This window comes from Balearica regulorum, chromosome 1 (genome assembly GCF_011004875.1).
Source record: "Balearica regulorum gibbericeps isolate bBalReg1 chromosome 1, bBalReg1.pri, whole genome shotgun sequence".
Lineage (NCBI taxonomy): Eukaryota > Metazoa > Chordata > Aves > Gruiformes > Gruidae > Balearica > Balearica regulorum.
In genome coordinates, this window is record NC_046184.1 from 81,708,025 (window position 1) to 81,947,663 (window position 239,639).

At 41.4% G+C, this 239,639-nt stretch overlaps 3 protein-coding genes across 3 annotated transcripts; 2 read left to right on the forward strand and 1 right to left on the reverse strand.

Moving 5' to 3' along the window:
- The first annotated feature begins 1,768 nt into the window (after positions 1 to 1,768).
- On the forward strand, positions 1,769 to 19,115 carry NOBOX (NOBOX oogenesis homeobox). The gene is made up of 9 exons (XM_075744938.1): positions 1,769 to 1,814; positions 4,556 to 5,251; positions 5,536 to 5,753; positions 6,309 to 6,427; positions 7,348 to 7,481; positions 14,633 to 14,903; positions 15,479 to 15,825; positions 17,727 to 18,286; positions 18,608 to 19,115. Exons 1-8 carry the CDS (start codon positions 1,769 to 1,771, stop codon positions 18,074 to 18,076), a joined length of 2,181 nt encoding a protein of 726 aa, XP_075601053.1. The 3' UTR covers positions 18,077 to 18,286; positions 18,608 to 19,115.
- Positions 19,116 to 38,095: 18,980 nt separating this feature from the next.
- CD9 (CD9 molecule) lies at positions 38,096 to 60,187 on the reverse strand. The gene is made up of 8 exons (XM_075761390.1): positions 60,028 to 60,187; positions 48,074 to 48,176; positions 43,965 to 44,062; positions 42,684 to 42,758; positions 41,630 to 41,722; positions 40,973 to 41,062; positions 39,138 to 39,221; positions 38,096 to 38,443 (listed from the first exon to the last, which is right to left on the reverse strand). The coding sequence occupies exons 1-8, from the start codon at positions 60,091 to 60,093 to the stop codon at positions 38,378 to 38,380; spliced, it is 675 nt and encodes a 224-aa protein (XP_075617505.1). The 5' UTR covers positions 60,094 to 60,187; the 3' UTR covers positions 38,096 to 38,377.
- A 29,322-nt stretch (positions 60,188 to 89,509) lies between these two features.
- On the forward strand, positions 89,510 to 235,486 carry VWF (von Willebrand factor). The gene is given in 54 exon segments (XM_075761402.1): positions 89,510 to 89,661; positions 91,172 to 91,226; positions 91,830 to 91,988; positions 93,752 to 93,854; positions 93,941 to 94,149; positions 103,536 to 103,660; positions 110,775 to 110,991; positions 113,543 to 113,665; positions 116,693 to 116,804; positions 118,930 to 118,976; positions 123,261 to 123,397; positions 124,986 to 125,124; positions 125,699 to 125,799; positions 128,700 to 128,895; positions 129,913 to 130,128; positions 136,982 to 137,222; positions 138,042 to 138,136; positions 139,453 to 139,613; positions 146,544 to 146,647; positions 151,557 to 151,695; positions 153,373 to 153,507; positions 156,616 to 156,762; positions 157,421 to 157,561; positions 159,161 to 159,280; positions 159,630 to 159,786; positions 160,366 to 160,524; positions 161,681 to 161,816; positions 164,685 to 166,024; positions 166,792 to 166,911; positions 169,141 to 169,284; positions 178,228 to 178,371; positions 179,343 to 179,507; positions 181,878 to 181,921; positions 186,317 to 186,494; positions 190,280 to 190,500; positions 191,502 to 191,694; positions 192,370 to 192,711; positions 199,313 to 199,518; positions 203,278 to 203,361; positions 203,363 to 203,381; positions 203,491 to 203,526; positions 203,529 to 203,564; positions 204,083 to 204,187; positions 204,670 to 204,875; positions 206,118 to 206,267; positions 213,909 to 214,019; positions 215,940 to 216,123; positions 217,017 to 217,057; positions 221,632 to 221,748; positions 225,270 to 225,368; positions 226,714 to 226,842; positions 228,054 to 228,093; positions 233,187 to 233,284; positions 235,146 to 235,486. Coding segments are annotated over 53 exon segments (8,415 nt in total). The 5' UTR covers positions 89,510 to 89,661; the 3' UTR covers positions 235,335 to 235,486.
- The last annotated feature ends 4,153 nt before the right edge of the window (positions 235,487 to 239,639 follow it).

Sequence of the window (239,639 nt, forward strand, 5' to 3'; positions counted from 1 at the left end):
TTAAAAAAAAAAAAAAGCTCACAGCCCTGGAGACCTGTGTTGGTCTCTCCTAAAGGAAAATAGATGAAAGCATCCTCCACAGTTCTTATTCCCTTTCACAATACTAGAAAAAGCTGACAGTAGGACCAGTCCAGTAAATAAACCACCTTGCTCAGAAAGGGGAACCTCTGAAGCAGCTAGTGATTTTTATCTTTGCACTTTTATCTAATATTGAAGAGGTCCCATCCCTTCTAAGATCAGACTTGTGTTTTGTCAGCTGAATGCTGCTAACAAATTAAATGCCATTTCAGCAGCAATAACATACCAGCCAGCATGTCTTGCACTTGGTCACTGAACCAGCTGCACTGTCATGCTAATCATACTGTCTCCAAAATGCTGGCACACATGTTTCAGATTATACTCATTTAACACAATGAAACTACTCTCAGGTGAAAGCACCTGCAGAAGCAGGACCTTCTATGCTAAAGTGAACCTCGAAACAAAAACAGGGCATATGGGGAAATGTACAGTAGGAGAATAGTGCCATGCCAGCAATGAGATAGCCAAATACCAAAAGGAGGATGAAGGATGTTGTGTCTCGGTGCAGCAGAACACAATTAAGAAAATCTCATTCTTCAACCAAGCACTGGCTTTGCTTTTTGCAGACGGGAAAGTCATGTTTAGAGCTGGCCGTGCTTCGCTCAGTGGCAAGGAAAGCTGTACACAGAGGGTGCAGAGCAGAGGGCTTGATTTCTGGAACCATTGCGACCTAAGTTGCAGCACACGTCTCTCCATCAACTGTGTGTGAGAAGAAGGAAGTCAGAAAGGCCAGGCTTGGTTTACTGCTGCCCTTCATCTCATGTAGACACCTGCAAATGCACAAAGCTGTTTTAAATGTAACCTGAGCAGATGACAGTAGTTGTCGTAGTGTGAGGGGTCTAATTGCCCAGTACCACTGTGTTAGGAGCATTGTTTCTTCTAAGAATGCAAGCTTTGAAAGAATGCAAATTTACAGCATGTAAAAGCCAAGAAGTGCCATTTATTTCTCAAAGCCATGTTTATGCAGAATCAGAAGCACTGCTAAACAACTGTAGCCACAGCACGTAAAAAAATGAGTCTGTCTTCCCACCAGCCCACAAGGAAAGATAATGAGGTCCATCTCATTCATATTACACGATCCAATTTGGTAACATCTGGGTTTCCAAGGCATGCTATTAGCGATATTTAAGCCTGCTCCTCATGGCAGCTCACAAAGCACGGTCTTTCAGGTATCTTCAGATGTGCCAGAAACATTTCTGTACCCTACGTGCAGGGACCTCGTTTCTCCTCCCTTGGAGACCAGTTCTCCGGCCTCCCGCACCGGCGCTGTGAGGGAGGACAGGCGCCTTCCCCTACGGCGGCCCGCGGAAGATGGCTGCCCCCGGCCGGGACACCTGAGGAGGCAGAAGGCAGGCGGGCGACGCGAGCCACCCAAACCCCGCAAAGGGCAGAGCAGGGTGCCCACCCCAGCCGCCGGCCCACCTCCGCCGTCAGCGGCCGGGGCTCCCGGGGCTGCGGCCCCGTTACCTGCGGGTGTGGTTGGGGGAGCCCGCCTCTGCCGCTCCCCGCCTGCCCGGGTAGCTGAGGTAGGTTGGTCAGGTAGCCTCCACCCCGCTCTCCCCCCGAGGGTCGCTGGCTGCCCAGGTGGCCTTGACGAGCCGGACGGGGCTGGCGGCTGCAGTTCGCGCGGGGCTCGCCGCCGGGCGGGGCATTAACCAGGCAGGGCTGGACGCGCTGCCGCCGAGCCGGCATGGACGGGGCGGGCGTGGAGGAGGAGCGGGCGCCCGAAGGGCTGGGTAAGGGTCGGGGACGGGGCGCCGGCTCATCATTAATGACCGAGGGGGAGGCACCCGGCAATGAGCCTAATGAGCAGCCCCGGTAGAGGATAACGACCCTGTTGCCTCCTCTGGGCTGTTGCCTGTGTGGCGGGCCCACCGTGTGGGCTGCGACGGTGAGGGCCGGCAGTCATTAGCCCCTGTCTCCCCTCGTCTCCTTGGGCAGGCGGCTCTGCAGGGCCCTGGCCCTTGTGGGAAGCTGCCATTTTGCCCGGGGTGCCTTGGGGGTTTGGGGCACGGGGCTGCTCCTCGGCCCGGTGCCTGCGCGGCTCTCCTGTCACCTGGCTTGTAAAAGCGCCTGGCAAGTGGGGGTGAGGGCTGGGGCAGGTAGTTTGCCCTTTGTGTATCACACTGAGGGGCTCCCGCTGCGTCTGGGTTTGTAGGCTGCTGGCACTTCCCACTTTCACCCGCTGTCCAGTTTTCCTCCTCCTTGTCTGAGCTTGCCTGGGTGTACCTGTGAAGCCGATGTTTCTCCCTGTGCGTGTGTTCAGGTTGCTTTGTACCAAGTGCTCAGAACAACCTTAAAAATCCTGCTGTCACTGTGGAAGCTGTTACCTTGTGCCAAGAAATGTCTAAGGAGGCAGCTGTGAGAAGAAAAAGAGGACTTTGCTTCTTACTTGTGCACCTTCAGCTGCTCAGGTGTCCCAGATGCTATATGTATGATGTTCCCAGTCAGTTAAAATCCCATCTATTTAGGGTTATGTTTATCTAAAAGTAGGACAAAGTGATGTTCAGTCTGGTCTCTTGTCATAGGAAACATGGGAGAAAGGACTGAGTTGCCAACTCCCTAGTTGTTATTATGAGGGCCTATCTTTCTCTCTAAACTTTATTTTTGTTTCAGGTCTTTTCTTTGGCAGTCCCAAGTAGTTGTCAGGCCTTTGCTATATGTTTTACAAATAGAGACAGCAATTCACTTTTTCTTGGAGGAATATTCCTGTAGATGATATAAAACTCATAGGTGTCAATCTCTTTGCTGCAGATACATGATACATACACAAGACTTTTAAATGTATCTTGTGATGCAAGTGCATAGTGATGTTTGCATAAAAGTAAACATAAGTAAAAAGCTTTCTCAAAGAACTAAGCTGAAAATGCTAATCGTGATTTGAGGAAGAGGGTGACAGAATGGACAACATGTGAAAATATTAGCTTTTTCACATGAGTAAGATGAGCTCAGAGGCAGCAAGGAGGACGGTGGAAAAAGGAATTATATAGAACATAGCCAGCTTCTGTCTCCCTCAGTTCTTGACCCACCCCATCAGGATATTTCATCTCATTTAACAGCAGTGGGAACTGTTGCTGCTTAACAAGATGAAATTATTATAGTTGCATAGTTTCCTGCTGCTGTCTCTTTCCCCTGCAACTAATTTGGTTCTCTTAATCCTGTAAAAAGCAAATTAGAAGGTCTTGGAAGCAGGCTGGCGTCCCCTCATACTTCCATGAAGATTCTGCCATCTAACTGGCATTGTGGGGTTCCTTCTTGATTAACAATTAAGAAAGAAACATTGAGGCAGAAAGCAAGTTCTTTATTTTGGCATTGTACTAATCAAAAGTAGAACAAAGTGAAATTAAATTATTTTAGCTCTTTTTCCCCAAAAATTAAACAAGCAGAGTTCTCTGTAGGAACATACAACTGAAATGCTGCCAACAGTCTGCTCAAACTTTCCTCTTTGCAGACGGGTGTTTTGGTTTTATTACTTTACTTTCTAGTCTTAAGAAATAGTAACTTTTTTTTTTAAGTAGCAGAAATCACACAGACTCACACATTCTGAGACAATCAGCGGCTTTTTTTTTTTTTTCTTTTGGAAATGTATATGCCAGCTGGGAAAGTATAATACTGCTTTATTATTCTGTTACCTATTTTAATTACTTCTCTTGCAGTGTTCTTTCTGACCTGTCTTCTACTATTCAGTCTCTCTTAGTATAATGCAGTTTGTGGTTTTTGTTAAACTTGGTAAGACTTCTTCACCTATTTTTGTCCTCAGCCACCTATTTCATTACCTATCTTGTAAGTCTCTTATTTAAAAAGTGTGGTGGCTGAAGCTGCAGAAAACTAATTTAAGGCAGTTATTAGAAGTTTGTACAATGAATTGTTTTACCGCTTGGTCAGCTTGAGTATGATAGAAACAGAAACCTCTATAAATAAAAGAGTGATGTCATTTGTCAGATAATCACTGCTGATACAGTAGACCAGAATTTTATTTGTATTTTTCTTTTGCTCATTTTAATAAGGTGACACTTAGTGTCTTGGTAAGTCATTGATTTTTGTTCTGTTGCTTATTCCAAAGACGTTTGTTAGGCCTAGTGCTGTTTTCCCACTACTGTTTTTGTAATACACAACCTTTCGTTTATTCTCTGTGTCTGGAATTAATTATTCCTGTAGTTTACAGTTGGTTGTTTTTGCAGGCATCGTCACTCTCACAATGAAGCTTTTCTCATCTCAGATGTTTGAATATCTCCATATTGACCATATTACATTCTTTGCTGTTGCTTTCCTAGCAGCACTCTGTCCTGGTGACAGCCTTTATTTTGAACTCTCTAGTTCTTTTCACTGTTGGGTTTCGTTGTGTAGTGTTTTCCTTCTCCTGTAACTGAAACTTCCTATCCATGCACACCCTTTTCCTCATGCCATCCAAGCACATCTGGCTTAGGCAGTGTGCATGTGGGGTGAGGGGGTGGTGTTTTTCATTTTTTCCTTGTAGAGCGCAAGGACGAGGAGGACGACACATCGCTGAATACTGAGCACTTTGTGGTAGATGCTGATGCTGTTGGTGGGAAGGGTACACAGAGCAGTGTGCTATCTGCGTTCCAAAGCACAGCTGTAAAGGAAGAAGTTGAGGATACCTTGGTAACAGAAGATAATATCAGCCCTGTAAAGAAGGTGGAGGAAGATGGACGATATTGCACCCTGCAGGCAACTGGGTCAACTTCCCAAGACTCAGCGGCCCTTGACAGCCAGCTCGACCTTGCCTCAGTGTGTGGGCAGCTGTCAAATTTCCTCAGTGAGGGAAAGGCTGTGCCCCCACTTTCTGTGGTTGAATTTGCACAGGAGTTCACAGGTCAGTCAGGGTCACGTGAACTGTGTGACAGCTATTTTTCTGATGGCATCGAAAAAGAGGCAAAGAAGAAAAAAAACAACAATAGAAGTGGAATCTGCACTGAGAACGCATCTAGTGGAATCCCTGGAGACCTCTACAGGCAGGACATGTGTGGCCCAGCTACTCACCGATTATCCAAATGCACTTCAGTCGATGCTGCAGCTCAGCAATCCTACAAGGTGCCTTCAATCCTGGAATCTGGAAGTAGCCATCATGGGACCAAGGGAAAAAAAGAGTTACTTGGGAATCCAGAAATTTTACCACCGGTCAGAAAGAAGTCACGCACCTTCTATAGTGCAGGTAGATAATGGGGAACCCACTGGCAGACAGTGACACCTGTAGTGCCAGTGGTGCTGGTGTTTCCTTCACCATACGGAAGGCACAGCGTGGAGGTGCTGAACTGCTCTAACTGGTATTACAGTGCATTTTAGACTATTAGACATGTGAAAACTTCTGCAAATAAAGGTTGCTGAGTGCCTTATGTTTGAAGTATCACTAGCGATGCTCTTTGTTTTACTGTGGAAGAAAATTTTTGTTTATTTAAAAAAAAATCTTTTATGTTGTTCATGTATTTCTAAATATAGCAGAAAATGTTCTGGTTTGTGTTTTCCCTGTCTTGTTACCTTTGGGTTTATTTTTTTGTTTTCTTATTGCGTACTCCCCATCTCTCTCTTTGAACAATGCATCATTTTTAGAGCAGCTAGAAGAGTTGGAGAAGATGTTCCAAGAAGACCACTACCCCGACAATGAGAAGAGGAGGGAGATTGCTGCTGTGGTTGGTGTAACACCACAGCGTATCATGGTAACGCCGGTGTGGGTAATGGTGCTGACTGTGGGTTCTGTGCAAAAAATTGACAGGGCAAGGGACTGGGGCAGGGTGAGGAGCTTGAGTAGGAAGGAAAGAGAAGCTCATGAGTAATGGGATAGACACTGCACCTGCCACTGGTGACAAGAGGAGGAGGAGAGCTCACAGGGATGGACACTGCACAACCAACTACCCCACCCAAAGTGGCCGTGGAGTCTGCGGTTGCGTACTCCATCTCTTCCTGTTTCCTAAGATGAGACACATAATGGGTAGGTAAAAGAGGCTAAGGAGACTGGCGTTAATCTCTTTATCTTGAAGATCATGGGCAACAAAGGAAACTGGGGTTTGCGGATATCTGTCTGCAGTTCTCTCTGGTTGCAATGAATCTTGCAGATTCTTTGGAAGAAACATTTCTTGAGGTAAACCTTTTGGGAAGAAAGGTTTCTGGCCTCACCTGTTGATGTGTGGAGGCACTCATTGCCGATTCATTACTTGTGTCCCCATGTATAGATGGTTTCCTCTCTGAACGTATCCTTTCTTTCCATTTATCAGGTCTGGTTTCAGAATCGCAGGGCAAAGTGGCGAAAATCGGAGAAGTTGAGTATGAAAGGCAACAAAAAATATCCGACGTCATCAGCTCTGTCAGTCCCCTTTGGGTCAGATGGTTATGGGTGAGGGACTTTGTTTTCTCATTTCTCCACAATAGATACCTAATGCATTAAATATTTTTCCTTTGCTATTTCCCCTTAACATTTAAGCTATGGCGAGCTGACTGTTGAGCTGGACCTCAGTAGCCTGTCCCCTGTATTCTCCAGCCTGACAGATTTCTGGGCAAATTGTAGTGGGCCCTCTTAAGAGCACTTTCGAATAACCTGTAGCACTGTGTTGAAGTAAGTGTTGAAATCCCTCTTGCTGAAGTCATGTAGAGAGCAGGGGATGAGATGGAAAAGGTTTGTGGAATCACCCCTTCATTTTTAGTTTCTGTGAACATGTTGGCTGGGTGCTTTGTGTGCACTTGGGAATTCTTTTATCCCAGTCCTTCTCCCACCCTCGCTTTCCATTTCCATGGATTTTTCACTTGGCAATGGAAATGCTTGCTTAGATCAGTCTTACAAAGTCATGGGCTTCCTTGAAGAAATACAAGATAGCAACTTTCATAGGTGAGTAGGGGAGATTTATTGGGGGGTGGGGGAAGGGAGTATGGTAGATGGTCTTTCAAGGGGGACTGAGGGAAGGAGGGAAGAAAGGTATTTATGGCAATCTGGAGTGAGAATCTTTCTGTGAAGAAAACAGAATAAAAAAGAGAAAAATCAAGTGAAAGATTGGAGACCACCTGACTGATTTCATTGCACTGTCCCTGCTGCCTGTCCTTTCCACACTAGTGACCTGGGGCTGCTTCCCCAAATACTGTTGATACAGCATCCCTTGCGCTGTTTCTCCTTGCACTCACAAATCAGCCAGCGCTTTCCCTTTCCACCTGCTAGTGATCTAGGATTTGCCTATTGTAGGATACTTAGAAGTGTGTATACTTTGTCATAATGTCTTGTCTTGTCCTTGGGTCCATGCTCACACCCTTTATGTATACCTGCAGGGCATCTCTTCTTCCCATGCCTCCACTGCCTGACATTGCTCGTGACCAGCCTTCCATGCTGAGTGTAGACACTACAGCTGGGAACTACTCCAGCCTGCTCAGTGGACATCCTGCATCGCTTGCCTCCTCCTCAGGTGAGACCCTATCAGCATAAGTATTTTTCAGAGCTGCAGAATTAGCTGGCAGTGCTGATAGGTTCCCAAACAATTTAGGGAAGGTCATGTGAGAACCCTATGCCATCAGTCCAAAAAGTGACACCAGGTTTGGCAGCTCTCTGCTAATTGAGTATCTACCAGCCACAGTAGTGCCTGCGTGCTAACACTTGCGCCAAATTTGCAGTTCTTATTCATGTCTTAGCACAAGCCAGCAAGGAATTTTGAATATGACTTCGTAAGGATACATGGTTGGGACATTCTCTGTAATAGCTGTTTGACACTGGTACTGGTTCTCTGAATGGTGATGAAAGTGTTATTCTGTTTATTATGGTCTTCATGGCAGATACAGACATCCCATGTTCTGGTTTAGACTCTGATGTTCTGGCTACCACCTGTAGTCAAGTGAGTTGTGTGAAGAAAGTGCATTGTATAAACTGTTGGGGTTGTCAAGCCTCCCTCAGGTACTCCATGCCTTTGAATCTCAAAGGTGAGATGTTCCTTGATGTTCCTTGACTTCTCCAACCAGTGCAATTTTCTGTTTTGTGCAAGACCTAGAGGGAGTTAGACTACTCAAACTCTTAAGCGTACAGCCTAATTGCTGTTGCCGTGTTGTTGAAAGTCAGTGGGGTGTGCTGTTGGACCAGTTTTCTACCTGAGCTGCATTTAGACTTTAAAGATTGATGGCAACCAAAAAGAGAAGATTCGTTCAATCGTGTATTCATGTGTGGAGTATCAGAGCATTTCCTAGAGTCAGGAATGTTCCCTAAAGCATTTCCCATATATGTTTACCTTTCCAAGTTGGCACAACTTGAAAATATTTCCAAAGTGATGAGGGCTTCATCATTTCCTTAGGGACAGATATCCTAAGCAATAGATGTGCTGATATGTGAAACAGGTGTGTGTATTTTCCTGCTTCTCAGTGTAATTCATTCTTTTGAATTTCATGCCATCATTTCTGCCCCCTCATTGTATTCTAAATATACAGGATTATCAGTATTAAGGGTAGTTCTGTGCAAGTTATTTTCTAATAACGACTCAAAGACTTTAACGTATTTTTGATAGTGCTGGTACCTTAAAAGTATTTTGGCACTGTAGAAAGTAACTATGACTGTATAAATAAGCTTAGAATACTAATAAATAGATATGTATGCTAAAAATACTTAATTGAGATACTTTCTTGATACCATAATTTAGCACTTCTGTCATTTAAATTTGCCTGTCATAGTCTCAAGGCAAGGACTGCTTTAGGCAATTCTATGACCAGTTTAACCAATGACTGTAATTCAGTTAGTTCCAGTTTTTTCCACTTCGTCTTGCAGCAGAGTAAATATGGTCAAAGTGTCTGAATAATTCACTGCTTTCTAGAATGATGAAGTGGTGCAGTGTGAGTCCTGTATTTAATTAGATAAAGACTGAGATTTTGCAAAATAATTCATTTAAAGGAAACAAACCAAACATCCTCATATTTCTACACTTGTATTCACAACTTTCCTGGTTCCTACAGTACATCTGCAGACATGCTGTTTAGTCAAGAGAGAATATATCTGTTAGAGAAATAAAGTTTCATTCAAGGATGTGATCTTGCCATCTGTCTGTACTGAGCAATTTCTTTCTGGTGAATCTGCACACTGAGATGTAGTTCTCCATGTGGAAAACACAAGCAATCTTTCTGATAGGAAAGAAATGTCCCATCTGAATTCTTTGTGCAATGTGTAAGTGAATGTCCCTGAAAGTGGACTGGGTATGTGAGAAAATGAGCGATAAAGATAGCTGGGGTTTTACTCCTTGAATGCTTTGAACTTGCTGCTGCCCTATTGCATTTACTATGCATGCGTCTAACTTTTATGAAACACATACTTCCTTTGCTTGTCTGAAACACCTATATCTTCAGTGTTAAGGACGTGTGAAGATGAGAATGTACTTCATTGTGCTAGATCTGTGTGGCGGTACAAGCTTCCCCTTGTTCTCTTTAAATCATGCTGGGAAAGAAGTAATGAAATCTATTTGTGTCATCTAAGGCTGGTAAATACTTTCCAGATACAGATCTGTTTGGGAATAAAGGACCTTTTCTAAATCCCTTTGCAGAAGAGAGGCATACTTTGCTAATGCACACAAACTGAGATTTGGTGATTGGTTTTTAACCTGGTTTCCTGAGGGGAAGGAGGTATATGGTGTGTGTGTAATAAGCCACATGCTCTCTTTGTTTATGAAACCCACCCTGCCCTCCCAGTTTTTTGAATCAAATTTCACAGAAGGTAGAGATCTTAAAAAATTACATTCCTACAAGTCATAGGAAAATTGGTGCCTGGGCAGAGTAGAGACCAAAGTTAGTGGTCCCTCTGAGGGAAAACTGTTACTAGGTGCAGAGAGTCCTCATAAAAGAGAGATCTGCATAGCACGATCACAAGAAAAGCTTCAGTCTCAGTTTTGCCTTACTAGATGCAGGATAACACAGCCATGGGGAATGAAACTTGCTTTTTTTTGTTATCTAGCATTGCATAGGCAGACTTTTCTCTTTCAGAATGAAAGCAGAAAATGAAATGGAAGAAAAATGAAAGACAGTGTAACGTCCAAATTAATTCAGACTCCTCAGAAAAAAAGTCTGCCGATAAATAGGACCATCCAGGGTCCACCGGTTTTATTAGAATATCTCAGAAAATGAAGGAGATAAAACTTGGATAGGATAAAATCCAAAGTAACAGAAGAAAAATAAAAGAGGGAATGAATGAATAAAAAGATTATCAATTTACAAGGCAAACACTTAGAAAAAGTGGTCCTTGTGGAAACAGTTCATGGCAGGTTTCAGCAAAATGACTTGTGCGTAATGGTGCAGCTCTGCCAAGACTGTGGCCTAATGGAGTGGCTATTGAGGCGCTTTCCTTGGTAGCAGTGTGTTTAACCACTTTCAGCAGGACAAGCAAATGAGTTGAGTGCATGAGAACAGTACGATCTGTTACCTGACACCTTTGGAGAGTGTTCAGTGCCACTTTTTCCATTGTTTTTTCTTGATCTAGCCAGTAGTTCTGACTGTCTGTTGGGTTTTTTTAATGTCCTGCTGTTTTGTACAGTTCTCCAAACAAGCCGATTAAAAATACCTTGCTGGCAGTTATGGCTTCTGATTTTGGTGTTAGCCACACTACTTGCCATAAGAGCCTTTTGTGCTTCAAAAATTCAATCTTGAGCTTGCTTTGCTCTTAGAATTGTTTTTTGACTAGTTTTGCTAGACAGAGAGCTTGCTTTAAATTAATGGAGGTATTTTTTAACATTTGCAGTTATTTGAAGTTTTTCTTGTTTGTCTGAGATTTCTTACAGATACATATCTGTGATTCATTGACTTCAAACATTGGCTTATGTTTTCTTTAGAGTTGACCCTTTAGAAAGAAAAGTTACTTTTTATGCCTCTGGTATATGGGAGGACAGTTTTCTGCCCCTCTGGTGCTTTTGCAGGAAATATTTTGTTTCATGTGGCTGTCTTGCTGAGGACACGTCAGGAACCCAGCCTATGTTGGTAGCTCTTACACAAATAGCAAGATGATTATTCAATGGCAGAGATGGGATTGTAGCAGAAGTCTTGGGGGCAATTGAATGAAGTTGGATATGAAATGTCAAAGAATGGTAAATAAATGACAAGCTGTAATGATGTCACTTATAGGATTCTGGCTTTTGAACAAATTACTTTAAAGCTGCTGATGTGTAGCTAACACAGCAAGCAAGAGTCGTACCTTTTAAACAAGCAGTAGGTTCTGGCCTACTGAAAATACAGAAGAGGATCAGACTGACATGCTTCTCAAAGTTAGAGACTGAAGTTGATTTACTCATCTTCTGTCCATTAAATGAAGAATGCCATTGCTCCTACGTTTGAATATTTTGTCTACTTTCAAAATGTAATTTACAAGAGCGATGTGTTTTCTCATAATTTAAAGAAGAGGATGTATCTGTGGAAAGCTTTGTGATGGCCCTTAATGTTCCAGGGAATGCTGCAATTACCCAGGCATGTTTCATTAAAAGAAACTGGATTGGATAGTGTGTGACACAGAAACTCATAGTAATAGAGCCTTTTGCTGAACTGTTGATTTGATGCTTGAGAAAGCAGCCCTAGCAAGTAGACCATATGAGGTTAGACTGGTCGCTCAGGCTGTAATCAACATCAGCTGCATTGTGCCCAGCACTGGCCTTGTTAAACAGTTACAATCACGGTCTCCAGCCTCCCAAACAGTCTGCAAGCAGCTGCATGGTTAACTGCCAGAATCATTGCAGGCATCTCAAGCCAAGGCCTTTTGGAGTCAACATAGTAAGTGAGTAAGTGCTTGACCAAGAAAGACATGTATGGCTGATGTCAAGAGGAAGGGCTCCAGTGCATATAAGTGTCATTCAGGTAACAAATCTTGCGTGCATGATCTGGTCTGTTAAAAACAGCAAAAGCAGCTTCCTAGAACATTTGAAAACCATGTTTTCACAGTTGAAACCACGCCCTGTTGTAAGTTCAGGGACATCTCTGTAGAATAAGCCTGAGTCTCTTTCAAGACTGGTCAAAGACTGAAGTCACAGTCACCCTGACAGAAATACACACATCCATTTTTGTTAATTTAAGACTCTGTCCCATTCATTGGAAGCTATTTGCATTAAAGAATGGATGTCTCAACTCTGCTAGGATGTTGAGGAAGCAGCAATACCAGGGGGAAGACAGCTGTGTAACTGAAGACTTAGAATAGCTGTTCTTGAGTTAAGGCAAGTATAGCGCCAGGAGTGGTGCTATCAGAGATCTGAAGCTGCAAATTGTTAAATTGCTCTCCAAAAATTCCCAAGGTTGTCTGATGGACTGAAAACCCAGAAATAGTGGAAGTGATAAACAAAAAAATCCTACTGTTACATTCCTGTGCTCTCTGGAAAGCCTTCTGAGGACATCTATCTCTACATCAATGTCAGGAAGAGCACCAGAACTGTAAAATGTAAGTATTATCTCAAGCCAGTGATCAGAATTCATCATTGAACAAGATGCTGGAATCTTCTGTAAATACAGTGTCAGATTTAGTAGCTGCTACTTCTTTGGGAATTGTTTATTCTTGCTGCATTTGTGGCTTTATTCAGAAGATACAAATTCAGTGTCTTTAAAAGGACTGAGAAGTAGAGGAAACTTTAGAAAAGGCTGAACCAGCTCTTTGGAGGCAGAGTGTGCTGTCTTCACGATCTCATTGCCTGTGGGTCCTATTGCCATGATCCACAAAGATTATCTGCACTGTGTTGCAAATATTTCAAAAAACCTAATTCTTAGTAAGTGTGAAAATGGGTTTAGAAGTGATTTCGTGGGCTATGTTGCTAATACTGCTTGTATTCATCCTGAGCAAGACTAAGGCCATTTGCAGAATAGCTAATCCTATTGTCATTATTGAACTGATGCTTTATCTGGCTATAGACTGTTTTTCAGGTAAGTTGTGCCCCACGTGGCTGCTGTTTCATAATGTTTGCGTGAACTGCTGTGTTCTGGGACAGAATGGTTAGGAGAACCAGTGCAAATGAAGGCTTTAAAAAATCGGAAGAGATCTTCAGCTTCATTTTTGGCTAAGCCATCTTGACTTGCGAGGATACTAAATGTTGTCTTGACTAGTGCTTTGTTGTGTGGGACTAGATCCATGTCAAGAATCGGGAATGTGACAGGTATGTCATAGATGCTGCCTGACACGGAGAAGTAGTATGTTCAAATAGGAAAACATAAACCACTGAGAATTGCCTGGGCATGTGCGTGCTTAAGGGATGCCAGTCTAAATCTTGCTCTAGTTTTATAAATGAGCCCAAAATCAGGGCTATTCAAGTTTTCATTGAAACATCTGGATTCCTTCTTTCCGTAGTTGCATAGAGTTGAAAAAAATTGCAAGTGGGAAGATGCATTAAGATAGGCACAATTCCTCAGCACACTGAGGAATCTGAGAAATGGTGCTACAAGGTGTTGAAATGGAATCTCCTTATCAGCTCTCTGGGCATGCATTCCAAAATTCTCTAACAGTTGCTCATGCTTGCTGTGGCAGCTTTAGGGTTTATGTTTAAGGCCTTTGATTCACACCTGGTGGAGCGCATCTGATGTCACTCTATATGCCTGCAAGGGTGGAGTACAGCTGTAAACTATCCATGCTACTAGCTTTCCCTGAATGCTTTACAATGTGTGGGAGTAGACAAATTTTACCTGAACAGTCAGTGATATTTTCTCATATCTGCCTCATCCTTGTGCTGGTTCAGCCTAGCTAGATTTGAAAAATTATTTGAAATTGTCTCACACACACCTGATGGTTACATTTCTCAAAAGAAATCACTTGCTATTTGGCATAATAAGAGAATCTTGTTCTTTTCCACCATGTGCAAGCTTCTTGAACTTCTGTGTATACTTGTTACTCTGGATCACCAGCATACATGATTCTGACCTTTTCATTTCCTATATTGTCCTCTTTCCACAGAGGCTGTTCTATAGGAAACTGTTCCTCTCTCCTTTTCCAGCACTGACTGAGGAGACAGGTCATGAAACTAGATTCTATCAACCAAAAGGTGTTGGTTTCCTTTTCCATCTCCAAGCTTCTTTTTTCCAAGGCCCTTCAGCTGACATCTCTGCCTTTTTTTTTTTTTTTTTTTTTTTTGGGCATGACTCATCAGAGACCAAACCAGGAGTGAAAATTTGGTTGAAAAATGGCCTAGACAGGGGATCTCTAAAGTCATGGTTTTGTTTCTTTCAAACCACAGTTAAATTTTTCAAAAAGGTAATCTGTGCAGCACACTTTTCCCAGAGGACAATAGAGATGGAAGATGGCTGGGGGATTGTTCCTGGCTTTTTTCCAGGAAGTACTTTGCTTCATTTGGCTGCCTTCTTGAGAGCTGAATAAATCCAGTATGCAGAGACCGAAATCACGAAGGTAATTTTATTTAACCAATAAACATCATCCTGTGTTCCAGAGAGCTTGCTGCTACTCCCTTTTGTTTCCCAGCAGAAATGCTGGTATTTGTTTACTTTTATTCCCATCAGTTAATGTCCACTCTTTCACCAGCATCTTGCTTTTCTGTTCTGCCACTCTTATCATTCCCTCTGCTTGCTCCTTTTTAATAGTATGTATAGTAATAACATAGTATGTCTCTCTTTTTATTCACAGTCTCTTCAGCAGCAGGAATGGTGGCATCATGTGAAGCAGTTCAGTCAAAGGTGTTGCCACAGCTCAACTTCAGTTCCAGCAGAATGGAGTGCTTCCCTAGTCTTCCCAGCCCTCCACCCATCCGCAGGGCCAGCCTACCTCTCACTCTCTCCTTCAACCCGCACAGTCATATTGTTCCCTTGATACTGGACACTCCCAACAGCGAATGCAGCTTGTCCACTCAGGAAAATGGCTCCAGGGAGGCCTTCACTTACAGCATCCAGAATCAAGGGTAGGAACAGATGAGATTGTCTTTGAGGGAGATGAAAAAAGTGGACCCTGGGAGAAGCCATGGGAGAATGAAGGTGGGACATGGGACAAGTAAATAGGTGGGACCATAAGTACGGAGTTTGACATGGGAGTGAGAATGTCCTTTAAATGGAGTATGAAAAAATGTATAATGTGTGTAGTAGGACAGGTCACCTGCTATCAGAAAAGTGATACCTTTAATCAGAGTGCTTTCAGAATTTCATGCCTGTCAAGTGAAAGTGGGGTTCAGAAGCACAGTGAAAAGGAATCCTTGAGAGAGGATGTTTTAAGCATTGGGGTGTGCTTTGGAGAGTGGGAAGAGCTGAAGGAAAGGTAATCCCAGTAACGCACATTGTTAAAGAATCTTGTGAAAGCACTTGGCTCAAGTGGTTTCTGTTGCCCTTGTCCTGTGCCTGGCATTTAGGAGGAAGGGTTGGAGTCAGATCAGGGTTGGAGCAGTTGTCAAGGGGAAGATAAAACAATTGTTTATTGTACAGGTTGCTGTAGCTCTTGATCCTGCTTTAATCTCTGAATTGCCTCTCTCCTTGCTCTCTGCAGCTTGAGTTCACCAGTTTCCTGCAATTACCCTGAACAGCTGGAGTCAGCAGGCAACCTAGAGACCACGTACTGTCAGTACAGCAGCCAGGGTGGAATTTACCAGCTGCCCCAATATCCCCAGCAGCACCAGCTCTCCCAGTTCCACCATCTGCCAGGTCACCTGGCCGGCAATGTGCTTTCCAGTGTTCGTCTCACTCCTGCAACACCCACTGAGTCCCATACAGCTTTCCTTGCCTTACCTGGGAACGGCGGAATGGTAACCTATGGGGCGGCAGGAGCCACGCAGGGCTACGTACAAAACCACACAGGGGGACAGCTCTTGTTACAGCAGCCAAGTGGAAACTCAGGTAGATTTCTGAAATCTTTTGGCATCCTGCTCCTCTGGAGTAACTAAGTGATACCCTGAAACATTCAGCATGATCAGTAGTTTTACTGATGACTGTGACAGAAAGAAGGAATATGCCTATACATGCAAAAATATATATATGCTGCCATCTTTTTTTTTTAATTTCCTTGTGTGCTTTCTTTTAAAGTGCTGAGTCACCCATAATTTGAATCAAAAGTTACTATGTAGGCTGCATATCAGAGAGAGCATTACCATGTGAGTATGTCAGGTAGTGCAACGGTTTTGTCTGGAATGGATTGCTAATTTTTCTTTTTTGAGGAGTGTACAGTTGTGCAAACTAATGTGCCTTTGGTGTATGTGGGTGGGGGTCAAGGATGCAAAGTGGAAAAGGTGCCACAGCGAACGAAATAATTGGAGACAGGAAGAAAAACAGGCTTCTAACTCTGCTGAACTTCTGCAGAAACCATTGTGAAAGAATGTTATGTATCTTCGGGTAGTGCAAAAGAAGAGAGTTCGAGACAGGGGCCAACAGAGTATGGATGTAGCTTCTTTCTTTTTCTTCCTTTGACGTGAATTCGCAACACCGTTTAGATTAAAGCACTTCAGCGTAATATTCTAAAAAGTAACTAGGTAAAAATGGCATTGTTGGTCTCCTTGTTTTGTGTCAGGGATTTGTATTTTGAAGTTGTTCAAGCCTGAGTACAACCAAAAGATAAACTATTGCAGTTTATCTGTTTGGACTGTCAGGTTTGTTAAATTAAGCTCACAGTCCAAAAAACACATTGTCACACAAGAGAATAAAAAGCTTTCAGACAGCAGATGCTGCTCCTGGTTTTGTACTGGTTTTGTGGACCTTGTCTGGAAGAGAAGTCTGACTCACAGGCTGATGGGGGCAAGATGGCTCATGTTCACACCGTTCATGGCTAACATTCTCCAGAACAGGTTGGCAGCACCCATGCTATCCAGCACACTTGGCCTGGTTCTCCTCTCCGGTTGCAAGGCATAATTATTATTTTCTGTGGTTTTTCAGGTTGAAGTGCCAGAAGTAATGAGAGGTCTGTGTCCCAGTGCACCAAATTAATGTTTTTATAGCGTGATGCCAGAAGTGTGTGTTGCATGCCTTGGGGCATGTCGTGTGAGCACAAAGGGATGTGTAAAGGTGCAAGCTTGTTAGGACTGATAAAGTTGGAGGATTGTTGAAGGAACAGAGGCAGAGTTGATGTTCTCTTATTCTGTACTTCTGTCCGGAGCATAGTGTGGTGAATCAGCAGTGCATGGCTCTTCTGTTCAAGGAAGAGATCCTCTGACTGTTACGCAGTGTGGACGACCAGGGCCTGGGGTTCCAGAGGTGCAATCGGGAGGGAACCAATCTGTCAGTGTACACACTCCCATAATTCTTACTTCAGCATGTAAGCAAGTGAGCAGTTTAGTTGAATTATAGATATAAATTAAAAAACATTCCTGCTTCCTGGATTGCAACTTTAATAAATGAAAGTGAAGATTAAGCATCCAGCTTACGCTTTACAGAGCTAACTTGGAAAATAGGAGTGGAGGAAAAAAATTGGGGATATGTGTCTCTAATATTACATACACTCGGGATCTGTGCTGAAGTGACATAAAGTTTTTTAGATTATAACAATGCTATGAACTACTTAAGTTTTTCCTCCTAATAACTATGTTCTGGATAAATACACTGCAATGTAAACAACAAAGTTAACCTTCATATGTGTGTGATGTCTGCTCTATTGCAGTAACCATTAAGGCATAACTGTAATATTGTATTTGCACTGGGTGTGCTCTCTTAAGCACAACATACGCATTTTTTTACATGTACATGGTTTTAATCCTCCTTTCCTTATTTTCATTATACTGTCCTTTCTTTGTTGTTTTTTTCCTCAGCAGGCATCACTGCCTATCAAGCTGTCCCCTGGAATGATTTCTACGCACAGAGTGCTCCATTCTCGAATCAGTTGCGTTCACGAATGCCATTTTCTAGCACAGCAGGAGGACAGTACTTCACAGAGCAGATTTCCTACACTCGGCCGCCTTGCCTGCCCTCCTCTCCATATTTCCAAGCGCCCAGTGGAACACCAATGGGATCCATGCCACACACTGGAAAACAAAAGGGAGTGACACCACCAGACCAGAGTTCATACCAGAACCACCAAACAGAGCCAGAGTTTGCATCGCTTGCTGAAAGAGAGGAAGTAGAGAGTAGCAGCAAGAAAGGAGAGACTATTGCTGGTAACTGAAAGGCCAGCTGATTTTTTTTTTTTTTTTTTTGAGAAGTGGGGGATAAGGAAAGAGTTCCAAGACAGCAGTAGCTCCTCTGAATGCAGGATCAAAACTGTGGCATGGAACATGAATGAAACTTTTTTTTTCTGGGTTGCTGTCCAAGACAGGTCCAATTACTCTATATCTAGTTCTTACATTCATCTGTCTTTAGAAATGGGGACTTACAGGTCAGTAAAATAGCTGAATGGCTACACAGGCCTGATTATTTCTAAGATTTACAGAGGCATATACACCTCTCTTCAAGACAGAAGTTCTTGAGCAAGAAGAGACGAAGGGGAAAGGAGAGCTTTCGGTTTGGATTTCCATTTTCAGACCTATATTTTGGAAACAAAATTACCTTACTCTAGATTTGTTGAGAGCTGTCATATGCCTTAAATATTGTTTGGGGGGGTGTGTGTATGTCTAATTTTGAAATATTAAGCATTTGAAAAAAATTCTCTGTCATATGAGATCACATTTTCTTATGAATATGTTTGCTTTTTCTTCAGATATTAAAGAAGAAACTAATGACTGATGCTGCATTCTGAGAAAAAAAACAAAGGGGAAATGTTACCATTTTAAACTCTGCAAAATAAGAAGAGACAAAAAGAGAGACAAGAATAATAATACTTGCAACAGAAGCACTCTTTTGTTTCTTTTTTGGGGTTGTTTTTTTTTTTTTTTTTCCTGTTGCCGTGATTATTTTCCCGCTGAGGAAAGAAGCAGGGAAACTTCAATCAATAAAAGCTTCTGGTCTGGTTTTTTTTTGCAAGTCTCCTGACTTTATTCTTCTTAATGAATTCTAATCTTGAGGAGCTCACAGACAGGAAAGAGCTGATACAGGCACAAGAGCCCCATGGGTAGGTGGATCATGCAAGAGACAGAAGGTATGGTTGATATCCTGGAATACATGGGAAGAGATCCCAGCAAGAATAAGATGTATGCAAAATGGGGAGGAACTCTAGAAACTACATCTAATTTTAGGAACTCCAGGTAGTGCAAAAAGTGCCATGGGAAGTCTGCCATTGGTTTGATGTTTGCTAGCCTTGAATTACTTTTTTAAAAATAAAAATCAATGTAAAACTGCAACAGTAAATGGCAGCAAAACTGTAACTATAAATGCCAACAGTGTACCCAGATCTCTGTCAGTTATTGGTTTAGCATCCTGTTCTAATTGTAGATGGGTTTGAATGGCTGAGAATTGTATTGTTCAAACTTTAGTACAAATTAGGTGGTAACTTGAGTATTTGGTGGGTACTGCTTTCTTGAGATACTTGGTCATCATCTCTGGGACTGACCCAACAGGTTATTGCTGAGGTGGCTTAGTTATTGCAAAAGGGGTTAAGCTCTCTACTGTCTTTTTCGGTTAACAGGAACTGCAGACTGTTTACAAAGGTACGCCTTACATTTACATCGGATGTGTTGCAGTTTAGTCTGGTAGGATGTTTCGTAACTTTGGCTTTTCTAGTGCCTCCCTCAAATCGTACTGTGGGAATATCACGCTGCAGCGTTAGCAGGAGTAGTTTAGTAGAGCAAGCGATCTTGGCTTGATAGTCTTGGTCAGCTTCTGCTTTACATGGGATTGTCAGCCTAGGAAATAGATTAAGTACAACTCTGAAATCAGTCATCAGCAACATGGCTCTGAAATCAGTCATCAGCAGAGGGCTCAAGTGAAGAGATGGTTTACTCTGGTACGTAAACAAATGGCTGCAGTCCCTGGGAACCATGGTTTCCAAATCAGCTTTAACCACCTGAATGTGTGGGATATAGAATACGAACGGCTAAAACGTATGTCAGGCTCTGGCTGTGTCCTTGTGAGGAAAGACAATTGTGTTGTAGGAAGATGGAGGTGCATTTCCTTGGATACTTTCTGTGTTTAACCCTGAGCCTTTCCACTGTCTTTTGGAAACAGGCAAGGCCTGAATAATTTTTATATTTACAATGATCTGGGTGCCCCTCTTGTATCTTGTGAAATTAAGTATTTTCAGGTCTGTTGTTTCAACTTCTGCCAGATGCTCTTTATGAGCAGACTATGGAGGAGTTGCTGCTGCTCCTCTCCTTTTTCTCTCTCCTGTGTCTTTTAAAAGACTGGTTTATGTCTGGCAGTGGCTGAAGACTGCTGAAGGCTGAGCAGTATAGTCAGGCACAGATTTATATCCCAAATCTGCAGATTGATATAGAGATTCTGGAATTTTTATCTCCTAGAGCAAAAGTTTATTGTTGTCCGTAATAGGCTGAGAACTGCTGGGGGATGTGCGTTAGCTCACACTTGTTTCACTCATCCACAGCTGAACAGCCTAAACCAATATTTCCAAGAGGTGAGAATAGAAGTTTTCGTTGCAATTACAAGTGTGCACTGAAAACTGTTAGTGGTGACAATGGCAGAATTCTTTTTAGCTAGGGCTGGCTGTGAGTCTTGCCTGGATCCAAAACCAACCAGCCCTTCCAGGAGAACAAAAGGACAAAACCAACAACAGCATGCCAGCTTGTCTGCCCCTACCTGCCCCTTCTCTTACAGTAAAGAAAAAAGTAGAATTTAGGGTGTTTTATGAGAAACTTTTTTATTTTCAGGAATAATTGTGTTTAATGTTGTTTGGTGCCACAGTTGTGCAGCCAGCTTGCATATTCTGCCTGTGACATTTCCTGTAAAATTGTCGTTCAGACACTCAGGATCACTGACTACAATCTCAAAAAGTTTGGGGATTGAATGGCCACGGTCAAATTTTTGAAATGGAAAATCTTTTGCATTCAAGCTTTTGGATAAAACGTAGGCTTCTCCAGGAACGGTTTGAGTGGAATAGTTTGATTCATTTCTGTGCTTGTACCTTAAATTTGCCAGGTTCAATTGGGCTTGAAGTTTTGAATTGAGATTTCTTTCATATCACTGGTAACAGCTGGAGGGAAGGTGGGTACTTGAGAGTACGCAGATGGCCAGATTCATTCCTTCTGCGATTCCAGTGACTTTGCTGGAGCTAAACTAAGGTTAATCTAATCCACAGGTATGCAGACAGGGGTTTTTTTGCCCAGTGCTGCCACTGGCAGAAGCAGCGACAGCCCTTAACCATGCACCAGGTCACCCACCAAAGTGAAGAATCTTAGATATTTCCGTGAGCCTGTCTGTTGTATCTGCAATGCACACTGCACCGCTATCTTGGAATCTCATCCCTCCTTAGTCTCCTTGTGCTATTTTCCCTTCTGCAACTTACTTTTGGTAAAATTGGGTACATGTTGTATGGACACTTCGGGTTTAGGCCCCTGTGTGCTTTTATTAGGTATTTCCTTTGCATGTTAAGTCTCAAGAAGGCTGACTTTGTTAGGGTGGCAGGATTAAAATTCAAAGTGCCATGGTGATGATGCCGTGGCATCTTCTCTTTCGAAGGGAAAAAATGGTTTGCCTCTGTATCCTAATTTTAACTGGAAGCACCAAGCCAGGTAGTTAGAATTTTGAAGCAAGTCAGATGTGGTGCAAATGTGTATAGCTGTGTGTGTAATCAAGTATTACTGTGGTTTTTTCCTACTTAATGAAGAGGTTTTATGAGGTGAACATACTTGCATTGGACTAATTCAGTACCATTGTTGTAAGACTGGAAATGAGAGCGAGGATAATGTCGGAAGCACGTTTCCACAGAAAGAAAGCAACTGTAAGGTTTTGTCTGGTTACCCAAAGCGTGGCTGTTCAGCAGAACAGTACACACATGCGCACACTCACATACGCATATCTATCCTCTACGCTGCATATTTTAACATAATTGAATTGTTAACCTTCTGCTACTTTTAAATCGCTGATGTATAAACAGGTAAATTTGGTATAGTAACCTTTTCCTGTGTGCCTTAGTCAGCAAGCAGACATTATTGTTTCCAAACAAGTCCTGTTTTCTGTGGTGAGAACGCATAGAACCTCATGAACTAACTCTTCTGTTTTAGTCAGAAAGAGAAGCCTTTTCTTATGGGCTTCTTAGTTTCTGTAAAGCGGGATACATTAGGAAGTATCAACATTTATTCAGTTTAGCAGTTGAAATTCCCAAGGTATTTTTTTGCATTGCTTATTATAAAGATTGCTACAAATAGCATGAGAAAATAATCTATTGCTGAATGATAAATATTGATTTTTCTTCACATAGTTGTGCTAAGCACAAGAACAATACATTAAAAAAAACCCCAAACAACCCAAAACCCCAACCAAATCCATTATCTGTCAGCGCCATGCATCTTCAGAGCTAAATGCTGACAAGCATGGAAACACCTGTGATACCTTATTTAGCTTAATGATAATCATACCTTCAGAACTGATAATAAATCAGTAATAAAATAATAAAAACCAGATGAGACTGCACGGCATAAGATGCACAGCCTTAAGTCATCAAAACCAGCACTGAGGGACTTGGGGACGCGTTGTTTAGTCTGCTTGTGTGTCCCGCACCTGCATCATCCCGTCCAGTGAGGGTTGGTAAATCTTGCATGTTAAGCCAACAGCTTCGCAGAGACCGGGGTTGTGATAGCAGCCTGCTAAGGATTGTTGCTGGAGAAATGAACTGTGCAAAAGTGTTTGATTTTATGGCAAGGCAGCTGTAAATAGCCAAGAGCTTAAAGCTTCTGGTTACATACAGGCATATATGTCACCCTCTTGGGACGCTTCTTGTGCCCTCTGTGTTTACTATGGTTTTTTTACAGCATCTAGAACAAGGGGGCAAAGTCCCTCCTTTGGTTTCTTTCAGGAATTTCAAGTGAACAAGAGAGAAAACTGCAGCCAGCTTTACCTGCAAAGCGTACCTCTTGGGTCCACCTCGCCTTCTGGTCCTGGGGCGGAGAGGGAGCCCAGCTCCTCCTGCGCTCCCTGCCGCAACGGAGGGGCTGAGGCAGAAGCTTCCGTGTAGTTTATGGGGAGAGGAACCGGTATCCCTTTCTTCTATAGGAAGGTGTTTGCTCCTTTAACAGGGAAATCACGCAGCCACTTCTCCTCAACCCAGCCTCTTGGGGAAGGTGGGGGTTTATTTTTAATTTTTTTTTTTTTAATTTAACTTTTTTTTTCTTTTTTCTTTTCTTCCACCTTCCTCTGGGCATGCAACAGTGAGAGATGCATCAGAGAAGCCAGGGCAGGTTGTGCCCTGACACACCTCAGCGGGCTGGGCAGCCCTGCGTGTTCACACGTGGGGTCACACCTGCCTGCCTGGGGGTTTGGCAACAGCTCGGCACCCTCCATTTCTGCCCAGGCTCTTCCTTGCACCTCGTGTGGCTCCAGAAGATGATGTAAAATCAAAACATCACGATGCGTGGTCATCGGGGCTGGTGAGAGCCTCTTGTTTTAAGCTCCTGTAATCTCCGAGGAGGGCTGAAACATTGGTGGGAGAAGGTCGGAGAAAAAAAGAGAGCGGCAAGGGGAGGGAATAATAAGAAAGAGGGGGAGGAGAAACAGATGGGAAAAGGCATGTTGTGTGACCGTGTTCAGGCACTGATGGGAATCCTGAGCCCATGAACAACTCTGGTTCCTTATAAATGTGTTTGTGTCCATGCAACGTCCCTGCCGCTGGTGCCGCTGCTGCCTGGCATCTCCTCCCGCCGTGCCCCGGCAGCTTTCTTCCACCAGCAGACGTGGGCTTCGGGCTACCCGGCGGCGCCATGCAGCCTGCACCGGCAGAAGGGCGAGTGGGGGGCAGAAGGCTGCCAGCCATGGCTTTTAATCTCTCTTTTGTGGGGTTTTTTTTTTTGTTTTTATGCTGGGATCAGCATGCTGAGGTATTACACAGCCATCCTCTGAGCTCCCTTTTGCGTTTCACTGAGGAGCGCTTCGGTCTGCCTTAGAGCATACTGACGTTACAGGAGCCCGTCTTGTAAGCCAACTTGCAAGGAAGCTGCTCCCCGCTGTCCCACACACGGTGGCAGCCTGTTTCGCTGGCTGGGTTGTTTACATTTGCAACGTTTGCAACAACAAAGGCTGTCCCATAATATATTTCCCATAATTTATGTTTGCTGTTCTCTGCAGAAGAGTCATGCTTTATTTTTACAGCAACCTTCCATTTTGAAAAGGCCCTTTCTGTTTGTGTAATGTTCCTGCAGCGGCAGAGGAATACATGCCCGCCCAGCCCGCCGGAGTACAGGCGAGATGTGACTCCGAAGACGCATCTGCAGGCATGCTCTCTGCTGACTCATTTAGTTAATGGCTCAGGAAGAAAAGCCCTTTGTATACAGATGACTGAATAGCAACCCAATGCATCATAAACCAAAAGCCATTGCCTTTTTTTTCCATCTTTCCCCCCCCCCCCCCCAATCTAGGCTCCTCACCCTGCCAGAGGTGCTTTACTGAGCCATTCCACTGATTCAAAACACTGTTTTTATCTTTGCCTACACAAAGGGAGGAAATGGAAAAGGGAATCCCGGTCTCCCTGCCTCCCTGTAGGGGAGGCTTGCCCTGTGGTCCAGGGCTGGTCCCACGGGAGAGCCTCTGCGTGGGGGAAAGAGTGAGTAACACTTGCAGGAATATGCATCTCCCTCCCCTGTGGCTACAATTCGACTGAGTAAAAGTGGAAAAGAGAGGGTGAAGTGGGAAGAGGCAGGGAGGAAGCACGGGTGGGCAGAGGGAGGGGAAGGAGGGCTGGGTGGTCCAACCCGTAGTAGGATGCTGCGGGGGGGGAAGCCTGGTGGGAACCCCCGGGGTTGTCAGCAGACTCCGCAGGAGATGCTACAGCAACATTGTTCCTCTGCTAGAGCATGCTCGGCTATTTTACAGTAGAGGGTCTCCAGCAGTATCGTGGCATTTCGAGAGGAGGATGGCCGCATCTGCAAAAACCAGGAGGAGAGAGGTGCTTCCCTCCAGCCCGGAGGAAGGTCGCCCAGTCCTACAGGGATTTAAAGCATCCTTTTGCGGATTTTGTTGATGGCCTTTTCAGTAGGCTTGGCTTTAGTGAACGCTGGTTTTAGGAGCATTTTCTCTGGAGCCTGAGCAGGTTCCAGTCTGGTAGGCAAGGCTCCTGAGGCAGGCAAAGCTCTTGGTAAATAAGTGTGCTGGACGCTGTCTAGACCAGCGCCCTCCCTTCATCCTGCCTAGGCTGAGGGACTGTAAGCACAAATAAAAACTAAAAAAAAAAAAGCAGAGGGAACTCCCTGTTCTGCTCTGAAAAGTGACTGTATAAATGTAATGCTGCCAAATAAAATACCAAAGTAGGAATTGTTTCTCTTTAACTTACTGGATCTGCAAAACCCAACCTAGCCAGGGGAAAATGAGTGAGGCGCTCTGAGCCCACACATCATCAGGTAAATTAAGTTCCTGATTCAGGACCACCTTTTGCCCTCAAGGTATTTGCACAAAATTAGCCACAACATAGTTTCACTAACATAAAAAGGAGCTGCTATCTGGACAGGGTGCAGAGGCACGCATGGAATTCTCTGGGACTTTTTTACTGGCAATTGTGTACAAAATGGAAAATATCCTGCTTGAAACAGAGCTGGCAGACAGAAAACAAAACCCAACAAAACTTACACAGAGCATAGCTGATGTGCAGCAAGTGACAGGCAGCACAGGCAGCAGTAACAGGGCCTTGCACAGTCACTTTTTAGAACAGCACTTTAAAGAACGTCAACGTTTCACCTCAAAAAAATGCAGAAAATTATTTGACTTAATACAGCAGAGCATTCAAAAATTAGGAAATGCTGCTATGAAGGTGCAGCTTTTATTCAGCCTCTTTTGTACCTATGCATGCATGATCTTGTAATTACAGACTATTTTTAGCTTAGAACCTCTGTCTCGGCCAGTGAGTAGGTAAGTAGTAATTTGGATTTTTTTTTTGTTTTTGTTTTTTTAGTCTTTTCAGCCAGTGTGTGACTGAGGCCATATTTACTTCATGGAATCTCAATTCCTCACTGAGAAGTTAATAATTTCCATGTGGCATTTTGATGATGCTCATCAATATTTTTTGTCAGTGTCCCACAGACATGAAAGTATTCACCTAACACCCTGCAGGAATAGGAGGCATTATTACAGTTCTCTTCTACATCCTCGCTTTACAGCTTGGGAGCTCAGGCACAAAAATGTTTAAGTTCAGAAATAGGCACTGACAACAGAGTGAGACAATAGAGGCATAATTGTCCAGGAGGTGCAATGTTTTGTAGTCCGTGGCTCTTACAGAGTTCAGCTGCTGTCGTGTGGGCCCAGCACCCCAGCAAAACTAAAAGTGCTTTACCTAATATCCTTAGAAAATGAGGAATGCAGAAAGAACCCAACTGCATTACTTGCCCCACATCACTTTGTGCCTGAAGCAGGACAACATCAGTCTCTATCATCTTCATCACAAGACCATTCCTTCTCTTCTTTGAGTTCCTTGATTTATTCATTAGTACCTTCAATCTCCTGCCAAAAGGGAAGCACAGAACTTGCAGATCTATATCGCAACACATGCGTACATGAATTTTAGAGGTTTCCTCCATGCTCTTCATGCTAGCATCACCCGAGATTGCAGTCTTAATGTCATTTATTCTTTGCTCTTGGTTGTTCTTTTTTCTTTTTTTTAAATAAATGGCAAAAGCCACAGTTCATGCTGTGGGGGTCATACTGCCACATAATGATCACAAGATTGGAGTCTGATTTCATCATTTGAGCTAAAGAGCCAGCTGATAGACCCTTTTGTAGTGCCAGAGTTTCAAACTAGCAGAGTCCTTTTATATCTTTTAGTCTGATCTCCTGTATACCCGGCCATTACATTTTCTCTCAGATATTACCTGTTCTGTCATTACCCACAGCTTGTTCTCGCTCATCTTTGTTCTTATACCTCTGCTCTGCATTTGCCTTCCCCACTCTGTTTCTAGCGCTGACCCTTTCCTCCATCCCTAGTTTTTCTCCCTTCCTTTACTTTCCTAGCCCCTCTCCTCAGCATTGTTTCCCCTGATGCCTCGTTCTGCTGCTTCTAGCAAACATGGGGAATGGCTTATTGCTTTTTATTTTAAAATGATGCCAGAAAGGGGGGGTGGGGTGGAAGGAGAATGTGGTGCCTTCAAGCCCCTACTTAGGGTTACAGTGGGTAGGGTCCTCCCCTGGGATTTTGGAGAAGTGCCTCCAGCTCCATTGCTGCCTGGTAGCTTTGAGGACTGGCACAATGAAATTCACTGGCTCCTCTGGGATTTTTCATTTTTCTGTTGAAACAAAACAAGGAAAAATCAAAAAGGTCCCAAAGGGAGGAGCATAATCCTCCCTGTACCATCCTGGGGATCCAGAGGCCCGGCTGTACTAAGTATTTCCTTATAAAAGAGGTCATTGTGTAAAATGCACGAATGCCCTTGCAACGGCTTGCTCTCTCTTTTCCCATCTCCAAGAAGTGCCACAGCCACTGAGCTGCAGTGTCGTGCGTCCCACCAAGCATCAAGCTGCCCTGCATATTGCAACAGCAGGACAGCGATGAAGGAGTGGGCATGAGAAAACCTGCTCTCATAGCTGCAGCACAGCAAGGTGTTTCTGCATCATTTGGCACATTGCGCTCTTGTGCTGTGCAGTTTCTACAGGGACTTGGCAACACACCCAAGACAGCGAGTTTTACAACGTGGTCCTGTGAAGTCTGCCGTGGAGTATTTAGTATCAAGCTGGGAGAATTAACATGAACCAGCTAACCAGGAGGGCTGACTAGAGATAAAACTTAAAGGCTACCTACCTACCCACCAGGGCACCCAAAAACAGATCAGCAGGTTTTATGCAGCAGATGATACACCTCCTGAGATGAATAGCTGGGCATTTGGGATACCAGTAAGGACCCAAAATGCCTGTCTCCCTTGATGGCCCTAGCTCCGAAGGACACTGGAGTGAGGCACCCCGGGTTAGGGGTGACTCTGGGCCAGGAGAGGCTGGGAGCACTGGGGGAGGTTAAGGCAGGTTAACCACCAGCTCGGATTGCCCTTTATGTTTTCTTCACTAGCAACCTTGTGTTCCCACGCTCCTCCTAAGGGCAAGCCTTGCTTTAAGTCGCACTAGATATAGACTGTGTTTGTGTTTTCCTTGTGAAGCCTGGGGGCAGCAGGGGCAAAGACTAGGTGAATCTGAATGAAACCCACAAATTTGCAGTGTTGTCCCGCCAGAGGCAGCAAATCGGATGAGAAGGGTATCTGCAGGTGTGCCTGAAAGACTGGTACCTCAGGACACGTTTCAGTAGCCTGGGTGCTTCGTGGCAGACTACAGTTGGGCTGTGCCAGGTCTGATGCTTTCAGGTTTGAGCTCATCATGGTTTCCCTCCAGAAGAGTGTGTGTTCCCCCCTGCATGAAGCTGATGGCAGAGGTGGGCCTGGGTGAACCTGAACTTCAAGAGGGCCAAGAAAAACCTGTTCTCCTCCACCCAGTGCACAATGGGTTAGTAGTTTGGGCACTCATCTAGAGATAGGGGCATGGAGGATGGTGGGTTGCATTCCCTGGGCTCCTGGGGGAGTCTGTTGTATAAAAGGGCCTTTTCTCCAGCTGTGTCCTTGAGAAAATTTGCCTCTGGAGTATTATTTACATCGTGTCCCATCCTCCAGGTGCACCATAGGTATCTGTAAGCATCTAGGAGAGGCCTTCCCACACAGGAGAGACCTTCCCAGGGAGGCAGGTAAGGCCATCTCTTCCTGGGGGCAGCCCAAGGCAAGAGCTACCCAACTCAGCTTTGACCAGGCTGAGAAAATTCAGGTTGCAGCTCTTGTTCCCAGGAAAAGCCTGATGATTATCTACACATTTTAGGTGCACGTGGGGCTAAGTGTAGACAAAGCTTTTGAGCTTTGCACTGTTAGTCCTAGGGACATGCTTAGGTGCCCAAGTCCTTTGGTAGCTTCAGCTCCAGGTCTAGCAGGACTATACAGATGAAGGTCTCTCCCAGAAGCACTTTGGTGCTCTTTTCCTTTCTAAAAAGCCAGATGCACATCCCTAACAAAAAGCAAAAGCTGTCCACAACTCTCGGGCACTGCCTCCAAAACAGAGGCTCTACATCAGTTAAATGGTTGCTAGATAGATAGTTATTTTCTTTTAAAACATTGGCAAAACAACGTTTTTCCCTCTAAGCTCATTGTCGGAAACAACTGAGCTCTGTTTGCTGTTACTTAAGTACATACAGAAAAAAACATTCGACTTGAGTCAGGTGGCTCAGAAAGTTTTATCCCAGACACTTGAACTCTGGCAACGATAAGGTGCTGATAACAGGGTCCGATCACAAAACGAGCGGAGGCATAGCTAGTACCAGCTGCAGGGCTAATTATACAGATAAACGTGACACACGTTACAAACCAAAACATTTATAGAAGGGAAAAACCTAAAGTTTTTAATGGAAATCTTCCCCAGGAGTAAGACTGGACTTTCCCGGCGAGCCAGAAGGAGGGGAAAAAAGATGCCATCAGCAATGAGCCAGCAGCTCACTGGTCCGGAAAGGGATGCGGTCGCTTGCGCCCACATGGCTGGAAAAGCAGAGGAAGCAGCTCACCAGCTATGCTGACAGGCTCGGGGAAAGGAACTTGATGGCAGCAAAAGTCAGCTTTTACTAATTGTAGTGCCAAGTCAAGGGTGGAGCCAAGCTGGCCCTCACAAAGAGGAGAAGCTTACTCTTTCTTGTGGACCTTGGCACGTGGAATTAGCAGTCCTTGATGGGAATGACTTGCCAAGTGTCACATTTACTGGTTGCTCAGCTTTATGCTCCATTTACACCTTCACTTGTGTTTATTTTTCCACATAAAGTCCTTGAGCATGGACACACTATCCTTCACAAACCCATAAAGCAGCAAAGAAACTGCTTATTGTTTTTCACCCTTTTCTTCTAACCTTGGCTACTAACTGCTCTGAGCATCCCAAGGGAGAGCCGAAGGGCACAGAGCTTCCCAGAAAGCAGCAGAACACAAGCCATGGCTGTGAGGAATTTTTTTTTTCAGGCAACAGCCCTACTTGAAAGATAAGTCTCGAAGATTTTCCCAGAACGGTGGTGAGGTATTTTCCCTACATTTTGTGTACTTGCTTCTGTCAGAAATGGACTTTCAGGTAGCTCACAAGCAGGATGAGTTTCCAGCTGTGTGAAAAGAGAATTTTTTTTTTTTTCATATGAGGTCAATTACAAGTGGAATACTGCAGGTCTCTGCAGGGAACTGTCTTGTTTAACATCTCTATCAATAAACTCAAGGAGGTGACAGAGTGCACTCTCCTCATGTTTGCAGGGGAACCAGTCATCCAGAGAGCAAGACAGGCTGGAGGAATCAGCTAAGAGAGACCCTAGGAAATTCAACATGGATAGTTGCAAAGCCCTGCATCTGGGAAGAAATAACCCCATGACAACAGTACAGGCTGGGGAGAAGCTCTGTTGTGAAGGCTCTTGGGAGGGACTTGGGGTGGGGACTGTGTAGACAGCAAGCTGAATATGAGCTGGGTGCATGCCCCAGCAATGATGGAGGCCAACAGCATCCTGGGCTGCAGTAACAGGGCTATAACCAGTGGATCAAGGAAAGTGATCACCTCCAGCTTCTCAGCACCCATTAGACTGCATCCAAAACATTGTGTCCAGTTCCTGCCCCTCCCCCCACTATCAGAAAGGCACTGACAGCAAGCTTGATGGAGGAAAACCAAGACAGCTGGCATGCTGGATGGAGCGTGCTCTCTGTGAGAAGATGCTGAGGTTTGTGGGGCTTGTTTACCCTGGAGAAGACTCAGGGGGTGGTGGGGAAGACACAACAACTAATGGCAGCCTTCCAATACACATGAGGAGGTTACCAAGAAGACAGAGCCAGGCTCCTCACTGTAGTGCATGGTGAGACAGCAAGCCTAAGTTGAAACAAGTTCAAACTCGTAGGGAAAAAACTTCCTTGCCAGAAGACCAGCCAAGCAGTGGACCGGGTTCTCCAAAGAGGCTGTGCAGTTTCCATCCTTGGAGATTTTCAAGATCAGGTTAGGTGAAGCCCTGAGTAACCCAGTCTGATGTCAGGGCTGATCCTGTTTTGAACTGGAGGTTGGACCTCCTGAGGTCTCTTCCATACTGAACTATTCTGTGAGCCTATGATGCTAATTCTCTTTAAGCTTTACTGTCCTCATATCCTGGAGATTTTTTGCAGCCTACTGGTATAAAAATTAAGGCATGCAGTATGGCATCCTTTCTGCTTCTACAGGAAAAGGTGTCACTCATTCCCTCGCCATTAAAGTATGCTTTTGCATGCTCCCAGGAGGCTGGGATTTGACTCAGCCTTCTCTCTTCTATCCATTTACACCGTATTTCCCACCTTGGTTTCTTTTCAAGAGCATTTTTGGTGTGCACACCATGCAAAATCCTTCAGCAGTGCTATGTGGAAGACAAAGGCTAAAGCCACAGACTGTTGAAGAGGGGTGAAATCCCCTTCTGTGCCATGCATAAAATCCAAACACTTACATAGCTTCTAGGAAAATAGAAGGAAAAATACAATAAAAATAATTTTCTTTAGCTCATGGTTGTGGTGATGTTAATGGTTGAAGGTCTACAAATCACAACATTCTTGTGCCACAAAGCAACAACCCTGTAAAAGCAGAGGTTCCTGGAGGGCTGTAGTCTCATGGTACTGTGAAGCAGGATGAGAAGCTGCCCCTAGGACTCACACCGCAAATAAAGTAGTTTCTCACCTAAAACATATACAATGATACCTGTGGTAAGAATTTGACTGGACACAGAAGGGCAGCTAGGTTTCTCATCTTGGTTGGCAAAACGTGAGATAGGTCCCTGTTCACCCTTGTGATAGGAGAATTTTTGCAAATCCACTATACTAATAAAGCCAGTCAAGGAACAGCATACAGTAGTCACTAACATGGACTTTGCCCCCTTCCCTCTTCTCCTTCCTCATATACCTGGCAAAGGCAGCCACGGTGCTGTGGAGCAACCAACCCACCCCATAGTGCAACAACGGCCATGTGGCTTTATGGGACTGGACTCCATCTGAAAATGAAAACAGAGACAGAGCCCACTGGCATCCCCAAACAATAAAGATTTTTCTGTCTTCACTCTGACACAGAATAAAGTCACAGAGAACTGCAAAGAAGTGGCTAGTCCCATACAAGAAGAGGCAAAACAGTAACTTTATTGAATACTCACTGCCACTTTTAACATCTGTCTGCATTTACACTGCGCCCTGAATAGCCTGCAAGTAGACCAAGTCATGAATCATGACTTGCTGACAACTGGCCCTGTCTCTCCTCTGCCCCTCTTGCGTTGCTGATGGTGGTATGTAACCTGGAACAGTGAGATGTCCACCTCCCTCCTGTGAACTCGCTCTGCCCTGCATCTCCGCTACAAGGATAACCACACACTGGGGTGCCCAGGCAAGGAGAGGGACCAAGAAATCCCAGTGAGAGAGGAGCATCAAGGATATTTAAAGCTATTCTTTTAATTACAAACCTCAAGCTGAGGTGAGACTGCAGGTTCGGAAAGGGCTGCTGACTACTCCCCCATCTTTCCATGAGCAGAGGCGGTGCCAGTGTAAGCTGAAGGTGCAGCTTGCATCAGGCTGCACCAGTGCAAAGCTGAAAAACCTGTCCTGTGGTGCAACTTCCCCAGCTCTCCTCCACCTTATTCTTTCCTTGTACAGAGGCACAGAGCAGCATCTTGAGATGCAAACTCCTTTTATGTGGCAGGACCTGCCATGTTGATGTTTCAAAGGGAGAGATTTCACTGGTGGGACAGAGAAGAAGCGCAGTAGTCCAGTGTGTGGCAAGTTAGGGACTAGACGCCAGCATTAAGAACAAGGCATAAAAGGTCACTTCTCAGCGACAGCCTGAATATCTATTGAACGTGAAACAGGCAGCTAGAGAAGAGAAGCATTCAACATGCCATGAATGGGTGCCTTGTGGATTCATTTTGTAGGAGCCATGCATGTGGAAGCCTGTGTCCAGCAATGGAAAAATCTCACTAACCTATTTTTATCATTGCCAGCAAAGCCTGGCAACTGTCTAGATGTTCTAGGTTCATTTCAAAGTGATTTTTTTTGATAGGGTTCAAGATCTTCAGGGCTAGCAGTTCAAATTAGGTCATTTCCTCAGAGCTGCCAACAGGCAGAAACTGAAGAGGTGGCTATTTTATAATCATCCTAATTATACAGTGGCCGTAGGCATAAATCACCCTCTAAACATAGAAACCCAACAAAACCCAGCTTGGGCTCTGCTAAGTTAGTGCTTGTGCTCCTTAGTTGGTGGCACCAACTCTCACCCAGGGACAGCATCCCTCCGTCCCCACCGGGGTGTCCCTCTGTGACCCCCCCCCCCACCTTTCAGGCAGCAGCAGAGGGCTGCTGTGGGGACATGTTTAGTCCTTACTACAAAGCGCCTGGCTCTCCACGCTGCTTCGCTGCCACGCAGCACACCCGCATCCTCCCACAGGGCTCAGACCCTCGCCTGCCTCCACTGTGGGCTGGCAGTGAAAAATAAAGAAACTAGGATGAAAAAAAAAAAAAAAAAAGGTGGTGTAGTATTTAGAAAGAGCCCCGGCATTGCTTGTATCATTGCCTACAGCCAGAGGCTTGCTAGGCAGCTGTCTCTGCAAAGGCTTGCAAGCGCCTGCATTCACAGCTTGTAAGAAAACAGGGCAGGGCTCACCTTGAACGTTACAGCACATCCCCCATGGAAACAGCATCAGACTCTTATTTATCACTAGGATTTAAGTCCTCACTACTATTTCCCCCCCCCCCCCCAGAGCAATTTCTCTGAGCCCATCTCTTGCAAAGTTTTCATCTGAAAAACAAGAATGGTGGAGGCATACAAGTGGTTCCTAAAAAGTCTCTGCAAACACTCCATATTCTTTTCTCCTGAAGTGGGGGGGGGGGGGGGGGGGGGGGGGAGGGGGGCAGGTACAGTCCTGACTAGGTATAGCCTGTCAAAATAAATCCAGACTTTCCAGTCTGGAGCAATTCCTTTAGGAGCTCTTTTCAAAGTCACTGTGCAGGTAACTGCATCCTCCCCTTCTGCAAATACATCTTCTCTACACCCTTTACAAGTAAGGCTATTAATTGCTGAAACAGTCAGAATGTGGTATGATATAATTAGTTTTTTGAAGTGTCTGATAGGATTTATTCCCACCACAAATGTGTTAGGCTTACAGCTTCCTTTCCACTTACTGCCAGCTTCTTCCCACATCCCACACTGTTCCCACATTTCACGGTCATTTTTTCCTTGTACTCAATTATGGTGCTGACATGCTAGGATTCCTGTAAAATGACAGTGTGCTGTATCACAGAAGACTTTCCCAGCTCCACTGTAAAGGAGGAAGCTATTTTCCAGCAATAAAGCCTGTCCCTGTGGAAGACCAGGCTCTGCCTGCCTTGATACACTTCTGACACTGCTGACCACGCGGCTAGCATGAGACTTCATTCCTGAGGCCGGCTAGCTCTGATTTTCTAAAGCAACTCTGAAAATCTTTTTTCTGGCATAATTACCTTGTAGATTGCCAAATCCAGCCTTCCTCAGGAGTCAGTCAAGTCCTCGCCCCCTTAGTCAAATATTTATTTTCTTAAGCTTGCAACAGCAGATATACTGTTTCCTGGTGCAAGTTCCTATATTCTGCATGTGCTCTATTATTTTTCCCCACTGTCTTTGGCTAGCTTACAACATATAAATATCCATATCCTTTAGCGGTTTGACTTTATCCTCCCTTGTTTTCCTCACAGCAGCAGACGGGGGGCACAGATGACAGCACTCTCAGACCAACAGAGCGCAGAGCCCACGGATGCTTCCCCAGCTACCGGAGCCAGAACCCAGCAGAAAATTCTGCTCTGCCACTTTGCCACGCACGTTTCAACAGCTCGCACAAACTTTAACAGCATTACAGGCAGTGGTTTATGCTAGTGCCTGACATAGGACTTATTCCCATTACCAGGCATCATCTCTTCTACTACCCCAATCCAAGCAAGCACCCAGACCAGGACTGCTGATGCCACAGCTCTGCTACCCACAGATGCACAATATGCAGCAGCACATTTGGCCACAAACCACACCTACATTAAGCAATGTCAGTGCAAACTATTACCAGCACCTGTGTTTAATGAAGAAATCTGCTTGTATCTGGAAACAAAGCTGCCAAAGCCCTTTCCCTTTCTGAAGTGGTTTCTCACATTCCAGGCAGGTTTTAAGGTTTTAACATAGTTACAGCTTTCTGTTTACTGATGGGGAAGCTAGGATGGCATAGAAGAAACAAATAAGTATTTTACCATTCAATGTTTGCCTTTACCCTATCTATTCCTCCCATTGACGTTAACTCCCACCTCTGGGATCATTTTTTCCCCTACAGGTCTCATGCATCAGTACTTGCTGACACACCAAGCCAGAACATACCTCTTCCTTGCCATATCCTGACTCACTTTGCTTTCCCTCCGTTCACAAGCATTACACCAACATTAGTCAGTTCTGCCACAGCACGTGCATAAAAAAAATAAATCTCACTGACATTGTCCCAGACACAGTGTTTCCCCTTCAGTATTGTAATTCTCCCAATTCCTGCTTCTCAAAAAATGTATTATTCTTTTTGTTCACCTGAGCCTCTATGTATTACTTCAAGTCATTTTGCTCCAGCTTCAAGACAGTCCTGACCTAACTTGAAGATGGGAACTCACACCCCCTGCTTGGGCAGCCAGTGTTACACAGATTTTTTTTTTTTTTGCTGTCATCACTTAGAATGAAATTCTTCAGGAAATTCAGTCACTACTGCTATTTGTAAAAGTTAAAACTTCTCATCATTCAGCTGATCAGTATTCATTACTGAGAAGTATTCATCCTAGGCTAGCTTGCAGATCTCAATGACTGCAACCATGTTTTGCACCTGCAGTTCATGTTTCTGCTAAAAGGAAAGTAATATTCAAGTAATAAAACAGTACTTCTCTGCTAAAAGACAACTTACCTATCCATTGATTACTCAGAAAACACCAACTTACACACATAGAATGTTCAAAAGGGGCTAAAGATTAGCCTGTAGAACTTAAAAATATGGGTGGGAAGGGGCAGGCACCACAGAGCCACAAAGTGTTGCAGTTCACACTGTGGTTAAGGCAGCAGCATTGCAAGGTTCCTGCAGAAGGATCATGGAGGGTCGATTTAGATGAGATGTTAGAAAGAAATTCTTTACTGTTAGAGTGGTGAGGCACTGGAACAGGTTGCCCAGAGAGGTTGTGGATGCCCCCTCCCTGGAAGTGTTCAAGGCCAGGTTGGATGGGGCTTTGGGCAATGTGGTCTAGTGGAGAGTGTCCCTGCCCATGGCAGGGGGGTTGGGACTAGGTGATCTTTGAGGTCCCTTCCACCCCTAACCATTCTATGATTCTATAAGGTATAGACTAGCTCCCAGGAAGCCTCCATCCAGCTTCTGTAGAAGATGGCAGCAGGGGAAGTTATAAACTTAGTCTTCTGGATATTCAGTTGACCTGGATGCCAGTTTCAGAGCTTTCTCTACAGCCATCACCCAAACCCATAAGATCAGGTGCTGAGCCTACACCTTAGTTATCACCCTGGTTACAACCCATTGCATTTTCTTGAACATTGCCAAGTGCTGCTAGTGGTGCACTACAGCCAAACATTGGTGACCTGAACATGTGCACCAACACAGAGCAAAAAAAACCCAGGGCAGCTGAAGTCAGCAGTAAACTCACTACAGTTGACAGCAATTCAGCCCAGCTCTCTCAGGTGCCAGGTTCAGTCTCACATCCAGGACTGCACAGCTGACAAAAATTCTGCCTCAGTTCTGCAAGAGCTCACAGACTTGGTAGGTCTCAAATTCCCATATGAGATTAGATTTTCTCTCCAGACTCTCTCATACATCCAAGGAAGAAAATTAGATCAACTCTGTTCTGGAGTCATTCCAGTCTAAGACACATAACAGCATGATTATTGTTTGATTTTTTTTTTAAATCCAGACTTTTTTTTAAGGCCCCATTAACATAGAATAGTGCAATGCATTACAGAGGAGAGCTGTATGGTTTATATAACCCCTCAAACAAGTGACAATGTGTAATACAAAGGTGGGTAATGTATTCATGCATTAGTCCAGTGCTACAGCCCAAGCCCAACCCTCAACAATTCTGTTATTCCTCATAAATACCAATCTCCTTACAAGAAAAAGGTGGGAACAAGCAAGGACTACTAAGAGACCATTGTAGTACCTAGAGGACATAAGAACAGAAGCTCCTAGGAACACAGCTGAGATACTACAGTAGGGGAACACCAGATACAGGTATAGCACATCAACTTACTGGTAAGGATCAAATCCATAGGCAGCCCCCATCAGAAGACATTTTAGAGAAAAATAAACACTTAGGCCATTTAGAGTAGAAGTACAGGACAATTTGGTAATTCTTCTGGCTAGGGGTTCCACACCAATCTCTGCTCCCTCCCATATTCATTTTTAAACTGAAACAGGATAGGCACAGCTCTAGCTGCTGCAAGCAGCAACTGCAGAGCTGTACAGTAACTTCTCACGCAACTTATTTTTTCCGCTTTGAAACCCAAGATTTGGCATGCATGCCATAAGCCCTTGAGATTGTACTTCGCTAGCTTTGGAGAAACAAAGCACAAAGCCAGCCACTGAGAAAAAATCCTGAGCATAAACTACAGCAATCTGCCTTGACAAGGGACCAAGGTCATGTCAGATGCCAGGGGACAGAGTTATGTCAGCAGAAAGGCTGATACAAGAAAGCCCAGCTGGCTCCAGGGTAGAGCCCAGCCTGTTTGCATCAAAGTACCACCACCTGCGTATCACCAGTGTAACAGTCATCCCTTGCTGCCCTGCATGAAGAGGACAATAAAAATGTTACAGCAGTAACATTTTAGGAATATAATTAAGAACTGCTTTTGTTCACACACACCAAGGAAAGGAGGAATGATGATACCTTCCCAAACATGTTCTGACAGTCATCTTTTCCATTCCTTGAATTCCCTTCAAATACAGCATTGGCATAGGAGTTATTTCCTGCTTTATACTAAAGCCCTAGTGATTTAACACTTAACATGTTATGCAAGTTCAACTCCATGCTATGCATCAAACAGTATGATCAATAAACATAGTAAAATTTCTTCTCCCCCACAAACCTACAATACATCTTATTCTTTATTAAGTATCAAATTGTCTCCAACATAAATTACATCCAAATTACATAAGTTTCAAGAAAGTCAGATATTTTATGTACAGTATTTGTCTTGAGTCAGATATACCTTTATCATTTTAACCTATAACATAAAAAGCAAACCTACATCAGTACCAAATAAAGCATTAAAAAGGTAACAAATATATAACTTTTTAGAAATGCTTTCAGAACGCTAAAGTTAATGACAAAGATTTTTTTATAGTGCAGCAGTCTTGGGGTTTTAGCTCTTAGACCATTTCTCTGTTTTTGCGGATAGCACAGCAGAGAACCATACTGAATATCATGCCGAAAATCTGCAAAGAAAGCAAACACATTAGAATCAGGGGACCAAAGCACATTCTTCTATCAACATAGGAACAAGCATAGTTGCTGTTCCTGGCCCAGATGCCACGTTAGCAGTATGTGCAGTTTGTACACCTGCCCTCCACCCTCAAGTTTCAGTCCATTCTCACAAATCCCTTCACCCTCAATACTTCAAAAACAGATCAGCTATAAACCACTGCTGTATCTCCTAAGAAATCTTTGATCATCCCAGCATATTTGCATCCATGTCTGCTTTCTTCCAGAGAAGTCAAACAAGCATGAATTTTACTAGCACTGCTATTTCAGTTCTCTAGCAGAATCTTTAATTGTTATAAAGGAAACAAAACCAAGGATCCCCAAGAGATAACTAGGATTAAGAAGCATTAACATGACCAATACATCTTCACCCTATATATACATATACACACACACACTACCCATACAACCTTGCCACTGCTAGAACTACAAGGAGGCAGATCCTAACGCAGAGCGGCAGCAGGGAGGTCCAAGACACAGCACCCTCTGCACTGCCTCGGGGCCCCACAGCACACACCCTGATCCTGCTGGTGCCTGTCCTTAGTGGAGTGGGCTTGTAGAACTGTCATGCCAGGCACTGTTCAACAGACTTCTGCCCTAAGTACCCTTTGGCCATACAGCTACCCTCTAAATAATCTGGAAACTCACCATTATTACAGCAATGCCAAGGCCAACTGCTCCAATCACATTCAGTTTTGAATTGAAGACATCATCGATGGCGGCAGGGCATGACTGAAAAGTAACAGACTCTTCATTAGTGTTTCACACATAAGAAAGGTTTGTTTCTGCTCACTTGAGCTCATTCTGCTGACTGATGCTACACCTGTGACCAAATCTGCTTGCATTAGAGATGAAGACTCGTCTTTCAAAAGCTGCTTTGAACTGGCCTTTATTTTCACATCTTAATAAGAGAGGCAGGGATGTTCCAACATAAAAGTTGGAGAAGTTTAAATCTGTTCTCAAGTACCTAAACCTCTTAACTGCATCTTGTCTACAGCACAATTCCCTTCTCAGCCACCTGCAGTTGATCAGGTAGGTCAGGACCAACAGCAGTTGTACCAGACTTGGCTTGTTATTAATGCCTGTCAGCATTTAAGCTGCTGTATTGCTCAGTCCTTCTCAAAATAGATTTGAAGCCACTCTTGGTATTTCCAATTGCTACTGTAATTTTGCAGACACCTCATGAACACATGGGAATGGCAGGATTTCTTGAGTGCATGCATACATGCTAGGCTATGTATAGATTCATAGCAGTGCCAGTTTGAAGCTCCCAGGACAATCAATTACCATTGCAACTAAAGAAAAAAATTAAGTACAGTCCTTTCCCCAGCAAAAGCACATCGTAGCCAAGAAAAACAATGAGGAACTTTTACAGACTTATAAATCTTTAAGAGCCTGGTAGCTGAAAGACTGAATGGAAGATTAAAGGGATATACTGGCAAGAATTAATCAGCTAAATCAGAATATCAATACAGTACTACTTCTTACAGATGCACACAGATCAGCCACACCATTACAACCCTTTAATTTTGCAGTCTACTGTGTTTTTTTTCTATGATTGGGACTAGACCATAAACATATCACAAGATTAACTCAGATAAAGCTAAAACACACTTAAAAGCAAACAATAAAACCTGTACGCTGCCTCAGCTACTCCCATACAGCCTAACTCATAGCAGATTGTATGGACAGGACTAAAGATACAGATTGAAGTGTCTCATGTGGTCAGATATTTGAAAGTACAGAGTCATCTGTAGTGAAAGGAAGAGCACAAGAAATGCAAAAAAAAAATCAAGTGTTTAATTGAATTCCTGCATCATGAGAATCTTGTTTTCTACAGGGAAGCCCATAAAGGCTATTGGAGCATGAAGCAAGAGCACAAGACAGTTTTAACAAGAAAATGGGTAATTAAGAACTATAACAAGATTCCTCTCCTATCTGTGGCACACAGGCACCTTTGCAGCAATATTTCAACAGGAAAATCTGATTCAGAGAACTGGCTTCAGTGACATGCTCACCTAAACAGGCCACAAATGCATTACCCCCTCTCCTTTCCCTTGCTAAAGCTTCAGATCTGCTCCCACCCTCCCATGTTCTACTTCTCCCCAACCAAAAGGGGAGGCAACAGCCCCCATGTAGCACCAGGAAGGTGCTTTGGTGGTAGGAGCAGCCAGGAGAACAGAGGTCTCCAGCTAATTTTTTTTTTTAGGTGAAGTTTTGGCCTTATGCTGTCCATGACGCCCATGAGTTTAGCAACATGCAGCCTGTACGTTTCCCTGTGCAAGTTCACATTTCCTGCTGACCCTACTTGTTCTTTCCATAGTAACACTATGTTGATTTTCCACAACCAGACTGATCATAGAGATAGGTTGCTATGTAAGCGCAACATGGGAATTTCCCATAGACTGGAAGGGTTTATTCAGAAACTTGTTTCTCATTCTACTCATAGGGCAGAGCTTTTAGTGAATTAAGTCATGCATTACCACTGTAGAAATCGACTCAAGTATGCTCTTCTTCGGACAGGTGTCCATGAACTGCTGCTCAAGAGCTCCTGTAAGACCACAGCAGTCTAGCTACAAGAGAAAACAGGAAAAGAGAACCAGGTTAAATAATCCTTATTTTTTCTCTGTATTTAGTAAAAAGGAAAAAAATAGGTTACATTAGGTTTTATTACAGACTTCATGCAAATTTGATTGGAAGTTCTGCCAATGTGACTGCTGTAGACCTAATTCTAAAAAGCCTTATCACATTAAAGGACAAGATTCTGAAAGAAAAAAGCTAGGTCTCATTAAGCATACACATATTAGGTTTGGTGACATCTTGTACTGCTTACAGACATGCAGGTATGCATACTGTGGTGCCTCCAGATCAGTGCCACGTATCTAGAGTTTCCCAGCTTGCTTCTGAGTTTTAGGAAAACAAGAAGAAGGTCTATGCATTTCAGAGGTTCAAAGGGACAAAAAAATCATACCGCATTCACTAATACTACACAAAACTATCTTCTCTGCAACTTGTTACTAATACTCCCTTGCTGTCTTCTAGTTAGAAAGGTACTAGATTTGTACACGGGACTGGATGAGATTGAGAACAGCATGAACAAGCTACATTACTGTCTAGTTTAAGGATAACCATGTACTTACAGCTAACTGAAATGCTTTCAGGGTCTCTCTGGCAGGTGCTTGAGATCTCTTTCCATAGGTTTCCATGTAGAAGTCCTTTAACTCTTCAATAACCTACAAGATATCAAAGAGTTGTGGTGTATTACTGTCTAACCTTAATATTAATTAAGGAAAACTCATTTCAAGTAAGACAGTCATTAAAAATTCTGCAATCTACAATACCCATCCTTTTGACATGTACAAACAGAGGGTGGACAGCATTTCTCACCCAGAACAGGTGAGCCTAACTGGTACACTCACCTTAAAAGCCACACCTAAACAGATAAGATTCAGGATTTCCCTTCCAAAGCTCTGATCTTCTAGGTGGAATGAGAGAACCAAGTCTTTGCCCATTGGTTACACAAAAGTATTCCCTATTCTCTTCTATACCCCAGAAGTTGCTGTATTCCCCTGTTATGTAATACAGGCAGAAAAGCAACCCTGATCACCAGGCAACTTTATTTTGAAACAAGACAGAATCCAGACTGCTTGTAAGGGGACAGCCCAGATCAGTCATGTTTTAGATGCAGCAGGAACATTCAGCCTGTAGCTGACCTAGCTCCTATCTAGAAGTGGTAAAGCTTCACTGATGGCCAGTTTTGCTTCACAGCTCAGCCAGGTACTACTACATCTCTAGCATGAAGCAGCATCTTGGATTCTGGCTTTTCTGCTACAGTCTTTCTAAATTTTAGAGTTTTACTTCTTGTATTGTTTTGCTAGAAAGCATGTTCTTCCTCTCCCTCAAATTCCCTAGGTAATCAGGATTTGACTAGTACTGGTATAGTTTTCAGCAGACTGCTAACTTTCCATAGGCACAGTCATAGAATTGCAGAATGGTTTGGGTTGAAAGGGACCTTCAAAGCTCATGTAGTCCAACCCTCCCACCACCATAGGCAGGGACAACTTTCCCTATATCAGGTTGCTCTAAGCCCCATCCAGCCTGACCTTGAACACTTCCAATAAGGGGGCATCCACAACTTTTCTGGGCAACCTGTTCAGCATCCCACCACCCTACTAACTTTTAAGAGCAACCTACCTTTTCTTTATTGGCAAATCCCCAGATTGCAGCAGCAATTTCAAGGGCAAAAATCACAAAAAGGAAGACAAAGAACTAGAAAAGAAAGACCACATCATTAAGACCACAGCACCACAAAACAGCATCATGTATATATACTGCAAGCTTGTCCAGTCGCCAGCATTCAGCCTTGTGGGAACCATCCCTCAAACAGTTTCCAGGTGGAGGTCTGAAATGCTGCTAAGACTAAGAAAGAGGATACACTGCACTGGGTCAGCACTTCCTTCCCAGGAGCATCAGAAAGCCTGGCAGTGTTTTCCAAGCAGAAATCCTCCTTTTTGATCAGTGTTAATTAAAACCAATCATCTCTTCACTCAGACTTTGAAGTTGGCCAGGTCACTCAGACACATCACAACAGTTGACGCTAATTCTTTTCTCTGGTTTGTCACCCTTATTGCTTTAGGAATCATTACCTAATACCTAGCTTGTCATCAACTCCCAGAGAACCAATGGTCACTTTGTTGCATATCCCATAAAATACAAACAGTGTCATCTCTGTTTAATTGACTACCAGGTCCAAAACATCACTAGCATTTGAAAGGCACTTCAAAGAGATGTTCAGAATTACAACAAAGCCCTAGAGGCATCATTTTGCAAGAAATACACAAAATTAACTTCTTCTGTGACACAGAAGGGGAATTGTTCTTTCACCAGCTATAGTAGTAATGTTTTATTAACTAAGTCTTCTGGTTATTTGGATGAGTAGTTCCACAAAAGTACAGATGCGCATGAACCCAGTAAGCTCCACTGGCCCCTCCAGTCTGAAAACAATGAAGTTGCTCTCCAATAATTGGCTTGCAGAGCAGTTGTCAACTAGAGGAGCTCATCCTGTGATTATGAACAGTAGAGGCTTGTTGTTTCAAGGATCAAATACCACAGTTCTGGTCTCAAAGATTAAAGATTGCACAGCCTTCAGAGTTCAGGACAAACCGTTCAATAAACAATATAACTCTTATCAATATTTTAGTTCTGCGTTCACACATACTCTCACCCTTGATACTTCAATGTCTGAATCTCTCACTAACTCCTGAAGCCATTCTGTATTCAAATACAAAATGGACATTTGGATTTAGGCCCAGATATGGAAACTTATTTAACATTTTAGAATTATGTAGGTGACCATGAGTTTAAACGTTGTGGAGCTAGAACAATCAGCATCTGCTGCCCTTTAACTGCACAGTAATATTTTCCTTCTTTTCTCATCGAGCTGCTAAAAGTTTAAACACTACTCTGAACACTTACCAGGCCAAGCATACATTGAGATTCCTGCAACGCACCACAGCATCCCAAGAAACCAACCAGCATCATAAGTGCACCAGCTCCAATAAGGATGTAAACCCCTAGGGAGGAGAAAAACAGAGACATGTATACAGGTCAGTTGAGACCTCAGCAGCAAGGCATAAAATTAGTTGCTCCACAAATAGCATTCATAGCTTTTGCCAAGGTTTAAGTTTTACTGAGGTATTCCAACCAAAAAAAGTAAGGGCTGTGCTTGATTTTCAAAGCAAACATCTCAACCTGTGGGGAAACATATTGATAAATAAAAACTTCAACTTGTAACAATCAATGTGTACCACTACTGCAGTTTCACAAGCTTTAGAAAATGGGCAAGATAAGCCATTTACGACAAACTGTAAGACACATTTTAAAACTGGCTCAGAGAGAGTTATCAACTTATCTTTGGATGAAGAGTGTGTTGCAGTTAGACACAGCTGGAACTAGTGGTTTATCAACATCTGAGAATTCTTGAAGCATGCTACCTCTAGGAAAATGGGTATTTGTGTTGGTTTTGCATGGCAAGGTTTTGGTAGCAGGGGGGCTACAGGGGTGGCTTCTGTGAGAAGCTGCTAGAAGCTTCCCCTGTGTCTGATAGAGCCAATGCCAGCCGGCTCCAAGACGGACCCGCTGCTGGCCAAGGCCAAGCCAATCAGCGCCTCTGTGATCACATATTTAAGAAAGAGAAAAACAGTTAGAGAGAGCTTTTGCAGCCGGAGAGAGGAGTGAGAAGACGTAAGAAACTCTGCAGACACCCAGGTCAGCGCAGAAGCAGGGGGAGGAGGTGCTCCAGGCGCTGGAGCAGAGATCCCCCTGCAGCCCGTGGTGAAGACCATGGTGAAGCAGGCTGTCCCCCTGCAGCCCGTGGAGGGAGGATGAGGGGGTGTAGCGATTCCACCTGCAGCCCGTGGAGGACCCCACGCCAGAGCAGGTGGAGGCACCTGAAGGAGGCTGTGACCCCATGGGAAGCCCGTGCTGGAGCAAGCTCCTGGCAGGACCTGTGGATCCGTGGAGAGAGGAGCCCATGCCAGAGCAGGTTTGCTGACAGGACTTGTGACCCCGTGGGGGACCCACGCTGGAGCAGTTTGCTCCTGAAGGTCTGCACCCCGTGGAGGAGACTCACGTTGGAGAAGGCCATGAAGGACTGTCTCCCGTGAGAGGGACCCCACGCTGGAGCAGGGGAACAATGAGTCCTCCCCCTGAGGATGAAGAAGCAGCAGAAACACCGTGTGATGAACTGACCGTAACCCCCATTCCCCGTCCCCCTGTGCCACTGGGGGGGACGGAGGTTGAAGCCGGGAGTGAAGTTGAGCCCGGGAAGATGGGAGGGGTGGGGGGAGGTGTTTTTAAGATTTGATTTTATTTCTCATTCCTCTACTCTGTTTTGCTTAGTAATAAATAAGATGAATTCCCTCTCTAAGTTCAGTCTGGTTTGCTCGTGATGATAATTAGAGAATGATCTCTCCCTGTCCTTATCTCGACTCGTAAGTTTTTTTTTCATTGTACCTTTTCTCCCCTGTCTAATGAAAGAGGGGAGTAATAGAGCGGCTCTGGTGGGCACCTGGCCCTCAGCCAGGGTCAACCCACCACAGTATTAAAAGGCATCATAATCATCTGTCACAAGGCTTTAAATGCTTTCCTACCCTGCTTTACCATCAGGAAACACTGAATTATTCCACCAGTCATGGTGGTACAAGTCTACACTTCAGCTGCCTAACTTGAGATTCTAACTACAAGAAACTCAGCATTTTCTGCTTTTGCCAAAGCAGATACTTCTTCAAACTGTATCAAGTGGCTAAGCCTGTAGACCATTCTGCCCAGAATTTAAGTAGCATGTTGGAGCATAGAGGGCAAACATTTCTGGGCTATAAGACTCCATTTACGCCCAATCCTCTCCTCCTAAGCCTGGGAACTGCCAGCTTAAGCATTACAGCTGCTAGCTGGTGAGAGCAGTAAGACATAGCAAGCAAAATTCCCAAAGGATGGCAAGGAAGTATTACCAGGGTGGTGAAACATGAGAAAATCAGCACAAAGCATATAGAATTAGTATGGCATTTCTATCAATATAGACAAAAATACAGTCTTGGCCTTCAGAGACACAAGCAACACTATTTAAAAGAAAGCCATGCATAAGCATTTGCAAATGATACTGTCTAGATGCAAACTGATAACATTAGCTGCTAAAATAAACATCTACTTGATTAAGCATATATAAGCGATTAAGTCTGACATTTCTTATCAACAGGAAATTCCAGGACCAATTTTTTTTCACCCCAGCTTAAGTTTTTTCCATTTTGAAACAGTGTCCATCAGAACCTCTTATTTCAGTTTATTTGTAATATAGAAAGCTTTTGAGGTAGCTTGCTTTGTTACTAGGTACAAATTGACAGATTCTTTCAACTTCCTATTGGAAACTGCAGTTAGTAACTACTCCCAGAAAAATACGTCAAAACAGTAGTTCCTATTACATTTCTTTTTAAGACTCAGTTTAACCTACAGAAATTTCAAGTAGGTTTGTTTCACTGTTTTGCTGCATTCAGCCAGTAGCTTAAGTATCAAAACATAAAACTTCTATGCTTTAGGAGGTGAAAGACTTGTTTTAGGCAACCCCAAGTAAGACTTGTTAAATATTCAGCTCAATGGCTAAGTTTAGATTTCTGTTCCCCTTCCAAGGTTTAGTTAAAAGCATCTGGAAATCTCTGTGACAGCAGCAAGAACCACCCAATTTGCTACACCACCAGCATACTAAAGGGTGAAATACAAGCTCTCACACAGATAAGCCATCTCCATGCCTGTGGCCTCTTCATGGAGTCACACAAGTATTTCAGTGTTCTCAACTATGGTCTCTAATAAGCCTAACTCATCATTCCTAACAGTACTCCCTGTAGGCACAGGCTACCCTGGTACTATAAGGCTGCAACTGCAGTTGCACCTACCAGCACACCTGACACAGTCTGTACGGTGACCCTTTAGACACCACTTTGGATGTTGCGACCGATCGAGTAGCTCAGCAGAAGAGCCACTTTCCTCAGCAAGAGAAAGACCAGCCTAACCACGCTGTGAATGGCTAACGAGCAATGCCATACAGGATATGGCAAGTCTAGGTACTACAGGGATGTGAAATATGTATAGGGATTTTCCAAATCAAATATGACAGACACATAGGTAAGAAAGGTATATATTTGAATTAGCTTTGTTCCCAATTGTTAGAGGTCTCCAAACTCAGCTACTTGGTTTCAAAAAGTGTTTGAGCACCTACAGATGACAACCAAAGAAGCATGTGTTCCTATTCCCAAGTCTAAAAGTGACTGTAGAAATCAAAGTCTTACAGTTAGGAGTTCCTACTGGAATTAGATTTTATCCTAAGACATTACAATAGCAAGCCAAAAACATGTGTATTTAAATCTTAATTGGTAATCAAGCTGTACCAGGCTTTGCCTGTGAAAAGCCTAGACTAGGATCCTCTAAGACGAGAAAACATTTATTAATAATTTCCAGCCAGCCAAACTACAGCTACATTGATCTAGGTTGCCTGTAATAGTTGCTCATATAGACCAAGATATTTGTGGATCCTTTCCATTACCTTCAGTGCAGATCAGCATACATAGGGCTGTAAGAGTTAGATGATAGTACGTATGCTGAGAGATGAGACTATAGAGTTGTGGTTTCGGGTAACTTAGGTTTGTCACTTTGGGGGAAGACATTAGTTATTGATGTCATCTGCAACTACTCAGAGTGAAACTTTGCTGACTCCTTGTGAGAAGCATCTAGAAGAGACATCCTCCACGTCTACCAGGAGTCCCTGGGATTACAAAACGCTTACCCAACAGCGCCTAAAGAGGAACTTTAGTTGTTTCTTGGCTTCTTACACAGTGTGACGCTGCTGCTGTCTGCGCAAGAGCTCACAGTGGAGGCTGGCCCTCTGCACCAGCCAGGGGAAGTTGCTCTCTGCCTCACCAGGGCTGTTTAGGGCCGTTTTGTCTTTAGCCTTCAAGGAAGATGAAGGTTTCTAAGCAGTCAAGAAATCAGGGTGCAAAAAAGTGTGATCTGTCACCCCAAGCCATTTCTTAACTTACCTGTGTAAAACGTCGTGTTGTTGGATTCCAGTTCAAAGATGCTTTTCGTCTGTGAATCGAACCGAAGCCATAATCCAATTGCAAGAACTGCTGTCCCTGCAAGCTGTAAGAACAAACCTTGTTAAATAATACCAATTAATACATTCACCCCTGCAATAGTAACTGCATCAAAAGTAAACACAGGATACAGCTCTTATTTAAAGAGGTGGTGACACTCAAAGAACCAGCATAAAAGGATGAAGATACTAAATAAGAACAAACTTAGTTCCTGATGCAAGGCATCTCACTGACAGATGCGTCTACAGATTAAACTACAACGCTGTATGAGAACAATGCCTTTCTTGTCCTTTACTGAAAATACTCGAAGTTTACCAAAGTGCCAAATGTCAGTATTTCCACGGACTCTTCCACCCATTGTTTTATTCTGGGTAACATTGTATGGCTTAGTGATCTTAAATCTTCACGCTGAAGGACAAGTGTATCGCAAGAAAAAGCACCTTGTAAGGCCAGCTAAAAGTTTGAGCACATTAAACAGACTGGTAAGACTTCAGTGTATCACAGTATAAAGTTTAGAAAGACTGCTCTTTCTTGCAAAACAGGGTAAAACCAATCCAGTAAGTTACCACACAGGAAGAAAATACAGGCTGCTGAAATAGCAACATCGCTGTGTGCTGATCTGGAACAGTGCAATCAAATTTTAGATAATATTTAGTTTTATTTTATTATCATCTCTGCCTGTGTGCCTCCAGGTTCCTCTTAACATTGGTGCCTGTGTTTACAGCAAGTCATTGTGCATATAAATTAGCTTCTGGATGAAACATCTGGCAGAGGCACCAGAGAAGTGTTGCAAGAAAGAGGGAATTGCACTCTGGTAAAGCAAATGCTAACAGTTTGCTTTTAACAGACTGAATCCTCCCCGCTTCAAAAAGAAAAAACCTGGGGTGGTCTTGTAGGCAAAAAAGAAAGAAAGAAACCAGGGAAAACTAGAGGCAGAAAGAAACCAGGGAAAACTAGAGAGGCACACTCTCCAACTTTCAGTTATTCCTTCTCTCCTTTGAAGGCCATTTAACTATCAAGAAAGCTCTACAAAAGTGAGATGAGGACAGAAATACCACACGTTGCAGCAGACATTAAAAATTTAAACTTAAGAGTGAGCAATAAGCTTAGAGGGTCTAAGCTAAGCATGGTGAGGCTAAGCATGCATGAAGAAAAAACAAAGCCTTATCTCTGATAAGAAGTTCCTTCCAGAAGAGAACAACATTCTTGATTCACCTCCAAGAAACCAGAAAGCATTTACTTTAAAATGTTAATTTTCAGTAGGAATACGGAAGGCATTCCCACAGACAGCACCTGCGGGTACACTCTTTCCACACCAAGCCCAACTCTCCTGGCCTCACATCCTCCCCATGGGGAGCCCGAGAGCCCTTTCTCCACCAGACGGGAGTGCTTGTGCTTACTGAAGGCAGGCACAGCTTTGCTGGCCACAGTTCTTTTTGCTAACCTCCTGCACTTGCTCTTCCAAAAAAAAAAGCTTTGAAGATTCACACAGGACAAAGAGGATGGAGCTAAGCAAGAGTTTAAGGGAAGGTATGTGCCTTTTAGCTTCTCAGCAGAAAGCATCCCAACTGGGATGCTCAGGTATCAGTGATGAAAAGCAAGAGGGTCAATTCCTGCAGGAAGCCAGCAGTGCCAGAAAAACCAGCATTTCTTGTATAGCAGGCACCTGACTCCCAAGCCTGCCTCAAAGAGGAGCTGCAGGGTTTTAGGTGGGAAAAAGATGAAGTGATACACAATGCATAAAGAGCCAATCCCATATGGAGGTTTCCAGACCTATGCAAAAGGCACTCTGTTGTTGCATAGGCACAGCCTTACTCACAAAGCGCACAGCAAGAACAAAGCCTGCTCATACCTACCACTTTCTTGTTAAGGCTATGCTGACAAAATAATGTTAAGTTATGCCGAAGAACCTTGGTAGTACCTAGTATGTTGCAACAGTATTATTATTTCAATTGTGCCACAGCAGTGCCCCAAGGGAAGGGAGAGGTGCAACAGGGGGACTGGCAGAGAGAAGGGTTGCAGCTCTACCCATGCTCACTGCTGCAGCATCACTTAAAGCCTTCGCAACCTCATCTCGCTTCAGTGCCTCAGTTCAAAAACCAGAAGGACTTAGTGGTGGAAAAAACTCATACACTGCTTCCAGCCTACAGTCAGGTCAGCCGGTATTTAACAATACCCTGTTTGAGACTCACTTTCCTGGGTCAAACAGTCCTCAGCTTTTACAGACATCCCAATCTGGAACATTAGGAAAAGAAAGCTACAGCCTCTTGTTATTTTGCTAGGAACTTGTGGATTACAAAGTCCCAAGGTAAAGGACACCCAGCTGTCTGCACCTACCTACGTTTGTGGTTCGACAAGCCTCAATGTTGGAGTGGAGAGCTCAGGGCAGTGCTGCAAACAGAGCAGGGCACAGCAAAGGACTGTAATACTAAAACCCAGAGCTGATCCCCCAGCAGACCTTTAAGGCCAGACTACTCAAATTGTGAAGTAACTCTAAGCCATACTAGAGCTGCATAGGATAATCTTACAAGTTCAAGCAAAGCAGAAGGCTCAGTTAATGATCTCTGAGAAAAACAGCTTAGTTAACATTAGGGAGAGCTGACAATATGGCTCCTTTTAAAAAAACCAGACAACTCTGGGTGGGGAAAGAGGAGGGTTAAGTGTCATGTTTTCTCCTTGGAAAAGCAGTCATCCTGTGAGAAAAGTTATTATCACAGGGAGGTAAGAGACTTATTTGGGATCACAGAATAATGATAATACTTGATATCAGTGAACTGCTCCTTATCACTAAAAAAATTGCAGTATTAAATAAAGTAGTAATTCTCTCCATGGTGAACTAGGAAAAAAAGCAGCTCCTTCTTGCAAGAAAAAGTGAATTTTTGCCTTGGTTTCTTAAGGAAAGCAAACTGGTGTTCTCAGTTTGTGCTCTTCCTACCCATAATGACTACTGAACTAAAAAAAAGGCAGTTTTAAAGCAGAAAGCAAGAGAGTAATTTGAAACTTCAAGTTCTTGTGAAAACAAGAAGAGACCAGGGCACCAATGCCCACGTGGGAGGAAGAGTGGAGCGCAGCCCCACAGGCACCCGCTGCGCTTGGCAGCATCTCAGACCAGTCTGGCACACGGGAGGCCGGCACGCAGCCGCCTCTCCGCTCACCGGTGCTGCGCCAGCAGGTTTTGGCAGCTGCATCAGGGTAGTTTTGCATAGATGTTGTTTTTCCTCCCTGGGAAAGGGTGCAGGCCTCCCCACCCCACCCAGGCTGTGTGGAAGTGGATCCCCTGAAGAGCTGGTTGTTGGGTTTTTAATCCAAGTGTTTTCCCAATCTAACAGACCTGTTTTGTCATAGGGGTTGAGTAATACAGGATATTTTTAAGTAGATCTATCCTGTGCTGAAAGAAGTTTAACAGAAAAAGAATAAGGCTGTCTCTTGTCCTGAGGATAGTTACTTTGTGCAAAAACCTACAAAACTAAGAACGCAACAGGTTTGTGTGCTTACAAAACATGTAAGAAGTATGTTTCTGTAGTAGCAAATACAGGAGAGGGAACTCAGAAGACTTTTTTTACCATCTGACCAAAATATGAAGTTAAAGGGTACTATTCACTCACTGTATTGGAAAAGTTTGTGGCAGAGATTCTCCAGTAACAGCATGTCCTGGCACAAGTACGCCACTGACACCCCTAGCCAGGCTTCCTTGTGTTTTCCTTAACCACCACTAGGAATCTTACAGCTCCCAGCACACTTCTGCTTGACTTACCTCTGTCCTACGGCTGCAGTGGACATACACTAAGCAAGGCTAAAAGTCTCTTGTCATTCCTCCCCTAATCCTATGGAGGCCTCTTGTCAGTTTTTTGTATCGCATGCAAACACCCCCCCATTGCCCTCAAAGGCTCTACCCCTGCAAGCATCTTTCTGCCTGTTCTAACAGGATAACACAGCCTTTTTGGTCTGTCTGCCTTCTGCAGTCCTGCACCTTCTCTAATGAGCCTCTTGTGTAGGATTCCCCTCCTCCACCTATCCAGCCCCACACTGATAAGCACCTTCTCCAAAGTCAGCCCTTTCCATTGCTCCGGTCTTCCCCTCACAAGCTACGTGGATTGGCCTAGGAGCATATCTAAGGGTGTGTCACGGTGTTTTTCTCTGACACCCTGCTTTCTTTTATCTCACCACATGGAAGCCTAACCGACAATGGATCTGTACCACTGCAGAAGACAGTTGCTCTGTACTTGAGATGAGAATCCACCCACCCATCCTGGGGGCAGAAGCCATACAGAACACTCTGCCTTCCTCCACACACCATACTTGGCTAAGTTCAGCATGAATTTGGAGCATTCAGTGCTGGGGCATGCTATCAAGCAATTTCCCCTTTCTTCCTTTAACACCTGAAGGCTTTGCAGATATGGTCTCCTAGCAAAGGGAATTGTTAAGACTTAATGATACTGGTGTAAACGCATTAAGAGCTTGAGCTTTTCAAACTAAAAATTCCAAATTTTGTTAACATATCCCATGATACAGCAGCATATGACACTACTCTGGGAAGCTGGAAAGTTTATTTTAGGTTTAACCACTATTTTGCAAAGACCACTGTCGAGTGCCTTCTAACCTTGTCACCTTGATCTATCTTGAGAAACCACCAGCACCCAACTTGCTGCAGACATCTCAGAGCATCTTACCTTCCTGCCGACAGGACTGCCTCTCAAGGGGCTCAAGGTCCAAGCAGTTATCAAATCCTCAGAGCTGGCAGACAAAGCTTTGGGAGGGACAGCCCATGCACCCCCCAGGTTACTACCAGCTACTCCTCTACTTCCACAGCACAGAGGCAGGGACAGAGAAGAAATAACACACTGCAAGAACTCCTGATACACCGATCAAAGCCTGTAAAAAAGCCTTTGTACAGGAAACTATGGGTTCTGCTGTTTTCACAGATCAGGCCAAGCTTACATGCTTCTATCAAGTTTATGACATTACCTCTATCAGAAGGTAAGTCAGTATGTGAAAATACAGTAGAATCAGTCAGAAATAAAGGCTACTTTCACTGTTGTCAGCTCAGCATTGCATCTAACAAGTTACTGTTATGATTCTTTTTTTCTTGAAGTAAAAAGGCATGCCAGGCTCTACATGATTGTTCCTTATGTAGGTTTTACCCAGGGTGTGCCAGAAGTACACTGAAAAAGCCACTTCACCTTGAACAGGTAAAAAAACTTTTAGTTAAAAATCTGACTTGGATCTTCCTCTGCATAAGACAGCTAACTTTTCCTCACTGTGCAAGACAGTGGATGAATGAAACCAGGACCAGATACAAAATTGCAAAGCACATAGGCAAAGAAATTGAGATTATGAGCAGTAATGAACTGTCTGTTTCTGTCCTGTTACCTGCTGGCACTCTATAAATAAAAATCCGTAAACAGTAAGTACACATGAGGCTAAACATCACTCTAAACCCTTAATTACAGGATTAGTGCTATCCACAACAGCACAGGTTTTCAAACTTCTGAAAAAAGCTTTCTTAACAAATGCGCAGTGAGTGCTAGCAGTTATTAAGAAACTGGAGCTATTTCCAAACTCCTTTAAAAAAAAAGTAGATTGGAAAGGAAGTATTTTCTTTCTGCTTAAGCTAGTTTCAAGAATGTTGTGGGCTAAGTTAATGTCACAGCATTTACTGCAATAAAATGGTGTTCCAGTACAGTAGCATTACAGAATTCCTGAACCACCACCAAGACTAGTGCCCATTTCATACAAGTTCCTATTCAGAAGCCAGTCTACTATATTTGCAATTTAAATTGCAAATAGTAGGTAGGACTGCTAGAACTCTTACGTACAAGTAGCTTCACATCAGGTTTCTCAAGGCAACACCCTCCAACTCCATTCCTGACTTCACAGCACTTACAGAGTTAAGTACATCAAGATGAGCTTAAGCAGCATTTTGATTCATGTGCTGCAGTCAGCAATTAAATCAGTTGATTACAAAAAGCAAAAGCAACTAACTTGTGTTCCTTCTGTATGCCTCTACAAACACACACATGCATATTTCCATGCCTGTCCAGCAAGTCCTCTTCCCCACTTGAGCAGGGAAGACCCTCTGCAGAAACCTGAGCACCAAATTGCTACCGGCTGTTCCTGGTGCAGCATGATCAGAGGAGATTACGGCTCAAGCTAAGTCCCAGATATCTTCAAGTTACAGAAAGAAAAAGTCCCTAATGTTACTTTAGCAGGCACTCCCATAGACAAATGCATTTGTTCATTTAACACAAAACATACTGAAGAGTGAAGAGCCTGGACAAGATGGTTGCCTTATAGCGTAAAGGAGCAAGAAAATAACTGCTCCAAGACTAAACACATGAACTCTGACTCTATGCCACAGCACCTCTTTGCCTACGATATATTAAATTATAAATATTAGCAGCAGATGTCTGTTTCCCACAAAATTCACAAGGGAAAACCCCAACATGTAGGTTTAATGATGCAAACCCTTGGCTTTTGTTCAGCAGCAGAAAGCCAGTGGGAGAACGCACAGGCACAGGCTCCGCATGCATGGCTATGCCAGGCGCTTGTCCAACGTGCGCCAAGCTGATCAGAGCAGCCGACAGTTTTATAGGAAAAGACTTTGTCACCAGGGCCAACAAGCCTGAGTAAACCCTGCGAATTATGGGAGCTCAGCTAGAGCTAGTCACTCATTACACAACTCAAGGTAACTGAGCATGTGCTCACACCAACATTGTTCAAAAACAGCTTTGGTAAGACCACTTAGGTGTAAGGCACATAATGCGATGTTTCCATTGATCTCTTGCCAAGCTCAAGCTGGCTTGATAGAAAAATCTTTTTATTACTTCTGTATCAGCCTCCACACCCCCCTCACCCACCCCAAATCAATCCCCAAACTTGCAAGAACCTAAACTGGTACAGCTTTCATTACAGACCACACTAAAGATGCCAGGGCCAGTAACACCGAGACAGAGGAGCTGTAGGCAAACCAAGGTGGGAGTACACCAGCCCTACCAAAGCAGCATGAAACCTGGTGTTTGCTGTGATCCTTGAAGGCAAGATGCAGCCACCCCTATGGGTGGGGGGGAGACTGGATCACCTAACTTACTCATCTACTTAAGCCCAACAGTAAAAACCATTCCCTCAAGTTAGACAGATGTGTGCCTTGCTTAAACCAGGCTTCAGAGGCACAACAAGCATTTCTAGCAGCCATCCACAAGTCCCCATACCTGCCATTCAGGCTGCAAGCATGTTTTAACTCTGGAGTCCCAAAAGTTTTGGAGGACATCACACTAGTGAACTACATGCCTGGTCTGGCCTTACCAACTGGAGAAAAGCCATCAGACCAGCTACCCTCATAATCTAGCACAGCATCCTGTAAGGAGGCTCCTCAGGAAGGGTATCAGAACAGGGCAGACAGTAGCATTTCGCAGGACTAAGCTCCCACTTTACACGTTGAGCACTTATGGGTTGTGCAAAGACACAAACAGTACCTTTGGAGAAAAGTAAACTGAGGGCTGCCAAACACTGCATTCATTAGGTCCCCTTGAACTGCATACCTCCTAGGGAGAAAGCAACACCCTGTGCACAGCCACAACCTTTTCCAAAACTTCCTCTTCTCAGACTTAATACTCCTCAGTTCTTGCTCACTGACTCTCTCAATAGTCAAGCCCTACCTACTTCCTGACCAACTGTGATCCTACAGACCTCTAGCACATTTCCGCCATCTGTTTCCAGTGAATCCAAATTCACTCATCAGTCCCTGGTGGCAAACCCCCTCATCTTCCTCTCCCAAACATTACCAAGCTCCACTATATTCCTCTGAAGGTAGGCAGGAGAGGAGAGCAGCCACAGCATTGCAAGACACCAGCACACCATGGCTTTATGCAGTGGCGCCATCCTTCCGCTTCTCTAGGTCCTTCACTTCTGAAGATGCTTTTCATCTGCTGCTGAGCATGCACCTGATGTTTTCATGAAACTACCATAGACACTTTTCTCCCAAGCTTTCATCCTTCTGGCAGCAGATACCCCTGAGCCAACTAGTTCATAACTCCAGGCTGCTTCCTGCTCCTGACTCCCACACCTTACTCAGTACCTACCTTTGGCAAGCATCATGCTCTGCTTTGTCACGTAGCCTGCTATGTCAGCATGCACCCATCTTTATCACCCTGAATAGTGGCTGCTACTCAAGCACCAAAGCATTACCTCACATGTGCTTCCAGATTAGGTGGGACTGTATTGACCACCACACAGTTTGCACCTGCGTGCCAGCTCTGCTGGATCTCTCCACCACATCTCAGCCCTGCCTCCACTCAGTCACTGATTTCATCCCTGACAGGATCTTATTCCAGGACTGCTTGTTTTCACTAAGAGCCTTGAGATTTCCAGGAGACACTGAACAAGTGAACTAACACTAACCAGCACTGTCTCTTCAAGATTCAGGCTTCCAAAGGCTTCAAAGTTAACAGCTTCATGAGAAGTCTGACCTCCCTCTACAGTAGCTATTCTCTCTTCCCCCATGTCAAGTCTCCACATGTAGATCAACTTGCTTTCAAAGAAACTTTTCCTCTGCCTATTCCAGAGGCACCAGTGTGCCACACTCTACATAACCTAAAATAACATAAAACAAAAGCCCAGCCTCAAATTCACTGCATTCCAGCCCTCTGGCACAAAGGTAGGTGGTAAGCACGGAGTTTTTACCTAATCACAATGCATTTGTAGTTCTGAATAAACTGTTGTGTGACCCTGGCAAGTTAAACAGCATTTCCTGTTGTTGTTGTTTCACCACCTTTTCACCATAAGTTAATTCAAGCCTGTTAGGGATTCAGACTCAAGGACAGGTTACTGGGTGTGCTTGGGGAAGTTCCCTGCTGTAAGAGCAAGCCCCACAGAACATCACTCCTAACAGACTTCAGCTGGATGGATTACTGCTATAAGGTCCCTGGTCCTAATGTGTCTGAAGAGGGATATGTTAGGTGGGTTTGCTTTTGCAAGTTATACCTAAAGTTTTCTTTTGGCTAGCCTTATTATATTTTTGTATTTGACCCACCAGCATTTATGAACCTTTATTTCCTTCCCTTGGACACAGTTTCAACTTTTTAAGAGTTTCCCAATTTTTGTTTTAATAGCCTCCTATACTCAGCTATTTCACTCTTTCTGCTTCCTCTTGCCCTCAACTCAAGTCTCTGATGGAGGCAAATACATGCCACCTAATCTGCAGGTATTTGTAGACTGCATATTTGCTGCAGACCATTTAAATTTCTCACCTGTCTTTTTGAGGCAACTTACTTAAAAAAAATAAAAGGAGTCCTGCACAAACTTGATCACAGCTTCACAGGAACTTTTAGCTTCTCTGGCTCCAGGAGGTGCACTACATCTAACTGCATCATCACCATTCCTGAGTAGCACTTGGGCAATAGGATCCCACACCCATGGACTACTCAGAAGCAAGAAAAGGCTTGTTCCTCTTCTTGGGGGGTGTGTGTGTGTGTGCATCTGTCCATCCCCCAAGGTCAAGAGCCAGTCACTGATGGTACCTTCAAGTTTAGGAATAGAATTGCACTCAGGCACAACATTTTTTCCTCAATTTACTTCCATTACTTAAAGGACTTTTCACATTTATGATGTCATAAGAAACATTAAACCCTTTTTCTTATTCGGGTTGTTCCTGTCCTCTAGTGCTGCCTGCCCCAAGACACTGTGTCTCTTTACACTGTTCATTGAAGCCTAACCTAAAATAGCTCAAGAGATTGCTACTTTACTCCTCCATAGAGAACACAAGGTTCACTAACACCGTACTCTGTACTCCCCCTTTAACAGTTTTGGTAGGGCACAGATACATGCAGTGGGCCCTGAGAGTCAAGGGCTACTCCAGCTGGTCTACAAACACACTTATCCTTGGCAAACCCCAGCTGTTTTGCATTGACTGCCTCTTGGTGCTTCCAGCCACTTGTCAGGACACCCCAAGAGGAAGAAGCATTCATCATCCTTTAACTCTTCTTTCTCACTCTTTCTCTTCTTTTCCCCACACCCTAGCTAGGTGGCAAGCACAACCATCCCCTGGGAAGGTCACTCCAAGAGCCGAATCCTCATGGCTCCTCTGGGCAGCAGCACCAGCCTATACATGGTACAGCCACCTGCCCGCCCATTGCTCCTCCCCCCGTTACCCAGTCAAACCTGCATCCATGCTTACTGGGCACCAGAAGGTGCAAGGTTTCTCAGCTTTATCACCATGAAATTGCCAAGCAACAGATGCTTACTGAGCTAAAGGAAAAGACATTCTCTGGTCTCAGCCCTGGGCCTAGAGAGCAAAATGGCAACGCTCACGTTAAAAGTGTCTTTGAGGCAGTGTCTTTGCCACAAGTGCTCTTGCACCACAAAATAGTTTCTAGAAAGTTTGTAGATTAAAAAAAAAGTAAACGGTGAATATTTTCTCTGGTTTCAACAATGGATTTAGCACCTCACTGACCCAGAGATTTCAGTTAGTGTGTTGTCAGGTTTTTTTTCTTCTTACCAGCTGTGACACTCCAAATACACCCCCTCTCTTCACCCTTCTGGCAAGTCTCAGATCACAGTAAAGTTCCTCTGCACTGCTTCCCTCAGTTGCAGCCCAGTTCCATTTTCTTACTTTGCTGAAACCCATTTTTAAGTTGGGAGATCACAAGTATTTTATCCATTAGCACTGCATCTTCCAGTCACTGCGTACACAATACTGTAACTGAACTGCAGAAGCAGTTTCTTTCCATAGCTCCAACTTAATTTCTCCACATCAGAGGGTGAAAAGGAGTCACACACACACGTTTCTCCACTGGAGCAGATAGCCAAGAGAAAATTCATTTTTCGAACCTCACGCTTCACACTTTTATATTAGTCACACAGGCAGTTGCACTGCATTCGCTGTGTACTTTTCCGTAAGGCAGACGGTGGTAAATTCAGATGTCCACGCCCTGAGTGCTTGAGAAGCAGCCATAAACCTCTCACTTAAGCCAATGCTTTCTGGCACTGCCTGGCAAACAAGAGACAGTCGTGCCAGCAAATGCACTGGGGATGCAATTCCCACTCACAGTGGTGTGCTCCTACAGGTAAAACTATTTTAGAACTTTTTTTTTTTACAAGACACTACCCAGAAGATCTGTGGCAGAAGCCACACCTTCAGCAGAGGCTCCCACCAAAATGAGTTCACATACACGATGAACAAGCCTGAAGTTGCAAGGAATCAGCTAACCCTACCCTTTTACAGCTTTCGCTCTGAAGAGGTACAACCCGCAAAGAATTTCTAGACGAGCGTTGTACGTCCGGGAAAGGGGGGGTGGGGGTAGCTACCTTCACACCTAGCATCCCCCCCACACGTTAACAGGCAGGACACGCATTCTGCCTTACGCTAACCACGCTCCTACAGAAAATTAAAGTAAAAAGACGCGTATGTATCCTACTCAGCCACACCCGCCGCGGCGAGGCGGCTCCGGGCCCCGCGGGGGAAGAGGGGCCCGCCTGGGGCCGCCCCACCTGGCCGCGGGGAGAGCGGAGCGGTGCGCAGATGTCGCCGCCACCTCCTCCCCGCCCGGCCGCAGGTACCGCCGTCGCCCCGGGAGCGGCGGGGGAAGCCCCCGCGGCGTTAGAGAGGGTGGGGGAGCAGGACCAGGCACCCATCTCTCTCCTCCCGGGCAGCGTAGGGGTGGAAAAAAGTAAGGAAAAAAAAAAAGCAAACCCAAAAATACACAGCAACAAAAAAAATAACCCCGCAAACAAAAACACCGCTCTCGGCACTGTGCCTCCCCCCCCGCCCCACGCCGTGGGCTCCCTCCCAGGCACCCCGTCGGGGAGCGCCGGGCAGGCGGGGTGGGAGCGAGCGGACATAGCCCCGCCGCACCCCTGGCTCGGCAGCGGGGACTCCCCGGGTCCGGACGCGGGTCCCTCACCCAGAAAATGAAGTTGAAGCCGAAGAGCAGGTACTTGATGCACTTGGTGCCTCCTTTAACGGGCATCGTGGCAGCGGCAGGGACCTTCGCAGCAAGAGCACCTCTGGGCCGGCGCCACTCCTTAAATCCGGCTCTCCCCGGGGTCTCTCCCGGACTCCCCCCTCCCCGCGGCTGCCCGCCCCACTCCCCGCCCCCGGCCTTCCCGCCCAATGACCCGCGGCGCCCCGCACCTGCCGCCGCCCCGCCCCGCCCCGGGACCGGCCTCCCCCGTCCCCCGTCCCGTCCCACCGCCGGCCGCGGCCTGCGCTGGGGGCCCAGAGGGCCCGGCGGGAACCCGGAGCGATTTTCCACCCGAGGCGCCGCGCGTCCCGGGAGCGGACCCTGCTCTCGGTGCGGGGATGCTGCCGTTATCCTGGGGAAATAATTCAGTGATAAAACAGTGTAGTGTGCAATGAAAAAAAAAAGGATAGATCGCAGCTGTGTGCGGGCCAATGCTTTGCCTGCACTTGCATAGATTGAGTTTAAATGCATCAGTCTAGCTTAAATGGGTGTTTTCCCATACAAGAGAAACTTAGGGCAAAGTTTAACTGCTTTAGTCTTTCAGATCTGTCTGCGCAAAGTTACAAGCGTGCAATTTAGAAAAATCAGGTGGGAGAAGTTTCAGCCTGCCAACTGATCCGTGGTAACTGGTTGCTCGCATACCTTTAGGTCACCCAGCTGTGAGACAAAACGTTTGATTTCAGTGAAGCATTTCCCTTTGATTTTAATGGGAAGTTCAGCACTCAACTTCTGAGTCTGTTAGCTTGGGAATGAAAACCAAGGGCTTGTACCTTAATTTATCTTTAATACAATGTGAATAGAAATTCAGCAGTTATTGAGAGTCAAAACCAGAAAAGACTTACTGAAATGCAAATAAAAACATGTTGGAGTTATTGTTGCCAAAATAAATGATAAGATAGAGCACATTCCAGAGCTAATACAGTGGAGGAGACACTGAATTGGGCAGCTGTTTCCCAGAGCAGGTTGCAAAACATTAATTCATTTCCATTAGAAAGCAAGGCAGAAAAATAAAGAGATAGGAAAAATTCAGATGGTTTTGATTGCCCAAGCATAGCCAAACCGAGAAGCCTCTGCTGCAGCTGCACCACAGGTAGAAATGGAAAAGGAGAGTTTGGGAAGGGCGGCGTTGCTTTTTGTGAATCGCGCCTGGCTGTGGCCAAGCCCTGAAGTGGCCAGGTGTTCCGAGGGTCCGAAAGCAGAAGAGCGGCGTGTTAGATGGTGCCATGGGAAGTTTTCTGCTGCTCTTGGTTTGGGGTCTAAATGGGCTGGTAGTAGATGAGCTTGACTCCCCAAAGAAGGATGAACGTGCTTAACACAGCAAACTCTACCTGAGCTGTTCTGGTTTATTATGTAAGTCAGCAAAGGGAACCAGAGGGATGGAGGCTGGCCCAAACACTATAGATCCAACAAGGCTGAAATAACAAAACGCATGTGACTAAAACTTCTTGTGGTGACTTTAAACTGAGGAAGTGAAAGTCCTGTACCTCATTCTTGAGCTGGGACTGATTTTCTGTGTGGCTTTTGGGGTTTTTTGTAACTTTGCCATTAAGAATTTATGCCTGTTAGTTAATATCAGTAATATGGCTTTCCCTAACTTTCTGAAGTTCAGGATAAAAGAAAAACTTTGGATAAACCACCCCCCCCCGCCCCCCATCCCATCTGATATTATTACACTTTTCATGCTTATATTGTGTTAAATAACACAAGAAATGGACCTTTTGGATCAAAACCTCCTGTGAGTTTGTACGTACCTTAAACTCTTCGCATTCATCCAGTGAATTAATTTATGAAGTGAAAGCGGTTTGTGCATTTTTAGTATTCTCAGGAATATGGAATGAAAATAGCTAGAATTCGTGCTTATGTGGCTTTATTTCATTCCATATGAAGGGTCCAGAGAGGACATTCATATTTCAGTCTTCGAGAGTCTGATGATCTGGTAGATGCATCTCACTGAACATATCTGACTATTGGAATGAGACAGTAATCAACTGAATTTCTGCGTAATAGAAATCACTAATGGAAATTCATGACTCTTGTAGAAGTACCTCAGCATGATTTATTATTTTAAAACCTTGTATTTATGTGGGATAATAGGCCAAAATATTTTGCATGAAATATTTATTATCAGCACTTAAATGGTACTGGATGGTTAAAGCGTTACTTTGTCCTACAACAAGCAGAAAGTCAGGATATTGCTGATAAGAAATCTGAGTTTACCGGAAGCCTCTTAAAATTACCTTTCTAATCATCTAGACATGACACTGACTTAGTTTTCGTATGCAGATAAGCTGACTTATTTTCTCTCTTATTTTAACGTGAAACTAAATGTCTTGTTTGGGCCAATAGTGAAGAGGAGAAGTGTTTGTTTCTCACCTGGAAGGGTGTTCCCCTCAAACTGCACCATCCAAAGGACCTGGATCCTTTGATTAATATAGCAAGGGAAAGGAGAGAGGGGGTTTCTGTCCTAACCGGATTAAAGGCTGGTGGGAACCACTGGTAAGTACTGCAGAAGTACTGAGGTTCGCAGCCTCCTTGACACGTTTTCTCCATATCTCTACCTTTACCTATATGCGGAAGGACTAATGTCAACTACCTTGATTCCTTTAGCCTTCTTTGCATGAACAATTTCAGGTCTTTTAAAATGTTTCTTTCAGCTCCCTTAAACAGCCAGGCAGAAATGGTTCGAACCGCAGAAAGATAACGTACAAAGCTTTCCCCAGTGAAGGATAGGGATTAGCAGAGTTTCTTGAGACGTGCGGATTAGAGGAGAAAAATAATAACAATTTTCTTCTTTGTGGAGAAATAACATCTCTGACTGCACAAGCCAGTCACAAAAGAAAAAAAAAAAGAAGGTTGTTTTGCTTGCTTTTTAGCTTCAGTGATTTTTTTTTTTTTTTGCTTTTTAAGTGGTGACTGTGATACACTATGTGCTGGGCTAGATGTGGCCATCTGGTGAGGGAAGGGGGTGTATAACCACACTGCTGAGAGTTTAAGATGACCCAGATGATACCGGTGTAGGGCCTGTGGCCTCCTAGTCCCTCTTAAAAATCTGCCCCCAACTTAGTTCATCTGTGAAACTTCAGGTTAAGTGCCTTACTTCTTCTGGCCTAACCTTTTCAAGAAATTTAACAGGTACTTACTTTGGTTATTTTAAATGCAGCAATAATTTTGAATGGCGTGATATATGCGAGACCATTGTGATATATGGGAGAGAGTCATGATATATGTATATGGTTCCTGCTGGCTGTCAGATCTGGGGCTGTGAGGGAGAGGTGGGTCTTGGAGCTGGAGAGTCAAGATTTCTTTCCATTGTAAAAATGACTCATAGGATCAGTCATGCTGATAACACTATGTCAAAGGCACTGGCCTTTTTTCCACTGCTGGAGGAAAAGTGTTTGGTGTTTGGTATCCATAACAGACAAATTCTGGAAGACCTCATGGTGTGAGTAAATCTGTGCATTGTGGAAGTTTGTCTGCTTTCTGCCACAAGAGAAAGGCTTTTGAAGAATCCACAAAGCCCTCGTGGAATTTCAATAGAAATTAGGTCTTCCTCTGTAAGTGGAAGTGTAGCTGGAAGTAAAGACCTGAAGCCAGACCTCTTAATTTCCTATTTTAATTTTTTTTTTTTTTTAAACTGAGATTTGAAGAAAATTAGAAGAGATTTAGGCACATCCTTGCAAATGTTTGGCGTAAGACCTTTGTGTACAATACATTAGTAGCGACAATGTCAGGAGAGTGACTGGAAAATCTCAATGTGATTGTAGGAACTCTTATAAAATTGTTTCATAATCAGTTATAACTTTAAAACTCTGAGATAAAATGTGTGGGATAAAAAGCAAAAATATGTTGTTCTTAGTTGTTCAAATTTAAACTTTTAGTCAAAGTATAAGCATCCGTTCCAAATAATTCAGACTCTTTCTTACTGCTACCAATGATGCAAGTAGGTCATTTCAGGAAGGAAGGATGTGGAAAATGTCATAGTTTTACTTAGGGAAAAGAAAATGCACCTGCTTTTTTAATTGTTACGGAATACAAAAAATAGTCTTGATGCCCCTTAATTTTTCATAGAAGAAGTTTAACAACACCCTTGAAGATGTAGCCTACAGTTTAACTCCTTTTCAAGTGAAATTACTGTTTAAGACTCTCATGCTGCAGATAGTAGTACTTGTATCTGGCTTTCAATATGTGAGGAGTCTTGCATTTGTGGGATGGGAGCCCAGACTTTAATAAACAGTAGGCTGTTGGTGCTGACAAATGCTGTGACTATGAAGGGTTGCAAAACGCCTTTTTGGAAATCATGACTGTAACACGTATGCAGCTGTAAGTGTGATTCATCTGACTGCTGCTATTTTGATGTCTGTATGTGTCAGAGCTCTTGGTGTAGGTGAGGTTAAGACTGGAGGAGAGAAGTGGGGCCGCTGGCTGCAGCTTCTATCGAGGTACATGCACTTAGGATGGTTCTTGAGGGATCTACGATGTGCCCCATCTCCCTTGCTATAATACAGCATTGTAGCATGTGTGGTGACCTAGGGCAAACCCTTCTAGATGTCTAGATTAAAAATCAGGCCACTGAAGGTCATCTACGACTTTTGTGGAATGAACTGGAAGAAAATCCTGGCTTTGCAAGTGTGTGAGAGAGAAAACCAGGTAGCATCAGAAAAGAGTGAAATGGCCCGAGGTCTGTGTCTCATAGCCAAGAAAACAGAGGCCACAGCGTGTTTTCTCATTATTCTGATGGGCAGGTGCCAATGTCCACCAAAGGTGACTGACTGTAAATTGTACCCCGTGACTGGAAGTTGGACAAGGTGCCATTTAGAATAAATTAAATTGTTGCTCTAAACAGAAAAGCTTCCCCTTGTGTGAGTGGCTGGCATAAACTGGTGATATATACTCTCTTGCATTTTTATTCTGTACTTCATGCTAAGCTGTCCCTGTTTTTCATCTGTATGTCCAGTGGAAGAAATAAGTCATATGCATGTGGCTTGTAAAACATCCAGGATTTCTTCCCAGTGCTGCTGCCCCAGGGCAGTCCAGCACTTCTACGCTGCTGGAGTGACGAGGAACAACCTGCATGCATTTAATAGTATTTCAGTTAAAATGTGAACACTACTCTATATAATCAGGCACTAGCGTATGTCTCAAACACAGACTATTAGCAGAAAGGATCAGAAAGTGGTTTGCTCACTGCTGTCCAGCCCCAATGGCATGGACACTCAAACTAGTGCTTTAGTGAGAGCTAACAGCTGCCTGTATTTAATAGTCTTTCTAAAGGCTTCCCCCCCCCCCCCCCCCCCCTTCAAAATAAAGAGAATGGAGTAGAATGGAATGGCATGGCATAGAATGGAATGGAATGGAATGGAATGGAATGGAATGGAATGGAATGGAATAGAATATTTCAGTGGGAAGGGATCTACAATGATCATCTAATCCAACTGACCGAGTGCTTCAGGGCTGACCAAAAATTAAAGTGTGTTATTAAGGGCATTGTTCACATGCCTCTAAAACATGATTACTAGCTATGGTCCCAATTTTGAAAATATTCCTGGTCTTTACTCTGTTCCCATGAGGAGCTCCATAGTCTTTTACGGGTCCCTTCCTGGCAGTCAGCGTTCCCTGTGTCTGCTTGGCTTGGGCTGCACATGTTGGCTATACCTTTTTGACCGAGTCAAGGGGATGTGGATTGGGATGCAGCAGTGGCACCGTGGAGAAGTTGTTTGGTTCACGTTTTGTCACCTAGGGCTCCCAATGCTGTTGTGGGGTCCATCGGTCCCTGTGCTGTCTCCGCTTCCTCCTTTCTCTCTGTTCCTCCTTTCCGCCCCTTTCCTGGGTGCTGGCACCTCGCACCCAGCGGTGCAAGTTCTCCCGGGTTTCCCCCGCTCCTGCTCTGTGGGAGAGCTGCCGGGATGCTCTGCTGGGGCAGATGGAGGTGGATTTCCAGCTGTTTTCCCCAAATTCCTCTAGCAGTCCCAATGTCCCCCTCACACGTGATCCAACTCACGGAGAGCCACACAGCATGGGTCGTGGAGATACTTGGGCTTTTCTTCTTGGTGCTGCTGGGTGGCAGATTGGAAAATTGTCAAGACATTGTTTTTAATCTGAGATTCATGATTACGCTAAGAATCGTACAATTTAAATTTCTGATACAAAGCAGTCTGAACACTCTGGTGGAATCTTTATTAACTATGTTTATAAACCCTTTTGTATGTATAAATACAAATATTTTTCACACCCGACTAGGAACATTAGAGTTATGTGACTGAGCTTTAAAATGCTGGGATTCTAACTTGCATTCAATTTAAGAAAGCAGGAAAAGTAATGTTTTACAATGGAGAAAGTGGGGATATTTTCCCCCAATTTTTCAGTTACGCAGAAGTGTTCCCGCTGTCTTCTCAGAAAGAAAGTAAGCTTTCTTTATGCAAGTTATATCCACAACAACAACAGTACATTAAAATGATAAAAAATATCAGAAGATGCCTTTGATTTTAATGCGGTAGAGGTTTAGTGTTAGGAATGTTATGGTACACAAAAAGGCTCCATGAGCTCTATTGTCACTGAAAATTAGCTTGACTTAATTGCCTAGTGGCTATTCTAAATTAGCTATTGCAGAATAACCCCCTACCTAAGCACTCCAACTGAAAGGGAGAGGGTGTTTTTTTTTATTTTTTGGGTAGCTGCACAGCACTTGCAGGTGAATGTAAATCTTCTTTTTGAATTCTGAAGTAGCACTCGTCTGAGGGACCTGATCTAAATAGATATTCCAGCACAGGTTTAATTAATGATGGACTAGATAAGGCTGACTCTGTTTTCCAGTACTGATCTCAACTTCTTTATTTTGCAAACACATGGATTTGATTTTAAGCTTGCAAACCACTCTTTGATAATTAAAGCAACTACGCATAGCTTTGAGTGTGTGGATCAAAAAAGCTGTGTATAGGCTTGAGAATAATGTTTATTAATTTCTTTTCTCTCTCTTATTCCTTATCCTCCCCACTCCAATTCAGTTCTCAAATTCTTCTCGTATTTTCTTGGTTCTTTTCATTTTCTCCCTTCAGTTTCTTCTAACTCTGTCTTGAGAACCAAGGAGGAAAGAGTGTTGAGCAGGAGAAGTTACAGGAGTGGTGAATATTTCTCCTTTAACCTGTCAGCTCTAAAGAAAGTCATTTGAGGTCTCTGAGAAAAGGTGTTATGGAGCCATATTTCAAAATTAACTGTTTATTTTTGCCATTTTAGTGAAGTCATTAACTTTAATAGTTTCTCTGAGTTGATAAAAAAGGAAGAAGAGGGTTTCTTAAATGTTTCTGGTTACAGACTTCTAGTGTGTCACGAGGTCTGTGGCTATTTCCAGCTGATCACACCGCAGATTACTTCATAGCTTGGAAAGCCTGTGAAAAACAACTTCTCCTTTCCATCAGCATCTCTTATTTTACTTCACAAAGTCTTTCCTGCAGACCTGGAACAACGTTCAAGGTCCTTAGCTGGGAACTGTTGTGTCATACCACAGTGTATAGGTCATCCCCAGCTGGTGTTACAGGAGGCCTTTATCATTCATAGGTAAAACTCTTAACAGGACTTTAATTGCCAATGTAGCATTGGGTTGCAGCTTATCTTTTTATGTAAGGAAGGCATCTAACCATGTCACCTACTTTACATTATGTTGCACCTGAAAATCAGCTGACAAGGACCTGAAACATGCTTCTGGTGGACCCATCTTTTAAAGTGCGGATGAGCATTTGTCTCTGAAATGAGCAGGAAGTACTCAAGTATCTTCTCGGGTTTTGGGAAATAATGCCAAAGTCATGCAGCATTGCCTTTTTTTGTTGTTTTTTTGTTTAATGTTGTGAGAGTGGAGGGCAAGGTATCGTGGGCAGGCATCCAGCTAGCATATGCAACATGATATGTAATTTAGTTTGCTACAGCTGCTACTGAAAAGTATGACATCACAGGTGCCCTCACTGTCCTCAGCAGTTCAGAGCGTTGGACCATTCTCAATTGCTGTTTGTCAAATGTGAATCAGCTGGGAAGCTGTTGCAGGAGGCTTGGTACAGGTGATAGATGTGGTTTGGGGAGTTGAAATTTATCTGCTTGGATTATTTTGGTGCCTGTGCTTACTTGGACATTTATTTATTTATTTATCTATCTATCTGTTTATTTATTTATTTATTTCAGTGATGGAAACAGAGGAGTGTACATCATCAAGACCTGCTTGAGGCAAACCAATACGATCTTCAAGAGAAGGAGTAAGAAAATAAAGCTTCTACAGTCTGCTCATGCATTTCAAGCATTGTGAAATGGAAACAACAACTCCCTTCTTTCTTGAAAAAAAAATTAGAGTTTCAGAAATAGCATGGGAAAGGTATACATCATATGCCAGGGCCTGCTCTTTAGAATAAGTAAAAGAGAGGCAAAAGCCAAGATGGGGAAACTCTGGATGTTGTGATTCAATTTAGAAGAGGGAAGTCACACCAAATTTGAGCTGATCGCTTAGTCTTCCTTTCGTGAGTGCCCAAACAGGGCTGTATTTACATTAAATCCAGAAGGAAAGCATGATTTTCAGTATGAATGGGTTGCTGAACATGCTTTCCCTTTTCCGTACAATACCGTTAGGGGCTAGGGAGCGTCCTCTCATCAAAGACAAGACATAGTGGCTAAAGTAAAAGAGCACTATTTTTTTATATCTTACAACTATTCTCCTGCGTTTCTTCCTATGAATCATACTGCCTTGAAATGATAGACATACATTGCTCCAACTGCTCCTCAAATCATCATTAATTAAATTATGATTAATTAAACCCTCCTGAAGAAATGTGGGCCAGCACATGCCCTGTAGGGTCACTCAGGAAGGCTTGTTTCAATAGGAAGGTTAAGTTTTCAGAGTAAGGTATGCTTTTAAAGCTGTGGCATTGTATTTCATCACATCTCAATTTCAGCCTGTGTTATACTAAACTGACAATCTTTCTTTAAAGGCATAGCTGTCACTGTACTTATGTTGACATAACTTGTGAAACTTTCTCATAGTAGAGCATAAGCCATACCTTATGATTGCTTGATCAGCCCATAGGTGAACTTAACTTTGCTGGTCACTAACAACTGCAGCTTCTCTTAGCCAGTACCGCAGCCTCCATTGATGAAACCTCAGATGAAACTGGTGGATGAAAACAAGGATCATGACAGACCATAACTGAAAATCATCTCTTCCATACCTATCAAGTCATGAAATAAGGATTGAAAGCCACCTTAGAAATGGGGCTTGGTATGTGCATTTTTGGATATTTTACATACTTCTCAAGGGAGCAGAGTTAGAGTTTCTAAATTTTAAGTCTTGTTTATATAATATTTTCTGAAATAAATCTCTACCTGAGAAGTTAAAGAGGTGGTGAATAAGCATAATCATATGTTGATTCTTTTTGTACTGGCATAATTAAAATCCTTTGGTTTTGATGTTATCTTATTCAGCTCCCTACTAAATTTGAAATAGCCATAATGTCAGATATTAGTGCTTAAGAGATGCATTGGATCTATAGCTTTGGCTGTCCCTTTTGCAATAACAAGTAATACCAATTTTTCTCCTGGGCGAGCAACTCATCGCCTTAGGTCAGGATAACAGGTGACTTCAGTTTTGTAGTTGATCAAACAGCATCGTGGCTTTCAGGCTTTAAAGCACTGTTGGGGTTCATTAGAATGAATCTTGTGGTATGGAGGTGTGAAAGAATGAATGGATTCATCTCCAAATCACTGTGAGGGAACTGATTCTTAGAGTAAGCAGTGAGTATTTCCAAAAAAGTTGTAATCTCTTTTAGGAGTTTCAAGTTGAGTGCTCTAAAGCTGAAGTGTATAAGGAAGACCTGACTCCGGAGAAGTCTCTTTAGAAGGCTATTGATTTTGTCTCCAAACTGAAAAGGAAAAATGTTCATAATCATCATAATTAAATTAGGGGGGGATTTATGTGCTTTTCAGAAATCTTTTGAGATACCTGAAGGTATGCTTTTTTAGGATTAGAATAAGTATTCTTATTTTCCCAAAGGATTATAGCTGCTTAATAAAGCCTGTGAAGACTCCTTCTGGAGGAAGGAGGGGTAGTGTCTCCAGACTACGTGGAAGTTAGGTGATTGAAGTAAAGTAGACCCAAACATGGATAATATATGATAATATATAGCTAGAAAAAAAAATAAATAGAAGCAGTAGACCTTTTAGAGTGTCTTGGGGAAAAGAGGAGTAGAGTTTTTAACTTTAACAACTAGTCTTTAAATGCCAGTAGGCAGAGGTAGACTGTGAGGTGTGTCTCAAAGTTGGCATGTCTACTGATGGCCCCAAAACTTCAAGAAATGCCAAGCAATAAATCACCTTCCTAATAGAATCCTATGGTCTTGCTTGTATGTGTGCTGTGTATGGTTCCTTTCTAGCTACATTGATATTAGAGTTTGATTTATAGTAAGTCAACTTGTTCCTAATAATTGCTGATAACCTATCATGTATCTGAACCTGAACACAACTATACACAAAATAAACCTCAGTTCTGCTTGTCAAGGTATGCTCTCTAATGATGTGGCATAAAATCTGCCATGTATAGTTAATATTAAGTGCAGATACAGATCTTACATAAATATTGCAGATTTGCTTTATTATGTTTTTTATTTATTTTTACCTTCCATTAGTTGCATACAAACTTGTTGCCATGAAGCTAACCAAAGCTTGGCATGACTCAGCATGGAAACTTGAGAAAATGTTTGGCTGGAATTGCTAACCAGTCAGCTATATATAAAGCAAGAAAAGGTTGATTCTATTCAGTCTTGGAGTCTAGTAGTGACTTAAGCTGTAATTCTCAGATGTTTTCAGTGTCCTTAACTCCCAGGGCTTTGTTTTCATTAAAAAATAAAGTGCTCTTATAAATGCTCAACAGTGAGTCAGGTATGTGGATATCTGTGTTTAAGTCTCCAAACTTGCAATTTAAGTTAAGCACTTAATTCCTAAGCTTGAAGATTTTGCCAAGTATCTTTATTCCAAAGCAAGTCACAGAAAATAATCAGAAAGGGGTGCTTGATTTTCTTTAAAATTACCTTTGTGCCTTCAATAATCATAAAAGATGCTAGACAGACAGGAATGGAAATCTGGTTTCTGATCTATCAAGTGTGGCATGAGCAGTAACAGTAGAATTACCATGGCTCAACCTTGAACCCAAGAGACCACCTATATGTTTACCCTGCAGAATGGCACCCTTTGATCCTGCACTAACGGCCCGATGCCGTGCAAGCCGCCGCTCCGGTGCGTTGCTTCCTTGGCCAGCTGGCCTGCAAGGACTGGGTGGGGGGGGCTTGTGGAGGGCTGTCCCCCTCTCCCTTCCAGGACAGCTCACTGTAACAGCTGAATAATTTCCTTAGGAAAACCTTTTCTTGCTCATGCTCCTGACTTAGTTTGAAGGATGTGATGGGTGGTTCTCTCCTGAGCAGAGATGCCAGAGAAGAATGGGCCAGCGCAGATAGCAGGTGGCCACCAGGTAGCTTTTGAGATGAAAAATAAATCCCCTGTGTTCATTCTAAGTCATTAATGGCTTGAGATTGCAGTTTAGGGCATAGCAAGCAGCACTCTGCCTGTAAGAGGCAGCACTCTGCCTGTAAGAGGCAGCACTGTGGTAAATGTCCATCTGATTGTCAACCCATTTGACTATTCTCTTTAATTATTTTATTTTTTTTTAACGTAGTTGTTGCATACTTGCTTACATCAAGCTCTTTTGCTTCCTTCAGGCTCATGCTTCATTTGCTCATTTCTGACCTGAGCACTGTGGTTTCCTGATCATTTTGCTCTCAATTCTTTACACGGAAAGGAGGAGAAGCACAGCTTTTTTTTCAATGTGGCCTCAGCACCCTCTCTGCTCTAACTTCTCATCAGGGCTGATGGCTTGTCCTGTCTTTCTCTGTAAACCTCTGTTCTCCCTGCTTTGCACTCATCTTAGCTGAGACACGAACTTGATATTTCCACAAGAAGGGCTTGAATTGCTTCTTTAACTTTCTGGGTGGAGGAGGGAAGCCTTTTGAAAAGAATACGGGAACACTTTGTGCAGAGGGCTGGGCTCATAATTCAGCATTATCCTGGAGCACACTAGGATAGTCAGCAAGTATGCAATATTGAAAATTTGCCAGATACCAGAGCTCTGGAGGACTGGAATATATTCTTCAGAAGGCTGTGAGAGCTGAGTGCACAACTATTCTTTTCTGACTGCTGAGGTAACGAAAGTGTGAAAGCCGGGTTTCCCACTGCTCGGCTGCCACTTGGTAGCAAAGCTTTTAGGAAAGTCCCACATCACATTTGAGTACCTGGATTAGAAATGTGTATTTCAAAAACTCTCTGCTTCTAATTCGAGGTCATTCATTTTGTTGCCTAAATAGGAACTGACACTTGCAAATCTGTGTTGTTCAAGTGCTTGATTCCACCTAGGCTTCACAGAACATGGGCTCAAGCCTGGGATTAGATGATACAAAAAACAAAGCTAAAACCCCCACAATTATGTGATATTTGTGATGGATATTATTACTAGTTTTTTTGCCATTTACTGTCTTCTAGTCCTTTAAAAGTCTGTGACCATGGATCTGAGAGGGGGCAATTCTTTGCCTTGCCTTGGTTGCTGCGTTGCAGGTCAGCCAGGGGGATGGAGGATGAGGGGCGGACTCTGGTCCCCGAGGAGCTGCTGAGACCAGGGTGAGACACTTAACGGGTAATGAGTCTTAATAGTTTTTAGGTGTCCGGCCTGAGACACCAGGTCAGGAAACTCAATAATATTTCAGTCCTCAAACTTTTATATATATTCAAATGTAATTTCAAAAAATACCTTCTAGGTGCTCCTTCACCCAAGTTTCTCCAAGGAACCAGTGGAAATTGAGGGCTGAACTTAGGTTCCTGGTATTGCTGAGATTACATATTTTGTTGTTGAACTTCAGGAAGCTGCTAAGTTTTGTAGATAATGTTATCATGTGTTTAATAGATATGTATAGTCTCCAAAGCATATATGGCTGTTCTCTTTTTTTTTTTTCTTTCCTTTTTGAAGTTGAATTATCACAAGGTGGGAAAGTTTCTGTGTACTCACTTCCATAGATCTGATATCTGGTTTGGGATGAAGGGGAAGAAAGGAATGTCATTCTCTCTGCAGATGATTTACTTTTTGTGTCTGGGAATAAAGCCAGTATTTCTTTTCCCCTATTATATTTCATTTCTATGGTTGAATCCAGAAGTGACAGCCTTCCCATTAGTGTGATTTGCGGTTGGTTTGTTTTCATTTCAAGGGCTCCTCAGCGTAGGCAGCAGCAGCTCAGTAGGTACTTTCCTGCTGGATGCAAATCCAGGTGTGGCCTTGTCAGTCTGACTCTCTGTACTTAAAAGTGCATGGAAAACATTTCCCAGGTACAAATGGGTTGAATCGTATTTGCAAAGTTAGAATAATGTAACTTCCCTTCTTTTATTTTTCATACTGATTCAACACTGATACCAGTATCACTGTAATGAATCTAGGGAAATAAATTTAAAAGTTCGAAGACATGTTTATTTTAGGACACCTGCATCTGATTGGGGATTATAGCAAATATAGTTATGCTTCAGAGCAACCCCACCCTGACACATCCTGAGCTGGAAAAGTTAGTATTGTATATTGGGTAGAGGCTTTGCCCAAAATCAGCATTAATAAACCTCAGATTTAAGCTGGCCCTTGCTATGCTTGATCTCATGATGTTGCAGGGGTGTGTGCCTGCCAGAAAGGACATTCTCCTTGTATCTGAAGATCTGCCAAGATACTCAGCACAGCAAGACTGGTCCCACGGCAGCAGAAGTTGCAGAAGAGTAGTACAGATGCTGAGGAGCAGGAAAGCTGGGGAGGCAGGGCATCTGCGACGGCACCTGGCAGATAAAAGGCCTCAGAACACAACTCCCCACTGGAACCCAGCGCGTTTGCTTTTTGGAAGATCCCATTATTCCTCCTCATGTTAATACCCTTGCCAGCCTCCTCTTGTTATTCCCTCTGCCGGTGAATTCAGCTGGACCCAGCTCGCCGGGCAGCTGGGGAGCTCGGGGCTGGACTTGCTGTGGTGCCGACCACGCTGCCTCCTGCTCCGACCTCATGGCTTACTGTGGTAGAAATGGTCTATTCTGAAGGCCAGAAATAATTGCTGGGCAGCCTGTATGACAGCAGCAATGGAAGTTTAGATTGATTCCTGCCTCGCATTGAGTGGGATGGATTTAAGGTATCTACCTCCTTCACAAAGCAGTCTTAACTTTGCTTTTCTTTGCTTCTCTGCAGTTTGCATTTATACTGCATTACCTCATTAGTACTTGGTTTCTGGAGATTTCTTTAACCACAGCTAGCACTGAGAACAAGCTATTGTTCCACATTCTTATCTTTTTTTTTATTATGATTTTGTACATATGTGTGCATTTTTAAAAGTAATTTTTCAGGGTGCTTGTTTAACCCTGGCTGAAGATTTCAGAGTCTCTGGCTTCTTGGCAGAGACTGTGAGGGGCACGCAGTGCCTTGGCTGCATGCTCGGTCTTTCTCCATCTCTTAAACTCCTACTCTCCCTCTTCTCACATAGTGCAACACCATTTCTGTTATTTTCCACACAAGGCGTCATAGGATGTGCAGCTTAGTTAAAATCGTCAGAGAGAGCAAGAAGCAGGGGACTGGCTGACCTTGTGCATGAGGTTGTGAAGGGCTTCTAGACAACAGGGTTGAGGACCATCATCTTCTTGCTGTTGTGCAGTAGGTAACACAAGCTAGCATCATTTGGGACCCAAATATGCAAAATGACCTTTGTAAATAACTGGTGTGGGTTTGGTAGAACCATACCTGAGGGGCTTTGAACTTAGACTGTGTGCTTAAAAGGCACAGCAAAATGTTAAGACAGTGGAATTTGCCATGAATCTCTGGTGCTTAAAATCTTCTCTAGCCTTAGCTGAAAGGATCTCAACCTTCATTACAGAAGGGTGTGAAGCTGTGTTCCATGCTATTGCACTATATTTTTACCCCTTTCAGTCTACAAAGCTTTGTCTAGACTAGGATTTACGTCAGTTGTGCGATTAGCTCCTTGATGGCTGTAAACTCTAGCCTAGGTATGAATGTGTCTTTCATCACTTGCAAAGGTTTTACCTTCCCTCCATTCCATGGGATTAAACTCAACTTGTTCAGTGCATGTGGTAGAGCTCAGTTTTGATATTTTTTTTTTTTTAAATTTTTTTCTGATGTGGTGCTGATGCTATTTGTAATGCAGAGTGGTGGACCTGGTCCCCACTTTGCTAAGCACTGTACAAATTGAGAATAACAATAAGGTGCCAGCTCCAAATAGTTTAGTTTAAATAGTGTATGCGTAAAAGACAAGAGACAAAAGTTACTTGTAGACAGGAAGAGCACAGAAAATAGTGACCCAATATTGGTCAGCATCCTTGGCCATGCCCTTGGCAGTTCCTGTAGCCAAGCCACCATCAAGGTCCTGTTCTGCTCCTTTTGGGCACCCTGATAAAGTGGTGGTCTGTATTAGATCAGCCTGCCATCACACTTTTTAATCTTTATCAGAATACATTGTATGAGTAGTATATATAGTCTTTGATGCCACTGAACTGCTCCGCTCCTGTACTGTTCGGCAATGACCAGATAAAACCAGACTGCAAACTGTTTTGAGCATTATTCTGCCCAGAACATCCTTGTCAGATCTATCTTCCCATGTGGCTGAGTGACATTTCTGGGTAAGTTGACAAGCCTTCCTTTGTCCCCACGGAGAGTCCTTCAAACAGCCTCCTTGTTCTCCTGGTGCGTTACCCATTAGGCAAATTAATTGATGAGGGAGGGGCACTGTGGTACTGTTTGACAGGAGCTCTGGTTCCTGAGTTTTCAGTGCAGCTGGTCAGAGGCTTTCAAGCATTGACATTGGAAAATCCCAGTCCATCGGAAAATATGTAGTGGCTGTGGCACCTTTGGTTTAGGTATCGACCTGTCCCTGTGCCCACTTCCCTTGTTTTTCAGCATGTTGCTTGATTAGGCTGTTGTGGAACGGGGGGATCTAAGGCATCTAGGAAGTCTCCCAAACTGGGATGAAAACTTTTTGGAAATGAAGAATTTTCTAAATGGCAAAAATGTTGCTTCCCAGTTAGCTCAGTTGTCACCAGATTGTGAAGTTTTACAGGTCTAACAGGAATTTCCAGGCTTCGAGCTTCTGCGCAGCCCTTTGGATGAGGAGACAGGACGGGGACCTTGCAAATCCCATGTCAGATTTTTCCAAATGGAACATTAAAAAACCCCAAACATCTATACTTATATAAATAGTTTTGTGAACAGCAGGAGTAGCAGAGTTAAATTTCCTACAGATCTGTACCCTCTGCCCCTGCGTCTCGTTCCTGCTGTAATAACTGCAGCTTCTCTCCCCTCTTTGACCTTCTCATTTCTCCTCTCCTGCTGTCACCTAAGCCACCCCACGGAGCAGGGACTTCCTGCTCCCTCCTCCGTTTACAAACTCCCAGCAGGGAAAAATCATCGACTGGTTCGCCGATAACTGCTGAGCAAGTGCTTCAGTTTTTCCTTTGCAGGGGACAATATTCACACACTCCCTCCCCCACTATATGAAGTTGCTGATACTCATTAAACACAAAAGAACATCATTTGGTTAAAACGGGCCAAATAATTAAATATATATAAAAATATGCATATAAGTAAAGTTTAAACCAGGCTTAAAGTACATCCCTTTAGGAAATTTTGAATATTAGTTTCTGGTGCTGTTAATCCCCAGCTATCAACTAGGAGCCAAGAGATGTAGAAGAGCCTGGTCCCACGGGCAGGAGCTCAGCACGAACTTCAGTTCGGTGCCCGAGAACCACCGCTTCAGCACAGAGCCCTTCTGTACTGTAACGGTACCACAGAGCTTCGTACGTACAACCATGGCATACAAGTTGCTTTCTGTTGCTTAACAAATCTGGCAGCCAGATGTTTTTAATTTTAAGTCTCTGGAGGGATTTAATCTGAATGTTTGTAACTTTGTAGTTGCTGATGCTAGTCTGATTCTCGCTAGTTCTAGTTATTGGAAATTCAGTGCTTTTCAGCTTTTCTTTGAGGAAAGCTTTCTTTGGTTTGTCTTCTCTGAACAGGCCTTTTTGCTCTAATTTGAGTTACAAATTTTAAGCTATTTGTAGCTTCACAGTCTAAAGTAGTGTTAAAATATTTAAAGCTTAATTTGCTTGTAAAGCTAGTAAATTCCCAAACCACTCATTGCATAACTACCTCGCTCAAGCATTCTTTCTGTTGCCTTCCTATTGATGCTTTGGGTTTGGACAGAGGTTTTTGTGCTGTGTTTGTACAGCGCTTAACATAATGTGAGGCTGGTCTGTGAGTGGTCTCATAGGTACTCATAGGGGGTCTATAATGCAAGTCTTTTTCTTTTCCCTTTATAGATAAAACACTTGCTGTGGGATGTGTTTCCACTTCTAGTTATATGTAATCAGCTCAACATTTTGAGTCTGGAAGAAAATCAGTATGTGCTTATAGGAAGTAAGTTTATGTTGTTTTTTTAATAAATGAGACGTGGCTGTGGTCCTGATTTAAAATACAGTGGTTTAGATAATTTAAAGGTATTTTTTCTTTTTAGTTTCCCCAAAGAAATGCATATACTATAATATGTTTTGTAATAGACAAAAAAGTTTTCCATTTTTTACTTACAGAGAAGTTATTCTGGTTTTGCCACTATCCTATACAGAGTAATTGACGGTTCTACACGTTAAAGCAGCAATTAATTTATTTGACTTACAGTGTTAATTAAAATAGTGGATGTTTATGACTTATAAATGAGGAAAAAAGCTCCCTGGAATCAGTTTTGGCACTTCTGCCATCACTGTAATTGCTATAAAATTATCTTTATGTAATTAGTAGTGGCACCTGTTATAACAATACCTGCTACACATCTCTGCCTTCCTGTCCTCCCAAGAGTCTGAGAGTGAAGACATGACCCGAGATGTATTTTTCAAATCGAAGAAAGAGAGAAAAAAATTAGAATGTAATAAATACATGGAACGATAAATGTATGTAAAAGAATGTATGTCACAGCATGTTAATTAAATAGCCTGTATTAAAGTAAAATGGCTAAAGGTGAGTTAACTTTTGGAAACTTCTGGCGTTAATTTTTCTGAGTGAAATTTGAGGGAAGATGATTTCATGCCCTGTGTTGAAAGCTGAAATGGGAAAGAGCGAGAAAGATACTGCAAGCACGATGGTAATTAACCTGAACACCAAGACGGAAAGGTGGGCGTGCTCTTCTCTTAGCCCACTACGTTCAAATTAAACATGACTTCTGCCGATTTCATATAGCTATAAAATTTGCCCTAACCTTCTTGAGATCTCTATATATCCGTGCTTGAATCTCACTTTCCAGAAAACACGTCAGACTGCTGGGATCAGTAGCTCAGTCTTGAATGTGCCTTTGGACCTGAGTATTTCCTGAACTGTCTCTATGTGTATCTTCGAAACCAGCAAGGAGGGTGCTGAGCCTGTGCTGTGAATAGGGAAAAACAAAACAGGAGGAGGATGTGAACAAAAGTAAAAAGCAAATACAAAAAAAAATACAGATATATCCATGCTTGCATAAGTCCTCGGGCACTGTTCCTTCTAAATACCATGCATTTTTCTCTTAAGCAAGGGAAGAAAAAAAGAATCTATTCTGATTACTTTTGTTTGATACAGAAAGTAAGCATAATTTTTAACTGTTTTCAGAACCATTTATGACCAGTATTATGTCAAGCAATCAAACATAGATAAGCAAGAAACAGTCTTTTTGTTGTTGTTATTTTAAAGACAAAATTTTTTGAAATGGTCTTGCAAAATAGTGAGCCCAAGGTAGCTCTCAACTTTGAGGCTGTTCAAAAACTAAACTTTTATTAGAATGCAATTTTTGCACAGCTTTTGCCCTACTCAAATGGAAAAACATTGGACTGCTTGACCCATGTCTTTTTGTTAAAACAGACTGCTCAAGTTAAGCTTAGAGGGTATTTTTAATTTTTAATGCAATTTATATAAAATTTTTGGAACAGTCCAGTGGGAAACACACACACACCCTCCACGCCCCCACCCCCAATATCTGCATCTGCATTTTCAACTTGCCTGATGATATTTTGGAATGTTACAGTATTTAGAGTGTTTTATCTTTTATTTGAATGCCATATGTGGGGATTGGGAGTTCTTGTGAATATCTCAGCTTTGTTTTTCATCTTGAAATGAACGCTTCATGTTTCTGAAGAAAATCTTGTAAATGCTAATCTTGGATGTTAGAAAAATGTCAAAAGACATATGAGACAGAACCAATTATTATTATAGAATTTAATATTTCTTCTATTAGTCTTGTGATTTTAGGATATGTACTGTATCTCAATATGTGAGGAAAAAACAGGAGCTAGAGGCAAATTTCACAATCTGGAAAAAATCTCCCCCCCCTCCAATCCCCCATGCTTCTATTAGATGACTGTAGGGAAAAAAAAAAAAAAAAAAAGGGTGGTGGTGGGGAATGCGCATAAGACATAGATTTGTTGATCACATAATGGTGCCAATTGTTCCCAGCGAGCAGTGAATGTTTCTGCGACTTAATTGTCCTCCACAATGAGTAACATGCTCTGTCTTGTACTGGGGTAAATCAGCATTTCAGAAAGAGAAACATGTGACTTTAACGATCTGCTTATTATTAGAGTTGTTTCTTGCTCAGCATTAGTAAAGTGAGCTAAATAGAAGTCACATCCATAGACAATCTGTCTTTTTCAAAAGTGATTAAGAAAATGGAATAAATATTTAAGGTAAAATCCTGGCTCCTCTTGGTGCAGTGTAATGAACCTCCATGGGCCAAAACTTTCAGAAATTCGCTCTTTTTCAATGGGAACTGGCATCTTTATGCAATTTGGTTTAATTCACAGCACTCTTCCCAATCTTTTTCAACTTTTTAGTTTGTATGCAGAAGTTTCCTGAAATTAGAAAAGGTATAGGAGCATTTAGTCAGAGAAATTTCTTTTTTTTGTAGCTCATATTCAAAAAGAATTAAGTCAATGAGCCTGAAAGCATGTATAAATATTTTATTAAATGAAGGCCAATATGAATATTGTGATTGAATCTCTGGTAGATATATGAAAGTTGAAGTCCCAGCAAAGTTGAAGTTAATGGAAAAAAAATATTTTAATGGATAAGATTCCCCCTTGCTGATTGGTATTTCTGGTCACCTGTACTTTGATGGCACTAATGTACCCTGGGTTTATGTCAGAATAACCTCTTCTTTATATGAAGAGTTTTCATTAGGAAATTATAATGTGGGTTTTTTTTCATTACTTACAAGGGCAGCCAACATCTAGCATTCTCTTGCTAAATGTCATTGTAAATTCAAGTTAGATATTTTAAACCACCAAGGCCAAATAATTTATACTTAAAAGTGTGGAAGGATCTGGATAGACTGGTAGTTAAGTTATGCTACTTGATCCTTTTATGAATTTTGGTGTTTTTAGGAAAAACAGATAATTTCTAACTTTATAAAACTTCGGTGACATCACAACTTTGACAAATAGTATTAATACAACATATTTAGGTGCCTTTTAAGATTTGCTATAACATCATGTGGGTGACTAGAAAACCTGGAATGATGCAAAAAACCCCCCAAACACCCCAACAACTGAATGCTCATCACAATGATCATATGTGGCCAAATGATAATCATCCTTCTGAGAAGGTTTGTTTCTGGTAGAGTCTTGATAGTACCTATCTCTACCTTATGCTATTTAACATTATCCACCAGTGAGCTGGTAGAGCGTGCTGGTGAGGGGAGGGATATGGACCAGAAAGGCAGTGTTGTATTTGTAAGGATAGCACCAGTGTTAGATATTTAAACCTGGCTCCAGTTCTGGTCTCTACATGGAGGGAGTTAGAGATGAGCCATGAAAACTATTTAAGAATGGGAGAAATGTGCTTTAGGGAGACAATCTAGGGGATCAGTTGATTTAACTTAAGGGGATGGTGGAGAACTGGCTTGAACTCACTGCCTGGGCAGGTATGTGGAAAAAACATAGTAACAGATGTTTCTTAAATTTTCATATAATCCACTGTCTGAAGACTGCATCTGGGCTAGCTGAAACCTGGGTTACAGCTTGTATCTTTTTTTAATGTGGTGTGGCATTAATTGTTGGAACAGTTTACTAACAGTTGCATCAGGTTGAAACGTTAAATGAACCGTGGTGGTATTCTTGTTCAAAAAATATAATTAATTTAGGACAATCCTACAGGGGTCAGCCTTGAACACAGAAGCTCCAGTTGGCATTGGACACTGTCTCAGTTGGGCAGTGGAAAGACATTAGCAGTTGCGTCTCTGGATGGAAACTTGTGCATTTGCAGGAACGTTGTGGGAAGCCTGTCCTTAGTAAACTCCATCATTAGTAAACCTCCTAGGACCTTAGACCAGCCCTGTGCGTGGAGTAGAAGATGATTAATTTATCCTTGCTTACAAATGTGTGATGCAAATACAGAAAGTATTATTTCTGTCTTATTATACAAGGGGAGAGGGATGAAATTGCTTCTCAAAAAGTAAAGCAGCAGCACGGTGTCAGTGTTCACTCCCTTCTGTAAAGGAAAGGCTTCACTCTGCAAAAATAACCACTTCCACTATTTAAGGCTGTAAATATTGAGCTATTGTATTTGCTTCTGAGTGGTTTATTTTACTTAACACAGTTTCACTCAGTGGCTTTCCTAGTGCTGTCCTGTGGCTTGTGCTCACCACCCCCTACCAGTAGCATAGGAAAGGTGCAGATCTTTCCTAAATGGATTTGCTTGTCAGAAGGGATCAGGTCCCCTCCTGCACTGTATTGGCAATAGTGTTTTAAGGGGGGGGGCAAAAAAAAAAAAAGAAATTTCAAGGTTATTTTGCTGCCTGCTTCCCTGGTGCTTCATGAGCTACCTTTGCAACTGTCTACCCAGCCTAAGAGGGTATTTCCCATCTTTTGACCGTTACTATTTCCTCTTTGCTCAGTACATTGCTGTTTTCCTGTCAGAATGGATGTAATTGGTGGATGTGTGCAAATGGGTGCATATATACTGGTGGATGTTTATACATGCATGCATTCATGGTGCTTTGGGGTTAACAGCTTTTGATTCTCTCCCATCCTGCCTAAATGGGGAGCAGAGTGGTCGGGTTATTTTATCTGATGTCCACTCAAAGCTATGATTCTTTTCTGTTGGCCTTCTCCTGCCTTCATGGTACAGCTGCTGCCTTTGTTCCAGGATTATCAATAAAGGGTGATTTTTTTTTAATTTTTTTTTTTTCTTTTACAAGCTTACCAAACCCCAGATATTCCAGTTAAAAGACTGACTGAGGACATTTTCCATATAAATGAAATTTGCATGTCTTGGTGTGTATCTGAGGGTGACTTGTCTAATTTGGTAATGAATTACTTTACCGGATACATGGTGTTACAAGGTGAATTGTTACTGCAACTGTTTTACAGGCTCACAGCGCAGAAGTGTTAGCTAGTCCAATTTTTCATGGTTTCATTTAAAGGCATTTTAGCAGCCAGGCATTTGGACAAATTTAATCCCAGAGGGAGGGATTAACTGCTTTTAAAGCATGGATTTTGAAAACTGGCATGACATCATGCAGAATTCAGCTCTCATTTTCTTTTATTATCTTAATGGAAAAATTCCCTCTCATTGTATATTTATTTATTTTTTTTTCTTCAGCAGCCTAATGATGATGATGTGGTGGTTGACTGGTTTAGTGTCTGATGTCAGTGCTGATGTTAAGGTATGACAAGGATGCTGAAATATTTGCTGTATCTGGACAGGATAGATGAATAGAAAGCATCCCACAGGGTAATTGTGGAGGTGGTAAGGTATGTATGCATTGAGTACCCTGCTTAGAAAATCTTGTCTGTGTAAATACACTGTATAAACCAATACAGCTAGAGTTTTGACTAGTTTGGGGGGGGGGGGGGGGGGGAAGAGGAATAAGAAAACCAGAATTCTAGAGGAGGGGAAGGGGAAAATTGTGAATTGGCCTTGGCTGATTCCCTGTTTGCAGGGATTTTCAGCCCTGGGTGGAAGCTTAAGACATTAACAAGCAAAAGAGAGAGAGCAGTGAGCAACTGCTTCCAAACTCTTACAGGAGGAGACCGAAAACAAGCGATCCCCTCCCAGGCTGTGCTGCCCTGCCATAGGAGCATCCCCTCCCTGGGAATGCTGAGACTTGTGTTAGTGTCCCAGAAGTACAGTCAGGTGTATATCCTCAAGGTGATACCTAACTTGTGCAAGGGACAAATTGTCCACAGACCAGGAAATAAAATAGTCTCTCCTCTGCCCTTTCATTCAGTTTGTGGTAACTCTTTGTAAGGTAATGCAAATTTGAGGCTTTTCGCTCTTCAGCTAGCACAGGCTAGAGTAGTGCCATTGACTTCAGCAGAGCAGTACCAGTTGGCACCAGCTGAAGATATCATCCTTCAGCTATAGTATTCGTACTTCCTACAGACATTATGGGGTCAGTGTACAGGAGGGGGGATATTCTGCTTTGATGCTGGGCTGCAGATTGCTGGGTTTACAGGATGCACCTTGGCTTGTAAGCCCCTGTGCCAGGCTGCTACGTGGCAAGGTTGTAGTCTGGTGGTCTGGCAGCTACGCTGAAGAGATTTATACTGAAGAGCCTTGCTTCACTCGCTACAACCAGATGTCCTTTTCGCTTGGGTGGCTCAAAAGATAACCCCAGGGAAGGCTGTGAAATTGGAAAACCCATGAACTTGCCACCAGGGAAGGATTTCAACTGATAGCAAGAAGGATTATCTTTAAGACTGCCCTTGTCTGATGGGTTGCATAGTTAGGAGGGAGAGCGCCCAAGTGTTTGTTTTGCCTTGTGAACTTCCCAGCCTGTGGAAGGATGTCTGGAGGCTGAGGGGTTACAAATACAAAATGTGGGTGGTTGGTGCCTCCCATCCTCTCCACGGAGTGTCTTTCTTTAAACCGTCTATCATTAACTGTGCCAGGAGAAGGAATGGAGCACCGATGACCCCCAAAATGGGCTGAAGCCCCTGCAATTCATACAGGAAAAGAGCCAATGGCACCGTTCAGTTTTCCAAATAGGCTTTCTGGGCATTTCAAAGAAATGTATTCTGCTACTTCTTGCTGAAATTTATTTTACACTGCTGTGTGCAACAAATATAGTCCTGTTCAGGCAGCTGCCACGGGGACAGATCATGGCTCTGGTTTTCTCATTGCAACGCAGCTTAGCCGCCCATCTTACCTTGACAAGGAGTCCCTGCGTGGCAGAGAAGTGGTGGAGAGGTGATGTGCAGCTCCGAGGGCAAGCGGGCACTGCTGCCGCCCTGCTCAGGGACGCGGGGCAGCCCCGATGAGTATCTCTTACTTCTGGTATTGTACTGCACTGCTAGTGCAGGTCTAGTTTGCTGTTTCGGCTGCTACAGCTGTCTGCATGTCCTCCTTTCTGTTGAATATCTGTAACTGGATTATGTTCCCCACCTTTACTTACATCCTTAAAATGTGTCAGTGAGTAATTATGGAGTATAAATATCATCCAAGTTTTTTTCTGCATGGGGAAGGTCAATACTCCATTTCAATACTAGAGTACTTTGTTCATCTAGCTTGGCTTTTTCCTTGAAGGAGTACAGTAGCCTAAGTATCCCAAAGGGACGGGTTCAAATACAGGGTTATGTAGGCTTTTCCAGCTGATATTCTCATGTGGGGTGAGCTTTTTTGGTGTTTGTGGCTTTTTGTCTTTTTTTTTTTTTCTTCTTTTCTTTTCTTGGACATGGCAAAAATAGGAAGGGGTGCAGAAGTAACTTTGCGAAGCCTGCGCCGTGTGTTATTTCTGGCCTGCTGCTCTGGGCTTTAAGGAACTGTCACGGGATGCTCTTATTTTCAGAACTATTTGCAATGATTCTTATTTTAGCTTATTCATTGTTGCTTGTGCTGAGTTTCGCAGTTGGGTCAGTAATGGAAATTTAATATGAATCTCAGTTGTGAAAAACCACTGAGACGTATCTTCCCTCAGACTGGGATAAGGAAAGCTGTCTTGGTTTGGTTTTGGACGAAAAAAGTAGGATCCTACTGGCTAACAGCTGTTGCTTAGGAAAAGAGTTGTAGGAAATGAAGTATAACATTAAAGGATGGGTTTTCTGCTTCCAACACTCAACAGGGGAAGGCTTCCTAAGCCACAAACCCTGATTCATCATTTGATCCCTGTGATTTGATCCACCCCTGTGATGGACCAGCCCTTCATTAATTTGACTGACTCGTTTTTGACAGTGACCTCAGTGCTGAGGCCTTCCACTTATGTGCTTTAAAGGCAACTGCCTGAGATTTTCATTGACTGCTTCCAGCCTTTACAGCAGGAGACATGATGAATACTTATTTCTTATTTATCTTCTCTGTGTCATTTGTGATATGGTAAATGCTCCTCATACTCTTTCTTTGATTTTCTGAGATTGGAAATTTCCCCCCCTTGCAGAGAAGTTGCTCCCTACCTCTAATCACCATTTTATGTCTTTTGCTATCCTTAAGAATTTCACTGGCTGAGAGCACAGACAATATTCAAGATTAAAATGTGCTTTGTATTTATGATTGCACAATGATGTTTGGTTTGGGGTTTTTGTGGGTGTTTTTTTTTTTTTTTTTTTTTACCCATTTCCTGTGATTCTTTCACTTTTTTGACTACTTCTGAGCAATGAAGCAGCATGGCTTCCTTCCCCATGAGTGTCGGCTTAAGAACTTTCTGTTAAATCATGAGGCATGTCTTCTGTCCCAACTATTGCATTTCAAAGTACACCATCCTTCATTTGATTTTTTTGTGTGGCATCTGAGGATGTGACATTAGGGATTTCAGTTTACTCAAGATGCTAAGAGCACTTTTTAGACCTCAGAAAATCAAGCAATGCTTTTGCCTGCAGAAATTAAGCAATGCTTACGGAAACAAACTTTGTCCAGAATAGAGTACTTCAGCTTAACATACTTACAGCAGGGCCAGAATCAGGCTGGACTCTTCAGATTAGTTGGCTCTAGTAAGATCTATGTGTTGATATCCTAGATTGGCTTGTTTCCCTCTTAAAAAAAACAATTTTAAAGAAAATTTTGTTACTGAACCTCATTGGTATGTTTTCCTTAAGTAAGATGAATTTATCTTCAGCAGATGTTTTCATCTGTCAAATAGTCTTAATGTGACATCCTGTGTCCCTTCTATAGCCTAATCTAATTTGCCAGTTCCTAAGCACAGAACCAAAATTCAGTATTGCTAGGCTTTAGTTTTCCAGTTTACTTACATCACGATACTTTGGTTGTTTTGTTGCTCAGGCCGTATGTGCTTCATCACTGTTCCTGCACTCAGTATTGCAGGTTTGATAATATGGGCACTTTGCATACGTATGTGTCTGTGTAACAAACTCTGACAAATGTGCCTCAGTGCGCATTATCATATAACTGTTAGGAAACATTGGACCTGTTGCACATGACCTAGTACTTGAACAAAGCAATGAAAAGCATTATTATTGGTAATTTTCCTCAGAAGCCCTTTCTATTCTGTTCCAGGAACTGGCTATAAGGGGCTTTCCAGCAACAGTGCATAGTCCTTTATGTTATAATTTCCTCCTGTGCCTTGGGTATATTATTTGTAAAATTACATGTCAGATCTACCCAAGCATCACTAAGCTTTGTATTGGAACAATGTACAGTATCAGCCAATAAATGTGCTCTTTAATTACCATTTCCTTTTTTTAGGGGGGAGGAAATGGAGCCAGGAGGGAAAAGGAAGTTTGTTCTTTGGGTGTCTAACGCAATTAATTTTCTTTATGTCCTCCAAGGTCCCTGAGACACTTAAGAGGTGTTGTGATGTCTGGCTTATCTGAACCATCTATTAAACGTTGGCAGCCCGAGTCACAAAATGTCCTTGGTGTAGACCAAGGCTCTGATGACACAGAGAAGCACGTGTGGACTTCAGAGACTCAGTCCAAGTTTGGTTCCCTGCCTGCCTGCAGCCTGCTCCTCTCCCAAGCGCCCTTCGATGGGCTCAGACTTTCGCGCGGTTTGCTCCCTGGCGCTCCAGATAAAGCTTGTCAGGGTGCGAAGGCAGCAGCACAAAAGCTAATCAAGGAAGACCTCGGCCATCCATCACAGTTACAGGCTAAACAATCCTTTATTGTTGGAGAACTGGCCCCTTTTTATAAAAATGATAAAGAAATCGTTACGGAACAAAACCAGCAATGTTTCTATTTTTAAGGAATATTTTAAGGGACTCTCACTCTGTCTTCTGTATGTGTCAAACAAAAAAGTGTGAATCAAAGCTACCTGTTAGATTTAGATTTGCAAGAGGAAGTTACCAAATGAATTTGCTTATTTGGGGCTCAGTTACCAAAAGGATTCAAACTGAGAAGACGATAAAAGACCATGGTGATAGGAGATCTTATTCCCCGTATCATGAATAATACTCAGACTCCCGTAATGAAAGGTTTTGAGAACATCTCTCTGTGATCACCAATGCCCAGGCTCTCAGAGGTATGCAGGACCTGCTGAGACGTGGCAGCTGGACCCAAGAGGAGAGAATGATTCCCAGCCAACGCTATTCCTGTCTTCATACAAAACCAGCAGCAGAAGTGAGACTAAGAGAAAAACACGAGGCATCTTGCCTGTTGTCTCTGCCCCATTTCTGCTTGTTGTTCAGCTGTAACTTCAACCTTGAAGGCAGTTTCATGTGAAAGGTTTTTAGCCCTTCTCTATAGAGTCATGTCAGGTTTAGACTGGCTAAAACCACGGCCTGCAGATTTCATCAGGGTCACAGCCTCCATACTCACTGGTCCCTCTAACTAGGGGTTCCCAGCTTTTACTGTTGCACCCTCTAATGCAAAAACGCCAAAGAAACAGTTCTTAAAGATTCAACTTGCATATTTTTTCCCCATAGGTGTTACTCCTTTGCAAATGCAGAGGCTAAGGGGGGAAACATCGTTGTCCTGCACTTTATTGCAGCAGCAGGGTTGCTAGGATTGCCCCACGCTGGAGGGGCACATGTCTGTGGGGCACAGCAAAGGCCGTGACTGTAGTGGATGCCAACTTTCTGCACACGTGGGGAATTTTCTTGTATGTTCCCCAGGATCTTCCCAGCTGCTGTCAGGTGTGGCCTTGCATTGCCATGAGTGTGAGCGGGGCAAACCTTACTGCTGCTGGAGAAAAGGCAGGAGCAGCTGGCTGAGAAGATACTGAGGGAAAGTGTTCATTTTAAAATCTTGTTCTCTGGCTTTTCACATGGAAAGAAACAATTTGGTCTGTGTTTCTTTCTTTCTGTCACTCAGCAGCTGTAGCGCAGCTCTATAGCATTTTAACATGCAGATGTCGTGAAGAGTTCATACAAGACAAAGGAAGTATGGCTAACAATTTATTATTTGTATTATTTGTAACTACTCAACCTTAGCACGCTTATCACCTAAATTGTCTCAAAAATAATCCATCACCATTCAGCAAGTATCAGTGTAGTCATCTGTAGACATCATATGTGAAACTGCCTGCATGAAGAAATCGTGCTATTACAAAGAAGTGGGTGGTTTTTAATTTTTTTTCTTTTCTTTTTTGTTTTCTAAGAACTGTCTGCAGGGATTATACTCAGTCATTCTCAGAATTGCTTGTGCATAAGGCAGGCACGCCTGTTGGTGAGTCTCAGGAGGCATATTTTTATTGTTTTGCATTGTTTTTCTTGGTTAAAGTAAGGACCTGATTCCGTGAAGTAGTGGCAAAACATGATTTACAGGGAAACGTGTTGCGTTCAAACTCCTTTGTTATTACTAGCAGCTATTGCAAATATGAGGCATGAGACATTGAAAGTAAAGTAAGATGTCATCTGCTGTATATTTTTTGCCCAGTGCTGTACTTACTTATGCCCATAAAGCTTGTGCCCACCTCTGTAAACAAATATGTGCATGATTAACTTGTTACCATGTGTTGTTCCAGAGGGTATATCTATAAATGTTTGCAAATTCTAGGACCAAATGTGTGGATCTAATAGAATGTGACAAAATTCAAATGTGTTTGTACCTGGAGAACAAAACCAGGTCATTACTAGCTCTGAATTTTTTTTTCATCTTTCTCCTTTAAAGCAGATGTTTGCAGGAAAAACTACTATGTGGCTCCGTGGTCTTTGAGGTATGGAGCATCTTACTATTCCTCTTTAACAATAGTCTTTCAAATAAATACGCTGCCTATTGGCTCAGCCAGTGAGATTTGTCACACATACAAATGCAAAATATATTTCAAAGACTTATCTGTCATGTAAGTTTTTAAAACTATTTCCCCTCATTGTAACTTTCTGGCAATTAAAGCTACTGATTTACACGATAGCAATTTAATCTATTGTCTTGAGAATCAGACGGATGTGACGTTTGGTCTTTATCTTTCCTTTTAAATGAACAAGAGTTCCTGGCTTTTAGAAAAACAAGAAATTTCAGACCAAAGCCATTCCAGTCCCGTCTTCTGAAGGAACACGGGAACAATGGTGGTGTAGGTTTATAGGTGGCAACTGGAGGAGCTACTTATTCGTGTGCAAGAGGAATCTCACACAGAAGAAGGTACGTTCATTTCTAATTAAGCCAGTGAAAAAATCATAGAGGATTATATACTAGCAGACCTTACTTGATTGTATTCTGATTTGTTAGTGGTGCCTGCTCTGTTAGATTTCAGTGAAACTTCAAGTCTGCAGCTTAGGACAAACTGTGAGGTGGAAGGGGGCTGAAGAGAAGGGTTTTGTAACCTTTTTTCTTTGCCTGCTTTGTAAAACTGAAGGATTAACAAAGAAAAGCAATATCTGATTCAGTCACAATAACACAGTGCATGCACTAAAAATATACTAGCAAGTGTGTAATCTGAGAATAATGCCTATTGTTTTCTTTACCATTACTTTGTAGTTGCATTCCCATGCAGTTGCCACTTCTGAGCTGTCTTGCAGCAGTAATGGCCTTATGCCAGACTGGTATTTGCAGCATTATATTAGGCTGAGCTTTATAATAGATCTTTCTTTTCCCTTGTAAATAAGGCAAACTCAGTGTTTATTTATGTGGCTATGAATTGGACCTCCATAATTGACATCAATAAGAAGTGCACGTCTGTAAACTGAAATCAGAATTTGTCTCTGCAAAATGTATTCTAGTCTTTAATTGGAGGGTTCTTTTAGGGAAAGGTGTGTCTGGTCTCCAGGCATTAATATATTAAATATGGTAAATTTAAGCCTCTCTTGTTGCTTATATGATCACTGAAATTAACTCACTTAAATGGAGCTCCCTATAGCTTTCATCCATTAACAGCTAATGTCTTGCCACAGAACGAATCTGTAGTTCACTATCTGCATGACACTCATATCCTATTACTATTTTTAAAGCCCTGACAGTACAGAAGGTAGCTTATCGACATATGGAGAACAAAGGCTGACGTTTTGGTTGTAGAAAGCAGGAGGCAACGCTAAAACTGATTTTGGTGAATGGAAGTTTTCACCCTGGCTCTCTAATCTCTGCACAATTTCCTCCCTTTACTTCTTGCTCCTTATCACAAGCATATTACCACCCTGAAATCAGTGGATTATAAGCATGTGGTTATAATGGTCTGCCAGCTTGTTGGCATTCTCTTCGTGGATCTTTGGGCAAGATGCAAGTCTTGTGCAGTGGAAATGACTTCTGCTGGAGCCAAGTTGGCTGATCCAGTCTAGTGTGCTTCTTCATGTCAGTTTGTCTGATAAATAATGCTGTGTATTGAAGGGCTTTGTGTGTGCAATGTATTAACTTGTGTAAATCGGAATACATGTGTATGTTGGATTGCATTTCCTGTGGAGGTAGCCCACATTTCCCTGCAATGAGAAGTGAAAATGGGAACAAAGAATAGTTATTCTCCTTGATTACCTATTTAAAGAAGCATGGGGGGATAACTGCATTACTGTGAAAGTCTGTGTGGATTATAGCTTTCTGAAATGCTGTAGAACCTCAAAAATAACTTTATAAAGAAAGGATAGAAAATGGTGAAGAGTTGTGAAACAGACTAAACACTCCAAACTAAGGATATTCTAATATCTCTCCTTTTTATTTTTGACAGATGCTCCTCTTGGCAGTGCTGCTAACAAACCTGCTGCTGGCCACTGTAATATCAGGTAGGAAAACATGTTTATCCTCTGATGTCTAGGAATTATAATATGTTTTCACTGTTTCTTCTGTGAGATCCCATCCTCCCCCCCTGCCTTTTTTTCTTTTTTTTTTTTTTTTTTCCCATCTCATTCTGCAAGCCTGGGTCAGGCAATAATCTCATCGTGCTGGAGATGTCGATAAAGTTACTTCTTTTAGGTCTTTACCTTGCAACAAGCACTGTGTTGAGTCACAAAGACTCCCTGAAGTCAGTGATGTTTGGCTGAATAAACTATAGGGCTTTGCTACTGCCCTAGTGATTTTAATGGGATCGCAGGCAGGCACAAATGAATGAACGCGTGGCATTCCTCAAAGGGTCAGGACTGAAATTACCCATGCAAGGTTTGGGCCAGTAGAAATAAAGCAAAAAAGCCTTTTCACTAATGCGTATAATTAAAAAAAATCTGTGCGTAATCCTATGGACTGTCATGCCAGCCATACATTCTGCCTAGAAGCTGGAGCTAAAGGTCCAGGACACACAATGATCAATGGTGATACATTCCAGCAGATAAATTCCTGAACTACAAAATGATTGTTTTACATTGCAAGTTATGTTCTGTTTTGATATCCAGGGTCATCAGGTTCTTTGCTTCAGGAGTCATCAGTTTCCCGTTGCAGCCTTTTTGGGAATCACCACATCAAAACTTTTGATGGTTCTTTCTACAATTTTGCGGGGGACTGCAGTTACCTTCTTGCTGGGGACTGTCACAAGCACTCCTTCACGCTCTTAGGTAAGTCTGAGCAAGATACTGAGAAGTAACAAATGCAAAATGTTGTGGGGATGTGGCTTTGCCCTTGTCCTGGGTTCTGTCACTGAGAAGAAAAGATGAATAGCTGCCCTTTGTCAGATAGGACAGACCACTGCATAAAAGGATAATGTGTTTATTTTTGTTCGGTGGGGTTTTTTTTTTTGGTGGTGGTTGTTTTTGTTGTTGTTGGAGTTTGTGTGTGTGGTTTTTTGAGTTTGGGGTTTTTTTGGTTTTGTTTTTTTTTTAAATTAGGATTACTTCTGAAGAAAGTTTGTCATTTTGGCTTCTGTTATCCCTTGGTAATATAGCTCACACATAACTAAGCTGCCAAGGAATGGAGATTTTCTTACTGGGTCTTCTAAAGCGGGAAAGTGAGACCTTTTTTAATTTTGAATTTGCTAGTGAAATGTGGCTGTTAAAGCTGGGTACAGGAATAGGAACTACATGACGCTGTGCAACTAATTTTATCTGTATGCTAAATTCCTCCTAGTAAGAAAAAATCCCATCCTGCAGGACAAAAGGCCTTTGACTTAGTATGAGCTTCTGCAGTGTTATTCTTGGGGATGGACAAGAGATGATATGAGAACCAAAGCTGTATATTACTTTCATACCAAACTCTTTTGGTAGATATTTTTATATTCACTAATAACTGTTCTATGTTAGTCATAGTTTAAGGTGACTCTTTACTGACTACAAGTAAATTGAAGTAAACTGATTCCATCACTCTGAAAAGGAATCATATACTAATCTAAATAATTTTCCTCCTCAACTTGAACAACTTGGTACAAAGTTTTTGTATGTAGTAGAACCCCTCAGCATATGTGAAGTATGAATTGATTGCAGTATTTTGTGATCAATTAAATTTAAAAAACCCCATACAACCATGAGCCGACACTTTATTGTTGGCACATAAGCATGGCATAATCTATTTTTGGTTTCTATCTTGTTATATGTGTGTGGGTTTGTTTTGGTTTTGGATACCTGGCTGTGAAGCGCAATCTGCGTTGCTGAGTAAAGTGTCTAGGTCTGGGCAGAGCTGGCAACCTTGGAACAGGAGGTCCAGATGGGGGGCATGTTGCACAAGGAGCTGCTGTAAGGTCAAAGCTAGACAATTGGCAAAAGCAGAGGAAGGACTATGTCTGAACACCCCCACCCTCTTCTATCTCAGAGCCTAAAAAAGTTGTCTCCATCTCTATGTGCTGCTCCTTTTGAAAAAATTTAAAAAATTCAGGGTGAGTTGTTCCCCACTCCCGCCAAGTTGGATAGTCAATATTGGCATCCACCCCTTAAAGACCAGTTGAGATGGTTAGAGGGCTTATCAAGAATGAAGATATCCAGGCTCAGTTCCTCCATCAGTTCAATGAATTCATCCCCCTTCTCTTACCACTGAGCCATGGGTTGCTCTTGGGAGGAAACTGGGAAGGGAAAGAGCAAGGCAGATTGTTGGGCATATCTCCTGTGGAAACTCCTCCAGTGTGCATGGTAGGATGGAGAATTCACTGGCTAGAGACAGTAACGGGGAGAGCGTGAGTCCACAGCCAGTTCCAGGTCATGTGCCTGCTGGTGGTTGATGCCAGCCCTCATCCTGGGACTATCTGTCCATTTCATGTTAAACTATGGGATGAAATAGATGCATGGCTCTTGAAGATGTTAGATGATATGCTCCCAACCCTGCAATGTGTACTTGCAAGTTGTCCTCCTGAGTCCCAGAACTAACAATGTTGGCTTATGTCTCATCTCTTCAGGTGACTACCAGGATGGAGAGAAAATTGGTTTCTCTGTGTATCTCGGAGAATATTTCAATCTTCGCTTCTCTTTAGATGGAAGTGTGATGCAGGAAGACAAAAGGTACTTGTGGGAACAAGTATTCCAGCAGAAAAAACCCAATGGTTTTTGTGTGTCATACTCTGAGAAATTCCTGTGTTTCTTCACAGGGTTTCCATGCCTTTTGCCTCCAATGGCATATTTATAGAGAAGGAGGCAGGTTATTATAAAATATCCAGTGATGAGCATGGCTTTGTGGTGAAGATTGATATCAGTGGGAATATTCAGATACTTCTTCAAGAAAAGCTCTATAATAAGACCTGTGGGTTGTGTGGCAACTTTAATAAATTTGCTGAAGATGACTTCAGAACCCAGGAAGGTAAGACTATGACTAACTGATTGTATTTTAATGTACGCTCTGCACATTTCCCTGATGGGTGATTCAACAAAGATTTTGCTGATCCAGCAAAATGTTTCTACAAAACCTGTCAGGTACCTTATCTTGATGTGCCAAAAAGCTGTCTGACTAAGTTCTTTCATCTTCCTTTCTCCTGAAAGGGAATAGCTGTTGCATTTCATTCCTGAGTAAAGCCCAGAAGTTGAATTTAATACTTGTAGAAACCTTGAATCTTGAAACACAAAGATAAAGCTACAGGGTAAACAATGTACAATATAGTGTGTGGGGAGACCAACTAGGAGAAGACCCAGCAAAAAAAGATGTGAGGAATACTTTTCGTGAGTTAGGCAAGCAGGAGTAAAAATAGATAGTGTTGCAATAGCAGAATATTAAATCCTGAGGGTTGCTACTGGCCGGTTTGTCCTTGGATGTGGCATGGAATGCTGTTCTACAAAGTGGTTATCTTTTAATGATATTTACCTGTCTATATGGGCTGTTGGACTGGATGTGTACCTTATAGCAAACTAATCCCTAATGAGAGGGAGAGACAAGACTGCTTTTGCTCTATACATCTTTATGCCAAGTCTGCCAGTGTGGGTGAAGACTAAGAGTTTTGGAAAAGCCCTGAATATGACTTTGAAGGGCTGATCTTCATTTGTGGTATTTCAGAGTGTCTTTTAATTCTTAGCACCTACCTGAAGAGGAAAGGTTTAGAGTAAAGTTAGTTAATACATTAATATGTTAAATTGATAATGATGTAAACTATGTATTAAAAATAAATGATACAGCAAATAGGGAAACAAAGCAACTTGGAGAACAGCATGGCAGTGCTCCAAAGATGTGTCTTACTGACACTTGGGATACATAAGCATAGCTTCAATGTACAGAAAAAAATTATTTCATAATATGTTAAAATGATTGATCAGTCCTTCAGCAATGTAACGAACTCAGCTCGTGGAATTGCTTCGTAGGGCTTGGATACCTTGATGTCTGAATGTGTTGACATCTTAAGTTTACATCTTTTTCTCGAGACAATAAATAGGAGTGAGGCTGTTATAAAAAACAGGAGCAGAAAAGGAAACTCTATTGCCTTGGACTCTTCAAATGCAGAAGATACCCTTCTGCTGCTCATGTTTAAATGTGTTTCATGCTGTATTTGTTTAACATGCCAGACACTGTATCCTCTTTCTTAAAAAAAAAAAAAACAAAAACCAAAAACAAAACCAAAAAAAGCAGTGCTTTCACAACGACAGATTTCTGAATGCAATGAAGTCCATGACAGGGCCACTGCTTGGAAGGGCTGATAAATAATAAAGATGGTGACAGAGCTCATGCATAGCTTTTACTGTATGAGGAAGGCCCTGACTTCTGTAACCTGCATGGACATGCAGATCTGTGATTTTTAGTGTGGAGAATAGACTTGTATCTCTGCTATTATGCCATTTTTTTACTCTGATACAATAGATCTTCCACTTAAACTAATTTAGAAGGAATTAGAATTAATTATGTTTGAATTTGTTGTATCAGTGAGGGACGTCACTACACCCACATGCTATTTGTCTCCTTGGCAGCTCTGCTGGCGGGGTGGTTCATATGAGCTTTTCTTAACTTGCTCCAAGTAAAACCAGATGTTGATTAATTCAGACTTTTTTCCAAAAAAAAACCCCAAAACAAAAAACTGTTTAACTTCCAGGTGAGGGGTGACACAAGCAGCTGGGAGAGGTAATACTCTTTAAACGAAAGATCTAGGCAGCCTATTGGTAGCCTATGAAGCAGTTTACCCTTTTTTTTTCCACTGCAGTTTTTATTTGCTCTCCTTTTAGCCTGATTAGATCACATAAAGGGCAACCCAACCCAGGATGTGAGCTTGATGTAATGACTTTGTGATCTGAGGGCACCAAAGGGTTACATTAAGGTTGCTAGCAGACTGAACTCTCCTGTTGATGTGTCCATTACTTCCTGTTAAAATCTAGGCATATTTTTATTTATCAGATTGGGCCGTCAGTTCTAATCCATTAGATATGTTTCTGGGCTGGGTTTGTATTGATAATAAATACAGTAAGATCTTTGAGCTTCAGAATAATATGCAATGGAAGCACAGTGCGCAAAAGAAAAAGACAACGATCTAATGTTGCCAAGATTATGGGCTCTCATCTGGAAACCCGTGGGGAGCGCTATGCAGAGCTGAATATCAGAAGCAAAGGGAGAGAGATGATGGTAGAGCTTATGCATCAGGTATTTGTGCTATAGCCAAAGAGCTTGTCAGACAGCTGAGATGTGTTAAACCTTCCTCCAGGCTTTTTTAAGGCTGGGCAGGCACCCCAAGATGTACTAACCTTTAAACTGCTTTGATTTACACTGAAATGGTAACCTGTCTGGTTGCTAATAGGCATTGCCTGGTAGGAGGGGAGCCTATAAGAATCACTGAGATGGAAAGAGGTCTGCAGCTGAAATGTTTTCTTCTGTCTCTCACAGACTGTAGCTGACACGGTTTAAAAGCTAATGCAGTACTCTCGTATCATCTTCCTGCGTAGGAGGAAACTCATGTGACTTGATGGACCATTTCTAGGGCTTCTTTGTGATGCCAGAGGACCAGATCCCAAATTTGTGCAGAAGTCAGAGTTTTCATGGATATAATCTAGCCCATAAATGCTGTCTTTCATGTAGCATCACATGTTTTGTCACGGTTTCAACAAGATGGCAATGTTTATGTTGAAAACAAATGAATACATGATTTTTCCATATTTTAGAAAAATATATTGTGGTTTAATAACACAGAGGGTTAGTTTTGTTTGCTCCTAACAAAGTGGATTATGATCTAGAACTCATTAATTATATTTGGATTGTTTTGGTGTGGTGGTGAAATAAGAGGTGAAGCACCTGCTATATTATTGGACATTACCACTTACCAAGTAAATAAAGGAGGCATGAAGGAAAGGGTGTTCAAACTTAGCGAACAGTGTGTAATTGTTTTGCTTTCTCCTAATACATTTATACTCATGTTCTATAGTCTGTTCAATCGTGTGCTATTGTCATGGCACTCTTATGACTCCTCACTGTGTTTTGTTGTGGAAACTGAGAACTGATAGTCTGATGAGAGAATAATGCACACTGCTTCTGTATACACTTTTGATACTCAGTTATTGAGGTCCTGGAGGTTCTAAGTGATGTGACTCAAGCTATGATACCTTAGCAAACTAACATGGGTAGGACCCAGCTTTGAAGGTAGCGGCCTTAGGCAGTAGCTCTTGAACCTCAAACCAAAAACCAAAACAACAACAACAAAAAGTCTCCCCAGTAGATTTCAGAGTTGCAGGCGTGTACTTTCATTCATACAGAGGATGAGGTGCTGAGTCACTGTCGTTGACATAGTTGGTTACTGAAGTATTTCATCCTGCAGAGAAGTGCTCATGTCCTGTCGAGACTTACAAACAGGATTGATTATATTGAACATGGTTGCTTGTTTATGGAATACGGCAGTAAAAATAAGCCAGCTGCCCCTTGAGAGTTTGTTCTCACACTTTAAGCATAACTAAAATATAAAAAGAAAGTTCTTGGAAGCTTTCCAGGGTTTTTTTGTTTGGTTGGTTTTTTGTTTTTTTTTTTTTCTGTTTGGGTTCCCCCCCCCCCCAGATCCTAGTGTAGGGGTTAATTTCTCCTCTGCTTTTTCTTGCCAGCTAGGCTCTAGTCCTTTATGGCCACGCTGTGAATGCTTCCAAGACTTGGTAACTGAACAGGCTCTGCTTTATGACACGGTCATACACTTCTAACTGGTTACCAGTCTTTGCTCATATCAGAAAAATGATGTTGAGTCCTTTCTAGATGCTCAGGTATCTATTTGGCAGCCTCCAACCCATGGCATTTGAGTGTCTCATTATCATTGTCATCAGCATTTTACAACTGAGGATCCAAAGCACAGACCAGAAGAGATGACTGACACAATACTACAGAGGAAATCTGTCAGAACAGGGGCAACTTGACCCTGAAATCCCCTTGGGGCACGCGCACACAAGCAAGTGGCCAAACCCCATAGCCTTGCAGCATGTTTGTGGTTGAAGGGCATACTCTTACCTTGCAGAAAGCGTGAGGTAATTTCTCTGAGAGAGGCTGCAGCACAAACTCATGGACTTATTTGTGTGCCCGTAGCCTCAGTCTTCGCCTACTGCTTATTGTTGAGCTGTCTCATGGTGATATTGCCGCCATAGGCGCTTGGATGTCTAGGTCATCGTTAAAGTTTATTTGTGCAAAAGAGCTCATTCAAGTCCAACACAGGGACTTGTTACTTGTGTATGTTACGTGCTCTTAGCATTAAGGAAAAAAAAAAAAAAAACAACAACCCAAATTAATCCAGCGCCCCATTATGCTTTTCTTGGCAGTGGCAGGAAGTGTGTTTCTGGGAATCTGTCTCCAAATTACAAAGGCATTAATGATAAAACAATACCCATGGTTAATTTTGGATAAAGGCTTGATATTCTGAGCCTGCTTCAGCTGTCAGCAACATATTCTAGCCTTTTAAGCTGCTGAAATACAATGCCGCTGGAGAGTGACTATAGGTTAAATCAGTAGAAGCAGACAGTATCTGCAAGGAAAAATGTGATGTTTCGTGTAATGTTTTTGTTGCAGAAGTAGTATAAATGCATTTGACTGAATATGCAGCTTCCTTGAGAGTGTTATCAGAAGCTTTTAAAGCACGTTCCAAACTCACAACAATGGTACTGCAGATATAATTTTTTTCTTTTCCCTAAAAAAATAAATGAAACTTGTGGTTATTCTGAATTTTTTTTATTCTTTTATTTTAATTTTAAAGGATATCAGTAATTTGATTTTAGGCAAATCTAAGGTTTTTGTTTGACCTAAGTAAACAATCTCATTTTCTTTCTTGCATTTTAATTTGAAAGCAAAGAGGATAGATTCACAAGGGAATTTAGCTGTGACTTCCAAATAGTACAGATGAAGATGATTTGCCTTGTACCTTTCTTCGTACCTTTCTATGTTTCTTCATCTGAGATGACAGAAACCTGCATTCATAACCCACTCTTCTTTATTCAGAGTTTGGAATCAAAGTTAGACACTTTTGTTGTGATGAGCGTGACTTTATCACTAGGTTTGTAGAATTTTGGAGATGGCTCTTTCCCTCTCTTGTTTGTAATATTATTAATTTTATATTCATTGAACCACAGAGGGGAGGAATGAGTTTATAGCCCACAACTTCAATAGTTTGTACCGTTACTTTGGTCCAAACTATCGATCAAGTTTTGGTCAATTTTGCCAATGGTTTTGCTTGTCTGGAACCATGTACTAAACCATGTAAAACTGTGTTAAAAACAAACAAACAAAAAACATCAAAAAACCCCCCAAACCTTAACAAACAAAAAAGCCCTCATTGCTTGGTAAATAACCAATGTGCGAAAGTTTACATGCCTCTACTCATGGTATTGTAGTGTCTTGGACAAATTCTTGCATATATTTTAGAGATGAGTTAACAGACCTTGGGAGAGTTAACCTGATGGGCCTGTGGCCATATGGAAAATGTGCAGGAGGTCCAGGGAGGGAGGTCAGGGTTCCTGCCTCCCACTTGTGTGCCTTGAGCACGACGTGGTTATTGCTAACGCTTCGCCTTGCCTGACCATCAGTCTCAAAGTAAACAAGCAGCATACCACTTTCAGATTTCAAAAGAAACTGGTGATTTTGAGACCCAGATACCATAGTGAATGTTGATTTTTCTGTCAAGAGCGATCATCATCTATCTGAAAATCAGATAAGTGAAAGCAACTGTTCTGATCCAAAAAAAAAAAAAAAAAAGGTTGGAGGTAAGTCTTGCCCAAAACACGTCAATGGGGTGTGTAGTTTTGGTTTGTTTTTCTTTTTTTTTTTCTCTCTCTCCAAGGAGACAGAGACATGAGGGCAGCAATTAGAGCACTAAGTCATAGTCCAAAAGAACGTCCCTGGAGGTCCTACCTGCTGCTTGGTTGGTGCGTGGCCCTCTCCTGGAGGACCTTAGCAGGGTCGTCAGTGGTGAGATTTGGGTTGTGCTTTAACAGCTACCTCCTGAACCCATTTTGCATCTTAAAAGGAGACAGCGTGCTAACCAGCTGCCTGAGGGTCTCGGCTGTTGAGCAGCCAGTTTGCACATTGGTATCAGTCTGTACTACAGTCCACATCAGGCACTGGTTCTTCAAGCGCTTGTCTTGTGTCCAAATGCTTTATTTTCATTACATTTTGTGACAGCATCTATTTTCGATATGCTTCCTGCAAGACTTAGAACAAGTTCTTTAGCAAAAATCCCACCCGGGCCATACAAAGGGTTTCTGGGTGTAGGGCTCTGATGAGCCCTCGCTAGGGGTTGTTTCTCCAGAATCTTGGCTGCTTAGAGAAATAAGAAAAAATGAAGACAGAAGGAAAACAAAATTCTGCTGTGTAGGAGAGGAGGGCAGTCGTGCTGCATGGTGCGTGTGCACTGCCAGAGTAGGCAGCTGAGCTGTCCGGGTGCTTTGTTAATAGTATCACCTGTGCACTTACGAAATCCCCAGGTTTTTTTGGGCTATTTTTGTTGTGTTGTCCCTTCCACTACCTTTCCTGTCCCCTCGAGTCCTTCAGCAGAAGAAAATGGAGGTGTCAAGTGAAAGGCAGCAGTGATGGCTGCTGCTCTTCCCTCCGCCCAGAGCAGTCAGATGTGCCGGGGACAATTCTCCCTCCCTGCTTGTCTTCCTGAAGCCTCATCAAATAGATGAAGTATTTGAGCATCACCACACTGATCAACAGAGCATGTAGCACAGAGTATGGGTTGAAGAGTCCTCTCCAAAGTTACCCTCTGCACAAATATCCCCGTGACCCCAATTTGCTAAGCAGCTCAGTGGCCTCAGGGTCAGTCACTTCATAGTTTCACATTAGAGCTCTTCTGATGATCAGTGAAACCTTCATGTCCAGCTGCTTTTCACCTTTCCAGGAGTATGGCTGCATCTTACTGTGCATTTGGAAAGCTGCTCATTCAATGAAAACACAAGTACTCTGAAAACAGAGGTTCGATTGAATCTGTATTATTTAAAGTAATAACTAAAGATATTCAGTGAAATTCTGTGCATCTGTAGTAACTGTGTGTTTTGCATTGAGGACCAAGTTTCTGGGGAAAAGCAGACTGGCAAATGTGCATGCAAAGTTTTGCAGCACTCTCATTTTAAAGTCATAGTGCCTCTCCAGCCCTTTTTCTGTTGCCATAGGTCACTTAAGGCTACACAGGACAAATCACAGGAAAAGTACACTGTCAACTCATCTCTCTTAATTAATTATTATCCTAGATTTTTACTGTTGTATGTTGAGGAGGCTTACCTGGGGCAGGACCTTGAGCTATTGAGCAAACCCAAATCAATCAAGTATTGCTTGTTCCAAACAGCTTGTAGCTTAGTTTAAGGGCTCCAGGACTTTGCAGAGAGGAAGAACTGCTCTGGCAAGTTGTTGGCAAATCACTCGTGCCTGTGGAATGGTCTGCTAATATACTGGCAACAAGAGGGCTTGAAAAGCAGGTTCCAAAAAAACCCCAAACAACCCCACAGAAGTTTTGAAATTATTTATTTTGAAAAAAAAAATACATGAAAGCATTAATCATAGAATACAGCAGAAGAGTTAAAACAGTATAATACAAATGTTGCATAAAAGAACCATGAAGTGGTATAAATTTACAAGCACCACAGAAGAAAAAAACTCTAATGGAGGGGGAGAAATAAAAAAAAAACAAACAAGTGATCAGCATTTCAGGGCTGACAGTTGTCCCAGCCTCCAAATCTTAACTTGTGCATACACAAGGATCAGGTGGTACCTGCCAGTGGGGGGGATTCAGAGCCAGAGGAACACTCCATCAGAGCAGAGCCCAGCTCCTATTATATAACTGTTAGTGTAAGGCTGCATTAGTGCAAATAAAAGGGAATGTATTTAATTTGGCACCTTGCTTCTTGTCAGACTAGATTTCATCGTTACTCTAATCTTTACAATCTGTGGTAAGCTAAAGAGTTGCATTCTTGCATTCTTCTTGTTGCTATTTTCCTGTGTTGAGTTCTGGCTGCATAAATGAAAATTTCATGCCTTTTACCACCTGTCCTTGTCATCTTTTCCTTGGAGTCTTCCTCCTTTGACACCTGCTGTGGGCTTAACATATGCAACATATCTAAGCCCCTAATTTCTAGTTTACAAAAAAAAAAAAAGTCTACTAAAGGCTACTGGCTTTATTACATCTGTCTTAGTATTCTCAGTGTAGTTTTTACAACTACCCTTTAGTTTAGGAACACTTTTAGTTGTCAGTATATTCTGTGTGTTTGTACTTAATGTACAGCTGGTAGCTCAATGAAATTTTTATTATGTATACATATATATTATAAAAATATAACAATATTATATAAATACATTTGGGAAGCATTTCTTTTGTTTTCCAGATACTGTCAGGGTCATATTTCAACACATTCTTTGCATAAGGTCTTTGAGAATGTGTTAACAGTAGCAACTGATATTCTCACATGCAACACAGTAGGGTTTTATAAAGCAAAGTTACAGAACTGAGAGAGTGTCATGAAATTAACTGTTTCGTAGCAGGTACCCACAGAAGGAAGCAGAGGTAGTCCTTGAATCAGCCAGGCCATGGGAGGCAAAAGGAGGAGGAGGGAACATTCCCTTTCTGGGAGGATCCCCCTTCTCAGAAGAATGGAGCAAGAGAAGCAGACAGGTGGCTTGCATCTCCCAGAAAGCAGCAGCCTTGCAGATTAACTCCTTCAGTTTTGCTTTTATGCAAAGTGGGTGCAAATCTTGCCAAGCCTGGGCCAGGAGCAGCTTGTAATAGGACTGAGGAGCATGTTTCACAACAGCTTATACAGTAAGATCACCGGCCCAAGCAATTATGGTGTGTGTTAAGTTTCTTTGCATGCAAGACTTAGTTTCAGATAGAAGGAGAAAATGAAGGCTGGCTGGGATCAGGAATGCTAATATTTTCTTTGGATAGGGAGAGCAGCTTCATTTTGTTTGCCTCTCTAGTATGGCTCATGTTTCATTGACAACTTTTAAATAGTAGGAAAATGTGTAGGCATACTTAGGCTTCTGCAGACTGTATCTGACCAGCAAATAACTCCTACCATGTTCATGCAAGTGTGAGAAGTGCTGCAGGCTTTAGTCTGTCCTTGAGCTCAGAAGCTCTCTGCAGGAGTCAGTCCAGATCACTGAAAGTGGCTTTTCTACAGTCAATCTATTTGGAATAGAAACTCATTTGATATGACAGTTTTTACTTTTAAAACCAGCTTTCAGCAGACTATCATGTTGATAGTAGCCAATAATGACCACTTGTTGCTCAAACCCCTAAAGAGCCATGTGCTTCTCTTCTTCATTCACAGGGACCCTTGTTGGAAACAGTTATGATTTTGCCAACTCCTGGGCTTTGCACAGTGAAGACAAGCGGTGCAAGAGAGTGCAGACTCCAAGCAACACCTGCAACATTTCATCTGATATTGCAGAGAAGGTTGGTGCCGCAGGATACCATTCTGGTTTCGGTCCTCCCCTACCTGAAGGCAGCTTGCCTGCCCTTTGGCAGAACATCACAAATGCTTCCTTAAATCCACGTCTGTACCTAAAGTGGTCCTCCCTCAGTAAGCGGTTGGGATTCGAGGTGCAGGAGAAACCTGATTTGAATTTCTGAGGTGCAGTGTGGTCTGAAATAGCTATACTGGGTGCTGCTTTTGCTGCTGTGCTGGAACAAGGTGCGTGGCTCCTTGCCCAGCCTGGCAGGAGTTAACAGCAGGGCTGGCAGTAGCTGTATGTAGGTCCCTGCTGTGGTGCAGCAGGGTCAGGTGCAGGCAGAAGGTGGAAGTGCCACATCCACAGCGCACGCCTGTGCTGTCTGTGGGCGCATCCAGCCTCTCTGAGCTGCTGTGGGGCTGGATGCAGGATGCAGCCATGTGCTTGGGGTTCCTGAGCTGATAACTATGTGCCCTCACTGCAGACTCTGGCTGGTGCTAGCAGGAGAATTTCCGCACTGAGCTGCGTGGTGCTGTAGAGAAGTGACCTAGGAGGTTGTATGCTTTGGCTGATGTCTTATTTGCTGCAGTCTTAAGAAAGGAACAGTTTGCTCACTAGTTAGTTAATGCAGTTTTTCTCTCCTACTGTGCCCTGGCCATTGCTCTTCTTTCTAAAACTGTAGTATGTATATAAGCCGCTTTCTCTTCCCCCCAAAACTCCCAAACCGACACACAAACATCAAACAGATAAACAAAGAAACTCACAGCTCATTTGAGTGTGAAGTGTGAGTTGCTGCCAAAGAAACTTTGGTATTATTTGGAAAAGGTGTGTTTAAGTGGTACCTGTAGAATGAGGTAGTTAATTCCCTCTCTGATTCTGCTAGCAGGGAAGTATCAGGTCTGAGCCTCTGTGGGCACCACCACTGCAAATAATATTTTGAATGTGTTGCAGTTCATATACTTGGGAGTCACTAGAGAGGGAAGATGCTTTGTGGCCTGGCTATTTTTGACAGAGGACACATTCTCTGCAGGTGTTGCAAAGGCTCTGTGCTACCAGGCTATTCCCCTAGCCAGGAGGAAGAGGAGGTTCTTTCAGCTTTGCATATAGATAGTAGTTCTGATTTGTTAAAGAAACACAGAACTGCTTGTCTCAGCCAACTCTGTGTCTCCTTTTGCTGCATTTTCTTCTTTTCTTTTATAAGGGTAAACGTGTTCCTTGTTTCCATTAGACACAGGACAGACACACAGATTGCCACCAGTTGAGGGAGGAAAATAGCTTTGAGTATATACTGACTGCATGTGGTATTACAGGTTGTGACTGCCATGGTAAATTGAACCTTCATCCATTGAGGGTTTGCATCTGGGGGCCAGGTTTAGATTTAGAGCAGAGTAACTAAGGCCAAAATTTAGCCCTTAGTTTCTTGCTATACAAGTCCTGTAGACCAATACTTGTTAAACTAGGCTCAAATAATTTCTCAAGAGTAGTAGCACTTCCTGGAACATATCTGCTCTACAGCTACTTTGAATGTTGGTTTCCTAGTTACCTGGAAAAAGCTAACTGAGACTTGGACAAGCTTGCAAACTTCTGACTATTTACAGTTCCACTAAGCTTTTGAATAGGGATGCTTGTATTAGTCATATTCTGAAACTCAGCAAAGCATGCTCATGCCCCTTAGTACTACAGCTTCAGCCTCGCAGCCTGTGAACTTGGCTGAGGAAATACAGCTGTGATTTCAGGTTGGAGATCTTCAGCCTATGCTTCTTGCTCAAGAGATGGTGTGTTTGGGGCATTTCTATTGGGGTCTGGACTGATTGAACTTGAGTAATGGTGCATGGTGCCAAGGACATGACCAAAGCGTGAGGGGTTTCAACCTGGCTGAGATGCCTTCTGAGGAACAGGACTGCATTTTAAACCCGGTTACAGCTCTAGTGCAGGCTGGACCTTGCAACAGGTTGTGGCCGCTGGAATTTAATCTGTTCAGGCAAGTTTAATGTTTAGAAAATGTCAACATTGCCACTGAGGCCAGGGAGTGGCATGCAGGACGAAATCCTGTCTGATGGGTAGACTGCAACTAATACGAGTTTTATACTGATCACATTAAATATTGATGCTTTGTTGGATAAAGTTTGCTGTCCTGCAAACTGGATGAAATTATCTTCTCTCTCATGTGAGTTCATGAGCTCACAGCATTTAACATTGGCTTAATTTATTCACTGTACAAGGATAAACACAGTGCTATTAATAAAAGTCCAGCCAAATGAGTGCCTGCTGAAGAATGTAGGGCTTTTTAATAGCGTGCTTTGTTTGCTTGCTTCAGTTTCAGGAATGTAAATCTCCCTCATCTCCCAGGCTCCCTCCCTGCCAGGCAGTCAGCTGCTAGGTGAGGACAACAACAGCTTTGGTTCAGTGCGCTCCTCCACCCCATCACCCCACTCAGGGTAGACTGGCGGTTTTCTTTGCCCTGTCCGCCCCTCCCTGCAACAGCATCCTTGGAGAGATGGCTTCTGGCTTCTTTGCAAGATGCAGTGTGTTGCTCTTGTATCTTCAAATCACAGAAGACATGGGCAATTTCGTGTTCTTTAATAAGGAAGAGCTCTTGTCTTTTTTTAATGGCACAATGTATCAGCTGAAGGTCTTGTCCCTGCTCACACACCTCCCGTACTGTTGCTCTGGGCCCCTCCCTGCCCTCCACCTCCAAAGCACATACACGCTTCATGTGTTTGCTGCTCTGTCTGCAGATAAGATTTCTTTTTGGGTGTATGTATTCTCTTCCTAAAGCTGGGTGCAGCTTGGCATCTGCATGGTGAAGCTGTTTGTTGGCCACCTTGTCTTGTGATCCAGAGAGCATGCCAAATTGGGTTGTGTTGGAGGGAGGGAGCTTCAGCCTCCTTGCCATGCCCTGCCCTCTCCGGCTGCTGTTTAAATAGTTACGAAAAAGAAGGAGCATCTCTGTGTTGTCTGATTCATTTTTTCACCACTCGGATGTGATGATTTAGGCTACCTGTTCAATGAAGTACTGCAATGTAATAGCCTCTCAGATGACCAACGGTATGGGTAACATGGATCTTGAAGCATAAAATGGAGTGAAATGGATAACTGTGGTAACGAGGCAGCCTTCGAAACCAAACTATATATATTTTAAAGCATTATGATTGATTTATGTGTTCTTAAATGTTACCTTTATTTTCTAGATTTCACCTTTAATAGAAATGGTGCATGGAGGTCACAGTTCACTCTAGTCTTTCTTTTTTTTCCTTTCGTATTAGGAAATTATACCTATAGCATGTTAGATGTGAAAGCGACTGAAATTGTAAGCTGAAATTAGAATTCAGCTGATCTCTGATCTTGCTGAACTTTAGCTCTTGCTGCAGTTGGTAAGAAATAGTCCTGCTCGTACCCCATGGAGTACTTCCATATGCAATAAAGAAATAGCATGTATCCCCAGATCTGAAAGCAAGTGGGAGACATTTTTAACTTTTGGACCGTAATTTGTAATGGTAGAGGTCACAAGCAGGTCCAGTAAAGACATGGACATACAATACTACAACACATTTTAAGGGTGAAAATGAGGCCCACGATACCTAAAATACCATTTTTCTGCTCTTGAAACATACAGGTTGGCTGAATCAGCATTCAAGTGAAGTGACTTCAGTCAGTTGTTATTATATTTGCTCAAACATACAGCCAGCATTTGGTGTACTAAACATACTGGCTTTGTATGCTTTTTACTTAGAAAGATGGGATGCTAAATCATTCTCCCTTTGAGTGAACCAAAAGAAGATGCATTCTAGAAAACTATACCCTATTATGGCATCAAAATACACCCTTCCTGAATGACCTGGAGAAACACTTCTGTGTATCTATGTACTATAAGGTTTAAATTCAAGGGAACGAGAGGGTGTCTCTGCTTGCTTCTGTTACTTTTTAGGTTATATCTCTTTAATGGCAATTGTTAAGCGATAGACAAATGCAGTTCATGCAGCAGCAGCAGGCCATGCCACAGAAATTGGAAGAATGTACAAAATTCCACCTACGGCTCTGTGTGGTGGGACTGGGGCAGAAAAAAGGTCAGCAAGTTTGCAGTCGCTAAGGGTTGTCAGTGCCAGGACACCGCCAACCCATTTAAAGAAACACTTAAAATAGAACTCAAGCAGTAGAAGTCAAGGGAGAAGTTTCAAGACCTTCACGTGTATTTCGGATACTGCAGTCAGTTTGGCTAGTTTTAATCTTACAGTCTCCTGTGCTCTAAGCACTGTTTCAGCCTGAGGCTTCACTACCTGGTCTGTTGGTTTTAGATGTTTGTTTGTTTGTGTGGAGCCGCTTCCAGGACTGTTGCTCCATGAGCAGGAGCACCACAGCAGTGGGCGAGACTGCCGATATCTGGTGCTCACCACGTATGTGTGTTGTCCCCTAAACTAAAGAACAAGGACCTCTCTACTTCAGCCTGACCATTGAGTTTTAAAGAAAGGAAAGAGAAAATAAACCATTTGGCAAATTATTTTTCAGTTGGAAGGGACCATTGGAGGCCATCTAGTCCAGTCCCCTGCTTGCAACAGGGCCATCGTAGGTCAGGTTGCTCAGGTCCTTGTCCACTCACATTTCGAATATCTCCAAGGGAGGTGGTTCGACAGTCTCTCTGAATACTTATTCCAGTCTTTGACAACCCTCATGGTGAATTTTTTTTTTTTTTTTTAATCTATTTGGGCTTGCCCATATTTCAGCTTATGTCCGCTACTTTGTCACGATAGTTGAGATATGTCTAAAAGATGGGGAGACTTTCAGCTATAATTTCTTGTATAAACTCACTGGAAAATCTGAAGCAATTTGAATGGCAACAAAAACTTTACATAGTGGAAAAATGTGTTAGAAATTTCATCTCTTGGTTTCTTGGTAATCAGCTAGAGCTCAGTCATTAAGCATGTTGTTACTGAACAAAACACAGACTAAAGAACACTATATGAAAAAAGAAAAGGGTTTTAATGCGTTGGGATTTTTTGTGGAATTTCTTTTTTTTTTCCTTCTTTTTTCTTTCTTTTTTTAAGTCACTTTCATATATAACACTTGCTGGTATGTAAAAAAGATGGTCATAAAAGATTGTTTCTACTAGTTTTACTGTTACCCTGTGTTCAGTGGAACATACAGAGTATGAGTCCTATTGCAAGGTAACAGTTGAGGCGTATTACCTTTTTAACAAGGCTATTACCTTATTAAGAAAACTTATTAAACAGCCCCTAAACAGGCTTATTGCATATAGTGGTTTTCTGTTGCATTTGATAGTATCTGGATCAAGGCTTTGATCCAGGAGTTGCTGCACTGCTTGTCCTCTGAATGGCTCTGAGCTCACTTTCAGTTTTATCAGCTTCATCCTGAAGCTCTGCTTTAATAGCTTTTTTGGCTGCTTTTGTTGTTGTTACTTCCATGCTTAGGGCACTTGTTCAGACTTCTTGTACTTCTGTGTAGTCTTAGAGCAGCTCCAACCACTATTTACACAGTTCCTGCTCCCTTTCTTCTAGTCTTTTTTTTCCAGCTGGTTCAGCATGTTGGCTGCTATCTGGACATCAGAATTATTCCAGGCTGGAGCTGTTTTCTGGAGAACAATCATGTTCAGCTCTCTAATGGTGCTCAGTTAGCATTGCTTTAAGTTCTCTGAAGCCTTTTTCAGAAAGCTCAAGACCTGTTTCTGTATGTGGTTGTTCACTGAGCGCTTTGTAAAGTCTGAATATGTTCCCAATGGGCCACACATTTCTGGTTGGTTTGTTTTCATAAGCAAGAACTTCTCTCTCAGTTCAGGCATGTACTAGCTTTAGCTGATCACCTGGACAAAACACCCTTTAGCAAAAAAGGTCAGCAGTTTACCTATACAGGTATACCATCTGCTGTTCTGAGCATCTGGATGTCTGCTGAACTCTGTGAGTTTTTTTGCTCCCCATTTTTAATCCCAAAAAATGAAGACAAGACTTTTTTATCTATATCTTTTTTTTTTTTTTTTTTTTTTTTTTTTTTTAAGCAAAGAAACTTGTATGTGTGTGCTGTCATCTCAGGTACCTGTTAAGGTATTCAGGAGTAATGCACTTACTGTGAACTACTATTAAGAACATGATCCCCCCCAACCACTATGTATTACACCTGAAATACACAGCATGGATACATCTGCTTATATAAGACACTGACGAATAAGTAGAAGAAAGTTATGCTTCAACTGTTTATGCTAAGGTTTTTCCACTTGTCTAAGCTCAATGGCATCCTTTCAGAAAGCTGCATTGGGGACCGCAAACTTGTGGAACTGTGACATAATGCATACATAAGAGAAAGTCTATTTGGGAGCCTCCCTTGAAGAACTTAGCCGTAAACTAAGCTTTCCTTAGGTTATGTTTCACATACAGCTAAGTCACATCTTAGCTTGCTGTCATCTGAGAGTAGAGGTCTTGGTATCTTCCCCCCATCTCATTGGCAGCCCTCTCCTTGCACTAGCTGTCACCATGCTGATTTAACTCATAAGAAGAGCAGAACAAATTGTTTTTCTTCCCTGGGTTATTTTTCTGCCATTTATCTAAGTTAAATTGACCTGTTGTGCATTGGACAAGCCAGCAGGAGTGACAGGAACATGTGGCCTGAAGTGGGAAACAAATCTGATTCCTTGGATTCTAGTCAGACTTGATCTTTCATACTGAAACTTCCTCTGTTCCCTCATTATCTGAAAGACAGTCTGGTCATTTTTCTTTGTAAGTACTTCAATTCTAAGTTCTCTCTTGCTGTGTATGTCTTGCTGCTACTCACTGGGTAGGAAGCCGTTATTTGCTTCCCTGCATTTGGTGACTGATTGACGGACATGCTTCTATGTGAAACATCCCTTATATGGCACTCTATATTAATCATTATATTAATGTGCCTCTGTGTGTATACGGATGTAGTGAATAAATGGATGTAGCTCACTACTAGCTCTTGACTATGATGTTATTTAACTACATGATGGTGTTAAATAATAACTATGATGTTATTTAACAACAGTGACGACAGTGTGTTTGGTAAAGTTGTGTTTTCTCCCTTCTTGACTTTGTACTAACGTATTTTGTCTTCCGTCCCCCCCTTTCTACCTTTGCTCCTCACTTGTTGTGCAGGGTGTCATGGAAACCTGCCAGCTATTAAGAACATCTTTGACCTTCTCCCGGTGCCACCATCGAGTTGATCCAGAGCCATACATCAATTTCTGTGAAAGAGACATCTGTGCCTGTACCCAGGGCACGGACTGTCAGTGCTCGGTGTTCCTTGATTATGCAAGAAGTTGTGCTCACGAAGGAGTGATTTTGGACGGGTGGCCTGAAGAGAGCTCATGCAGTAAGCTGACAGGATTATTCCTAGGCTCCTTATCCCAAATGAGATCATGCCTGTCTTGCAAATTTATGTTCTGCAGCTAAAAGCAACTGGTGCTTTTTTTAGGATGTTAATTCAGGTTGATTCAGGCATGGCAGGTTAAAATCTGCAGTGCCTTTTTCACTCCCCTTTTCAGTTCTCCATCACCCACCTTTTTCTAGAAGTTGTTGTCCCTAAGGCAGGATTGTTTGAACCATATATGAGGATGATCCTGAGCTGCTACAGGTCCCACCATGGTATACAAAGTCAGTGAAGATTTATTAGATAGACAAAGACTAGGATGTTTAGGAGCTATTTCACATATGGTTCAGATGTGTGATGATGTCCAGCCTGTGCTTGTAAGTCAGCATCCTTGTGAAAGGCTCTCCTAATGTTTGTAAAGACAATTGTTTCATCCTTTATTTGCTTGAAACAATTACATTGAAATTGACATGTTACCTTTTTTTAGCCAAACTTTGTCCAGATTAGACATCCAGATTGCATGTTGAAATACAGCCTTTATTAGCCCCATTTTTGCTGAGGTCAGAGGTCCTGATTACATCTCTGCTAAGATTTTGCAACAAGGAAGTGCTTAAATTTACTGGGATGGATTGCCTTTATAGAGGAAAGGTCATGTTTGCACCCAGTGTTGATATACACACATACTTCCACTGGAGAACCTTGGCTAAATATATAAGCACACAAATGAATAATAAAAAGAAACAATCAGTTCTCTAATATTATGTTCTCATGCTTTCTACATTACATGGGAAGGACAATTTTCTCAGGATGTTTATGTAAATTGATTTCATGCGGTAATGTGACTGATTTGCACTGATAACATTTTCTTCTCTGGTAAAGATATTCTGCTATTGGCCACCACTGAAGAAAATTGTGCTTTCAGATTATGGTTAGGGCAGGAAGATACTTCCAACCACTTGTTCAAAGGATTGTACTACAGATTGTCTTATTTCTAGCAGTAATTTGTTACCTTTCCATTGGGACATAAAAGGGATCTGATGAAAACTTGTCTCAGAGTGCAAGCCAGAGAACCCAGTTTTGCTAGGGCTGTCAATAAATCTGGCTAAAACCATGAGTGAAATGAACCCCTCTCTGTTCCCAGGAATTTTAGAGGTCATTTCTAACCCTTGACTTCACAAACCACATTTTTCTGAGTCAGGGAAAGAGAGGTGGCCTGCTGCCACAGCAGGAGCTTAATTTTCCATCAGACTTCATCTGTGCTGTGATGCTTTCTCAGGAGATGGTGATGATAGTTGTATTGGGGGTGTGAAATGCTCTGCTGCACTGGAAGGGCTTGTCCTGGTTTTGTCTGGGATAGAGTTAAATTTTCTTACTGGCAGCTGGTATAGTGCTGTGTTTTGGATTTAGGATGAGAATAATGTTGATAACACACCCATGTTTTTAGTTGTTGCAAGCAGTCAGGGACTTTTCAGCTTCTCATACTGGCCTGCCAATGAGAAGGTGGGGGTCACCCAAGAAACTGGGAGGGGGCACAGCCAGGACAGCTGACCCAAACTGACCAAAGGGATATTCCATACGATATGACATCATGCTTTATATATAACTGGGGGGGGGGGGGGGATGGCCAGGAGGCAGTGAGGCTTAGGAACTAGCTGAGCATCATCTCCAGGTGGTGAGCAGTTGTCCTGTTAAACTGTCTTTATCTTAACCCACAAGTTTCACCTTTTTCTTTTTGATTCTCTCCCCCATCCCACTGGGGGTAGTGAGCAAACGGCTGTGTGGTTGTTTTAGCTGCTGGCCGGGTTACACCACGGCAGGCTCTAGTGCTGGGCACGCTGTACTAGTGCAAGCTGATGCCCAAGCCCTGGAGCCACAGAGGGCAAGACCACTCCTTCGTTACCCTCCCACCTCCTTCAATAGAGGATTTGCTGGGAAAGGGCAGGCTCTAATCTTTTCTTCCCATGCCCACACAGTCTTGCGGGGTATAGCTATGCATCAAAATGAAGGGATGGCTATAGTGTGTGCTTGCATAATGGCCTAGCCTAGATAATGACAGCAGTGAAGATACCACAGCATGGGTGTTATCCTGTGCTAGCCCTTCTCTAGAAGAAGAAGAATGGGATTTGAGAGTCTTCACTATCTCCCAGTTCTCTCTGGAAACACAAAACAGTGTAGTTTCACAAATGAGTGGAATAACTGCATAGCTTAAAGGTACAGAACATGCTTGTCTATCCAAATTACTTAGATATTATTGCAAAACTTCCCCTCATGTTTCATTGCTCTTAATGCACTTGATTTTAGTTATTAAGACTTATTAGAAAAGAAATTGGCTTTAACCTCTAAGTATTTAGTACACAACTTGACAGATGATGATATCACAGCAAACTGAAAATCAAGTGTATCTAAAATGTTCTGCTTCTGAGAAAGAAATCATTGATTGGAGAGGATATGACCTTTTTGGTGTCTCTGTGGTTCAGCCTTTGATAATTAAGGGATTTATATGTTTAAGAGTTATTGAGGAATTTGCATTTCTAATTTCTTTTAATTCTTTCAGGGCCAAGATGTCCAGTTGGCATGGAGTATAAGGAATGTGTATCCCCTTGTGTCAAAACCTGCCAGAGCCTGAATATCAATGAAATGTGTCATGGACAATGTGTTGATGGCTGCAGCTGCCCTGGTAATTTATTTACTGGGTTATTTACAGAGAAACATTTGGCAGTGATGCTACCTATTTTATTAGAAAAAGGAAAGCTGTGTCTTCCCTTAAATTTTCCTGAAATCAGAAACACTTCCCTTTTCTGGGACCATGCCCTAGAAAAAAACAGTTTCTATACTGCCTGTATGCTTACTCTGTGAAAGAGCTATTTTTGAGACCCAGCTAAAAAGTAAATGTTTCTGTGAAAATCAGTACCATCTAATACTCTAGGATTGCCTTTCTTTCTTGGTGAGGGACTGCTTACCATTGAAGTGTCTAGATTCCTTCTGAATTGCTTTTGGTTAGAAGCATCAAGTTAATGGAAGAAAGAACAGAGAATATACTGAAGGAGTTTCTTACAGAAAAACAGCTCAGTAGAGCTCATGCTATAATTCCAAAGATCTTCATGATTTGAGAGGAACAATTTCACTTATTGAATCATTTGTACAGGAGATTTAATTGGTTTAAAGGGGGCAGCCCAACCACCACTTTTGGTTTTTTTTTTCCCCACAGTCTTCCTCCTCTGTCTATTGTACTTAACTGCAGGACGAGAGGTTTGGGGTTTTTTTTTTGTTTGTTTGTTTTTAATAGGACTATCACTGCATTTCACCCTTCAAATCTGGACTTTGTGCAAAAGCACAGAGGTATTTACTGTCCCCCTGTACAAGATACCAAGCATGACAGAGGCTTACTGAGAACATAATTTGGTTTCCAAAACAAGGCAGTGATGACAATGTCAACCTTGTTTGAGGGGTTGTTAACTGCATTCCAAACCATTCCCCATCATTCAGAGCTTAGTATTTTCCCGTTTAGTTGCCAGTCTCTTTCTTACTGGAGGTTCAAAGCTGTCATTTTGTGGCAGGACTTGGGAACGTGCACATGGAGGGTGCCAGGTGATGTACAGGATCTTAGTTTGTTGTGAAGGACCTAGCTATTATGTTTGTGAAGTCCTGGGAGTGTTGGGGAAAAGCTGAAGGAGATGAATCCACTGGCTGCACAAGGACTCTGGCTATATTCTTCCTTTGGTAGCTGCACTGGTCAGTTCAGCACAGCAAAGGTCTAAGGCGACAGGAACTGGAGAACAGAAAACCAGGAGCTCAACAGAAAGGGTACTGCATGAGGAACAAGTAGATGGGTAGAAGGAAGTGCATGAAACTCAGTACAGGAAAGACATGGACCTGTTGGAGCGGGTCCAGAGGAGGGCCACAAAAATGATCAGAGGGCTGGAGCACCTCTCCTATGCAGACAGGCTGAGAGAGTTGCAGCTGCTCAGCCTGGAGAACAGAAGGCTCCTGGGAGACCTTACAGCAGCCTTTCAATACTTAAAGAGGGTTTATAAGGAAGATGGGGAGAGACTTTTTAGGTAGGGCGTGTTGGGATAGGACAAGGGATAATGGTTTTAAACTAAAAGAGGGTAGATATAGAGTAGGTATAAGGAAGAAATTTTTTATGATGAGAGTGGTGAAACACTGGAACAGGTTGTCCAGGAAGGTGGTAGATGCCCTATCCCTAGAAACATTCAAGGTTGGGTTGGATGGGGCTCTGAGCAACCTGATCTAGTTGAAGATGTCCCTGTCATTGCGGTGGGGTTGGACTAAATGACCTTTAAAGGTTCCTTCCAACTCAACCTATTCTATGAAAAGAAACAAGAACCAGCAATTACGTTTTTTTACTGTTACTTGGTGCACAGTCGACAGGGAAGAACTTTGATTTGAGTTTCATAGACAGCCAGGAAGATCTCACAGATGAATAGAGGAGTTTGGGATTATACCTTCTCTCACCTTCCCTCCAGTGCTCCAAGAGTAAAAAGGATCTGTTCAACGAATATGTCTTTTTTTTTTTTTTTTCTTTTTTTTTCTTCTTCCCCTCCCTTAAATGCACCACACAGTTACTTTAATTGCTGTAAATGGAATTACTATTGCCAGGAAAAAAAAGGCGGATGTTCTGTTTTCTTTTGCTCTCTGGAAAGCCATACAGATCTTAAATGCTCATGTCTTGTTTCGAGTATCTCTTACTGCAAGGATTTTCTCAACAGCAAAGGTCTTTCCCTGCAGCTCTATGGCAAGAATGGGAGAAAGGGGACTTACCTATGTCTCACTATCAGTGGTGACTGCTGCTGCCAGGGAAAAGGGCCAAAATCTCTTCAATCAATTGGAAGGAGTCCTTCAAAGAGAAGGGAGATGGGTTTTCAGCAATCAGAATGTTTTGCTACAGCAGCTCTTTTAAAAACAGAGAAATATCAACTATGAACCAACATGGGGGTCTAAGAAAAATAAACTTGTCCTTTCTTTGACTACTAGCTTATAGTGCAATCTCAGACAAGTCTTGTAACTCATCTGTGACTCCATTTATCTCTGAAAGATAAAATACTCTATAGAATAGGTAATTATAGCTGTGTAGTAGGGAAACCTCAGCAGTTGGTTCCAAGTGGGGAAGTTAGTCCTTTCACTTTTTGCTTCTGCAAAAGTTGAAAAGAGAAACCACAGCTCCACATGGTAATGTTTCTTTTTCTCAGACTCTGTCTGCTAGACTTTTATGTTTCTTCATTCCCTACTTTGTCTCCTCTTCTGTCCTCTTACAACAAATACAAAACCTGTCTGGACAACCTTTACTGCAGTCAGTAAAGTCCATGTATTTTTCAGACAGTCAGGTTTCTAGGCCAGCTCTGATCAAGCTTGATTGTGCTCCCCATCTTTGACTCACGTATGTTCCAATATGTGTGTTTTGGACTTGGGGACTGGCTAAGCAAAGAGCTCTTCTGGGAGCACCAGAAACGTTCTGTTCAAGCACATCTGAGGGAGAGGCAGCATTTGAAAGTAGAAACCGGCCCCCATGAGGCTTTTTGGCAAGCCTCATTCTTTTTTATTGCTGTCTGTGACTAACTATGGATAATAACATATATGAAGTCTTGCCAAAGTATATGAAGAGCTAGAAAATCTAATCATATTTATGTTTGTGTCCCTGTGTGTGTGTGTGGCATGTGTATCTGCTGCTACCTGATCTATCCAGAGGGGAAGCTCCTTGATGGTGAACATTGCATTGAAAGCTCCGACTGCTCCTGCGTCCACTCTGGAAAACATTATCCTCCTGGCTTCACCATCTCCCAGGATTGCAACTCATGGTAAATTCAGTGTTGCTCTGGTGCGGTTACTGTTGCTCTAGATAAGTACTGCACACCACTTAGTGACTGTTTTAGATGATCTTTCTAGAAATCTCTCTTTACTTTTTCAAAATTTCCTTTTATTGGCAAAAGACCTGCTCTCTTATTGGAAATACCAGCCCCTTCCAAGAAGTGAGCTGTTCACAAAGACAAAATCAGCTCTACTTTTAAAGGGATATTTGATCTGATAGAACAATGTGAGGGTCAACTCCTTCAAACAGTAGAGAACTACCTGTTTCCTGTGGATAAGACAGACCGGCAGGTTCCCATGTCTGGTTAGTGTCAGCGGTGGTGTCTTTGTTTTGACTTCCTACAGTTATTTAACCTCTAAACCCTGTTTCTTTCCAAGAGGACTTAGGTCAGACACGTCCTTGGAACTTCTTGCAAAGCTAATGAATCTTCCCAGCTGCATGGCTTACAATTTTTCTTTGAATCATGTATGTCAGCCTGAAGGGGAAGGCTAGCTGCCTAAAGAAAGGAAGGGGAATGAGTAATGTATTCCTGATCTGGTTATGTATAAGTGTGAACATATTTGTGGAAGGAGTTCAGACAACTCTGTGCCCAGATGTTTAAAATTAGAGCACAGGAGGAGGACTCAGTTAAGGCCACCATATGCAGAAGAAAGATGGTCTATGCATCATCCCTGTTAACCACAAGTTTTTCATTACCTGCAGCACGTGTCACAGAATACAAAGCAACCACAACATTAGCATTTTGTCTTTTTCCCTGGAGCTGTCTTCAGCTTTGAGCTTGGCCACATTGTTTGAACTTATTGCTCTTGGGAGATCAGTGCCACCTGATAGACTGTATTGTTAGAAAATGCTTTCTGTTATTCAGATATGATACTGCTGTGGAGAATGTCATTCCATCGGCTCTGTATTTACCATCCTCAATAAAATGACTCCCCACAAATAGCTTTTGAGGGCTAGGATAATTAAAGGAATAAGAAGAATCTAGCATATGTTGAAACTTGCTTGATTTTGGAGACTCTAGGATTGACTGATATGGTGTCCCACAGAACCAAGGATGAGGGATAGGATCTCAATCACTATCAGTGCATGTTACTGGTTACTACTAGTGCCTATGGGGGATGGCACTAAATCCACCACCCAGAGACATTAAAGCGGACACAATCTGCCTCCTTGAAATTTGCAGAGAAAGGGAAACTAAGCAAGGGGTGTGCTGTCAGACTGATGTGAAGGTCTGCTTTAGCAGAAGTGTAGCTGGCTGGTGAAGGACAGGGATTATTGCCCTCCTGTGACAAACTCATGTGGCCAGTGCTGGGCCCCCACTGCAAGACAGAGGATTATGAACTAGAGAGAGTCTTGTGGAGGACGCTGGAGATGACCACAGCAGGGGAGCTTATGATGTAAGAAGAAGCAAAGGGAAATAGATTTGTTTAAAGGTGGCACTTTCACTGCCTAAAGGGGGTGTAAATAAGACAGGGCCAAACTCTTCTCAGAGGCAAACAGTGAAATAACAAGAAGCAATGGACACAAGTTGCAGCAAGGGAAATTCCATTTAGACACAAGAAAAAAAATTTTCCCCCTCAGATGGTGCAGTGCACTGGGACAGCTGCCCAGAGAGGCCGTGGGACCTCATCCTGGAGATTTCTCAAACTCAATTGGACAAGGTCCTGAGTCACCTGATCTAGCTTTGAAGTTCCCTTCTTTGAGTTGGGGGTTGTAGTATATGATTTTTTCTGGAGGTCCCTTCAAGCTTGCTTTTTTTTTCCCTATGATTCTGTTGTATTAATAGACATACCTTGAGAACTGTATTTAAAACTCATTCCACATCAGTGGAATGTAGTTGAAAACTCTATTAGACACAGAGCTTTGGCAGGGGAAAAAAAGAAGTTCGTGAGTTTTGCAACCATTCCAGGTCTTATTACCAGCAGTTGCTGTTGAATGATGGTAAGAAGGGGTGGATGTATTAAGAAATAAGGTTATGGGAGATGGAAAGGATGTTGGGGACTGGTCTAATTTCCCTGAAACAGGGGCCCATGTTTCAATTATTTGGGAAAAAGTTGCAACAGAAGATTTGAATTCATGTACTCTTGCCTAACTTGTCATGCTATGTTTCCTAGCATTTGTCGACGTGGCACCTGGATCTGCAGCAATGGGGAATGCCCAGGTATGGTTGGCTCTACTCTTTCAGGTTTTGACAAGTAAGCCTTGCCTACATCCCTACCACTTATATCCCACTTACATTGTTTTTCACGCAAAAAAATTAATCTGTCTTTGTTCTTGCTTGCTCCAGTACAAGCCAGATGGGCTCATACTTCTATGTTCTTGTAAGGCAAACCAGACATTGTGCCGTATGATTTATGTGTAGCAATGAAAAATCCTGTTTGGTGAGAAGAATATTCCTCTTTTCATTACTTAGTTTACTAAGTTGTAAGGGTCTGTATGTTCAGAGGATTGGCTTTCAGGAAGAGGAACACTGCTGGGTTTCTTTGACCAGGTACCAGTCCCTATTTGATTGTCTGAATTAGCATGCTTTTTGTTGATGGATAATTGAAGTACTGGAAGTAGAATGGGTCACTCTTGATACTCCATGGCTTTGGGCCCTATCGGTGGAGGAGCTACAGCCCTGGGGAGAAGGTGGCCACCCTTCTGTGGGTGGTGGCAGACTGCAGAGGCAGGTGTTCCTACTCCCCTTCCCTCCTACCCTACCTACCTCCCAAACTCACCTGGTACTGGTGGCTGCTGTCCCAGTTTTTTGCCTACATGGGGAATATGACTTTTCATGCTGTGCGTTGGCCAGTAAGCACCACCTGTTTTATTTCCTCCTGCTAGTTCTGTGACCCATCCCCGTCTCAGTTCCTGCACTATGTTCAGCCACGGAAAGGCCTGCTTGACCTGAAACAGCATTTGACTCTGCTTGCTTTGTGCGTAGGAGTCTGCAGGGAGACAGCACACCTCTTTATCTTGTTTGTTCTCCCTGCTTTTGGGAACTGAGGGTGAAGGGATGAGGAGGAGACTGGAGTTATGGCAGGACAGGAAAGACAGAGCAGATTTTCAGGTTTGGTGTGAGGTTTTTTGGGTTTGTTTGGGTTTTGGGTTTTTTGGGTGGTTTTTTTTTTGAGATGAGACTGTGCAATCCTCACAAATTAGGATAATTACAACTGTCTTAAAATGACTATCAAAGTCTTTCTATTAACAGTAATCTAGCTTGACCCATCAATACTCTACTTCCTCCTGCTTTAGACTGAAAGTGTACTTTGCCCCAAAATGTGAGCAGAAAAAAAAAGGGGGGGAGGGGGTGTTTATGCAAATGTTCAAGATAGAAATGACATTTTTAGTGAGCTCTGCCAAGCGGGACTGTGAGAAGCTCCATGCTTGTGGTGTTCACTAAGATCTCTCTAAGTGCAGGGAATCTCACTGTCTAAAACGCAGAATCAAGGACACAGCCCCAGCTGATTTGTTATGTCTTTTAGCTAATGGTCAACAACATGTTTACAAATGAGAAATATGTTTTTTTTCTAACTTCAGTTTTGACCTAGGTTATAGCTCTTAATGTCCTTGTTTTCTGGGCTACTATGAATATTATGTGGGCCAAATTTTTATCCTCAACTCCAGCCATGTTTTCTTCATAGTGATTACACGATTGAAGATAAGCCTAGTATTGAGGCTTGCAAACAGATTTGTGCAAAAGTGACTATAGCATTACTGTCTTTTTCTGAATTGGGAAGCTCTGTAGAATGAGCAGAAGTCAAAAAGAAAACCAGCTTAATTTTAGACCTTCAGCCAACACATACAAGTCACTTTTCATCTAGGCTTGTACAAGACTGAAGGTCATGTAAGTGCAGCTGTTGTACATGTACTTGCTAACATCTACAAACTGTGCTGAGACAGTGTGGGAGTAGCAGTACTTGATAGGAACAGTAGCCAAGTTTATATTGTTGCCTATCCTGTTTTGTCTCTATCTGAAGCAATATTACAGTGTATTTTTTATTTTTCGTTGGTTATTTTTGCAACAAATAGTTCTAAAATCATGTGTCACAAAAGTTTATGTACTTAGACTCACATAAGCTCAAGGTAGTTCCATTATTTTATTACCAACCTGTTTATCAGAAACGGTTTCTTTTATATTGAGGGAATGAATTGCCTAGCTGTAAGTTTGGTGATAAAGCTGGGTATGCAGCTGGAAGTAGTGCTTCAGAAGGCTGTGCTGTGTCAGCCAACCAGCAATAACTGGCTGGCACTAGCAAGAAGCTCTCAAGCAGATATCATAATTAAATTAATTATGAAGGCAGTAGGTTTCAGGAAATCTCATGGGATGCATTACACCAAATGGAGTAGATAGAAGGACCCATAAGAAGACATTTTGCCGCAGGAAAGAAATTTCCCTTTCAGGAGCAATGCCAAATGGCTGGGACTTGTCTGGGATAACAGTCCTTAGCTCTCCATGCTGCAAACCTGTCCTGTTGGTTCCCAGTTGCAGAGAATGCCCTGGAAATCAAACTGCCGTGTAATGTAGTGGGGTATGCCTGGTTTTCTTTAAATCTGCTCTCCACATCTGATAGCCAGTTAATTGACTCTGAAGTTGAGTAGAATAACACTTGTTTTACCTTTGTCCAAGCTTAATTGAACAGAAAATAGGACTTCCAAAATACCAAGCCACCTCACTCTCCAGGGGATGACAAACATCCAGCAAGTGCTGGACTTCTCTTTGGGCTGTGCAAGGCTGGGAATCCTCAAGATCTGTGGTGGTGTTCTTCAGCACAGGCTGATTTAAGATGGTTAACACTGACAATATGTTGAAGAAGGAAATTTTCATTTGGCGTTCATGAGACAGAGCTTCTGTGGGACTCAAAGGCAGTGCAGAGAATAACTGCTGGGGTTTACCTGTCAGCTTGTAACATTTAACCTTTTTCCATCCTTTGTCAGTGGATTGCCAGTGTGGGCCCAGCACCTGACTTTTGTTCTGGACAAGGAGGTCTCTCCCCACCTTGTTTTCTGTGGAACTATCTCTAAGTGTAATATTCTTCTCATATGAAAGAATTTCTCTGCAAGCTCTGTGGGGTTGAAGCCTTCCTATGTGTTTGCAGAGGCCCTAGCATAACAGAGTTCTAAATACCAGTTGTGGCATCTGAACACTGCCTTCCTGGAAATGAAAAGTCACATCTTACCAAAACATGTTAAAATGTTGATGTTGTTTAAATAGCCTCTTTTCATAGTAGAAGGGTAGACAAGCTAGACTTTTGCATTATTGTGTAAGAACTTTAGATGTAGCTCTTGTAACTATGGATTTATTTTAAACTTCATATAAGTTAATTAAGTTCAGAGTAAAGTCCACCATAAATTCTGCCCTTGCAATAACTCCAGCCAAGATTGTCTTCCAGCTCTTCGTTCTGATAAGGTATTTTTACTTTAATGTTAGAATAACTTATTGGTATTCCAACAAAGGAATAAACACTTTTTTTTGGCTGTGTTCAAGGAGGCCATTGTGAAGAAGGCTTTCAGACACTGTTGCCTTCATAAAACCATACTGCAATGCTTTCAAAACACCAGTAGAGAGACAAAGAGAGGGCTCACAATCTGCCAAGACGCAACTGTGAAACATAGACTGAGAATGAGGCACCTCTGTAAAAGAAGAGCAGAGCAGGAGTGAGAGTCCAACAAGTTTTCTTGCAAATTTTGATTTTTCAACTCTGTAGAAACGCTTGCATTCTGCAGCCAGCTCCATGGGTGCTGATTTGCCCCACTGGGCTGAGCAAAAGTGGATTTAAAGTGTGTTATGTCAAGATGTTGCACCTACATAGGGCTGAAGAGCACATGTTGCCCATTGCGTGGAGCGTGTGACTAATTGACTAATGCTGGGTAATCCTGAGGGCCTTTCCTAGCTCTGCCATTTTTAGGTATTAGTACTTCCACTCTCTGTGCCTCAGTTTCCCCCTTGTATAAAGAGGGAAACTCAGCTCCTACATAAAAGGGAGCATGGGTTGCTGTTTACAATTGGTTAGTGCCACCAGCACCCATCGCTTAGGTACTAGGTAAGACCTCGCCTGCAGAGAGCTTGAGTGACTGTGCTGTTTCCAGGGCCACTGAGGTGTATGCTAGAGAAGAATCAAATCCACTTCAGTGCAAGGAGCTGAGCTGTTTGCTGATATCCTCGTGACCCTCTGTTTGAAACATTATATAGGCCTTTCCGTAGGCATGAATTTCAGCTCCCGAGTGTGATTTATACCATATTCCCCAGCTTTTGTTGGCGCCGCTGTTACTATGGGTAATGACTTACAGGAATAAACAGTGAGATAAGCATCTCACTGGTGCTTTCTGGTCTGCAGGGGACCTGGGCCTTGTGCAACCTGCTCTACTGGGCTGCTCTTCCCCCTCAGTGGCTTGGGAGGGACGGGCAGGATTTGACTCCCAGCTGGCACTGAGGTGATTAATGGTTCTCTGCATTTTTCAGGAGAGTGCTCTGTCACCGGCCAGTCCCATTTCAAAAGCTTTGACAACAAGTATTTCACCTTCAGCGGGATTTGTCAGTACTTACTTGCCAAGGACTGTGTGGAAAATTCCTTTTCTGTGATCATCGAGACCGTGCAGGTAACAGCAGCCTTGGCCGGTGCCTGTGTGCCTCTGCACATGCTCTTGGGAGAATGGGAAGGGCTGTGGGAGTATGATATGAATTGCAGATGCACAGGCCAACAAAAGTAATTTTCCTATGAAATAATTAGTTTAAATAACAGATGGAGTCTTTCTCCTTAGTTAATAAGTGTTTTGCTTCTCCTTGCTGCCATTCCCAGGAGCCTACCTGGAGATTGAGATTCGTAATGAGATTTGGAGAATGAGCCCTCACTGCCTCTTTGCCAGCTGAACAAACACATGCGCACGAGGGTGTGCCCCTTGCAGAGCACCCTGAAGGCCGGTGCCCGGCTAATGCCCGGGGGAAAAGACATTTCCTCAGACATTGAGTAGGGCGTGCTGGCAGAGTAGTGCCTTGGGTTGCTTTCCATTGAGTCATGGTGATTTCTGTTGCTGACTAGCCAGTCAGCAGCTCCTGACTTTTTTTTGCTGTCTCCCCTGATAGACGTGAGAAAGGGAGATGGAGGTCAGTGAGTGGAGACGGCTGGGGAGAGGCCGGAAAGGGAGCCTGGCCAGAGTGGGGAGGGAAGGAGACTCTGGAGGAGGTTTCACATCCAGGTTATCCCAGTCATGAAAAACTTGTTTGCTGTGAGGGCGACAAAACACTGGAGCAGGCTGCCCAGAGAGGCTGTGGAGTCTCCTTCTCTGGAGATATTCAAAACCTGCCTGGATGCGATCCTGTGCAACCTGCTGTAGGTGATCCTTCTTTAGCAGGGAGGGTTGGACTAGATGATCTCCAGAGGTCCCTTCCAATGCCAACCATTCTGTGAAATTAATCAACTCAGTTGTGCATGGGAATAGGTGAACTAACCTGGAGACTGAAAAGGGTACTGAATCAAGCAGAGGGGAAGGAAGGGAAGAGGAACAGAAGTGAAGGCAGGGAGAAGTATGGTGAAGGGGATGTATCAGCCTGCCTTGTGGGACATAGCAAGAGAGAAGTCACAGGCTTTGGAGAAATGGGGTGTGATGCACCATTTACGTCTGTATCCAGCATTAGAAAGCTCTGATACTGCAACTCTGAGGTCATCTGTGCTTGGGAACTTGCAGAACGGGTTTCCACTGAAACTTCCCTTTCGAAACCAGGGAGGAGGCCCTGGGGCCTGCAATCCCTGTTCTTCATCTGCGCGTAACCCACAGCCGGGGAAAATCAATAGCACAAGAGTCTTGGGCAGTGCGAACCACACAGCTGTTTCCTGGCCTGACAGGCTGTGCAGGGCAGCATGCCCTTCCTGCCCCTGCCGCAGTCGGAGGGGATGGATGCCGGTCACCGGTGTGGACTGCTCTCAGGGGTCCGGTGTAACGCCTACGGATTGCTTTCCAGGCTCTGAGACAAGGAGCTGCGGGTAGCTCCCTGGTGCGTGGTTAATGGGATAATGGAAGAAAGGCTGCCAGCCTGATATTTGTGGGATGCAGAAACTAGATCCATAAAACCATCGAGACACTTAACACCTCCCAAATTAGATGCTGAAATGCCTTTTGGAGGTCTGGGGCTAAGTCACCAATAAAGTGAAAGCTTAAGGTTCAAGGCAAATTTTTCCCTTCTCTGTAGTGTGCAGATGATCCTGATGCAGTATGCACTCGCTCAGCTTCTGTCCGAATCCGGGATATGGACAACAGCCTCATTAAAATGAAACATGGAGGAGGAATTTCACTGAATGGACAAGACATACAGATCCCTTTGATACAAGGTGTGTTCACATGGTCTAACTCTGGCCAGCCACTGAAAGGGTCCTACTTACTAGTGCTTTCTGGCATGCCTTAGCCCAGTTCAATCAAAAAGTGTTTCCAATACCAAATTCTCACTTGCAGCCTCTCCTAGAAGCTCTGTCGTTCCGGCTTCTCTCCATGCAGCCAACACATCTTGGCTCAGCTCCTTCAAAATCAGCTGTCTGGATTTGAGATGCGATATTGAAAAGCACTGTTGGTCTATGCTTTTTGAAATTATTTTTATCCAGAAGCTTGAAATCCCTCCAGTGCAAAATGTCACCATTAATGCCCCAGGTTCTGCAGAACACACATATATCCTCTTCTAGGGCTCCTGAGTGCCTTAAAGCAGAGCCTATGGACAAGTTCATGCAGCTATAAACTGCTGAGCAGGCACAAAGCTTGGGAAGTGTGAAGTGGGCATTGCTGGCACCCCTTGCTTTGGCAGACCTGCGTGTCCCTGCTCTGTGGCACCCGCTCTGTTGGCCTGTTTAGTGTGACACAGCAGTCCCAACCGCATCCTAGCTTGACTGACTGACACTTTGTGGTTGTCTTTAGGTGCCCTCCGCATCCAGCGTGTGGTGAGGACTTCAGTTCACCTTACCTATGGGGAAGATTTGCAGATTGACTGGGACGGTCGTGGTGAACTCCTAGTGAAGGTAGGAGTTTCTTTCTGTCTTTTATTTCTGCCTTTTTGCCCCCTCTCTCATCCCACCCAAACATGTACAAAGATTTTCTTGTCTGAAGTGAGAAATTGCTTTGTGTTGCATGTTAGAAATTCCATTCTCTTTTGCTACCCCCGGAGCAATATACAGGTCCTTTTGTATTCCAGAAATAAACATTTTCGTCCCACAGCAGCTTGGCAGCTTTTTTTTTTCTCTGTCTTTTTTGTGCAATTACAGCCATTATTAACTGTGAATAGTTTTGTGTTTTGTTCAGTAGATACCCTCCAAACTGTATTTTTGCTTTCGTTTGCTTTGATTGTCCTGTCTATAGCAATGGATTCATATGACTTAAAATAAGGGAAGAATATGGCTCCAGGGACACAGTTACTCATAATTTCCAGGAAAAATCAATTAACTCATACAAGATATGTTGCATGCGCCTTCTACTATGAGGAATGTTTAAAGTCACCCTTGATTAACAATTAGGATTTGTCTGTGCTGCAGACCACAGTGGCATGTACAAGTACCAAAACCAGGTTTAAAAGAAATGAGCTGTAAGGGAAGCAGTCTAGCTGCAACAACATAAAGCTTTACATAAACAACTTTTTTGTGTGTGCATATGTTGTGAGCTGCAGAAGGAGTTGCAGCACAGAAAAGCCTGTGAGGGGAGAAGATTATTTGCTGTGCAATAGTCTCCTGATAGCTGATAAACCATCCCTCAGGTGTGTGAGTCCACCTGTAGCATTGCTTCCTGGTGTGATGACCTGCAGGTTATGGGTGCTACGGCAGGGGGATGTAATCCCGCTTGATGCTGGGCAGCTGCAGACCTGCGTGCTCCTGCCGTGTTTGCGTGGATGGGTACTTAACCACAGCCCTGCTGCCTTTGAGTCCCGCTTGTAATAGGGGCTCTGCAGCTGGGCTCTGTGTGGGGTGCGTTTGCTCACTGAGAAGAGTTTTTTTCAAGAGAACTGGTTTTCCTGGGGTTCCTGTTTCTACCAAGGAGGGAGCACTGCCAATTCTGAACCATTGCTTTTGTATGCTCCTCGCCTGCCCCAAAATCTGACTTAAATATCACATCTGGCACAGAGTAAAGGTTCATGAAAGCTACATCAGAAGTGCGTACAGCAGTTGAAAAGACAACAGAGAAGAAAGGTCTTGAATAACTTTCAAAAGCATCAGTGGTTTTGTTGTTATGTCTATCTAGCCTGTATCTCAGTGCTCCAAGGGTTCTAGAAGTTGTTTTTAGGCTGAGAATAATTCAGTTCAGTCCCTTAGCATATCTCAGAAGTTTGGGCTTTCCTCAGTATTCAAAGTATTTTTCTCCCTGGTCAGAGACCAGTATAGCTTGGCAAATTCTTTCTTACAGTTAGAACAAATCTAATTTTCTGCTCCAGATCCTCTACCCGTAAAAGCGGTGGAAGTTTTTCTAATCATCTGCGTTTATTCAGTTCTGCTCTGAGCTCCTTCCCTTTCTGGGTATCTAAAGCACCTTTTTAATTGCTTTTGGAGAGTTAAATTATGCTGGATTTGTAGACTGACCTGTTGCCAAGTATTTCTGACAATTGGGGGAAGTGATACACGTCCATTACCTTGGCCAGACTTCTGGTAAAAATTCTTTGTGTTCCTCAAGAAAGCTCCTTTTTCTGTTGCCAGTTGGTATTTTTGATTTGAGCTTCCACTTAAAAATACGTCAGAATTTAGATTTGTATGAGTCATTGTCCATCTGCAGAGTACATGAAAAAGTATCTTCCTTGGCCATTGGAGTAATAAAGATACGTACCCTCTAATGATTCATGTGTGTTCCTTTTGATGCTCCGTATCTCCTCTCTGACCATGTGTTCGAAGGGAGGGTAGTACTAGGTTATATTTTGGAGAATGTTTTTTTATTTTTAATTCTACAGAAAGCCATTTTTCTTCAAAAATGTGTTTTCCTAGCTTTTTTGGTTCTGTTTCACTGGTTACTTCTGCCAACCTGACTAAAGTAGTGCTCTAGTAAATGAGTGCTAGAGAGCAGCTGTAGCATTAAGGCACTGAGTCAGTTCCCAAGGACAGTTGGTAGTACTTGTGGCGTACAGATCTTTACTTCTAATAGAAACTGACAGTTCCTAGTAGAAAGAAAGATACTGGTGCCTTTGTGTTACGGATGTTGCTTAGGAGACTTCCCCCTCTTTACCTCTAAGTTTAGGTTCACATTTCAGATGTGCATTGATTTGCAGTAAGAGTAAGGCAGGGTGAAAAGTACATCTGCTATGTGGGTTGTTTACAATACTGCTTTTAGTGCGTCATTAGTTTCTCTAGGCAGGAGGAAGCTGTAACGTGAGGTAATGTAGCTTTAGGGGTAGTAGTCTCTTCCTTATTTTATTAATGGTCCTTAATGTTGAGGGCAACAACTCTTCCAACATTGTCTCTGTTTTGTGACAAAACAATCTGTTTAAATTTTCTTCACCTTCACATTTTCTTTTAAAATGTGAAATGGTTTCAGGTGTCCTATCTTTTCCCAAATTACCATTGGTAATGTAATAAACTCACTGTATTAAAAAATGCATCTCCCACTGTTGTGCTGTTTGTTTATATGAATGAAGGGGAAAAATAGGTAAAGACTAAACTGGAGTGCTGATCAGGCCACAAAAGTAAGCCATTTTTCTTCTAGTCACCTTCAGTTACCATCTGAAATTATCGCTGTACCGTGCAAAAATTATCCTGCTGCTACTAATAATAGCTATTTTGTTAGAAGTTTGAAAATGTAGTACAATGAAATTGTGTCTATAGTATTTTAATGTGTACTTGAGAATTTCCTTGATTGTTAAATTGTCTATGGTTCATTCTTCAGAAAATCTTGCTATACAGTGGTGACCTATTCTGAAGGATAACCAGGCTAATGCTGTGTTCCTCAGTTGTCTCCAGTCTACTCCGAAAGGATGTGCGGGCTGTGTGGAAATTACAATGGTAACCAAGGGGATGATTTTCTTACGCCTTCTGGCATGGTGGAAGCTCTTCTGGAAGATTTTGGAAACTCCTGGAAGCTCAACGCAGACTGCCAAGACTTGTCAAAACAAGACAGTGACCCCTGCAATCTCAATCCTCGTTTAGGTACTGAACTCCATCCAAAATTAACATGTACAGCAAACTGTGCTCTTCCATTTTACATAACAATAAAAAATAAAAATAAATAAAAGAAAAATAAAGACAAAGAGAAGAAGCTAGTGTTGCTTACATTACCAGCAGGGTGGCTGTAATCTCTCTTTAAGAAAAAAACAACACAAAACCCCGAACAAACAGAGAGACACTGATTGATGCAGGCTTCCTAAGAAAAATGTAATGTTTTGTGAAAATTGAAAACAAAAAAATCAGTAATGTGGGAGCATGCTGCTGTTCAGGTTGGACCACAGTCAGAGTTAGACCATCACAGCCACAGCACAAACTTGTGCCACTGAAACTACTCTTCAAGTGATAGCAATACTATGTTCATGCTCTGGGTGGACAAAGCACCTGTCGTCTTCACCCTCTGTACTTACACATTATAGACTTTTCCTGATCCCTTATGTCTCTTCTTTTACTGCATCACACAGACAGCCTTCCTCTTTCCCTCCATACTGCTTGGCTGTCCTGGTTGGACATGGGGAGAAATTCTTGGAGCAATTTTCTTGTCCCAGGTGTTACAGCAAACTCTGATTTCTGGGAGGAGCAAGCACACAAGAAATTATGTCTGTAGATCAGAGCAGGCACTGTAGTTTTGTGAGTGTCATGCAGCCTAGAAGGGTTAATTTTGTAAATACAAAAACCAGTGGAAAGCAGAGGCCCTGTAAAAGGAAGTATAGCACCAGAAATAGTGGTAAAAATATAAAAGCATTGTTTTTCCTTGATTTGTTTTACTAGTGAAATATTATTCTTTTTTTGGAGCTCATGACCTATGAGTTGTGATGCTATCTATGCCTACTTGATCTTATGTTATTCTTCTGTGTGTTTTGGTTGTAATTTCTTTTTTTTTAAATTTTTTTTTTTTTTTTTTTTTTTTTTTACAAAAGAAAATGCTTACTGTGGCTCTTCTAGCTTTTCTTGAAAGCTACTGATTGATTTGGTGCAAGCATGTAATTTTTCTCTTTTTAGCCAAATATGCTGAGGACTCCTGCTCAGTTCTGATGTCTTCTGCATTTGAAACCTGTCACCATGAAGTCAGCCCCACTCCTTATGTGAAGAACTGCCGCTTTGATGTTTGCTCCTGTTCCAATGGCAAGGATTGTCTGTGCTCTGCTATTGCCAATTACGCAGCAGCCTGTGCTAGGAAGAGCGTCCTGGTCCAGTGGAGAGAACCTGACTTCTGCCGTAAGTAAAATGCTCCCCAAACTCTCTTATTTTAGTTGTCTTGAAGGAATTTCTTGGCAATGTCAGATGAAAAATCTAGAATGAGATGATTTCTGCAAGGTGCTAAATATTTCTTATGGAAAGTGATGAGAGGTTATAGCTTTTCTCCTCTTTAGCAAGAATGCAAAACTGTTCACAGAGACTGCTCAGCACTGAGGGAGAGAAGTAGCCATCTGACATTCTCAGCAGCGGTTTTGACTGGATTTCCATTTTCAGCTGTACTGAAATTTCAGCTACCCACCTGGAAACTTTCTGAATATCTCAGGGAGGGAATCTCCAAGTGCTTTGTAGTAATGTATGAATTGCTTTTTTGGTACCTCCTCCTTTCAAGGCCCAAGATTCCCAGCTCCTGAACTTGTCAGTGACTCCTGAATTTAGCTGAAGTTGAGGATATGAAGGAAGCACAATGGCAGGTACTTGGTCAAGTGGTATAATAGAACAGAATCATACAACTACAGACAAACTTATATCAGAAGCGACCTCTGGCAGTCTTCTGGTACAATCCCTGCTCATAGCAGGGCTAACTTACAGCAGATTGCCTGGGGTCTTGTCTGGACAAGTTTTGAGTATCTCCAAGGATGGAGATTCCACCACCTCTCACATCTATGTGTGTTAGCAGTGTGATTATCACTGTGTCAGTGCAGAGGTCTGAGATCTATGTCAAATCTCATTTCGTGTACACCATTCAGCTAGTGGGTGAACATCATTTTGTTAACCACGTATGAGCTCCTTTCCTCCTTCTTGTAAATTCTAGTATGATGTGGCAGCTGCTTCAAGATGAGAGCCTGAACTTTGATCAACAGACTGAGGGTGGCACCACTGAGCTAGGCAAAGAAGAGCTTTGTCCATGGCATTTTCTGTAGACACTTAACTCTTGCTGACTCTCGTAAGAGTTGAGTTTTGAATTCCCCTGAGGATTGTTTGCAGGATGCCACTTGAAATAAATGGCAACCCTGATTCAAAAGCTTGCAGTCTAAAAGATGAGATGGTGCAAGAGGATAGAATGAAAATTCAGACTGCAGGTTTGGCTTACAGAGGTGGGATAACAGAAAGAATAGGATTTTTTTTTTTTTTTCCAGTCCAGTGCAAGGTTAATAGCCAAACTTCTAAGAAGCTGGAGCAGAAGAAGACATCTTTTATTTCTTTTCTTTTTCTCTTAGGTCAATGTGGTAGGAAAAAATCCATTGCAATGGAATTTTAATGGAATGCGGACACACTTTTCCCTATAAATATTTGTGAAATGGATGTTTTTCCATTTTCCTGAGAAACTTTGCTATTAAGGAAAGAAGACAATTGAAAATGGTGGGGGAAAGCATGTATGCTTGGTAGCCCTGCTGCTTCTTCCCAAAGAAAGGGTGGGAAAAAGATTTATAAACTGAATGTGTAGAAACTGGAAGGGAGAGAGAGGTCACTGGCCTTCCACCTGGTAGGGTCTGTACCTATAAGGTCAGTGACTGCAGCTTCTGCAGGCTAGAGACTATTTACTGCGAATGAGAACAAAACCAGTTTATGTTAAACGGCTGCATGGTTTCATAATATTTTACCTAATTTATGTAAATGTTCAGATAGTGGAACAGTAATGTAATAAAAATCCTTTTAAAAATGTGCAGGTCTGGAGGCTGAAAGAAAGAGCAGCAATAATGCACCATCGTTCTTTCTGTAATTGAACAAGTCAATTTTCACAATTAATCTTTAATAGTGCAGAGCTGCTTCCTCCTCTCTGTGCATTACGGAGCGCTTTATGCTCTCATAAAGTGACGATTTCCCTGATTGCAGATCCATCAGCCCCCATTAAATAATCCTGATGCCCCAGACATCTCCTGTCATATGAAGGAGAACAATCCCTCTTTTAATGGGCTTGAGACGTGAATGTGCAGGTTGCGTAATTTGTGCTGATGGCCCAGTGCACTGAACAAGTGCTCTGCTCCTGCCTTGGTCAACGGAGATTCAGTTTCTTGGGAAATGACTTGACAGAACTGGTTTGCCTGATTTGAAGTGAATAAATGGCAGGGAGGTAAGTCATTAGTGTGGCGCAGCATTTCTGCTGCATATCAAGCTAACAAGCACGTTCATCTCCCACATCTTTGAAATTATTCTAGTTGTAGTCTGATTGTCTAAGACCTGACTCCTACCCCTGCAGCCCACTGTGAATAAGCAGCAGAGCCAATCCCTTCATGCTACATGGAAGGAGCAGATAGACCATACTGTGAAGAGCTGTCTCTTTCATACATGTGCATATAAAAAGCTGGATGGATGGCTGGGCCCGAACAGTTGTGGTGAATGGAGTTAAATCCAGTTGGCGACTGGCCACAAGCAGTGTTCCCCAGGGCTCAGTATTTGGGCCAGTTTTGTTTAACATCCTCATCAGTGATCTTGATAAGGGGATCAAGTGCACCCTTGGTAAGTTTGCAGAGGACACCAAGTTGGGTGGGAGAGTTGATCTGCTGGAGGGTAGGAAGGCTCTACAGAGCGATCTGGACAGGCTGGATCCATGGGCCGAGGCCAACTGTATGAGGTTCAACAAAGTTCAGTGCCAGGTCCTATGCTTGGGTCACAACAACCCCATGCAACGTTACAGGCTTGGGGAAGAGTGGCTGGAAAACTGCCTGGGGGAAAAGGACCTGGGGGTGTTGGTCGATAGCTGGCTGAATATAAGCCAGCAGTGTGGCCAAGAAGGCCAACAGCATCCTGGTTTGTATCACAAATAGTGTGTCCAGCAGGACGAGGGGAGTGGTCACCCCCCTGTACTCAGCTCTGGTGAGGCCACACCTCAAGTACCGTGTTCAGTTTTGGGCCCCTGACTACAAGACAGACATTGAGGTGCTAGAGCATGTCCAGAGAAGGGCAAGGAAGCTGGTGAAGGGTCTAGAGCACAAGTCTTATGAGGAGCGGCTGAGGGAACTGGGGTTGTTTAGCCTGGAGAAAAGGAGGCTGAGGGGAGACCTCATCACTCTCTACACCTACCTGAAAGGAGGTTGTAGCCAGGTGGGTGTTGGTCTCTTCTCCGAAGTAACAAGTGATAGGACAAGAGGAAATGGCCTCAAGTTGCATGGGGGGAGGTTTAGATTGGATATTAGGACAAACTTCTTCACCAAAAGAGTTGTCTATCATTGGAACAGGCTGCCCGGGGACGTGGTGGAGCCACCATCCCTGGAGGTATTTCAAAGACCTGTAGATGTGGTGCTTAGGGACATGGTTTAGGGGTGGACTTGGTAGTGTTAGGTTAATGGCTGGACTCTATGATCTTAAGGGTCTTTTCCAACCTAATGGTTCTATGAGTCTATGTCTCGTGTATACATATATATATATGTATGTATGTATGTATTGTTTTGTGGCAAAGGGGAATCAGTCAACAGGTCCCTAGATCTTTCTTCAGGTTTTAGGGCCTATTGATAAGCCCACTGTTTTCCTTAATGTGATGGTGGTGGGGTAGTTTATTGTCTTTGCATGGCTTTAGTGAGAGGATTTGTATGGGATAGATCCATGAGTGCTGGGGTGCGGAACAGGGAATTAAGAGCAGGCTCTAAGCAGCATTCGAGGATGGCTACATTGCATGGTGAGGCTCAGCATGCTGGCTCGAGCTCATGGAGTAACTGTATAGAACCTAGTCCTGACTTGGTGTGTCTTTGACCAGAGCCTCTGACCTAGGTGTGACTGTGTTTTCACCTTACACTACCTGAGAAACTGCTTAGGATTTATGTCGCTTTCACTCTGGGCTGAAACCCCACCCACAAGAAGCTGGGCGAACTATCTGATGGATACACATTTTTCTAACGCTTTTCCACTATTTCCCATCTTATCACTGGGACACTCTGAGTTTCAGAGCACAGCACTGTGCTGTTTCGATTTTATAACAGGCATTCATACAGACTAGATGCACCTTGCCTTTTCCTCTCATTTTCCCAGCAATAATGGGATGTTTTGAGTTTTTTAGTGACAGTGTATTACAAAGTGTACAGACAACAGTCCCCTCCCAGGTCAGTTGTCTCGCCTTTTTGCTATCAAAGATAGATGTTGCTGAGAGATGATGGACCAGAGGATTGGGACTTGCAGTGTGAATGTGGCATTAGGTAGCATAACTGGAAAGATAGGGATGTTTCTAAAATCTTAGCAAGTGCACAGACAGGTAAGATGAGTTACAAAGCTTTATCTAAAAAAGGGATCCACTGCAAACTTGTCCCTGTGGGCAGGGAGTGTTACCACTGACTAGAAAGTAGGGCAGGATGTTGGGCTGTTACTATAGAATCATACAATGGTTTGGGTTGGAAGGGACCTCAAAGGTCATCTAGTTCCAACCCCCCTGCCATGGGCAGGGATACCCTCCACTAGACCAGGATGCCCAAAGCCCCATCCATCCTGGCCTTGAACACTTCCAGGGAGGGGGCATCCACAACCTCTCTGGGCAACCTGTTCCAGTGCCTCACCACCCTCACAGTGAAATTTTTTTCCTAACATCTAATCTAAGTCTACCGTCCTTCAGCTTAAGACCATTGCCCCTTGTGCTATCACTACTTGCCCTTGAAAATAGTCCCTCTCCCTCTTTCCTGTTAGGCCCCCTTTAAGTACTGGAAGGCTGCTATAAGGTCCTCCTGGAGCCTTCTCTTCTCCAGGCTGAACAACCCCATCTCTCTCAGCCTGTCTTCATAGGAGAGGTGCTCCAGCCCTCTGATGATCTTTGTGGCCCTCCCCTGGCCTTGCTCCAACAGGTATTTCTTGTACTGGGGACCCCAGAGCTGGACTCAGTACTCCAGGTGGGGTCTCACCAGAGCGGAGTAGAGGGGCAGGATCACCTCCCTTGACCTGCTGGTCATGCTGTTTTTGATGCAGCCCAGGATGTGGTTGGCTTTCTGGGCTGCAAGCGTACATTGCCAGGTCATGTTGAGGTTCTCGTCAACCAACATTCCCAAGTCCTTCTCCTCAGGGCTACTTTCAATCCATTCTTCACCCAGCCTGTAGTTGTGCTTGGGATTGCCCTGACCCATGTGCAGGAGCTTGAACATGGCCTTATTGAACTTCATGAGGTTCACACGGGTCCAGCTCTCAAAGTCCCTCTGGATGGCATCTCCTATCCTGTTTGAATCTTGAAACTCTAGTAAACTGGTGTACCCAGCTGAAATCTGCCAAACCAGTTCCTTGTTTCCAGAGGTTCCTGTGTAGTAAATCATAATTTTGGCTGAGGCTTCATGGCTGTCCTGCTTGCACATGCCTTCAGTGATTAAAGTTGCTTTTAAAATAGTCCTCAGCCCTGGGCTGTGCCTGTTCAGTATATGATTTACTGCAAAGATCATGTTTATGTAAATTAGAAGCACTGTTCTGTGAATAGCTGCCAAAGACTCCTATAATTGTGAGTGAATCTATCATCTGTTTATTTCTGAGTTAGGAGGTATTTACTTTGCCTACTGTGTTGATGAGCACCCATAAATTTCTTGGACTGTGTTGGGAAAGGTGTGTTAAATAGTTTGGGCAGAAGTCCCAAATTTGGGAGATCTTTGCTCTAAAGAAGGCTTCAAGTCACCTTAGAGGCCTCTGGGTTGGATCCTCAAGTTAGGGGCTTACGCTCCCACATATGGGACTTCAGGTGCCTCAAGAGAAGTTGGGGAGATGTTGGTGCAACCATGCCTCTCTTCCGTAAGTAGAAGTGATTCTTCATTTCAGAAGAATTTTGTGAAGGTAAGCATTAGACATTGGTTAGCAGGTAGGCCTTGCTTTGTTAGCCTCAGTGTTAGCTCAGCCCTGCTACCAGCTACGTGAGGCTGCGGGGCTGTAGCCTTGCTATAGTTTTACTGCCATTTCTGCTATGGTTGCCGGCAGCATGTGCTCACAGAAGACAGGGTAGGGATTATTGTATCGTTCTGCAGGGATGACAAGAGGAAGGCTTTGCTGTAACCCCTTGATCTTGGTTTTAGCACAGTACAAAAGTGCCAACTTTTATTTGCAGCTGCTTCCCTCACTGCACTGAACATGCTACCTCATCACCCTACAACTCTGGCCGTTTGCTTTGGGAGATTGCTACAGACGACAGGTTTTCTAAATCCTGTTTATCACGACGCCTGTTAAAAGCCCTTGATAATACGAACTTGTTTTTTCGTCCTCTGAAATGTGTTGTCATAGCTGCCACCTAGTGCCGATGCTGATGTATGCCGAGGAAGTTGCCTCAAAATCAGCGCTGTAGAACAAAGTAGAGGTTTTATAAACAAAGAAGCTAAAATGTCTCCAAAGGCCATAATTAGGTCTCCATAAAAATGAATTAATCATCAAAACTTGTTAGTACCCAAGGTTTGGCTCCGCAATCACTAAATGACTTCATTATTTGTCCCTGTTGCCACAGAAGTCACTGGGAGCTTCTAGGATATGACCCTTTAAACTGTTGCAGCACCTGCTTGTCAAGGCAGAAACATACATTTCTACTTATTTTGACCAAATTGTCCCTAACTATGTTGCAAAAGAAAAAAATGTGACACTCGTAATGCTCCTAACTTGTAGATCCAAGTAATAACAGAGGTTGGACACAGCCTGTGTTTTTTGTACTGGATGTTTTTTGCGGATGGATTTCCACTGCAGGGCTTGCATTCCAATCCTGACATTTATTGGGAACTGCACATAGTGAGGTTTTGCTTGTGTATATATAAGCAGTGCCCTAGGCTTTGCTGGTGCTGCAGAGTTAAGGAGAGACAGCATAATACAGGTCTCCATCGATGAGTAAATTGAATAAATACATTTTATCCCCAGCTTCCTAGTCTTTTTTTAGGCAGCTTTTCTTTTAGTTGGCTTTGGATCAAATGCCAGTCTCTCTGATGTGCACATCTTTCAACAGCAATGACCTGTCCTGAAGGCCAAGTGTACCAGCAGTGTGGGACGCCGTGCAACCAGACCTGCAGATCTCTGTCCTACCCAGATGAAGACTGTGATGAACTTTGTGTGGAAGGATGCTACTGTCCCCCCGGGCACTACCTGGATGAGCATGAGGAGTGCGTGCCAAAGTCCCACTGCTCTTGTTACTACGATGGTGAGATCTTCCAGCCAGAGGATGTCTTTTCAGATCATTACACTATGTGGTAAGTGCAGTGTTCATAACTCATCCCTACATGCTGTGACTCAGAAATTTTTTGGATAGCCCAGGTGGTTAACCGGTTCAGTTCCTCCGTTCCTTTACCTCCACTGAAACTAGTTTAAAAGAGGGCAAGATTTTGCCTCCAACAAACCAAATGGTGAGTTTTGCTGTTTCATCTCTATCCATATAATTTCAAATGCTATCTTAGAAAACAGGACTAAGCCCTGTTCTGTGAACAGTTCCTGCCAGTTTGAAATGGAGTTTAATTACCGACAATAGCTACTTCAAAGACGTTTAAAATGTCACTTTAATGTACTGCACTACATTTCTTAAACATTAAAACCTAATTACCTCTATCAAAGATACAAATATTAAAAAGCATTTCTAATTGTTAAATTGAGTAGCAGTACACTGAGAGTAGGAATGTAATTGCTGGGTGGCTCCTAGCAAGCTCAGTTTTGGGAACGGGGTTGTCTACCACAGAAGTCATAAGTTGCAGGCACTAAGTGGTTCCTCACCTCTCTCCACAGCGGACCTGACTAGTATCTTGCCCAGCTGTATGCTGGTACTGATGCATTGGGTTCAGCAGGACAGGGCTAGCATACGGCTGGTTTACCATGCTTAGTATATCACTGCAACTATCGTAAGGAAGGTTTGCCTTTAAGGTTGATAAGCGCAGTGAATACACAGCAACAGATCAGCCCCAATGAGAGGTGTAATTTTGGTGCTCTGACAAGTTCCCTGCGGGCCTGTCTGAAAACAACAGCATGAGTGAAAGCTAAATGTCACTTTGTTATATATAAGCTCTGTTTGTTTTTCTTAGCTATTGTGAAAATGGTTTCATGCGCTGCAGTACAAACAGAGTTCCTGGTGCCTTCCTGCCAGATGTTTTCGCTGATGAGAGGCCATCTGCCAGAAGTTAGTATGCTTTAAAAAAATTAATAATTTTTTTCTTTTCTTTTTTTTTTCCCCCGCTTCAGTCTCTTGATAATCTAGAGTAGGGAAGAAGTACCAAAGGTTGCAGTGGCTAGTGATGTTGTGAGTCTTTTCCTAAATTTTTTTTTTTTTTTTAATAGGATAGGAGCAAGATGTTTGCGTGGGAGGGTGCAGGGCTCATTGTGTCCCACCTCTCAAAGTTATAGTTAGCCACTGCAATCTCTCTTTAGTTGAAGAGGTTAAGGGGTCCCTTTACAGTGATCTGAGGCCCTCGATTGCTATTTGAGGATCACACGACTTCAGTAACTAGCCAGCTTTATACCTTCTGCTTCTGACTAGCAGGTTGCAAGTTCTCTTTTCTGGTGCAGACAAAGCTTTTTGTGGCTTGAACGTTAGAGTGCTGCTAGGCACTTAGTGTACCCTCCAGCCACCAGGCATCTCGCCATAAAAGCTCCTTGACACAGACAACTGCCTTGCAAGGCTAGGCATTGAACTGGAGAACAGGACATTAGTGTTCTGGGATTTTTTTTTTTTTTTGAGGTTCCCCACTGATGGATGGAGCTTATGGGATTGTGATGGGAGAGGGGGTCTTGGTAGACCATCAGTAATAGTGTCACTGGTTGAACCTCACTGTCCTTCAGATGTAGCCTTCTTGGTGTGTGTATCTCACCAAACTCTTCTTGCAATGTTAGTAAGACATATTTTTCCTGATATTAGTGTGTTAACAATTACAAAACCTCAGAGATGCATGTTTCTAGCATCACTTAAAATAATAACCTGAAGTTTCTTGGGAAATTCTGATCTTCTTTCAGAACCTGAGTTCTCAAAGAGTTTGCAAACTTTGTATTTAAGCTAAGGGCATTGTTATTAACAGTCATGCATGTAGTTATACTCAGTGTTGGAAGTGAGTCTAAATACAGTAATATATGGTGCTGTTGCTTCTCAGAACATGGATTTTGTTCTGATATCTGTAGTGTACTCTGCCTACAGGTTGAAATATGTTTCACACTGAAGTGTGCTTATAGCCTTAGTGCCATCTGGAATTGAACCTTTGTGCAACTCCTTTTGCTTCCATATTACAATACATGCTTTTATGATAGCCTAATGGAGGTCACTTCATTGGGAAGTGGGGACTGTTAGTTTTACAATCATCTCATGCATAGTGGAGTGATGACATTGCTGCATTCTATATCCTAAATTAGATTTTTAATAAAAATGTTGATCCATCCTTTAGAAAAATACTATGCTAACAATACTTGAGTTCTAATTGCAATTTTTGTAAATTTATTTTTTTAAAGTAAAAAGGAGCTTGACGTGCAGATCCCCCATGGAAAGATTTGTCTGTCCTGCAAACAACCCAAGAGCTGAAGGGTTGGAGTGTGCCAAGACTTGCCAGAATTATGACTTGGAGTGCATCAGCCATGGCTGCGTATCTGGATGCCTCTGTCCAAAAGGGATGGTAAGCAGGCTCCTCTTGGGTGTTTTGCCTTCATTTTTTTCCTACCAGCAGTCGTCTTGCGGCTTGGAAATATGCAATTGTGAAGTATTGACTCTGCCAAATTGTGGCTGGTTTAAAATATGTATATTAGTATATCTGCATAGGAGATGAAGTTTAGCTTGTAATAGTAATTGATAATCAAAAAGCCACACCCCACTTTTTTAAGATCGATTTATGTCTTCCTTCAACTTTCCTCCCAAACTCCTCCTGAGTCTTGCTGAACAATCCCTAGTCAGAGACACAGAAGTACACAGGCACCCATACTCCAAATACCCACCCCACATCCAGCCAAACCCTCCTGCTGGTACTGTTTGCTTCCTTGTCAAGTCTCCATCTCTGCTGCTGCCTTCCTGTGCATTGTACCAACCGACAGTTCCCCATCAGAAGGAATGCAGAACATGAAATTTGCTAAGGTAATACCAGAGGGTGTCCTGGAGTTGCAGGCGGTGTGCCGAGCATGCTTTTTTTTCACTGGTAAAATGCTTTCTGGAGTCCAGGGTTATGTTCCTTTGCAACCCTCAAATTTAATCATTGCTTTAGTCATTTTTAAATAGAGCAAATAGCAAATAGTTACTTGCTAAGCCAGTGACTGTGAACTCAATATAAATTTAGAGCCCTGATAAAAAGCAGACAGAGTAGAACAGACAGCAGATTGCTGCTCCTGTTCTCTGAGCAACAGAAAAAAGCATCAGTGTTCAGTGCTGTGTAACATTCTCTGGGCAGGTGAAGACTTGTGCACAGGATTTCACTGGGGGCTGGGGGTATAGTCCCAGGCATCACATGAACAGGATAGAGGTGGAGCACATGGTGCACTCTTTATGAAGTTAAGTAAATGGCACTTTTGAGTTCTCTGTCCTGGAGAACTGCTGGGATCAAGATGAAAATGCTTGAAAGATGCTGGAAAAAGAGAGTTGAGGCTGTGTATTTATTTTGTTTGAGGGCTAAAATACTCTACAATTGTGAGACTTTATTTGACACCTGTGGTACTTAAAGATGTGCTGGTGTAGTTTTCTGATTCAGAGGGGCATATGGTAAAGCAAGATGTTTTCAAATGCTGCAACCCAGGAAGTCTAGAAATGCAGAAGATAGATACCTTTTATTTTTTTACTCTTTTATACCTACCCAAGGTTCAGGCTTACATTAATATGCACTGAATATTGACTGTTAGCAAATGAAGGTGTGGATTTTTACTTCTAAGGTTGAGATGCATGTTTATGTTTAGGCTTCAGCTCTAATGAATTGACTTCATCCACTAGTTTAAATTCCATTTAAAAAATAATTAAGTTTCCCTGGAAACATGTATTTTTATAAAGAAGTGTTATTTTTTCTGCTTCTGTATGAGTACAGGTGTTTTCTCCCTCAAAATTCCTTCCATTGTCTTACTGGAAACAAACAAGCAAACAAACAAAGTATTCTTATAACACAGTAATTTCTAGCATTAATATTCATGTATTTTAACTTCGCTACCATATTTTGCTGATAAACACGTTTATCTAAATAGATGATACTGCAGAATAAAACACCAGCTGTAGACAAAATCTCAGACTTGTGAAGTATTTTGTAGGTCCAAAGTGAAAAATACAGAACATAATCTGAAGGCATTCATATCAACATTGAGCAAATTTTCACCACAATTTTAAAACAAGTGTTGCTTCTTTTCACATTTCAGTTTTTAAATGTCTTTCCTTTTAGAGAAGAATATTCCTAAATAATGGTGTGATAAATGAACTTAAGAAAGTTTGTGTACTTGTAAAGTTCCAAGAGCTCCAGTGTGAATAGGTCTTTCTCTGTACGTAACAATCAGACCAGTTTGATTCGTGAAGGGGCTTGAGATTTGGTTTCAGTTTCAGGATATGCTAATAGTACATTTCAGAGATAATAATGAAAAACAAATTATGATAACTACTCAACAGGGGCGGGGAGGCGGGGGGAACGACAGTGACACCCCCAAGCCCCCAGAATCAACTTCCTAGCAATTAATCTTCATGTTTAGTATAGAATTTCATGTTCTTTTTCAGTTGGTTGGAACAATCATTCAAACAATTGTTTTATAAAATTCTTGCCAGGAGAAACAGTCTTTGGCATTCTGGAATCGGAAACTCCAATTGACTCTGCCGTGATGTGAAACACACTACTGAATTCAAGAAGATGGTTTGTCAGAATTTGGATGGAATAATCGGGCCCAGTATTAATTTTTTTTTTTAAAAAAAACTAGTAAAATAAGGTCTTTGTCCACTAGATGACAGTATGGTTCAATCTTCCAGTAACCTCAGTCTATAATTGCTTGTTCTCATTGACTTTCCATGTGGCAGGGAATAAAAATAGCGAGATTTGCATTTCTAAAAGCCGCAATGGGAGAAACCGATACATAGGTGATTTTGGTGTCACCATGGCCATGCAAAGGCAGGATCAAGCTCGGTGCTTTCATTGTGTGGGTGCCCTTGGCTGTGCATTAGACTCCAGGCATGTGGTTCCACAGAACTGGCTTGTTGCCAAAGAGGATTTTCCTCCTCGTCTCCAATAGGTACCTAATCAGGATGGTTTTGGGGAGGCTTTTTCCTTATTTCTGCATTCTGCAATGAGCCTTTGTGCTTATTTGCCAAGGATGGAAGGACTTGGGGTGGGACCAGGTTCTCCTTTCCATCCTGCCTCTCTCTACCTTAAAGACTCTGTGCACACTGAGGGAAAGTGCTGCCGAGTCATGAAGTGTCTGTTTTCCAGACTTGTACCAACAGAGCTGAGCAATAAAGGGACCGGAAAAAGATATTACTATTTCTTTTACTGGTCAGCCTCCCTTGTTGGTGTTCTGTAACCCTGTTTAACTTACAAGCACTCATGGAGGTGAGCTACTGTTTGTAGGAATGTCTGTGAGAAGTAACAAATTGCTGAACATTTATGGGGATAAATATTTGCACTTATCATCACTCTGGAAGAACTTGTTCCAGTTTTTTCTTTTGCAGTACAGTACCATATAAAAATTACGAATGGTCATGGATAACTCATTAGCAAAAAACCCTAATCTTCCTGCTTCCCTAAAATGGTTCATACCATCAAACAATCAAAGAAATGTAGTTTATATAAACAACTGTCTGGTACAATTTCAAGTATATAGGGATAATATGGAATTAAGTGCAATGTTATCCCTATGTATATAAAGAGATGTTTACAGATCAGTTAGCTGAGTTACCAGTCTTAAATAGAGCAATACATAGTCTGAAATCTGTATGCACAAATTATGCCTGCCAATTTTGAATTACATATCTGATTTTTTTTTAAAAAAAAATTGAGGATTGTTCATGACCATGATGCTGCAATCTGCTAGATTTGAATGGGAAAATTTGCTAGGGTGAGAAATTATCAATCAATTACTTCCCCAATCAGAAAATGCAGATGAACGCTAATTTATTTCAACTGAAAAATAAGTTTTCAGGTTCATCTTGTCTTAATATTTTACATTGTTTTGATTTCTTGAAAATAAAAATATTGAATATGCCATGAAAAGTAATTCTTCTTTTTCTGTCTTTGATCAGCTGGAGGGTGGGAAATTCTCCATACTTGTCACCCTTTTGCAGAGCAGAAAAGATAAATCATAACATATGTTCAGAAGTGTGGGGAAAAATATGCTTTCTCAGATTAGTTTACTGCACTCCAGGTTTTTCCCATTGGAAAATATTAATAAATATACAAATGGAGTGTTAACCACCTTTCTGGGGAAAAAGAGGAGCAGAACAATCAGAAAGCCCAGAATCCAGACATTCCAAAACTAGAAAATTAATTTCTTTCAATTTCCAACAACTGAAGCAAAATTAAGGTTTAAAATTGAAATGAAACATTTTATTGTATTGTGACTGCTGAAGTAAAACTATTTATAAAACTATGATATGCTGGTAGAAAAAGGGGAAAAAGAACCCCTATACAAACCTAAATATTTTAATCAGAAAAGTTTGAAAGGGTTTTATCTTCCAAATTGTTTTCAACAGAAACTTAAGAGTGCTATTTTGTTTCTCCTGCTAGCTCTATTGTATATTCTTCAGTGTAAGCTTATCCTATATAACACCATGACAGAGAGTTCACGAGGAGGTGGGTACCGGCTTTTTGGTATGTGCATCTGCCCAAGGATAATGCTTCATAAAACAAACGTAAGAAGCATACAGCTAACATAAGAAAGAAAAGTCAAGTGTAAAACTGCACATGTTGAGTGGTCTGTCCTAACATGTTTTTGACTTGTCTTTACACAGAAATGGTGACAGGCTGTTTTAGTCAAAATGTATCAGAATGTGGGTTCTAATCTGACCCACTTCCTTTACTTACTCCTTTATACCTTTGGCTGACTTTCTGCTGAAGCCCTCAGGTGTAGCAGGAGGAACAGAGTGAAAATCTGAGCTTCCCTTGACAGTGAGATACTCATCAAAATTGTTTTGACCAAGAGATTAAAATTCAGCCTCATCGTGGCAGAATTTAGGGGAGAAGAATCTTAAAGATTCTGAAATCTGTAATATTGTCCTTCCTTTTGCAAGATTTGTCAAGGCTTAACAATTAATAAGACAGAGCAAGGAAACGATGGACATTTCTGTCAGATCTTCAAGGGTTTTGTGTGGGCGTCATCAGCTAGTCAGTCACTTATAATCCCATGGACAGTCACTTATAATCTCAGGAGCATCATCATAAGGGTGTGTTCTCATTACCTGTGTCTTTTCTTGTGGTTGCCTCCCCAACACTCTTGCCTCCCATCACCTCAGGCACTCAGGACTCTTAGATCGCCTCTATTAAATGCTATCTGTTGATGGATTGAGAGACTTCCACAGAAGGTCTAGCTGTTTGGGAATAATGCTACTGGCCTAGTACTCAACAGACTTGTAACACAGCATGGCATTGTGCTGCCAGATATAGCAGCTTTCGGATGTGGTGTCAATATGCCCAGTATATTGTGTGTTGCTATTAACAAAATCATAGTCTGTTGAGTTTTGCAGCAAAAATAATTAGTCTTCTGGTCAAAGTCCACTTTTGGTATTTATGTCCAGCTTTCTAAATCCCACCCATCCACTCTGCGGTGTTCAGACAAGGTAGTCTTCCCTCTTTGTCAGTGGATTAACAGTTGCTGCACTTCAGCTTCGTGGTGGCCATACCTTTGTAATGTGTGACTGACACCAGTCTGTTAAGTTTTTAGAGTTGGGGATAGGCTGTGACTAGCTTCAGGTCAATGTGTGAGGGAGCAAGTAGAAGAGATCCTAATCCTCCTTTTACTAACCACATGCTTAATCCCAAGTTTTGTATCCAGAGGCTGGCCTTCAAGTCTATTGTGACCTGTGTTGCTGAACATTGTGGAAAAATTCAGAAATGTAGCCATGAGAGTGAAGTCATTGCTTTTTTTTTTTTTTTCTGAATGCCACCAGGAAGGAAGGAAGGAAGGAATTAAACACCCTTGGAAACATATGGTCTTCTCTGGCCTGTTTCCTCCCTGTCCTTTGTGGAGATTAAGTCCAAGGCAGAGCCCCAGCTCTATCATCTAGAAAAGCATTTATTTGTTTCCATCTTCCTTCTATCGGTGTGAGTTTATTTGGCATAATATAGCTCCCCATAAGCCACAGAGCATGTGGAGCTGCATATGAATGAAGGGTCTTGGGGCTGTGAAATCCTTTTTATTAGTAGTTCCCTGTGGCAGTTCCACGTCCCTATAGGAAAAGGCAGAGCTGTTCTACTTTATTAACCTGGCGTTCAGACTACATTGATCTCATTGGCCTGTATTTAGTGGTAAAAAAGAAACTATTTTAATGATTTTACAGAAAGAGTTTAAAGTGGGAAGGTGATATTTTGTGACTTTTGAATGAGAGGGAGGGGAAGTGCTCTCCGTTTCGGTATTTCATGAAGCAAGAGCCAAACCTACCCCTGGCTTTGCAGGTCCATGTCCAAGTGAAAAGCAGCATGGCCAGCCTTGGTTTTGTTTGATTCTCTAAAATTGACTGTCTTCAAAATGTAAAGGGAGTAATCACAGAAAAAACAGAGAAAAGGAAGGAAAAAATGAATAGTCTAAAGGCATTACTTTTTCTTTTTTTATTATATATTTTTTATTTTTTTTGTGGGACAAATGGTTTGTTGTTATACAAAGAGAAACTAAGATCAGTGGGGTAAAACTGAAAAAATAAAAAATTGTAGACAGAACATAATGACCTATTCCCCAGCAACAGAGCCTGTGAGAATGCAAAAGTGTCTCAAGTGGACTAATATTTATCCTGCCTTATAGGCAATAAATAGGCATTTGAAAGAAAATGAATGACTACTGCAGTTTTCATAGGTGAGCTGACAGGGGACTGGGTTGTTGTGTTGGTTTTTTTTTTTTTTTTTTTTTTTTTTTTTTTTTTTTTTTTGAGGGGTCTTGTCTGTGACAACTGAAGCTTCATTTGCACTTGAATTCTTTTGGTACCGCAGCCCCTTGTCTCCTCCTCAGTGGTCATCTTTCAGTTTTCAGCCTGGCTGAATGCTGCATTGGGCTGCTTTTCTGGTAGGCCAATCTTCACTTTGTTGTGTGTGAGAAGCACGTGATACTCACCTGCTCTCCATATTCAGGTTAGCCTATTTTATCTTCACTGCATCCTGGTTTTGGTCAAATTGGACTTTCTCATCATGACATTCTTCTGTAATCTAATTTATTCTCCCAGCAGTTTAAGCTGCTGTTCAGCCCCTGAAACAAGACTGTGATTTATGTACCCATAGGTCTATTTATGTTAATGGGAAAAAAATATTAGCAATGCTGTACCTTTCTTACTTTAGATAGTCTTGAACTATTTTCTTTATCCTTTCTTTTATTCTTTATCCACATGTCCTTGTGCTTACTCCTCTATGCACTGGCACATACCAACAGGCCTGTGTGCTGACAAACTGTGTTTTGCTTAGGTGCGACATGAAAACAGGTGTGTTGCTCCTGAGAGATGCCCATGTTTTCACAACGGAAGAGAATATGCCAAGGGAGAGACAGTGACTAATGACTGCAACACCTGGTGAGCCATTGGAAAGGCATTTTTCTGTTTTTCTCTAGGGCACCTAATATGTTTCTAATAACAGTATTGTTTGCTTGACAGATCGATTTTATATAAAGTCAGATTTTGCAGTGTAGTAACACACATATTGCACAGATCAGCATATTCCCTTCGCATGTTGCATAAAGTCTAGTGCAATATCTGCTAAACTGTACCTGGTACCTTACGTTTAGGTAGTCTATGTGTCTGTGCAGGTCCTCTGTAGCCATTAGCTTGATCTTGCTACACAAGATGACAATATAGGAGCTCCTCTGGGGTGGGAGGAATGGAGCCTGCACATTGTCACTAAGCTCTGCTGTCATGCTTCCCTTTTTTTGCGGTCTGAGGTCCTTCAAATCAGTCCTTTTCAGACAGAAGGATGCATCAGTAGAAGGGATGTGATATGCCAGCTATGACAGGAGCTCTTCAGGAAAACGTTAAAGGATCAGACAAGAAACAGAGTTGACCTTTTATATCTCAAATGAGTGCTCAGTCTGTTGGTATCTTTAAAAAAAAGAAAAAAAAGAGAAAAAAAAAAGAGGGAGTTGGTGATATCTTCTAAGAAGAAAAGAGTAGGTGATCCATGTCTTTCACCCACATCCTTATCTATCCTGTTTGGTTATTGAAAAAGAATTTGTAGGTTTAAAAGAAAGTGTTGGGCTCTGAGATTTTCATGGAGGGAAGCCTTCAGCGCAGCCTTGGGTAAGGAATAGGGTATTTGCCTGCTGGACAACTCTTGGCTTCTGCCTGCACAGCACACTTGCTGCATTGGAGGGGTGCTTTGCTCTCCATGTGTGCTTGTGGAGGGAATGCAGGCCCCTTCTGCAGAGCTGCAAGAGGCCAAGGTGTAGGACATCTAGCCACCAGCAGTGTGGAAACTGTTCTCTTTGAACTTAGACTTCAGGATCTCTCGTACATTTTACCCTAAATGTCCCTGCCTAGCTCTGTGGCACCCCCAGGAGCAGTGTTTCTGTTTTCCTCTGTATGACTGGGTGCAGTTGGATTGGAGAATCAGCACCACTAAAGAGTCATATGGTTTGGTTTTATTTTTGTGCATTGATCTTTGAGCAACAGTGATTTCAAGTGTTGTATTTTTTGAACTAGTGGGACTGCTCCTAATTAGTGTAAGTTAGACTTGGATATAAGGTTTTATAGTTTATATGGAAATATTGACCTTCCAGTGTTTTGTTTCATTTTTTTCCTTTGCAGCTACATATTACATTGTGAATCATGGACCTGGGGAAAAGTAGGTTTGAAGGGAAGAATATGAAAATGAAGTTGATATTTTTATGTAGATACATATACTATAACTTGCTTACATTTCATCTAGGTAAAAGTGACTCAGGTGAAAAACAGACACAGTGAAAATTTTATTGAACCAAGAACAGTAAGGTGTAAAACTAGGTGTTGTGAAATTTGCAAGATTCTTCACAATAACCGTGCACAGTCTTTTTATTTTCAGTCATTCTTATAATCTTCAAATAGTTATAATCATGTTGCTTCGTTCTTGTAACTGCCCTTTTGGTTTTGGCAATGCCATTGTAAGTGACATCTCCTCTAATACAAAGAATTTTCTTCAATATCAGGGTCAAGAAAATTTTAGAAATCATGCTTTTTCTCATTGATAAAAAGTTCTTCCTCTCATTTAGGTATTTTTTCTTGAATGCAAAAGTAAAATTGGAAATAAGGTCCATTCAAATATGTCACTAGAGCTTTTTTGAACTATGTGACTTTGAAAAGCTTCATGATAGTTCTCAGCAAATATCAAGTCAAATGTCATTTAGAAAGTGATATAGGAAATTACTATTGCTTTGAGAATTAATAAGAATTGAGAGTGCATTTTGGAGGTCAGATCTTCCTTTTCTTTTGTTTTTGCTTTTTGTACTGCTGTTGCAGGAGTTCTCATTCTCACTTGTTCTTAGCCAGATGTGAACACCTGCAAACTCAATATATAAGCCAGAGGTGTCAGATTTGGCATTTACATTCGACTTGACATATGGGAGACCCTAATTCATGAATAACGGAATGTCTCCAAGTCCAAGCTAGTGGCAAAACTTTTGTTATGCTATGTATTGGGAATTCATTGTAGAGCTCAGTGAAAATTTCAGAATAACATTTATGAAGCAGTACACAGCAGAAATTTTGTAATCTGAATTTTGCTGCACCACATCCTTTATAATCTGTCTGTGCACTTCTATACAAAATCGTGGTCTTGCTCTACCTATTAGAAGAGATTTAATAGCACAGGGTGCGATAGGTTTCATGTTACAGAAATTTCATTCTTTGAAGAAAATGTATTGCACAATATTTATTATACTGTGAAGTGTTATCAAGATTAAACAATGCTGATGCTTGGGTTAAGGCATTACTAGAGAACTTGGTTCAGTACTCAGTTTTTCTTTGGTTAGCAATTTGATCTTGGGAAAGTACTTCAGGTTTTTTATCCCTGAGTTTTTACATCTGTAAAGTGGGGATAGAATTCCCCTTTCCCTGCCCTTATAGAGCTTGATTAGAAAATCCCTGGGGCAGTGATGGTGTCCATCTGTGTTCATATAGCATTTAGTAGATGAGTGTTTCTCCAACCTCAAGCAAGCTCTTGCTTATTACATTATTAAATTATTATTATTAGATTATTAGATAAGGTGTCAGATACTATTCTAACTCCCCAAAATTAATAACAAACAAAAGAGTGAGCAGATTTTATGCCTCATTGACCTTGTTTTTTATTTTGTTTGCTCAGTCTCTTGCTAGTTAGCAAATAATTTATTTCATTGATCAAAAGCCTGTGGTTGCCTTTCATACCTGCAGCTCCTGTAGCAAAGCTTATCTCCAGGATACCTCTGGAAAAGGGCAAGAGGACTGGGTGGATGCTCTGAAGTCTCTTTTTATGTCTATTTCTCCATTACTCTGTTTCCCTCATTTTTTTAACATCAAGATAATGGTATTTACCTCCTTGAGCTTTATTTATCAGGATACCATGTAAGATTTAGATTATTATGTATCACAGTAATGAAAGGATACAAATGTTCTTGGAAACTTGCATAAATTTAATGATGATTGGTGTTGAATATGGCTGGTTTAGTGTCATCATGAAGACTAGGAGCCCTACTATTTTTCCTTCTGTCTGTTATACTGGTATAATTGCACTGAAACCAGTTGAGTTACACTAGGATAAGAGAATATGCAGTTTGAATATCCACTCACAAGATGGTCACCAGGTGGTTTTTTTTGTGTTTAGTTCTGTTTTGTTTTTTTAAAACAAACCAAAACCCAAAACAACAACAAAAATCCAAAAGACAAAAAGAGTGCAAAAGGAGAGTGAAACAGAGAAAAGAATGTTGTCCCTTTTGTCATGGCATCACTGGTTTTGTATGATAATGACAGTGCAGTACAGCTGCTACAGCAATGTGGATATAATGCTATCAAGACCCTAACCCTGTATCTGATTGCTCTTTAGAATTCCCCTCCCCCTGAAAAAACAAGGCAGCATCTTGTTTTGCTCTGCATGTCAGGATGTCCCCTTTTTTTTCTTGCATACTCTGTGCTTGTGAGGAAGTCTAGAAGGTGTCCTCCACAACATCACTTGCAAGCTGTACAGGCAGGAAACCACTGTATCTCCTGTCATGATCAGGAGTCTTGTCACATCTCCTGTCGCATAAGCTGAGGTTTAGCTTGGAGTCCTATTTGTATGTTGCCAAACTTGAATTCCTCTGTAGGGCAGACGTTCTGGTTCGATCACTACGGGAGACCTCAGGGGACAGTATCACCCCATAGGACATTCCTCAAAGGGTATATGTATATATGTACCTATGTACAGAAAAAGAAATATTTCTATCCATGTGTGTGTTCTTGTCAGACTGTGAGGTAATGTGTCCAGCTGCTAGGTCAGATAAACTATCACAAAGAATTAATTTAAGAACAGAGATACCTCTTTGGAGAAGGGTGATATTATAGTCAAGTATATAATCTGAACAAAAGCCACTGGGCAGACTGAATTACAGTCCTGGTTACGTGGTCCCAGAAGTTGATCAGTAGAGTACATGCATGTCTTTGGCATCAGCTGGATATTAAATTTACTACTATTTTGGCTTTCAATGAGGGAAAAATGGACAGTACTGCAAATAAAAACGGGGTTGCTGATATTGTACTTCATATTTAACCTGTAAGGATCCTTAGAGGGTAATCAAACTGTTTTTCTTAAAGGTTACTCAGAGCAGAGCAGGATATCCAAAATAACATACTAATAGTACTATGAAATATTCTAGCAGCCTCTGTCCAGGCCTCTTTTTGTAATAGGGAAGTTCAAAAAGCACATACTCCTACGTGCAGCTTGTAAGAAAAAGGGAAACACATTCCTTATTCACTAACATATTACTGCACTAATTGGATTTATGAACCAATGCATATGCTAATTTATGTTAAAGAGAGAGATTGTTATCTGGTGCATGGTAGTGTAACGTAGTTACGGAAGTCTATCCATAGAGGAGGATTCTGGCAGCCCAGGCATGGAGCCCTCTAAGAGTACTTTCTCAAAGGCCAAACATGGAAAGGATCTGCTGGCGACATACCTGAGAATGGACAGCAGCACAGAAAACTGCAGAGGTTCCACACAGAGCTGCAGCTGATGTCTGGGTTAGGACACACAAGGGAACAGTGCTCCTCTTTGGTCTGCAGTAGGTTACTCCCTGACCTAGGCCCATGAAAAAGAGCAGAGCAAGGCAAAACAGTAGCTTGTCACCACTTGTGTGTCTTTTGGAGAGTCTTCAGATCATGAGCTCCTGGAGGCAGAAACTTTTGCTCTTTCACTTTGCCTAAAGCACCTTGTATTCTCTTGGTTATTATATACATTGGAGGTAATGTCACTGTCACTGACTTGTTTTCTCTGTTATAGTGTGTGCCGTGGTCGAAAGTGGGAATGCACCAAAAATACGTGTGATGGCACCTGCACTGTTATTGGTACAGCTCATTATTTGACATTTGATGGATTGAAATACAAGTTTCCAGGAAACTGTCAATATGTATTAGTTCAGGTAAGAACATGTCAAATACTGAAGCTGTCTGATAATATATAAAGTGTTTTACACCAAGAGAGAAATCCAACAGTTGGATAAATCACAGTAAAGTATTCTTAATTACTATGCCAGATGCATGGTAGAGGAGAGCAGAGCTTATTAATGACTTCAAAGATGCCTTGAGAACTTTGAAGATTGCATATGTTCTATAGAAATGAGTTCGGTTGCCATGTGTCTATGGGGCAGTCATAAAATGTATGATAGCAGCGTGGTACAGAGAGGAACTGTCCGAATCTAATTTCTAACAAGGAACTTTAGATACCCATAAATCAATCTTTCCTCATTCCCCATGAACCTCTTTATCCTGTGGCAATGGCTTACTGTCTGAGACAAGAAGTGTTCGGTGAACCTTCTCTAAATGCAGCCAGAGCACACTCTGCTTCTTCAGTTTGGCAAAGTCACTCTTCTGTTCCACGCACCAACCTATTTGGACTACATTGACAATATCCATTTTCTTTGCAGCAAAGAGGAGAGGTGGATAAAGACATAGCACACTAATATCAACCTGCAATTTGTGGGAGCAGCCAGAAATTTACAGAGTTAAATAAGATTAAAGCTTATTTACAGATGCAAATTATTGTCTATTTGAAAATGTGTGCGCGAAAGAAGGATTTATCTGAAAGTTTGGTCTCAAACTAGATGGATCCACTTCTAATTGACAACAGTCTTCTGCAGTTACAAAGTGTCATGTTTCTTGGGTGGGCTGCTTTTTTCCCCACAGACCTTTTTAATGAGACACATTCCTCCTTGCAGTTCTCCTTGAGCAGGAAAGTGTGATCAACCTGTCTCTGGCTAGGTCTTTGAAATATACTTCCACCTTGATGCCAGCTGGATTACCTTAGAAGAACCATTGCTCTGACACCAGTGAGAGCTCTGTGTAAAGTTCTTATGGGCAGTAATAGCATACATTACTAAAAAACTATTTAAAATGAAAATGAGATCTGTTTTCCTCAGATAACCAACACAGAGAACAATAGACAGAGCCTCTTTCTTAAAAGGTGTATACTGAAAAAAAACCCAAAAACCTAAAAGGCCTGATAGTCATGAGTCATAGAAATTTAGTGCTAACTCTCCATGCATCTCAGAAACATTTGACTTAAAATTACATTAAATGACATAATTGGTCCCCAAGAAATAGGTTGACGTTATTGTAATTATTATTCATGTACAGGTGGGAAAACATGGGCATCAAACATTTTGCTCAAAAATGTGCAGCAAGTTTCTTTCTAACCCTTCTTTATAACATAACCTAGATTTATATTTTTATTTTATCATTAAAGCTGCACAGTCTTGTTTTCACTGTTAAATCAATTAATATATGTATATTAAGATGTACACTGTGGCCATTGTACATCTTTAAAATACCACAGATACTGCAATAGCATGGATCCTCCCTGCAAAATATGCACGTGCGTGTGTCACTGGCGGAGTGGGTCTCATTCTTTAAGGGAGGGACCACATGAATATCTATACCAAGCATAAAATAAATTAGCATGGGAACAGTTACATGCCAACATATATCTTACTGGCTACAGAATACACAGGGCGTACATTTGAGGCTTCCTTTTTCTCCATAGATCTGTATGTGTTTTTCAAATGTTCCACATTAATGACTCATTTATTTTCATCTGATAGGATTTCTGCAAGGATGGCTCTGGGACATTCCGGATACTAATTTCAAATGAAGGCTGTGGCTTCACTGGAGAAAAGTGCACCAAAAGGGTTATCATTCTGTATAAAAGTGGGGAAATAGAGTTATTTAATGGAAATGTACGTATGCTTCCATTCTCTTTCTTTCCCTTTTTTGGGGAAAAGAATTTCAGCTTGTTTAGTAAGATGAGGCATGAATGACCTCATCTTAGTGGTTCTAGAGGGTTAGATCATAAAATGAACAGATGAGCAGGATTATAATTATCCATTTTACTCCCAGAGGTGTAATGCCATTTTGATATTTCTGCTCGATGCTAATAAATTTATCTCAGGTAAGAATGTTGTTCAATGCAAGCTCATATTGGAACACCGTTCCTATAAAAATGGGAGGTCTAAGTCTATTTCAAACAAGGTTAAGTGCAAGGAAGAGCTAACAAGTGTCCCATTACTAGCAAAAGTAAAGCTTCAGACCTAATTTAGCCTTCTGAAGGACTGAGCACACAGGAAAAAATTAGTCATGGCTGAAAAGTTGATACTGCAGAAGCAAATATGACTGTCCTTTCCCCCATTAAATTGTCAGATTGGAAAATCCAGATGACTGGATTCTTTTTTTTTTCTTTTCCCCTTTCCTACCAACAAACACTCAAGAACTGACCAGGAATCACTTCCATCTCCCATGTCCCTCCACAGCAGGAAACAAGCTTTCCAAAGGGCAGAGTTCAGCTCTTTGCCTTGGGCACTGTAACAATTAAGACCGTCTGTGTGTTCAAACATTGCAGAGCTACAGTGGATTATAGTGTTTCAATTGCTTAGTTTTCAGAAGTACTGTGCTCTGAACTGGCATCTGGACCAGAGATTTGCAAAAATGTTCCCCGTGAAACATGAAACCACTCTACATTTGCCTTGTTTTGGGTTAACAGACAAAGCTGAACCAGGTTTTGCATAGCCTGCAAATCGCTGCGTGCTACCAATGCTTGACAGGAACATGTAAAACATGGCCGTTATTAATAGTGTCTGTGCAGTGCATCTTGACAGCATGTGATCCGTGTAGGCTTTTGGTTGCTGGAGGAATGAACATAGGACATTTTTGTTGCCTAACCAGTTCTTTATTTCTGCTGCTAAAGAATCTCCTGCCTGAGGGTGAATAGTAGTGCAGGGGTCAGTCCATAGAGCCAGGCTATGTCTGAAATCTTCTTTAGGAAATGGACTTTCAGCAGAGCTGTGATTCTCTTTGGACCCCTAAACAAGGGCCAGGAAAGACAGGAGGTGATTAGGCATCCAGCAGCTACGGTAACAGAGGGTGTTTGGTTGCTGAGACAGTATGTCCTTACAAGGACTAAGTCTGTATCGTAAGACTGTCCACATGACCTTGACTGAATTTTTAGCTGCCTTTCTACTGCGTTTAAGGCTCAGTGTAATATCTAGAGAAGGTTTTTGTAGAAATAACAGCAACCAAAGGAGGGATTAAGTAAGAACAACTGATATGAAGACTTGTAGGCAAATTCTCACTCAGCGATGACTTCCTCTACCCTTTTTTCTACAACAATCCTTAGAAGCAAGCAGGAGAATCAAGGCTTTTTTGCTATTAAAATGTTTCCAAGCAGCATTATTTTAAGATGATACTGTTTTGAGAGCAGCTTCTAGTTTTAAGTAAACAAGGGCTTAATTGAAGTATCTGTATGCTACAGTTCTGGCTCATGTTAAAAAAAAATAATTACTGTGAAATCATCTTTGCTCTTCTGAAATAAGTGAATCTGCCAGTTTGCAAGGTCAAAAGTTTATGACTTCATGGTTGGGCAAAAAGCCTCCATAAACATAGAAATTCTGTAATTTAGGTCAACCTCCCAGCTCAGTTTTGTCCTCCTCTGTTTTTTGCCTTAGTTTGGAAAGGCAAAGACTACTGTAGGTATTTAGAAGAGAAGTGACCAAGTGTGACTAGATTGTATAGTAATACAGTCAGCATGGAAGAAGGTGAAAAAGCTTCCAGTTCCTAAAATAGTCTATCTTTTAGTGTATTATTTCCCTAAAGACATTGAAGGTCCTCTTTAGGAGATCCTTGGAGGATGTCTTCTCTGGGGATAAAGTTTCCAGTAATACCCCAGTGATGAAGAGAATTGAATTACAGTGCTGAGCTTTTACTGAATTGAGCAAGAAGGAATAGTGGGATAAAGTAGTATTTTGCCCTCAAACTACAGAGTGGATGAATGGTTTGTGGGCTCCTCTTTCTCCCTTGCTTTAATCACTATTTGTACCGATTGAAAGTTTTCATCTGCCACTTCCACAATTAAGCAGTTTTCAGTTAATGCATTAGTGGTACTTACAGTAAAAGCCTTGCCAGACCTTTCTCTCCAAATGTGGTTAATAATCCTATTAGCATTCCCATTGAAAGGGGATTACGGTGTTAAAGAAAGCATTTTAAATTAATCTTTTAAGTTCTTAGTAGCTGGAGGCAGTGAATTTGCAGCCAGATGGAAAGAGAAAGAGGCACACAGGGGAAGTGAAAGTGATGGAAAAATGAAGAGACACTGAAAGGAATCTCTCAGGATTTTTTCTGTTGGTGTAGCTGGTTGGGAAGAAAGTCCTTCCTGACTTCGGAATCAGGCTCTGGTCCTTCAGAGGACACCTATGCATGTGGTTCTCCCAGTTCACATTACACTTAAACCTAGCCTGCTCTTTTGTTGCTACCTGCCTCAGGAGCACAGAACTTTTAGTTTCCTAAAAAGCTGAAATAAAACATAATTATTCACTGAACCATTGATTGAATACTTAACTCGATTGTTAATTAGGTATACCATGTCGTCTTTATCAACCCTGCTTCTGTTTAGCAGTCATTGCTTTGTGTGTCGGCGTTTGCGGTGAGTATATGTTCTATGCCGGGAGCACAAGGGATGTTGCCCCATTCAAAATTATGGAAAAGTGATGGGATTGAAATACCATACTTGTATCCCAATTTGCTGTTCAGAAGTGTTGTTTCTAAGGCAATAATTTATCCACACCTTTTCAGTGTAGAGACAAGCCTGTAATCAGTCCCTTACCCATACCTTGCTTAAAGTTTTGCAAGTGCTCCAGAGCATCTGTATAGTGTGTGGGAACTATCTATTCTCTGGAGAACAGCATGTTTGAAAATAGCTGTTAACCTATGAGCATGTGTCCCACTGAGGGGAAGTGACCTACATGAAACAGTAATAGGAGACACAGTTGATAGCACAATGTGCTTTTCTTGTTCAGGTAAACATCAAGGTACCTCCTAAAGATGACAATGATTTAGAAGTAATGAAGTCTGGCCGTTATTACATCATTTCACTGGGCAAAAGCATCAGTGTGACCTGGGATCTGGCCATGGGAGTCTCAGTTATCTTAAAAGGCAATTTCAAAGTAAGTGTTTTTTGCTTTACTACTTATTCTCATTAAAGAATGCACTTACCCTATCTCTGGGGAGTAGCATTTTTTTTAATGCAGACATGCTGATAGATTTCCATGGAGTATTAGGCACTTGCTTGAATATGAAGGGATTTTTCTTGTAATACCTTAAGGGTTGCTTACTTTCCTGGTGGTTCAACAATAAGGGGTAAATTCTGTGTCATTGGAGATGAGCTGTGATAGATAGGATGAATGCTGTGGTGCCTCAGAATAACAATGCCTTGAGTGGTTTCTTTTCTGTTCAAGAGCAGCAGTATAAGGAGCCAGATATACTAGTGATGGCAATAGGACAGTCATCTCCAGAAATAATAATGGGATTCTAGGGATGTACTCAAGATAGAGCCAACAGACACCTCTGATCAGAGTTTTTGTCTTGCTTCCTAGAGTCCTTGGAGACAGACTGGTCCTACTCTCAGCAAAGCAGAATAGGAATAGGAGCTAAACTTTCTCTGTGAGAGACTATGTCTATTTTAGTGAAGTTGGCAAGACCAGGGATAATTCAGTTTTTAAGCCTCATGCCATTAAAGCACTAGGCTAAAAAGACTTCTTAACAAAACCCTAAGCCAGTCTACAGATGTAAGATTTATGTATTTTGTGTTTCTTTCCCTGCAAGGATCAAGTGTGTGGTCTGTGTGGAAATTTTGATGGAATCCAAAACAATGATTTGACCAGCAGCAATGAACATCTTGAAGTAGATCCAGTTGACTTTGGGAATTCTTGGAAAGTTAATCCATACTGTGCTGATGTTGAAAAGGTGATTGGAAATGAACTGTGAAAACTGGTTAATACGGGTTACAGTATCGCTCAAGAGCAGGCAAAGATGTTTGAAAGGATAAAAATAAATAGAAATGAACTCCTTCCCCCCATATTTTTGCCAAATAATATTATTTCTTGAAATCTGATAAAAGATCAATTAACTTATTTAAGGCCTCTGAGCTGCCTGGCTTCAGTTGAATGTTAAAATAGCCAATCTATATGGTAGAGGCTGTTCATAGAGTTTTCCAGCCCAGATGCTTGAAATCCAGGTATAACTGGAAATCTCATTTTAGAGCTTAATCTAAAAAAAACAGCTGTAATTTTCAGACAGGGGGAGTTCAGATAAAAATTTCTTATTTCCCTATCCAAACTTCTATATCCCAAATCTTAGTTTGTCCATTTATGAACAACTGAATGCAGAGATTAATTTCTTTCTATATGCTTCTTGATCTTTTTTTAAAGAGCATTCAGTTATTATTTTCAGATTGGAGAGGCTTGAGCAGAAAAAGCAAGATGCAGAAGGGGATGTAAGACCTTATTGCCATGCTGTCACTGCTGCTGAATTTTGAGGAGGCTATCTGCTATCTGAAAGTGTTGTCTATGTCCTGGTGCCGGACATTAGGTGATTTCACGGGGTACTAGCTATGCTACACAAGAGAGTATACCACCTCTTTTCCAAATACAGAGTTTTGAAAGAATGAAATTGAATAATAAATTTGTCTTAACCTGGCAAATAATTATGGTCAAAAAGTATTTCCAAATCAAAAAGTGAGAGAAAACAACTTGGAGTCAACTTGTTTTGACATTTGTAAAATAAAGCATTTCATTCAGATGATGCTTTTAAGGCTGAAAACTTTCTCCTGAAATTTCATCTAAATTTTCAGAGAGGAAAAAAAAAAGGGCCTTTTTTAGATCTTTCCTTAAAACATTTAAATTATCAGAAAAGGAAATGATGCATTTATTTTTGATCACATGAAATCTTTTGGGTTTGTTTGACAAATTATGAGCAAATGTGACAGACACAGTATTACCTTACTGAATGTCACTTTTTAGATATGACTTGGTTGGAGCACAGAAGAAGTTGCAGTATTAAGGAGCAAGACCGCAGGGTATGACTAAGAAGGAGCGTCTCCTCATTTCAGTGTAATAGGCACAGGACAGAACCTGCAGACTGTCTCCATAATAAATGCCATGTCAATGCTAGTGCTCCTTGTTCTTAGATAAATTAAATGGGAGGGGGAGAGACTACTGAGCAGTGGCCGTGGGTATTGTCTGCTGAGGACTGATCGTATTTGCGAGTCTCATGGGCCTTCTGCAGAGCTGTGAGTGATCATTTTTCAGGATGGATGTTTGGTACAGTGGGACTTTCTGTCATCAAAATATATATGTTAAAACTGCAGTGTACAAGTAAGAGCTGGAGAAAACATAGGAGGTGACCTGCTCTACTCTGCATTGCGCCGTGGCAGGATTTGTCCTGACAATTTCCTTTGTCATGAAAAATGTCTAGTGCTAGTGAGTCTCTTACTTCAATTTGAAGAGTCCTGAGGTCCTGAAGGCAAGACTAATGCAATCTGTGCTTGTCTCCTACAATATTAAGCCCAACCAGGAACAGACCTCGATGTCTCCACTGTGTGATGGAAACGTAGTGAAGCAGGTGATGGTAGAAACATCATGCAGCATTTTGTCTGGGGATCTTTTTGAAGAATGCAAAAAACTTGTGAGTATTGTGTCATATGTTTCACATTCTTCAATTCTGCATGAATCAGTGCTGACACTGATTACAGCTGAGGGAAAAAGTATGGTTGTGCTGGCAGCACACAGGCCTTGGAGGAGGCTGACAAACTGGCGTTCTCATCTCTGACCCTGTCCTGTAGCTGATGCTTCATGGGAAAATGCAGGACACCCCTAGTAGAAAGCTATAGAATAACTTCTGCTTGAAGACCTGCACTGATTTATGTGGCACCTCAACTCTTGGTGAATGGAGCAGGCAAACCATCTGTACGTTAAATGTGTCTAGAAGAAGATGAGGGCAATCAGTGAGTGTACCCTATATTTCTCTTTTGTAGGTGAATCCTGAGCCCTACATAGATATTTGCATGTATGACACTTGTGCTTGTGAATCTATTGGGGACTGTGCTTGCTTCTGTGATGCTATAGCAGCGTATGCACATGTCTGTGCACAAAAAGGTGTAGCAGTCCACTGGAGATCACCAGCTCTGTGCCGTAAGTACAGGGTAGATGAGGAAGAATTGGGTGAAAAGGTTCAAGCTTGTAATCAGTAACTTGTTGGCTCAGATAGACTGTTCTTACCCAGCTCTGTTGTCACTGATGTCCGGAGAAGTCCACTTTAATGGGCCTGGGCTAGCAGCTCACAGTAACATTTCCTCTCCCTTTTCTATTTATGTTCAGAGCCATACCTGGAAAAACCATTCCCTCAATAAGGGGATATAACAATCCATAGTACAAATAAATATAGAGAAAGAAATGTTTTTTGTAAATTTTCTTTTTTTTTAATTAAAAAGTTTAAAGATCATTTTTGGCAATTGTTTTTATCAAAACCAAATATCTCTAATCTAGAGCAAGTATTCCATTATGTGAAAAAAAAAAAAAAATTAAGTGGAAAGAAGTGGCCTGCCCTGGTTGTAGTAAAAATAAAATAAATATTTAAATATGGAAATCTCTCTTTTTCTATGTGTATGTGGTCTACTTTGTATCAAGTTTGGTGTCATAGTTCTGAGAGACATGGTGAATACACTCTGGTTTGTTTTTTTTTTTTTTGCCTCCAATTCTTTCGCTCTGTAGCACAAAGCTGTGAAGATCTGAATAAAAAAGAATTAGATTATCAATGTGAATGGCGATACAATAGCTGTGGACCTGCTTGTCCTGTAACGTGCCAGCACCCACAGCCTTTGGAGTGCCCTCTGCAGTGTGTGGAAGGATGCCATGTACACTGTCCTGCAGGTAATTCCATCTTTTGCTTTAAACGGTTATTTACCTTTTTCTGCTCTGCTGCTGATACTTGTAGATATTGCTGTAGAGTCTTTTTTTCCTCCGCTAAGTGTTTCTACCATATGAGAAGTGGTCTTATAGTCAAAAGACTTAGATGTAGCAGTAATTTCTTAACAGGCTTACTGAAGTGTTTTCACCACAATTTCTTACTGCATAAGGATGCAGGTGGTTAGACATCCTGCTTTGAATTTGTGAAAAGAGCGCAGTGTGTGGAGGGCATGATGTGGTGCCTAGAAAAGGAGAATTAAATACTGCCAGCAAGAACGAGAGAGGATGGGAACGGGGTGATAAGAAAGGAAGATAGGAAGAATAGGGGCTGTGTAGCAACAGAGGTTGTTGACGATGTGGTTAAAGTAGGGTATGAATTTGTGCTGGACACTCACAAAACGCTGTCCTTCAGAGCAACTACTGCAGCAGGGGAAATCCATTGTCTTGACTTGCTTACTACTTCCAAGGCTCTGGTGCTCCTGAGAGTGCCCAGCAGGCATCCTCCTGTGAGCCTGAGCTTTTCAGTTTAACTGATCCCATCAACTATCTCTTAGGATGTGGAAAGGATAAAATATGGGAAACATGGGGAGGGAAAGAAAAACAGAAAGGGAAGGAGTGAAAGATTAGCAAGATCCAAAAGGAGAGTGAAAACTCAGATGACTAAATATCTCCTAAGGGCAGAGCGAGAAGACACGAAGGCAAAAAAAATAGGTATTTTAAGACCAAAACCAGCTATTCTGGGTCCTGATATCTCTGATCAGAGTGAGATAGGGGATACTGGGAGAAATCAATAATATACATGTAAAATAGAAAAATGCCATTTTCTCCTGTCATCTTGAATACTTTGTTCTAAAGATAGATTCACCTTCTGTATGATACTGGCTGTTGCAGGTTACACATTGGGTTAAGTACTTCCAATATCTAAATAAAAGTGGTTATGGAGGAAAGAAATACTTCTCAGTGTTGAACTGACAGTGGCCATAACACAGGCAGAGTATTCAGAACTTTGGAGCCCAACTGAGAAGACTTGTCATTTTTTTTTGTAGCAGGGTAAATGTAATGATTAGTTTTGCAGTTCATGAAATTTGGCTTCTATATACTATTGTGCTATTTTGAACAGGGAAAATACTTGATGAACTGTCCCTGGATTGTGTCAGTCCAGAAGACTGTCCCGTGTGTGCAGTTGCAGATGGCAAGATCCCGCATGGAAGGAGAATAGTTTTGAACAGAGATGATCCACAGCGCTGTCAATCTTGGTATGACTTTAAACTAAAAGAGGGTAGATTTAGATTAATTTGAGGAAAACATTTTTCACTGTGCAGGTGATGAGACACTGGAACGGGTTGCCCAGAAAAGTTGTGGATGCCCCCTCCCTGGAAGTGTTCAAGGCCAGGTTGTATGGGGCTTTGGGCAACCTGGTCTAATGGAGGATGTCCCTGCCCGTGGCAGAGGAGTTGGACTAGATGATATTTAAAGTCCCTTCCAACCCAAACCATTCTATGATTCTATGCAGTGAAATAGGATGCCTGTTGAGTAGGATGAAGGGAGAGAGATGAAGCACATCCACATCAATAAGTTTTTAAGTCTTAACTTAAATATGCCACTGAAGATGAAGCTTGGAAACCATCTTTTATGTCAATATCCCTTCACATACAATCTGAAACTGGTTTTTCAGTGATGGTTGGGATTATAGGATGTCAGTGAATTTAAACAAGTGAAATTCATAAATTCCTTTCTAAAAAGTCCTTTCCCCATGTGTAGGTGGCTGCACTGGCTTCATACGATCCTCTTCTTTTTGTGTAAGGTGTGATTCAACATCAAGAAGCCATCAGACTCTTGCATTCTGCCAGTACTAAAAAATTCTACCTACAGTGCAAGATCTGAATGTGCGCTCAGTCTAGAACTCACTGAGATTATTAGCAGTTGGAATTGTGTACTATTTTTGGAAAACCAATTTCCCCAAGATTTGAAGATGATATCCTGTGGCCTGATCCTCCATGCATGCATTTCCAAATATGATGAAATTAATGGAAGGGTACACAATGCTGTGCACTATGTAGGATGAGGACTGTTAGTTGCAATGTGGCAGAGATTGATTTTTCATTCTGTATACTGCCCAGTGGCCTATTACACCACGGCCTGTTGTATTTGAACATTTGGCATTCTCTGGATGTCTAGACCCTTGATGGATACTTTCACTAGTCACCTATAACACTGTGAATGCAAGAGAGTTTTCCATCTTGTAATTTGACCATATTTCATAGAAATTGAGTTGTAAAACTGCAGCAGCTATTAGTTGAGACTAACACCTTAGCTCCAAACTCTCTGAACCTTACAGGAGCTCTGAATGGGTAGGAATTTTGAATTCCTGGCCTTTTGCCAGGGCTAGCGCGTGTCTGTGCTATAAACCCAAGACACAAAATTGTTAGGCGAATCAATTAAATATTTTTTAATAGTATACACAAAGAGCCTTGAATTCCATCAAAAGGTCAAAAAAAAAGTCTTCATAAATGAGTCTCTGTTCCCTAATTTTTGTAATCCATAATAATAATTTATCTTCAATGTTGATACACTGGCCACTGCTCACAAAAGATTTCAGAACATTAGGAAAACTTACCTCACTAGGGAAACATCCTTTTGCATAGCTGTCACCTAATTTAGATGCCTACACCATCTGTACAAACAATAGAAAATATTGCACAAAAATGAATTTTATAGCAAATATCCAAAGGAAATTGGAAAGTAGAAGAGACTTGTTCATACTAGGATTAAAATAATAAATCTTCTGTTGCTATACATTAATGCCAAAAGTAGCTGTGCATTCTTCAATTAGGAAGACACTAAAAGCAGCTTGACAAGAACGTAGCACTGGGAGAATTTAAACTAAGATGCCACATGTAAAGTGAAATCTTTTCCTGGAAAATGGCACCTTCTTCCACTATTGACTTGTTTAGTTTGTACATCCTGGGTTTTCTCTGGCAGTGAAAACAAGCATGTTTTGGTCCTTCCTCTTTCATAAACTTTTCCTATTCTGTTTCTTGGACTGTCTAGTAAGACAAGGAAAATACATTGGTTGTGCCTGTACCATCCTGTGTGTTAGTACAGTCATGTTCTTTGCTCTGATAAGTGAAGAGAATCACACAACCAGGAGTTAGCAGGGCAGAAGTGTTAAAGCCTTGCTAAAGATGGAAAGAGATGAATTATAAACAAGTTCCTAAATAGTGGAGGGTGACAGAGATGAAAAATCTCCTAGGAGCATGGAAGGATGAATAGTGGAAAAGGCAGAGATGGGGAGGAAAAGAAAAATGGGAGCTGAGATGGAAAGGGGAAGAGAAATGACTAATGGAGGTGAGTGAAAATGTCAAGGGAAGACAAACAGGACTAAAAAGGAGAAAACAGCTATAGATTAAATACATTATTTGATGTAAGAAAAGGGACTGAAATAGAGAATGTGGTAAAAAAGAGGAAGATAACAAAGGAGACACATTTGTCCTCCTTTTTTATTTAATGTGCTAAAGCTGTGTTCAAAACCGAATAAAGTCAGGATAAAGAGAAGGAAAATAATGCACTTTAGAGGCAGAAAAATGGTTGGTTGTTGTTTTCACTAAGATTAAAGCTTAGGTAAACCTAGCCTCCTCATACAGTCTGCTAAGTTATATCAGAGCTAAAAGCATCTGTCCTACTCTGGCATTTTACTTTGTTAGCTGCCTCTAGTTTGCCTTATGTTTTTCTTCCTTGTGAAGCAAACCAGATTGGCCAGTTCAGTCCACCAGTGGCTTGTAGGTAGCTGTATTGTTCAAGCTCAGTGGGTTTCTGTCTAGTTTCCAGACACAGTTTTTGCACATTCTGCCAAAGGTTGTTACAAGGAGAGTTTCCTCTGACAAGCATGTTATAGTTTGTCATATGTTTCCTGGATGTAAACAACAATGCATGAACATACAGGATTGAGCTGTAAAATATCTTGTGGGGAGTTGTAGGGAAATGGGGAGGAGAAAAAATCACTCACATAATGTTTGGTTTTGAGATATTTAACTGTTTCTGTATGGATGTTCTTTTATTATATGTGGGTCATGAGTTGTTATAAGCATTGATTTTTTTACAGTTAAATTTGGTGATTTTTGTAGTGTGTGTGAAGAGAAGAACTTAACCTGCGTAGCCTGTGAACCAGTGGAGGACACCCTAACGCCAACGACACCTGCTCCAGAGGAGGACATTGAACTACCACCCAGTGAATACTCATGCAGCAAGATGATGGACTTGGCTTTCCTAATTGATGGCTCCAATAAACTGTCAGAGGAAGACTTTGAACAGCTGAAGACTTTCATAACTGGCATGATGAAGAAACTCCACATCTCCCAAAAGAAAATCCGAGTGTCAATTCTGGTGTATAGGGCTGGCCCCACAATCTATCTTGGCCTTAAAGATATCAAAACACAATCCCAGATGAGAAAAATTGTCCAAAGCATAAAATACACAGGTGATGAAGTAGCATCCGCCCCTGAAGTCCTTAAATACACTGTGTTTCACGTCTTTGGAAAAGCAGAAAGGACCAATGCTGCCAGAATTGAAGTGCTTTTTATAGCAAGCAAGTCTCCAGGAAAATTCCGCAGCATCCTCACAGCTTTGAAGAATAAAAAAATCGCAGTAATACCTGTGGGGATTGGGCCATATGTTAATGTGGAGCAAATCAGGTTCATTGAAAAGCAGTCACCAGATAATAGAGCCTTCCTAATGAATAACGTGTTAGAGCTAATGGATAATAGGGATCTCCTCATTGATCATCTGTGTGATCTTGGACCTGAAGAAAGTTCTCTGTTACAAACTACGTCCACTCCAACAATGTCCAGTGTCTTAATTCCCCCTTGGAGTCACCCAGCACCACCATCCTTTTCAGAAAAGCCTACCCGCAAAAGGCTGGATATTGCTTTTATTGTGGAAGGATCTGACAATGTAGGGGAGGAAAATTTCAATATCATGAAGAAGTTCCTTGAGAAGGTGATCACAGCAATGAACATAGGACGGGAAGATATTCATGTTACGGTCATGCAGTATTCAGAGACTGTCACTCTGGAATATTCCTTTAGGGAAATACAGTCAAAGGAAAATATTATTGAGAAGGTGAGGAGCATACCCTACCAAGGAGGAAAGGCTACCAACACTGGGAATGCCATTGATTATATTTCCAAACACACATTTACACCAGTGAATGGGGGCAGGCAAGATGTTCCTCACTTGGTATATATGGTGTCATCCAGCCCTTCCACTGATGTCATCACACGACCTCCGGGGAGCATAAATGTTATTCCCATAGGCATAACCCCCAATGCAAATATCCAAGAGCTCAGAAAGATCAGTCAGCCTAATAACCCAATAATTTTGCATAGTTATACTGCTCTTATTGAAGAAGCACCTGAATTAGTCCTGCAGTCATGCTGTTCTCATAAACGTTGGACAGAAATTCCAGGTAAAGTTGGATGTATTTTCTGTATAATTTCCTCCTTCCTCTCTCCTGTCTCTTCCATTTCCCCCTCACATCACTGAAACTTCAAGAGGGTTCCCATGTCTCATTTGGTGTCTTCTTGTCCAAATGCCAAGGAAAGACCATGTATTTTCACTGGACCCTGAGGATGCTGCCCCAGGTCAGCAGTACCGAGCACAGAGCTGCAGCCACCCTTCTGTAGGCTCAGAAGTCCTTGGCTCCATTTGTCAGTATAGCACAGTAGCTTTCAGATAGGCTGGAGGGTGACAGAAGAGAAAAAGTTATTCTTATCTGCCTGCCTCAAGCAAGTTAAGATTAGACTTCCTCTTTCCTGAAGAGACTTCATTGTTTTTGTGGAGGGTTTGGTTTTGGTTTTGATTGGTGTTTTTTTTTGGGGGGGGGGGGTTGGGGGGTGGGGGGTGTATTTTGTGTTTTGTTTCTTTTTCAGATTTTGTTCTTGGTTTGGTTTGGTTTTGGTTTTTTTTTGTTTTCTGCTATTTCTGTTTTAGTCCCCTGAGAGTAAAATAGCATTAGTAGAAAAGCAGGAATTGAAATACCTATGTATCCCACTGAATATAAATCTCAAGATTTTCATTAAAGGGACATCACTTATAGTTTCAACTGATCACTATCCTGCTTTGTTTTCCCAAAATGCTCCTTTCTGCTCCTACCAATAGATTAGCAGATGCTACTTCTGGTTATCATGTATAAATAACCCTTTTTAAAATTTGTTTGTTTTTTTTCCTCCTCAGAGTTGTGTAACAAACCAATGGATGTTATGTTTCTTCTGGATGGAAGTTCCAATATTGGAGCATCAGAGTTTGAGGAAATGAAAAATTTTGTACGGGCATTTATTAGAAGTGCTGAGATCAGTATGTATCTGTCCTTTAACTCAAAGACATAAAGACATTTTGTATTCTTTTGCTTATACAGGACAAAACACTTTCTCAGTATAGATTTTTTAAATTTTTATTTTTAAATGACTCATTCCAATCCCTCAAAAATTTTTTTATATGAGGGAAATCAGCCTAGTAAAGCTTTTGGTTTGGATGCAGTTCAGTTTCCTTCCCAAACCAAGCTGTTCTGGTTCAGATGAATAAAGGTTTGATGTTCGATTCAGGGAACTGTGTGATGATGAATATCATGGACAGCAGCTCTGATGAGTGCTTCCCTTTTCACAGTACTGGGCATAAGAAGTGTATGTACCAAACAGGCCAAGAGGTCCCTGTCACAGGATGGAGATTTAGCTGAACTGTTATTCTGTGTCAGAAAAGCAAAAATACCTGTCTGGTTTTGGTTCAGTTCTGGATTAGGTTCAACAGACTTGAAAGTAATAGTTCAAGTTCAATTCCGATTCAAGTAAGAATGGAAAATTCAGAAGGTTTTTGGTTCAAGTTTGGTCCGACTGCAAGGTTTCAGTCTTTGGAAGGGACATTTCCAGTTCTCACCAGCCCTTTTTGGCTAACCGAGGGTGCTGGAACTGACTTTTAAAGATTTATTTCCTGACTCGTGTTGGATGACAGACACTTTTTGGGAGTGCTAGACCCACTGAGCTTGCGGAGTATGTACTGATGGGGGGTACACCTCTAGGTCATTCAGCACAGATAGTATCAGTGCAGCTGTCTTGATGGAATGCTGCATGTTCTGCATCTACATGAAGGGACCATGTGGCACGTATTAAATCAGGATATTGTGTGCACTTGCACCAAGTCCACCTGCATGACAGGGGCTGCACAAGATCCTGCGTTTTCTTGGTAGCACTTGTTTTAACAAACCTGGATTTTTGATCAGAATTGTACTTTTTCAATTCAGCATCCAAACATTTCCATGGAGCAACTGCTCTTGCTGCTGATGTTTTGCCGCTGGGTGTTGACATGTTTGAATTGTAGCTGTGCTTCCAAAAGGGGTCATTACCAGCACTTGTACTCATTAGAGAGCTCATAGAGGAAAAGTATAGCATTTCTGTATGTCTAGAATAACTTAGATTTTTTTTTTAGAGATCCTACATGGAAGACAGTCTGTTTCTCAAAATTGTGTATGTGCAAGATATAGAGAAGCAAGCCAAGTGAAATAAACACAAACTAAACTATAAAACAACAATTTTTTTTCCTTATCTTTGAAGCCTGTAATAGCAAATGTTACATCATTAACAACAGGATACTAATAACGTAGCTATGAAATGACTCCTCACTACGGCCTTGATTTTAAAATTTTTAAGACAACTGTGAAAAAATTGTAAAGTGTAATGAGCAGACAATATTCAGATCAATATAGGGCTGCAACATTTGGGTACATGAAATCACAATTATTATTAACTTCATTCATAAATGTTTTACAAAGCATTGATAAAGAATAATATACTATATACGTAAGTATCTTCAATATACAGTAAAAGTCCTTCTAAGTCCATGAAGAGAGGTACAGCCGATCATTATAAACAATGTATTGCCCAGTTCAGTTCTTCAGGTCTGATATTTATTAACTATCTATATCAACCCTCTGTTAATAGTTTTATTCACACTTCCTACATAATGTATAACAGAAGCAGGATGTCAGAGAATAGCAGAACTTTGAATTTCTCTTTATTCCCTCTTGCAGGTCATGCTCCCTGGGTGCAGTATATCCCATGCTGCAGCCTGATGCATGTTACTCAAGTGATGAATGACAGAGGGAAATTTGCATGAAATGTGGCCATCCGGGGAGCTTGGCCCATCAGACAAATGGGTCATCAAACTACTGCTCTTGCGAAACAATGTGCACGTAAAAAAAGTGATGTTTAGACAATTTTAAAATGGAAAAGGGCTGATATTTGGAGATTAATAAAGTGAAATTCTCCAATCATGGTCAATTTGATCTGAGGTAGAATACTGCCTGCTGATTCCTGACAGAAAAGCAACTGTTTCCAGCAGTACTTGCATATTTTTTTCACCTGGGAATAGTTAATTTTTGATGTTTTGATTGAAAATGCAGCTTTCACACTCTGATGGAAAATTGCTGTCTAGTTGTGCTTAATGTAAAACACAACCATAATGTATCCTTAGCTTTACTTTAGGACATTTGTATGCATTGCTTAAAATTTGTTTTTCTGCTTTCTGCTTCAGATAATACTTCAATTCATGTGTCAGTTCTCCAGTATGCCAGGGACAATAATCTAGAAATTTCATGGAATGTGCCTCAAGAGACTGAAAAGCTTGTAGAGATGGTGCACTCAATTCAACAAAGGGAGCAAGGTCCTACCAGACTAGGTGAGTGATTATGTGAATGTTGATGTTTAAACAAGAGGGGAAAAAACCCCAGAAATGCTAAATATAGCCTAGCCTCAATCACAAATATATGTCAGGATTGTTGTGGCAGTGTTCTGCAGTAGGACTCTGAAGTTTTTTTTATTTCACTCATATCTTTACTATATGTACATTTCTTGGTAAAGGTTCAATTTTCTCTATTAAAATGTATCTTTAGGTTACTCAAATTAAGGTTTATCTTAATGTATTTTGGCAAGAAGAAAACTGTTTTCAGCCTTGAAGTAATTCTCAGGATTGGCATTCGTTATCTTTCAAGCAAGCAAAACATAATTAAGAAGTAAAGACTTTGATCATTAACCTTTCAGCATCGATTAGTTGATTAGACATTTAGCAGCAAAACTGCTTATGCTGACTTCAATAGCTGCCCTTGCCAGATGTTTGTTATTCCGTGCTGAGCCAGTGTAACCCATCTGGTTGAAAAATATCTTAGTGAAACAGTAGTTATATTCTGGGTGGTTCAGTTCCCTTGTCCAAGTTGCTGTGCTGGTTCCACAAGGACGTGGGCTGGCACAAGACTGGGGATGGTGCCAGAGAGAAAGGATTGCCTAACGCGGCACCTTAGCTGAAGAGTTACTTGTGAAACATCATCTTCTGTTCCAGAAATCTGCATCCTGAAAAACATGTCCACTTCAATTTTCATGTGCTAAAACATATCGCAGATTTCCCGCTGGGTCTGTGGAAAATCAGTGCACACACATGTATCAGTTGTAGGGTTCAGCAAAAAATGATTCTCCTACAGCATATCTGATCTTTCACCAGATACCCTGAGAATTTTGTTCTTCTGGACTGGAACCACATTTGCTCTGGCAGCCGCCTAGCATTAGGGTCCTATAAGAGCTGAGGAGTACATGGATTTTTAGGGTCTTTGGCCTACTTCAGACCGTAAAGAGTTATTGGTACAGAAAAGTGAGAAATAAAACTTGACTTCCATAGTTCGCAGGAGGATTAGCCATGATTGCTTTCTCAGCCTGGAGAAATAAAAATACCAGATGGCTGATGAGACTTCTATAGGCTCGTTGTGGGATAAATTGTTACGTACAAATAGATAAGTTTCGTGAAGCCTTCCATGTAATGTGTATAGTAAGCCACACTGAACTGCAGGATAAACAGAGAAAACATGGCCTTTGGGAAATGAAAGGGGAGAGGCAGCCACATGACACACTCGTTAGTGATTTGTTTATGTCTCATTGGAAAATGCTCAGAGACCACAATGAGGGATGCGGTATAATGAACCAAAATGGAATAGAGTAGAAGTAGTTCCTCCCAAATGAAGTAATGAAAATAAGTCACTGTGGTCCTGTCCTGCACCTTGTAATGTGTGTGAATTCGGCTGACTCTGTAGGCGACTCGGCATCCATGGGAAACGCATGGTCATGCATGTCATTCTGTCTGTGTTTGGGCCTCTGGAAATGCAGAGGCTGCTTAAGCAGTGTAGATGGCTCTGTCTGGATGTTGCACTTCCCTAGGCAGCTTTGGAAATCTTTTCTAGCCTACAGAGGACTTGATCAGGATTTAGCTATCAAAAATACTGTTACTATCAGATCAGCACTGTTTCTTCTCATTTGTGCTGGCTTCCCTATGATAGAAACACGATCCTGTGTAATCCTTATGCAATCTTTGCTGATCCAAATCATCCCATTTCAGTCAAAAAAGCTATATTTGCAGAGAGCAACGATAGGCTCTGTTGCAATCACTGCAAAAGTCATACTGCAGAAAGTGTTCCCTTTTCTGTTTCATTTAACTATAAGCAAACTCCAGGAGAGAGATGCATTTTATTAGTAAGAAATAATGAAAAACTACTGAGTATTTGAGGGGATAGGCAGAACAAAAAAGAGCAGCCTATACTACAAAGCTTTCACATGCTTATGCAAAAAGATAGCATCATGGAAATTTTGGCTCGGGTAACCTATTGAGAAGAAGCTGTGGCAATATTCAGACGTAATGAAATTGTGTACCATTTCACCTAAGAAATAACTGAAAAAAACGAAAACTGACGGCAAGCAGGAGCTAATTGTATAAGCCTTCATTCCACTAAGTGATCTATGCAAGAGAACTGAGATCACATAAACATGCCTCTGTTCAGCATTCATGGGTATTTAGAAGTGTCGTAGGGAGCACAGTGAGCAGTCACTGCAGTAATTATCACTTAATGATTTTTAAAACCATGATTTTCATTGCTTATACCTTTCCTAAAAGCTCATTTAGGCTGATGTTTTCCATGTCCACTTCCTGCCTCAGACTCAAAATTTGGAGGAAGCGTGATCTCTATATGGCTTATCTGTATTAAAAGCATTGTTAAGGAAATAAATGTTGCGGTTTTTTCTCCCCCCTGCCCCCCCCCCCCCCCCCCAATTTAGGAAAAAAATCTGAAATATTTTAACTGAAACTTTCTATAGTTATTAACATACTTGAATAGCAGCATTGAGCTTTGCCTGTCTTGATTAAGATGATATAAATGGTATGAAATTCCCCTGTGGTTTAGGAACCAAAAGCCCACCATAGCACTTTTCTTCATTGAGATGTCTGAGTGATGCGGTCTATGCATCTATGTTCAAAATCAGCCCCCATCACCTGCCTAAGGCCATGGTTTCGCCAGCAGCTGCCCTGATCTAAGTACTTCCATTCACTGAAAGACAGAGGTTGTCCTTGCTTGCTCCCCTGTTTCCTAATTGGTGCTGTCACCACCTTCCTGAAGCCAGCTTTGGGTACCTACTAGTCTCTTCCCTGAGCTATTTTACTTCATTGTCCTAGCAAGTTATTTTTGTGGGGTTTTTTTAGTTCAATTCTTTAAAGGTTTGTGAATTGAATTTGGTCCTGGTGGAACCCAGGGGCATCACAACCCCTTGCTGGTAACAGAAATGAAGGATTTGCATTTGGATGGGGCTTTGGGCAACCTGGTCTACTTGGAGGGTGTCCCTGCCCATGGCAGGGGGCTTGGAACTAGATGGTCTTTAAGGTCCTTTCCAACCCAAACCATTCTATGATTCTATTAAAAAAACCCAACAATTCAATGTGTAGTCAAGATCTTAAATTAAGATATAAATACCAGCTTCAGGATTTTTGTCATGGAGGGTTATTTCTGATTAGACAAATCCTTGGTTAAATCCGATGCAGTATGGACTATCCACAGGCTTCGTAGCCAGTGGCTTTTTCTCTACCTTGTCAGGTGCTGAGGAGCCTTTTTAAAATTTTTTTATTTATTTATTTTTTTCTTCTTTCCCAGGCAGCTTTCGCTACTTGTGGGTGATTAAGACCTCTTGTAATACTTTTTCTTTTTTGGTCGAGATGTTGCAGAAGTGTTAGCAAAACCACTGAGGCCACTTAAGGCACAGATTCACAAGTTCCGGGCAGGAACCTCCGCCTAGCTGGAATCCCCTGCCTGTCACAACTCCACAGACCCTCATGGGGGCTTTACATTTTATTCCTCATTTCAGACAAAATTAAAGAAAATAATTGAAAGGTTGCTTTTAAGCAGTTTCTGCTTTCCCTGAGGGTACTCACCTAACCATTAAATGTCTGTGTGTTGGTTTATTTTCCTCCAGATTGGCTTATCCTGGGATGAATATTTTTTTTTTATTTATTTCTTGGATGTATTTCAAACGTTTCTAGGGCACCTTGTGCTCTTTCAGTTAGTTCCATGATGTTCATAATTGCTCCCAATCTAGTATCTGTGATTCAGATTAGCATGTCTTTTTACACATTTTTCCTCCTTTATCCAAATCGTTAATGAAATTATTCAATAAGGAAGAATCTAGTGTAATTCCCTGTAGACTCTCAGTAAACACCTCCAACCCTACTCAACAGATTGTCTTTTGTCCTTACAGCTTGTTTATGTCCATTTAATCAGGTTTCAGTCCTCGCAGGAACCTCTATACAAACCGTTCTGAATTATTACTTCAAATGTGACTCTGGCTTGAATGTGCATCAGATGATTTAAAAAAAAAAAGTATCCAGCTAAATAGCCCTTATTGAATAGTCTGGTTGAAGGTGACCAGAAAAAGGTTCTTAGAAAGCCTTTTCTGAATTAGAATTTCGGCATCAAATGTTCATAGTCTTAGCTGAGAGATTATGTAGCGGTGCCATCCCTTCTCCATTTTTTTCTGCATTTTTGTAGGATATCTTATGCTGTTTTTCCTTTAATATTCCAAACATGACTTTTCTTTTGTACTTTATATTGTAGTCAGGAGAGTAACAGCACTGAAAGATGGGAAGAAGGTGCTGTGCTCTGGTGGCAGCCTTTGGGATGACTGACCTGCCCTTTCTAAAGTGGCCTATATAGATCAATGTGGTTTTGTTTTTTCTTTCTATTTTTTTGTACTTTTTCCGTGGACATGCCCAATGACTAACAATCACACCTGCCTGACTGAGCTGAAAAGCTGCTGGGGCTCAGTAATCATGCAAGCTAGGCTTTTTGTTCAGTTATCCAGGTAAATGTTTAAATGGTCAAATTTGGGAAGGGGGCGTGTGTGCGTGCACATGTGTGAAAATAAATTGTGGCCATTATGCCTGTCAAGACTAGCATAAATGTGACGTGGTAGGAGGCCATAGGACAAGAGGGTGTAGGATGACCAGATATGCATTCTCCATCACGTCCACTGCCTTTGGGATTTTTTTAATTGTGTGTCATGCTGCTCTCAGATCTGTTATTCTGCTGTATGCAATGATGGCTTTTTGCTCTGATACTTGCACCTTGATTTCTCATGGTTGTATGTTTAATGCCTAAAATACATGTGAATATAGAAGTCATTCTGCTTCCAAAGCCCATTTCTTGCCCCCCCCCCCCTTTTTTTTTTGATAGCACATTGCATATGTGAGAAACATAAACCATTTGTAACAATAATACATGAGACTAACATAACTTACTCCTATGTTCAGTATGCGGGAACATGTTGGCTGCTAGTTCAGGCTGAGGGTCACATGCAGACACAGAGAATATCCTTCAAAACGTTTAACCCTTAAAGCCCATAGCAAACATCCCATTCACTTCACTGGGGCTTATATGATACCCCTTGTCAATGCTAGCAAATGATGTTTTAACCACTGTCAGATTTTCTTTAAAGAAAAAAAAAAGTCTTGTTGTTTTATGGAGCAGGATTTTAGGTATTTTATATTAGCATTTGGACTTTCTCTAGGGTCCATCACTGAAATAAATAGCTGATGGTGTGGTCCTGTACAGCTAAACAGATTTAAGATCTAGCTGCTACAGAAGGGTCTGGCCCCAGCCCCTGACAGCATACTGCTGCACACTTGCACTGCCTTCCTTCTGTGGGAAGGGGCATGCATTGGGCCTTCAGTGAGCTGGGTAAAGGGCCAAAGTGGGTGAAAACATTGGTGGTGGGGTTTTTTTGAGGTTTTTTTTTTTTTAATGGTTATCTTCCAAACATGATGAGTTGCATGGGCTGCAGTGTTGACTGCAGGGGACTGGGAGGGCATGCCCAGCTGGTGCATCTGGGGCAGCAGACCCTTCCTTCTGCCAGCAGCTTGCTATGGCACTAACGCAGCCAGAAATACATTTGCATGTATGTAGATATGTCAGAGCAAGCTGTAGCAGTGCCAGCAGCTACAGCTGGCCCAGATGTCAGCCACTGCAGGGGTGTACAAGACCCAAAGTGGTCTCATAAAGGCTGAAGCCTGTGTGGTTCAGACCTAGCCATTTTAAAGCTGGTTTAATCATGTCCAAGATGCTCTGCACTCTTCTTCCAGTCTTAAAATAGCCTTCTGCTTGATGTTATTTCTTTTCAGTGTAAACATTTTAAATTTCCTTTATTGCTATGAAGATGGGAGATACTGTTATGTTGCAGTCTAGCAGTAAGAAAATGTTCAAGTTGGTTGGCTTATTAGCAGTCGATATTTTTTATTATGGCCCCTGAGGAGTGTTATTATCCTCTCTGGTGAGATGTAGAGAAAAACAGCTGAGAAGTGACAGTTTCCAGCTTGGGATGGTGACTTTCTGAATCCCTCTAGCAGGACAGAAGTGTGCATTTGATCATGTCTTCAGACACCTGGCTCTTTTCTCTAGAGCTGGCTTCAAAATATGGGGAGAAATCCAAAGAGTTTTTAGTACACTAAACCAAATTTTGCATGCATTAAATTGAGTGACTGTTTTTTGGGGACTTTGAAATAGTCCCTGGTTCTATTACAATGGAACTTGATTTCTTTATTAGAAATTATAAAAATAATGGATTTTCCAGTTTACAGATATGGATGGAAGTTTCTGAAAATTTTCAGAATTAATGGGAGAAAGAAAAATGGAGCTGGAGCAGCTGGTGACCCCACCAACCACACAAAAATCAGAGAGTCATTAAAGACAGACAAACACAGACTTTCCAAGTACTTTTCGCAAATGAATGAAAAATTGTTTGTGATTCTTACTGTGCAAAAGTTTAAAGTAACCTATTTGAAAGTTAAAATGTAAAATACTTTTTTAGTAATTACTTATAGGACAAAATGGAAATGAGTCAATTTTCTGGCACAGCAACCATCCTGGAGCAATCTCAGGGATTGGAATATAGTCATATTAATTTTCTGTATTTTGTTTTATCCCTTAGTTATTTATAGCTAACATGCCATTCTGCATCTAACATCTACCTCTACAGATACATAGAGTAACTACAGGGCAACAAAACCATTGTAGCAATGGTTGTGAAACAGCTTTATAGGACATGAGTTAATACCTGGCGTTAGTTAATTTTTCCAGTTAGGAATAGTAGTTTGTGAAATGGAATCGCCATCACCCAACTAATAATGATGTTTTAAAATATGTTTTGTTGCAAGTAGAAAAACATTCAAAATTTCGAGGTTTCCACTAAACAGAAACTCTACAGTGTTTTCATTTTGTGCATAAAATATAATTCAGAATTATAGTGGGAATGAAAATCAAATTGTAGGAATGAAATTAATCTCAAAGTTGGAAGAACTAAATAAAAGATTGCATAGCAAGCAACAGAAGAGAAATATCCCATTTTGTTCTTAAATACTGTTGAAAGCTTTCTGTTGATTTTTCTCTTTTTTTTTCCTTTTTTTTTTATTTTTTTCCTCCTTCTGATCATAATTGACAGTTCCAAAAAAAGCATTTTGATTTAAACAAACATGCAGCCTTCTGTTTGAAAACTACTTCTTGGGAAAATATGTGACCCTTTCTAGACTGGAGATTGCTAGTGGAGGCAATGGCACATGATATATGGTAGCTTATAGGAGGAAAAATTGATGTGGATCCTATTCCTGTGGTAGGTCTAACAGGTCCTGACAGCCGTTCCTGGTGGGTTCCAGCTCTTCTCTTTAGTTGTGGGCATCTGTGTGGAGAGATGTCACGTGAAGATGAGGCTAAGGCTGTGGGGAGGAAGTAGTGATAATGGGCTAAAGGGGCAGAAGAGGTGGCTGGATAAGGTGGGAAGGGCATATGAGGCTGTCAGTCAGGGACTATAAGGCGTATGAGACAACAGGAAAGGATGGGGAAAGCAACAGTGTTTGAGAAAGGAACGTCATCTGTGAACCGGTACTGTGGCAAAGGAAACATTTGGGCTTTTTCTAGATACCTATTCTAGGCTAGATTCTTCCAAAAGGGTAAATTCTTCCTGAAATCATAATTAAAGTCTTGTGGAATATCTAATTGCTGTTGCCACGTTATCAATAGTCAATATGCTAAGTGAGCTTCCTAGAAGTTGGCCATGCTTGCAACAGCTTGGGAAAAGAATCTGCTTCTACCAGTGAAAAGGAGTGGGTGACATGATGAAAGAAGACATGATATGCAAAGTGTTCAGGTGTGCTAAGGTATTCTGGGGGTGTGCTGGTGAATTGTCTATGATCTGACTTCCAGTGTTTTACAAATGTTTTTTTCTATTTAAAATTGTTCAGTGAATTCCTCAGGCAAACATATTTCTGCTCCACAGTTATTGCAGATTACTCAGAGGAACTAGTCTTTCAAGTATTTATTAGTCACCGTTCACTGTTTGCCCTGAATGTCATTTCTACTTCCTGACCTGATAACTTTCAAGCCCAAAGGAGCTTTTAAGAAAGCTGCATATCATGATTCCCAGTATAAATATTTGTGCAAATACATATCTGAATACAAGTACTAGCAAAGTGCTGTCTTGCTGAGGTCGTGATTTTGAACAAAAATTTGCCTGACTGATCACAGGTGTTAAATGAAAGGGCAGCAGCTACCCATTTAACCCAGTTTGTGATTTGGTAGCTAAGGTAGAATTCCTTTGTGTGCTTTGTGGTGTTTGGTGGGTGTTGTTAGTTGTTTTGGTTTGTTTTCTGTTTTGTTTTTTTTTTTTTTTTTTTTTTTAAATATGGATTGCCCAGTAATATTATGGGTTATTCTGAGTCTCGATTTCAGAGGTTCCCAGTAGCAGGGAGGCAAGATACGCTTTTCACATCTATAGAAAAAGTTGGCCAAATTAGGGAATGACTAGATCTTCTCGGGGAGCTGAGCAACTTGTGTGTACAGCTGTGTGGTGTGACGTTGTAAGTCAGATAGCCACTGGATGTCACTGTTGTTCCACAAGTGGGAAATAAGTACATATTCTACAATATCTTCTTTCCTTTTGTGTAGCGCAATCGTAATACTTCTGGAAAGGGTAATTACTGCAGTGAGGAGCATAACTTTATCCTTGTGGCTAAGGAAAGGTAGTAAAATTTCCATTACTTCAGAGTTTGGGGAGCTAAGGATGGTCCTCCTGTGTTGGGAGGTATTAATAGTACTGGTAGGTTCTTAGTAGCTGAGATCTTTCATGTGGCAGCAATAAAGCAGACATTAAAGAGTCCTCTGAGAAGAAGTATTTCCAGTACTCTCTAACGTACTAATACAAAGTAAGATTTAGCTTTATAGCCTTCCATTAGTTTTCTATCATATCTTTCATTTATCTCTTCATTTCTTCTTAGGAAAAGCCATTGATTTTGTAGTTCAGAACGCAATGTCAGAATCCCACGGAGGGAGACCCAGCGCATCAAAGGTTGCGATAGTCATCGTGTCGGGGAGATCAGAAGACGCTGTGGATGCTGCTGCTCTTTCTGCAAGAATGAATAGTAAATCTGTTTTGCTGTCACTATTTTTATGCAGAATTGTGACTTTTTAAGTAATGCACTGGAACAGAGGATAAAAAATTAAGGCATTGGTACGTTCATATAAGTTCAGGACTTACTGTGTGATGTTCTGGTAAGAAACACGCCTGAACAAAACCTGCCTGATGAAGATGCCTTTGCATTACTGGTAAATTCAGGACCAGTCTGCAATTTAAGCTGAACAGCTTCCATAGGCTTCTCAAATTAGTGGCATTTCATTTTCTCAGTTCCTGTGGATAGACAGGGATGACAGAAATGTGATGTGTTATAAATTCAGTACTGTTGCAGTAGAGTGAATCTTGAAATGTTCACTGAATAATAATGAATAGAGAGAGGACTTGATCAGATTCTGCACTGACCTATACAATAATATGCTTTTGGTATCGATGTGTGCTGCATGATGTTTTTCCAGGTTTTCTGGCTGTAGTCTCTGTACCTCAGCTTCCTCAGGTGTTCAACTGAGACACAGTTGTAGGTTGCTTTGGGAGCTATTGAATAAGGCATGGACTAAATAACAACTATTATTTTTAATTAAGTGGCCTGAAAATAATCCAATTGCCAGGTAAATGAAGAAAGAAAACAACTTACTGAGATTTTTTACATTTGAAAAATAGTGAAGATGTTGTCATGAAGTCTGCAGCAGTGTTTTGTTGACTACGCATGATTTTATTATGCTTGGGACTAACAGAGCTCATCTTAGCTAATACTGTGATTAGAGCATCACCATTTCTGCCCTTAATTGCCTTTAGACTGTGTGGAGGGTGATGCAAGTAAAAGATAAAAATTAACTGGGGGAAAAAAGACTTGTCTCTCTTTTTTTTTTTTTTTTTTTTTAAGAAGCAAATAAAAAAACCCCCCAACACAACAGCAAAGACCTTCCTTCTCTTGTGCGTTGCCCATTTAAAAAAACCCCAAACTTTCTTTTCTTTTCCTAGGGGTATCCCTGTTTCCAATTGGAGTTGGGGACAGATATGATGAAGAGCAACTAAGGACTTTGACTGGGCCATCAGCTGCTAACAGAATCATGAAGCTTCAGAATTTTGAAGACTTATCCACTATGATCACATTGAAGAGTGAATTTATCAAAAAACTGTGCATGGGTAAGTCCAATGTAGTTGTAGCCTCATAACTGGAGCAAAACCCAAAAATTCAAATGCCAAAATCAGAATGATTTCTCGTGATTTGAAAAGTTAGCCCAATGCTCGTTTGGTAGTGTTTCACTGACAATCACCACAAATGCTAACCTAGACCACCACCATCACTTAGGTGTAAAACAGAATCTGAGCCCTTTCAGGATATAGCCAACTGTTATTCTAATTAACCCACTTTCAGCAAGATTTTAAAAACTGCTTAGGCCTGAACTTTCAAGCTATCATCTTATTAATAACCAGGGCTTGTCATTAAGTGAGGGGCACCAGTAAAGCTCACAGTCATGAATGAATGGGGGCATGCTTCAGAAGTGGTACAAGTTAGTTGTGAGTAAAGATTTCTAGTTATATATTTTTCTGCACAGACCTAAGCATTCTTATATGTGTTTCTACAAAGAATTCAACCAAAGTGTAAGAAGGAAAAGAATAAGAAAGAATTAACTTTTCCAGGAAAATGAATACTGGAAGAAAAAAAAAAGTGTAAAATATTTTAAACAAACACTAATTTATTTGTAGATAGCAGTGCCTCCCACCTAAGGAAACTCACTTCGCTTCAGTTCTGGCTAGTAGTTTGCTTCTTTTGCCTCCTTGGTCTGTCTGTAGATAGATATTTATTACTTATATTGTTGTTGTTATTTCTGTTACAATAGCATCTATGTGTCCTCTCCGCAAACCACTGTCTCACCGTGTTAGTCATTGCACAGGTTTTTACCAGCTTTACTAGGGCTTACTTACGTCTCCATTAAAATAAGTGGACTTTTTTGCAGAGCCAAGTACCACTAAGAATGAGGAAGTTGCAGAGTGTGCACAGTCCAGCTTAGAGATATCCGATCAGTCTCCACTGGGATCACTTCTGGCATTTTAAAATCTCTCCAGAGCATCAAACAGCTGCCATTTTCTAGATTTAAACAGCTGCCATTTTCTTTCTTTTCTTTTAAAATAAGCTTTTAAAGATGCATTTCCTCTCCTCACACTGTAAAATATGTGATTTTCTTGCCCTAAATTACATTGATCCAAGATATAGGATGGGGAGCAGAAATTTGAAACCAGTGACTATTTTCTTATTGCAATCTGTGCTATAACCTGTTGTACTAGAGGTGAAAGCTTTGTATTTTTATGAAACATACATCCAGCTTTTCCAACAGCACAAAGCGTACACTCAAAAGCTTGAATAATAGGCATCTTATAGTAGACTCCTAAATCTGAAAAATTTAGCTCTTCCTTTTGCTTATGGTAAAGCCTTTCCTATGGGGTGGGAAACTATCATAATATTTTTTGTTTTGTTTTGTTTTTGTTTTGTTTTGTTTGGGGATTTTTTTTGGTGTTGTTTTATTTAAGTTTCTTACAATCCATAAAGTATAATTTTCCCCTCCAGACTCATACAGTTGGATTTCTTGTACGGAGGGAGTCTTACTTTATGTATGGAAATGTACCAAAAATAATACTATTAAACAGGTTTAAAAGATTTCCTAAATGCTTTCAAAATACATTACTTGTCCTGGAAAAGACAGAGCATATAGTGTATATATGCTAGCGTAATGTAGTATTATATAAAGAGTTTGCTAGTCAGTGTTTTAATTTCCTAGACACGTGCTTATCACATTGTCATACCATAGTACTTATATGAAATTACTTTCCATATATCTTTAGGTGTATTGTGAGAGTACATAAACATAGAAAGTAAGATTCAATGGGTGCCTTGTGAGCATCTAACTGATCATATAAAAAACTGTCCATCACAGTAATACCTGAATGTAATGAAACTGAATTTGAGTATCCTTATGCAGCTTTTTTCATACTTATGCTAGTTGCTCACAAATCTTTTCTCACTGTATTTATCTTTCTGTATTTAATAAATGTGTGTGTCCATGGGTGTGTAGATTCTCATTACCTGCTAATTACCAGAAATATTCTCAATTCATCACAAGATTCAGGCTGGTCTCTGCCTCAGAGCTAAAGCCATGACCTTCTTTTAAGTACTGTCTGGTCGGAGCTGTATGTCAGTACAAGGAGCGCTGTAGAATTACAGCCTACTTATTGCTCCCAGTTTATTTTGGGGCCGATGTCATTGCAGGTTGAGTAATGCTAGCAGTAACAAAGTTTATGCATTATTTGACTTACTCTTGTACACTTTGGGCAAATGCCTGCAGTTTTCAGGTAGGGATTCTCACATTCTAACACACGCACCCCCCCCCCCCCCCCCCCCCCCCCCCCCGCAACTTCTTACAGCCTAAGTCACATTTTTAAGCAAGTGATCTGTATTTTGGTGACCACCACTTATAAGAGAGTGAGATGACTAAAAGATGTCTGTTTCTCTTTCAGACCCTGTCAGAGAATGTATAGATGAGGATGGAAACAGAAAGAAAGTAAGTATATTGGCTGGGTCATCCATCTGGCTTTCAAGTTACAAAGTTCATGCTGGACCATGAATATGTTCGTAGATAATCTGAAACAAAAAGCGTTGGATGATATTAAGTATTAAGAATTATTTTGGAGGAGGCTTTTGAACTGATGGATAATTTTGCATACAAAGGAGACTTCCTCTAACAACACCTGATCTTGCAGTTTGTTGAATACTATTGAAGGCAGTGCAGAGCCAAAACTTGTGACGGTATGTGTCTTCCCTGACAAAGAAAAATGTCATTCCATCTCCTGGTAGAAGAACTTCTGGGAAAGCTAGATGTGGCCAAAATAAAGGTGCATATATAGGGGGAGGCAACATCATTGTTCAGACTCTCTCCTTCTGCTAAAAATACAGGTACCTTGTCCCTGTGAAAATTTGATAGGAAGATAATTCTTGTGTGATAGTAATGTCTCTAGGAGAAAGCATCTCTTAAGTAATGAAATCAAAGTTCTTAGTGTTTGTTTGAGAAAAGCTTTTATTAATCCTGAGAATATGCTCAGAAATGTTGGTAAACCTGTCTGATCTCTTGAAAGTGATCCACTCTAAGAAAGGAATGATGTAGCTGTTAGAAATGGTTCACTTCATCTCAGGTGTTTGAGTGTATATGATACTTCATGCATTTAAAAATATTAGCATAAGCTTGTTACATGTTTTCTAGTAGAGGTCAGTTATGAGTTCTACACTGAGATTTATCTTGAATTTCCAGTACATTGAAAATACTCCTTTGATTTTTCCCTTGTGAAGACATGACTTTAAGGAAGGATGTGACTAATAAAGAAATACTTATGAATTGTCTAGACACAGGAAATATACTTGTATCAAAGCTGCCTTACACAGTTGGCCTCAGTCAGCTGGTCAGAACATAGAAAGGCTTTAGCTGGATCAGACACTAAGTATAACCTGGTGGCTTTTAGGTTGACAACCTAATTAAGAAAAAAACAACAAACAAAAACTAAACTTGAAAAACTTTCTTAATTAAAAAAAAATCAGATTTTTGTTGTTTATTCATTTGAATTGCATGTGTCTGGGCCTCTGGGCTCTTAGAAGCAGACACATATACAGGTAGATAAGTGCAGGGAAGGCTAAACTTGAATTTCAGACATGTCAGGTTTCATTTTTTTGGTGATGAACTTAAAGCACAATTTCCATTCTGGCTAAAATGCTTTTGGAAGAAAAGAGGCCAGGCTCCAGTCTGTATAAATGGTAGCCTTTAAGGGGATTTTGTGTCACCTCTTCTGTCAGCCAGAAAACATGGAGTTTAGAAGACACTGCCAACATGGTAGCCATTTCCTTTTGGAGCAGGCTGTTGAGCATCCTGTGCTGCCTACAGGACACCATGGAAATGCTCTGCCTCTGGTGTTCAGCACCCACACCCTGAACTGCTCTGCTGCCTCACAGGCAGTAACGTGCCATCGTTGGCCTGTAACCCTCTTCCAGCATAGTTCACAATTCCACAGGGATGAAGAATCAAGGCTCTTACCTAATTCAGAAAACACAGACTCTTATATCAGATCCATAATATTTCAGGCGTTACTCAGAGAGTTACTGCAGGAGGCTCAGTTCCCCAAGTGGGATGACTGTCATGCACCTGGAGATTGTGGGAACTGACCTCTTGCAGTTTGCAAGGAAATACGAGTTCTCAGGATCAAAAATCTCAGCCTAAATTCTACTGGTATCATGAGTGATACAATTTGTTAACTTTTTTTTTGTTGTTGTTTTAATTACCTCTACCCTGGAAATGACTGTCAAAGGAAGATTCATGGCTAAGAGCACTGTTAGTAAAAAAGGACAGAAGATCAAATGTGCTAGGTCAGGCTAAAAATCCATCCAACCCCCCGTATTATGTGGCCAAAAATAGAAGTCAGAGAAGAATCTAAGTAAATATACATGAAAATTCCCTGAACTGTCCTAGCCTTCAATTTGTGACTCAAGGACACCCTGAGCTGCGAGTGGCACCTTTTTGTGTTTGACAGTGCTCGTTTTCAGTCATTCTTTGAATCCTTATAAATTATTAGTACTCATCATATGCAGTAGCAAGGAGTTTGAATAGTCCTAAATACAGGCCATGTAAAGAACTGCTGTTTTAATATTTGAACTTGCCAGCTGACAGAATATATGAATGATTATGATAGATTAAGGTTTTTTTAATGATGTAATTAATTTTCATCAGTAGTCTTGTTTTGATACTTTTAAGCAGGCATAATGCATAAAGGTAATAAGAGAAGTGTAGGTACTTGTCTTATAATGGTAGCACTTCATCATGAAGTGATCTGTATAGCAGTCTTCTGCATTTCTAGTCTACGTGTGGTGGTAATAACCACATTGCTAAACTAACAATTTTTGTAAAATGACTTTTCTAATATTGTTCAGCACTTGGTTTAGAGAAGAAAACAAACAAACAAAGCCTGACTAAATTAAAAGGTGCCAGCTGATGAAGCCAGTTGAGGTACGTGGCTGTCTTGCCTGCAGATGCACAGTATGAGAAAAAGTGTGCAAGTCCAGGTCCGTAGGTTCAGAGCTCCCTCAGAGAGGAAGTCTGAGGCTTCCTCCGGTGTGCTGGCAGGCTCTTCGGTTTCAGCAGACATCCTTCACGATTTAGAAACCTCTGCTTTTGCTTTCCTTTCTGTCCTATTTTTACTCCTACGATTTCATATCAATTGGGATTTAGGCTTTCTTTGTCTTCAGAGTCCCTGTGTTTTCCTCTGCACCAGGATTCTTGGCTTTTTTGGATCTTTCAACTGATACTGTTGTTTTAATGTGCTGTGCTTTGCTTTTCTTGTCCAGCTCTTAGATTTTCAATAGATGTCCTGTTAAGGAGTGAAATAAGAACAATTAAATAGGTATGGAAGCCAGGGGGTACTTTGCCAGACTTGTACAGCTGTACCCTTCCAGGTGCTCCACTTTCAGTGAGTTGTAGGCAAGACAGCTATAATTAAAAACCATTCCATTTCTTCCTATCTAAATATTTTTCCATACTTAAAACTCCTCATGCTACTTTTTCACAGCTTCCTCTAGGCTCACAAGCCTGAAAAGTATTAAGCCACTGTCAGGGCAAGTTGCCTTCTCAAAGTCCTGAAACATACAAAGCAGGTCCAGTAAATTAACTCGTATTTAATATGTATATTTTAATGGCCGAAAATCTGGCACTTGTCTTTTAGACTTGACAGTATCACGTAGCTCAGAGATACAGAGCAATATTTTCACATCACTCTTCTTGGTTTGCCCATTAGTGCCAAGAATAGTCTATGAATTATGTTGTGGTTATCTAGGTATTTTATCACTTTGCTTTTCTCTTTCATGGGAATGATGGGTCAGCTGAAAAGGAGAGGATGGTGATGACCTTGCCCAATAGCAATGATCTTTTCTTCCCCACGTGTTTCTGCTTGTGAATATAAAGAAATGTGATCTAGTTCACAGAACCACTGTCTCACTTGTCACTAGTGCTTCTAGACTCACCTCTGTAGTGATAGATCTGGAAGGGGCTGTTTCCCACATTTGGGGATATACTTGGGAATGCAGACCTTAGGGATGAACACTCTGTTTTGAATTCATTGAGCCTATTTATGGACTTTAGAGCTCTGCGGGATTGGAGCCAGAGAGCTCAGCTTTTTGCAGATATGAATCTTGAGATATTCCAGATTGCGACCACATCTATTTCTCTGTCATTTAGTAGTATGTAATCCTGGTGCCTTAAAATTTAGACTGTCCTTTAGAAGATGAGACTATATTTTACATTTTATTTTTAATTTTACAAAACCACTATGTATATCTAATAACATTAATCTGGTAAAGGAACAATTTCCCTTCGGGAAGAGAGGAACTGTTTTAAAGTTTTGGAGTTGTAGATAAAATAACTATAGTATTCCACGCCTTTCTAGCTTGGAACAAATATTGTTAATTCCTGCTGTGCCATGACCATCTGTGCTCACAGCTCTTTCTAAAATAATTTTATGGCTTATGAAAACTAAAGGCTTTGACATTTAAAGAAAAGCTAAGGGGAATTCTTTATTGACTATGCTATCCATGCATGCTGTAGGATGGCTAAGCTAACAATAGATGGAGTACCAGATACTTCATTCTGCTGTAACAAAACATCTCCTATTCTAGACTATTATCTTTTGCTTGGAATTTCAGAGTCTATTTCTTACAGTGTTGCTAATTTAAACTTCCTCATCCTCATGAAGTCCTTAATACACTGCATTCTATTATTTAATTATCCAAGGCTAATTTGAGTAGCACTGCTGTCAGTGTCACTTTACTTGCTAGCTGTAGGAGTGTGACAGCAGCCAAGTTTTGCATTTTTCTCCCTCCAGCCATGTTCTTTTCAATTGTTAAATATCCATGTCTCCCTATCTAGCCTGGTGACAAATGGACATTACCAGACCAGTGCCACACTGTGACATGCTTTCCAGGAGATTACACAGTTCTGGAGAGTCACCAAATTAACTGTGAGAGGATGCCAAAACCGGTATGTCACAGCAATCTTCCTGCTGTTAAGATTGAAGAAACTTGTGGCTGCCGATGGATGTGTCCATGTGAGTATCTATCTTTGCATGTATGCCCCCCCACCTCATCACTTCAAATGTTTATCAGAAATGTAATGCTGAATGGAGCTGCTCAGACATTGTACACATAAAAAATGTCAGAAGTGGGAGGAATTAACGCTGTACACGGGTTAAATAAACAGCTAGGTGCATGAAAGTCTCACTGATGCCTGGAATGTGTAATGCTAATTGGAAGGTCAGGGCCACTGTGAGCTTATCTTTTACATTATTATAGCTATAGTGTTTTATCAGAGAATGTCACACTTGATTTCTAAAGCTATATGAACCAGGAAGGAGGATGTATGGAAGAAAACAGAACTTTAGGCATTCTGTAAGCAAGTGATGTATTCTTGGTCTGCCTCTAGGCTTGAGGGTTTGCCCTGACCTCAATCAAGCGCATGTGTTAAAGAAACAGCAACAACAAATGCTCCCTGCCTCCATAAAACCTCACCCTAAGTATTTGACCAGAAACAGTGAACACTGTGTGATTAGTGCCTTGGCTGAGATGACAGGAACAGAAATTAAGTGCACCCACTCACAAGGTGGAAGGATTCAGCCTTGTGGCTGGTGATCCATTTAGTAAAAAGAGAGATTCTTTAGGAAAATCCTACATATGTCAAGGGAAGACTTGAGGGAGGAAGAATGAAAATTTCAAGCCAAAAAATGAGCTGGAGCCTCTAGATCGCCTCAGTGCCTGGACAGATGCTCTTGAGAACAGAGAAACAGTGGCAGTCCAGGATAAAGGAGGTGGATATATGTGGATATACACAAGTCTGGCACAGGGCATCGCTCCAGAACCGTCACAGAGAAGAGCACTTCATGGTGGAAAGAGGGGTAGGCAAGAGGGGTAGGCTCAGCCACTGGGTCTTTTGGTACACCTCAGCCTGGGTTTGGGAACTGAGCTTCACTTCCTCTCCATGCCAAACAGACTGTATCATCCTTGATTTCCATAAAAATTAGTCAAGATGTTTGCTTTGAATTCAGTGTTCAAAAGATAAGCTCCAGTAACTCTTTAAGGCTGCATCTATTAAAAAAACCAACAACATTTCTACAGCCCAATCATGTATGCTATTACAGCTAAAATTTGCAGAAATCTCAAAACCAGGAATCTGTAGGTACTATATTCAACAGTGTTTAAATCCTGTTCAGAGCCTGAACATCTCTGGCTTGATGAATCTCTTTGGCTTTGATGAAGCGTTCAAGACCATTTTCCCCAACGTAACTCTGAAAATTGGGCTTACATCTAAAGTCATATGATTACTTTTTAAAGTAAATCAGAACCCTATGTATGCCTTCTCCTTATAATATATAATCTCAGTTCAGAATGTCCTCTGCAGAACTGGCTGTTTTAAGAACAATTTCTTCAAGGCACTACTTGAAGTGTCTAAGCTAGTTAGCTAGATTTTGATCCCTGAATTGTTAGACATCCAATATTTTAACACCCCAACTTTTAGCATTTTCTAAAAGCGTATTTGATCATCTAAACACTTAAAGTTAACATTTCTGTTATGATATAAATATTTTGAAAAGGCAGAAAAATGTAGTTGAATCATTGTATTTTATAATGTTTAAAAGATTCTCTTAGTGATATGTACCCATAAAAAGCACATCTGAAATAATTTTCTTGATCCTAAATACATTGATAGCAACATGAAGGCATTACTTTTGGCATTCATTTTGGCATGTGTTTGGCAGAACATGTCTTCATAAAGAATTTCCGAAAGGATGAAATCAAAATTACCATTCATACCATTAGTTGACTATGAAGAAAAGATCTATAGTTGACTTGATATTACTGCTGTTTAAACATGAGATAACATTTGTTTAGCTCTTTATGAATTTAGTGAGCCATGAAATGCAAAATTTAACTTTTTTTCCTCCAAGATATACAGCTTGTGAGGGAAAAGTGGTAAATTTTCATATGTTACAAAAGGAGGAAGAAAATCCCAACCCCATCCAGTTGATCAAAACCCCATGGGAAAAGTACCCTTGTTTCAATGACTACTTAGCATAATCTGGATGATGCTGTGTCAACTAAAGCTACAGATGTTGCTTTAGTTGACACAGCATCATCCTGATTTTGCTAAGTAGTCATTGAAAGGTGGGAAGGCTGATTCTGATGCTGTGTGCTGAAGTCAGAGCCGAAACTCACAGCAATCAGTAAACTTTAGAGATGGGCATAGCAAAGTAGGCACTTGGTAGGAGGTCAGTGTGCTTCAAAATCTCATTGTTGTTATGAATAGAGGCTGGTCAGGCAATCTGTGCTGCAGGAGCATGGCAGCGCATGCTTAATTGACTCATGATTCAGTGCAGTGGCATTCAGCTATTTAGAAAGCTAGTGACCGCTTTCAAGCAATTGCTTGACAGTGCAGATGATATGACAAATGCTTCAGCAGAGGGGAAGTACTTGAAAAAGTATTCATCTTATGTCACATAATTGAGTTCAGAGAATAGATCAGGAGTTACACCATAAAGGCGCTTGCTTGCTGAACTAGTTATAAATTTTATAGCAACATGATTTGCAAGGTGCGATTCATGGCTATTGGTTGGTTTTAGACTACATTTAAATGGATTGCATTAATACATTTTGTGCTACAGAATACCTATGAGAACTTTAGAAGGATTTCCATTATCCCTAGATTTTTTTTAGATGTCCATGAATAAAAAAAGGTTGAGAAACATTGTTTTGTTGCTAACTTGTTTCATAGTTTTTTATATATGAACTTTATAAGAAGGTACAGTAAAATATCTGAAGATGCTCCAGTGCTCCAAAGGGATGTATATCTTGACAATTCAGTCCCTGACAGTACACAAGATAGGCTTGCTTTTTAAAAAAAAATAAAAAAAATAAAATTGCTGTTTGCTGTTTTCTTGGGAAATTAAGTTTTGTTATGGGCTTAGATTCTTATGAGATTTTTGGATGGTCTTATACTCACTCAGGTTATTCTCAAATCTCAATTAGAAGCCAAGTAGATGAATTGTTAACAATGAGAACTTTCTTCCTAAATGCTTAGTTGACATTGCTTTTATTGTCTTTATTATCTTTAAGCAAAAGATTTGAAAATCCATGATTCAGAAGCATCCTTTTGCTCAGGATTTTTTTTTCTTTTGTTCTTGTGAGATTAGAATCCTTGTTTTCCAGTTTGTGAAGACAAGGAAGTGTTTATAACCTAATGACTAGGACATAGGACACTCAGCTGTCGGTTGACCATTGGTTTATCCTGTGCACATTATTTCTCTGCCCTTTTCCTGTTTCCCATCTGAAAAAAAAAAAAAAGCCCTCCGTCTCGACTTGTGACATGTTTGATAACAATGAAATAGTGTTATTTTGATTCAAATTTAGTACTATACAGAATAAGATGCAATACCATAATAAAAACACAATGCAAAAATTAAAGAATAAGTCTGTCACAGTCTTTCTACAAATAGGAAAGGGATACAATTTCCCTATTTTCATTTTTCATACAAAATTCATGAATAAATCACATTCAGTTTGAGTAAATTTAATGCAAAGGGATTTTCTATGAGTTCATCCAAATCTTTTGTAATACTAGTTGCTCCAGACAAAGATACTTCAAAAAAACCATGTGATGAAGTATTTGCCAAAGTTTCTTGTCAATGATTTGCTGCAGCATTTGCAATTCATTACCTTCTGAGCTTTCTCAATTAATTGGTTCCATATACCCATAATGATGGTGAAGTAGTCATCTAATTTGAACAAAAGTGAATGCCTACATGACTTTTTTTTTTTTTTTTTTCCCCTCATTGATTTGCAGGTGTCTGTATAGGAAGTTCATCTCGACATATTGTCACTTTTGATGGGCTGAATTTTAAGCTGAGCGGCAATTGCTCCTACACCTTGTTTCGAGACATACAAAATAATGTTGAAATTCTCCTCCATGAAGGACCGTGCAGAGCAACACCAAAGATGAACTGTATGGACTCCATTGAAGTGAAACATCGTGGTGTATCTGTTCAGCTCTTCAGTGACATGGCGGTAAGCTAAACGCAGTGAAGTGATCTGTGCGTTTTCTGCTCATGCTATAGAATTCAGATTATAAGGACAAATTTGTTCCCTTTATCCAGTTTCTGTTCCTCTTGCAGCCTATTCTTAGGCTTCTGAGCAAATGCCTCATTTCAATTTCATAATACAATCTACATTCACATAACGAACCAGACACGTTTCTCTTCTTGTTCTCCTCATTGTGCTTGTGTGACAATGTCAGGAACATGGGATTTGGCCACATATCCCTGACACTTCTGCCAGAAAGGCAGGGATTATAGACAGGACATACTGCACTCTGATTCTCCTCTGCTGGCAGAAATCCTTTACGCAGTGTTAACATTCAGTGCATAGGAGAACAACCTCTATTCTTCACAACCTATGCATGACTTGGCTAGTTGAAGAGCTAGGGAGTTGGTTCTTACCTTGTGTTCACATGGACCTCAGCATTAGCCTAAAGGCCAGTTTAGTATTCATTATGTCTATTTTATAGGCAGAGAAATATTCAAATTTGATATGACACATTTTCCAGTCTCTGGGTTCCTCATACATACAGGAGTCAGTTAACCTGCAAAGGTGATGTCTTCTGATTCATGTGGAGCAAAATAGGATGGAACAAAATATCTGCACCCAGTTCTGTGTGGTGATGGACAGCCTTGACTTTCACTGAGGTTTATTGATAATCAGGGTCTGTAGGTAGCATTTTAACTTCATGGCGTTAGATTGCTAGCCTGTTTCTACGTGATGCTGAAGGAATGTACTTATATGGGAAAGTATTGAAAGTGTTGTTCATATAATACACAGAATGAAGGTCAATTAGTTCTGTGCATTTTTAGACTTATTAGAAATTTTCAGCTTGCAAAATTGATTCTTATGTCCAGATTCAGTTGGATCTTCAAGTATTTGAGAAGTCAAAATGTGTTTCAGCTGTAAGATGGGGTTCATTTTATATTCTTGCTAGAACTGATATGATGATTTTGCCTTTTTGAAAACAGGTGGCTGTCAACAGTGAAAGGGTTCAGATCCCCTATTCTAGCAGTTTGTTTGAAGTCACTGTCTATGGAGCAATAATGCACGAAATCAAGTTCTCCCATCTTGGACATAATCTCACATTTACTCCAAGAAACAATGAATTTATTCTTAAACTTAATTCAAAGAGCTTTTCTTCAGGAACACAAGGGCTGTGTGGTAAGTTTGAAAACTAGTAATTTTAACAGCTTCCTACTTGGGCTTGAACTGCTCTTTATGTTACTGGAATTTGTGTGGTCCTGAACCTGAAAACTGTCTGGCTGAACTGATCCCCTGTTGGTGGCACAGTCTATGCATGTTTTTCTAGTATGGTCATCAATGTAATAGCTCATTGACTCCCAATAATACCTTAGAAAGAGCAAAGCTAGACATGTCTCATATTTTGCTTATTTCATGTTATCTCTTCAAGGAGTTTGTTTTGGTTTAGGCTTGTGGGTTTTTTTGTTTGTTTGTTTGTTTTTTTTTATGAATCTTTAACTTTAGATTCTTACATATGCATTTATGTGAGAGATACAACCTATGCTTGCAGTAAAGGTGAAAGGTTTGTCAGGGGTATTACTACCTGGGAGAATTAATTCTATGGTATCATCTATGGTACAATCTACCTCTGTGGCATTACTTAGACCACCTGTAATAATGAAACGGGAAACAAGACCCAGGGTTTTTATGCCTCCATTGATAATAGCTATAAGGAATACCATTCATTCCTCTTACCCTTTGACATTCACCGAGCAGCCCCAACCAGCTCCATCTATCCTGTGCCTGTTTTCTCTAGGTTTGTTTCATTGCTGACTATATTCAAACTCTTTCTTTTCCTTTTACTTACTTTTCTAGGGGTGTGTGACCAAAACCACATCAATGACTTTACATTACATGATGGCTCTGTCACTCCTGACAGCAGCGTGTTTATTCAAGACTGGATGGTGGAAGAGCCGGGGAAGACCTGTGAAATCCGGAGAGAAGACAGATGCTCTGAGCATGCCACAAGCCACTGCCACCTTCTGCTCTCTGATCGGTTTGCAGAATGCCACAGGGTAATCTCCCCCAACATGTTCTACGAGGCCTGCGCAGAGAGCAGCTGCTATGAGGACGAAGCCTGCGAGATGATTACTTCCTACGCTCACATCTGCAGGGAAAACGGGGTCTGCGTAGACTGGAGAACACCCGAGTTTTGTCGTAAGGGGTTTACTCTGCATTAAAACTGATATAGAAACTGTCTAAGTTGGTGAAAGTGGTGACAATGACCATCTTGTCAGTGTAATATTACTTTTTGAATACTGTGTAATGGGGCAGAAGTTTCAGATCAAATTTCCCATATAAGCGTTATGGCAGATCTGAGAACTGGTTTGTGATCCGCTAAGTTGCATACTATGGAAAAAGTGTCTTTTAGTAAACTGCTAACTAGTAAAATGCAAGGTAGTTATGCAAGGCTAGAGGGATAACCTATGAAATAAAAATACTGTGAAAGCTATGCAAACACAGTTACGTGACAGTGTCTGATTCTGCAGCCACTGAACCATGTGGGGCCAGGTTTGCACTGAGAGGCTGCTCTGATTCTGCCAGGCAATTTTAGCTGCAGATATCAGTGCTTTGGTATGGACATGGAAGGGGTCTGTACAAGGTGGACAGGGAAACTCATGATTTGGAGTAGTGGAACTGCTCCCCAGACTGTCACTGTCGTAGATGCCAATGGCACAAAGTAAGACTTTTCTCTGTAATAGTTTCTGCAAATTCCCTACATTCCAACAAAAGCCTAAATCTTTCAGACTGTGATGGAAGAGCGACTATGATTTTAAGTTTCTACTGCAGTGAAAAATGGGGAAATGGCCACTCTTGATGGTGTGTTTTCTTGCCAGCACATGCCAGCTATGCTGATCAAACCAGCTGCAAATTACTTTGCAAATCCAGTTGTCCTTCTGACAGTGTTTTGCTTGTGTTTTGGAGGTGAAGAGTTTGTGGTGTGAGAAGGCAGTACAGCAGGATATGAGCCTTGCAAATTTCCCAGAGCGCAACTGAAGCAGGACAAACATTCTAGTGTTAAATTGAGATGGTTGACACTTTTTATATCTACTCTCCTGAATTCTTATAGACATAGGAATTTCTGCCCTATCTTCCTGGGTTTTTTTTCCTGTTTTTTTTTTCTTCTTATTTTTCTTTTTTTCTCCTGACAACCCTATTATGAGGCATACCTAAAGATCTGCCAAAAATACAACATAAAGATAAGTACAAATAAGTAATTCTTGAGGTGGCTTATTCTACACCTTGTCCTGTTAGGCTGTCTGCAGTGATGGTTACAGACATTCAGATACTCACTTACAGTGTTTCTGGTTTAGACAAGTATCTTAGATGAATAAGTATGTAGGCATTTTCTTTCCCAGCTAACCCCTCATATAGTGTCTTGATATAACAGTTGTTTTCTGCATCTCCTGCCTCTCTTGTTTAGTCAGTTCTTGTCGCCTTGTTTTCTTTCCCTCTTGCTGCCCAGATACTTTTCATTTCATAAGTGGAGAACCAGCATCCTAAAGATATGATACCACAAAAACTTAGTACATGTTTTGGTTTTATTCATGTTTTAAACTAAGAATGAGGGAAGGAAGGGATAGGAAGTCAAGAATGTGAATTTAGCCTGAGCCTCCAGTTAGCATCTTAAATATCTTTCCAGGATAGGTTATTGGAGAACATGTCACTGCTGCAGACTGAATCTTTTAGGAAACAACACAGTCTGTTTGGACTATAGTCCTAGAAAATAGAGGAAGAATATTGGCAGCCGTTTTCCAAATTTAGTACTTCAGTCAGACTTTGCAAATTGTAATGTCCAAGGCTGAATGTCAGTGGAGTACCTTAATAACTCTCTGCAGTTTTCAGTTCCCCATCTTGTTACACAGGGTGTATGAGGATAGACAAAGAGTTGCCCATTTTAGTGCTAGTTGCATAAAACAGTCGTTAGTGTCCTAACACTAGCATCATCTTCTTCATGCAGGTGCATGTATGCAACTGCCAGAAATAAAATTGCCAATTACAGGGACATTATACAGGTTACATTAATGACTAAATAGACATTGCAGCTCAGTCACTCTACCATTCCATGTTTAATAACAATGGCATGGTTCTGGAATACCTTGCTTCCCTCCCCCACTCCAGTGAATCCCTGTCATTTTTATAGAGTTTCATTTGGGGTTTTGTCATCCCATATTGGGATGTTTCATGTCCCAGTATGCTCACTGGAATATCCAATAAAGACAGGGCCTGTTCTCCATCCCATGCTCATTCAGTTCCGTGCTCAGTGCCTGAGCTTTGCTTGGTCCTTCTTGGGAGGCTGGATGTGTTGAGTGGTATCTGGTAGACTCCAGCTTTGTATCAATGGATGGAAGGAAACTTTACTCCAAGGTGGGAATGCATAGTGAGGAAGGTTATTTACTCTAATTTCCATGCCCCAGACCCCACACTTAGTAGACGTAAGTTGTAGCAGCCTGTAGCTTCCACTGGTAGCCATGTAACCGCGAGGCACAGAATATGCACCTCTTGAGCAGGCTCACCCTCACAGTGAATGCCTGCTGAATAGGGTTTCCACTTCAATGACAGTATGGGCTTCAACTTAATGTGAAGATCATAGGGATTTCTAACAAATCACTGCATTACTAATATCGACACACGTTGGAGATTCAGCTTTGGATGGAGAGGAAGCTTTGCTGGCCTGGAAATAGGATTGGTTATATACTAATTAATGAATGGATCAAGATATAGTCATTCTGCAGTTACAAAAGAAACGGCAGCACATGTGGAGGTGACCAAGTCAGCTTTGAACTGTGTAGCTCAAGTAACAGTAGCAGTCAGCAAATTTTGCTCAGAAAGCAGAAATACTCAGAATATAAATGACAGCAGCAGTTGTTAATCTTCATATGCTGATGTTTCCATGAGTGCTTCTCAGCAGCTCTTTAAGCTCATTTATGTGCAATGTGGACATGCCCTCTAGGTACTTGCCAATACTAGCTTGCAGATGAATTACATTTAGATAGGTAGTCGATGCTTGTGTGGTGTATGAAACAAACCTTTAGTTGGTACTACTCAGTAAAGCTGTGGTTCTTTGAGGAGGATGCTGGTGGCACTCAGCAGCTGCAGGGAGGGATTCCTGGAAGAATACTCTGCTTGAAAACATTTTTCATGAGCCATTCTGGTTGTTGGAGAGTTTTGTGTTTTGTCTTTCATTGAGGTTTTTTTGCAGGCCCAGGTTAGAAAGCAAATGCATAACAGGCTGCGCCTGCTCGACTGAGGGGCAGAGACATATGGCAGAGAAGCAAGAACGAGGGTCAGGAGGCGGAGAGAAAAGCAATGGGATACAGAAAACCTTTAAACCACCTCTGCTGATGAGGGATTTGTGTGGTGGAGCCACACTGAGATTATCCGCTGCTGTTCGTTCACTGTGTAAGCAAGGCACGCCAGTGAGGTCCATACAGCTGAAGTATTTAAACCATCACTTGGAAATCCGTAGTATGGGGATGGCTCTATGACTACCTTCAGCTGACCTGGGACAGTTTTTCTCTTCCTCTTCAACCTCCAGCAGTGCATTGCCACTCCTTCTGCTGTGCTGGCAGTAGTTCTCACATGCTGCTTGGTGAGCTGTGAAAACTAGCTGTAAAAGGGGGGAAAAAAAGTGCCAGCAGGAAAGAGCAGCTGAGGTGAGGAGATGGCAGCACTGATCTAAGTTGGTTTAATGTGGCCTTGAAACCACTCCCAAGAAAACTGGAAAACTCTTCTAAACATATTCCTTTGGGTAAACACGACCGTTAAGAGAGGTTTAAGACGACTGTGACTGAGCAATGCAGGGAGATTGACTGAAAGCTGCTGAGCTATTGGCCTCGGTGCGTTATTCATGACAGTTTCACTGGCACTGGGGTTTTAGCTGTCCTTTTGGCTGCACATGACAGTACAGTCAACCTCAGGAGCTAGCAGGCTAGCTGCTAAATTATACTACTCATAAGAAAGGAGTGGCATTGTTGCCTGAAAAGATGTGTGCCTCTTTCTCCATGTATCAGAGACCTGAAAAACACCCCTCCCCTAAACATCCATTTAGTACTTTAACCAGGAATGCTCTACCATGTCTTTCTTGTTTGAGCCACAAAGTCAGAGTGAATCCCAGTGCAAACTGTCACTAGACCTTTCACTCTGAATTTAAGTGATTTACTTTATTTTGATGGACTTGTAGCTTCTGTACATCCTCATAGAGGCTATTTTCTCCCAACCAGTATCTACTAGGAATTACTCTAATTTAAAGCAAAAATAAGCAGCTGAAGAAATGTCAATACTTAAGTGTGCCAGGAGACCCTTTGAAATGTGCTATCATAGGTTTATGGGAAACTTGTCTTTTTTTCTTTCTTTCTTTTTTTTCCTCAGGTTTTCTTTTACTATTCTCTTCCCTGTTTGAAAGAAAAGGTCATTTTTAATGGAGCAAACAAGCTGAGAGTATCAATACATGATCATATTAGCATCATACATGCTAGTATTTGAGGTAGATTTCTTTTGAAACTAATTTGGCAATAGAATTACTCTTCTATAACTTGGTTTTCAGCCTTATTTTCCCCTTTAGCTAGTACCCAGAGTCTTTCCCTTTTTATTCAGAAGCAATAAGCATTTGAGGTGAGCACTGAAATAACCAGCCAGGAGGGTGGCTTGTTGAAGTATTTTTTCTGAGGCTGACTGTGGGGAGTCCTTAATGCCTCTTCACATTCCATACCTCTGGCAGAACTTTCTGTACAAAAAGCACTTTTCTTTTTCCAAACAGAAAGCTTCCATAACAAAAAGTTACTTGTAAGTCATGTAAGACCTGGCCAGATCTCTGGAGCACAAAGGCAGTCATGTATCTGAGGTGGCTTTCTACAATCTCCTGGTTGTTATTGTGCCAGTAGGATTTAAGGATGTTTAGGATGATTTTCCAGACATTGATGGAGTTTATCCCATCTCTTGACACTGCTTATGCACGTCTCATTCCCATGTCCCCAAGGACAGAGACAACTTTAAAACAAGGGAATTCACTTGAGCTCATTTATATTTCTTTTGCAAAACATAACCACGTCATTTCTTCCTTCAATGAAAAAACATTGTCATTTTAAAGAGGCACACAGGCTTTTTGATAGCATATCTGGAGTCCAGGGCACAGTTCTTCATGGCATTTTTCGTATACCTGGCTCCTTAATGTCAGCCAAAGAGGAGGAAGGAGAAGGAGCTATGCTATGTACAGTACATTAGAGGCTTTAGCATTGGTAATGATTCTGCTTGGGAGCTGTCCAGGTTCTACACTGGTGGGCATCAGCATTAAACTCTAAATTAAATGAATCTAGTTTTGTGCAGAGGTTTACTAGATTTGCTTTAGTGTTGGTGGTAGGTAAGCTAGATGAAAGCCAGTGTGCTGAGTATTTTTACTGACACCAGAAGAAAAAAGTAAATGACACACTACCTTGACAGTTGCTGTGGATGTATTTTTACTCATTCATTAGAGCTGACACGAGACCATGGTGCTTACTGTAGTCACCTAGTTTACAGAACTGTTTCTGGGAATGAGTTTTTCTGGAAGATATAGGATAGTCTAAGTAGCTGCTAGTACAGGTTTATAAGCAGGCAATTTGTCCTATTTTACTTCGATAGACCTTTTTGTGTTTTCAGAATCCAGCTAAAGCATTTCATGGTGGGACTGGACTCTATCAAGTTTCTGTGGCTTTTCAAGTTCCTCTGCATCTGCTGAACTATGATGGTTATCCACACATACAACCGTAGACTCCAATATGCCAGAAATGATCAGATTTAGCAGGTCTTGAAACAGGAAAGGGTTAACGTTAAAGGCGTTTCTTTTCTGTTTCCTTTGGCTAAGAGGGGTGTGTGTAGACAGTTTAGCTGATGATTGCTTGCTTGGTTGGAGCTCAGGTCTTCATTCAGTAATTTTCTTTCAGTGTTTTTTTCAGAGGACTGAAAAAAAGTCTTATAAACCTCACAGCAGTCACAAACTGGGAAATAAAAAGCACTTTTCCTAATTGAAGCTGTAGAGGAAAATAAAGTAGGCTTAAGGAAGTATGGAAGCTGTGTCCATAGGTTTATTGAATAGCTAAGCCTCATTTTTATATTTGCGTTTAGAGACAATACCCTCAGTGTTGTGAACTTATCAGTAAAAATTTATGTGTTAGCTTAGGGGGGAATGCAACTTTCCTTGATTTAGTTAATTCCGTTAATAAGGCAATTCAGTTAATAAGGTGCAGAAATCCAGCAGATTCAGTTTTGAAGTACCAAAATGTTCTGTTTCTTAGCTTTCTTTAGTTGCTTGGGAACACTGCTGTCTATCAAGTTGTCAAAACCCCCTTTGTTCAGTGCTTTAGTCTGTCGTGGATATCTCCTAACCATGTGCTGTTACCAGTTCTTCTCTAATACAAGTAAAGGTGGTTCCAAATTCTTATGTCTCTTGCCCGGTGTTGAAAACAAACTTAGGCAAGATGTTCAGCTCATGTAAGCCATTGTATCATTATTAGGGTAAGTCATACTTTGCTGATTCATGTGACTTGATGATTTCTGCATGGACTGTAACGTAAGCAAATGCCTTCAATCACTTTCCACTGTGGATTTTGTTAGTTTTAAAAATGTATTTTCAAAGATGTTAGTGTCTGAAGAGGACAAAATATGTTCATCAGAAGATAGCTTTCAAAAACCTGAATAGAATTCTAAAGAAAGTGTGAGTGGAAATATTTATCTGTATTTCAGATCTCTTTATGTAATGACTTTTTTTTTTCTTCCTCAGCAATGAAATGTCCCACATATTTGACATATGATCACTGCCACAAAGCCTGCATAAAGCACTGTGAGAATAGTACCAAACTCAGTGTCTGCAAGGATTATCCCACAGAAGGCTGCTTCTGTCCAGACGGACAGGTGATTTTTAATGACAGCTGTGTTGATGAAGAAGTCTGCACACAATGCGTCAGTGAAGATGGTATGCGCCATCAGGTAACTATATACTTAGCAGCTTACCTTTGTGAGTGGTTGTGGTTCGTACTTTTGCAAGTAAATCTGTCTTGTAAACCTAACTATTTTCCCCTTTGGATACTTTATTTTCTAGCTCAGTTCCTCATAACCGGCCGGCTGTCAGCCCCATGTAGCTCCCCTAGTGTGAAATTGGCTGGGATGGATATAAAATTCACAGCTGGGACTGTGCAGACCCGGAAATGCATGACAAATTTGTGTGGAGGGAGGTCTAGAAGGAAGAGAGGAGGGATGGCATAAGTCAAAATTTACCAAGAGAAACACCTCTATTCAGCAGACTCTTACCAGTAATGACAATTTAATCATCAGTCTGGAACCCTTACTTAAAATGTATTGTATTGTCTTTGCAAAGCTTACTGAAATATTTTCAGCGGTTGGTGAGGAGCAGTGAGACCAAGACAATCTTACATCATGTCATATTAGCCTACATCCTTTTTATTGACAGGAATTTTTCCGTGAATGAAATTCATCATTTTAGTTAAGCTAAGCCGGACCCCTCTGTGGCAGAATGGGATTGGGAAGAGTTACAGGTGCTGGGTACCAAACTGCAGTGAAAGAGACTGTTGGTTTCCATTTCAGCATCACACAGCGGGTGTGCAAGGTCCTCCCTGCGCTCCCTGTTCCAAGTAACAGAGGTGGTTCCTCTTCACTCCCAGCTACTCAACTCTGGGAGTTTTCACCTAAGTCAGCCAGTCCTCTTAAATCTGCAGTTTTGTTATGGGACTTTAAGAAGAAGGGGCTTTAATTTCAGTATTTTATGGGCTTTAGATTCTTATGAGATTTTTGGATGGTCTTATCATACTCACCAAACCTGCTGTCAAAGACATAATCATTTTTGCAACATAGATCTTCTGTAAATAACAGAAGTCTGTGCGTGTGTGGATAGTCTATTCTTTGCATAAAAAGATGATTTGAATGTATGTACACACAAATATAGACTCACATTTCATTCAGCAAGAAATGTGTTATAGTTAAACGGAAAGGAAGCAAAGTGTATTTGTGACTGAAACATCTGTTTTAAATACTGTTTGCACTGTTTAACATAATGACAAAAGCATCAAACTTAAGAGAGCAAACACCTTTAGTTGAGGGGTACCAGCAAGCAATGCACTTGACTTGGTGAAGCAAGCATTCCAGGCAGAGCTTTTCCAGTGCAAGAGCTGTACTGATTGCAGGTCTGCACTGGGAGCCCCACATGTGTCAGTGCAGCCCGCCCTCGCACAGGACACCCCCACGTGGGTCCAAGGATCCCACCTTGCCATAGCTTCTGCCTTGGACAGTGCCAGGAGGCAGCACTAGGCACAGCGCAGTGGAGAAAAGGGTCAATAAATGTGATTTTGAGGGTTTCCTACTGCAGGGCAAGGGGCTGGTACAGGAGCCTAACACCATTAACTCCCTTTCTCAGGCATACGTACCCTATGGATTTATGCAATGAGAAGACAGACATAGGGAAAGTGCATTCTTTTGTTCCACAACTGCATCATCTGAATGATGTTTTTCAGAACAAAAGGTTAGAATTTTCTGAAGAACTGAACACATGTAGCTTGTACTAGCTGTTATTTTAAGGTTATAGCATCTCCATACATATGGCCACGATTTTTCCTTTGTGTTCTATTTTGGATCTTTGTTTTAAATACAGTATCATTGGATTTGTGTAGTGCTTACAGTAAAATGGAAGGAAAAGAAAAACCCAGTAATTTTTGTAATAAAAGGAATAGAAAAAAAACCTTATTATTTCTCCTGACGGAAAAAATAGGTTGCAATGTATATAATCACTGCCCTAAAGACAGATCAGTTGTGCATAACTCTTGATGACCCTGAGAACTCTAGTTATTTTATTATGATTCTATATGAAAAGGTTCTTGCAAATGCATGTTAAAGTCTAGGATCTGTGTGCCTTAAATCCCTGAATCCTCAGGCAAGGCATTTAAATAATTGTTTCAAGCCCTTGTGGAGAAAAGCTCAGCACACATCTTGGGCATAACGTCTGCATGATATCTACTTGTTTCTGCAGAAGTTCTGAAATTCATGAGTTGTTGCATGCCCCTTAATGGGGTTTTAACTCTGAAAACCTCTCATCTGTACCCCAATGGCAAGGCTTAGACGCAGCTGCTGTGTGGATGGGGAGGTGGAGGGCACGGGAGGATCAGCTCACACAGCCGTTTTGCGTCTCCACTGTTGCAGGATTAGCTGTGTGAGCAATACAACAGGCAGTGCAACTGGTGGTGGGTTATGATTTCCTTAACCACCCCCTTCTTTCCCACTGGTGTCCTTTCCTCTGTTCCTTTCTATCCCATATTGTGCTTGGGCTTACGGGATTCTCAGTATCAACACCTATATTGAGTTCTACTAACACTGTGCTATCTTTTGTCATTTCTTCTGGCATTAGAACGAGACTTATGCTATTTATGCTGAAGAAAACCTGTCTGAAAATTAAGGCTGCAGATAATGACAGAGCAAATGTTGTGATTCTCTGTGTCTTGAAATGTCCATGTGCTTTTCATGTCACCACCTGCAAGTGTAGGCATTTTCTGTCAGCTGCCTTCTCAGGAGTTTTAACCTTGAGGCCATTGAATGCTCTGGCAGAAGGCTCTGACTTGTTTTCCCAAGCCCCAAGATAATGTTCTATAGTAGCAATGCATTGATGCAAGCTTTCTTGGACTAAAATAGATTTCCTAGCGATTAACTGACCCTAAGCGATTTGGATCCTAAGCTTTGTTAACTTCTGGTGCTTGTTCTAGCTTGCCTGCTCCTTATCCTTGCCATGCTGTTAACCTTTGAAAGAAAACTGTCTTTTCAGACTCCTGTGATGGCTTAAAATACATAGATGTGTCTGGGTACAGGTGGCAGTATGCTTAGATATTTTCTTCCTTTCTTATTACTAAATATCTCAGCAGACTGTTATTTTTAAACTGCACTCCAGAGTTTTCTGGATGACACCTTTATGGCATCCTAACCTACTCTACGTCTTCTCACCCAGAACCGGGATCGATGTGCAAATTAACATTCTTGTCCCATAGTGCATCTTTTCACTCTTACCTACCTATTCACATGGGTTTTAAATGTAGATAGTTCTTTATAGGTAACTACATCTTTAAAATCAATGATTTTCCTCTCAAGAGAGAGGGAGAAGTGGTTGAATAATGATACACTTTACTGGCAATTTCTGAATATGCTTATTACCTTCAAGTAATCACCACAGTGATAGCTTCACATTTGAGCTTGCTATTGTGCTTTTCCAGTCTGCAGTCCACTGGGAAAGTGGTGACACCCTGCATATTCTAATAACAAATGTGCACTGTTTATTTTCTCTGTGTTTAAGTACTACTAATTTGGGAAAGCAGCCACTTCTATGTATTTCCCAAAATATCATTGTTTCTGGTATTACCACTGAACATCCAATCATGGTGTCCACTGTCACTCACAATAGCCTGCAACTGCATTTATAACATCTGAGAATTTTTCATGCTTAAAACAATAGTAATTCCTCATCTCATTCATGCATTCTTTACATCTTTTGCTAAATTGGTATACTATGGTCATTTCAAAATTATGTGTCTCCTTAGGTTCTTACTGTTAACAGAGCAACCAACCAATTCCTGCATATAGTCTTCTGGTTTTCTAAATTAATGTTGCTCAGCCTCAGCCACTCCCATTGCCAAACATGCCAGCGACCACAATATTTGATTTCTTTCTAACAATCTGTTGGTTTTTTTCATACAGCACATGGAGACATGGATTCCTGCTGATAAGCCTTGCAAGATCTGCACGTGTCTTGATAACAAGAAAGTAAACTGCACCGTCCGACCCTTGCCCTACTGCCAAACGTAAATTCATTTAGCTCTAAGTATGATTGCAATTGAATTGATGTTTTTGTTGCCTAGTTTTTGTAGTTCTTATCCAAAGTTGTTTTATGGATGTTTTCTCTTACTCCAGCTGTTCAGTGTGGTCCCTGTGAAGTCCCTCGTCTGCGCAGGACCACGGCCAGTGCTGCCCTGAGTACGAGTGTGGTAGGTTTCTCATAAACTGTTTGTACGTATTTTTACAAAATGCTTCAAAGGGATGGAATCTGTGTTTTTTATTTAATGCAATAGTCCATTTTTTAAACCATTGAATGACTGTACAATCATCCATGTGAAAAAATAAACAACTCCTGAGATGTGAGTCTCAGTTACTTTTAAATCTGACTTTCTGTAAGAGACGAAGAAAGTGAACAGAGCAATTTGTTTTTGTCTAAATGACATTAGAATGGTCATTTTCAAGTATCTATTTTTGCATGGTCTATATTTGCACATTAAATATAACATTAGAACCTTAATCCTCATAACCCAAACTTGAACTGTTCCCTAAGCTATTTTGAAAACAAACTCTGACCTGCTGAACTCTAACTTACTTCATATTTTAGGATAGCAATTGAGTGTGGGGAAAAAAAGGTTAATGGGGATGTGCATGCGTGTGTGTGTGTGTCTTTTCTTGAGGACTAACTCATCAGGCGTGGTCTTAAACACTCGCTCAATTCTCTTCTTAGTCTGTGATCTGGTTTCCTGTGATTTGCCTCCTGCCCTGTCTGTGAGTTTGGCCTGCAGGCTTGCTCTGACCAACCCTGGAGAATGCAGACCAAATTACACATGTGGTAAGATATTTTTTTTTAGCTGGGAGTGACACGAAGCATTGCATTTTAGCAACACTGACAACTTCCTGTAAACATTATTTTTTCCCTCTGAAAGGTTTAATTTTGGAGCCAACAGAAATGTAATGATTTCACAGACTTGGAAGCAGGGTTTTGTTGGCACTTTCTGAGTACACTTTTGAATTTAAGGAAAAGAGAAACACTGTACTCTTGGATGTATGCGCTCTGATTCTTATGCTTATTTTAGAAATCTTTTTGTTTGCACACGAGACAAGAATTTTTTGGCAGGGTAGGAATTTTTCCTGAACCTGCAGCACAAATTTTGACCCGGTTCTTCTATATCTGCATTACTTTATAGTCTTTAAGTAGGTTTGTAACAGTTTGCAGTAGCACATTAGTGCCTTGCTGCCAGAGAAACTGTCTTGTTCACTCATGGCACTCTGAAATGCTGTGTGCTTGACGTGGTACTTTACTTTTCCTGCTAGCGTGTAACAGAGAAGCATGCAGCTTAGTTCCGAGACCTTCCTGCCCACCGCATCGAGAGCTGACTGTTAAGAAGACCGAGTGCTGCGATAAATACGAGTGTACCTGCAGCTGCACTAACTCAACAGTGAGCTGCCCTCTGGGATATCTATCCAGATCTCTCACCAATGACTGCGGCTGCATATCTACCACCTGTGTTCCAGGCACGGTAAGGGGAATGAAGTGTGACTTCTACAGATGAGAGTATCTTTCGTACATGGAGTGACAGCACTAAAGTCAGTGCATAGCTAGATATTAACAAGCCCCCAAACAGATGACAGGATAATGATGCCACAGCATTTTAAATTTACACGTGTCTGAGAGAAATATACTCACATAACACTGTTGCTTGTTTTATTACTGACATTTATTCTGACATAACCAACCTATTTTTTTGTGACTTTGAGATAATCAGATGATTTTATATTTACATGCTTTTGGATCAGTACAGTTTACTATATATTCTTTCAGTACTACACTAACTTTATTGAAATATTTGGAACAGGAGGAGTTTAGGTCTAAGTGTTCCAAATATTACCTTTGCCTCTGCCTGAGGAGGCATTGTATCTTACATGAACTATATTACCACTTTTAAATTTTTGACACGTTAATACCTGACCCTGTTAAAGCTTCACCGGGCTATATTTTTCCTTATTTTGCTAACTTTTTATTATATTGTTATATTGTGTTAACCTTTAAGATAAGGTTGCTTAGAGGAGAGGTTGCAGGGCAATGTAACCTTTTAATTGAAGCAACCTTACCTAAGAGTTTAACATAGGGTTATAGTGTCTTGCAGCTCAGGAGATCTAGCCTTTATTTTCTGTTGCTAAGTAGTTCATGACCTTGCATAAGTCATTTTATGACTCTGTGACTTACTTGCTATATCTATAAAAATAAATGATGTTCATCTCTTTAATAACATGCTGTAAAATTTACTACTAGAAAGTGCAATATAAGAGATGGCACTACTTTTGTGGTAGCTGTGATGGCCTAAGGATACAAGAGAATGAATGCTTGTAGCTCAAAGTAGGATTTTTTCAGATGAGCTGATTTAGCTGAAAGAAGTTTTGCTTACATGGCTCCTTCTACAGGACTCACTGTTTATTATCTTTAAATATTAGGTGACATTATACTTCCAAGGAAACTGAGTCAGACCCTGGGAATTCTACTATCTGCAGAAAAAAATTCTCTAATTTATTCTTTATCAGGCAGCATCTTTGGTTGCACTTATTTTCCTTTCCTCAGTAGAGTAGCCACAATTTTAAGACCTGTGGCGTTTCTACTGGGTTTCAAAATTATACCATAAAATTTATGGTAGGTTTCACATCTGAAAAGCAGCCTTTTGGAGCCAGCAATGTGCCCTTGCAGGCAGCACTGTGCTCTTTCATCTCTTAATTCTTGCATTCAATAGGTGTGTGTACATAACAACATAGTCTACCCTGTTGGGACAACCTGGGAAGATGGTTGCAGGGAATGCTCTTGCACTAGTATGAAGGATGATGTTACAGGACTTCAGATGATGGAATGTCACAACAAAACATGTAACACGTTCTGCTTTCGGGTGAGTAACATTTAAACCAGTGCATAAGCCAGCAGAGCCCTGATGGGGATCTGAAATGATTACTTTTAAACCTGTGTGTTTAGAGAAACCAGAGAAAAATAGAAAATAAGTGTTGTAGCAACGAATTATCTTGGGAACAGAGTCTAAGAGGGCCTGAGCATTACTGACTTATTTTAGAGTTATTGTTTTAGGATCATATCCTGCTGCCAAGGAAATCAGTGACAAATTTATTTTATATTAAAATAAAAGGAGAACTGCATCCTGAAATGTTTGTCACTTACACTACTTGCACAATAAGTACGCATGATGTCTGAGTTCAATTTCAAATGACTGTTCTAGATGAAGTTCACTTTCTGAAGAGAACATTTCAGATCTGTCTATTGCTCAGCTCTGCCCATTGTAGCAGTAATAACACCACATGCTGTGGCTGTTATTATGCTCAGACATCTGCTACATGCTATGAAATTATGTGGTCTACTTTTGGAAGCCCACAAAGGAAGCATGAGCTGCTTCGTTATATTGACATAGCTGGTCAAGCAGGAGACAGATACTTGGTACAAACAGTTGGTAGAAGAATTCTAAAAGGTCAAAGGAATTGGTTTAAAAATCAGCGGCACATGCCACTTTCATAGGTTGGAAGACTTTGACTGTAACAGATTTTGTGCAAACAAAAGTTTCAAAAGGGTTTTAATGCTTCCTTTAAACTACCCAATTTACATCCCTAACATTCCTCACCTTAACATAGTGTGGAGAATAAGGAAGTAAAAATCACTGAAAAAATGAATGTGATGCCCTAGAGTTGCATTTTGCTCTGATATCTAGCACCTCTTGTACCAATAATCACTGACCATTCCCATGCCCTTGCTTCATGAGGTTAGCATGGATGGGTCAGTCAGTGAGGACAGTGGAAATACACCAGTGTGGGTCTGCAGAAAGCAGGATGGCAGAAGAGGTTGCCCAGCCCAGCTAAGTGCTGACAACCCACACCCCTTACCAAATGCCATGTGGCCAGAGAAGTTGTGCTGCAAACATCAGAGGCTACCACAAATACATTTTGCCTCTTTGTAAAGCTTTTCAGTATATACAGGATTACTTGAAATTGTTCGTGATGGTATTAGCCACTTCCATTCAGGAAAAAGCACATCTGACTTGAAGCAGCTCCTCCCTTAGTCTGTGGTCTGGTGTGTTCACAATCTGCAAGTTGAGATGAGGCTAGTTAATGCTCTTTCTAACTTTCTAAGTTGCTTTTAAAATGTTTATATTGGGCTATATATTGCATTAGCCCCCACAAAATTCAAACTGTTGACTAAGCAGCAAGTGTTTCCAAATGTGTGTTGTGACGTAAGTGCTTTCAGCGGTCCAGTAGCTGATAAAAGTCTGCATGTTGGCCTGTGACTCAACAGAATGCCCTGGTGTCATTGCAGGTGATCAGCTGGAATTTGTCAGTGGGAAATGCAAAGGGGGGTATACTACAGCAATAACTGCAAAACTGTTTAACTAAGAGGGACAGCCACTGCTTCTGCGTTTGATTCACTGCACTGACCGGGATGCTACTGTAACATTCTGGGTTTTCTAGTGCTGCATGTGAGACAAGATTCACTTGCTTTTTTCTGCTCCAGGAGTAGGTTTTTTCACTTCTTGCTGGAAATACAGTGAATCTCCAAACAACTGTCATGCGCATTCCCCTCTACCAAATCTCCAAATCAAATCTTTGCAGCCTGTTTCCCCCACTGTTCTTCCTAAATCTTTAATGGGTTTTAAGAAGTCTGCCTTTTTTTTTTTTTTTTTTTTTTTTTTTTTTTTTTTTTGGAATGACTCCCATTTATGCAGATGCATTCAGAACAGAGGCTAAGAAAAATCAACGCATGATATCCTCTTCTTCCTCCTTGTTTTTGTTCAGTTACATTTGGAAGAAAGCTCTTCATTAGCAAGCTTTGTATATACAGCTATGAGAAATTAGAGGTGTTCTTTTTACTTTTGGAAAGGACAATATTAATTATTATTAATACAGTGTCTGGGAGTCAAAGACTGATGTTGGGCAGCACCTCGTGGCTGAGTTAACATCGTTGTAGAAACCCTGCGTTACCTGACTTGTTTAAATTTTCATTTGAATTTACACTAATACGTATTTTAAAACAGTTAATCATGCATTGAAATTTGACTATGAATGTTTCAGTTAAGCAAACCAATATCTGAAAGCAATTCTCTTTCTGAACTCTTCTGAAAGCCAATTGTGCCTTGGTTTTCAAGGCATTTTAAATCCTTAATACCACTATATTTTAATATCATTTAACCTACAGCCTCTATTAGAACAAGGCTGGACAGCATATATGTATGTGCACTTGAGAAGGTAGTGAACAAAATATACATTTTTTTTTTAATAATATTTTCCTCTGTTTTGTCTTAAACACTGCATAATTCCCTAGGACCAAAGTGAAAAACCAATCAGTTAAAAAAAACCTCAACAAACCAAACTAATGGTCTTTCTGCAAGCGTAGAGTTTGGTGAGAAAGCTTGAGGATGCCCAATGCAGTGAAAACATTGAGTGTAGATGTGAGAGCTTTCAGCTGTTGCAAGAGAATCCCTTCTATTTCCATTTGTAGAAGAGATGTGTTTCTAGTATGGCAATTATTATGGAATATTAGATCTAAAGTATCCGGCTGTCTTTTGGCTCGTAGCCATAAGTTTATCAATAATTTGCTATTCTAATAAAGTATCGTTAATGCAAACCTACAGTTTCTTGACAAATCAGCCTTAAGCATTGCAGTGTCAAAAAGCTTTTTTAAAACAAACAAAAAGCCTTGATGGAAACAATGGCAGTTCTTTTTTGGGAATCTGCCATTTCTTTTGCTCCTTTAATGGTTATTAACATTGCACAACCAAAACTGTAGCTATTGAAGAATGTGGAGAGCTCAGATTTTATTTTTTCCTTTGCTTATTCCTGATATAGTGTATATACGTATCAAGGACTGCAGAAGTCCTGTAGTTCAGTTTTAATTGTCCTTAAAGCTTATTTTTCAGTTCAGACTAGATGGCATTGAAGGTTGTGTTGGTGTCAAAGACATACTTTAATCGCGGATCATTACTAAGATGATGTTCAAACTCCCTGCTGCTCATGGTTATTAATTCCATTGCCAGGTCTTAAAGTTGTGCAGTGTCATGCTGACTGTGTCATCTGAGTTCTGTGAAAACAGTTTACAGTTTTTTGTCTAGCTACAGAAAAAAGAGGAAAAAACCATAACATGTGTACTAGATCCTTTACCCTGATGAAGGAACAGTGCTACTGTTCTCCTGAGCATGTCAAAATCAAACTCAAATTGTAGCTGTAGTTTTAGAATGTAAATAATGCTATGGAAAAAGAGTGGATGTTTCATGTAAATGAACCAATCTGACAGTTCTCTGAGGGGGTTAACAGCAAATACAGATTTCTTGCAAACCAGATGTTGGTTTGTTTCATCATATGTTATCGTCCTCTCACTTTTTCTGTCCTGTCTGTCTTGTACCAAAGTTTTGAGAAAGCAAGCAGATAATTGCTGCAATTAATGCATGTGCCACAAGGAGGAGTGGTGTCTTGCTCTTGGAGCTTCTTCAGAAATTATTTCTCTGAGAGTACATCAGACTACATCCCTTCAGAGTCATGGTAATAAAATGGATAACAGCTTTCAAAACACCTTAAAGTCACTAGTATGACTGACTAACGTGAAGGGAGCACTTGCTTTGCTTAATTTCTGTCAATGTTCTTGAGTTAGGTACTTTGTAAGTGATAAAAAAGTGTGTGGTTTAAAGTATTAGGTGATTATGAGAAGAATTAAGCGTAATTTTCTGGGATAAGTGTTTAAGACAAAGCCATTTGGCTAAGTGTGTGTAAATTAATTAGGTTAGATTTTCAAGCCTCTTGATTAATTAAATTAAAATAAAGAACATAAGCACCCTACGTGCAAAGGCATAGGGAATGATGGTTGTAATAGATGCTGACTAAAAATCCATGACTTTAATCTCCAATATTTCAAAATGATATTTTCCTTTGAAGTAGCATGTAAGGCATGGTAGTAAATGGCTTAATAGTGTATATTAAGGAGGTCAAAGAAATTAATGTAAAAAGAAGACTGTTGTTTGAGTATTAGATGTGCAGGATCTCATTTAAAAACTATGAAAGTCTTGTTGGGAGGTAATTTCAAACATCCTACTTGCATTTTAAAACATAATTTATTATGGAAATTAGAAAATGGTACATTAATGTTCTAGAGACTTGCAAACAGAGAATTAAGTCCTCACCTGGTGTAAATGAGTGCAGCTCCAGGGAAATCTCTAGAACTGCGCTGATTCATCACCAGTGAAGATTTTGCTTTCAGCATTTCAAGTTGACTTATATCCATCGTACTAGATTTTTCTCAGTCTACTGTTGCCATTTTCATTCTCTTTGGTTCTGCCAACCCCGTCTAGGTACTATCATCTCAATATGTAAAAGGCAAATACTGGAGCCTTCTTAAAAATACTACATTGAGGAATAATCTCTGTTCTTTCTTTCCTGCTTTGTTGGCCAAAACGCAGCTGACAAAGTTTTCTGTCCAAAACCTTAACACCAGTGAAAAGATGAACTATGTATCCTGAGCAACACTAGAATGAAAGAGGGAGTGCACAAATATGCCAAGCTGTAACCTGTGAGGGATCCCATCGATAGCCTTGAGTAGGCGATGAAACCAAAATGTGCATTCTCAGAATGCTACAAAATTAATCTGTTCCTCTTTCATTTGTCACAAGCCAAGCTCTGGTTCAAAAGCACGCAAAATTTCCCCCCCCCATGTAGAATGTCTTAATCCACATGTTTTCACCCTTTGTGTGGGAGATCAGCTTTATCTCTGCATTTGTGTTTGATAAAACAGCCTGATCTGGCAGCATAACTGAGCACTTGTCAGGTTCTCCATCGCAGCTGCTGATTATCACTCCCAAGTCAGCCACATACACCTGTTCAAATGTGAGGGATGCCTTGTGTCGCCTTATACCTTACCTCTTGGGGCATGGGGATTTTTTCAGTCCTGTAGACTGTGATCTGCCTTTCAGTGTGACAGTCAGACACTTACCAAGGGCTGCTTCTGAATTTTAATTCCCTATTTGAACTCTGTGTTAAAAAAAGAAAAAAAAAAGGAAGATGCAAAGGAGGAATAAAGCAGCAGATCCAGTCCAGAAAAAGCAGGGGACAAGTAGAATATTGAGTATAAATGGATCCTTGAACTGGCATCTCTATATGCTAGTGTCTATACACTAGCAAATGAAAAATAATGAGGGAAGAGATGGATACTGCTTACTCTGCCTAGTTCAGTCTAACATTAACCTTCAACAGCACAGTATCTGAGACTCTTCAGATGTTTGTGTTCATAGATTGTGCAGCTCAGGAATAATCCTGGTAGCATATGCTCTTTGTACATAAGTCATTGAACTGGAAAAAACCCCTAACCAACCTAACAATAAAAAAACCCAACAACCCAACCTCAAAATGCACAATACATTTTCCTTTTCTTAGATGTAACCTTAAACATTGCCACCTGTGGAATTAGACATAAAACAAAGCTTTCTTTATTCCTGTGGGCCCAAATTTCCATGGTGTGAGGTACAAAAAGTGAGGTTTTCTGATTGTGAAATATTTTTCATGCTGTGGAGGATCTGTGACAGCGGGGAATCACTGTCCAACTTACTGCTCAAGTACAGATGGGTGCTCCGCTTTTTGAGGAGCTTGTAGACTGCTGCAGTCTGCAGGTTTGCTTTCTGAGACAGGTAGTCTATGGCAGATCAGAAGCTGTGTTAGGAGAAGCTCAGCAGGTGCTGAGGTCGGGAGCTGTGATCCCCTGTGTTTCTTCCCCTTAGGAGTCAGAGCCCCCAGGTTGTGAACACACTGAGCACCACAAAAGGCCCCTCAGGCAGGTTGAACTGTCCAAAACCAACATCTTTGTCAGTGCCTTACGGGTGCAAATCACCCTCTGAGTCTGCTGTGTATCACCTTTTTGCACTTTAGAGGGTTCTGTTCAAACCAACTTGATGAAATTTGTGTCCTGCAGCTGGATTTTGCTTTATTGTGGGCACAAACAGCTCATGGATTTTTACTTTTCTGAATTTTCCACACAAATAAAAAGTTGTATCCGATACTTCAGATGCTTCAGACATGTATTTAGCAGATAAAAGTCATATAAACCAAAATGCTCAAACGCACAACTTTTTCCACAAAGCTTGATCAAACTCTGTATTACATTTTATGACATTCTACAAAATGCATTTCCACATGAAAGTCTACTGATTATCGAGGTTTGCTAACGTGCTTCATATTGCTAATCAAGGACAGTTCATGAAGCTAGGGAGCAGTTGGGAATACTTCAGCCATTCAGTTCAGAGGGGTTGACCAAAACAAAATGATGCTTATTTTCATTGACATTTTTCACATGAACGATATTTTCTGTGACAGAACATCTTCCCTTCAATTGAATCAGAGTTACGTTTTGCCCCTTGGAGACTGCCTAGCTATTAAATGTGTAAAATATGACTGCTAATTAGGTTAAAGTTCCTTGCTTTCTTTCACTTAGACACTCCAATGTTTGAATATTTGGCTAGCTGTATCAAGAGATGAAAAGATGAAATGATCAGTCAAAACTTGTCCCTGGACTACATGTCTGACCATCCCCTTCCCTCTGCTTCAGCACAGGGCAGTCAGATGTCTGAATGTGCTTGGACTGAATCCTAACCTTGAATTCTCAGGGGTAGAAGGAGAGTTGTGAGCGCTGATTAAGGTCCAAGATGCCACTAGAACAATTCACATATAGCGTTCTCTCAAAAATCTACCAAATAGCACAGCAAGTCTGACAATCACCCTTAGAAGTGGACATACTTATTTTTCCTTTTGCATTCCTCTGTAGGGCCATATTATTGGAAAGACTTGCTCTTTACAATTTGCTAACACATAAAAGAAACTGCTGATATACAGCAAACTAACATTTGGAAATGGCTACTGCTTAATGCTGTTGAAATAGCTCAGGGTCCTCTGAAAGCATTTCCTTTTACCTCTTCCTTTCCATTTCTGCCTGTTTATGTCATCGTTCTTTTGTGTCTTGTGGCAAATCTTTGTGCTATTACATATTTGAGCAGATCCTGGCAAAAGAGTGATGTTTCTGGATGACTTCAGATTTCCTTCTGTCTCTCTGTCTTTTTTTCTGGCACCATCAATATCTTCTGTACTCCAAGAAGGGGTGCTCTGTACCACACTAGAGAAGCTGATATCTTTACAAAGCCCATTAGTTGATTAGTATGACCTGAGCAAGGACAGTAACTAGAGTTAGTCCATGTAGCTGAAGTGAGTATGTCTTCAAAATATATATTAAGCAGGAACTAATGAGATAAAAATTTCTGCTCCTAATGTTGTGTGCATTTTAATTTATTTTTTTCTGACTGATAACGTTAACCATTTAACAGGATGCTGAGCTGGGTACACCACTTGTTTGTAATAGCAGCGTGTGGCCTTACGGTTCTGTTTTCAAACTGCCCTTTCCATAAAAAGTTGCTAACATTAAACGTTTATCCCAGTGTTTTCTTTTAGGATTAATCTTCTCATTTGTCTCCTATTCCTAGATCAGTCAGTCCTTTTCTTTTCTCCTACAGGGTTACAAGTATATTGTCCAAGAAGGGCAGTGTTGTGGGAGATGCCAGAAGACTGCCTGTGAGGAACAGCTATTCTGGGCTCGGGGTGATGCAGATTCTCGTTTGCATGAGGTGAGGTGGTGGTGGTGTGGATACTTCCTCTGCTAGCAAAAGTGCCCTGGAATTATTTTGTGTTCCACAGAAGGAGGTGAAGAAGACATGAGCTATTTCTTCTATACATCAAACAGCACTGAAAAACAATGGTTTTTGGGCCATGTGACTTACTTGGTTCTAACAAGCAGATCCTCCCAACCCTTTCTGGGCTCTAAGGAGGCAACGTTTTTGTGTAAAATTAATAATTTCACAAATGGTAGCTCAAAAGAATGTTAATGTGACATGATGCTTCTCTGGCTGTAAGTTATTTGTTTAAGTTATCCCAATTAATTTGTATTACTCTATGGATAACAGGCAGCTGGGGTAGTGGATTGCTTGAATTTCAGAGTCCTATTCAAATAGGATATCCTATTTGATACATACTGAAATATCAGGAAACAAATGAGGATAGAAACATGAATTATTATCTGGTTGCTAAGACGATTGCTGCATGTCAGATCAGACCACAGTGGTCCAGGCCACACTTGTCTTCTGCTCAAAATAACAGTTTATTTTCAGTGTGCCTCTTCCCTTAGGATTGAAAGAGCCCAATGGGAAGTGGGCACGCAACAGGCATTTAAAATGCACTGCAGATACCCTATCACCCTGGAAAGCTACGTGGATATTTGTTTCTTTTCTTGCCTACATTTTTAATTCCTTCAGGCTGTCCCTAACTCAACCACCTTTGGCAAGCCTTTGCCTGCCCCAGTAGCATTAAATTGCTTAATCCTATGCAGAGCTTTGGATTCAACAAAGGCAGGAACAGTAAGTCAAATATGTATAAAATAACAGACCTTCTCCCCATCTTTTCTTCCCTAAGTGTTCTTTATAATGTGTCTGCATTTTCATCTATATCTCACATTCACATTTTTAATATTAACTTTTTAATTGTTTCTTTTACAAAGGCAGTCTGATGCTGTCTTTTAAAAAATGCTAATGTGTCATTTTGCAGCCTGCCTCTTCCATGATTTTATCAAGGGCATTTCTTAATGTGGATCGATATTCTTCTCTGCTTCATAAAACAAGCCTTCAGAAGACCTATTTTAATGTCCCACTGTGTCTTACTGATTTCTGTTGTCCTAATGGAGTAATAGATCCTTATGCTCTGCTGTCTCTTTCTGTGTCATCTTCCAACTCTTTTGTCATTAACAAAGAACTAAGTATTTAACACATGAGAGAAAAGTATTCCCAAACTTTCTGAGCAAAGATGTTTAAATTTACTGGAGTTGGGGATCTGATTTTCACTTTCGCTGTTCTTGAAGTGCGTTCAAAGAGTGTTAACAGTGGAGGCACACAGCTTCAAAGCAGTCATCAGCTCTTACCAGCACTGAACTGTGACAGCATCTTCTTTCTGGCCTGTGGTGAAGTCTCTTCCCATAATAGCACTGGAAGTTCCCGCCTTGTCTGACCCCTGGGTGATTATAATCAATAGGACTGTCAACAGGATCCAGTCTCTTCTAACTTTTCAAGTATTTTCAGGTCTAGAGCCTATTGCCAAAGCCTCCTTTGGGCTTAGTAGAGCTGATTTGCAGCAGGTTCCAGCAGAAAGAGGGACAGCTTGGCTACAGCGCAGTGCAGTGCAGCCAGCTGCTGGGTAACAAATGTAGATGTAAATCTAGTTAAGAGTGCTTTTTCTTCTTCACATGTTATTTCCCCCGCCCCTTTAATTTTAACCTTAAGGATACTCCTGTAACTCCTATATTCTACAAACCAAGCAGCAGACTGTTCTATAAACTGATTGTCATGGTAAGGATTTGTAGAGAACTGCTGAGTGACAGACTGTTCCTGATGCAGTAAACGTATTTTTTGCAAACCAGCATGTTGGCTGTGGTGGTCTTCCCTCTACCCAGTGCCACAAATACTGCTGCCTATATTAATCCTTTTACAATTTTCCATCAGGTTGGCACAGAGTGGCGATCCCCCTTCAACCATTGCATTATCAATGAATGTGTCCAAGTGAACAATGAGGTTTTTGTGCAGCAAAAGAATCTTTCTTGCTCTCAAATGGATGTGCCTGACTGTCCAGAGGGAACTGAACTACGTTGTGACCAAATAATAGACTGCTGTCCTTCCTGCAGATGTGGTAAGGTTTTGTGTATGACAAAGGGAATCACTAGAGAATGAATCTTCTCATGTGTTGATCTCCTGTTTCTCAACAGCAATTTCAAAAGTGCATGTTATGCAAGTATAGTACTACTTTGAAACTCTCCTATATAATTTAGACATTGAGTACAACAGCACCTGCTGCTATTACTTTCTCTTTCCAACGGATGTTCACTCTCTCCTCTTGAACTACTTACTGTTGAAGCTATTTTGCATTGCTTCAGAGAGACATACCAGGCTATGCTTCCACAGCTCTATCCTGCATTGTTAAGCATTTAAAAAAGTCTTGAGATGCTTTTGGTTTAGGAAGGTTCAACGCTCTCCCCAGTGGCTGGTATGAACAGGGAGTTTGCATGCAACCATGCTGTGTTCTGCATGTCTCTGAGCATTTTGGCTGTGGCCATTTCCTAGCATGGACGTGGGTCAAAAAAATCAGAAGATTTGGCTAATTGGCCTCAGTCATGGAAAACTCCCAGTCATGTTTAATTGACAAGTATATATGCAACCACAGGGTGAGGAGCTAGCATTGGGAAGAGGAGGGGAAATACGCACTGTAACTTGCAGAAAACCCGAGTGCATCTTCTGAGAATGTGAGGCATGAACTGGAGGGGAAAATTGTATTTTGCCATGTACTTGTTAAAAACCAGCTCAGCATAGGATATTTGGAGGTAGAAATCATGATAACTCTGGCAAATTGCTATCTTTTAAGGTATAATGTAAAAGGGCTCAATTATGCCTCTTTACAGTGAAACTGGATCTAAATGTCCTGAGTTGGAACTCTAATAAGTCAAAAAAAGCTTACTTGTGGTTTATTAAATCCTGGTAATGTCATGATGGTGAAAATGCGAAATGGAATATTATCTTCTTTTTCAGTACCTCTGAATGGTTGTCCTTTGAATGGCACTATTATTGGGGTAAGTCATGATTCCTTTTCTTTGCTGTGATGGTAAGACATTTAGATATATGAATGAGCTTTTGAAGAACACAAACTTGCCAGAATACACAGAAACATACAGGGCAGCTTTGTTCAGACAGAATCTCTGCAACTGAGACCTTAGGGTAAAAGCAGTGGCTAGGGGCTCCACATGTGTATGTCCAGTTTGTGACCCTGCCACAGTCTTCCTGTATGACAATGAGTATGTCTGCAAAATTGAGACAGTAATGTTTCCTTATCTTGAAAGGATGCTTGAGAAAAGTGCTTAGAAACTGTGGTAATCTGCCTTGTGTAATGACTTGCAGGCTACCAAACACACAGGAAACTATCTGTGAGGGATAATCTCAAAAATAATCCTTGCCCACTTCAGGGAAGCAAAAACTTCCCGTATTCTACCTAGAGGATAAGGCAGATTAAAAAAGGATGGAGACTCTTGCTCCACCTGTGTGGAGGGAGGGGTATCCCTCCTTGGCTATTAGCAGGAACAGGAAAGCTGAGCTTCCTCACTGTCTGACCTCTGTCCCCTTTCAAAATCCCTGCTGATATGCCCTCAGAGGAAATTTTTTCTCAACTGTATATTTAATGGATAGATTAAGACATGTTTAACCCAGCCCATGACAGCGGGAATGATGGGAGTTAAGCATCTGATCTCATTTATGCCGAATTTATCTTTGGAGAGCTCTGTCAATTGTCCATTGTTTCCCTAAATCCATATTCTGGCAGCACCTCTGGTGTCAAAGAGCTCTAAATATTCTCATCATCCCCCAGGGAAACAGGTCCTATTTAGTCATTTAACCTAACTTTTAACCTACGTATTCCTCAATTGTCAATGTACGTCTTTCTTTTTCATTTATTTAGAAGGTAAGTTTACCCAAATCTCTTTGGACTTTTGAGGTATGGCAGAGAGAACCTTTCTCCATCTATTTATTCTGGTTTTGATTTTTTTTCATAGTCGATAGGCATAAGTTTACCAGTTTGTTAGAGCTAAAGCCCTGTCATCAAGCATCCATCATTCTGTGTGGGGATTACTTCCCTGTAGAATTAAATCCAAGGAATAACTGTCTGTCTTGTCAGAATACTGGGAGGAGGGTTTTAAAGTGGTAAAATCTGAAATAATCTGCTTTCTCCTTGATTCCTGTATTTGTCTGCTGTACAGTATGTTGTCAAAACTAGTTGGGGCATTTTATGAAGACCATACTTACAGAGAATGTTGTGTAGTATAGTAATTGCTAGCTCCTGCCACCTTCTGTTACACAGGAAAATGTGTGTGTATATATGTATGTTCTGTGTTGCAAAAAGGTATCTTGCCAGTTGCATGCTATTCTTTCATGAACAACTATTTTTCTTCTCTTCCAACAAAATCTTTACCTGATCTGTCAAGTCTTTTTTCTATTTTCAAGTGTTTCAAAATACTTTAAAATGAATCAAAAGCAAATTTTGAAACAGAATTTCATGTTGAAGCCAAAATGAGAAGTATCTGTATTTTGAAGTCTTAAAAATAAAATATTTCAGCTTCTACAATATTTTAAAAAATCCTTTAATAATAAAATTTTCCCAATTTGGAATGAATTCATAAAGTGTTTCACTACATTTTGACTCATTCTTACTTGCTATCTGGTTATATATAAAAGGTGTCTTTAAAATGTTGGGGTTTTTTTGTTTGTTTTTATTTTAATACAGCTTTTAAAATGTGTTTTTGTTCTTTCTAACAATTGGTCATTTTATCAAACACTGCCTGTGTAAGATTTTGAGGGTGTAGGTAGGCCCCAGCTCTTAGGTTACTTCTGTGCTCTTGCTGTTGCAAATGTCAAGCATTACTGAAATTAGCATTCAACAATGCAGTTACCAAAATATTTTCTCAGGATGGAGAGTGTGAAATTTGAGTTGAGATATGATCTTGGAAGATTTCTAAACAAAGTGGCCATTTTGATATTAAAAAAATAATAACTTCAATTAGATCTAATATTAGAACTTGTCTTTAATGAACTTTTATTTTTTATTAAACTAGCTTTATTTAATGACTTACTGTAAGCTAATTAGCTATATGTCTGAAAGCTTTTGAGCAGCTGGCGTTACTACAGCTTTGTCTTACACTATTCTCTACTTCAATGACTGTTCCAGAGTTCTGGTCCGGAAGGAAGATGTGGTGTCCACAGAAGTTTATACTTCCTGGATTTCAAAACCTTTATTCTGGGTCCTTTAAGAATAGGTTTCGAGTTTCATTTTATATCAAGGGAAAACTTTTCTCCATTAACTCATTCACTGAATAGTTCCAAGTTTTGAATCTTTTACTGCAGTTCTGTTAACTGACTGTGTCCTTAATCCCCTTACATTTTTGTCTTGTATCTGGTTACCAATATTATATTCCAGTAATTTGGTATATTGCATTCACTCTGCTGTTCTTAACAATGCTGTGGGCTTTAACTGCAGACTTCCAAGCAGGTGGCTGTATTTACCAAAAGGATTATCTATATCACTCATCTGTTTTCCCAGGCTTTTACTGAGTGGCATTTTTGAAGGAGATCTGGGTAGATTTGGGCTTTATGCAGGTTATTTTGGTTGCACTGACTAACACTGGGTTAGCAGATACTGACATTTTATTCTAAGTTAGCCAAGAAAACACATGATAGGTGTATTATATAAAGTGAAAAGGATGTATCAATCCATTATTTCATTCAGTTCTGTCATGCTAAGCTATGTTTGTTCACAGAAAGCCATTGTTAAAGCCATTTGCATGTGGATACCTAAATACATTAAATAAATATCATAGAACTAAGCTGTGATACAAAATTTGGATCAAGGTAAGACCTTCCCGCAAAAGTTCAAGGCACTTGTGTGTGAGGATTTTGTTTCAGCATGTCTCTAGTGAGGCCTATGTTCCTGCTTTTAACAGTGATTTTAGTATAAACTAAACTTTATCTATGTTTTTTGTATTTAATTGGAAAGTTAGAACTATTAGAAGATCCAATGAGGATCTGTTGTGGCTTTATACACCCTTTCTTCATGATGTGAAGGCCTAGAGCTACTGAGGCATTCTGTGATAAGCATTTATTTCTGGAGGGCCTGAATTAAGTATAATTATGGTAGTAAACAGAAGAAAACCCAAACATATTTTGAAACAGGTCAACATGATGAGGACATCTCCCAGATTTGCAAGGCTTTTGTGTGTACATGCAGATGGGTGTGTGGAGCTACTAACCAGTAAAGCAATACTAGTGTCAGTGGATTGAATGCCCTTGTGAGGCCATGCAGTCTGTACTAGAACTATCACTCTGGTGTCTGAATGCTTTCCAACGTTGAGAGTAAACAAGAAGTCTGGAGTTTCATATGACATTTGCTATCCATCCCTCTCCCATAGGAAAATGTTATGAGTATGTCCTCATACCTGCAACCACTGAGGTCTTTTAACCTTCCAGATTAATGACCCAATGTTCACTGTAATAGGTTAAACTGAGAAAGCTGAAAAGTCCCATGCTGAGGTCTCAAGCTGAGTTGTTAAAAGACAGGGATCTCCCAACTGCTGTTACCGCCTCCATCATGTTGTATGTGGTGGATCTTTTTTCTAGACCTCCACAAACCAAGAAAAAAGTCATTGCTATTGCTGGTGCTTTATAGAAAACCACTGAGGCCTGAGGACCTCTGCTGTGCTGGGGTGCAGAGTAAGAATGTAATTAAAATTCTTTAATCAGAACATTTGTCCTTCATTGTATATGTTGGAGTATTGGCTCTGAACTATCCATAAACGCATCACGTTTACACTGTTACTCTGGCTGGTTTCTTGGTTTTGCTCCATTTATTCCATGAGTATTTAGTGTGGAACAGGAAAAAAAAGGAATTTGAGGATATGTATAGTATGTACAATGGGAAATTCCTTTTTCAAATAAAGTCAACAGTGACATTCTATTGACTTTTGAAGCACAACTGAAAGCTTTTATAATCTAGCAATAGTCAGTGTCTGTTTACCTTTTTTATTAGAAGTTCTTTGTGAAAATCTTGACTCCTCCCATTTTGTCCCTTCAGCCATCGTGGTTTCTGGTTTTAGGGTTAAAATGAAAGGCTGTGCACTTGGGAAGCAGAAAGACTTTATATTTAGAATTCCTTTCAGTGCTAGGAGTCCAATTACTAACTCCACATCCTTTTGTTTCCCATTTAATAGTTTGGCATTTTTACTCTATATTTTAAATGCCATTTTTGCTTGCTTTGAAAGGTGGTGGGATCCAGCAAACAAGGTGCTGGGGAAGAACTCAGGGAATTTGAATTGTGTGCCAGCTCAGCTGCTGATTTGCTTGTAACTATGGACAAGTCCAGTTCTTTACTCAGTAATTCTGTTTCTCTTTCTCCTTCTCCTTTCTCAATTTTAGGCTTTTAGGCCTCTAGAGATTCTAAGCATTATTATTACAAAAGCAATAACAAGTGAGGGCATCGGTTTTCTGTTTTCTCTTGCAAAGAATTGCAATGCAAGATTTAATGAAAGAGATTTAACCTAGATAAAATTGCTCATTTGAGTTTTGCTGAAGACAGTCACTGACTTACAAACTGGTTCTAATGTTTCAGCCATGGAGACGCCTGATGGTGGACCAATGCACAACGTGTCTCTGCTCTTTCCAGTCAACATCTTCTCGAAGATATACTCTGACATGTACAAAATTAAGCTGTGAACCATGCCCAATAGTAAGTGCAAGTGGTCTGAATGTTCTGATTAAGAATGCATCTGATGAGAAGGTCATGTTCTTCATGGTATACACCAGTTTATGTTCTGTACAGCTCTGGGACCTGTTGGCTTTCTTCAAGTTTTTCTGAGAAGCCATGGCCCTGTGTTGTTCTTTCCCTGAATTAGATGAAATATACCAAATATGATCTAAATCCACAGTGTAGGAAAGGTAACTTTTCATAGTACTCAGGTCCACAGGCACATTTTATTTTGTATTTTAGACTACTTACCTTTAAGGCAAAATAAGGTTTAGCAAATCATTTGCAACAGGAACTGCTGTGTCTCCTTTCCTACAGTATTATCTGTCCCTCCGGGGACTGGCAGCTCAGCTAAATCTCCATGCTTCAGGACTTTCCTATGATTATTCCAAATTCTCTAATAGCTGGGATCAATAATACTTCTGTTTTGTTCCCAGCCATGCCTGAGGTGGTTTGAGGTGATAGCCCCCACCAGTTCCACTGGCCTTTTTGAAGTCTTTGCTGCTGCTCTGCTGCCATCATCTGCAAGGAATTAGGTTGGCTGGGAAAGCCAGAAGCAAATAGCCCCCATTTTTACTCCACTGACCAACAGTGTGATTGGAGTGCCTGACTAGTTCTGCTCCATCATGTAGTTTTCTCTCTTAGTACCAATATCTCAAGTAGAAGGAGACCTAAGCAAGTTGCAGAGGCTGGCGTAATCTCCCCCTGTCTGAAGAGCATAGACCAGCAGCTAAGTTTCACAGCAAAAAAGTTTAAATGCCCCTTCCTCTTCTGTCTTTCTTGGATAATTTATAAGGGCATGTAGTGATAGGACAAGGGGTAATGTGTTTAAGCTGAAGGAGGGTAGATTTAGATTAGATATTAGGAAGAAATTCTTTACTGTGAGGGTGGTGAGACACTGGAACAGGTTGCCCAGAGAAGTTGTGGATGCCCCCTCCCTGGAAGTGTTCAAGGCCAGGTTGGATGGGGCTTTGGGCAACCTGGTCTAGTGGAGGGTATCCCTGCCCATGGCAGGGGGGTTGGAACTAGGTGATCTTTGAGGTCCCTTCCAACCCAAACCATTCTGTGATTCTAGGATAATGGATGGAGCCTAATGGACCCAACCAAACCTAGGGCCTGTGGAAGCAGTGGCCGTTGCACCAAAAAGCCACATCTCTAAGGTGACCATACAGGATTCCTGGCTGATATCCAGGAGAGGCATACATTGATAGGGTCCCTGCAAAAGAGAGGGGCAGAGATTTGGATAGGACCAGTTTTCAATCCTTAACTGGAAAAGACCATGTAGTAAGTCAAGTTTCTGTGGTTTCATCTGTACTAATAAACTAAACAGGGCAAGACTGCAGGCTCAAATTATGTCCTGCAACCACTTATCCTGAAGAATTGTCAGCAGTGTCCCAGCTGGCCTGTTCTAACTAGCAAACTTCCAGATAATTCCCAGGCACAGGTCAGTGGTTAGGACAACACAAGGATAGCCTGTTTTGGGGGGGAGAATGCAGTTTAGACATAAATACATCCATGTTCCACTTGCCTGCAGGGCCAGAAAACTGGCCTTGATGCCCTTTATTTGCTGGTATGGATGTAGCCTGTGACAAAAGGGAGAGTCTGGAATACTTTTTGTGGTTCTGGACTCTAATATCACCCTTCCTGTAAGGTATGATTATAGACACAGGCTTCTGAAAGGAAATTAAATGGCCATGCTCAGTGCTGAGCATCTTCCTCATTTCCACAAAATATAACCTGGCAGATCAACGAAAAAAGCCCAGATACACCAGAATGAATCTGTGGCCAGAAACATGTGTGCATATGTATGTTCCCACACAAAAATACACAAACATCAATTCTTGCTTTTCAATGCAAGAAGCCAGCTGTAGAAATTAAAGGTAGAGGAATCAATAAAATACACGGTAAAAAAATGGGGAAACATTCCTCTCCTGCTTCTTTCACCACCCACACAATTCCCAAACAGCTCCTTTTCCCCTACCTGACCCAAAAGTACAGACTAAACAAAAAACCTTGAAGAAAGGGCAATTTCTAGTTTCGCTTATTAAGCACTATGAACTTGTGTTGAGGAGATGTGCAGCTACCCAAGGGCGGTTGCAGGTCTAGGTGTATGTATCCCTTTGTAGCCATTGTAATGACCCTGTGGAGCTTGAGGGGGAAAAAATATCAAATAAGATACAGAATGTCTTCATCCCACTAAGGCCAGTGGGATTCACACACGTAGCTTGGGATCTTTCCTGTCTCAGAGTAATTGATTTCATGGTACACCCAGATTAAAAGGAATTCCTACATGATGGATAAAATAATGGTTTAAGAGTATGTACTCTCTCAAGAGCACCTGCTTTCTACTGGATGCTGAAGCTGTGAAAGTAAATGCACTGGTAACTGAAGTGCAGCCAACTGCAGCATATTCTGCTCACTGGGTCTTTTTTTTTTTTTTTGTCATTTTATGACCTACTTTAGGTGCTTACATTTTTTCTAGTAGAGCAAGTTCACCTAAATAACAATGAACTATGTTTTCTTCCAATGATTTAATAGTAACCCCCCACCCTCCCCAAATTCTTTTTTCTATAAAAAACATATGGATAACATGCATGCCTTCACTCAACCAGAAAGTGTTTGTTGTCTTAAAAACGTTCAGCTCATCATAAGCAGCTGTTAGTTATGTGTAGCAGCTGGAGACATTACTGTGGGACACTTCATGTGTTAACATGGTTCATTTTGTTTGTGGGTGTTTTTTTTTTTCTTTCCATTATCCACTCTATACCTTCCTCTCCTTCTAATGCTGCTTATTCTCCCATGCTTCTTTCCCTGCCACTGTTTTTTCCTTCCTGTGCCATTTGTGGGACTCTGTTATTCCTCTTTTCTTTCTCTCCTTTTTTGTTTTATTATATCATACCCTCTCTGATGCTCTCTTTACTTTCTTGTTTTATCAGGCCATTTTCTTTTTCTTTCCACAGTCCAAATTTTCCACCTTAGCCTTATTCACCCCTTTCTCTGCCCACTGCTTGTTGGTTATCTTTCCCTCTTCTCCTAGTTTAAGCACTTCAAACTCCTTTTCCAGGTTGCACTGTGTAGTATTCATTAGCTTTACAGAGAAGCTTCTGCACACCACAAATGTGAACTGTATGTCACTCAAAACATTTTAATAAGTTTCTTACCCTCTCCTACTGTCATGTGTTGTTTAGTGGACCTGACCTTGCAACTGTTATAGTCAAAGAATATTGAATTTAGTGGACACAGGAGGCTTTGTACTTGGAAATAAATTTGTCTCCCTGTTGTCTAAAAAATCAGTACAAGGATTAATGCCAGCTTTTAGAAAACAAAAGTATGCAACTAATTAGATTAAGCTATTCTAGTCCTACTGTTTAAAAAAGCATTTTGCTGTCTATCACCTTGTCCACTGAATTTAAAAAAAAAACCCAAACAAAACCCTCTATGAATAAGTGTAGGAAGCACGCTTAAAACAAAATAAACCCAGAAAAATGTCCTTTACCTTCTAGAATTACAGAAGGCAGGAAATCCCTGGCTCTTGCTGTGGGAAATGTGTGCCAACTTCATGTGGCGTCAGGCTGAGAGATGGAAGGCTTAAATACCTTCAGGTAAGTTCTAAGCACTCTTTCTTTCGTTTATGAGTAAATGTAACACAGACTTCTGGTGAACCCAAGGAAAGTGCAATTGTTTTCCTCCTCTTTAGTTAGGCAGCGTGGTATTCCTAGTGCCTGTTCTTTCATATCTCAGAATGTTTTCTCAGGAAAGTTCATTTTTTTTGTTGTTGTTTGTAAATGAAAAAAGGGAGACTTCATACCACAGTGCAAAATTCTATAGAGGCATTTTAGATGCACCTGCAAGCATGAATATTATCAAGGAACTTTAACTGGAATATGAGCTCAAACAACTACTTAGAGGAAATTAAAAACATTTAAAATGAGAAATGGATCATTGAAGTTGAAAATATGAATTTTGAAAAAAATTCTCCAGCATGATAGTTTCTTAAACAGGAGTGGATATTTTTCTGGTTAAAACCCATCAGCTTGTCACAAGAAAGAGCATATAACATTTTCTTTATTCCATTCCTGAGATAAGTTTTAGATGGGGAGAGTATGGGAACAGCAAGGAAGCTGGTGAAGGGTCTAGAGCACAAGTCTTATGAGGAGCAGCTGAGGGAACTGGGGTTGTTTAGCCTGGAGAAAAGGAGGCTGAGGGGAGACCTCATCACTCTCTACACCTACCTGAAAGGAGGTTGTAGCCAGGTGGGTGTTGGTCTGTTCTCCCAAGTAACAAGTGATAGGACAAGAGGAAATGGCCTCAAGTTGTGTCAGGGGAGGTTTAGATTGGATAGTAGGGCAAATTTCTTCACTGAAAGGGTTGTCAGTCATTGGAACAGGCTGCCGAGGGAAGTGGTGGAGTCACCATCCCTGGAGGTATTTCAAAGACCTGTAGATGTGGTGCTTAGGGACATGGTTTAGTGGTGGACTTGGCAGTGTTAGGTTTGTAGTTGGACTTGATGATCTTAAAGGTCTTTTCCAACCTAAACAATTCTATGTGGGGGTGTGGTTTTATGATTTTTTTTTTTTTAAAGAAGCTCCCAGCTCAGCCAGAAGTTAAATTTTCATATATATATCTCTTTGAAAGACAATTCAGAGGCCAAACTCCCAAGTTTCTCTTTTAAGTTAATGGAAATTTCTTCCCTGTTAAGAGCTGAAAAAGGCCACTTTTTTGGCAGTCCTGACTGAGCTGTAATCAATATGGCTATGGATGTAAATAGGTGATGACTTTGTTGATAAACAAGTTTGTTTACTAAAGATTTCCATTTTTTATAAACTTCACCACCATGGTACATTAATTGAAATATCAGTAAAGTAATAGTCAGGTCGTATAGTATTCTGAGAACTTACTGTCCCATGTTGTTCCTGTGCAAAGCTAACAGCCTTTAAATCTTTACAGCCAAATGAATCGCTTCAGGATGGCTGTGATAGTCACTCCTGTAAAGTAAATGAGAAAGGGGAATTTATCTGGGAAAGGAGAATCACTGGCTGTCCTCCATTTGATTCCAGAAGATGTCTGGCTGAAGGAGTAAGTAGTGAAATGGGTCCTGTTTCCTAATAGACTCTGTCATGTTTATGGTTCTGTATATAGGTACCTTATGTGTATTAGGGTGGGAAACCCCAGCCCTCTCCCAGCACCTTGGCTAAACTGAATTTGAACTTTCTTTGAAATTCAGAAAAATGTAAGTTTTCTTTATTTTAAAATATATGCTGGTTTTATGTGGGACTATACTGCAGGGGAGATACTCAGCTTGCAGTAATTCTGTTCGATATGAAGCAGCAAACGTAAGAAAATGGTCATTCTAACAATATTTTCAGTTTGGTATCCAGAAGAAAACTGTGTGGATAATTATGGAAACTGATGAGACAGATCATGGATTATTTTACAGGCTTGGGGTTATTATCATATTGTAAAGGTCTTCATTGAAAAATCAGTGAAGGATAGTTTACTTTTTAGTGCATTGATTCTCCTGCTATCCAAAAAAAATTAAACTATTTAATCTATAAAATTAGTTGTTTTCATTTAGGTACAGATGGAAAGTTTGGGGTTTTTTAATTAAAAAAGCCTCCAAACTTCTGCATGTAAGTTCAAGTGTTTAGTGCAACAATGTCATCACCCTGCAGAATAAATATTTCTCCATTTTTCCTTTCACTATGGGTTTTCAGTAATTTTCCACTCTACATATATTTCTGAGAATTATTTTATACATGGTAGTAATGAAACAAGAAAAATAAAATTTTTGTCTGTTAAAACTTATTTGACAGATGTGATATTTTATGATGATTTGCCTGTACATTTTCAGCTGTTGTGGAATAGGCATGCTTTCATCTGTATTGCTGAAAAATAAAATCAAGAGGGACTGTTTTACTTCCTTTCTTAAACAGACATAAGTTGTTATGGGTTTTATCACTCTGGTTCCCAGAAATTTATTTGGATTCAACGTCTTTACTTTAGAAAGCTCCCAATATAAGGGGAAAGCAATATTTTCAGGTGTTGAACTTGCTAATATAGTCAATTATTTCCAATTAGCTATCAAAAAATACAACCAGAAGTTCAAAACCTTAAAATGGGAAAAGTGATGATTACTAACGTAGATTTATATTTTTGTACAATATAGAAATGCAATTTTCTTGTCTAATACCCTGTTTTAAACATTCCTTTATATTCTTCCAGCAGAAGAAAAAAAAGTGTCTTATTTGTGTCAAAATAGAAGTTTTCTTTTTTTTTTATTGTTTTAGGGCAGAATTGCAAAAATTGGCAATACCTGCTGTGACACATGTAAGTAAATAAGCCAAAAGTCTTGTATGGAAATTTCAGAGAGTGTAAGCTACTGGGTAAGGAGTTATGTTTTGCATAAGATGCAGTTTAATGAAACAGAGCTAAGCAATGTGGTTAAAATAAACCATTGAACAAGTCCGCCATCTAACTGGGATAATACTGTCATGTTTTGTCTACTGGAACACATGTTTTGCCAGTATTCACAAGTGTTTAGAAAGAAATAGATACTCTTCACGTTTTATGCAGAAGTTAATTATGAATTTTTTATTTTATTGTCTATCTAAAGATAACAGTATTGCAACACAGGTTGACAAGTCACATAACCTGATATTGAATATGTGAGGCAACTACTTCATGAATAATCAATCAGCTTAAAATGAATTTAGCAAAAAAACCCCAAAGCCTGGTGGCAGTAATGCAATTTTGATTGGTTTTTGATAATGTAATAACCAAAAAATGGTAGGGGAAATGCTTGTCAAAGGTGCTTTCCTATTGAACAGCCTGACTACATCTTAAATTCATCAGTTTTGGAGTCAGTCTTGCAAGTCTTAATTTCATGCATCATTGTGTAGATAATCCAAATGTCAGTCAGACGGTGAGTGTAGGAAGTGTTTGCTTACACCAGGAAGGATTGCAGAGTTGGGTTCTTATTTCTAAAATGAATCTCTGATGCTTTTGTGAACAGACAACTTCTCAGTTTACTTCTTTGTAAGTAAAAAATTAATAATACTGTAGCTCATTTAAAATAAATTTTAAAAAAAGTAACAAAAGATTGATATTCTCTTTAAAGGTCAGAATATCAACATCTTGCCTGTGTTCCATTACCTTTTTTTTTTTTTCTCTCTCTATGCATGTGCTAATAAATAAAATATGGCCAGCATGGCAGCCCATCACCACACTGGCACAGTAACTGCTGTAATAATACCCCTGATGAAGGACGTTAACTCCTAGAGAGTTTGTAGCCATTGCCTGTCTGTATAATCACTGAGTTCCAACTCAAGAAATAGAAGTCAGAAAGCTATTGAGATAGACTGTCATCAAATGGCTCGAACAGGTAATTTAGTTAAGAGAGCGTTAATCTACCAGGCTTCAAGTAAGGAATACTGAAAATTATTTATTAACAAAAGCAGATTTTAAGATTTAAGACAGGGTGGTGGGCAGGCTCGACGAATTGAGAACGCCTGTCACTGCAATTGAGGAGATGAGAAACCCAAATGAGCACAGCTCAATACATATAACATATATTTATTTAACAGTTATAGAGATTTAAAAGTGATACCTCCTTGCAGCAGCAAAAGCAAACTGATCTAAAAACATGCCTAAAAGCATCGATATTTTATGGGTGTTCAAGCCTTGTTCCCATTGATGGTTGCTTGGATATAGCTCAAAACTGAAAAGTTCCGTATGACAGCACAGTCTTATTCCTGGTCGCTTCGCTATTCAGGGCCCTTCAGGAAAAAGCCAACAAACTGCATCCAGCGAACTAACTGTGGGTTATCAATTCAAGGATGGTGATTAACACATAGCTTTGAATCAAGCAGATACTTCTAGATACCAAACTCTCTTTCTCTCTCCTCTGTATTTATATCTTTCCACCAAGGCGCACAGTAGCAACATGCAATCTGTTACATACTCTACAGGGAACACCAAGGCCTGGCAAAGCTGCTGTAAAACCAGAGTAATTTAATTATTCTTAAAAGTCAGAAAAGAGAATAATCAGTTTCTCCTGGACACAGAGACTTAGATGTAGGTTACATTGCCTTTCCAGGTCTTGACTCTCGAGTTCATCCTTCAGACACCTCAGTAGCATAAAAAATCGGGCAAAGAACTTGTTCTCTCAAGTTTGAAGCACAGTTCAGGGTGACGCCTTTGGTTCAGTAGAGTCCTACGTGGCTTTCAACACAGGTTGTTTAAGAAGCCAGTTTCCTTTTCTATGTTATGCCTTGGCAATTGGCATTCATTAGTGTGTCTGAGGGCACTGTTCCAGGTTTTAAGTATGTAGGAGCACATAAGTCAACAGGCTTATCTTCTCCTCAGATTTTTGTGGTACTAGCAAAGGTCTTGATTATTTGCAAAGGACATTCCTTACTTTCCCACTTAACAAAAAAGTTGCATCTCTGCTTCTTACCTCTTTTCTCTGTTGATCTCAATTGCGTATGTCTTGTTAAGTTAGAAGCACTTGCCTTTGCAAAGGAGGCACAGTCTACAAAAAAGGTAAATGAGAACAGTAAAGTAACTCGAGAAAAAGTGGATAACTCAGGATCAAAAAGGTGATGAAGTTGTGTTGAGGCTGATGGAAATTATTTTGTTTAGGCTTTTCAGTTGTGTGGACACAATTGTGTATTCCTTCCAGGTGGACAAGTTTTATCAAAAGAAGTGATGAAATCATAAAGAGAACTGGCAGTTCCAGCCCTGAAGCCAGAAACACTTTTCAAGTTTTTTTTGGTGGTTCTTAATTGTTGTTGGGGGGGGGGGGGGGGGGTGGTTGGTTGTTTTTTTTTTTTTTTAAATGAAATACAAAGCCTTAGCAAGGCACAGAGCCAATTTGGCACTAACATTCCCATGGAAAAGGCATTGAAAACTATGTTTGCTGCTAGGAAGATGGACACATTTCTTTTCAATTAATGTGTCTACTTAGTTGTCTAGTTGGCTAGCTGAATTCCTTCAGTTCTCTGAAATGCTGTTGTGTAGTATGTATAGTCCAGTATTCTGGTCAGAAATTCCATTCATTAGCTAGAAATGAGTAAAAGTAGAAGCCTGTCTTTACACAGGGGCATAGTACTATATTAACACTACGAAGTGCAAAAAATATCCACTTAAAAGAAAAAAGCATTAGCTCCTTCACAAGTCTTTAGATGTGGACCAAAACAGACAAGAGTGTTCAGAATAAAATATTCTGGATTAGTCTGTATTTGAGCATGTCAATGGTGAGGTTCCCTTTGAAAGTGGAGAAGAGTCACCATCGACTACCGCAGTCAACAGATCATAGCAAACCAACCTCACTTCACAAAAAAGGATCAGCAGATTCCCTGAGCTTGCACTGTCCAGACAACAGATCCAGACCTACTGCCTGTTGTGTGGAATTCTCATTAGATGGAAAAAAACCCAAGGATAATTTCCCTAACACTAAGAGCAAAAAAGTATTTGAAAACAAGTATCAGAGTATTTCATGACTTACTGAAGAAAGTGGAAAAGTTCCCATTGCCCCAAAGTTAGACTTTCACAGAATTAGTTTTCAAATTTTATTTTTTCCCCTAGTTTTTCTTTTTGCTGCATTAGTTTTCTTCAAAATCCACCACATCTGCAGACTGTTAGGAGTTGTCAAATCTAGGAGCCTGATAGGGGCGAGGCTGCCACAGCTCTATGGCCCCAGGTCCTGGCACCAGTGAGGCTGAGCGTGTATCCCAATAGGCACACATGCAAACAAACACATGTATACAACACGCACACACACATTCTTTACATACACAGAAACAGTACTCTGGTAAACACAAACAGCACCCACATTCTCATCCTGATCTCCCCTCTGGCTGATCAAGATGAACATCCTTAGGGGTCTTAGGCGCTCTCTCTCTCTCACTCTCCAGTAACTGGTCCTGCATCCCTGCTCACCTAGACTCATGGGCCCGATGACCTGTGGTCCAGTGCCAGTGGCTGGCACTTACGCCTCCACACAGAACAGAGAGTCCGTCACCCAGGACAAGTAGTTAGAAGTGGAGTTTAATAAGAAGGCAGGGCAGACTGCAGTGATCAAACGTAGGGCAAGGTCGCACAGAAGTATGGGTCAGCAGCTGTTTAACATGTAACCAGTCCCCCTTTTTTGCGTAAAGGGTATGAGTCTGATATGTGGCTGAGTGAGGCACTCCCGTTGAGTCATGAGGTTCAGAAAGGACCCCCTTGCTTTCTAAACTCCTTCTCAGAGAGGAGCCTAGCCTTAGTCCCAGACTTGGTCAATGCTTTATGTCTAAAGGATTATGTGTAGCCACATATTGGAGTTAATGTTTGCCTGTCAGAACCCCCTCAAGGAATTTCACTGAGACAGTTTTGCAAAGTTGAAACAGATAGAAAGTTTATTAAAGCAACAGATATAAAGAGTTCAGAATTGCCATTGATAAATGCACTTACTGCAATAGCATTAATATATGATTATAATGCCAGAAAAATGCTATCCCAGGTATTCTTCACCAAAAGGTGAAGTTGCAATGCTTACCGTGAAGACATCCCTATTTTGGGTGGAGGAGAAGGAGCACAGGCCTCTTTGAGTCTTCGATTTAAATTTCTCCTTATCATACCAACCTTGTGGATCTCCATCTGCAATGTTTGCATAAGAGATAAGCGGACACCAGTGTTTTTAACCTCTTATGTGCAATTCTCACACCCTTTATGCCTTATCCATCCATTTACCCATGCTTGTTCCTCACCAAAACACTTTAATCCCTCTCTTTCCCCACCTTTCGTTCCTCTCCTAAAAATCCCACAATAAGTGTCTTGTAGAATCCCAAAATGTTCTTCCCTAGCATTGCATAAGGAGTCCCACACAGTTCTGAAGGCAGTGACCCACCTCAGTCTGTAAGATGATCTGGAGAGCTGCTCCAACTGACTCAACTCAAAGGGCATCATCCCAAGACAGTGAGATCTCTCTCCTGTGACAGCCCCAGGAATAGCCAGGCCAGGGTGCTCTATTTCTCTGATCAGGTTATTGGGGTTCCCATGCGTGTTGTCTTTTTCCTGTGCACCTGCTTGCCCAACATACCACTGAACTATCTTGAAAAGGAGTGTTATCTAACACAGAAGCCAACAGGTAAAAGGCAGATGTTAGGAGGCAAGGTGACTTTAAAACAAAGCACTCAGTTGAAGAGAAACATGAGGGAAACCCTGCTCTCTAGTGGAATTTTAGGGCTGTAGTGTGATATAGTCGCACAGCTCTCTCTAATAGCTCTAAGGAGGCACACCTAATTCTCTTGCTGGGATCTTACCAGTAATGACATCTCACTAACAGCAATTTCAGTAATAAGGAGAAGGGAGTTAAAAAAAGGAATTGTCACCACTGTCAAAGACTTTTTTTTTTTAATTTTTATTTTTAAACTTGGTAGGTGTGGAAGTGGAATGTCGACCAGTAAGTGCCAGACTGCAGTACAGGAATACCAATGGATGTGTGGCTGAAAAGGAAGTGCCTATTTCTCATTGTGAGGTAAATAACAAAAAGCAACCCCCCCACCTCAACACCTGCCCTTGTCCCCTTTCTCCCTTCCACAAGGGAAACCTTTGCCTCCACTATGGCTTCACTTTGGTAAGTGGAGCATCAGTTTCTGTCCTCATTGATTCACTCAAGCAGAGTAATCTTCATTGGTACTTATTTCCTAAAGAAATTTGGTGATGCTGAATTTTCCCTAGTCAGGCCAGCATGAAAAAAGGCACGTTAGACACAAAGGCTTTGTTTGTACCACTCTCCTTTGCTGCCATCGGAAATTAATGACTCTGAAGTGGCTTTTCTAGGACTTTCTACATAAAAAAAAAGAATTTTCCTCTTAGTATTAGTGAAGCTGATTTTCAGATCTGAGTTTACAGTAAGCACACATATCCCTCTTCAGGCTCTGAAGTTGATTTATGAGAATGTAAATAGATATTTAGACACATAATACTTTAAAAGACATTTAAACTTGAGTGCTATGATATGACTTCTGTGCTCTATAAGCTCTATGACTCCTCTATTAGCCTGAGCAGTAAGCTGTTGTGTTCTGCATGTGCATTGTGTTGTGAATTTCTTCAATAGTGAGATTAAAAGTTTAATTTCCTGCCCATCAGTGCTTATACCTTACAGGACAACTTCCATTTGAGACAGGAGCATGGCTTCCCTTCTGGATGTTCCCATCTCTCTGAGACTGGGAACCAAAGGTGACATTTTCTTCCCAGACTGGGTTGCAGCAGGACAGCTACTTGATCTGAGATAAGCAAGCTTCATACAAAGATCGTATACAACCCTTGAATACAATCCACACTACGGCATACAAGGGTGGCAGTCAAGAAGATGGCTTGCACCCAGCCCCTTGAGTATTCTCTTTAGTTAAGGCAGTAGGCAAAATGAGTCTGTCTCTTTCCCATGACTACTGGGAAAAGAATGGGAATGGAGAAGGATTAAGGGCATGCATGCCCAGGCTTTTCAGATAGCTACCTGAAGAAGGACCTTCATTTGCTACACAAGTCTTAATAAGAGTGGAAGCTTTAAGAACAACAACAAAAACACTTACCTTTCATTAAAAAGAAATAAAAAATTCTTGACCTCCTGTTCTGTCCACAAAGTCAATGATAATCAGGTCCTTAGCCATACAGTCATATGTATTGAAGTTTCCCCTGCAACAGTATAGATTTTATATTGTGAATCTGGCTATATATTGCATAAACTAAATATTTCTGCTATAGCTGGTATTGAGTACAGATTTTCTAAAGTCATCCCTGATAATGCTATGCAATTTTTTTGTATCAAACTCAGAAATAAGAATGCCAAGCCACAAAAAGAAGTGGACTCTGACAAAGTTTGATGTAGGTCCGTTTGTTTTTACATTATGAAAGCTTATAGCTACAGCCATTGACAGCTCAGTCTAAATTAGTAAAGTGGTCAGACAAGTAGAACAAGGAAAAATAACAACGAGCAGGGCAACGACGGACATGTGGCTTGCAACATTTGGGCTAAAGCACTTTCTGAATGCATGATCTCATACAGCTGAGGCAATAACCATATGTGCTTAGAAGCCAACACAATAGCTTTGGACATCACCTATGATATTTTATATTACAGGGGTTTTTTTGTGTGACCAGTTTCTTCACCTCTCCTTTGCTCTACTTATGCTCATAAGACTTTATTCATTGACCAGCACCCCATACTCTGGAATCAGATACCTGTTTCTGAGTTCGTGTTTTACAGCAGAGCACTGAGCTCCAGGCAAAGTCATCCATGGATGTTTTGATGGGAAGAACCTGGATTCTGATTGCACTGATGCCTGGTGCTGTTCCAACTTGATCTTTTTTTTTTTTTTTTTTTTTTTTCCATTTAGGGCAAGTGCAGAAGCAATACCAGATACTCCGTTCAGACAGGGAAATGGGAAGACGTGTGCAGCTGCTGTACAGCCTCTCAAACAACCCTCGTCACAATCCCCCTCCGGTGTGCCAATGGGACAGTGGTGCAGCATTACATCCCTTCTGCCTCTCAGTGTGAATGCTATTCTCGGAATTGCACAGAGTGAATAGTTCCAAGAAGCCCAGTTGTGTAATCTCAAGTTTTATGATGAAGAAACTTTACAGTGCAAGCCTCATTTTTCTCTTGGTAGACTGTTTTATCCAGTAGAATCCTAACTAACTGTATCAACATAGCAAACAATAAAACTTACTAGCACAACAGAGCATTTTATGATTATTCTTGAGGTTATTTAGACATAAGATATTGCAGATTGTATTGATCTGCATCTTGACCACAGAAAATAATCCACATTATTAAAAAAAACAAACAAAAAATGCAAAACCACAACAGGGTAACAGAAACAGTTTCTTCTACTTAAAGAACACATCCCAAAGCATTTAGCATTGTCTTCAGAGACATTACACTTGCATTCCCCACTTCAAACCTTACTGCCACACTGGATTTATAGGTTTTCAGTCCAGTCAGGGAGTACAGTGCTCCTGAGAAGCCTAGCAGAAAAGGTCAGGAAATCAGGTTGTTATTGTTTAGTTTTCAGGTTGGCATCTGTAGAAATGGAAGGCATTTCAGAGGACATTGTCACCATTGAGCCTGGGTCACAGGGAGGAAAGTTTTGAGATGAAGAGCAAACAGTCCTCACATGAATGCCAATCAATATCACATGATCAAAGGGGTCAAAACACCTCCCCATCTGCATGAATGGGTCCCTTTGGGAGCAAACAAAAAATCCCTCTGTGCTTTCAATTAAAAAGGCAAGTTGTATTCTTTTTTGAGAGGAACCAGGCAGATCCCTGCTTCTTTTCTTTTGCCATTCAGCTGTGGATTCAACACATGCTGAATTGTAGGCCCCTTTTTCTCTTATTATTTGTTCAAGACATCTTCTATTGCTGGACAGTGCTAGGAGAAGCATAGGCCTTCTATGCTTCTCGATTTTCTTCTGCTACGGGCCCACAATAACCCCAGGGAGAGAAACCAAGTTTTCATTGGCAGCAGCCCCACTTACTGCAGTAGATTTCTGTCACCAGTTTTCCTCCACCCTCACACTAGCTCCTTGTGGTAGCTGCTTACAGATGTTAAGCTTCCCAAGAGATGGATTTGGGTCACCCAGGTAATCAGCTGCACAGCAGCTCATCTGAGGCTGCAAATAAGCAACTCCTGGAACACCAGCCTGCAACATCAGAGAGGACCAGAGAAAAGGAGTGGAGAGGTGGTAAAAGGCAACATCTTCCTCTTCCCATTGCTGGACTGCCCCTTGGTTTCCATTGCCCTCACCCAGACTGACCTTTCTTAGCTCATGAAAGCTGACAGGATTGCAGCCTAAGGCTTCATGGTTGCAGACAGGTCTTCTAATCAGATAATTGTTTGAGTCAGGGACCAGCTTATCAGCATGGGGAGGACACACAGAAGCATCCACAGGGCAGAGGTGGAGCCACAGTTTTCTGAACTTCTGAAAAGCAGACATGCACAGATAGTATTTTCAACCAGCAACAAAGTGGATGGACAGATCTGACCAACAAAGGGACAAACATTCCTGCTTTCATCACTTCTACCTCAATTAACAAGAAAAATTTTGTGGATCTAAGCGTCTCAAGACATAAACAGACTAAAATAAAGATATTGGCTTTCAGACTAGAGCAATTAGTATTTTTATTAAGGAACTCTAGATTATTTATTGGAAAACTGCTTGGTTATAGGATCAAACTCATAGCAGACGTAGCTCGGTGTAATTGGATAAGCAGAACTGTATTAAGACTTTACACCGGTTCAAGAATATGTCTCATACTACATGGCTTTTCTTCACCTTGGTTGCAATTTTGCTTTCAGGCATCTATGCCAGTATATGGTCTAAAGTGGGCACACAATACATCTCATGAGAACTTATTGGGCTTTCTTACAGAATAGAGTTCTGTGGACTTCTGTATGCTTGGAATAATAACATATAGACCAACAGCAAGCCCCTGTTGTGCTCAAGGCCTGAAGAAGCTTCTTCCTTGAAAATCCTGTCACAGAAACAGACAAGTGGGAAAGAGCAAGAGGAAGAAAATATTATAATGTCTCCCTTAACAGACTGAGAAGGTACATAAATTTTTGGTGTTGACCTGCTGACATGAGAATCAAGCTTTTTCACGCAGCCTGCCCCAAAAGAGCTGTCCTTCATCTAAGGCTCTGGTGGTGCGAGTAAGGCAATGGACTCGGACTTCCTCCATGCAGGTTTCGATTGCCTTTCACACAGCCCAGTTTCAGTCAGTGCAACCTCTGCTATTTTCAGAAGCATTCCTTCCTGGCAGAAGTGAAGAACAAAATCAGGCCTGCAATCAAGTAGCTGCTTAGTAGAGAGTTGTGCACACAAGCAGTAGTCGTGTGCCAGCACATCAGATGGTGCCGTACATCAGACTGCTCCATTAACGTTCCCCAGCAGAATCCAGGCTTTGAGGAACATTGTTTTTCAGCTCGTACTTACTGCTTGCGAGTCTTCGTTTTGAGATACCTCAGTCTTTGCCTTTCGGCCAACGTTTCGGAACACATCCCACCATTTCAGAAGACCGGCTGGATCGTTGAGCATGCTACTACGGGATAGACTTACAGGAACATTAAATGAATTTGGGGTGGAGTCTTATATAACTTCTTAATTATTAAAAGCATCTAATGTCTCTGCTAACTTTTACAGACTTCCAAGCACCACTCCTTTACAGCAGGTGAAACACAATCTGGCATATTGGCATTATTTCGTGCAGCTCTGCGTTATCAACTAACACCATACCCAGGTACCTCAGGAAACACAGTGATGCCCAGATATGATTTTCTCCATTGGAAAATGTCCTTAAAAATAGACTACAGACCCAGCTCTATTTTGACCAGCTGGATATTGCTTTCTCCTCATATTGCTTCATCTGTATATTATTACCTGAGCTAACTGTATTACCTGTAATGAACCCATCCTTATGGCTTATAGAAGCTGGTAATTTGAACCTGTGCGGGCAAAGCTTTGTGTCCAGAGGGATCCTGGCAGGACTTGCTCTACATTCCTATACTATTCCAGAATTAGTGGGTGTGCCTTTCTGTTTCAGCATTTAATAGGTGCAGCATATAACGTGGATATGAAATAGCATCATTTTCAGCGAGTTTTCATTCCCCTCTCCCAGATGTAAGCATATACAAAGCAGAAGGTTTACTACCTATCCAGGGAGCAGATTAATTATTTATAAAACAGCAAGACAAAAAGCAGTTCAACAGTTGCTTCCCTTGGAGTATTCTCTGATCCCACTTTACTAGCAAAAAGTTACCAGGAGCTCTATGTAATTACACCATTGCCCTGTGCCAAGTAAGCATGAATTACGTTGAAATCTGCAAAGATGTGGACATTGGAGCAAAGCAATCAAGCAGAGCGCCTTTCGTTTGTTCAAATAAATGGGGTTGTTATGCGATCCAAAAAGAAATTACAGGTACGCCACCTCAAAACTTGTATGCATGGGCTAGCGTGCAAACAAAAGCCTGTATGAAGTAGCATTCCCCCCCCCTGCTAGACAGCTTACACACAGCAACTGAGAACACCTTTTCTTTTCTTATTTTTTTTTTTAAAAATTTCTGCAATCCAATAGTTTTTAGATTAGTCAGTCCAGAAGCTGAGGCATCCAGGTTGTTCCCTGTTTTGTAACTGAAGGCAGTTTCTAAATGAAGATCCGAGATTAACATAAGAAACTAGCAGGGTAGAAGGACAAGTATTTGATACCTATTGGTACATTACTTAGAAATTAGGAAATGCCATTCCAAAGGACGGACTAAGAAGTGTGGTGCAATTTAACTTTTCCTATCTGAAGACATTATTCTATGTGAATACTAAAGCAAGTGCTAAAAAAGTATTCTGTAACATTTAATGTACTCATCTTCCCTGTATGCACAATGAAAGACCTTATAATTCCTTTTGCCCTTTGTCAGGGGTAATACGTAGCGCAGAAAAGTTTGACTGACCCGTATAAAGCTGTTCAAGATGGAGTCAGGGCTCCTGACCCTTCTCCCTTTTAAGTAAAATCAGGTATATAACACTAGTGTAGGTTACACATAAAATTCCTCATGTGGCACTTCAGTTGAGCCAAAGTAAACAGATGAACACAATCTGATATAATCTCATTCTCTTTGGTGTGCCTGTAGCCATTTCATTAAAAGGGCAACTACTCAGTGAGAATTTGTTCAGAGTTTAAACTAGCACATGTATTTCTCAGCCTTACTGGGAAAGTTTTACAGCACCTAGCCCAAGTTCTGGGACACAACAGCCACGCTGCTCCCTGTTTAAACTCAGTACATTAGTCACAGTGCATCAGTACATCTGTCTGCGATACAGTAACTGCTATTCTTG

Excerpts from the sequence above, each read along its gene's own strand:
- NOBOX (XM_075744938.1), top strand. The coding sequence starts at position 1,769 with ATGGACGGGGCGGGCGTGGAGGAGGAGCGGGCGCCCGAAGGGCTGG. Across the intron at positions 5,252-5,535 it reads ACGCACCTTCTATAGTGCAG|CAGAAAATGTTCTGGTTTGT; the intron begins GTAGATAATGGG and ends TTCTAAATATAG. Across the intron at positions 7,482-14,632 it reads ATCGCTTGCCTCCTCCTCAG|TCTCTTCAGCAGCAGGAATG; the intron begins GTGAGACCCTAT and ends TTTTATTCACAG.
- CD9 (XM_075761390.1), bottom strand. The coding sequence starts at position 60,093 with ATGCCCGTTAAAGGAGGCACCAAGTGCATCAAGTACCTGCTCTTCGGC. Across the intron at positions 44,063-48,073 it reads CAACACGACGTTTTACACAG|GGGTTTACATCCTTATTGGA; the intron begins GTAAGTTAAGAA and ends TCTCCTCCCTAG. Across the intron at positions 39,222-40,972 it reads TTGAGTCGATTTCTACAGTG|TCATGCCCTGCCGCCATCGA; the intron begins GTAATGCATGAC and ends GTTACTTTTCAG.